The sequence below is a fragment of the Notechis scutatus genome, chromosome 3 (assembly GCF_049901735.1).
Source record: "Notechis scutatus isolate UNSWTSFEM ecotype Mainland chromosome 3, rNotScu1.2, whole genome shotgun sequence".
Classification (NCBI taxonomy): domain Eukaryota; kingdom Metazoa; phylum Chordata; class Lepidosauria; order Squamata; family Elapidae; genus Notechis; species Notechis scutatus.
The window spans coordinates 210,900,680-211,109,009 of NC_142011.1; the positions used below are offsets into that span (position 1 = coordinate 210,900,680).

Below are 208,330 nucleotides of genomic sequence, written 5' to 3' on the forward strand. Positions count from 1 at the left end.
CAGACACAGCAAACCTTCTTGCCACAGCTCGCATTGATGTGCCATCCTGGATGAGCTGCACTACTGAGCCACTTGTGTGGGTTGTAGACTCCGTCTCATGCTACCACTAGAGTGAAAGCACCGCCAGCATTCAAAAGTGACCAAACCATCAGCCAGAAAGCATAGGAACTGAGAAGTGGTCTGTGGTCACCACCAGCAGAACCACTCCTTTATTGGGGATGTCTTGCTACCTGCCTCTGCTTTCCACCTGTTGTCTATTCCATTTGCACAACAGCATGTGAAATTGATTGTCAATCAGTGTTGCTACCTAAGTGGACAGTTTGATTTCACAGAAGCGTGATTGACTTGGAGTTACATTGTGTTGTTTAAGTGTTCCCTTTATTTTTTTGAGCAGTGTATATTTCTCAGGCAGGGAGTCCAAATCCACCACCAGAGGCCAGGTCTGAGCAGCCTGACGCCCCTTCTCCAGGGGCAGAGACCCCACCCCACATGAAACGGAAGGGGCTTCCACGACCAGCCCCTAAACACCGAAGCCCTCTGGCGGGGCAGCCCAGCAAGGGCGGCGGCTTGGTGTGCTCGAGCGGGGCCACCGAGGCACGGCCGGACTAACTTGGGCGGCGGCGGGCGATCCTCCGCGCCGCCCCGTGGCAACGCCCAGCTGCGCAGCACGGACCCTGAAGCAAAGAGGCGCGGAAGCTGGGCGTCCAGGGGCCTCCCGGGAGCAGCGGCGAGCGAGCCACGTTGGGGCGAGCAGAAGCGGACCAGGCGCGCGCAGCCGCGCAGGAGGAGAGCGAGGACGAAAGCGAGGTGCTGGAGGAGGGCCCGTATGGCCGCTGGCAGAAGCGCAAGGAGCAGGTAGCCGCAGGCTGGGGCGCCGCGGAGGAGCGGGGGAGCTGGCAGCCAAGCGCCCGCGCCACTCTCCCGGTCCCAGGGGCGGGTATGCCTCCGGGAGCGGGCGGCCCGACTGGATGACCTTCGCCTGCACCTCATCCGCAGGAACGCTGCCCGACGAGACCATTTTACGTGTTGGTTTACTTATGACCCGGTCGAACTGCATTCCCCGGTCCTCAGAAGCTCCTACCGGACCCGGGGTTTCTCATTCCAGCCTTTGCCTACAACGCTCACCCCACGAGGTAGGCTCGCTGAGACAGTCCAGCTCTCTCCCCACCCATCGGCCCCACCGCACCCGCCGGCCGCTCTGTCAGCGCCTGGAGCCGCCTGGCAGGAGAGTGGGGGGCGGGGGCTGCACCCCGGCAGTTCCAGGCCCTCAGTGGTGGGATCAGGGCGCCATCCCGGGACACGAGGACCCTCCCTCCTGACCACCGGCTCTTGTCACCCAGCACCTTCGACTGGCTGCCGGCGGAAGGAGGAAGCAGGGGAAGCGGCAGCTCTTCAGCTGGGGCAAAGCGCTCTTCCCCAATGCTGCCCAAATCCTGCTCTCTCCATCCCTTGCCCGCTGCCCGGAAGGGCCTCCGCGGGCCTTCTGCGGGTGGAGGAGCCTTACTTTGAAGGGGGGGGGACAGTGTCAAGGAATGCTGCCCCACTGTCCCAGGATCGTCGTCGTCATCCTCCTCCTCCTCAGCCTGCCCGCCCAGCAAAGGCATCGCAGGGTCTCTGGAATTTGGCCATTCAGCCTAATTTAAGGCACCAGCGCAGAAGCTTCCCTGGGCAGAGGGGTGGGGAGGGTGCACACCTGGCCTCGTTGTGAGGAGGGGCTTGTGGGACTCCTGCACAATATCATCCCAAGGGGGGAGGTTCCTACCCTGCCTGTCCTTCTTCCTGGCAGGAGGTCCTGCCCTCAAGTGGCTGCCTGGTTAGCTACCCCAGATCGAGCAATACGGCTCCTGCCCCTCGTTGGAGCTGCCCCCTTTGTCCTTCCTCTCCTGCTCCCTGGCAGAGGCCATCTGGGGTCCTCTCCCCCAGCACCCCCAGCACCCCCAGCAAGCAGCCACCCTGGCCTTTTGTCCTCCAAGGGGCCTCTCCTGGAGAACGGGGCGGGAAGGTCAGAGTGGAGGACCGGCCTTGCAAGTACATGGCAGCTGCTTCCCAGCCGGGCTTTGTTTGGCAGCGCCTGGGTGGGGTTTGGAGAGCTTCCCAGGTGAGCACTTTGCCTGCCCAGGGTCTTTCAGGCTGCTGCCCACCCGTCACCTTCACCCTGAGAGCAAGTGGGATTCTTTCCCAGCTCACCCACAGGCCTTGTTCCGCCAGCTCCTAGGCCAGGCCTGACTTTAGCTGGCAGCAGCAGCTGTGCCCACGAGGCTGCCCTGGGAACCCTTGTGAGGGGCTGAGAGCAGCAGCCGCTGGCTGGCTCTGTCAAGGAGCCCCCCTGGGCCCTCTGCCTCGGGTGGGGCTCTGGGTCGCCTGAGTTTCCTCCACCATATTTCTTCCAATGGCCAGTTTGGGAGCTGCAACGGGTCTCTTGGAGGGGGCCGAATGGGGGAGTCCTCAGGCTTCCTGGCTTATTGCAGCTGACACCCCCCATTGCTCTCGGATGGTCACTGATGAGGAAGGATCTTGAAAGGCTGGTCAGGGAAGGGCATCTGCTGGCTCTTGCCCTTCATTGGCTCCCCCAGGAGAGGCTATGGCTCCCCCTGCATTAGGTGGAGCCTGGCCTTGGCTGAGCTGCTGCTGCTTATCTCCCAGGGAGGGGAGGGCAGGGCTGGGCCTTTTCCCGGTGTGGCACTTTAGACAAGCGCCGTATCCCCTGTGCTGCTGCTCTCCACAGCTTTGGCTGTGTTTCCCTGAGTTTTGCTTCTCGCCGCCTCAGAGGAAACCTTTGTTGCTGCTCATGGGCAGCCTTGGGGTGGGGCGGAGGTGAGCAGCCCTTTTGCCTTGCTGGAAAAGGAGCAATGCACCACCTGTCGGCCCTTCGAGGAAGACCTGGTCAGGAAATAGACCACCCCCCCCCCGACAGAGCGCCCCACTTGAGTTGATCTGGGCTCTGTGAAAGCCCGGGAGAGCTTGGGCAGGGCGCTCTTGAGTTTCTTCCTCACCCGCTTCTGTTGTGCCAGGCCAGGCCAATGCTTCTGCCCAGTCTCTTTCGGGCATCTCCATGTTCCTTTGGGAAGGGGTGGGTATAATTTCTAGGCCAGATGTAGGTCAGGCAAAATGGTCGTACGTCCCATCCTGACTCTACAGCGCCAGTAAACATAGAACATGCAATTTGCTTGGGGGACGGAAGTGGTGTCCGTGTGGAAACCCGGAATGCCTGTTCTCTGAGGGGGGCACTTCTCAAACCACCCACTCGGTCCTGAGCATTCTGGTCCTTGGTGCCTCCCTGGGTTCCCCAAAGAATCGCCGCCGGCGGGATGGCCTCCTGGATCTTGCAGGCAGTTGCCATGACAATGGCTTCATCCAAAGGCTGTGCTGGTACCCAGGCCATGCTCTCCTTGGTGATGGCAGCCCCCTGCCCTCTCCCCACAGGGCAGGGCGAAAGGTGGGGCTAGCTAGGCATGGGGTGAAGGGCCCTCGAAGTGGCAGTGGTTTCCTTTCCCTTCCCTGGGCAGACTTGTTTTTCCTCTTGTGTATTGTTTATTTAGTTGAGTGTTTTAGGATGAACACTTAGGGATTGATGCTCACCCAGTATCAAGAGAGTTCATCAAAATGCCTAAAAAAATATGTTAAAATACACCCTATAAATCAGGGGTAGTCAACCTTTTTATACCTACCGCCCACTTTTGTACCTCTGTTAGTAGTGAAATTTTCTCTAACCGCCCACCGGTTCCACAATAATGGTGATTTATAAAGTAGGGGACAAACCCCTACCGCCCACCATGAAAGCTGGAATGCCCACTAGTGGGCGGTAGGGACCAGGTTGACTCCCACTGCTATAAATTATCCCTGAGAAATAAACAATACTAAAACCCAGGATCTAATTTTACCTGCAAGCAGGGGTGGGATTCAAATTTTGTAACAACCAGTTCTGTGGGCGTGGCTTAATTTGTGGCCATGGCTTGTTGGTCACGTGGCTGGGTGACTGGCAAATACAAGTGGTCCTCGCTTAATGGCCAGTTGTTTAGCACGTGTTCTAATTTATGACTGATCTCCCCAGAGCTACTTGACCTGTTTTTGGAGTTTTGACAGTCATGCGCGCGCGCACACACACACACACACACCCTTCTAACCCTGCTATTGCTTGGATTCTGTAAGGATCTCCTGCTGGAGAAGGAGGTTGGACTAGATGACCTCCAAGATCCCTTGCAGGCCAGCCCTAGATTTCTGTGCTGCTTCAAAGAGCCTTCTGAAGCCAGGGTTTGTGTCCTTCCTTCCTCTCCTTTTTTTCTCTCTCCCTCCCTTTCCATGTATTTATCTATCCATTCATATATCTCATTCACTTTCTCCTCTCTCCCTCTTTTTCTTTCTTTCTTTCCTTTCTTTTTCCTTCTTTCTGTCCCTTCCATCCTCCCTTTCTCTACCTTTTTCTCTCCTTTTCTTTCTTTCCCTTTTCTTTGTCTCTTCCTTCTCTCTCTCCCCTTTTCCCCCTTTCTCTTTCCCTCTCCCCCCCCTTTCTCCTTCTCTCTCTCCCCCTTTTCCTCTTTCTCTCTTTCCCTCTTTCCCTCTCTCCCTCTCCCTCTTTCCATCTCTCTTTCCCCCCCCCTCTTTCTCACTCACTCACTCACACACACACACTCACCTGGTCTGGGACAAACTGTGATACGGTGAGCTTCAGTCAGCAGCGGGAGGCAGGAAAAGGAAGAAAGGGGGGAGGAGGGGGTGGTGTGCAACTGCAGCGGAGCCTTGAGCACCCCTCACCCAAGGCCTCCCAAAACACCTCTGCATGCAGCGGCAGCGGCAGACCTGGCTGCCTCCTGTTTGCCCCCAGGAGAAGCGGGCAGAAGCGATGGAGACACTGTGGTGATGGTGCTGCTTACAGGCAGCAGCTGGGTCTGCCGCCTAACCGGTTGGAGCACTGCCACGTGGTAGGGAGAGCTGGGAGAGCGCCGCATGGCGGCTTAGCCAGCCAGCTGAGCCCGGGGATGTTGGGGGGGGGGGCAGCTAGGTAGACTGGGTGAGGCCCAGGGAGCCCCAGGGACATTGGGGGAGGGTGTGACTTGCAGGCTTACCTGTGAGCAGGCAGATCAGTGGAGAGGCTCGTGTCAGCATCAGGCTGCTTCTCTCACCTGCTCTTGCTGGGAGAGCCTCTCCCGGCAGAGCGAAAAACTTGCAAGTCCCCCTCCCTTCGGGAACCGGCTCCTGGGCAGCAGAGAGAAACAGGATTCAACCAGGCTGCTTCTCTGTTGCCCAGCAGCCATTTCCCGAAGGGAGGGGGACTTGTAAGCTTTTTGCTTTGCCGCAGCAAAAGGCAGGCAGCAATGGCTGGCCTGGCGGGCAAAAGCAGGCTGCAGGCATGTCGCGCATGCGCATGATGTTGTGCATGTGCAATAGAGACCGACTGGGCAGGGAGCGGAGAAGCGGGCAGAGAGGGGTGGGGCCAGCCAGAACCGTTTAACGGTTCTCCAAACTACCGGGAACCTTAACAACCGGTTTTATAGAACCGGGCCAAACCAATAGAATCCCACCCCTGCCTGCAAGCTGTAAAGACATGGTGGGTGAATCCACTGAGGGATCTACCCAAACGCAGGCCAGGAAGAGGAGGCTGCCTTGGCAGCCATCAGAAGTGAGTGGGGAAGGGGGTGCAAGTGGGGTCTGGGCCGAGGAGGTGCTCTTCCTCCTCCTCCTCCTCCTCCTGCTGCTGCTGCTGTCAGAAAGCCGCTCTGGCGCATCCAAAGCCTCCAGTCTCAGGAAAACAAGTCGGCAGTGCCGGTTGCTTCCTCCCTTTGCTGGGGGTCCCACTACTGAACCCCGGTTCCTCATGGGCCCTGAGGGGGTGAGGGGAAGGGCTGCCTTTCTTCTGGGTTCCCCTGAGCCAGGGGGCTCCTGGGATGCCTGCTGCCCACCTCAGCCCAGGGGAGCCCATCAAGGAGCAGAGAATCGGCAAACCAGCCTTGGCTTCTGCAGGAGAGAAGCGATTTTTTCCCCCTGGGAAGACAAGACGCTGGCAGCCCTGCTGGCAAATGGCAGAGGAGAGGATTCTGGCAGCAACTTCAGGCAGCCACCTCACTCCTGAGGGGCCCTTATTTGGACCTGGGACTACTCTCCTAAAGCAGCTCCTGTAAAGCTTGGTGTGGTGTGTGTGTGTGTGTGTGTGTGTGTGTGTGTGTGTGTGTGTGGCTGCAGTCCCCTCCTAGGATGCCCAGCCAAATGGTCCTGTCCTTGGAGGGCCCAGGAGAACGGCTCTCTGCCCTGTTTCTTTGGGGAGGGGCTGCACTCACTCAGGGGGTGTTGCCAGTGCTGTGGCGATTGCGGTAACAATCTGTAGCATGCTGAGCTTGGGGGGGTTCAGGGCTCATCCTATGGGGTAAGTTTAGAGATCACATGGGTCACGTGTGGGCCCAGGAAATTTGTCCATCCCAAAGGGTGGGGGGAGACCCCCTTTCCCCTCGAAGGGGGGCCATCCAGTGGTGGCACAGCTGGAGGGCAGGAGGAGGCACCCTGCCTCACCCCTTCCTCTCACAGGCCTCTGGGTGGCCTAGTCCTGCTGGGGGGAAGGACACGGAGCCAGCGGGCAGAGCCATGGGTGCCCCAGCCGCTGGGCTTCCCCTCCTCTGTGTCCTGGCAGGGAGGAGAAGAGAGATGCTGCCTCTCAACCCAGGGTGTGGCAGGTGTCATGTGGGTGCCCATTGGTTCTCTGGCCAGCCAGGCTGCTAAAGCTGGACGATGCCCACAGGTGAACCAAGGCAACATGCCAGGGCTCCAGAGCACGTTCCTGGCCATGGACACGGATGAAGGCATGGAGGTGGTGTGGAATGAGCTGCAGTTCGTGGACAAGGCGGCTTTCACGGGGCACAAGGTGAGTGGGGTCCGCAGGAGGAGCGGGGCCTGTGCCCAGAGCACCCGTCTCTGGCTGGCCCTGGCACAGGCTCCCTTCCCCTAAAGTACTGCGGCTTGCCCAACAGGAGAAGATCAAGGCCACCTTTGAGCACCTGGTGGTTGTTGACCATCCCAACATCGTGAAGGTGCACAAATACTGGCTGGACATGAAGGGAAGCAAAGCCCAGGTGAGTTGCCGTAGGGCTGGCTGCTGAACCTCTGGGGCTGGGCTCAGGATAAGGGGCTCCAGGAAAGTCCCTCAGAAGCCAAGAGGGGAAGGATGCTGGTGGGCAATAGGAGGGCCGGCAGCATCTGGCAGGCCAGGGGACCGGGAAGTGGGGCTGGGAATAGGGGCACCCACTCTGACCTCTCCCGGGCAGGTGATCTTCATCACCGACTATGTCTCCTCAGGGAGCCTGAAGCAGTTCCTGAAGAAGACCAAGAAGAACCACAAAGCGATGAGTGCCAGGGTGGGTGAGCCCCCCCGCCGCTTGCATCGACTGCTCCAGGGGGCCCTCCAGAAAGTTGGGCGCAGGGCCCCTGGTGCCGCAGATGGACCCCCACGGTTGCCACATTGGGCCCTCAGGCTGCCAACAGCCTGGGAATAGAGGGGGCTGGGTGGAGGGGTTACCCGTGTCTCAGATGGCCTTTCTCCCTCTGCTCTCTCCCTGACAGGCCTGGAAGCGCTGGTGCACCCAGATCCCCTTAGCTCTCAAATAAGTCCTGGGTTCACCTCAGCCTCTCCTCAGCCCTGCTGGTGCCCGGCAGCCCCTGTTGGGCACCGGACTCCCCCAGCACTCTTTCCCTGCAGTTACCTGCACTCCTGCAATCCCCCCATCATCCACGGCTACCTCACCAGTGACACCATCTTCATTCAGCACAACAGGCTCAGCAAAATAGGATCAGGTATGAAGAAGGTGGGCCGGGCCAGTCTCTGGAGCCCCTGAAAGGAAGTCTGCCCCCATGGGTCCCCGAGAAAGACCTGTGCCTGTCCCCTCCCTCCTGGGACCTGAAGCCCTGGTCATCTCTTGGTTGGACCACTGCAACACGTTCTACGTGGGGCTATCCTAGAAGGCTATTCAGAAACTGCCCCAGGGGATCTAGAATGCAGCAGTGCAGACTCTATGGGAGCCTGTAGCACCGCTGTTGCTCATTTGCTTCCGGATCCAACTCAAGGTGTTGGTCCTTCCCTGTAAGCCGCCTGTGGCACAGCTCCAGGGTAGCCGAGGAACTGTCTCCCCCAATAGGGTTGGCCCTTCCCACTTGCTTTGGATCCCGTAGTCCAAACTATTTGGGCTGGTGGGTCCAGGACAAGACGACTTTTCTGCTGTGGCCAACGCCTTCTAGAATATTCTCCCTCTGGAGGTGTGGTCGGCCCCCACCCTCATGGCCTTCTAGGGCAGCCTTGGCTTTGGCAGTTGGCCCAGGGCCCTGATGGGGCATTCTAAGCTCAGGGTGGTAGAGAGGAGATCCCCACACCCGCCTCACCTGTCCTCTTCATTTTTAGCTTATTTAATTTTTCCTAATTTAAAATGTTTCCTATTTTTACTTTTTCTTATTCTGTAAGCCACCCAGAGTTGCTGTGACACTGAAATGAGTGGCATATAAATTTAATAAATAAAATAAATAGGAGTGGGGGCCTCTTTCCATTGCTTTCATGCACACGCGCGTGTTGGCTCAATCCAAGTTCTCCCATGCTTCCTATGACCTGCTAATATCCCACCGTAGCCGTGGAAAAGAAGAACTCTTGTGCATGGACCTGCCATGGGCAGCCTGGTGTGGTGGGAAGCATCTTTCCCTGGGCGAGAGATGATGCCCACGGAGGCGATGGCCTAGGCTGAGACACCCATTTCCCAGGCAGGAGGGAGCTTCTTCCAGAAAAGGGGGGAGGGGGCACGAGGCAGCACAGCCTGAAGCCAAGTAGGAGACAGACAGAGGCCTAGAACCTCCCACGGGGGCAGATTCCTTAGGCCAAGAGTAGCGAGGGCTCAGCCTGGCAAGGTTCTGCCTGTGGCGCCTAAGCAAGCAAAGAGCTGACCTCTGGCTGAATGGCTGGTCATCGTTCTTGGCCTTAGCCTGACACGTTGTCCAGGACTTGTTTGCTTAGCACGAGAGGCCTAAACACAGGATGACACGGCTGGCACTCTTCTGCAGCTTCCGGGTAGGAGCCCCCACATCTCTGTAATGGCCATCTTCTCTTCTCTCCCCCCGACAGTCTGGCATTGTGTTTTTGCAAAGGGTAAGTGAAGCTGCTGCCTGGGGTTGCCTCTTCCCGCCTCTCTCTGCCGTCCAAAGGGCCCCTTCTTGCTCCCATTTGAGTCAAGCCCTACAGCCCTCCCCCAGCCTCAGGACTGTGTCCGGGGCCACCTCCTCTGGGCTGCCACACTCTGATGCAGAAGGCCAGCCCTTGGCCTCAGTCTGTGCTGGGCGGCATCTGCCCCGGCCTCCCTCTGAGCAAGGACCTCCCACCCCTCCTGCAGCCCTTCCGCCTGAGCTCCACAGCCTGGTCCATACAGAGCGGGAAGACCCGTGGAACCTGCACTTCTTCCCACCAGAGTACGGAGGTGAGAGCAAGCCCCTTCCATTGGGGGGGAGGGGCATGGTTGTTTCGGGGCATGCCAGCTCCATGGGATGCTGTTGGCTTTTCAGAGATGGCCGATGGCACAGCGGTGGACATCTTCTCCTTTGGGATGTGTGCGCTGGAGGTAAGAAGGGCCTGCAGGGGCTGAATGGGAAAAGTTTCCCCTGCCCAACTTCTGCTGCTGGGGGTCTGGAATGCAGCTGCTGCCTGCGTGGCCAGCCCGGCTCCATCTTGGCCTCTCCCACAGATGGCCGTGCTGGAGATCCACTCGAATGGGGACTCTTCCGTGACCAAGGAGGCCATTGAGCGAGCCAGGCACTCTTTGGATGACCCCAACATGCGGGTGAGAGGCAGCATGGCCCCCTGGGGTGGGGCAGGGAGTTACCGGATGACTGCGATCCCCTTGGTCTCTGACAGCCTGGTGGTTGCCATAACCCAGTGTTCTGGAACAGCACATAACATTTCCAGGGCCCAAGTTCAGAACTGCAAAATAATCCTGGTTGTATGGACACGTGGATGTTACTCTTGTCTTCCAGGGGGTGGGTCTGGTGGGCAGAGCGAGCTGGAGATCATGCCATCCCTTCTTTACCATCTGCCCAGTCAGTCAGTCTGCACTAGAGAGGGGTCATGTTATACAGTGCTGCAGGAACCATGTGTTGCCAAAAACTGCCTCCTCCCCCTGGTGCCACCTCTCTCTCTGACTCTCCATAAGAAGCAGCTTGCTCCTCACAGTCACCTGGGTATCGATCAGGCTTCACCCTGCTAAAAGCAAGCAGCCACGTTTACAAGAAACTCCAGAAATTCAGAGGAGTAAGATGAGGTGGAAGCAGAAGGAATTCCAGTGACTGCCCCGATTGGAGAACAAGCTCAGTGGGCATCAAACAATCAGCAACTGCTGATCTACCCACAGTTTTGCAACATTCAGATTTGCTATCATTTTGGGGAGGGGGGGGCAATCTTCACGACCTTTAGAACCTAATACCAAGCAAAAACCATGAGATAACCGATTATATAAGGAGGTAGGGACAAAAGAACAACAACAAAAGGACAACATGAGGTAGAGAGTGAGTGATGGGGAGAGTGGAAAACTCCGTTACAAAGTGTTGAGGTAATTCCCCTTTAGGAGAATGAGCGCATACAGGGAGACGTATAGAGAGTAGTGTTTGAATAATACACACACAGTACACAGATACACTGTACAGTAAATGTAGGTTTTTACTTCCAGAAAGCAAAGGTCAAGATAAGCAGTCCAAAGTCATTCATAGGTAAATCAGTTAGTTTTTCAATCCAGGGATAATCCAAATATCAAATTCCAGTGTCAAAAACAGTTCAGTAAAAAACTTACATCAAATCCAGAAATATCAGTCAATGAGAAGAAATGGAGGAACGGCAATACTTTCCAACGGAAGGAAACAGAGATACTCACTCAGACACACTCTCTTCTGAGACTAAGACTAAAACAACCCAGGTTTCTGGCTCCATCTTATGGCCGTTTGAGTAACCACATCCAATTGCAGTTTTTAGCATGCTCTTAAAGAGACAGTATTAAAATGTCTATCCTGGTTTATATATTTCTAATCCAAATACCTGTTAGGTGACATATTCCTAACACAAAGGAGGCGATATAAGAAACACACCCAAGACCCACAGAAGACTCAAATGCCTATACGTCTAGGAAAGAAGGATCCCTAACTCCACTTGTTGGGAAAGGTATAGTTTACTAGAGGTCGTTTTTCCTTGAATCCTCCCCCCTCCCATCCAGCCCCCCTAGAGTTCATGGCAGTCTGAACCCTGAGCCATAGCAAAAGGCAAGCGTGGAATGGCAACTGCCAGTCAGTTAAATCTACAGGTATTTCTATTGGGGGGGGGGGGTGTTGGGTTGTTTTTTTATAAAAATTTTATTCAGTTTTCCACATATTAAAAACATCTTTTTTCAGTGAACAGCATGATTCCAGGTTATCACATTTCCATACAGACTTTAATTTCATATTCATCTTGCATATTTAATTTGATATCTTACCATTACTTTTCATATTTTCTATCATTTTTATCATATACTTTCCTCCAGCTTATTTTATATATTTTTTCCATTCATTACTTAAATCTATTTCCTTAAACTTTAAATGACTCTCATATCTTCATATTCATTATACTTTATAGTTTTCTCTGTCAGGTTTGCAATTTCATCGCATATACTTAATTCATCATTCCAAAAGTTCAACACCAATTCCAACATTTCAAAAAGAAAGTTTCCCCTACTATTGCCAATTTGAATGTGCCACCCCTATAGCTTACATATCATGTAATTAATCCCCCTTTAAATCTCATTATTTAACTTTTAATTATCACCTAAAAATTAATAACAGTTATCTTCTAACATTGCATATATATACCTGTCAAGTCAGGATCCGCAAATTTCCCCTTTAATTATATAAAAAATATTTATAATTTTAAAAAGAAAAATTAATCTATTCAGTTTGTCATAAAAACTGATATTCTCTCAATCACAATCCTATTTCATTTCAGTTGTAATTTATAAATTCATTAAACATAGTTAATAAACTTATCATAATTTCCCCTTTTTCCAGTTATTCCGTTTAACTCTGCATATTTCCATAAAAAAAAGAAAAACAAACCTTGCAATAACAAAACAATCAGTTCCAATCTCTCATTTTAATGATCTGTATTTCACTATTTTCTAATTGATTTATTACTTCCAGTTCATTTATACTGCACCTCATCAACTTGCAAAATCCCCTTTCTGAATTCTAATTAACCATTATCTCTATGTCTTTTAAACAATTTCTTTTCATTTTTATTTGATTTCCATATTTCTTTTTTTTCCTGGTCCTGTTTCTTATTGTCTCTTTTTCCCTTCATTCTTCCCCCCCTTTTTACTCCAATTTTTGTCCCTCCTTCCTTTTTAAATCTCCCTTCTGCAATTCCCTTTTTTGCTGTTTCCTTTTACTTTGTTTGGTTTTCAAAATAAACCTCTTTTAAATTAATTTTTAATTTGTGATTTAATTCCGGGATACCCTGTATTTGAAAGGTGCGCCTGATTCTGAAAGAAGACACCAGCATAATAATCCTACCAGCAGACAAGGGCCACGCGACAGTGGTTATGAACTCATCTGACTACCAAACCAAGTTAACGAACCTACTCCAAAACCCCACATACAAACTCCTAAACACAGACCCCACCACCTACCTAGAAAAAACCACCAGATCCAAAATAAAAGCCTCCCCCATCAGCGAAGAAATCCAGCAAAGAATCATACCCAGAGAGAAATCATCCAGATGCCCTTAGCTTTATGGTCTCCCCAAGATACACAAAGAAGGAACCCCACTTAGACCAATAGTCAGCTCCATAGGCTCACCTCTACAAAACCTAGCCAAATTTCTCGCCAAACAACTACAGCCCTATGCAGAATCCATCAACTCACACGTAAGAAACTCATTCCAGTTCATTGAGATCATAAAGAAACAAAACTTACAGCCCAGCGACCTACTAGTGAGCTTCGATGTCATATCCCTCTTCACCCAAGTGCCTATAAAAGAAGCCTTGACAGCCATCCAAAACAAATACAACCCCCCCAAGCACATCCTAGATCTGACCAACCACTGCCTATCCAATACATACTTCACTTACAATGGACAAAAATACAAACAAATAGAAGGAGCACCCATGGGATCACCCCTCTCACCTGTCATCGCAAACTTCTACATGGAACACTTTGAAACACAAGCTCTAGAAAAATATGATCACAAACCCAAACTCTGGCTCAGATACGTAGATGACACCTTCATAATCTGGCCACACGGGAAAGAAAAACTGAACAACTTCCTCACACACCTCAACAGCCTACACCCCAAAATACAATTCACCATGGAAACAGAAGCTAACGATCAACTTCCCTTCCTAGATGTCTTAGTATACAAAAAATCCAATGGCTCCCTAGGACACACCATCTACCAGAAGAAAACACATACAAACTGCTATCTACATGCACTCTCACACCACCACCCAGCACAGATCAATTCCGTAGCCGAGACACTCATCTCCAGAACAAAATGCTTAGCCGACGAACAACACCTAAAAACCGAACTACACACTCTCACTAACAGCCAATGGATTCCAAAGAAAGAAGATTACCCACCTAATCCAAAAACAAACCCCAACCAAAATCCAAGACAGAGAACAAGAGAACGGCAAAGCCCTCCTCCCATATATAAAAGGCACTACAGACAAAATCAGCAAGATCCTCCAAAAACACAACATTAAGACAGCATTCTGCACAAACAGAAAAATATCCACCATCCTAAGAAACCCTAAAGACAGAATCGAATTAGAAAACCAAGGAGTATACGAAATCCCATGCACCGCCTGCCTCAACACATACATCAGACAAACCAACAGAAGAATTAGTGCACGCATTGAAGAACACAACAACTCAATCAAAAAAGAAGAACCGACCTCTTCCCTGGTCCAGCACCTCAAAGCCACAGGACATGAGATTTACTTTAAAAATACCAGAACTATCGCCAAAACTCAACACTTCAACAACAGAATAATCAGAGAAGCCATAGAGATAGAAAAACGCCCACACACCATGAATAAACGAGATGATACCTCCCACCTACCAGCCATTTGGAAACCTGCCCTCATTAACAAACGAGTACCTAACATGAAGAATGACACCAGACCCACACCCACGAAGGCCACACAAGATGCTACCACACTTCCACGTAGAAAGCAGATTCACACCCACACAGATGATGAGACATGACCACGGACCAGAAGCCGTACCGCAGCTGCATCACTACCCGCTTCAAACCCCTCTGACCCATACATGAAGCAAACTGACGCCCAACATGAAGATGTGGCATGACCACGAACGCGAAGCCAAACAGGATCACAGCTCACCAGCTCAAATCCCCCGACAACTAAGACTAACCTGAACACAGCCAAGCCCCAACCTGAACAGAACACACCCCCAGCCAATCAGAACACAGCCAACCCCCCAACCAATCAGATCACAGCCAGGCCTCCAACCAATGAGAACACTAAAGGTTCTTCTAATATAAATGCCATATCATCGGCGAATGCCTGGAGTTTATATTCCTCTTTTTTAATTTTTAGTCTTCTAATCTCTTGATTTTGCCTAATTTGTACTAAGAGTCTCTTCTGCCAATATATACAGTAGAGGAGCTAGGGGGCAGCCTTGTCTTACTCCCTTATCTTTATGGAACTTTATGAAGTTCCAATTCAGGTTGTCAAAAGCCTTCTGGGCGTCTAAAAATATCAATGCCATTGTCTTGGTTGAGTATACTTCATAATATTCTAATATATCCATAATGGTTCTTGTATTTGTTTTTATTTGCCTATGGGGGAGGAAGCCATTCTGATCAGTGTGGATAATTCTACTTAATACTCTCTTTAATCTTTCCACCAATATTGTAGCCATTATTTTGTAATCTACATTTAAAAGTGATACTGGTCTATAGTTTTGAATTTTTGTGGGTCTGATTGTTCTTTATAAATAAGGGTAATATATGCTTCCAACCATGATTTAGGCATGTTAGCATTCTCCAGGGCTTCATTGTACAAGTCCACCAATATCTCCTCTATTGTTTCTTGGAATTCCTTATAGAATTCCGAAGGAATTCCATCTGGGCCAGGGGTCTTATTTGCTTTTTGTGTTCCAATTGCCTAGGAAGGAATTTCTTCTATAGATATTTTATTATTCAAATTTTGTTTCTCTTCATCAGTAATTTCGGGCAAGTTCTTTTCATTCAAATATTGATCAATAGATTCTTCTGGTATTTCTTCCTGTTTATACAATTTCATAAAAAACTCCTTAGCAATTTCTTTCTTTTCTTGGGTCTGTGTGCATAATTTCCCTTCCTGATCTTGGAGAGCTACGATCGTTCTCTTTTCTTGTTCTAATTTTATGGGCTAACCACCTCCCCAGCTTATTTGCGTTTTCAAAATAATTTTGTTTTGCTAATTTAATTTTTCGGGCCAAATCTTCCTGTACATTTAAATTTATTTTATGTTTTACCATATCAATTTCTTTCTTAATGTTTGAATTGTTTGGATCCTTTTGTCTACTTGTTTCCAAATCTTTCAGTTTCTCCCTCCATATGTTTTGTTGCTGTCTTTTTTCTTTATTCTTTTTAATATTGTAAGCAATAGTTAGACCTCTCACATAGGCTTTGGCCGTATCCCAAAGATTCTGTAGAGAGGTATGTTCTCTTTTGTTTATTTCAAAAAATATATTCAATTCTTTCTTTATCATTTCAATATATTCTTTATCTCTTAATATGGTATTGTTAAATGTCCATCTTCCAATTTTTCTTTTTCCTTTCCATTTAATTTGAATGAGATTATGGTCAGCCCATAGATTTGGCAAAATCTCGATCCTTTCAATATTCTCCATTAACCCAGGGTCCATCCATATCTGATCTATTCTGGACCAAGAGTGGTGGGGGTTCGAAAAAAAGGTATATTGTTTTTTATTTGGATTTAATTCTCTCCACACATCTTTCAAGTTAAGTTCTCTTACCATATTATTAAAAGACGAAGGGAGTATTCTCCTTTCCTTTTTTTTTGGAAGTTCTATAATCTTTATCTTTGTCTGGGACTGCATTATAATCTCCTACAATGCATACATTAGCATAGTCAAATTCTATTATCTTATGGTGAAGCCTATTATAAAAGTCTTTTTGGTTTGTATTCGGGGCATATATTGTGACTAATAACATCTTTTTCTGATTTACATTTATTTCTATAAAGAGCATTCTCCCTTCTTGATCTTTGTATATTTGTTTATGTTGCAACCAATCCTTCACGTATACTACAATATCCCCCCCCCCCTTTATTTTTTTGCAAGTGTCGTGTACATTTTACCCAAATTTATATTCTTTAAGAGGTCTGCTTGATTGTCTGGAATATGCACTTCTTGGATACAAGTTATGTCAGCGTTTTGTTTTTTAAGTTTCTCAAATATCTGTTTTCTTTTTGATGATAGATTTAAAGCATTGATATTGACTGAAAATAAAGTGATTTCTCTATCAGTGTCACTGACTGTGTGAGGCATTTCTCATTTCATTTCTTGTTCTAAGCTTTTTCTTAGTCTGTTGCCTTCCCCTTCTTCTCTAAGATTTTGGGGTGCAGAGTATGTTAGGGATACACCCTAGCAGAATGTGCACGGCAGTCAGGCAGGCAGGCAAATATGTGAGATAAACGTTTTTGTAGCTTACACTCAGTAAAATAGATACACTGTGCTAGTTAAATAGTTTATTCCAGTAAGAGTTTTAGCATAGTCAAACAGTCCATATATCATTCACTAGTTCAGTCCGTTCGGGGATTATTCAGTTGCAAAGTCCAGTGTCGAAAAAGAGGTCAGTAAACTTACAAATATCAGTCCAGTAATATATCTTCTCGAAGTCAAACCTCCTTTCTTCCTTCGACGTTCAAAAACTCAGCAGCAGGGAACACGCACTTAGCAAACCATCAATCCAGTATAGTCAGAAATCCAGCAGGTTCTCTTGCTCCCTCTTATGGCGGTTTACAACCGCACCCAAAATTACATGCTTTGCAGTTTAAAGTGACACACACTTAAACTTACTATCATAGTTTATATATATTATTTTACCCAAACTACGTTAGGTAACCTTGTTATTCCTAACAGAGTGTGAATCAGATTATTTTTCTCCAGAGAGTTGTTCCTCTTGGCTTCTTGTATTTAGGTCGTCTCTACTTTCTTGTTCTTCCTCAGGTCCTAGGTGTCGTTCATGAAATTCCTGTGCTTTTTCAATTGTATCAATTTTGTATTTTTTGTCCTGGCGCGAAACTAAAAGCCCCTCTGGGGTGAGCCACCTAAATGGAATACCATTTCTAATAAGCTGAGTTGATAAAAATTGGTAGCCCCTTCTCTGCTCTCTGACTCTCCTAGGTATTTGTTTCAGTGTAACCACTTCATGATCTTTGTATACAAGTGGTTCATCTCTGGTCTTACTATAGAGCAGGTCTCGTGTTATCTTCCTCGCAAATCGAATATGAACCTCTCGGGGTAGTCTATGTCTCCTCACATAGTGTATACATACTCTGTAGACCTCATCTACATAATTTTCAATTCCAGTTTGGGTTTCCGTAAAGCCGCCGCTATCAGATTCGTCATAATTGCATGTAAATCATCCTTTTTGTCTTCCACTACATTTTGGAACTTAAGATGAAATAATGCCTTCTCTAATCCCATGTTGTACCATCGAATCCCGGAGTTCGCAGTAGAGCACTTTCCAATTTTGTTCTGAATCCTCTAATTTCTTCTCCACCATCTCCGTTCTTGCCTCTACTAAATTTAATTTCTGTTCATTTTTTATAACTTTTTCCTGCATCTTTCCAATCTTACTATTCAAATTTTTAATTTCATTTTTCACTTGTCCTATTTCAGTTCTCATTTCTGTTTTCATATCTTCATGGTTCCTCGCTATCAATTCATGGGTTTTTGCCATCATTTCCTACTGTCTGCAGGCTTTGAGCTGAACTAGTTTTTTCTGCCAATAGCATTGCATCTATAGATCTCTGCCCCATAGGTGAAGACATCGTTGTTGTAGTTTTCTTTCCTGATTTTACATTTGTAATTGATGTTGTCGCCATTTTAACTATCTGCAGCAGCTCTTTCCAATCTACCATCAACTATCCCTAGTAGAGCACTATTTTCCTCTTCTTTTCAGTTCAATAATAATATTAATACATATTATATTATTAATTACCAAAATTCTATGATGGAAAATCACAATCAGCTCTTATTTCTATTTTTTCTTATTGAACTTATTCAACTATTACAGTACTTAAGAGAATTCAATATTAATCAAATACAGATATATTTACTCACGAAATCAACAGTCTTATATGCTTAATTAATTTAAAGCAGCAAATTCATTAAAGTAATTAAATTCTTATCTATATATAAATATCAATTAATCTATTTCTTTAGAGTTCTTAATTATATGCTTACCTCAGAATAAAAATACCTCAATTTCTTACTATATGATTATTATTTGAAGGTCTGAGTTCTATATTTATACAACACACTTTCAATTGTCCAGCTATTCAAAATATTTTAACCAGTATTAACTCAATATTCTAACACATATATATCTATTGATTATGTTTACCAATATTATTTAGTTACATCTATGACTGACCAGTTGAATAATGTCCATGGATCATCATCATCTTCTTCTTCTTCTTCTTCTTCTTCTTCTTCTTCTTCTTCTTCTTCTTCTTCTTCTTCTTCTTCTTCTTCTTCCTTCTTTCTTCTTTCTTCTTTCTTCTTTCTTCTTCTTCTTTTCTTCTTCTTCTTTTCTTTTTTGATAAATACCTTATTACAGTTCTTAGTTCAAGTTCAAAATGTCCTCTTTAAATTTGCAGTCACTTCCACTGTTTCGTTTTTCCTTTCTATTCTTTTTCTCCACACAGTCCTAGTTCCACTTATAAATCTGAGTTATCTTATTTCTTCCTTTTTTTCTTTATCAGTTATCAGACAAATATTGAAATTATAAGGTTTCTTTCATCAATCCTTTCCTTGAATCTTTTAAAGTGTCAATTGTTCTTTTTTCAAGTTTTTACTCTCAGCTGTTCTTCGGATCTCTCTGTCTCACTTGGACATGTCACTGTCACTTTCTCTTTCTTCCCACAGTTCTCAAACGTCAATCACCAGAAAATATAATTATACAACCCCCTTTTCAACTCCCAAAGTAAAAGTAAACGGTGTTGTCTCACTCTTCAGCGAAAATCGGAGCCTTTCAGAGCAGCGATCCGCTCCTCAGCTCCGCATCAATGCAGCGCCCAGCTGGAAGCCGTGAACTTGAACTATTAATGCATGAAGGTAGATATGATAGTTGGAATTACAGAAACTTGCTGGGATGAAACCCATGGAACATACTGATAGAAGGATACAAAGTTAAAAAAAAAACAGACCCCATAAAAGAGGAGGTGGAGTTGCACGGTATGTAAGACTTCTAATGCTGCTACAGAAATGCATGAAACCAAAGATGAAAACCTCCTAGAATGCATATGGGTCAATATAAAAGGAAAAAAATAACATTGTCATAGGTGTATACTACAGGCCACCCAACCAATCAGAAAAAATAAATGTACTTTTGCCAACCAACTAACAAATATATGTAGGAAACACACTACAATAATAATGGGGGACTTCAATTACCCTGACATCAATTGGAAGACTAATTCCACACCAAGTGAGAAATCGAATAGGTTCCTAACCAACCTAGCTGACAATTTTGTTGTCCAAAAAGTAGAGGAGGGAATTAGATGGACAGCCATACTGGGCTTAATTCTTACAGACAGAGAAGAAGTGATAGAGGGAATTGAAACCACTGGAACCGTGGGTGAGATTGACCATGTCATACTAGAGTTCAACATAACGCAAACACAAGCAATAGAACATAATGATACCAGAGTCCTAGATTTTAAAAGAGCTAATTTTAACAAACAGAACTTAGGAAAGATTCCTTGGATGAAAATCCTAAAGGGGAAAACAACTCAAGAAGCTTGGAAAACTCTGAAAAATATTATCATAAAAGCCCAGTCCAGCACAATACCACTGAAAAAGAAAAACAAGAAATCAAAGGGTCTTGGTATAAGACTGTAAACTGAATGTAATGACTGAATTCCAAGAAGCAGCCACCATGGCTGCACAAAGATATCTCTGATAAACTGAAATACAAAAAGGACAAGTACAAAAACTGGAAAGAGGGACACACAACTAAGGCAGAATATCAACAGATAGCCAGAAACTGCAAAGATGAAGTCAAGAAAGCAAAGGCTCAGAATGAATAAAAACTTGCAACGAACGTCAAAGATAATAAAAGAATAATCTTCCAACATATAAATAACAAGAAAAAAAATCAAGGAAACAGTTGGTTCACTAAAGACAGAAGACAGCAAAGATGCAACAGGCAGCAGAAAGCAGAGCTGCTTAACTCATTCTTTGCATCAGTCTTAAGTTGCTTAATGTTGCCAGAATAATTTAAAAAAAGGTATTTTCATTGGTTAAACACTGGTTAAATTTGGGAAACTCACTATAGTTTTTATAAAAATTGTAAACAAATTCTTATAAAAATTGGCAGACAAGTCTTTGAATTCTCTGGGAAATTTCTCCTAGACCACCAGATGGTGCTGTGGACTACTTTGCTTAAGTCTGTGGCGGGGGGGTGAGCCCCAAAGGAATTTATTGCTTACTTGCTGGAAGATAAATTCATCAAACAAATACAGCACTCCAAAGGTTACATGCAGTGTTATACTGTTACTTTTTTTTTAGTAAAGATGGAGAAACTCTAGGTTTTTTTTACCAAAAAGAAATTGCTCCTTTGTTCATATAGCTGCTTGAATTAGCCTTGTGTCTTGGGAGGGGGGGAATGGGCTCCTTTGCTTTGAAGACAAGAGCTATCTACCTTGGTAATCTTGGTAATTTCTATGGTGACAAGGAATGCAAGGTATTTTTATTGCTCGCATCCTGTTGCAAGTAGGAACAGAAAGGGAAGAGAGAGAAAAAAAGGCAAACCCTCTCTAACTGCTGAGAATTGTAGTTTCAGTTTCTTATTTTCTAGACCACAAGATTACTTTGAGTTCCTTCATCAGCATTTGAAAGGAGTTTGTAGGTAGTAACTAAAGGAAGACATGGGTACATGGGTCATACCTGGCTCCTCCTTTTGTTTGCACAATTAGTTCCTTTTAAGTTACCTGAGACACAGCACTGTGGAAAGGGAATTTCACGAAGGCAGTAGTGTCACAAAAAACAGGAAAAGCCCAAGGGGAACATCAGGTCAGCCAGAAAACAAACTTACATAGGAAAAGGAATCAAATAAAAAGTATTAAAGAATCCCTATAGACAAAAGCCTAAGTAATTAAGAAAACTAGACAAATAGGAAAAGGAAACAAAAGATAATTTAGAAAACCCTTACAAACACAGGACATACCAAATAAGCAAAACAAACAGACAAAAGACACAAAATATAAATTACAAAAGGGACAGACAGGAGATTGCCACAGAACAAATATGAAAAATATCGTAAAGCTAAAAGAGATTACAGAAAACCAATAATACAATCTGGCCACCCCGTGGAGTTTGCCCTCCGGCAGAAATAAAGACAAACTCAAACAGGATTTGAAACATTAGGCACAAATACAAACACTCACACAAAATCAACTTACAAAGGGAGAAAAGGGTATAAAAAACCAGGGACTTACCATAAGAAGCTAGCTAGCCCAGGAACGCAGACTTCTCGCTGTTCTCCGCCTTCCTGAAAAATAAAAAGATCCAGCTTTCAAGCAGTTGTCCGTGTCCTGGCGCCGGAGCTCTCCCAGCAGGAAAATCGAATCCTCGAAAGAAAGGCATTTTGACACCTTTCAACAGCACTTCTCTCGCTGAAGAGAAAAGTTGGGGGGGAATTTGCCCCTTCCTGGCTACGATGAGAGGTTTGAGGGAGAGAGAACCAAAGTATAAAGGAATAGCATGCACATTTACTCCTGGCTTCAGTATTGCAGATCTCAGGGCTTCCGGATTCCAGATTTTTTAATTCATCTTTTTAACTTTTTCCAGGAATCAAGATTAATTATCTTTCTACTGTTCTGCTTATTAATGTCTGGATTAATTAAAGCAGACAGAGTAACTCCACAAAGCATCCATACAAAGTCTTTTTTATTGGTTCATTAGGCATCCTATCAACTTACATTTATGACATGGTTCTTTTTTTTTTTTTTTAAACAAGTTTTATTAATTTTTAAAACACACAAATTATCATTATTCATTACATGTTTAAACCTTTTTCCATTGTAAATTTAACAAGTCAGATAAATTATGATTCTATTTTAAACCATTTCCATATAATATACCAAAACCTCTTATTCAATTTCTCTTTACTTCTCTTTACTCTTATTCAATATCATTATTATTATTTCATCTGTTTCTTTCTGACTTAGTTACCATTATTCTCATTCTATATTTCTACAAGTTTTTACCAATTCTCCCCCCAAAAAAGACATATACACACAACACACAAAACATAAAAAAAATCTTTTTGGAAAGTAACTTGGACCCAGGTGTCTCTCTCTTCATGGACTTCAATTATATTCATGCTCATGTTACATATCATTACTTATTTTATTTACCATTCTAAGCCTTCTATATTAACTTCTCCACATATTTCACACTTCTTAATTCTACCTTAATTAATCATCTTAGTTTGAATCATTATATTTGTATCTTTTGTCCATTTTTTATCATCCCTTTGTCTCATTCCTTATGAAAAAAAAGAAAATCAGTTTCTCCTGAAATCATTAATCAGAGTATGATGCCTTTCTATCTCCCCCCTAAGTTAATCAAATTAATCTTTAAAATAATATCTAATACCCAATCAGATTTTGCTTGGTACATTCTATCTAACTAATACATCCAACACAATTAAGTGCATAATTAGACAATAAATCCAAATATTAAAAAAAAATACTATAATAAAAATTTTATAATAACATCAATACCATAATTTTATTAAACTCTTTAATTAAAACAATATTCTAAACCTCTCCTATTATTAAGTTTTAAAGCCAATCATTTTTAAACATTTTAACATTTTAATCTCTTATCAACTCTTAAACCATTGCAATACTACCATCTCATCTTATGTACCTTGCAAAATCTTTTTTTTTTTAAAAAAAATTATACTTTATCCATTATCCATAAAAAATTCCTTTTTTTCATTTAATTTCAAAACGTTGTAGCTTTTCTCCACCTTTTCCCTTTCTTTCTTCTCCCAACAAACCTTTCTACCCCCCCTTCTTCTAGCCTCTGCCTTACCGGCTTCCCTTCTCTGTCGTATTCCTTTTCCCCTTTGTTTACTATCATCATATTGGTTTTGCACTTTATTTTTCCCTTTCTTAAATGTTTTTTTAGATCTTAAGTCCTTAAGTCCTTTAGTTTTCTTCTTTTCTCTTCTTTTCTTTTCTTTCTCTCTTCCTTCTTTCTGGATCAAATTCTGAGATTCATTAAAGATGGCTCCTTCCTTTCTTTCTTGTTCCTCTGCTGTCTTCATCTGTTGTAATGTTTGTTGATAATTAGTAAGCGCCATTTCTAAGAAAAGGAAAGCTTCTTCCACACCATCTTTACCATTTTTTTTTGCTTGTTCATATTCTTTTCTTAGTTCCTCAACAGAAAGAGCCATTATAAATCTTTTCTTTTCTTTTCTCCTTCTTTCTTCTTACAACAACCAGAATATTCAAAAGAAAATAAAAAAGATAAAACAGTCCCAAAGTTATCAATCAGTCCAAACCAAGGCAGAGTTCTCACTTTCTCTTTCTGGGGTAATATCAATCAAAGAGAAAGAAAGTCCAAATCTGTTTAAAATCTTATTACAATATATTCTAGTCTTCAAATCCTTAAGGCATCTGCTCCAACAAAGTCTTAGCATACAAATATTTTCTTTTTAATCCTCTCTCTTCCCACTCATCGCTTAAAACCAATTTCCACCTGAAAAAATAGGTTTCTTAATATCCAGTTATTTATTCCGTAGGAAAAGAGGGAAAGCTATCCTTTCAGCACCTTCAAACAGCCGCTTTTTTCCTCTTCTGGCAGGTATTATTCAGAAAGTCATACTTTTCAGGAATTTTATTAAATATGTCTTAGAGTCCTAGGAGCCAAGAAAAACTTTCTCCTCTCAATCACTTTCTCCACTTCCTCCTGCGCATTCTTACCCGGCTGCCAGCTTCTTTGTGGCGGCCATTACGGACCGCCGCTGCACCGTCCTGGGAAAAGGGGGTTCTGCCGGCCAGGGAGGGGGTCTGCAACACCCCCAGTCCCTTCTCCGGATCCCCCCTACCTTCAGCTGCCCCTGCAGGGCAGCCTAGCTCCGTACCCGTGTGGGTCGGAGCCCCAAAAACGGCTAGCGCGGCAGGGATCGCGCAGCTTCGCAAATCCCTGCCGCTCGCGAAGCCGACAAACCGGAAGTTTCTCGACATGGTTCTTCTTAATGTCCAATCTTTTGCATATCTGAATTGTGGTGTAGAAAGATAATAAAGTCTCAACCCCATGATTGAAGCGACTGCATGGTATGGTAGATTCAGGCAAGAGTGAGGGAGCTTCCCCCAACCCAACAAGGGTCAATTTAGTGACCAATCCGGATTACAAATGTGACCACATGACATGGACTACAGTCCCCAGGATGCCTTAACTACATTTACCATGATGCATTTCCTTAAGGGGACAGCTCTCAAATCCTAACTATCCCAAATCCCATTAACTCTAAACTGTCTGGACAGCACAGATAGCCAGAAACTGCAAAGATGAAGTCAGGAAAGCAAAGGCTCAGAATGAATAAAAACTTGCAGCAAAAGTCAAAGATACTAAAAAAATAGAAAGTGTATTGTTTAGTTTTAACATTTCTTTCTCTCCAAATGTCTTTTAAAGTTAATTCGTCTGTCATTTTAAAAAAAGGATTTAGGGAGAATCTTTCTATTATGCTTTGTTGTTGTTGCTATATAGTCCAATTTATTGTCCACAATTCCATTAAAGTCTCCCATCATAATTATATTAACATAGTCCAGTCCAGTTATTTTCATATGTAATTTTTTATAGAATTCTTCTTGTTTATCATTCGGAGCATAAATTGCAATCAAGAGTATTTTTATATTGTTGTCCATTATTTCCACCATTAATACTCTTCCATTTTCATCAATATAAATCAATTTTGCTGGGATGGCCTCTTTAATGTATAGAACCACTCCTCTTTTCTTACATTGAGTCAAAGAAGTAAATATTTTCCCTAATTTTGGCTGTACTACCAATTGTTCATGTTGTTTTTTAATATGTACTTCTTGTAAACAAATTATATCAAATTTTAATTTCCCTAATTTATGAAAGGTTTTCCTTCTTTTAACAGCTGAATTGAGTCCATTTATATTCATTGTAATCAATTTTTTTTCTTCCATGATTATGCTTTGTATTTAGGTCTAACAGCTCTTGTGGATCTTACTTCACGCTGTTCCTTGATATCTACCTGTCCACCTACTGTGCCTTCCTCTTTTTCAGTCTCCAGTTGTTCCTCTTGAAACTCAATTAATGAGACCTCTTTCTCTGCTTCTCTCCTTCCAAAAAATTCTGCGTAGAAAAGTTCTGCTTTCTCAATTGAATCAATTCTGTCTCTGTTCTTGCCACGTAAACATTAATCCTTCTGGAATCAGCCATCTATAATTCACCTCCTTTTTCAATAGCATCTTGGTCAGGAATCGATATTCTCTTCTCATCTCTCTCACTCTTCTGGGTATTTGTTTTAAAACCACGATCTCTTTGCCTTTGTATTTCAACGTCTTCTCTCTTACCGCTTGTAATATTTGTGTTTTGATGGATTTTTTGGTAAATCTGATATGGACTTCCCTTGGTAATTTATTTCTCATCGCATATCTTGTAAAAACTCGGTATACCTCATCTACTCCATCCATCATCTTTTCCTCTGTAATTTCCAATACACTTTCTATTCAAATAGACATTTATCATGGTCCAGATTGGATATGATTTGGATCTCAACAGAATTAATATCTAATATTCAAGAAACAAATATTGAAACAAGTACTTGGGCAGATCATAGCCCAATGACAATTAAATGGAAGGGACAAAAAAAAAAGATCGAGATAGACATTAAACAATACTATCTTAAAGGAAAAAGATTTTACACAATGGATGGAGAAAGAATTGCCTTTTTTCTTTAGAGAAAATAAAAAAGAAGATACTTCAATACAGAATGTTTGGGATACAATGAAGGCATATGCTAGAGGTTTGATAATAGATTATATAAGAAAAAAGAATATTAGGAAAAGGCAAGCCACTAAAGCCTTGGAAGATGAGTATAAAAGACTTGAAAAAGAACTACAGAAAATGCCACAGAAAAAGGATATTAAATTGAAATTGGACATAACTAAACATAAAATGGAATTAATAGAGAAAGAAGAATTGGCATAGAAAATTAGAAATGCTAAACATAATTATTTTGAATATGCAAATAAACCAAGTAGATGGCTAGCATATAAATTGAGAAAGGAGAAAAAATCAAGAAAAATATTGCAGTTAATAGATGACCAAGGCCAAGTTTGTTATGGTAATAAGGAGAAAAAGGAAATTATTCGAGACTTCTATGGGCAACTATATAAACAAGAGAATATTGATGAGGAAAAAGTCAAACAGTATCTACAGAATGCTAACCTACCTAAGATATCTAAAGAGACTGAAGAAATGCTAGAAAGCAATATAACAATGATGGAATTAACTGAAGCACTTAAGAAACAAAATAATGGGAAAGCACCAGGTCCAGATGGGCTTCCGGCAGAATTCTATAAAACATTACAAGAATCATTGAGCATTCCATTGTTAGAAGTTATGAATGAAGCTATGTCAAAGAAGATGATACCCAAAACATGGTCAGAGGCTTATATTACACTTATTCCAAAAGAAGAGGCTGATCCACTGCAAATTAAGAACTATAGACCTATTTCTTTATTAAATGCAGACTATAAAATCTTTGCTTCAATTTTAGCAGAAAGACTTAAAAAATACTTAAATAATTTCATTCATCCAGATCAAAATGGATTTCTGCCAGAGACAAATTAGAGACAATATGAGAGTAATCCTGGATACTTTGGAATACTATGAGGCACATCCTGAAAAGCAAATGGCTTTGATATTCCTAGATGCTCAAAAGGCATTTGATAATGTGAACTGGAGATTTATGTTATTACTATTGGAACAGATGGGTTTTGCTAGAAAATTTATTCAAGCAATAGAAGCCATATACAATAAGCAGACAGCAAAGGTAGTGATGGAGGGAGAACTTACAGACGAAAAGGCACAAGACAAGGATGTCCCCTATCTCCTTTGCTATTTGTATTGACTTTGGAAGTGTTGAATAGAAATATTAGAGATGATAAAAGCATAAAAGGAATGAAAATTAAAAAGGAAGAATTTAAACTGCAAGCCTTTGCTGATGACTTAGCCTTTATTTTGGAAGATCCTTTAGAAACAGCTCCAAAGTTATTGGAAAAGATAGAGATATATGGTGAGGTGGCTGGTTTGAAAATAAATAAAGACAAAACAAAGATTTTGACAAAGAACATGCTACTAAGACAAAGAGAAGAACTGGCAGACCTGTTGAAAATTCAAGTTACGAATAAGGTCAAGTATCTGGGGATATACTTGACATCAAGATGTAGCACATTAAAAGAGAATAATTATATTAAACTTAAACAGATAGCTTTAGATTTGAAGAAATGGGAAAATTTACATTTGTCATTAATAGGGAGAATTTCAACAATCAAGATGAATATTTTACCCAGAATGTTAGGGTTTGGGAATTAACCCCTAGAAGAGTATTGCAGCAGTAGTCAAGCCAGGCAACCAAAGGAGAGCGGAAGGGCCCCAGAGTATACACACACTGAACACAAACACTGTTTATAGTTTAAATAGTTTTTTAATCCAGTTAGAGATTAAGCATTGTCATTCAGTCCATTAAGTCATTCACAGTATTTCCATCCAGTAAGACTCACTAGTATAGTCCAAGTTAAGAGTCCTTGCAATATCTTTATCAGCCGATAAAGATATCTTCTCCTCCTCCGGTTTCACTCTCCAGAGAAACAAACGCTGGATATTCAGCAAACAGTAGCAAACAATAACAGTTCAGTCACAGGCACTCACAGTCAGTAATCACAGTTAGTCGCAGTAGCACACAGTAACAGTCAGCACTCAGTTACAGACAGTAACAGCCAGCTACTAATGCTTCCTTATATTGTAACTTCTAACCGCACCCTTAATCGGCTAATTGCCTGCTGCATTGTGCTTAAAGTGATAAGCACTTAAACCATGATATCTAAGTTTTATATATTTATTCACCCAAACCATATTTGGTATCAATGTTATACCTAACATACTCCCCTTTTGGGTGAAATAAATATATAATACCTTTACAATCTTATCCCATATTTTTCACAACTCTCCTGGTGCTTACTGGCACCTTGGGCTTTAGTAAAATTATCAGCTAAATTGTCCTCCGACATACAGTACTCTAGCTGAATCATCTTACTTCTTACAGATTGTCTCACGTTTAGGTATCTTAGATCTGTATGCTTGCTCCTTGTTTTTACTCCAATATTTGTGGCCATTTGAATTGCTGCCTGATTATCTTCATGTATAATTATAGGATAATCCACAGTTATACCTATATCAATTAACATTTGTTTATACATTATTAATTCTGTACATAACAATGATAAACAGGAGAATTCTGCCTCCATAGTAGACAAACTTATATTCTGTTGTCTTATTGACTTCCAGCCTATTAATGTCTTACCTAGCATTATGGCTGTTCCTGAAGTCGACTTTCTAGTGTCTCTTTCTGATGCAAAGCTAGCATCTGCATAAGCACTCAGAATTAAATCACCCTTTGGTTCTAAATACAATGAATAATTCATTGTGTTTTTAAGATATCTTAATATCCTCTTAGCTGCAATCCAGTGTCTTTCACATGGTGCAGAATTGAATCTAGCCAACTGATTCACGCAGTACGATATATCTGGTCTAGACCAATTACTAATATAACTCAAACTACCAATTAAAGATTGATAAATCACCTTATCAAACTCAGGGCTTTGTACATCAGTGTTGCTAAACTCCTGACTCATTGGAGTCTTAGCTGGCTTACAAAGCTCCATCTTGTAATCTTTTAGCAATTTGCTTATCTTATCTTCCTGAGATATCTTAAAACCTTTCCGTGTTTTCTTTATATTCAAACCGAGATACTTCTTTATCTCCCCTAATTGCTTGATCTTTATTCTCTTTCCTAATGATGCTATTATTTTATTTGCTTCATCATTAGTTTCAGTTATCAATGCAATGTCATCTGTGAATAGTAATAATAATGATACTTTCCCATTTGTCTCCCTCTTAAACAGACATGGATCGGCTAAACCAGCTTTAAATCCTATATTGTCTAGTTCCTTTACAATATACTGGTTCCATTCATAGCCTGATTGTTTAAGACCATAGAGACTTTTCTTTAACAACCAACAATCATTATTATCCTTATTTTCATTTTTAATACCAACAGGTTTATTCATATAAATAGTATGTTTTAATGGGGCGTGCAAGTAAGCAGTTTCCACATCTAAATGGTAAACTATATAGTTTTTACTAGCTGCCCACACTAAAGCTGCCCTCAAGGTTGCTGCCTTAAGACTAGGTGCAAACACTTCATCATAGTCATTAGCATTCTGCCTAAAACCTTGGGCTACTAACCTTGCCTTATGGATTAAATTACCATCTTTATCTATTTTTACCTTAAATATCCATTTGCAGCCAATGGATTTCTTTCCTACAGGTAATTTGGCATTTTCATACACCTTCATATCTCTTAATGAATTCAGTTCCTTATTCATTGCTGCATACCATCTTTCTTTTTCCTTATTAGGATACTTTTTAATTTCTTCAACAGAATTAGGAACTTGATTAATCTGGCACACTGTGTTAGCCTGGTACCTATCAGGCGGTCTAGATACACGTGTAGTTCTTCTGGGAATTACAGGGCTTACAGGAGGACTTTGTTGAACTACTACCTGTTCATCTTCCTCATCCTGTTCAGCTATTGAATCTGTTTCTTCCTTTATGGGCACTATTTCATCCTGTATTTGTCTCTTTACTTTATTTTTAAAGTTACAGGGATAACTAATGGGATTTCTATAGGATTCAATAATTACATTTTTATTGGCATCCTGTTCTAATTTCTCCCATCCTTCATGTTCTAGAAATTGGGCACTAGCACTACATAACACTTTAGATGTGCCTTTCTCCCAAAATCTATATGCCCTATGGTTTGCCTGATAACCAACGAAGAAAAATCTTTTAGCTCTATGTTGCCCTTTTTTTCTGAGTTGTGCAGGAATATGCACCCATGCTTGTGCACCAAATGTGTGCAGGTAACTTAGGTCAGGTTTCCTGCCATGCCACCTGGTGAATGGTATTTCACCTGTTGTTGTATTAACAACGTTGTTCAATATGTTATTAGCACACATTGTAGCCTCCCCCCACAAAGAATCAGGTAACCCAGAATCATTTAACATTGTTCTAACCATTGCCTGTAGTATTTGGCCTCTTCTTTCAATAAAAGCATTATGTTCTGGCCTGTATGGAGCAGACTTCTTATGCTCTATTCCAGCTATCTTAAGTCTGTTCTGGAATTTGTTATTAATAAATTCCGTGCCATTATCTGTCACCAGGGTTATCAGTTGTCGTTTAGACTTTCTTTCAGCAAACCTAAGCCAATTGAAAAAATGTTGATATGTTTCAGTTTTGCTTTTCATTAAATAGCAAAACCCATATTTAGAATAATGATCCATAATGCTCAGTATATATCTAGCACCCCCCATACTGGGTTTCTTTGGACCTATTATGTCTGCAAATACTACTTCTAAAGGTTCTTTTGTTTTGAAACCATTTAGCCTATTTGCAGGCAATACTTTGCTCTTATCTTCACAGCAAACATTACAACGCAAATATTTATCACAAGATTTTAACCTTATTCCTTCAGATAATTCAACTGTACGTTTTAGCATTTTAAAATTTACATGCCCCAAACGCCTATGCAATAAATGGATACATTCATCATGAGGCTTTATATTATTAAATACAGTATGAGCCTCCCCTTTCTTACTATTATCTAATACATATAATGTTCCATTTAAAGCTGCAGTTACCCTTTTGTTATCTTTTTCAATTATGCAATTATTATCCTTAAAAGTAATTACATAACCTAATTTATCTAATACCCTTACTGAAAGCAAATTAAACTTTAGTTGCGGTACATACAACATTTTTATATCCTGGTTTATGTACGGACAACGTGCAAAACCTTGACCTTTCGCTTTCAGGTTCCAGCCATTTGCAAGAGATATATGTTGAGAGCTTTTAGACATTTTTATAAATTTTGTCTTATCTCTTGTGATGCAGTGGGATGCGCCACTGTCAACCACCCATAAATTATTCTTCACATCAGAGTTGCTAAACGTGGCTAGTTCAAATGCTTTCTTTGGCTTTTTTACATTCTGGCTTTTTCTCTTTTTGCAGAACTTTGCCAGATGTCCTCTGCCTCCACAATTAAAACACTTTTTAATTGTGTATGCCGTTGAAGATAAATTCTCTTCTTCCGGGTGCTTTACTTTGCTTTGCTGGTTTCTTTCAAGCTTTGAAGATAATTTCTCTTCTTTCTTATCTTCTCTCAGCTCGTTACGCTCACGCCTTCTTCTGGCTTCTTCTAGTAGCCTGCCTGTAATCTCGGTTAATGAGAGGCTTTCTTTTGGCAATACCTCTAACGAAGTCACATAGTCATCATAGCTTTGATCTAATGAAGATAATATTATGTAGACTTGTTGCAGTTCATTAAATATAAGCTCTTTTTCTTGCAATTCTTGAAAAATGCTCTTCATACAGTTTAAATGAACTAACATATCTCCATTCCTCTGAAGATGCGTTCGAAAAAGCTTCCGTGTAAGATTTATATGTGCTCCTACACTGTCCCGAACATAAATCTTCCTGAGGTTCTCCCAGCAGTTTGTAGCATTTTCTTCTCCACGAATATGGACAAGCTGCTGATCACAGAGAGTCAGTCCTATGATGCATAAAGCCTGCTCATTTTTCAGTTTAAAGTCTTGTAACTTTTCGTTATCATCATTATTAGCAGGATCCCAGCTACTCACATCTGGTGGGTTTGCTATAATGTCCCACAAACCTTCTCTGCGTAGAAGTAAACTACATTTCATTGACCATGAAACATAGTTTGTTCCATCCAGCCTGGATATCATGGACAGTTGTGACAAATTTACTTGTGCCATTGCTCTTCAGATATTTTGACTATTTTAAACTAATTAAAACAGTTTGTTTTTACAGTAATGTGCAACTCACACCAACTCTCTCTGCTATATCCTGGTTAGTTAGACTATGCTGCTGGGCCCATAACCAATGTTAGGGTTTGGGAATTAACCCCTAGAAGAGTATTGCAGCAGTAGTCAAGCCAGGCAACCAAAGGAGAGCGGAAGGGCCCCAGAGTATACACACACTGAACACAAACACTGTTTATAGTTTAAATAGTTTTTTAATCCAGTTAGAGATTAAGCATTGTCATTCAGTCCATTAAGTCATTCACAGTATTTCCATCCAGTAAGACTCACTAGTATAGTCCAAGTTAAGAGTCCTTGCAATATCTTTATCAGCCGATAAAGATATCTTCTCCTCCTCCGGTTTCACTCTCCAGAGAAACAAACGCTGGATATTCAGCAAACAGTAGCAAACAATAACAGTTCAGTCACAGGCACTCACAGTCAGTAATCACAGTTAGTCGCAGTAGCACACAGTAACAGTCAGCACTCAGTTACAGACAGTAACAGCCAGCTACTAATGCTTCCTTATATTGTAACTTCTAACCGCACCCTTAATCGGCTAATTGCCTGCTGCATTGTGCTTAAAGTGATAAGCACTTAAACCATGATATCTAAGTTTTATATATTTATTCACCCAAACCATATTTGGTATCAATGTTATACCTAACACAGAATCTTATTTTTGTTTCAAACAATACCAATTAGGCTCGGAAAAGACTATTTTGAAGACTTAAATAAAATTATGCTGAAGTACGGTATATATGGCAAGGTAAGAAAGCGAGAATAAAGCTAAAGCTTTTGCAAGATGCTAGAATTAGAGGAGGTTTTGGCCTGCCTAATTGGGAACTGTACTACCAAGCTGCAAATCTTCATCACTGGAGACTCCCCCTCCCCGCTTGATGAGGCCCCATTCCGATGACCCTAAAATGGGCCACAACCAGGCTCTGCCAGGGTGGGTCTGCCGTCTGTCTTCAGCCTGGAGGGCCCGCCCACTTGCTCTGGGAATGCCAGCGGGCCCCTCTCGGCTCAAGGGAACCTTTCTGGCTGCCACTGAGCGCCAGAAAGCTTTTGCTTGCAGAACTTTCTATTCATTGAACCAATCAGTTCAACATTCAGCATCTGCCAAAAGTTTGCAAGAATAAATTAGCTTTCAGCAGACATAGGAAATATCATTCTGCATAATTGGGAAGATCCTGCTTAGCCAGCTGCCCCCGCCAGCCTTTCAGAGTTAGTGGGCCAGAGGACTCTCATCCGCCACCAACCGGAAGAAGGGTGTTGCACTGGCAAGGCTGGTCTTTGCCAGGACGGGCTACACAAACCTAATCAACATGCCACAGCCGGTTTCCTGGTCAACTCTCACCTGGCCCTGTGCAGGGCTGAGCTGCCTGCCCTAGTGGGAAGGGAAGGCGTTGCTGTCTGTAACCATCTCTCCTCCTCTCCACCCTGCAGGAATTCATCCTGGGCTGCCTCCTCCTGATTCCCAGCCAGGGCCCTGCGGCCCATGACCTGCTCTTCCACCAGGTGCTTTTTGAGGTCCACTTCCTGAAGCTCCTGGCTGCCCATTGCTTCATTGCCCACCAATGTGAGTTCAGGGGGGAGGCTGGGGGAAGGGCAGCCTTGGGTAGAGAAGGCTGGCTGCTCCTGGCTTGGAGTACCAATCCTGTGTCTTGCAGGCTGTGGCCTGAAAATGTGCTGGAGGAGAAAACCAAGGAGCTGGATCTCAGCAAGGTGATGGCAGAGATTTGGCGGGCAGGGCGGCTGCCAGTGCAGTGGAGGTGGGTCTGGTACACCAGCGACTCCCCAGGAAGGCTCCCCTGCAACATGGAGGGTGCCTGCCTGCCACCTGGGATACCTGGGTGGTTGCAGGCAGAGATCCTCCCTGCCCCCCCAGCCCAGCCCAAGGCTGTCTCCATCGCCATCCTCCAGGGGGCGGCCCAGAGAGGGCAGGCAAAACAGAAGCAGCGTGCTTGCTGCATCTGTCTCCGGCCTTGGCCTGAGGGTTGGGGGGGGGTTGCTGGCAGCCATGGCGCCTTGACCCCTTCTGGTCCTGTTGGGCGGCTGCAGCTGCCACAGACAACTGGCCTAAATTTGCGCCCCCTCCCTCCCCCCAGATATTCAGAGCTCTCTTTCCTGGAATTGGACAAATTCTTGGAAGACGTCAGGTGAGTTTCTCCGTCTTCCGATTCTCCCTCTGCAGCCACCCCTCTTGGTTGGGGGAGCACTGGGGAGGGGCTGGGCGTGGGATGGAGAACCCCCCCCACTTTCCTTGCTGGAACCCTTCCCTGACCTCTCTGCTCTTTCTGCCAGGAATGGCATTTACCCCTGACGAACTTTGCCACCTTCTGGCCCCACATCCTGCCCCCGTCCAGTTCCCAGGCCCTGGAAGGCCCCCAGAAAGCCCAAAGCCCCACCCCAGAGCCTTTGGATGTGGAGACGCGGAAGGTGAGGAGGTGGCTTTGGCGGGTCAGCAGCCCCCCTGCCTTGTTTGGAGCCCAGGCAGGCAAGAGGGAGGCTGCCCACAGGACTCTCCTCTCCTGTACCCTTTGCACCACTTCAGCCTGTTTTCCCCTGGGTGGGGGGGAGGCAGATCCTTCCCAGGATAGGCAACCAGGGGTCAGGCCAGGGGCCTCAGGACGTGTCATGGTGATGCTAAACCCTTGACAGGAGCAGAGGAGAAATCTGCCTCATGTGGCGGGTTTATTGGGAGGGGGTTCTCAGCCATGGGAGATGCTTCCACGCAGGGCCAGGGAGCGGAGGGGCGGCTTCCGGCACCCGCTACCAGCAGGGCCTTGGCTGTGACGGGGGGGGGGGCAGGGGGCTTCTGCTGAGGGCTGCTTCTGCCCCCATCAGGTGGTGCAAATGCAGTGCAACGTGGAGTGGCAGGAGGAGAGGCGGCAATGGCACGTACGTAAGGCAGCTTGGGGAAGCGCTTGCAGCTGCAGGCCAGAGGAGCACCAGGCCAGACCTCCCAGGAGCGGAAGGCAGGACTTTCCAACACCCTCGGCTTGCCCTGCATTTAGGGGGCCCCCTTGAGGTGGGGGCTATGAAGATTTAAGGACAGGGAGGTGGTTCCCCTCTGGTTCAGACCAGGTGGGCACAGGCAAGCGCCTAGTGGAGATCAGGCCATGCTTGGGGGCCTGTCTGTGGGGCCAAAGAGCCTCTGGGGCTGAGGCAGCCCAGTCCTAAGAGGCTCCCAGGCAGGAGAAAAGTTGTTTTATAAAGCTTCTTTTTGAAACTGTGCTCCAAACCACCAGAACCAGCCTTCTCGGCTATATGTTCGCTTTCCCAAGAATCCTTTCTTAGGAGTTTTGTGAATAGGTTGTGGGAGGGCCTTCCTCTTCTTCACCGGCCCCAGAGGGCCACAATTCATGCCAGCCTGTGCCTCCCTAACAGCTGACCCTCCTTCTCACCCTGGAAGACAAGCTCCACTGCCAGCTGAGCTATGACCTGCTCCCAAGTGAGTCCTGCTGGGGGCGAGGGGCAGAGAGGGAGTGGGATGGGCCGTGATGCCAGCTGATCTTGGGTCGGGTCTCCCCCCGCAGCCCTCCCCATCCCTGCCTCAGGTGCTGATGGCCTGAGGAGAATCTGGACAGTGCCATCCTAGGCCCTCTCACACTCACACGGATCTGTTGACTCCATGGCCATGAAATCTTCTGGTGCCGAGGAAGAATTGTAACACACTTGACCCAGTCACCCTACAGGAGATCCCGAAGGTCCACTGAAGCAGCCAGGGGCACTGCTTTGCAAAAGCCAGTCTCTCCCGGGAAGCTGGCCCTGGGGCCACACTCCCTAGGAGGGCCCTGTGGGGAGCTTCTCTGGCAGGAGCACAGGCAGACGCAGCCCGAGAGCTACCCAAGCCTCGAGGGGCTTCACAAGGGACAACCCGCACCTTGGATCGCCCTCACAAGCAGTCTTGGGCAGCTGCATGAACCCGGGCTCGGGTGTCCATGAGCGAACCGCCCCTTCTCCCCATCCAAGGGGGTCCCCTGCAGTGGTTCTCCGGCCCCTCCTCCTGAAGGGGTGGGGGGGTCCAGGGCCGGCCCCTGGAGCAGCTTTGCAGGGGGGCCAAAGGCTCCCCTTCACCTTGTAATCGTCCACAGGCGACAATGGCAGAGACCAGGCGGCTGAACTGGTGCACTACGGATTCATCAGCCAGGTGAGGAGCCTCCTGCCTCCCCAACTTCCCCCCCAAGCCCATTCCGGTCCGGGCGCCGGGGCAGGCGGGGGGTTCACTGTGAGCACAGCCGCAGCCCTCGGGGCCCCACGTGGCTGCCGGCCTTACCCGTCTCTCCTGCAGCGGGCGGGCCTTATGCCCCGGGATCCCTGGCTGGGGAGACCCTTTCGTGGGGGGCGTGCTGGTGGGAGCCCAAAGGGTCAACCGCCGCCGCCGCCGCCTCCCTCCGTGGAGGGAGCCTGCCGGCCAGCCCCCTCGGCAAGGGGCCACTCCGTGGGCCTCACCCTTCCCTCCGCTCGCCCGCGGCTCTCTTCTAGGACGACCGGGAGAAGCTGGCGGCGTTCCTGGAAGGCGCCCTGCAAAAGCCCCGGGCTCCTCCCGCCCGAGGCGCCTTTCCAGGCCGGCGGCCAAAGGGCCCATGAACCGGCACCGCCCGGACGAGGGACAGGAGCGAAGCCGGCTGCCTCTGCTGGGACCGGGCCCGCGGCCCACGGAGGAAGAAGCGGCGAGAGGCAGCGTCTTCCTGGGGCACGGTGGGAACGGGGCTTGCCCAGGAGCGGCAGGCAGAGCGGCGGCTTCTCCGACGGAAGCCGCCTTGCCTCCCCGCATTAAAGCGCCAGCAACCGAAGCTCCGGCGGCTCTTGGCGTTTCCCCGCGCCACGCCCCTCGGACCGGGGTGGGCGGGGCGCCCGGGAGGGGCGAGGCGGGAAAGGCTTCGGCCGGAGCGCCTCCCTCATGAGGCTGCCCCCCACCCTCACAAGAGCACCGCGTGGCGGAGGCGCGGGCCAATCAGCGGCCTTGCGCAGGCGCTCGAGCCGCCCTCAGCTCCGGAGCACTCTCGCGTTCGCCCGGCCTCCCGCCGCCTGGCTCTCGCGAGACTCCGGAGCTTGGAGCTCGAGGCGGCGGCGAAGATGGCGGCGGCTGCGGCGACCACCACCGTCACCGCGGCGCTCTCTCTGGTAAGCGGTCTCACCGGGCCGGTGGGAGCGGAGGAGAGCCGCGCGACAGAGATGCGGGGCGTCCCCGGTTGAGCCGCTGACGGAGCGTGAGGCGAGGGGGGGCGGGACTACACTTCCCAGCTGCCGCGCGCGCCTCCCCTCCCCGCTCCTCTCGCCCGCGGTCGGTCGGGCAGGCCGGCCTCCTGCGCCGGTTTACCCCCGCCCCGGGGTTGCAGGAGCTGCGCCCCGTAGTCGTCCCGGGTGCCCGGGTCAGCCAGGCAGTTTGTGGAACGGGCCGCGCCATCTTGGTCGGGTTGTTTCCCCCCGCCAGCCAGCCAGCCCCTCCGGGAACCTCCCCGGACGGCTGGGCGTCGTCGGCCAGTTGAGGAGCCTCTGCCCGCTCCGTGGGGAAGTTGCGCCCCCCGCCCCCCCAGGAGAAGAACCCTCGCAGGGACCCCCGAGGGGATGCCGGAAGCTGGCCTGGATGGGGCAGCGGCCCTTGGACAGTGGGAGGCTCTGGGCCCTCTAAAGGCCCCAGGTGGCCCGTTTCTCTCGCCTTCCGGGGCCCCTTGTGGTTGGGGGTCCGGCAGCTTCTCCCTAACCCACCCACCCCCATTAGACGGATCGCCCGAGAGCAGCTGGGTCCCGAATGGTTGTGCGGGAGGGTCGCACGGATGGCTTCCAAAAGGGCATTGCGACACACGCACACGTCCCCCGGTTCCCGCGCGGGGCGTTCACGAGTGCTTGGATGCAACCTCTTCAAAGCCCTGTGGGAGAGGGGTCAAGACCCCTGTTGACTGCTCGGGAGCCCACTTGCTTAGAAACCCGTGCCAGGTAAAGACAGTTATGATGCTGTTCCAGACTTTTTCTAGCTAAGTCAACAAAGGCGAATGATTCTCTCCGCAACATTCTCTACTAAGAACTCACCCTGGTACTCCATGGATTGTCTGCCATCGTTCCCTAGATGGTCGGGATCGTAAAATGTGAATCTTGAGGAACTGTAATGGGTTCCCTGCATTTTCAGTTTTAGCACCTATGGATTGGGGCTCTGTACAACCTGGCTGGTGGAAAAGGCCCCAGAAGTCCTGGAAGAGGGGCAGTTCCTTTCACTCAAGGAGCTAAATCTGATCCAGCAGTTCCAAAAAGACCCCTTCTTGGGGAAGGTTAAGAAAGAGGTGGGGCTGCAGTTGCAAAAGGCTCCAGAGATAGTTTGGTTTCATACCTGACCATGGGATAGAAACGGCATTGGTCCCTCTGATGGTTGACCTGTGGAAGGACTCGGATGAAGGGAGACCCTCCCAATGGATTGTGATGCTGCCAATCACAGCATCCTCCTGAACCACATCTGAGGACTGAGAGTTTCTCTGGTAGATCCACTCCTACCTGATGGTTTCTGTTGGGAGCAGCAGAGGAAAGAGTCCAGATTCTTGCCAGATGCTCTGTTATGGAGTGTCCCAAAACTTCATCCTTAACTCTTATCATGTTTAACTGTTACTTTAAACTCTCAGGAGAGGTCATATGTTAGTTTGGGGTGAGTTATTATCTGATATATTCTAAAAATGCCCAGCACTCTAGTACAGCACCACCCATTAATGGGAAAAGGAACTCCGAGCCCAAAATGCCCAGCTACAGTTAAAGACAAAATGTCAGATACTGCAGAAGCTAGACAAAGTGGTTACTCACTTGAAACAGATCCAGGTTACCTTGCAGGAGTGTGTATATTTCCTGATAGGTCAAGAAAGTAAAAGTGCAGAATGGATGGTAGTTGCCTTTTTTCCTCCTTTTAGTGGGTTAAATCAGTAGGAAATAGCTGAACATCTGGATGATATCCCTTATATAATTGCTGAGAAATTCTGCACAGCTGCATAAAGCATCGGACCACTAGCAGAGAATGATTGTTGCCCCTAACTTGAAGGAGGAGAGTCTTCAGAACTGCTGCACCCAAATTCTGATTAGCATGCTACTTAAATACAGTTGGTCTAAATAGGTGGTAAGAGCTCATTATTAGCCGCTGGTCAGAGTGGAGGAGGTCTCCACTCTGGGGTGTTTCAAAGCTGTTTTGATTAAAGACTAGGAGGAGAAAGTGGAAGGAATCTTGTGGGAGATACTGGTTAGCTCCATATGCCCGTTGATGCCTTCCGTAGGTCTCAGCTTGGAGGAAGTTTTACAGGCATCAGTCTCTAAAGAGATTGGGAGGCAGAGACCCAGGGAATGGCTCTATCAATTGAAATATCAAGCAGATTATTCTGAATTTACTGCTATTGGTCCTGTTTCCCTGCCCCTCTGTGAAACTGAGCCTCCCAGCCCCCTCTACTTAGGTCTCCTTTGTTCAAGCAGGCTTTCATGAGCACCTCTCCCATTTCAGGGCACCGAAACCGTCAAGGTGGAAAATGGGCAGAGCACGTCAGCCAAGCTGGGACTCCCTCCTCTTACCCCGGAGCAGCAGGAGGCTCTTCAGAAGGTGAGCAGATTGGCCAAAGTCATCATCCAGCCTAGGCATATCGCCGGAGAGAGAGGCACCACAGGAGTGGGCTGTAACCAGATTTGGGGGTTTCATCCAGCTATATTCAGTGAGGTGCTAACAGATGCAGAACAAAGGAATGGGCATTAACATGGCTTAGCCCAAATCTGTAACTGCATGGAAGTTGCTGTTTTAGGGCAAGCGTGCATCGCTTTGTGCTAAGGGCTGTTGAGTTAAATTCTGCCTGCGTGTGTATGTATTCCCCACCCACCCCAGTCCCATCATAGGACTAAAATCCAAAACAGAAGTCAGGATGGACACCCCAAGTCCCTCAAAGTAGCTGGGGCCAAGCCCTCCCTGGAATAAAACAGCTTTAGCAGTTCTTAGAAAACGGGCGGAGGGCTGTCCTGGGTGAGGACCGCCATAGGAAAACCTGCCCCAAGTACTTTAGCCTCTTGTCCAATAGGGCTGGGCAGGCAGAGGATGCTGGACTCACAGCAGAGAACTAGTAAAAGTGTTCCATGTGTGTGACGGTTGTAAATTCCCTGATGGAATCAGCAGGAAGTGTGTTGAAAATGAAACGGCTCCCATAGGAAGGACCGGGTGCTTGGATTGTGATCACTCCTGCTCGAGAAAACAGCGTCACACCTGGGGAAGGGGCATGAAACATAACCAACCTTATCAGGGGGCGATTCCCTCTAGGAAAAGTAAGAGGGTGGGTCCTTCGTAAGTGCGGAGGAGAGGCACGTGTGACATTGGGGATGATGTGAGGGGGGCTTCTCCCTCTCTCAATGGCAGAACTGGGGTCGATGCATGGTAACCCGAGGCGAAGAGAGTGCTGCTGCTTTACCAGCTGGCGGGCACTGATGCAAGAGGAGGAGGCCGATGGCCCTCCTGTTGGTACTGTTGGGCTTACTCGGGGCATTGAGTCGATCAGGCGGGGGGGGTGTATAGGTTGGACCAGAGCTTCAGCTTCGGGGGGGCGGGGGGGGCAGTCAGCCTGTGCTGCGGGGAAGGCCAGTGCTGTCCCAGAGCCTTGCTCCCAGGTTTGTTGTAGAGGTTCCCTCAGGGGTCCTTCCGGAGAAAGCGGTCCCTGCACAGGGATTGTTCTTCAGGAGGACCAGCTGGGTGAGGCTTGTCCCCTTTACCGTGGAAGCGTTAGGAAGCTAGCTTTATCTATATTCTAAAGCACTTAGAAAGGCAGCCTGTCTTATATTGAGCTTTGAGTGGCTCCCTTAGCAGCAGTTAAAATGGCACCAGTGAGGAAAACAAGATAGTACATGCCTAAGGAGTATACAGTTCTAAAACTCTCATCCCCATAAAACTGAGAAAAATGGTGCCCCGTAGGACCTCAAATGACTAACTTACACAATGGGTCCAAAATCTGGGACCCATAACTCCCATGGAACTGAAATCTGGCAAATTTTAGAAAACATTTTATGATGTAAAATTATCGCAAGGCATTTTATGATGTAATAGAAAACGTTCCACCTGGCCTCATAGGGGAGCTGGTGGGGGGGCTGATGGAGGGGAGAGGGGGGGCGGGTGTGAGGAGGAAAGCTGAGTCTGTCTTAGGTGCTCCGGCCAGAGGTTTGCCAGCTGCTGGTCTCTGTGACTTTGGTTTCTCTCCTCTCTCCTGCCAGGCCAAAAAATACGCGATGGAGCAGAGCATCAAAAGTGTCTTGGTGAAGCAGACGATTGCCCACCAGCAGCAGCAGCTCACCAACCTCCAGGTGAGGCCCTGCCAGGGCGCCCTTGTTTTGACATGCCCTCGCCTCCCTCCTCCCCTCCCCCCCTCCCCAGGGCAGCCCCTTACACACTTAGAGCCACTGCCAGTCCCCAGATCTGCCTGGAGTGCTGCCTTTGGCCTGTCATGACCTTCCAGGCCTAGACACAGCCACCTTGGAGGGAAGCTTAGCTGCCTGGAGGGAGAGAGAACGAGAGAGAGAGAGAGAGAGAGAGAGAGAATGAGAGAGAGAGAACGAGAGAGAGAATGGCGGGGGGAGCTGGTGTGGAACGCAGCAATCGGCCTCACTCAGGCAGGGAGGGGCAGGGAGTGTCTTGCAGGGGAGGGGGGCTGCCAGCTGCTCTCCGAGCCCCTCTTCCCCAGGAGTTGGGGGGGGGGAGACCAAAGCCCTTGGGGCAGCTCTGGCTGCTGTGGGTGTGGGGGGCTGTCCCTGTAGTTAGGGGTCTGCTGAGGGCTGGAGACTGTCCTGGACCTCCCTGCCTTGGCTGCCCAGGGTTGGCCGGGGGTGTTCAGTGAGGAGGAGGAGGAGGCAGAGGCAGGCAGGCAGGTGAGGCCTCTTTCTCCCGCTTGAGTTTTGACAAACCCCGTGGTGGTGTGCTCAGCTCCCACAGACTGAACTCTGTCTTTACTGTCTTTCAGATGGCAGCAGTGACAATGGGCTTTGGAGATCCTCTCTCACCTTTACAATCGGTCAATAGACACATTCACTTCTTCTGGGCACTGGGTCTTAGTCAGGGCCTAGCCTGGGGGAGGACGTAGCTGTGACCTCCCTCTCCCGCCACTCCCCTGCTCTGGATATAACCCACCCCACCCCCAGCCAGCCAAGGCCAAGTGTAAGCTCCCAGGGGAAGACCTTGGGCTGGGGCCAGCTGGGATCCCTGGAGGCACGGGGCAGGGAGAGAGAGAGAGAGAGAGAGGGAGAGAAAGAGAAAGCATTAGTCTCAAGCAGCGGGAGAAGTGCCTTTCTAGGGATGCTGAGGTCCTGGCCTCAAAGTAACTGCCAAGGTAACTCACCAGGGGGCCAGCGCGGGATGCTAGAGGCTGGTGGCCGGGGTCTGGGGCTCGGCCAGCTCTCCTAGACGAGTGGAAGGGTGCTAGGAAGAGGGGCCGCTGGCTGGTACTGGGGCAGAAAGATGGTGGCCACGGGGCCTGCCTGCCAGGGCACTGGTCCCTCGCTTTTGGAGCCTTGGCCCGGGCCAGCGTACGAAGGGGGCCAAAGCAGCAGGAGCAGGCCCATCCCTCTCCCGGGGGGAGAGGTGCCCCCGCCCTTCCGCCTGAAGGCCAGCAGGGCGGTGCACCCAGGCAGGAGCCAGAGGTCCCCCTTAATGCTGTGGTGGATCTTGCACAGGGCCCCAGCTCCTCCTCCTGTGGCCTGGGCTGATCCTCTTGGAGCTGTTGAAGAGCCCGGCTCATCGGAGCAGCCTCTGGGGTTAGGCCACCCAGAGCCTCGGACGGGCTTAGCTTAGTTTCTGTGGGGCAGGTGGAAGAGAGGCACGACTGGGTGCCCACCTCAGTACAGCCCCTCATCCTGGATCTGGTTCTGGGATGCTAGGTGGACGGCCGGCTGGCTTGCCGGTGTCGGGGCTGGGGGGGAGGGGGGGAAGCAGGTAGCCCAAATAGCCAGGCAGCCCCCATGGGCTTCGTTGTAGATGCCCATTTCCCCTCTCCCTAACTCTTTGCTCTGCTGGCTCCTGAACGCTGGGAGTGCGTGCCCTTCGTTGAGTTTGTCCAGTGGCACTGGCTGTCCCCATGTGCAGCAGAGAGCCTCTTCCTACCAGGGCCCCTCCACCCTCTTGGGGAGCAGCGAGACCTCCCCCCCCCAGAATTGTCTGGAAGGGAGGCTGAGCTTGGAGGCCTTGCCTGGCATCCGCCCAACGCAGTTCTCTCCAGGGTTGGGGAGGGACCGAGTGGCAGGCGTGCCCCAGAGAGGGAGCAGGGAGAGCGGATATTTCCTAGTCTCGTGGGCCTCCTTGTAGTGGGGAGGGACTGCTGCAAAGCCCCCAAGGCGCTCTTGGCTCTGATGGACAGCCAGCCAGCCAGTATCATCCCCAGCTGGGTGGGCATTTGCCTCTAAGGAGTAGCCTTGTATTTTTTTCCAGCTCCAGAGAAAAGCGCTCCAGCTGCTTGTCCTGATCCTGGCTGTGCTGCCAGGCAGGGGAGCTGCTGCCCGGCCACTGAACCCGAGCGGTGCATCTGGATTGTAGGCTGCCTAGACTTTTGGCAGAGGAACTAGGTCACCGCGCACCTTCTGCTACTGTACCTCCTTGGGACAGTGTCAGACGGTCCCTTGCACCAGCTGGCCCGGCAGCTGTTGGCATTGTGGCGGCTGTTTGCTCCCAAAGGCGCCTGCCAAGAAGAAGAGGCAGCGTCCTGGGGTGGGAGATGTCTCAGGGGAAGACAGAGACGAGGTGCCCGGTCTGGATCTCCTGCTGTGTGGGGGCAGAATCGTGGGGAAGGGCCCTTTGGGGCGGCAGAGGGCTGATCCCTCTGCCCGAGGGAGAGGGGTGGGCTGGGCTAGTTCCTCCTCAGGGAGACTCCCCCCGGCCACCCTGGAGCCTCCTGGGGAGGGGGGGGGGCAGGGGAGAGCAGCTGGGCTTCCCTCCTGCTCTGACCGGCCAGACCTTCTCTCCGATACAGATGGCAGCGCAGCGGCAGCGGGCCCTGGCCATCATGTGCCGGGTCTATGTGGGCTCCATTTACTATGAGCTGGGAGAGGACACCATCCGGCAGGCCTTTGCCCCCTTTGGGCCCATCAAGAGCATCGACATGTCCTGGGATTCCGTGACCATGAAGCACAAAGTGAGTGGGGCCTCTGGCCGGGGGGGAGGGGGCAGGGGGGTTGTGGGGGGGGGGAGCAAAGCCTGAGCTTCACGCCTCCTTTCCTTCTCGGCCAGGGCTTTGCCTTTGTGGAGTACGAGGTCCCTGAAGCTGCTCAACTGGCCCTGGAGCAGATGAACTCCGTGATGCTCGGAGGGCGGAACATCAAGGTACATGGAGGGAGACCGGTGGCCACACACGCCTGTCTTTGCACCCTGCCATGCCGCCTGCCTGCCCGCCTGCCTCAGCTCCTGCCATCTCTCCAGCAGGGCTAAGGTTTCAGCAAGGGCTTATTTAGAAGCAGGCCGAGGGCTTTGCCCAACACCATCCATGGCCCCCTGGACTGCCAATGGGGAACCCCTAGTCTGCCTGCCTGCCGCTTGCAACTTGCTTTGTGGCCAGAAACCCCGAGGAGGGCTTCCAAAGCCAGCCTAACAAAACTTCCTTGCTGCGTTCCCATGATGCGGGGTGCCCAGTGGGAACAACGAAGCAGAACTGAATGCAGTGACTGGCTTAATACAAGAGCGGGTCAGGTTCCCCACCTCCCTGGTCTGTTGTCACACCAGGGTTCGTGAGATGGGAGGGGCTGGGCTGCAGCAGAGGGGGTCCAGGTTCCCCTCGCTGGCCGCTGACACTCTCTCATCCCAACCTGCCCCCCTAACCCTGGGAAGAGTAAAATTAGTCTGGATGTGGGAACATGTTAACCCATAGTTTGCTGAATAGTGGTTTACAGAATGTCGGTTGGGCTGGTAGAAACAGGCTAGCCTCCCCCCCTTTATCTGAGCACATTGACTAGGCCAAGTGCCCCCTTGGCAGGCGGTTGAGAAGCTGGTGCTCTGGGGGGCCCGGCGGTGCCCAGGGGCCCTCACGGGTCGCCTTCCTGCAGGTGGGGAGGCCCAGCAACATTGGCCAAGCGCAGCCCATCATCGACCAGCTGGCAGAGGAGGCTCGAGCCTTCAACCGCATTTACGTGGCCTCGGTGCACCAGGACCTCTCTGACGACGACATCAAGAGTGTCTTTGAGGCCTTTGGGAAGATCAAGTCCTGTACGTTGGCCCGGGACCCCACCACGGGGAAGCACAAGGGCTACGGCTTCATCGGTGAGCCCCGGGGCTGGCTGCCCTGCTGCTGAGGGCCCAGAGCCAGCGGCCAGGGCTCCATGTCGCTCTTTCTGCCCACTCAGAATATGAGAAGGCCCAGTCCTCACAGGACGCCGTCTCCTCCATGAACCTCTTCGACTTGGGGGGCCAGTATCTCCGTGTGGGCAAAGCGGTCACTCCGCCCATGCCTCTGCTGACCCCGGCCACCCCAGGAGGCCTGCCCCCTGCAGCGGCCGTAGCCGCAGCCGCTGCCACGGCGAAAATCACCGCTCAGGTAAGCAGCAAGGGCTTGGGGAAGGAGGGGGCTTGAGGCTGGATTGGCCTTCCTGCTCTTGAGGGTAGCCTGCATTCTTTTTCCTCTGCCAGCTCTGGCGGGGCGGGGGGGTTCCTAGGGGCTCAATTTGTGTAGCTGCTCTGCAGGCTCCTGTCCAGGGAAGCCCGCCCCTCCTCCCTCTGCTGCCATGGCTCGGTTGAGCCCGGCTGATGTCTCTGGGGCTGGGCAAGACCATCAGGCAAGGAGGAAAGGGTAATCCTGGCCTGAGGTGCCCCTCCCCCCTTAATCGGCCCACAGAAGGTGATTGCTGTTTACCTCCAAAAGATGTGCCCCTCCCCCGACTCCCTTCGGGAGCTCCTGGCTGTGGGCTTTCTCGCTTGGACCCTGTGGCTGCAGAGGCCGTAGCAGAGCTGAATTTTCTCTTGTAGGAAGCTGTGGCAGGAGTGGCAGGTGCTGCTGTCCTTAGCACATTAGCCACCCCCGGACTGGTGACCCCAGCCCTGACCCTAGCACAGCCCCTGGGGGCCTTACCGCAGGCTGTGATGGCAGCTCAAGCTCCAGGCGTCATCACGGGTGAGTGGCTGGGCAGCTGAAACGCCCGCCTCTTGCTGCCTGGCCTGGGACGAGGGAGGGAGCTGCCCTGCGTGGGGGTCTCTGCCTTTGGCCCAGCCATCGGGTAGGAGGGTGCCGCCTTGTGCCTGTGAAGCAAAGCAAAAGAAGGGATCCTCCTTGGAGAGGTTGCATTCCTCAGTGGCATCCTCCTTGGAGAAATAGTAGTCTGGCCTTGAGGAGTTTCCATAGGAACGAAAGGGCTGCCAGTTGGTGCCACCTAGGCCGGGTGGGTTGATGGCATGGTGCTTTACACTCCAGGGAAGCAGGGTGAGTTAGGCGGTCGAGCTCTGTAGCCCTGCCCTATGGAGCATGCTGGATTGGCGAGTGTTTTAGTTTTGGCAGTGAGGAGACCCTCGTGGTGTTTATGGAGAAGCCTGGAGGTGGGCGCACTGGGGAGGAGGGGGAGGGGGAAGGCTTTGGGCCAGTTGGTCCTCTTAGCCAGGAGGCCCCTCTGCGTGGGAACCTCCTTTTGGGGCTCCTGTCTGGCCAGGTGGGAAAGAGGGTCGCCACTCTTGGGGGAACCGTAAAACCTCTTGTCCTCCTCTCCTGGCTTTTGATTGGCCTCTTCTGTATCCGGTGGGCTCTTGGCTCAAGAGCATCGGAGAAGGGTCTCTCTCAAAAGCCTTTGACAAATTCTCTAGCTAGTATTTTCTTTAGCAATTTGAATGATCCTAGCTTTACAAACCTTTCTCACGAAGAAGCAATTGGCCCCACTAGTGGTGGTGGAGTGCTGGTGTGTGCCTCTTCCCCTTCCCCTCTGTGGCTCTGCTGGGGCTAGCCCCACAGGTGTCCTCCTGAGTTCGGATGGTGGCTCCCTCCCACCCACCCACCCACCCACCCCCAGCGATCACGTGGTCGCCCTTTGGGGGTTGCATGTATGGCTATCTGCAGCGTCCTGTGGTCACACGACTGTATTTTATGAGGGTTTTGCCCACTTCTGGTTTTCAGCAAAACCACATCACCATGAACAGTAGATTTAATAACTGCTGCAAAAAGTGACTGATCCGTTTTATGACCGATGATTGTAACAGGCAAGCTCCCTTACGGTTGCGACTCGAGGGCTGCTTTTCTTCCTCCTCTTTCTGTTTCTCTTCTGTGGAGTGGAAGGATGGGTTGAGGGGTCTTGAGCTTCTGAGATTTTCGCTCCTTGTTGATACAACTAAGCTAAGGTGCTTGTGAGTTGAGAGAGTGCCCGTTTCTCTAAACCCGAGTTGATCTCGTGTATTGACCATCCTTGCCTGAGGTGCATTGGATATTCTGTTTAGCTTTGGGTCTGGAGCACGAGGGCATATGGCTAGTTCTTTTCACGTACTTCGAAATGTGTTTTTCCTCCAGGTGTCACACCAGCTCGCCCACCTATTCCTGTCACTATTCCCCAGGTGGGTGTGGTGAACCCCATCTTGGCCAGTCCCCCAACGCTAGGCCTGCTAGAAGCCAAGAAGGAGAAGGAGGAGGAGGAAGTTTTCCAAGAATCTGAAAGGCCAGAGATGCTCAGTGAACAGGAGCACATGAGCATCTCTGGCAGCAGCGCCCGCCACATGGTGATGCAGAAGCTTCTCCGGAAACAAGAGGCGAGTTCTTCAGCGGTGCTGGTGGAAGGGCTGCCTAGGGTTAGCCTCCAAACTGAGCCGGTTGTGGAAGGACGGTGGGCGGCATCCGATCTCAGTGATTGGGGGGGCGGCGAAATGAAGAAATGCCTTGAGTCCTGGGAGGTGACGTTTCCCTGCTTTTTTCTTCACACAGTCAACAGTCATGGTTTTGCGGAACATGGTGGACCCCAAGGACATTGATGATGACTTGGAAGGAGAAGTAACAGAGGAGTGTGGCAAATTTGGGGCTGTCAACAGAGTCATCATCTATCAAGAGAAGCAGGGTGAGGAAGAAGATGCGGAGATCATTGTCAAGATCTTTGTGGAATTCTCCATGGCCTCAGAGACTTGCAAAGCCATCCAGGCACTGAATGGCCGCTGGTTTGCGGGCAGGAAGGTTGTGGCTGAAGTGTATGACCAGGAGAGATTTGATAATAGTGACCTCTCCACATGAACTCTTTCACAAAGACTTCTCTTTCATTTTCCCCAATGTTTTCTGGAATATTTTTGGACCAGCATTACCCTGTGTTGTACACATAGTTGTCGGTAAAGATGCCAGGAAGAAAATACTTCTGTTGTCCGTTGTCCATGGTATGTGCAGGAATATTACCTCCACAGTGGCAAAATGTGAATGCAGGTTGGGGCAGGTAGCCATTCCCAGGCAATTTATTATTAGGCACCAGATCCAGAACAGTTGCTGCAATTTCACTTGGCCTCCCTTGTTAATTCCAACTAATTGAAAAACACCAGTTTTAACAAGAAAACCAGTAAGTCCCAAAAGTGCTTTTTTTAAAAAAAAAAAAGAAAAAAAAAGAGGCAACTGGACTTTCTGGTTTTTCTTTTGAAGACGTTTCACTTCTCATCCAAGAAGCTTCTTCAGCTGGCCTGGATGACAGAGAGTCTCCCCATAGACAAGAAAGCCAGTACATGACCTCTTTGCTTAAATGTCTCTTCCACGCTAAAGGTAAAGGGTTTGCCATGTCTGACTCTTGGGGGCCAGTGCTCATCTCCATTTCTTAGCCGAGGGAGCCAGCCTTGTCCAAAGACAATTTCTAAAGTTGTACTCATGAGTACATGCCTTCCCGCTGAAGTGCTACCTGTTTACCAACTCACATTTGGAACTGCTGGGGGAGCAGGCGTTGGGGCAAGTAAGGAGAGCTCACCCCGTGGTGCAGTGCTGGGCCGCCGCTTTCCAGCTGACACGCTCCATGTCTGAACCACCATACCCTTTTTTCCCCAACTACACAAAACACAAGGAGAGCCTCCAGCCACATTTCCTGCAGGGTCCAGTTTGGAGGAGGAGGTGATCCCAGCAGTGGGGAAGCCCAGAAACAGAGGAGCCTCTTCCTTGGGAGGGACACGTCCGCTTCTCCAGAGCCCATCCTTGGACTCGACCCCATTAGGTAGTGTCGGTCTGGGCTCCCCCCTTCCCTTTTGGGGGAGCATCGCTCAGAGGATCCTGGGGATCCCTTGTCGTCCCGCCCCCCTTTTTCCCCTCCCAGGCTGAGGCGCGGGAGGGAAAGAGGGCGGGTGGTGCTGCAGAGGGAGGCCTCTGGGAAGGTTCGACCACCTGGGCTGCCTCGGCCAGGGCTGGGGGGTTAAAAAGGGCGGTATTTTGCAGGGCTGCCTCCCTCCCTCCGGCTGGTTCCCATCGTCTTGTGGGGGGGGGAATAGATCAAGCGCCAGGGGTCGGGAGGGCTCCGGGTTCCTGCCCCTCCTCCGCTGCACCATTCACGGAGGCCGCCGGGAGAGGACCGGCAGCCCAGGGCGCCTACGGCCAGTGCCGGGCGCGGACAGCAGCGTCCAGCTGTAGTTTCAGGCCTGCACAGGGAAGAGCCGGCTCCGCCCTCGGTCTGAGGACGGGGGGCTGTCTCCCGGGGCCGGCTTGGCGATCCTGCCGGTGCAGCTCGGCCCGTCCTCCCGGCTGGACTACTGCCGTGCGCTCCGCGCGGGGCGGCCCTTGAAGGGGGCCATCTCGGAATTGCGCCAGCCACTCGCGGCACCGCCGCCGCCTCTTTCGAGCGTATCTGGTGGCCACACGGCGTTGGAAGGGCCCGGAGCCGGCAACCTCCTTCCGCGGAGGGCTGAACCGGATCGGCCTCCGGGGACCCGCTTCTTCCGGAGAGTGGGGGCGCCGCCTTGGGCCGCAGGAAGAGCCAGGCGGGGCACAGAGAGGCGAGGAAGGAGCGGCCCCGAAGCCTGCGCAGACGGCGGAACGCGCTAGGCCGTGCGGTCTATGGTTCCGGCCGGGCGCTCTGGGAGCTGTAGTCCTCCGCGGCGGGGCGGCGCCGTCCCAGAGTGCCTCGCGGCGGATGGCGAGGAGGAGACCTGCCGCCGGGATGCCGCGCCGCCGGCTTGCCGCTGAGCCCGCGCGGCCCGGTGTGCGCCCGCCCGCCCGCCCCGGCGCCGAGGATGCTGCGCTGTATGCCGCCGCTGTGGCGCTGCAACCGGCAGGTGGAGACGCTGGACCGGCGGCACTGCTCGCTGCAGGCCGTGCCCGACGACGTCTACCGCTACAGCCGCTCGCTGGAGGAGCTGCTGCTCGACGCCAACCAGCTCCGCGAGCTGCCCAAGGTGGGCCCGCCGGGCTCTTCGCGCGGGCTGGGCTGGGCTGGGGGTCGCCCGCTGGGAGGCCCCGCCCCTCCCCTCTGCCCGCCCGACCCCCGCGCACCTGTCGCTGTTTGACGGGGGATTAGGGTGGGTGGGTGGGGCTGAGTCCGTCCCCCGGCTGCCTCTTCTCCGGTTTTCCCTCGGCCGTCGGGGTTGGTGGCCGTAACTCCGGGACCTTTGGCAGAAACGGTGGGTGCGAGGCCGGTCCCCGTCCGCTTTCCTGCTCTGCCACCCACCTGCCTCTCCCTCTGGAAGCGGAGGAGGAGAGTCGGTGCCGCCTGGTCTCGGCTTCCTTCCCGCGGCTGGACCCGAACCCCGATCCCCTCGTTCCTGGGCCTCCGGAGAGCCCGGAAGGTGCCCCAAGCGCCGCCGCCGCCGCCCCCCCGCCGGTAGGGATCCGGGCCAGAGGGCCCCCGCTCTCTCCGCCCGGGCAGCCTGTCTAGCGGGGCGGAGGGAGGGGGAGGGAGGGAAGGACGCCCGGCGTAGGAAAATGACAAGCTGGGCCTGCGGAAGAAGTCAGCGGCCTCCAGTGGCAATGAATTAACCAGGGAAAGAAGGAAAGTACCGAAATGCTGCGTGCGCCTTGGAGCGAGAAAGGGGAAAGTGGATGGATGGAGCCGATGAATGCAGGCGGCGTCACGGGTCTTTTTTATGAACGATGAAAGGGTCGAACTATGGACTGGTACCTTCAGTTTTTGATGGGGGGGACCCCGAGTAAGACTCTCTAAGTGGGTGACAGTTGCACCTTATTACCTTCCGGTGGGTGGTGATAATGGAAGAACCAGAGACGAGATTGGCAGGAATTGGGTCCTGAATGCCTGTGATGTAGGGTAGAAATATTCCATCGGATGAGGTGAATGGATGGATGAGCAGGCGGGACCCAGAAATGAATGAGAATGGTGGTTGGGGAGTACTTGTGCAGATAAAGTTTGCTTCGGATGTAAGGCTTCAGCATAAGCCTCCCTCTGATATGTAAGGGGGCCCTATTCCATGGCAACTCCCGCTGGTGTACAGGATTAAGAACTTTAGATGTATGTGTAAACTTGCAGAAGCTGTGAAACTAGAGGCAGATGTGATTGAATGTGGAAAGTCTGAGGATGCTCTTAGTACCAGAATGAAACATTCTAAACGTGGAGCAGGCTGTTTTCTAGTAGGGTCAAAAGTGGATCTTGGGGGGGAAATTTACGCACACAGAAAAAGTGAAGCGACGACTCTCTCGTGGCTGATACCATTTGCATCTATTTGGTCATCCTTCCTCCTCTCTGCACAGCCAGACCATTTCAATGTCCTTTTGTCCTGGTCACCCACTTCTGCATGCAAGCAGCTTTCTTCCCATTGTCTCCACTTTCTTTTTATGGTCTCCATGGCCTATTGAGCGCTCACTGGCGGGTGGGAGATATGCTAATGAGGAACACAAAAAAGAAAGCACGGTGGAATGAAGATGTGAGTGGGGGCTCTAAACGAGGGGGGAATGATTGCTGCAAAATGTACAAATGACAAATCTTATGCACATTGAGAGAAAAAGTTGCAAAAAACAATAGTGAAAGAGAACAACGAACAAAAGAGGCAAAGCGGTGTAGACTGAAAGAACAACCGTTTTGCATGTGAGGGAAGATGACCAAATAAAGAACCTCCAGCAGAAGGAGTAGAAATGAAATGATTTGGGATGAATGGAAGTGAGAAGATTTTAGGGATTTGCATGGAATTGGTGTGGGTCTGTTAAAGAGTGGAATTGAAAGCAACGCTTAGGAGTGCCGCGGTCCAAAAAAAGATAGAAAGTAGATGTGATTTACTTACAGAGTGGATCTGCAGCTAATTTAATGTGTAGGGGAAGCTTGCATCGGTGCTTGGTGAGTGGAAGGATAGGATTATTGTGTCACCATAGCAAGACTGAGCACAAGAACTGTAGGAGTGTGTCCTTGGGAATTAGTGCCTGGCATTATTCTCATCTGAAAGGAGAGAGAGCTGTCAGTGAGCAAAACTGGGAGAGGCAGTGAGGCTTCCACACCTCTTTCAAGTTAGACATCAGGCAGGAGCCTGATGCAGCAGCTAAAGCTGCATTGGGAGGGGGACTTAGCAGGAGCATAGAATCCAGATGGAGGAGCAATTGCTCCCTGTTCTCTGGCCTCCCAGATTCCTATGGAGTCCTGCGTCCAGTCCTGCCCCCCCCCCCAATCCAAAAAGCCCAGGTGCTGATTGGAGCCAGGCCAAAGAGGGCCAGCAAGGGGCTGAAAGGAGGAAAGAGTTGAGGCCTGCTGATTCTTGTTAGCGTCCAGAGGTGGAGGGAGGACAGCCGCTTTCCTATGCCTGGAGGGTTGTCCTGCAGAAGAGGAAGTGGGCTTGTTCTGTAGCTCCCCCCCTCCAGAGCTGGTCAGAAGTGGTGGCGGGGGAAGCTGCAAGAAGCTGCAAGAAAGGAGAATCCGGCTAGACCTCAGGAGGAGCCTCGGCATGGCAACGGACGTCAGCCAGCGGGACAGACTGCCGTCACAGGAAAGGAGCTGTTTTACTACAGGTCTTTAAAGAGAGATTATCAGAGAAGCTCTCCTGGACCGAGCAGGATGCAGGATGTTTGACTAGATATGGCTGTGGTTTTAGGATTCCAGACTTAAGTGCTTTGATTGAGAAGCAACATCATCTTTTGATCCTGATATTCTGCTTCCGTTGCTGCAGTCTAGAATGGCACTTGCTTTCTTTGCAATTGCACTCCGTGGTTAGCCCGTGTATTGGTTAGCATCCTGCTGTGGTGCCCCATCATAGCAGGTGGGGTGGGGGGTTGTCCCTGGGTGGGACAAGGGTGCCAGGAGTGTATAATCTCAGCAAGATCACTCAAGGCGAAGAAGGTGTCCCAGCTGCCCGGCTAAAACAAGCGGGCCCTTACTGTATACTGGGCAGCAGTGACACAGGGCAGCAAAGGCCGGTGCGGGGGGCGGGGGGCAGGGGCAAACCACTCCTGAAAAAGAGGAACATCTAATAGGAAATATAGAACAATTGGCAAGGCACTGCTGGATGATGCGCCCCTCGGGTCATAGGGCCCTTGGAGAGCCAGCCCTCGGGTTTTTAACCCTAAGGGAGCTTGTCCATCAGGGTCACAAGTCAACACTTTGTAAAATGAACGGGCTCATGTTTATGACTTTTTTTTTTACCACGCTCATTAAGCAAATCAATCGGTCATTAAATGAAAGAAGATTGGGCTCACTGTTTGCTTTGGTTCGTGAAATGACCCTCACCCTCATTAAATGAACCAAGAGGCTTGGCAGGGCCCCCCAGTGGAGCCTCTGGAGGGGAAGGCAGGTGCTCCCAGGCAGGTGCCCGGGTTTAAATTGGCCTGGGAGGCTGACTTTGCAGGGCTCAGTACTGTGAAAGGTGAAAGGACCACACGGCAACATCTTTGAGCATCATCAAATTAAAATGTACTCAAACAGGACACTTTCAAACAGACGCAGTTGTTTACTACTCAAGGCATGAAAACCAAAGAAGGAACCGCGTCGCTTTTCTAATCAGGAAAGATGTATCAAGGACAATGTTTGGGTACGATGCAGTCACGCGGGCATTCCCTGAACACCATCATGCAAGTTTATGCTTCTATCCCTGATGCAAAAGAAGAGGAGTTTGGGGATCAAGTTCAAGTTGAAATCGATGAAACATGTAGGTGTGATTGGAGTCTGGAATGGCAAAGTTAGAAATGCTAAGGAGGACAATGTAAAACTTTTGTAAAAGGTTCTGTCAATCTGTTGCTTTCTTGGTAACTCAGACTCCCCTTCCCCTCCCCCCCAAAATGATGTTTATATGTAAATATCACCAGTGAAATACACAGAAACCAAATTGATTGTGCTGTTACTATAAGGAAGCAAAAGAACTCCGTTATTTCTCAGTGAAAGAGCTGAGAGTTAAAAGAAGTAGCCAGAGGCTTACTGTGAAAGACAATAGAAATCGCTTAGGCTCAAGTTCCAGGCCAAGCTCAAGTGGACATTTCTACCAAATGCTCTTGAACACACGCGTGTCATTTTCAAGGAAAACAGATTTGTGCGCCAATGGTGGATTTGGCTCTTTGGTCTGAAAGTTTTGCTGTCCCAGGTAGATGTTGAGCATTTGCAGGAAGAGAGGTGGGGTGTCGGGGTCAGCGTCCTTGGACAGTGGAGCCAGAGACCCGAAGAGGTCCTGCGTGGCTCAGCCATGAGGTTGCATGCAAAGGACTAGAAGGCACCTCCTGCTCTGGGGAGCCTCCAGGGTGGTGTGGCCCTTGTTGAGGCTTCCTCCGGCCGTCAGGGCTGGGTGCAAAGGGGTCGTCACCAAAGACTGCTCTTCCCTCCAGTCCGCGCTGAGCTGCCGTGGCCCCTTTGCTTCCTCCAGCAAGAAGAACAGGCAGACCCCCTCCCAAGGGAGGAGGGAGGGAGGGGGGGTGCTTGGAGGGGGGGCTGGCCGAGGTTTCCCTCCATCCGGTAAGCAGCCCCTTCCTCTCTGCCCGCAGCCTTTCTTCCGACTTCTGAACCTGCGCAGGCTGGGCCTGAGTGACAATGAGATCCAGCGCCTCCCTCCCGAGGTGGCCAATTTCATGCAGCTGGTGGAGCTGGACATCTCCCGCAACGGTGGGTATCTCCGTGCCTGGTGGGTGAAGGTGGCTGCCGCCGTCTTCCTGGCCTGTGCTGGGCCTGGCCTGTGGGCATCGGGGGGCGAAGTGGAGCTCCTGGGCTCCAGCCTCAGCAGCAGCTCTCCCGGCTTGTGTTTGGCTATCCAGGGTGGTCCAGTCTTTAGGCTGGGGGGGGGGGGCTTGCTTCGCTCTGAGCTCATCTCCCTTGCTGACTCCCGCCTGCCTGCCTGCCTGCCTTTCTTGGGCTGCTCTGCTCCAGACATTCCGGAGATTCCTGAGAGCATCAAGTTCTGCAAGTCCCTGGAGATCGCAGACTTCAGCGGAAACCCCTTGTCCAGGTAGGGCAGAAACGGCTGCCTGGGGGTGTCTGTCTGTCCTTCTGGAAGGACCTCTCTGACTGGAGGGGACCTGGCCGGAGGGGGGCAGGCGGCTGCATGGATCTGCCCCACGGGAGCTTTGGGGCTGCCGTGAGGGTGCTCCGTTGGAGAGGCAAACGAGCAAAGGCCCAGGGGCGGAGGTTGCCCTGGTAGAGGCCAAAATGGCCAGTGCCGAGCTCAGCCAGCTCCCTTTCCTCTGGGGTCGTGAGAGCCCCAAACACCAACTGCCCTGAGGGGCTCCATCTGCCCAGCTCCCTGCACCCCTCCAGGGTCTCCCTGCTTCTCTCCCCAGGCTCCCCGAAGGCTTCACCCAGCTGCGCAACCTGGGCCACCTGGCCTTGAACGACGTCTCCTTGCAGAGCTTGCCCAGTGATGTTGGCAAGTGAGTTCATGGCCGGCATGGGGGGTGGGGGGGAGAGAGTAGTCTTGGCCCTCTTCTGCTCAACCGCGGCCCTCCTGTCTCCCCCAGCTTGGCAAACCTGGTGACCTTGGAGCTTCGTGAGAACCTGCTGAAGTGCCTCCCGGCGTGAGTGCCAGCCTGTCCCTGTCCTAGCTGAGATGGGGGTGCAGCTCCCCTGCTCCCAACGCCCCCTGACTTTTGTCTCTGGCTTGCAGATCACTCTCCTTCCTTGTCAAACTAGAGCAGCTGGACCTCGGGGGCAACGACCTTGAAGTGTTGGTAAGGAAGGCTGGCGGGGGGACAGGGGGACGACGACACACACATCTGCCTTTCTTTCCCTGGCCAGGCTCTCGCCCTGTGTCCCCAGCCTCACCTGCTGGCTCTGCGGCCCTGTCCCACCCAAGCGAGGGGTGCTGCGGGGCGGGCAGGGCCTGTCCCTGCTTCGGTCTCCTCTCTCAGCAGGCCCCTCAAGGGCTGGGCCTGAAGGCACTGGGGGGTCCCCGAGAAGGTGTTTGCCGCGGAGAGTGACGTTGCGCTCCTCTCCTCCACAGCCAGACACCCTGGGCGCCCTGCCCAACCTGCGCGAGCTCTGGCTGGACAGGAACCAGCTCTCCTGCCTGCCCCCGGTAAGTATTTCCCCCGGGCTCCATTGGCCTCGGGTGCCTCTTGTGGGCTGCCCCCCACCTGCCCCCAGGAGCTCCAAGGGGAAGCCCGTGCGGGGGGGGGGGGCTCAGGCAAAGCCAGATGGAAGGCCAGCCCAGGGAACGTGGGCCGAGGGGCTTCGCTAGAGATAAAGACGCTGCTAGAGCAAGAAGCCCCTCACCAGGGACAGGAAAGCCGGCTGGGCTCATGCCGGCCGTTGCCCCTCGCTGCTCCCCCTTTCCCTCGAAGGACGAGCAGGGAGCAGGTTTCGGGAAGGCCTAAAGGTCGCCTGCTGGGCTGCAGTGGGGTGACGCTGCTCCCGGAGGCGCCCAGTGGATGGGGAAGGGAACCAGGGGGCTGCTAGGGAGGGCCGCTTCAGTCACCCTTGCCAAGGTCTGGCTGGCCTTGTTGGGAAGGCCCCACGTCCGGCACCTCTGGTGCAGTTGGGCACAAGGCCGGACGCCTGCAGCTGTCCCTCCAAACCGGATAGAAACTAGGAGCATAAATGGGGGTCCTGGGACACTGGGCCTGCTGGGCCTTCCCACCCACCCGTGATCCCGGGAAGGAGGGCCGGAGAGGGAGGTGCAGCTGGGGGTAGAGTGACCCCTCCCCCTTCGAGCAGCAGGCCTAGGTGGGAAAGGGAGTCCCAGAGGGGTCTGCAGGCAGGCAGCATCCTCACGATGAGGGACCTCCCTCCCCCTCACGCCATCCCAGAGAGACGTCTGGAGGGCCTGGGTTTATGGTGCCCGTCACAGTCTAGCTGCCAACAGAGGGGTGTCGTTTGGCCTCAGTCCCAGGCAGTGCCTGGAAACGGCTCCAAGAATTGCTGGGACTCGGGGAAGGTCCTGGCCTCCCATTTGGCCTACGATGATTGCCAGGAGGAAAGAAGAAAGCAAATGCCAAAATGTAGCCTTTTGTTTTTAAAAAAAAAAAAAGGTTGCAAAAGAGCGCAAGAGGCCTCTGAAAGGCTTTGAAGTGAGTCCGAGCAGCGGCCCCTCCGGAGGCGCTTCTCGGGCTCCCTCTCGGGTGAAGAAAGGGGCTCCAGAGGGAAGGAGCCGTGAGCCCCGCAGTTCCCTTCGGGCGTCATGGCCAAAGGGGCAAATGAGCGTTGGTAACCAGGTGCAGGGCTCCAGTGGGAAGAGGCAGGTGGACCCTAGCATGAGCCACCCAGGCGGTCCCACTCAGCTGGTGGAAGTGGCCAGGGCGTCCCTGTGCAGGGCCTTTCCCGAGCAGACGGAAGCCCCGGGAAGTAACAAGGCTTGACAGGCAAATTAAAGGTCAGTGAATAGTCGGGTCCAGATGATTGGAGGATCCTTGAAGATCTCGCTTCGGAAATAGCCGATTGTCCACTGTAAGCAGGCAGCTTCCCGCTATATCAGTGGATGGAGAAGTGGCTGCCATTCTTGAATAGCTGGGAGAAAAGGAGGGATCCAAAACCATACCTGGGGGTGGGGGCCGGGGGGCAACGCTGCCCAGGGGAAACCTTGGGCTCCCTCCCGCCTGCAGGGCAGACAAGCAACCCAGTCTTTTCAGTCTGGATAAAGCCGCGATAAAGCCCTTCCCCTGAGGGTGACTCGGTGGGCTTTGGCCCATGCCCGAGCTGCCAGCCCCGTCCCCTTCCTAGCCTAACCAGGGGACCAGCTTGCATCTGCAGGAGAGAAGGAGGCCCGAGGGCACGGCCTGGGCTCAGCCTGCATTCTGGGCCTCAGCAGCCTCCAGCGCGGGCTGGGGCGCAGGTCGAGCATTGAAACTGGGCCGTTGGTTGGTCGGTTTTGCGCTGAGCAGCAACCGAGCAATCAGGCTCCCCCGAGCCTTCTTGGGGTGTCCCCTCTGCCTGTCCACAAAGGTTCTGCCAGCCTTGCCCCTGACGGGTGGGGTAAGCCATGCCCCCTCCCTCAAGATATTGCAAGGGGAGGCACCAGGACCCAAGGAAGGTGGCTCTGGACTTAAAACAGGGTGGGGGGGAGGAAGAGCAGACTGGAGAAGGGGAATTCTGAGCTGTGCCCACGTTTGCCCCGCATTGCCCATATGCCACGTGAAACCAAGCTGGAGAGAAGCCCGGCTTTTAAAAGCCCAGCTCTGTTGAGGCCAGCCTTTGCTCCGAGTGTCGCTGTCGGGGGCGTTCCAGAGTGTCCAGAGGCAGGTGGAGGAGGGGCACCCTGGAGCCGATTGCGCTCTGCACCCCAACTTCCCCGAGAGTCCCCCGCCAGGTGTCTGGGCAGGGCAGGCTGAGGCTGGGGAGCTAGAAGAAGGAAAGGGCTCGAGGGGCAGGGGGTGTCAGCTCTTCCCAGACAGGTCTTCCCAGAGGTGCTAAGCTGCAATTTGGCTGCTGCCCGGCGAGGCCTCGCTCGGCCGCGGGGTGGGCACCTGGCGCCTGCAGCAGGGACCAGAGGCGGCAGAGGGGATTGTCCCTCTGCTCCCTGTGGCTCTTCCTGAGCCCTTTAGAAAGTGGGGCGCATAATGGGGGTGCGCAGGCTTTTCCCGACCACACAGTGCTGGGATTGGTGGTTATACAGGCAGAATTCCTGCGCTTCCCTGTCCGTGGGTGGTTTGGTTGGGGCGTGGCCTCAGGAGTCAGCCTGCCTGGCTTCACTCTGTGCAGGAGCTGGGCAACCTGCGCCGGCTGGTGTGCCTGGACGTCTCCGAGAACAAGCTAGAGCAGTTGCCCAATGAGCTCAGCGGGTTGGTGGTGCTGACGGACCTGCTTCTGTCACAGAACTTGCTGGAGGTGGTTCCCGACGGCATCGGTGAGTGTGGCCACGCGTGGGGGGGACCCTCGAATGAGGTGGGGGGGGTCGCTTTGGAAAGAAGGAAGCTGTCTTGCAATGGCTTTGGCTTTGAAATCTGCTTCTCGTTTCTCTGTCTCCTTATTTCTGGAGTTGCGAGGAGCGTCTTTGAGAACCATTCCTCGGTACGGAATCTTGCTCAGGGGGCGGAAGGCAAAAGAAATGGTTGATTGGGAAAAAGGCTTCAGGAAAGCAAAACCTTTAAAGCTTTCGGCCCAAATTAAAAGTCCTTGCTGGCATTGTTTTTTTTTTTTTTTGATATATATATAAAGTTTTATTGTTCTTTAAGACAAACATAGACAAACAAAACATAAAAACATCAAGCCATCTTGCATATATATATATATATATATATACATACAGTGTGTCGGTTGGTTTACAAATTGTTTTGTGCTTCCACTTCGTAGTCTTCAGTTACAATTACATTGTATATACTCTCATATTGCCAATCAAATATTCTAAAATACATTAATATCATTATTAATTAATCATTTGACTATAGTATTATTCATGTTTTACAAGATAATCCATATTTTATTTTATTTGTTTTGAGACAGTTCAAATTATCATCTCAGATCTATCCTACAATCATTTTGTAGTTATAATAAAAAAAATACATTTTTATATATTATGTTCTAAAAATCTACATATTTCATTCTAAATATCTACATATTTTATTGTCTAACCATTGATAGAATAGATCCCAAATTTTATAAAATTGTTTATCATCTTGTTCTTTGATTTGAAATGTCAATCTACTCATTTCAGCACATTCCAATATTTTCTTAATAATTTCCTCCTGTGATGGTACTTTCTCATTTTTCCAGTTTTTGGCAAATACAATCCTAGCCGCTGTTAATACATTTACAATCAGGTATTTCAATTCTTTACCATATATTTCAGGTAAAATTCCCAGTAAAAATATCTCTGGTTTCAAGTCTATATGCTTTTTTTGTCATTTTTTCCAACCATGTGTGGATTTTAGTCCAATATTTTTTGGCATCTGCACAAGCCTACCACATATGGTAATATGAGCCAGGTACTTGATGACATTTCCAACATTTTTCAGATTTATTCTTGAGCATTCTTGCTATTCTTGTTGGGGGAAAATGCCACCTGTAAAACATCTTATACAAATTTTCTTTATATGCTGTTGACCATGTCATTTCATAATTTTGAGACCACCGTTTTTGCCATTTCTCTAAATCAATCCCATATCCAAAATTCTTCCCCCAAGCAATCATTGTTTCTTTAACTTGTTCTTCTTCTAGTTTAATTTCTAATAGATATCCATACAATTTTTTAATCACCTTTTCATCAGTACCTGTCAAAATCTTATCTAAATCAGTCAATTTATCATAGAAACCTTCTGTTTTAGAATCTTTATCATACCTAGAATGTATTTGCGCATATGAAAACCAATTCATCTTTATACCTTGTTCCTCTAGTTTTTGCATAGATTTAAGTTCACCCTTTTCATTCAATATTTCACCATATCTAACTGTTTGTTCCTTTTTGTATATTATAGGATAAGAAAAAGCTTCAATAGTCGATAGCCAGACTGGAATTTTCAAATAACATTGCCTTTTAGTCTTCTCCCAGTTTAACCACAGAGACTCCCGTACATAATGTCTTCTAAAGTACCCCTGTGTTTTAGTTCCTTTATACCGTAAAAAAGCATACCACCCCAACAACAGATCATGTCCTTCTAGTGTCAACAATCTAGCATTTCTTAATGTTATCCATTCCTTAACCCACATCAAATTTGTAGCTTGGTAGTACAACTCCCAGTTAGGCAAACCAAATGCTCCTCTTATTCTAGCATCTTGCAAAAGTTTTAATTTTATTCTCGCTTTCTTACCTTGCCATATGTATTTCAACACAATTTTATTTAAATCTTCAAAGTAATCTTTTCCAAGCCTAATTGGAATTGTTTGAAACAAATATAAAATTCTGGGTAGTATATTCATCTTGATTGTTGATATTCTCCCTATTAATGACAGTTGTAAATTTTCCCATTTTGCCAAATCTAGCGCTATCTGCTGCTTAAGTTTAATATAGTTATTCTCTTTTAGTGTATTACATCTTGCTGTCAAGATGTCATCTTGTATCCCCAAGTACTTGATCTTATTCGTGACCTGGATTTTTAATACATCCGCCAGTTCTTCCTTTTGTCTTAATAGCATATTCTTTGTCAAAATCTTTGTTTTGTCTTTGTTTATTTTCAAGCCAGCCACCTTCCTGTATACCTCTATCTTGCTGGCATTGTTATTGTTTGTACCGTTTGTCTCGGCTGCACTTTCCTGCTCAAGGCGCATAAGATGCTTAAGTGCCAGGATGAGAGCATAGAAGCGCCCTGGGGGCCAATCAGTTATGGCTTCTGTTCTTCTGCCCTCGGACGCCCAAGTGGGCACCTGCCTTTCCTTGAGGAGAGGAGCACTGGGGAAGGGCTGCTCCAGGCAGCGGCTGGGCAGCTTCCGGCTCCTCTGCTCCCAGATAATGGCTCTGTTGTTAATCCTTGCGAACCATGCGAATGGCACCGCCGTTCTGAGAGAGGGATTGCCATCGCCTCCTGCAGAGCCCAGCCTGGAGCCTCCCCGGCTGCGCAGGGTCACCTGTCCTCTCTTTGCTCAGGCCAGCTGAAGCAACTCTCCATCCTGAAGGTGGACCAGAACCGTCTCACCGAGGTGACCGAGGCCATCGGGGACTGTGCAAACCTGTCGGAGCTTATCCTCACCGAGAACTTGCTACAGGTGGGTGTGCAAGCAGGCTGTGCCTGCTCTGTGCCTTAGGTAGCTGCTCTCTAGGTGGGCTAGCTGGTCTGCTAAGGATGGTGGTCTTATGCCTCCCCCGGATGCTCTTCTCTCAGACCCTCCCCAGGTCTCTGGGGAAACTCGCCAAGCTGACCAACCTCAACGTGGACCGGAATCGCCTGACGGTGCTTCCAGCAGAGATTGGGGGCTGCAGCAGCCTGAACGTCCTCTCCCTTCGAGACAACCGCCTGGAATTGCTGCCCCCGGAGCTTGCTGGCACCACTGAGCTGCACGTCCTGGACGTAGCAGGCAACCGGTACGGCTGGGGTGGGGAAGGGGGGAGCAGGAGGGAAGACGTTCAGGCTTGGTTGAGAACTGGCGCCCAGGGCACATGCACAGCCCCCCTCGTGCGTCCCCCCCCACTCTGTGTGTGTGTCCGCCTTGTTTCCAGGAGGGCCTGGAGGTGGCTAAAGACGGCAACCTTTTGCCAGTGACTGGGCAGAGAGCCTCTCTCGGACATGCCGTAAAACGTATCGATTTCATGCTTAGAATGAAACAGCCCATCGTCACCTGAAATCCAATCAGTGAGTGAAGATCTCGGGAGCAATTAGCAATTAGTCTCGCAGCCTGAGTATAAACAAGAGCCACGCGGGTAAGCCAGACAGGTTGCCCTCGACTTACAACTGTTCCACAACCCTTCAGAATTCTGGCATGGCTGAGCGAAGGGACACCCGAGCCCCTTCCGAAGTTCCAGGCGTTGCAGTGTCCCTTCGCGATGAAAACGTAGCCTCTTTGCAGCGCCCCTGCTCTTAAGACGGCAGGAGCTCTGCAAGTCTCCCCCCTCCGCGGGCCTCATCTGGCTAGGCCCACTGGGCAGGAGCCTCCCTCCCCCCCCCCCACCCCGTCCTGGCCCTCTCCTGGGGCCCGGCTGCGTGGGTGCAGTGGCCGCCTTCCCCCTCTGTGCCGCTGCTGACAAGCATGCTCAGCCGACGTGAAGCACAGCTACGGTGGGACCCTAGCCCTTGCGACGTTTCCCAAAGGAGTGTGATGACCTGTAGTCTCTCAAAATAACCCCAAACCCAAAACATACATTAAAGTCCCGTAAAGCCTTCAACTTAACTTCACTGTTTTATTAGGCACAGTTTAAAGTCACAAAAGTAAATAATGAGGCAAAAAGAAAACCAAAACAAACCGCATTGACAAGAGTTCTGAAGCAAGCCGAGATAATTAATCATACATTCCAGAAAGATAACCGAGGAGAGTCCATGGGAAGAACGCCAGCAAAGATAAACCTCTTTCAAAGTAAAACTTTGACTCCAGCAATTCTCACTGCGCAGTTACAAACTTATATACATAGCTCCTAGCTGCAAGCCACGAGGAGGATCATGGTAATCTCCTCTGGAGTAGACCTCGCTTTTCCCTGATCCTCTCCTCCCTGCGTGACCTAGGATGGATAGGGGATGGGCCTGGATCCTCCTCTGACTGCTCAACCGGCCTCTGCCCTTCCCCAGCCTCCTCCACTACCTCCGGAGCCCCACTCCCACTCCCTGTTGGCTGTTCCTCCTCTTCCTCAGAGTCGGACTCCGCCAGGGGCATGACAAGGAGAAAGAGCCACAGGCCGTGGCAAGGGCTGGCCCTCGTCCTGCAAGGTTTCTTGTCAGCCTTCGGGAAAGGCCTGGGGGCTGCCCTTCCTCCAGGGAGGCTCTGGAGCTCCCATCTCTTTTTCCGCTCACTCCTGCTTTCCTGCAGGGCTGGCTGAATTAGCAGGCAGGGAAGCATCCACTGGCACTCCTCTGCCCTGGAAGGGCCCAGGGCCAACGGTAGGCCTCTGCTGGTCAGAGCTCCCTCCGTTGTCCACAACTGGTTGCTCTCCTCCCAAAGGCGTAGCTCCCTGGCCTGCGAAGGCTGCCCGAGGACAGTCTCTCTGGGACGGGGTGTCGGCTCGAAGATGGTGGTAGCAATCCTACTTCCCAACCTATGTTCCATGGAATACCAGAAGGTTCCCGGAGAGGCTGTTCGCTCGTGGATGCACCTGTTTTTATTGCTAGAGCTGAAAACGAAACGGCCCACAGCCTGCAATAAAAATGTTTGAAAACCTCAGATAAAGATATTTCTTCCAGCCTACTTAGAAAAGCTGGACATAAGTGAACAAGTAGATGGAAAAGAAATTGGTCTGAGGGTGTAGAATATAAATTTCTCCTCCCTGTTGATGACTGGGAAAAAGATTTCATTGGGTTGTTTGTTTAATGAATTGTAATGAACAGGACACTTTTACCACGCAGCTCAGAGTAAATAAAGTCATCAGCGCAATAGTAATGCAGATAGTCCTTGGCTTCCGGTCACTACATAAGCTAAGTGATCTGGTCATTAAGTGAGTCACCACAGGACCATGCCTGATGTTATGGCCATTTGTGCCGCAGGGGCAAGTGCATTACAGGGCTTCCTCCCCTGACTTGGCTCCTGGGAAGCTGTCCGAGCCGTCACAAGCAGCAGCCTCACCCCTCCTGTCCTCTGCAGCTGGCCAGGTGCCACGCAGTATAGGGCAGCTGCTGCAGCAGCCCCTCACCGAGGGAAGAAGGGGGCATGAGTACCTCATTCCTGAGAACTCACTTTGCCCAGAGCTCTCTCAGCCCCCCCAAAGTGTAGGGGGAAAAGTCAGAGGAGATGCCCTCCCCATTTAAGGTGGCAGCTTTTGGACCCGGGACGGACGGACACACACACACACACACACACACACACACACGAAGGAGGCACCTCCCTGACGGCTCTCCATGGATGCAGGCTGCAGCACTTGCCCTTCGCCCTGACCAACCTGCACCTGAAGGCCCTCTGGCTGGCAGAGAACCAGTCGCAGCCCATGCTCAAGTTCCAGACAGAGGAGGATGAGAAGACGGGGGAGAAAGTGCTCACCTGCTACCTGCTGCCCCAGCAGCCGTCTGCCAGCTCAGGTAAAGGAGCTGTGGCGGGACCCAGGCTCTCCAGGGGCGTGGGGCAGCCCACCTCGCCCTCACTTCCAGCACCCCTCCTGGTCTCCCCTGCAGAGAACCTCCTGCAGAACAGCCTGGACGAGAGCTGGGCAGAGGCCAACCCCAACCGCATCAGCGTGATCCAGTTTCTGGAGGACTCCCAAATGGAGGAGGAGGAGGAGGAAGCCGGCACTGAGAAGAGGGTAATGGCTGAAGGAGAGTGGGAGGACTGGACAGCTGGGGGAGGGGGGGAAACCGGCTTCCCTAGCCTGGTTGGCAGGGAGGGGCAGCTGATCCTCCTGCTTCCTGGAGGGAGCAGCCGGAGCCTTGGAGGGGCCTTGCCATGCCCTCACCTGCCTGCTTCTCCGCCCCGTGGTTTTGGCAGGGGCTGCAGCGCAGAGCCACTCCGCACCCCAGCGAGCTGAAGTCCATGAAGAAGGGAATGGAAGTGCGGCGCAGTGAGGCCTCCGTGGCAGCTAGGCAAGACTCCGCTATCTCTGAGGTGGGCATCGGTGGCTTCTGCCAGTGGTCAGGTGGCCTAGCAAAGAGATGCCCGCTTGGCCCTGGTTCACGTGCGCCCTGACCTCCGCACCAGCCTGGTGTCTTGGAGAGGAGTCCAAAGAGGGCGGCTCCTGGGCCTTGGCAGTCCTTCCTCTCCTTGCCTTGTGCTTCAGAGGGGCAGTTTTAAATGGGGGAGTTTAGTGAGGAGAGTGGGGGCCTCAACGATTGACCCTGGGGTGGGTGGGGAGAGGCTGTCATCCAGCTGAGGGCCATGTTCAGACTGGGCCAGGCTAGCTGGTTCTGTAGCAGATGGGTTGACATGTTGGTGCTGCAGCTACAGAGCACCCTGCCAGGACCCCCAATTATTCTCTCCGGATCCCGGAAAGGCGTCGGTGGTTTGGGAAGAGCGGCCTTGGGTCGTAGTCCCCAGCTTTGCTCCCGCCCAGGGGAGGTGGGCGAGGGGAGCCTCCCAGTGGCTCTGATGCCCCCAGGGCTGCCAGGGCTGTGCCCAGGCACTCAACTGGCTCCCCTCCCACACAGGGCAAGAGGCTAAGTGCTGCCTCCAACCACAGCGAAGACTCCCGCGTCTCTGGTAGCACCCTCTCTGCCAGTGGAGGCCCAGAGGAGGGGCGAGAGGTGCCACAGCCAGAGGGCGTGGCAGAGGCTCAGCTGGAGGGAGGGCGGAAGCTGGTGGCCGAGGAAAAGGCGTCCCCAGAGGAGGGGGCCACGCTGGAGGAGACGGTGGGGGACCAGGAAGAGGAGCCGGAGTTGGACTACTCTGAGGTAGGAGCCGGGAGGCCTGCCAGGCAGCTCCCCCAAAGGCCCCGGGCCCCGGTCGCTTTCCCCGCTGTGCCTGAGGCCGCTGACCCGAGCTGGCCACTGTGGCCGCCTTTCCGGGCCCTTTGGGACAAGGAAGGCACCTCACCTGCTTCTCTCCGAAAGCCTCTTGGCAGCCCAAGGGTGGAGCGGAGCGGGCGAAGGAAGGGCAGCGGGTCAAGCAGAGGCCCAGGCTCTGGAGGCCATGATGTTGGGAGCATCCTGGTGGTTCTGGCCCGTTGCTCTTCCGTGACCCTGGTGGCAACACAGCTCTTTTGGAGACCTTAGGGATGAAAAAGTCACAACCCCAGCAGTCATTTTGTCCTTAGTTTTTCTGTACTCATAATTCCTGGGTTTGGTTGGCATCCTTCCTTTTTATTAACACTCAATTTCTGGAAGCTGCCCAGAGCCCAGCTTGGTTTCAGGCAACCGGATGCATTTTGCCAAGAGGGAAAAGCTCAGAAGCTTAGCTGGGTGTTCGGCCCAGCCGCACATCCGGTGGGCCAGCCGGCCCCTCCCTCCCTCCCCACCCCCAAGCTGGCAGCAGAGCTGGCAAGGAGAGCAGGGTGGTTGCGTGGGGCCCCCCGGCTGCCCCTGCCCGGCTCCTCCGAGTCCTTTCCCTGCCTCTTCCACACAAGCAGAGGGGCTGTCCAAGGAGAGACCCGCACCACAAGCAGCGTGCGGCTCAGGAGGAGCAGGCGGCACAACGATCCCGCCGGAGAGCGATGGAGAGCAAGGGCCAGCCGTGTCTCCTTTTCTGGAGTGGAGGGCCCTTTGCCAAGAGCCACCGTCCGTCCTACAGCCAAGACCTCGGGGCTGACGAGGGGGAAACCACCCCAGGCGAGGGATGCATGCGTGGCTTCCTCAAGCAGCCCAGAGGGGTTGCCTGGCGGGCAGGGCAGCCCTGCGTTTCCCCCCATGGCCTGGGAGGGGCCACCCTGACCCTCCCTGCCTCGGCGGGTGGTGGTCTCTTTGCAGCCCACGGTGCACTTTGCGGAAGACACCCTGGTTCGCAGTGAGGATGAGGACGAGGAGGCCCCCCATTCCCCACGGGAAAGCAGCGGCTGATCCGCAAGGACACGCCCCACTACAAGAAGCACTTCCGGATTGCTCAGTTGCCCCACCCGGAGGCGGTGGTGGCCCTCCTGCAGGGCTTTGGGGCCAGTGGGGGCCCCCAGGAGGGAGGAGGAGGAGGAGAAGCCGGAGGAGCAGGAGGAGGCCCTGGAGCAGGCAGCATGGGGCCAGGCAGAGGTGGCCAGCGAGGGGGCCCAGCGGTCCCACCCTCGGTCAAGGTGAGGGCCTTCCGGGAGGGGGACTGATGGGCGGAGGCTGGGAGGGAGACCCAGGCCTTCTCCCTGCTGGCCAGGCCGGCAGGGTCACCCGCTCCACTGCCTGGAAATGGCAAAAGCACCTGGCCACGCTCAGTGCTCCCCCCGCAGCCCCCCGGAGGGCGGGGGCGTCCGAGGTGGACCGCAGGTGGGGTTTTGGCTGCTCATCGCTCTCTCTCCCCCTGGGGAGTCCCTGGCGCAGGAGCCCTCCAGGGTCGGGGCATAGCGTCTCTGCCCCCCAGACCCAGAGCGGCCTGGCTTCCGGTTGCCTGCAGCTGCCTCTGGTACGTGCAGCTCTTCGCCTGGCCTTGCCCAGAGGGGCAGCGAAGGGCCCTTTCCCAGGGTCGGGGTGGGGAATGGGACAGGGAGGAGGAGGAGCCCCCACCCTGCCCGCTCTTGCTCTCTCCCCGCCTTCTCTCTCTCCGGTGGGGTCTTTCGGTTCTGGGTGGGGTCTGCCTGCTTGCCTGCCTGCCTGCCTCTCCCCGGTGGTGGTCTGGGGCTTCCCCACTAATCTGCCCTCTGCCTCTGCCGGTTGCTGTCCTAACAGGGGGTGTCGTTTGACCAAGCCAATAATCTGCTGATTGAGCCCGCGCGCATTGAGGAGGAAGAGGTCTGTACCGCCCCGCTGGGAGGGTTTGTCTCTCTCCCTGATCCAGCCACAGGTGCAGGGGGAGCTCCTGGACCACCCTGCCCGCTGGCAGCTCCTCCTTCCCAGCCCCCTCCTCTCCTCTGCCTGAGCTGGGGAGGGGGCTCACTGAGCCCCTCAGGGAAGAAAGGGCCCGGAGGGGGCAGAAAGCTGACGGGGGCAGCCCCTTCTCGGAGGCGGCGGCTCCGGGACCATCCTTGGGCCCAGCATTTTGGAGCTGCTTTTCGCGATCCCTAAGAGAGATCCGTGGTGGCCCCGTGGGCTTCTTGCACTGCTGCTCCCTGTGGCCTGGCGCCCCACTGCGGCCAGAGAGCCCTTCCTCCCCGAGCCTTTGCGCCCCCCGCTGCTCCCTCTTCCTTTCACGCCTGGTGCAGCGTTGGTGGCTGGGCTTCTGCCTCTCGCCTCCCTCCTGCTTTCAGAAAAAAAGGGGGGGTGGTCGTTGAGATTGCAGGTCAGAATGGCTGCTCCACCTGATCCCCTGGGCCGGGGCTCTGATCCCCCCGCTTTCCTTTCTCTGCCCCTCTGCTTCCCTTCTAGCCCTGCCGGGTCCTCTGGGGAGCTGCTGGCTTCCTGGGCGGGGGCTCTGGGCATCATCTGCGAAGGGGGTGCCTGGGGGAGTTTTGCTCATTGTTCCTGGTTGCCACAGATGAGTGTGCACGGGGGGGGGGGCAACGAGAGCAGCCTGTGACAGGTGTGCTGGTCTCTGGCTGGCTGGCTTGGCTTCTGTCCCTCTAGGGCTGCCCCCCGGTTTTGCCCCCTCCCCCGCAGGCCTCCCCCTTCAGTTCCTCTGATCTCTAGTGGGGCTCCTGCCGCAGTGAGGCCAGGGGGCTGTTTCCCAGCCAGTCGTGCCCCCCGTCCTCACAGCCAGCCTCCTCCCTGGCCTCTCTGCCTTCACCCCAGTCGAAGCCGTGGGTCAGGAGGGCCCCTGCCCAGGCAAGGCTCCTCACTGGCTGCCTGTCTGGAGCAGGCTTCCCAGGCGAAGGTTCCCCAGGAAGCAGGTGGGCCCCGTGGGCGGTGGGTCCTCTGGCCAACCCAGGACGAGGGCAGGCACCCCCTCCCTTGCACCCATCGTTCCCGTCCACCCCCTCTGCTTGGTTTCCAGCTGGCTCTAACGATCGTGCGGCAGACGGGCGGCCTGGGCATCAGCATTGCGGGGGGCAAAGGCTCCACCCCCTACAAGGGGGACGATGAGGTGAGAGTCGGGCAGCCCTTCAGGGGTGGGTGGCTCTGGGGCGGCTGTTGGGACAGTCCCCAGAGACTTCTCCTCCTTCTCACCCCTCCCCCAGGGCGTCTTCATCTCCCGGGTGTCAGAGGAGGGACCTGCAGCACAGGCCGGGGTGCGCGTGGGGGACAAGCTCCTGGAGGTAGGATCACAGGGGCAGCCGCGGTGCTGGGGGCAGCGGTGCTGGCCGGCTGTTCCTCCTGCTAGCAGGACAGGGATGCCTGCCTTGGCCAAAGGGCTTTGGGGCTGGTGGCCACCCCATCTCGGCAGCCACTGCCTGCTCTGCCCTGTTGGTCCCTGGCCCAGCCGCCTGGAGGGCCTGAGCTTTGGGGGCCGTTCGTTCAGGGGGCTCTCCCTGCCCCTCAGGTGAACGGGGTGTCCCTGCACGGCGCTGAGCATCACGTGGCGGTGGAAGCCCTGCGGGGCTCGGGCAGCAGCGTCTCCATGACGGTGCTGCGGGAGCGGATGGTGGAACCTGAGAACGCCATCACGGTGACACCGCTGCGGCCTGAAGACGATTACAGCCCGCGGGAATGGCGTGGAGGGCTGCTCTTGGCCGCAGGGGCCAAGGACACCACCCTGACCGAGCGACTCTCAGCCTGCCTGGTGCGGAACGAGCGGGGCCTCGGCTTCAGCATTGCCGGGGGCAAAGGCTCCACCCCGTACCGGCCAGGGGACACGGTGAGACGAGAGCGGGGGGAGCCCTTTCCTGCTGGTGATACTTGACACCCCCGGTCCCCTGGAGGGTTACTTCTGGGTCCTGCTGACATGGGAATGTTCCCAATGGGCGGAGGCCCCCACTCCCACTCCCTCGAATGGGGAGACCCCCTTGATCCGGCCCTTCCTTCCCAGGGGATCTTCATCTCCCGGATTGCGGACGGGGGCTGCCCACCGGGAAGGGACGCTGCAAGTGGGCGACAGGGTGATCTTGGTGAGCAAAAGGGCCGGAGAGGTGGAGGGACCCCCCGCTGGACGCTCGGAAAAAGCTCCTTCAGCTGAGCCAGTCTCTCCTGACCCCCACCCCATGTAGACCCCCTTCCTTCCCCTCCCCACAGCCATGCTGGGAACTCAGGTGGAGGGAAGGGAGCCCCCAGACGGCCTCGTCAGTGCCAGCTTCCATCTCCCTGCGCCCCACACACACCTTCCCTGCTAGAGGGGGTGACTTCCCTGCCCCCCCACACAGCTCAGGTGCCCCCACCTCCATGAGCGAGCCGCTGGGAGGCAGCATAGAGCCGGCTCCCTTCTGGAACCCCGAGCCTGCCTTTGCCCCTCCCCCTCCGCTCACGCTGATTTGCGGCCCTTTTAGATCAACGGGGTGGACATGACGGAAGCCCGGCACGATCAGGCTGTAGCCCTGCTGACCGCCTCCCCGCCCACCATTGCTCTGCTGGTAGAGAGAGAGGCGGCACCCCAAGAGAAGGACCTGCCTGTGGGGCCACGAGGGCCCCTGGCCTCCTCGCCACCGCCTCTGCCCCCAAGGAGAGACCCTGCTGGAGGAGGCGGCAGTGTGCCGCCCCAGGAGCCCGCTGCCCGAAGGCACGGAGAGCCAGTACCCCACCGAGGTGGGTGGCCGGGCTGCTCTGGGCTGGCATGGGCCTCTGGGCTCCCTCCCCACCGGGAGAGGAGGCAGCTGGCCCCCAGTGACCGCACGGAACCCCGGCCTGTGCTTGCAGGAGGTTTGCCTGGTCAAGGCCGGGGGGCCCCTTGGCCTCAGCATCGTAGGAGGCAGTGACCACTCCAGCCACCCCTTCGGCATCCACGAGCCGGGAGTCTTCATTTCCAAGGTAGAAGCGCTGGCCGCCCCTCTTCTCCCCCGAGTGCTCAGGCGCCCAGCAGAAGGGCGCAGTTTTCCTCCCCTCCCCCAGGAGAGTGGAGAGGGCTACGGGGGGCTGGGGCCCGCTTTAGGGGCTCTCCGGCAGAACTGCCTCCCTCCTGCCCCTTGTGCAGGTCATTCCACACGGCCTGGCCTCCCGCGGCGGCCTGCGTGTGGGAGACCGGATCCTGGAGGTGAACGGCCTCGATCTGCGCCAGGCAACCCACCAGGAGGCTGTCAGCGCTCTGCTCTGCAGCACCCCGGAGCTGCGGATGGTGGTCAGGCGAGACCCTCCCCCGCCTGGAATGGAGGTAGGGAAGCTCTGCCCCCCTTTGGTCGAGGCCGGAGAGCCTCCTCTGCCCCACAGAGTGCCCCCCAAGACGCCAGTTTGTGTGTCCTGGCAGGAGATTTGCATTGAAAAGAGGCCTGGAGAGAAACTGGGCATCAGCATCCGAGGTGGCGCCAAGGGCCACGCGGGGAACCCCTTCGACCCCACCGACGAGGGGATCTTCATCTCCAAGGTACTGGTGGGGGGCAGCAGAGGGGACCCCTCTCTTTCCCCCAGGCAACCCAGAGCTTTGCGCCCACTTGGTTTGTTCCCAGCGTGTCCCAAGGGGCAGGGCAGCCCCTGGACCCAAAGCAGCAGCTTCCCCCTCCCCCACTGGAGCAAGGGGGTCTTCTGAGGGGATCCCGGGGGCATGGGGTCACACCGGCACCGTCCCACTTCTTGGGTGCCTTTCAGGTCAGCTCTGCTGGGGCAGCGGCCCGCGACGGCCGGCTGAGGACGGGCTTGCGCATCCTGGAGGTGAACCAGCAGAGCCTGCTGGGCATGACCCACGCGGAGGCTGTCCAGGTCCTGCGGGCCGTGGGGGACCGGCTGTTGGTGCTGGTTTGCGAGGGCTTTGACCCCAAAGCCATGGCTGCCCTTGAGGTGGGTGGCCGCTCGGTTGGTACCCTGGCATGCCCCTCCTCCCCCTCCCCCACATGGCCCGGCCCTTTCCCAGGGAAGGGTGCCCCGCCCTCTGGCCGAGCCTGCCCTGAAAGCCCCTCCTCCCCTCTCCAGCTGTCTCCCGGAATCATCGCCAACCCTTTTGCGGCTGGCATGGGGCGCAAGAACAGCCTGGAGAGCATCTCGTCCATCGACCGGGACCTCAGCCCGGAGGAGGCGGACCTTCTGCAGAAGGTAAGGGCGGGAAAGGGGCCGCTGGGGACTCAGGGGGCCCCTCAGGGTCCATCCACGGGAGGGGCGGAAGTGGCAGCCGTCACCCTCGGCCTCCCTGGCCCCTCACTGGTCTTGGGCTGCTGGACCCTCCCTCTGTGCACGGAAGCCACCCCGCCCAAGGCTCCAATGGCCGCTGCTCTTGGACCAGGCCTCCCCCAGGAGCTCCCCCCTCAGGGTGGGTCGGGGGGCTCTTTCCACCCACCTGGAAAGAGGGGAGTGGGTGGGCCCCAGCTGTCCGCATGGCTTGAGGAGCAGAGGCCGAGGGGGGAGGAGGAAGGCAGCTCTGCTTCCCTTCAGTTCCCGCTTGGCCTTCTGTCTTCTTCCTTGGGGGGGGGGGGGCAACTTTTGATGAGGCACCATCCCCCTCCCAGGCAGCTTAAATTGCCGCCACCGTCATCGTTGCCACCAAGGCAAAAAGGGAGAAGCACACACACTCACAACACAGTCAGTCTCCTTTCGTTTTTTTCCCCCAAGATCCCCCAGTCTCGTAAGTTTTCCTTCAGGGCCAACCCCGATCACTTTGTTTGCTAGTTTTGTGCCTTTTTCTTAAGCAGGGAGAGAGGGTTGTATTGTGTGTTGTTGCTGCTGCTGCTGCTAATCACAAAGGTTGCTGCCTGCTTCTCCCCGGAGGATGATCCAAAGAGTTTCCAAAGCCACCGTAGGAAGCGCACAAGAGAGAGCAGATGACCACGATGGGGGGTAAAAGGGGGAGACAAGGGCCAGCCTGCCGGCGGGATGGTCCTTACGGAGAAGCAGCTGTGGGCAAGGCAGAGGGGCAGGCATGGCCTTCGGCCAAGCAGACCTGCCGGGCTGAGGCCTACAGGGGCGGGGAGGGGTCCCCTGAGGCCTCAGGGGTCCCCCTGCCAACCGCAGCAGGGCCTTCCCTCCAGCGTGGTCTTCTGCGAGGGGCTCCGCTGTCTTCTGCCCCCTTTCAGGAAAGGGGAAAGGGCTGGCCTTGGCCTTTGCCCCTTCAGTCCTGTCCCATTTCCTGCTTTTGAACGCTTGGCATCTCCGCCAGCCAGCGGCATCCTGGGGACAGTCCTGGTGGGGCCTGCCAGGTTTCTGGCGCTGCTGGAGAGGCTGCTTGGCTGGCTTTGTGCCTTTCTGCAGCCCGAAGGCCGGTGAGGGCAGAGAGCTGCCTTCAGCTGGTGCCCCTGGCTGATGCCCCGTGATTTGCCACCTATCTCGCCCTGGGGCCTCGAGTTTGGCCAAGCGGGTTTCCGGCCACTTATCCCCATGGCCAGCACTGGCTGCGCTCAGCTTCTGGGGACCGGAGTTCTCTTCTGCGGGAGGCGCTGCTGGAGCCCTGGGGCTGCGGGCAGAGGAGGATCCGGACTTGGAGGCACGGAGCCCTTGAGCCCAGGCAGGGCAGCCGCGTTCAAGTCCCTCAAGGGAAGCCACAGGGAGGAGCCTTCCAAGCTCCCCCAAACCAGGGACAGAAATGGCTGGATTGATTGCAGGCACAGGCTGTCCTTTCCTTAGCGGCCTTTGAGTCTGGCCATGACTGTTGCAAGTCATGATGGTTGGTGGTTTTACGACCTTTATATGCCAGGGCCATGGTCATTAAGCAAAACCCATTGTTTGCTATGGGGATTTTGTTTCCAGGAAACAGAATTAAATAGTTTCCAGGAAAAAAACATTGTAAATAGCAGTCAGGTGATCAGCATCAATAGGATCTGATTGCTGAGTGCCCCAAATATGGACACTAGACTGAGCGTGTGGGGGGCGGAGAGGTTCTCGGAGTCTTAGTGGACAACCCGCTAAATAGGAGCCAGCCGTGTGCAGCAGCAGCAGCCAAAAAAGCCAATGCAATCCTAAACTGCATTAACAGAGGGATACAATCGAGATCCAGGGAGGTACTAAGACCACTCTGTAAAGCCTTAGTAAGGCCACACCTAGAGTACTGAGTCCAGTTTTGGTCACCACACTATAAAAAAGATGTTGAGACTCTGGAAAAAGTGCAGAGAAGACCAACCAGGATGATGAGGGGACTGGAGGCTAAAAGATACGATGAATGGTTGCAGGAACTGGGCCTGGCTAGTCTAGGGAAGAGAAGGACCAGGGGAGACAATACTTGAAGGGCTGCCACAGAGAGGAAGAAAGGGGTCAAACTATTTTCCAAGGCACCCGAAGGCCAGACAAAGAACAATGGATGGAAACTGAGCCAGGAGAAATTCAGCCTGGAAATGAGATATTTTCTGACAGGGAGAACAATCAACCCATGGAACAGAAGTTGCCTTCGGAAGTTATGGGAGCTTCATCCCTGGAAGTTTTCAAGAAGAGACTGGACTGCCCTCTCTCAGAAGTGGTGTAGGGTCTCCTGCTTGGGTGGAGGGTTGGACTAGATGACCTCCAAGGTCCCTTTCAACTCTGTTAATCTGTAATGTCATAAATTGGGAACAGCGGCATAAGTAGAGGAGGTCTGTCATAACTTGGAATGGTTGCCAAGCGACCACTTACTCCAGAACAAACATCTGGAAAGAGTTGGAATTCAGAGGGATTTTGGATGAGTGAAAAGCAAACCCTCCTCCTGCGTTTTCCCAATTTTACAGGGAGTTTTAAGTAAAACAGGTGACTGTTTTGGTCCCCAAATGCCCCCAAAGCTCCTCCCCCCATGACTTTTGGTCGTTCTGTTGGCTTGCGGTCACAGGAGGCTTAAAAATGACCCCCCCCTATTTTGCTGCCAATATGGTGCTTTTGGGGGGGGGGGGGGATAACCCAGAAGGGAAACTAGGGGAGGGGCTGGGGGGTGGCCTGGGATGAAGAGCTGCTCCCCTGAGGCATCTGTGGGGCTGCCCGAGGCTGGGGGCTCCTCCCTGGCCACTGTTTGCTGGGTCTGCTTGCGCCCTGCGAGGTCAGAGCCAACCCTGACCCTCCCTCTTTCCTTCTCTAGGATGGGGTCAGCACAGAGCCCCTGCAGCTGGATTACCGGACGTTGGCAGCCCTGCCCAGCAACAGCAGCCGCCTCCAGAAAGGCCCCCGCAGCGTGAGTGACAGGGTGGGCCCCTTTGGGCGGGGAGGGGGCGGCGGAAGCCTGCCCTGGCTGTGGGTGCGGATGTTGTCAAGTTTGCCTCCCCCCGTGGCTTTGCCTCTGTTTGACTGGCGTGGAAGGGGCTGCTGGAGGGCCCAGGGGGGCCCTGGGGGGGTTGTCACCTCTGGCTGGCAGAAGGGGGCAGGCCCTGGAGTCGGTTCCCAAGCAGAGGAGGCCTCCTGCCTTGGCGTCTCTCTCTGCCACCAAGTTTGCCTCCCCAGTGGAGCAGGTAGTGGAGGAAAGCGGGGGCGGGGGGGGCATGGCTCAGGAGTTCAGGGAGGCTGTGTGGGTAGGGGACTAAGCCCTTTGGCAGAAGCAGGGTCAGGGCTGTAGTGGCCCAGAGTTGTATCCTCTGGAGGGCCCAGGGAGGGCGGGGGCGATGTGCTTGGGGGCCTGGAATCAGGATGGGCCCTGTGTGCTTGCCAGCCTTCCCTGCATCCTGGGTGGCAGGCAAGGCGGCCTCCGCTCTGGCCCTGTTCCCCCCCGGTCCCTCGCCAGAGCTTTTCGCGGGGCCACCTTCGGCGTTTCTCCCTCCCACCCACTTCTCTTCTTGCCAGTTTCTGCTTTTGGTGAGATGGAAAAGGACAGGTGGCCTCTTCCCCTGCTGGACGTCCCCCTGGCTCAGGCTTCCTCCTTGGACGTGGGGCAGGCGGGTGGCGCCAAGGCGGTGCTTTCAGAGAAGCAGAACTTGGTGGACTCCCAGCCCATCCCTTTCAGCGCCAACCCCTTTGTGTTGGCCGGTCGGCAGGGCCCGGCGTGCCTGGGGGGGCCACCCCTTGGCTATGGCCGGGGGGGACTGCTGAAGACCAGCCTCTACACCAAGGCAGGCGGCCGTGTGGCCGAGCAACTGGCGTGGCGTGGTATGGCGTGCCGTGGCGTGGCGGGTTCCCGCATGGTGCTGCCTCTTTTGCTGTGGCTCCATGTGGGGAGAAGGGGGAGCTAAGGCTGGCCTTGCCACAGGGGCTCCCCTCAAAAGGGAGGGGAATCTTCTCAGGGAGAGGCTCCCTTCGGTGTGGTCTCGCCTCTTAAACTCCAGCTTAATCTCTGCTGATTCGCTTTTCTAAGGAGTGTGTGTGTGTGTGTGTGTGTGTGTGTGTGTTTAACTTTGTATGGTACTGATTTTAGTTTTTGCTAAGTAAGGACTTTGCAAAATGCAGCAATGAACCAAACCACCCAAAAGCCGACCTGGGTAACAAGGCAACCGAGAAGGAGCCCAAGAGCTCCTCCGTTCAGAGGCATTGAGGGGGCAGAGGGGGCTGCCCAGACAAGCCGCCTGCCAGTGCTGTGGGTCCATAGGCTGTGGAGGTTGGACCACTGAGTTACTGATCAATGGGTAAAGTCCAAATTTCTAGGATCTAGATTTAGAACACATTGACCTCTATGAACGTTCTGTCTCTGAACCAGAACATAAAGTAGTACCCGATCAGTTAAAAAAAAAAAAAAACCACCAGAACCCACTCAAGGAACGTTCCCTTCGGTTTCTTTGGCTCTACCACTCTCCAGCGTGGCCAGGAAGGTGCCTCTGGAGCCTTCTTCAAAGTCCAGTAAGTCCCTGGAGCACTGCTGGCTGAATTAAATTGCACAAAACTTACTTACTTGGGTTGATTAAGAGCTATCAAGTCAGTGCTGACTGCTAATGTGAACAAAGATAAGGTTTTCTCTACGACTCTTTCTCCCTTCCTCTCCCTTTGTCTCCCTCTCCCTTTCCCTCTCTCCCTTTCCCTGTCTCCCTCTCCCTTCCGCCCTTCTCTCCCCTCTCCCTTTCCCTCTCACTCTCTCCCCCTCTCTCTCCCTGCTCCCCTCTCTGTTTCAGCTCTTCCAATGGTGCCCCCATCAGCAGGGTATCTCAGTCCATCCAGCTCTCCGCTGGCCATCCCTGCCTGCCTTCTTTCCGGCCATCTTTGCATCCTGGGTCTGAAATAGTATAATTCAGTCCTGGTTGTTTGTGCTCCGTTTGTTTTCTTGGCTGCCTCAGACGTCTGCTCCCACCGGTTCCCTTCCCATCCTGCTTCTTCCGTGTCCATTTCCACAGCAGGTGGCACGGAAAGCCTTCCCCGCATGGTTCTGATTTCGGAATTGAACGCACGGACGTAGAAGACCTACGCAGATAGTCCTCGGCTTTATGACTGGTTGTTTAACAGACATTCAGAATTACAATGCCCAGGAACAAGTGCTGTAAAGCATCACTGGTTAATGTAAAAGGTTGAGCCACCCGCCGTCCTTTACAAATTAGTGCAGCCGGGTCTTGGGTAGGCAAATGTTTTGGGGAGCTCAGGGACCCACCCTGAGATCTCCAAGGGGAGGCAGCTCCCCTCCACCCTCCGCAGTTGGGGGAGGGGTGTCCGTCCTCAGGGCCACCGCCTCCTTCTCTTGCAGGGCCTGGCAGTGGGGGAAGCCGAGTCCGCCCAGCGGGAGCCTCCCAGCAGCCAGCAGGTAGGGAGACTCTGGGGGGAGGCCCGGTCTGTGCCAGTTGCTCCTGGCAGCCGGTCAGACTCTCTTTCTCTCTCCGCTTCTTTCTCTGGCCTGGTCATTCTCCAGTGCTTGGCCCCGTCCCAGCCTTTCTGCCTGGTGGGCAAAGAGACACGTTTTGTAAGTGCCCCTCGGTTGCTGCCCTCTGCCTCCCCCCACCCCAGCTTCTCCGTCCTGCGACCTCAAGCGGTCAATGTGCAGCATGGGGAGGGGTGGCTTCCAGGGCCTGAGCAGCCAGTGCAGAGGGTCAGCCCTGGAATCCCTCTCGGTGTTCTCGTGTGGCGGTCCCCCCGCCTCTGCCTGCCCTGAGGTGCTCTTGGCTTCCATGTGCTCCGGGCAGCTCTCTGCTGGGCACAAGGCCAGGCTGCCCTCTGACCTGCTTCTCCCTCTGGGGTGCATGCAGACCAAGCCTGGGAGAATTCAGCCAGTCTCTCGCCTACGCCTGACCTCGGCCCTGGGCCCCGTGGAGGGGCAGGACAGTCCCAGCCCTTTTCAGCAGCCTGAGCTGGCCTCTAGCCCCAACGGTCTGGTGAGTGCTCAGGGAGAAGCCCCCGTTCTTGGCCTGCCGGCCTGCCCCATGCCGTCTCGGTGGGGCCTGTCCACTTGGAGAGGCAGGGTGCAGGCATCGTGGGGGTCGCACCAGAGCCCAGGCAGCCTCTAGCGGGGTCTTCCTGAGCCTTGGTGGCCCTCCTCGGCCAGTCAGTTGCCTTTCCCGACTCTCCCCATAGCCTCGGCAGTCCAGACCCCTCTCACCAAGTGAGGACCTCGCTCTCAGCGCCAAGCAGGCGTACAAGGCCTTGGCTGCCGTCCCAGGATCGCAGCTGCCGTTGGAGCCGGAGGTGAGGCAAGCTGGGCCCGGGCCCCAGGGGAAGTCCGTGGCCCCGACCTGTGCCGTGCTCATCCCGCGCCCTGCCCCATTCCTCCTCCCCCAGGAGCCGCCAGGCCAGAGTGATCCTGATCAGGGGGCCCCCGTCTCTTCCGAGGTAAGGCGCAGGGGAATGGGGAGCGGCCTCAGGGCAGGGTGCCTGAGCCCAGCTGACTCCGTGCCACCTGTGTCCCTGCTCCACAGAGCCAGTGGGTGGGCCGCCCGCACAGCCCGGAGCAGCGGACCTTCCGCGAGAGGCAGAAGTACTTCGAGCTGGAGCTGAAGCAGCCGCTGCCTGCCGGGAAGCCCCTGAAGCGAGTCTCTCTGGTTGGGGAGGAAGACCTGAAGAAAATGAAGGAGGAGGAAGGTGGGGCCCGCAGTGGGGTGGGGTCCTTCTGGCCGGCTGCTGCCAGAGGTGGGCCCCCCACCCTTGCCCACTCCTTGGGCAGGAGGCCCAGCAGTCCTGCCAGCTGAGGGGCTGCGCCAACTGCTTCCATGCCACCCCCCACCCCAGAGTCCCTGGGGAAAAGCAGGCCTTGGCTGCTGCCCTTGCTGGATCAGCACCCAGGGGGCGAGGGCCGCTGTGGGGCTCGGACCGGCGTCTACAGCCGGCCCTTTGGGAGCTGCTCTCGAAGAGGAGGAGGAGGACTAGCAGGGAGGGGAGAAGCCCAGCGACTCCCGTTCGGTCCGGGGTGCTTCTCCGTTGGGCTTGTGTGATGTGTTCATTGGGTTGCTCTCTCAAGTGCCTCCCTACCTAGGTGGCAGCCTCAGTCCCCGCCCCGTCCAGCTGCTGTTCCTTGGGGGCAATTCAGAGCACCTCCTCATCCAAGGGGCTCCCTGCTTTGACACACACACACACACACACACACACACACACACACACACACCGGCCTCTTTCTCAGCAGCTCGGAAACTCCAGCAGAAGCGAGTCCAGCTGCTGGAGGAGGAGGAGGAAGAGGAGGAGCAAAGCCGGGGGCCCCCCTCCAGCATCTTCATCGAGGGCGTTGAGTACAGAGTTGAGAAGCAGAACGGGAACAGCCTCCCCCCAACCGCCTGGTGAGCCCATTTCCCAGCCATTGCCTCAGAAGTGCCTGGAGGGAGCCCCAGAGCAGGACTGCCCCCTTTCCCTTGGAGGCCGTGGGGTGGAGAGGTCCTCTGCCAGGCTGCTCCGGCATAAGGGGCTGCCACATCAGGGCGAGCAGCAGCACAAGCCCCCATGGTGTGCCCGGCCCAGTGCCGGTTCCTGGGCTCCGTCCCCCTTCTCTGCCTCTTGCTGGGTGGGGGTGGGGGGCATCCTGGAAACCTGTTCTGTGCTTTTGGTGCCAGTGGGGCGTTGTCTGGAAGACCTCTGGGGGGCCCTGCCTGTGGCCAGCCCTCCTTTGCACCTTTCCAGACTTCTGGACCCCAACGGCCCCGAGGAGGAGGAGGCTACGCAGAGGACAGCTCGGCCCCCAAGCAGCCCCTGCCTCCTCTGGGGGGTAAGCAGGGGTGTAGGAGCGGAGAAGGGCCCCCTGCTGGGTTGAGCCTTGGCAAACTTCCTCTGACAGGATGAGCCCCATCTGCGCCAGAGGGGGAGCTGGGGGTGCCGGTCCGGACAGCCAAAGCCGAACGTCGGCATCAGGAACGCCTGCGAGTGCAGAGCCCCGAGCTGCTGGCCGCCCCGGAGAAGGAGCTCTCCCCAGCCGAGCGCCGAGCCCTGGAAGCGGAGAAGCGGGCCATGTGGCGAGCAGCACGGTAGGTGGGGGGAGGGAGTAGCTGGAGTGCCGGGGGCCACCTGGGAGCCCCGGGTCCATCCCGGGCAGGACCCACAAGGCCCCCGGCGGCTCTTCCTCCTTGTGGCAGAATGAAGTCTCTGGAGCAGGACGCCCTCAAGGCCCAGATGGTGATTGCCAAATCCAGGGAGAGCAAGAAGCGGGGCACATTGGAGCAGCTGGCAGAGTCGCCTTCCCGGCCCCCACGCCTTCCCCACCCCCTTGGAGGGTGAGTCTCCTCTTTGGTTGGACATTGGCACTGCCGGGGCCAGGGGCGGCCATTGTCCCTGAAGCTCCTCTGCCCCCCCTCTTTTGCAGACGGAGCTTTCCGTGTCGCAGTTTCACCAGGCCGGCTGGTAGGAGACGCCTGCGCAGTGGAGAGGCCTCTTCTGGGAGGGGGGCTAGGCGTGGCACAGGGACTCTGGGGACCCCACCTGGAAAGGAACCTGGGGCCTTTAGCTTTCCCTCAGCCTTTTCAGCCAGGCGGAGGGGGCTGGGAGGGCACTCGGGGGCTGGGGGACCCAAGCCCAAAGCAGCTGGAGGGACAAGTGAGGCTTCCCTGGGCAGAGGCGGGGTCACCTGCCTTCCTGGGCTCTGGTCACTCTTGTTCTCTGTCTCTGTCTCTGCTCTCCCCCCCCCCCCCCCCCCCCCACTGTGGCCCTTCCAGTCTCTGCCTGAAAAGAAGTTCCTCTACAGGGAATTTGCGGCCATTCCTTCTTCCAAACCTGTATATGACATCCAGGTACAATTTGCATGGAGCTGGGCACGGTCAGAAAACCCCTCCCCCAAGTGAGGGGGGCAGTCGAAGGCCTTCTTGCCCGCCTGGGGCCTCTGGGGTTCTCTGCTACTGGAGGTTGGCGCCCCCCACCCCCTTGGCCCTCTGCGCGGCGCGTTCAATAAGTGGCTCCCTCACCCTCTGGCCAAGGAGCCCAGGGGGTTAATGAGGTGCTTTTGCCTGCTCCAGACCCCTCCCTATCGCCCTGGGGCTGCTGCCAAGTGGGTGACCATTTCCTCCCTCTCCCCCGATCTTTTCCTTCGACCAAGAGCAGCTCCTTTTCTCCTCGGATTTGTCCCACCTTCCTGGCTGTTTCTGAGACAATGAGTGGGGCGGGACAGGGCTCGGGGGGGGGGAGTCCAACAAGGCCTCCTCCTTCCTTTGGGGTCCCTGCACAGACGTCGTTCCTTGAGCCCCAGGGCCAGTTGCTGCCTTTCTCAAGCCAAGTTTTCCTTTGCTCCGCCTGGTGAGCTGCGTGGGGGGTGGGGTGTTGACCCTCCTCCCTGTCACTTTGCGCTTCACCTGCAGGCCAACACCCCCCCCCTCGGGTTCACCACTGAGTTTCTGGGGCCCAGGGTGGTTAGCCAGCTTTCTGCCCCGCCCCCCAGTCCAGACCATTTATGAAAGGGCTAAAAAGGACCAGTCCAGCCCCACCCCCAGTGGAACTTCCCTCTTGACTCCCCTCCCCCGTCTCTATCCCTTCCCTAAATGGAGCAGCCAGGGGGGCCCCTTGGGCATCCATTGGATTCTGTTGCCTTCGATGGGGAGGATCTGCATTGGGTGGGCAGTCCGTGCCAATCAGGTGGCCTCCCCCCGTGCTCGTAGGTTGGCTCAAAGTAGGGACCCCCTGCTCCCTCTTATAAAGCCAGCTCCTCTGGGAGAAAGGGGAGGGGCCCTGAGGGCCGGAGGCAGAGCTGCTCCAGCTGAGAGTCCCTGGGCTGAAGCAGAGGGAGAGGCCGGCCTTCCCTACGGATGCAGTGGGAGGAGAGGCAGCCCAAGCCTGGGGGGAGTCCCTGAGCCCCCAGCACCAGAGGCAGTTGGGGCAGCGGCTTCAGAGAAACGCATGGCCACAGAGTGAACCTTTTTTAAAAAAATGGGTTTTTTTGTATATCATTTTTTTATTTTTAAATACAGTGGAACCTCAGGTTGCGAACATCATTTAATTATTCAGTATTTTAATAATACTAATAATCATAATAATGTTATTTTAAGTGTGCATAATACAATCATTTTTCAACTTCTGATCCTTTCATCTACATACTGATTTTAAAATATTGTATAGGAATATGCATAATAATATTTTCCTTTCTAATCTCTACCTCTATTCTAAATCTTAATAGCAACAAATCTTATATAATCTTAATAGATCTTATATCTATTTCTATCCATCATCTCTTGCTCGTTTTAGTATTTCAATTCTTGTTGATTTTTCTGCATGTTTTCCATCCTCCTCCCTTGGGATTTTGTATCTCCACGAATCATTCATATTTGATCTAAATGTCTCTACCTCTACCTCTTGCTGCCAAACCTTCACTAGGCCTATCAGTGTCTGTATCCTCACTTCAGGAATGTCTATTTATCCAGTTCTTTATTTTTATCTCTTAATGTATAATCTCCCTTATCTCTTCCTTCTCCTTGTCTTTTTGATTTTTGTTTTTTATCTGCTCTATCCTTTCTCTGTTTTGTCTATTTCCTTCTCTATTTCCTGGGGTTCCTGTTCGTTTTTCATTGTCATTTGCTGAGCATTTTCTGGTCTCACAACTATATCATGTATCAAATCCTTTACCTCCCTGTGGTTCTTTGTTATAGTTTCATGAATACTTTGAAACATAAATAATATTTCTTTTTGAAATATACTTGTTTTTTGCCTTTTGAAGCATTTTGTCTTATTTAATATCAAAAGGTTACTCATTAATCTACCAGGGTCTCAAACTCTGTTGTCTATAGCACCCAAAAGCCAATATTAAAACAATTTACTCAGTCCCCAAATTATTCCTCAGGATGTACAATATTTATAGTTCTTTATAGTCCTCGACTAATCAGTTTACTCCTTCCAACTTCTCCAAAAAGTCTCCCCCCCTCCATTTTTTTTTCTTTCACCTCTTTATTATACAGTTATCAGTTTATACTCCTAGGTGATCCATCAGGTTTCCCCATGTCTTCATAAACCACATGATCAACTTTTTAATTTCAATGATAATTCCAGGTATTTGTAAGCCACTCTATTTAGCAATCTTCAAAAGTCTCAGAATTTATTCCTCCTTAGCCGTGAAACAAACAGGTATAAAACAATATGCAAAAAGACAGACTTCCAGGTGTTGTTTGTCTCCACTGTTTTATTAATCCTCAGATTATTTCACGGACATTCCCAGCTTTGTAAACAAATAGTGTATATTCTTTCACCAGTAGATGGCACCATCACCTAAAATTTCAATGTTGCACCCAATCCAACATCTGAAAATCTGTTCCGATTTTCTTCATGCAATTTCTTCCAATAATCAACCAAATGTTTCCCGCAATTTAAAATGCCTTTTCAAAATATTAACAATAAAATATTCAAGTCCAGTCTTTCTGTATTCAAAAATTGATATTCTCCCTTAGGTTTCACTTTCTTTCAGTCTGTAATCTTTCTCTGTTTGTTCGCCGCGTTTTTACCACTTTAGAGAGTCTGTCTTTTCGGAGTTTCTTTTCTTTGGAATTAAATTTCTAGTATAGAAGTTGAAAATCACCTCACCCGGTTCCAGACCACTGTTCACAAACCACTCCAGCCAGTGGTGGGATTCAAAATTTTTACTACCAGTTCTGTGGGCATGGGTTGGTGGGTGTGGCTATGTGGTCATGTGACTGGGGGGTCAAAAGAGAGAAAGTCACTTTAACAATGCTCTTGGAGCAGGGGTTGGACTAGATGACTTCTGAGGTCCCTTCCAGCCCTGAATTGCTGTGCTGTTTCAAAGCATTCTCTAAAGCTACATCTAGTACCAGGGTTTGTGGGCCTTCCTTCCTCTTCTTTTTCTCTCCCCCATCCATTCATCCATATCTCATTCACTTTCCCTTCCCTCTTTCTCTCTTCCCATTTTTTCCTTCCTCCCCTCCCTCTTTCTCCCTTCCCTTCCTCCCTCCCTGGAACCTCCTGAGAGCCAGAACGGCATGTGTGTGTTGAGCACACTGCACACACACCCGCGTCCCGTTTTGGGCCTAGGAGGCCTCCCTGCACCATTTTGGCTCCCAGAAGCCAGAAGGGAGCACGTGGGGATTCCTGGGAGGGGTGAGGCAGGGTAGGGTGGGTCCAGCTGGTCGTCAGAACTACTGGTTCGATGAACCCACTGAATCCCACCCCTGGCTCCAGCACATTTTTTCTTCGGTTGTCCCAGCTTCATGGTGGCCATAATGGCCGCCTCTCCTCTTCGTTGTTGGATGGAAGGGAGCCACAGATCAAGCAGAGGAGCTGCCGCAGTCTGCGACCTACAAAGCGCCCCTCCTTTCTTTGTCACCCTTTCAGGGTGACTTTAGCCCTTTAAGGGCCTTCCAACAAGGAGGATTCAACCTAGGTTCGAGAGCCCAGCTCCCTACGACTGTCCTGCAGTGATGGCAAGCTGGACGTCGCCACAGAGTACACCTTTGAGTGGTTCCTTTGAGGTTGTCCTCCAATAAGGGAGCCCCGATTGGTTCTTCGGTGGGGGCCAAGGCCCACATTGGCAGGGGGGGCAAGATGGACAGGAAGCTTGTGCGAAGGAGGCCTTTCAGCTGCATGGAAGGAGTCCGGGGAGGCTGTCCAGCAGCTGGATGGTCGGTGGGAGGCATCGAAGGAGCAGGATAGGACCCCTGGGGAAGGGGCGCTGTTTTTCTGCTAGTAGGAAAGGGCCACCGGTCCCTGCCTTGAAACACTGTGTAAGTGCGTGTGTGCGCACGCACACACACGTGACTTCAGCATCGCCTCCTGGCCACTGCCTTGGCCATTCCTGCCATTTTCTCTTGGCAGCCTCTGTGGAAGTGGTTGCCTCCTCTCCCTCCTCCCCCCCCCCCCCCGAGCTGAGAAGGAGGAAGTCGTCCTGGGTCTCCCAGCTACCTTAGAGCCTTAGGCAGGACTCAAACTCACTTTCCGCTCTGCCTTCTTACCCGCTACATCAGACAAGTCCTGCCGCACCCCGCCACAGATGCCAAGTGAACCTCCAGCAATGCTGGCCCCATTCGTCCCTGCCAGTTCGAGGGGCAGGGCTGGATGGTATGCTGGCTCATATCTGAGGAAGTGCCCAGAGTTGTGGGTGGGCTGAGTAAGGCCCCTAAAGAGGAGGAGGAGGAGGGCTGGGGGTCACAGTGGCTTCCTGGCTTCCCAAGATCGTGGAAGGAGCTTCATTTCTGTTCCTTGTCTTGGCCCTTTCCATTCTTTTTCTTCTCTCTCTCTCTCTCTCTCTCCCCCCCACCCCCTCAGGTGCAAGAGCTGAGGCGATGGCAGCTGCCTGTTTAAACTAGCAGCCCACCTGGACGCTCGTCCCAGCTCTGCGGCCAGCACTTGCTCCCCTGCACCAAAAGCCTCCCTTTGAATCCTGCTCTCCTTGAAATATCCCTTCTCTGGGCAGCCCCAGCAAGGGGGGGGGGGCAGGTAGGCAGGCAGGCAGGTGGGAGGGCAGGGCCCTAATCCTCCTCTGTTCTTGCAGACTCCAGATGGGCGAGAATCCTGCAAACATCTCGGCAGCAACTCAGGTGGGTGGACAGCCTCTGCAGCCCCAGACAGCAAAGAGGGGAATGCGTGATCAAGCCATTGGGCGAGAGGATTGGGATTCCGCCCCCCACCCCCCCGGGGCTAACATGCTTAGCCAGTTCCTGACCTTGTTTGGAGAGAGCAAGGGGTGTCCGTGACTGAAGGCTGCTTCCCTGTCTGTCTGGGGGCTCACCCCCCAGCTTCCCCCTCCTCAGCCTGCAGGCCCTGGTCCTGAGAAGAGGAGGGGGCTTCTGCAGGGTCTTCCTGCCTTTCGTGCTCTGCCCTATGGAGTGAGGAGCACCCTCTGGAGGGCCACGTTCCCAGAAGGCAGTTGGCCGAAGAGCAGGTTGACGCCTCCTTTTTCCTCCCCTCAGGGCGCCAGGACTGTGGTGGGACCTCGGAGCCCCTGACGACCCACGGTCCCTCTGTGGGCCAGGAGCTGGGCCTGTTTGGCGACGAGCGCAACCTCCAGCAGGCCCAACACAGCATAGAAGCTGCCGTCCCGACATAACATGCCTGTCGTTGGAGACTGTGTGGACACTGCCAGGCCAAGGGGACAGAGTGGGGTGCTCAGCTGCTGGGCCCCTCGATGGACCATGGGGCTCTGGATCCCCTTGCAATGCGCTGGGGCAGATTGTGACAAATCGGAGATGGAGCATTGGGGGCGAGGGGAACTGAGGGGATGTGGGGTCTGTAAATAGTGGATGGAGGACGGCCACAAAACTGTTTCCATTTGGCATCAGCTGTGGTCGCCAGAGACCTGCCAGGCGTAGCCAACCAGCAGTGGGGGCCCCGTGCCTGTCCCCCACCTTCCCTTGGGGCCCCAGCAGCACCTGCTGGCGGGGCGGGGGAACGTTTGGGCGCTGCCATGCCAGGCAGGATAGAGAAGGGTGAAGCCGAGTAGGGGCAGACTAGTGGTATTAGGCGTGGCAAGGCAGAGGTTGGGGGTTGGAGTAGTGTGTGGGGAGGGGCACGGGGGCCTCTGGTGGTCCCAGGATTGTGACTGTGGCCCCCACCGGTGCTTTGCAGCCTGGCCGGTGGAGCTGCAGGGCCATCTGGGAAGGGGGGGGGGTGAGGGACTTTCCTGGCACCCACCAGGCAGGCTGCCACTGTCCACAGGATGAGGGCCGTCGCTTAGGCCAAACCGCTAGAGAGGCTCGTTTGAATGGGCCGTTTGGTTTTAGGAAAGTAGCGTGGCTGGTGTCTCTCTCTCTCTTTCTCTCTCTCCTTCTCTCTCTCTCTCTCTCCTCTCCAGCTACGAAGGTGGCTGCCTCGCCCCCACCTATTAGAGCGTTTGTTTTTAAACTAATTTTAGCATTTAAGGAGCAGCTGGGGAGTGGTCAGGCAGGGATTCAGTGGCTAACTAACTTATAGGTGCTGGGCTGTGATCCATCTCTCCTCCCCGCAGGGTATTCCGGGGGAGATCAGGACTGTAACTAGTGACATTTGTACAACCAAAGAAATCTATTTTGTGGATCAATGACAATAAAGTTTACTTTACCTTTTAGAGCTCCGGATCCTTCCTTGACTCAGCCGGCCCCCAGGGCTGCTCTCCCTCCCCCACCCCGAAATGAGGCTAACTGGGGAGGGGCTGCCTTCCAGGACAGATTGCAAAGAGCAGCTGAGCTACTTTAACCCACAAAAGGATCGAGACCCAAAGCAGTGGAGGGGCAGCAAGGGGGCAGAAACGTGGGGAGTGCCTGAGCATGGACAGAACAGGCGAGGCCTTGGCAATGACCTTTCCGTATTGGCTGGTGGGCTGGGACCCCGATCCCCTGTGGGCCTTCGGGAGGAGCCCCTGGAGCAGCCCAGCCCTCTCCGGCCTCGGCCTGCCTTCCTGTTCAGAGCATTACGTGGGGCAGGAAGGCTGGCCAAGACTGACTGCTTCCTCCTGTCCAAGGCCACATTGGGCCAGGCTGACCAGCAGGAGACGGTGAGTTCTTGTCCCAGCTTAGCCATGACACTAGCTGGATGACCTTGGGCCTTCCAACCCAACCCACTTCACAGGGTTGTTGTTATGGGGGAAATAGGAGGAGGGAGGCGTGTCGGAAATTTTCCGTGCCTTGGATGATTTGTAAAAATAAAGGCAGGATACAAATGGAACGAATTGAAAAAAAAGGAATAAGGCCCCAGGCAGCTTGCAGCCAGCAGGCTCCAAAGGAAACCCCTCCAGAGACGCCCCCCCACCCCCCGGTGGCTGGGCCTGCCACCTGCGACTGCAGCCATTTCCCGCAGCCTCCCTCAGTCCAGGCCTCAGTCCGGGCTTCCTTCCAGGGACGAAGTGCCTTAGTATTTCCCCGCTTGGCCCTCCAAGCTAAACCTAGCAAGTGACCCCCTTCCCTGTTTGGAGGACGTAATGGCCGGCCCCGCCATCCTCGTTCCTGCGGCTGTTGGTGCTGCTCTCATCCGTGCTTGAAGGGCAAGGCCCAGGAATGGGAAGAGAGGCATTACAGGTCTCCTGCAGAAGACGGGGGTGGGACTGCCACTTCCTGGGAAGCCCCGTTTCTCTGGCCGCAGCCCCTATGGACAAGCCCCCTTGCCGCCTGGTCTGGAGCCCGTGTGGTTTACTTGGAGGCTCCCAAGACGGGTAGCGGCCGCCCTGCAGCCATGAGGGCACCTGAGCATGTGTGCACGTGTCCTGGAGGCCGCCTCTGTGGCCTGCCATGCCTTGTCCTTCCTCTGGGGCATTAGCCGGTCCAGGGGTTTTGTGTCAGTCATTCTGGCTGCCCCTCCAGCTGCATCCTTGCAGAAAAGAGGGAGGGGCATTTACTCTCACCAGGGTCACCCACCCTTTCAGCCAGAATGGAAACCAACATCTGTGGCTACTTGGCAAAAGGTGTGGCTGACCTTTTTTTCCCCCTAGGCTTCAGCCAGGTGCTGGGAGGGGCTTCCTCTTTCCCACCCCGTTACTTTGGCCCAAGGATGAGGGCTAAGTTAGGCTGCCTGCTTGTCTTGCCAAGTTTAGCAACTTGGGCCACTGGATTAAGCCAGGATAGCTTTCTCTTTGGCCACCTCACTGGACCTGAGGGCAGGAGTTGCCCTTTGTGAAGGGGCCACTGTTGTATGACTTGGATAAGAACTGGGGGGAGCAGCAGGTGGGCAGAGGCCATCGCCCAGGCATGGGGTGGCACAGGGACCGTCCTGGGAGGGACAAACTCCAGAGGTTGGGGAGAAAGTCAGAGAGAGGCCACCTTGGGACTTCCCAAAGGAACAACTCTTTATTGAGGCTCACGGCCTCTGGGAGAGAGGGAGGGGGGTCTGCAAAGGGAACAGGAAGGCCCCCTGGGCTCCTCCCTCCCACTCAGCGCGTGGGGCTGGCAGGAGCTACTTGGGGGAGGGCCGTCTTCTGAAGCTCCGCTTTCTGAAAAAGAGTTGAGGGTAGTCAGGGGAAGCCTGGTCAGCTGCTGTTGCACCAGGGAGTGGGCACTGCCCACCCACCCGCCCGCCTGCCATGGGGTCACTGCAAGACAAGCACCCACCCCTTGGGGCGCTGTTGAGCCGGGCACTGCCGAGCTGTGCCTACCGCCTGGCCATTCCGGACAGGAGCACTTGGACCGGGAGGAAGGCCTGCAGCAGCTCTTCAGGGGGGTGATGGCGCTTGGTGACCACAAAGAGCCTGAACTTCTCCATCCGGGAAACTTGAAATTCCGTCTCTGCATATTCCGGCCCGTCCGTTGCCCTCAGTAAGGAGCGATACCTGCCCAAGACAGAGGAGGAGGAGGCGTTTGGCCTGGCCATTCTGGGCAGCGTGGGGGCCACCAGCTGAGAACAAGGTGATGCACGGGGAGGGAGGGAGGAGGGGTTGGCTTGCATCTTGCGGTGCCGTCTCAGGTGGCGAACGTCCTGGGCTGCGGGGGGTGAGGCAGGGCAGTTGAAAACAGCCTCTCCTCGAGGCCCTCTGTCTCCCCGAGGGTGACTGGTGGGGTGCAAGCCCTTCCTCCAATGGGGTAGCGATGGGTCAGCCTGCCACCCAAATCCTCCAAGATGGAGGGCACTGGGGCCAGGTGAAGTCCAAGGCCGGACACTAACCCTCCCACCCCTCCCCTAGGGAGTTTAGGGCTAAGGGTCCGGAAGTGCCTTGTGTGAGTCCAGCTTCCGGGGAGTGGGGGTGTCACAGCCCTAGAAAGCTGAGAGGGTTCCAAAGAAAGGAAAGCTCTGGGGAGAGCATGGAATTGATCCCCCAGGAGAAGAGCACCTCAATCCGAGCTGCATTCTGCGCTCTGCTCACAACAAAGCTTCCAATCAGGAAGACCCAGGGCTGCCTTCTTACAACGCTCTAAGCTTGGGGAGAGCGGACGGTTCAAATTTTCTGTTCCTTCGCATGGAATGCCAGCTCAGCCCTGCTGATTCCCCTGTGACATTCTTGTAAACCCACTAAGTGGTTTGACTCTTTGGTTAATCTGTCATCAAGAGACTCCTCTGCTATGGGCCATGTTGCATGAATGCAGCCACCACGGCATAGTGCATCTCTGGGCTTCTTAGGCCAAATGATTTTATGGGGATGGTTGGCTTCCTTTCTGAGTGCCAGGGACTCCCTTTTGGAAGTGGCCAGAATCACACGAGCCCATAGAAATTGCACCTCCGCTTGTCTCAGAAGAGCCATGGCCCCTAATGGCCACAGGAGGCCTCAGCCTGACATCCACTGAAGGTGACCCAGGAATGTTCGCAGCTGCTGCTGGGAGACCATCCATCTCATCCCAGAACCTCAAGATCCGTTTCCTGCGTCCCACGGCCAGCGATTCACCCACCTCTCTTTCCTTCAGATGACCTCCAACCGCTCCATTGGTGGGTTTTCGGGCACCCGAGAGGTCTCTGGCCCATCAGAAGTTAGTCTTGCTTGGTGACACATAAAGAAAGGGCTCACCATTCACTCTCCAGGATCTTCTTGCTCAACACCACCTGAGTGAGGCCCGTCTGCAGCCGTTCCAGCTGCTTTTTCACTGTGTCAAACATGTCCAGTTCCATCATGTCAAAGACCAGGGGCTTCCCATAGCTGGCGATGGGTGGAACAGAACCAGGCGGGGGGAGGAGAGGAGGAGAGAGAGAGAGAGAGAGAGTTGTCCCTCATGGACATAGCTAGCCATTGGCCAGAAGCCGCCCCCTCCCCACCGGTGCTCAACAGAACCCAGCTTCCCCTGCCCATCCGTGTCATTGTTTCTGGCACACGTGCTGCCCTGCTGCTTTCTGGATCAGTGCTCCATTAGAGGGAAGGGGCCTCCCCTCCCCTCATGGCAGAGCCCTACCGAAGAGACCCCAGCAAGGCCAGGCGAATGGCTTCCACGGCCATGTCGGCGGGATTGGCAGTGTTCAGGTAGTTGGTATCACGGTAGCGCAGGAAAATTGCTGCTTGCCCGGAGGGGTCAATGATCAGGGGCCACCTGGATGGAGGGAAGGAGAGAGCTGGGGGCCTGAGCCAGCCATCTCCCGTTGGAGGCCAGAAGGCTCTGCTTCCTAGGGAGGGCTGCCAGGGAGGCTCCCACCACTCACCGCCCGTCGGCCTGCATTTTCCCACCCACGTCCTTCATCAGCACATCGTCCAGCTCCTGCATGGAGCACTGGAGACCCGGAATCTCGGAGGGTGATCCTACCAAGGCAGAGCAGACCAGTGAGGGGCCAGCCAGCTGTTGCCTTCTCCAGTGCGAGGGAAGCCCAGCAGTGTAGCATTGCCCTCTTCCTTGGGGGCCTCTTCCCCAAGACCTGCCAGGGTTGCAGAAGCCGACTGGCACTTTTATGGTGGACACTTTTATGGTGTCCAGCCCCACCTGGCAGGATTCTGGATCCACTTCCTCAAAGAGGCATCTTCCTCCTCCCCCTTCCCCAACTCAGCCAGGGCAAGGAGGACCCCTGCTTTCTTCTTGGGGGCAAGGTGTTCAAGAAGGGTCCTGGCTCAAGAGAGGCAGGGAGCCCCTGTGAAGGACGGCTGCGAGGCTGAGGCAGCCTAGCCCAAGCCCTGGAGCCTCTCTGCAGGAGCTGGGGAGGATGACCTCGCCCCTTGCAGCCGCCATCAGCTGCCTCACTGACCCTCCTGCATTTGCTCTCGCAGCTTCAGGCGGGCCAGGGACAGCTTCTCCTCAGCCTCCTCCACAGCCATGCGCAGCTTCTCCACCAGCCCTTCTGCGTCGGCGATGGCCTGCCCCAGGAAAGGATGGGTGAGCCTGGCCCAAGAGAGCCTGACCCTTGCTGAGCAAAGGGGACCTCCCCACAGAGTGAAATGGGGTTAGCCCTCAGCCTCGCTCAGCTCTCCTGGCGCGTGATTTGACGTCCTGTCCACAGCTGGCACTTAATCGTTAGCCACTTGCAGCTGTCCCTAATTGCAGGCCTCTCCCCCAAGAGAGATATAGCCGTAGCAATCCCGTAGTTCTTCTGAATTCTTGAGGGGGCCTGCAGATGGCCCGGCTGGCACCTGGGTGCCTGCACCCCATCGCCCAGCTCCTTGACAAATACAGAGGGCTGCTCGGCCAGCCTACGTTGCTGGGAAAATCTTGCCGTGCCCTGGCGGAGAGCCACAGCCGGGCAATTGGCAGCACATGAGCATGGCCCTGGAGGGCACCTGGGAAGGGAAGTGGCGCTCACGTGCAGGGTCAGCTCTGCATTCCCCATCTGCTTCCGCTGGCACTTGTCGTGCTCGGTTATCCGTCGGTTGAACTCTGCGTAGGCCTGCTGCAGCTGCGAAAGGAGAGAGGCCGTGTGCCTGGGAAGGTACAAGTGAATGAAGCCATCCCACCGGGGTCACTGACAAGGCCACAGGGAGGCCAAAGCCCCAAGGCCAAGGACGCTATGCGGTGGGCTCTGCGCCCCACCCCCAGTTGGGATGGGTGGGCCAGAGAGACTCCCTGGGACGGAGGAGGCGTCGGGGCTCACCTCCCTGCTGCATCTCTCGTGCTCCTTGGCCAGCTGCTCCACAGCTTCGGCTGTCCTGTGGGGACCAAGAGGTGCCAGGGGCCCCTTCGAGCTGCTTTTGAGGAGGACACTTTGCCACCCCCTCCCGCCCCTCCGGGTCTTTCTGCTTTTCCAAAGGGCCAAGTCCTCAGAGTGGGACTTTGGGACCCCTCTTGCCCTGAAGAGCAAAGCCCTCCTGAAGCTCCAGGTTCCCTCAAGGCTTCTTTGAGTGACGCTGTCACAGCCACACCCACATTATAAGAAAGAGGGACTACACCGTCTTGTGCGTTTGCTTTGCTTCTGTGCCACTTGCTATGCTCAAACACTGCAGAACTTGTACACAATAAAAGCAGCACAATAGATAATCAAACACTGCATTAAAACAATATAGAAATAGATTTAAAAGAGGAGAGGGGTGGAGAGCCCAAACAAGAAAAAGAGGGGAAGGGAGGGGAAGCGACTCTTTGTCAATTTATCCTGAGCTGACGGTGTTTCTAAAGACCTCTCTGAATTGCAGCTGAGGGGTGGGGGAGCATGGGAGGAGGCCCCAGAAAAAAGCCGGCACTGGTCAGTCCTCCGTGACTAGCCAGGACTCCAAGGGCGACTCCAAGGGGGAAGCCATCCTGGGACCTGCCCAGCACAACTCTCACTACTAGCCAAGGGCAGCTGCATAGGCAGCTGTCTTGAGCAAGTAGCTGCTACATCCAGCACCAGCTGCACAGCGACAGCACCAACTCCAGGAGACGTGTGTGTGTGTGTGTGTGTGTGTGTGTGCTTCCCTTGAGGAACAGGTGACCAGGGACCCTCCCAAGTGGTGGGGCTTTCTTGCAACCCAGTTCCTGAGCCCAGGAAGCTCTTGTCCCTTACTGGCCCTCCATCACACCTTCAAAGCAGGAGCCGCACCCAGCTTCTCCCGAGTCGGATGTGCAGGCCAAGTACATCATCTGCTGAGTGGCCACCCCACCCCAGGGGTTTCCTCTAGCTGGCATGGCTGCCAAGCTTTGTGGGTAGATGCCGTGTTCCAAGGCCATCCCTTCCCGGGGAGCCACCTCACAGGAATGGCCCAGGAGAATGCTGTAGCTCAGGATCCTTCTGCACAGGATCCTTCTTCACAGACCTGCACCATGAGGTCATCCCGAAGAGCCCCCAGATGCTGGTCCCTCACAAGTGCTGCAGCGGGCGGTGGGGAGGCAGGGGTGGAAGGCACTCACTGGCGCACTTCGGCTTCCTGGTGCCTCTGCTTCTGCTGGGCTCTCCGCTGCTGCTCAGCCTCCATCTTTTGGAGCATGGTGTCTGTCAGAGTGACATCCCAGGCGCTCAGGATAGCCACCACGCTGTCCAGAGAAGCAACCTTGAGAGGAACAGCAGAAGGTCACATCCTGAGACGCTCACAAGCAAGGCTAGTATTCTTGACCACTAAGGAGGCACAGAGGAGGTTGGCAAGGTTGCTCGTGAAGACGCAGCCCTGCACCTTCTCATCCTTCACACCTGGGGAAGGGTGGTTTAGACAACAGATGCTGGGGGAAGGTGTGATTGTCAGAACCACCCGTTAGCTCTGATGCAGACCTCCCCGGCTTTTGTGAATACTGCCTAGTGCATCTTGGATCTTGTTTCTTAGCTCAGGACGTTGCACTTCATTTGTGGCCTTTGGACTTGGCTCTCTGACTTCGGACTCTTGGACCTTGCTTTGGTTTTTAGAACCTTGGACTTGTGTTGTCGACTCGATTCCTTAGGTAGTGTGTCTTCCCTCTTCGCCTCAGCTGGGAACCAAGGGATTTGGACTGAGGGTAAACAGAGGTCAGAGGTTCGCCGGCATCATTGGTGGGATGTTTGGAACTGTGTTAAGTGTGTAATAAAAGTGTGTGTCTACTTAACCTCTCTGCCTTGCCAACGTGACTTGGGCCAGAACACAAAGTGAGTCCAGCAAATGTAAGCGCATGGGAGGGTGAGACAGTGTGACACTGGGCTCCAGACACGCGATGCAGGTGGCATGGGTGCAGTTAAACTGGTAGACTAGTCCACAACATTTGGCAAATGTTTAAATTGACCAAGGGCCTGGTGGGTGGCTGTTGACGACCTCAACCCACATATCAAAATTGCACTTTGTAATGTAAAAGGAGTGAATGGCAAAGAGCATGAATCAACAAAGGAAATGGAATGAAGGAAGAACAGCCACTTGAAATGAAGAGATAAGGGAAAGACCGATAAATCTGAATGAAGGTGACCAGGTCACTGGAATGCAGCTAATGCAGGGTTAAGAACAGAGCTCAATGTCTGCCCAAAGCTGTGAACTGGCAATGGGTACAAACGTGGGAAGGGAGACACTGCCTGAGACAGCAGCCCTGGAGGAACCAAGGAGGAGCTGGGGAAGGGGAAGACATGCAATACTTTCAATAAAATTATTCTGTTAGGCAAATTAGTCTGCTGCCTAACATGAGCAGTTGAGTGGGGGAACAAGCAAGGCGGGAATAGAGAAACGAGTGCTGAAAATGAGGCAGAAATGAGCAAGCGGCCCCCGATGGACAGGTAGTCCTCAGGTTACGATGGCAATTGGGACCGTGAATTGTGCTACCAAGTGATGTGATCATGAAGTGTGACATCACGCAACCGCCTCACCTAGCGATGGCAATTCAGGCAGCTGTGGCTGTTGTTAAGTGATGGCAGCTTCCAGCTTCCCATCGGCTTCCTGGGAGCCGGAGGGAAACCTTGGCCATCGCGATTCTGAGGCTGCGGGGAGGCTGCCATGGCCAGAGAGCTGCTGCCATGGCCAGAAATCTCCCTTTGTACCTTTAAAGAGTTGCAACCTGAGGACTACCTGTACAAAATCCCCTCCTCAGAGAGGCTCAGCTGGTGGCTGGCATCATTTTGGCACCTTCCTATTCCAGAGCAAACATGACATCTGCTTACTTGGTAGAAGGTGTACTGAAGGCAGGGAATTTGAGGATGTGTAAATGCTGGTGGTGGATGGCGGGTCGAGAGCTTTTGCCCACCATGCTACAGGTGCGTTAGGAGGAGAAACACAAAGACGCTGAGAAGTGGGCACTGCTATTCATCCACCAACCACCACCATTGTGGTGCTTCCTCACTGGGGCCCCAGGGCAACTGGTAACTCAGGGCCCCAGGGCAACTCAGGCTCCTTGGAGGGTCAGGAGTGTGGGGCCAGATCTCAACCTGGGGAGGGGGGAGCTAGATGTTCCCAAGGAACAGGGCCATGGAAGAGAAGGCGCTTCTGCTGCAGCCCACCAGCCAGGATCCACAGCATGCCTCCTCCTCCTCTGCCGGCACGGGTGGAGCGGGCCCATCCCATCGGGGTGACCTGGACCCATGCCAAGCAGGGCTTTAAAAGTGATCACCAACACTTGTCCATTACTCTGGCTTACAACTTTTTACGCTTGGCATAACGCTACTTACCTGGCAAGAAACAGCTAATGGGGCCTTTTCATGCAAGGCAGCTTCACTCCCAAGACCACAGCTGGTGCGGGGGAGGAGGAGGCGTTCTGTGAGGGCAACAAGACCAGGCATACCTGCTCCGGTGTGTTGCCATCATCGGCATAGAGTCGAGGGTCAGCCCCATGCTGGAGAAGCAGCTCCACCGCTGCCAAGTGTCCCCCGAAGGCTGCTCGGTACAAAGGAGTCCGATTAAAGGCACCCTAGAAAAAAGAAAGAAGGATAGAGGATAAAGAAGAACGGAAGGAAGGAAGGAAGGAAGGAAGGAAGGAAGGAAGGAAGGAAGGAAGGAAGGAAGGAAGGAAGGAAGGAAGGAAGGAAGAAAAAAGAAAGAAAGAAAGAAAGAAAGAAAGAAAGAAAGAAAGAAAGAAAGAAAGAAAGAAAGAAAGAAAGAAAGAAAGAAAGAAAGAAAGAAAGAAAGAAAGAAAGAAAGAAAGAAAGAGGGAGGGAGGGAGGGAGGGAGGGAGGGAGGGAGGGAGGGAGGGAGGAAGGAAGGAAGGAAGGAAGGAAAGAAGGAAAGAAGGAAGGAAGGGTTGTTGCCAGTCACATCACTTGTTGGGCGAGATGTAATACCAAAGGGGGCATCCTGAGGCTATCTGGGAGCCAAGTCAGAAGGATTTAAAGCCATCCTCTTAAGCTTCACTGTGAGAACCTCTGACAAAATTTGTGCCGTGGAGCTGAAGCCCTTGCACTAGGTGGGCTCCAGAGCCTCCCCCCCAGGGCAACCTCTGAATGATCATCAAAGGGGACCCATGTAAAGCAAATCCACGCCACCATGTGATGCCTCTCTTTTGCGGAGGCTTCTCTCGCAGCTCCCAAGCGTGAGGTAAGTCCGCAATGTCATCTCTAGCTATCATCGGCATGCTGATGATCCCTCACCCCAAACTGACCCATAACTTCTCCCTGTGATTTACATTCCTGCTAAAGGGGTGAAGGAGCCACATCCTGTGCAGCCCACAAAAAACGAGCCAACCGCTCAACTGTTCCTTCTCCAGCCCCAACCCAGGAAGGAACGGGGCCAGTCCTGAGAGATGCACCACCAGAAGGCTCTTCCAATGCCACGGGGCAGCCTTCCACGCTGAGAGGGCTCCTCTCATATACAGGTGCAGCAGCCAGTGTGGTTTCAACATGCCCACCCAAGAGGGAGGGAGGGAATGTGATGACCCAGAGTATATCAAAAATAGAACAAAAGCCGGCGGTTTCCAGTGATGTCGCGTCATGGCGGTGCAGAACTTTGCTCTGCTCTCCTGCATCAGTTTTTTTACCTTTGGATAGTGGTTCGGGGTGTGGTCAGATCCCGGAGGGATCACCAAAGTGAGGAGGAACTCTTGCAGTCTAATCGGGAGTTGCAATCCCGAAGCGGCGAAGAAGAGAGCCCGAAGTCCAAGGCGAAAGAAGCCAGCCCATTGCGGGCAGACCCAAGGACGCGACGAGTCATCAAAGAAGGAAGCAGCGAGGAGATAGTGAATTGAGATTTGGCAAGCTACCGGTATTAGAAACGTTTTGTGGATTATAACTGGAGTGCTGCTTGAATAAGAACTGCTTATATCATTGAAATTCAGAGTGAAAGGGGTGGAGGTGAAAAGTGGCAGCAGCGATCTAGCTTCCCACCCCCAATGCTGGGAAACAGTGGAAATACGATTTTAAAAAGAAAACTGAGAAGGAGAGGCAAGTGAACATTGCTGGCAAGAGCCTTCTGTTATTAACTGTTTTAAGCGAGACCACTGAATTTACTCCGTCTGAGAATGGGATCTGGACAGAACTTTAAGTAAGCCTTGAAGAGTGATGGTGCAAACTCTGGAGGTGGCCATTGAGAGTGGCGACTGGAAGCGACTAATAGAACTGAGAAGGGAACGGAACTGATACAAAATAAGTCAGATAAATGTTTATTATATTTATTGTTCCTACAATTGTATCTAATATTTGAATAGATTTATTTATTGATTACTAGAATATTAAGGTAATAGTAAGATATTAAGAGACCTTATACCCCTCTCCCTCCTGAAGTTTCTATTCTTCCTTTGAATTTATTGGATTTGGATAGCTTTATTTTATATATATTTATCTTATATACTTAAATAATAAGAAATTAATATTGATTGATTATTTTATATAGAAATTGGCTTGGAGAGTGATAATTAATTTCTCTAATTTGTATTTCCCCCTCTTTTCCTTTTTCTTTTTATATATATATATCTGATCTATTGTAGATTAATGAATTTAATATATTGTTTAGTATAATGACAATTTAAACACTTGCTCCTTCTTTCTCTTTCTTTTCCCCTCTCTTTGCTTGGTATTGTGGTCTACTAAGACTTAAGAACTGTTATTTTGAACTCTGAATTTTATACACTGTTTAGAAGAGCAATAGATGAAATACTATAACAAATTAAAACACTCATACTTGGCTATAATACTGTGGGACATTTGCTTATTTGATTAACTTGATTAACTACCAGATAATTTGAGACCTGATATTAGACTATATTTATTAAGATTTATTAATACCTTAACCTATTGCTAATAGAGAAGCTAGACTAATATTGATTGATTTGCCTCTGAGAGATTGAGTATATCGTGGATTAACTGACAATAATTTTTAAAGCTAGTGGAGACAGGAAATTAATCTAATCAATTAAATAACAATAAAAATCTGTAATTAATTAATGGGAAAATTAAAAATCTTAAATCATTGATAGTTGATGGTAATTGGTAATACGATTTGGGATAATATAACTAAAATAGTAGATGAACAATACAAAATTATTAAAGATATGACTAGCAGCACTACCACCATCACAAAAACTGGGAGAAAATCTGTACCAACAGTAGCACTACCTAGTCCTACACCAACGACCCAACGAACGATTGAAGGGATGTTGGCCCCGGAGAAACCAAATACCTCAACTGGCACCCAATCGGTTCAAGCTACTTTGCTGGCAATTCAAGGAATGATGTTAGCATTACAGGAGCCGATGTCACAAAACCACGCTGAAAGTAGAGCTGATAGGGAAACAATGAAAACAGAATTGAAAAATGAAATAGGGGAAATAAAAGTTGAAATTAGGAACCTGGATTAAAAAAATAGGCCAGATTCAGGAATCCATTAGGATAAATAAAGAAAAAATCAGAATAATTGAAGAACAAGCCAATCAAATGGAGAAGAAATTATAATATATTGATCAAAAAATTACTGACCAGAACAAAGAGACAGAAGAGACCTTAATCCATCTTGAGATGGGCAGAGCCTCCTACTACATTAGATTACAAAATGTGGAGGAAGATAAAGAAGAAAACTTAGCACTGGTAATGGCCGAAATGCTAGCGGAACTCCTACAAAGAGATAAAAACGAGATAGTAAATGAATTGGATGATGTGTATAGAGTTCACACAAGCTATGCAAGGCAGCACAGACTCCCTCGGGAAGTCCATATCAGGTTCGCTAGGAGGCGAGTTAAGGACATAATTTACAGAATTTCAAGAGAAGAAACAATAAAGTATAAAGGTAGAGAAGTAATTGTGCTGAAACAAGTGCCAAGAAGAGTCCAGGAGCAGAGGAAAGAGTACCGATTCCTCACTATTAATAAAAAAAACATCTTGTATTTTGGCAACATGGAAAGAGAAGACAGTGAAAATAGACAGTTTAACCAAGGCACAAGATTTTTCGGACAAATAGGTGGATCAGAAGAGGAATTTAGTAGTAGAGACGAGCCCGAGGCTTCAAGCCAAGAAGAATCACAACCTATAACTAGAGGGAGGAAGAGAGAGAAAGAGAAGGAAAGAAGGGAAGAAATAGCCGCCCGAGAAGAGATAGGAGTGAGAACTAGGAGTCAAACAACGTCTAGAATTAACGAGGAATGAAAGCTAGACTAAGGGTAAATGGAAAGAGGATTGAAACTGATATCTATGAACATTAATGGACTAAATGACCCATCTAAGAGGAAGATAATATTTTTTAAATTAGAGAAACAGAGAGTTGATATAATTGGTCTCCAAGAGGTTCATATTAAAACGCAGGATCAGAGATACTTACAAAATAAAAATTTGGGGAAAATGTATACAACATTAGCAGAAGAAAAAAAAGAGGAGTTGTATTATATATTAAAGAGGAAATAACTTCAAAATTGATCTATAACGATACAATGGGGAGAATATTAATGGTAGAGGTGGCCATTCAAAATAAAAACATTCTATTGGTAGGGATATATGCCCCCAATAAAAATCAGAATAAATTCTATAAAATCCTATATGAGAAATTGATAGAAATTGACAACCCAAAAATTTGTATATTTGGATACTATAATGCAATTACAAATAACAATCAAGACTATGCATGTGAACAAAAATATTTAAAAAACGGAATATATTGTCCAAGTGCTTTTTTGAGATGGCCGAAGAATTAGAACTAGTGGATGCTTGGAGGAAGCTGAACCCAGGGGTGACTCAGTTCACTTTCTACTCCAATCCGCATAAATCATGGTCTAGACTAGATATGGCATGAGTAAACAGGAGATTCAGGACATAAAGATTTTAACTAACACCTGGGCAGATCACAACCCGTTGCAGATAATCTGGAAAGATCCAACCCACAAGAAAAGTAGATGGACACTTAACTCGCAACTATTGAAAGAAAAAAACTACATCCAAAAAATCAGGGAAGAATTAATTGGTTTCTTTAAATTTAATAAAAAACAGGATACCTCATTGTAGAATATCTATAGCATACATAGCAAATAGAAATAAAAAAGATGGGAAAAACGAAATACCCTAACAAAAAAAAATAAAAGATTTGGAAAATAGACAAATGGAAACTCCAAGAGATGGACAAATTAAAAATGAGCTGGCACTAAGCATGAAATGAACATTTTAGATCAGGAAGAACTAACCAAGAAGCTACAGTATATAAAACAAAATTATTCTGAACATGCAAATAAACCTGGTAGATGGTTAGCATACAAACTGAAAAAAGAAAACCAAAAAAGAACAATATACCAATTAGTGGACAAAAATGGAGTAATAGAGACTGATTTGGAAAAAAAGAAGGTAATTGTAAGAGAGTACTTTGAGAACTTATATAAGCAAGATACAGTTGATCTAAACAAAATAGAAGAATATTTGAAAGAAGGAATTTTACATCCGCTACCAGAGGACAAAAAGGAGATACTTAATAAAGAAATAACTTTAAGTGAATTAAAAGAAGCGATTAAAAAACAAAAAAGCAACAAAACCCCAGGCCCAGATGGCTTCCCAAGTGAGTTTATTTATTTATTTATTTGATTTATTTGATTTGCCAATTGTTTACAAGATAATAAGTATAAATGTATACATAGTTGTGAATACATGAAATGGTTACATATAAGAAAAATAAAAGAATAAGAGAAACAATAGGGCAGGGACGGTAGGCACGTTGGTGCGCTTATGCACGCCCCTACAGACCTCTTAGGAAAGGGGTGAGGTCAATAGTAGACAGTCTAAGGTTAAAGTTTTTGGGGTTTGGGAAGAAACTACAGAGTCGGGTAGAGTATTCCAGACATTGACCACTCTATTGCTGAAGTCGTATTTCCTGCAATCAAGTTTGGTGCGGTTTACTTTGAGTTTGTATCTATTGTGTGCTCTTGTGTTGTTATGGTTGAAGCTGAAGTATTCATTGACAGGTAGGACATTGCAATGTATGATTTTGTATACCATGCTTAAGTCAGACCGAAGACGGCGTAATTCAAGGTTTTCTAGTTCTAGAATTTCAAGTCTGGTGGCATAAGGTATTCTACAGCGAGTAGAGGAGTGGAGAACTCTTCTTGTGAAATATTTCTGGACTTTCTCAATTGTGCTAATATCAGATACGTAGTGTGGGTTCCAGACTGATGAACTGTATTCGAGTATTGGTCTAGCAAATGTAAATATAAAGAGATAGGAGAGGTACTAGAAAATGTGTTGCTAGAGATGTGCAGTGAGGTATTACTGGAAGCTAAAATTCCAGAATCATGGAAGGAAGCTTATATTACATTAATTCCTAAAGAGGGTGGATATGCCAATCAAATAAAGAATTATAGACCAATATCTCTTCTAAATTCAGACTATAAAATTTTCATGACTGTAATGGCAGAAAGATTAAAGAAAGTGCTCAATGACAAAATTCAGCCTGACCAAAACGGATTCTTTTCCATGAGACAGATTAGATATAATACGAGAACGATAATAGATGTATTAGAATTTTATGAACTGCACCCAGGAAACCAAGTGGCTCTTGTCTTCCTGGATGCGCAAAAGTCCTTTGATAATCTTAATTGGGATTTCATGAAATACCAGATTAATCTGATGAAATTTGGTGGTAATTTTGCAAAAATGTTAAATTCAATTTATGCCACACAAGAGAGCAAATGCACTGATAAATGGAGAAGCTACCAAACCATTTGAGATAAAGAAGGGTGTCAGGCAAGGATGCCCGCTGTCACCTCTCCTTTTTATAACAATTCTAGAAACATTATTGGACAGAAATAGATCAAACAAAGAAATTAAGGGACCAAAAATTAAAAGTCAAGAGTACAAATTACAAGCATTTGCGGATGACATGGACCTTGTCATAGAAGAACCAATAGATTTGGGACCAGTATTATTAAATGAAATAGATAAATTTGGCAAATTGGCAGGATTAAAAATTAACAAGGAAAAGACTAAAATGCTAGTTAAAAACTTAACAAACAGTAAACAAAAAGAATTAGAGGAAATGATGGGATTACAAATTGTGAATAAGATCAAATATTTAGACATTTGGCTAAGACCTAGAGCATCAACCCTGAGGGAAGACAACTATATCAAATTATTACAACAAATTGGAAAGGATCTGGAAAATTGGAGTAAAATGCAAATCTCATTATTAGGTAGCAACGATCAAGATGAATGTACTACCCAAAATTGTGTATTTATTTCAAACAATTCCTATATTATTGGATAAAAAATTCTTTAAAGACTTGGATAAAATTGTTACAAAATTCATTTGGGCAGGGAAAAAAATGAGAATAAAAAAAATCTATCTACAAGATAATAAAAGCAGAGGTGGCTTTGGACTTCCTGCCTGCGAGACCTATTACGAAGCGACGGCACTAGTGTGGATAAAGGACTGGATTAAATTGGGAAATAAAAGAATCTTAACACTTGAGGGCCATGACTTACAAATAGGGTGGCACGCATTTTTGTGGAACCCAAACAATAAAAGCCATTCCTATTTCTCCAGACACACTATACGTAAATCTCTGATTAAAATTTGGACAGATATTAGAAGGAACCACTACATTAAAATTCTGAGGTGGCTTTCAACAATGGAGGCGATGTTGCATCCCAACACGATGGATATTAGCAAAAAGCTCAAATGCCACCAAATTCTAGACAATGAGGGAAAGCTTAAATCAATTCAGAAGTTAGAAACCCGAGAAATAATTATTGACAATTGGTCCTACTTTCAAATAAAAATGAGATATAATAGGGATGTAAAAGATTATGGATTTGAAATAAAAGACACTCAATTAGATAAAATACTCCTGGGCCCTGAGAAAAATATGATATCCAAATTATATAATTACCTACTAGAATACAAATTGGCTGAGGAAATTTTGAAAGGACCAATGCTAGCTTGGGGGAAAAAACTTTGGTTATAATATAGATCTGGACGACTGGGAGGAAATCTGGCAAAGGAATCTTACATTAACAAAATCAACACCATACAAGGAAAATCTATATAAAATGATATATAGATGGCATCTGGCACCCTCTAGATTAGCTAAAATATATCCAACAGCAAACCCAAGCTGTTGGAAATGTAAAGAGAAATTTGGTACCTATTTCCACCCTTGGTGGACATGCCCTGAGATTAAAAAATATTGGACAAGGATAAGAACATGGATAGAAGAAATGATTGAATGCGGACAGGAGTGGAAACTGGAACTGTTCCTCCTGGGATGATTAAAGGGGACTATTCTCCCAAAGTGAGATACCTGATCATCCACTTGCTAACAGCGGCGCGAATTACTTTGGTGCAATATTGGAAAAAGCCCAACGTACCACCGATTCACATTATTATTCAAAAAATTTATGAATGTGCCAAAATGGAGAGGGTCACGCTCAAATTAAATGAGAAGGATGATTCAGAGTACTACCTGGTCTGGGATAAATGGTACAATTGGATAGAACGCAAGAAAAAGAATGTACAGAATAAATGAACCCAAGAAACATATTATATATAGTTGTATATACTGAATATATAAAATAATGGTTTCAAGCTTCTCCTCTAATACATAAACATTATGAAGGCTCTAAAGATTAAATAATACAGTTATAATCCAATAGCAATAGTAGAGTAACGTGTTACTTATTTATTAATATGTTATCTATAAAAGACAAGGAATACTTGCCAATTATTATTTATTATTGTTTATTATGAACTATCAAACCTATTATCAAATGTAATAGAAAGAAATATGTTTACTGTCCTATTAGTATGTTTACTATTTTTTATTTTTGTATACTCGTAGGTTTATATCTTTTTAATCCACTGCAAATAAAGTTTGTTTTAAAACTCAAAAAAATATATATAACAAAAAACAAAACGTAAATAAAAGTCCTTTAATGCCTTCAACTTGGCTTCACTGTTTAATTGTTCACAGTTGAAGAGTAAATTATTTTCAAAATAACATTCCAAACGAAAGAAATACAGTTCAAATTCAAAGAGCAGATAACGAAGCAAAAACCAAAAACAAACCGCACTGAAGAAAGTTCCACGACAGACCAGGATAATTAATTACAAACTTCAAGAAGATAACCAGGTAAAATCCTTTGGAAGAATGCCAACCAAGATAAACTCATCCAGGAATAGATTAGATTAGATTAGATTAGATTAGATTAGATTAGATTAGATTAGATTAGATTAGATTCAACTTTATTGTCATTGCCATGGATACAGGCAACGAAATGCAGTTGGCATCCAACCAGAAGTGCAAAACAACAGTTAAGTATAAATATATGTATGCAAATATGCAAGGCATCTATGAATATGTCAATGGAAAACACAACAAAATGTATGTACACGAGCACACAAAGATAAGTGTGACTGCACATATATGAACATATACAACTGTACAAAATTTTTATGGACACATTGAATATAAGTACAAATGCACAGAGAATTATACAAAATACATCATATATTATCAAGGGAAGCATCAGCATATGTGTGGGGACAAACGAACTGAGGAATTTAATAAGGAAACTGCTGTATGGTAGAAGCTGTTCCTTAGCCTGCTGGTCTTAGACTGCAGGCACCTGGACCTCCTTCCATGTGGAAGATGAGTAAACAGTTTGTGGGCTGGACGGAAGGGGTCCTTAATGATGCTGTGGGCTTTACGCAGACATCGTTTCCTCTGAATGTCCACAATGGCAGGAAGTGGAAACCCTTATGTGTTGGGTGGTTTTCACCACCCTCTGTAATGCCTTTTTTTCTTTTATAGTGCACTTTCTATACCAAACTGAGATACAGCTAGTTAAGATGCTCTCAACTGTGCAGCGGTAGAAATTAGTCAGAATATTTGAGGAGAGATGATTCTTCCTCAGTAATCTCAGGAAGAAGAGGCGCTGGTGAGCTTTCTTAATCAGACTACTGGTGTTAATCTGCCAGGACAAGTCCTCAGAGAGGTGGATCCCCAGGAACTTGAAGCTGGTGACACGTTCTACCATTCTCCTGTTGATGTATATAGGAGAGCGTGTGTGACCATTCTTTTTCCTGAAGTCCACAATGAGCTCTTTGGTCATGTTAGTATTAAGTAATAATTTATTGTCAGCGCACCACATAGCTAGGCACTGCACCTCCTTTCTGTATTCTGAATCGTCATCGTTGATGAGTCCAATCATCGTAGTATCGTCTGTGAACTTGATAATGGTGTTAGAGCCATACACAGGCCTGCAGTCATAGGTGAAGAGAGAGAACAGGAAGGGGCTCAGCACACAGCCTTGGGGTACACCAGTACTCAGTGTGATAGTAGATGAAGTGGAGTTATTCAACTTGACAGTTGTGGTCTGTTTGTCAAAAAGTCCAGTATCCAATTACAAAGAGTAGTGTTAATACCAAGGTCACCAAGTTTAGTGATCAACCTGGAGGGAATGACTGTATTAAATGCTGAACTAAAGTCAACAAACAGCATTCTAGCATAGGTATTCTTATTGTCCAGGTGTGTTAAAGTGGTGTGTAATGCTATGGAAACAGCATCCTCGGTACTCCTGTTCTTGCTGTAGGCAAATTGGTAAGGGTCCAGTGTAGTTGGGAGGCAATTTTCGAGATGTGCCAGGACTAGCCGCTCAAAGCATTTCATGATTGTAGGTGTAAGTGCTATAGGGCGGTAGTTGTTCAGACACTCTGATTTGGAGTGTTTAGGCACCGGCACGATGGAAGTCGTCTTCAAGCAAGTTGGTACAGTTGCTTGGGAATGAGACAGATTGAAAATGTCAGTCAAATGCCAGTCAAATGTCAAACCACAGACAACTGTTCAGCACAAGCCCTAAATACATGTCCTGAAATGCCATTGGGGCCCGCAGCTTTACGTGTGTTGATCCAGCTCAGAACAGCACAGACTTCAGTGGTATAGAGTGTGAGGGGCTGTAAGTTTACAGAGGGTCTGATCTTGGTGATTATCTCCTGGTTGTCTCGTTCAAAGCGAGCATAAAAATCATTTAGCTCATCAAGAAATGATACATTAGCAAATGAGGGAGTAAAATGGGCAGGCTTGTAGTCGGTAATATTCTGGATGCCCTGCCACATGCGTCGAGGATTGGAGTTAGCAAAGTGATACTTGTTAGGAATATAAGTCACCTAGGTATTTGGGTTAAATATATAAACCAGGATAAACATTTTAAAACTGTATCTTTAAGAAAATGCAAAACTGTAATTAGGTGTGGTTTCTCAAACGGCCATAAGATGGAGCCAGAAACCTGGGTTGTTTAGCCTTAGTCTCAGAAGAGAGTGTGAGTAAGTCTCTGTTTCCTTCTGTTGGAAAGTATTGCCATTTTTCCTAATTGACTGATATTTTCTGGGTTTAATGTAAGTCTGTTACTGAACTGTTTTTTGACACTGGACTTTGTTATTGAATTTTCCCTGGATTGAAAAAACTGACTGATTTACCTGTGAATGACTTTGGATTGCTTGTTTGGACTTTGCTTAACGTTTCTGGAAGTAAAAACCTACATTTACTGTACAGTGTATCTGTGTGCTGTATGTGTATTATTCAAACACTACTCTCAAATACGTCTCCCTGTATGCGCTCATTCTCCTAACGGGGAATTACCTCAACACTGGTTATGGGCCCAGGCCATACCAGGCTCAGATAACTGAGAGTTAGTGTGAATGCACAGTACTGTATACAGACAGCTGTTTACTGTTTAATTGTGGTTTACTATCCTGATAAAGATGGCACAAGACACTTCAACAAGTCTATCACTGATAACCCGGTTGGATGGAACAAACTATATTTCCTGGTCTATGAAGTGCAGTCTACTTCTGCGTAGAGAAGGGTTATGGGCTGCAGTTCAAGATCCACCAGATGTAAATGCTTGGGATCCAGAAAATGAGGACGATGCCAAAAAGTTAGCTGACTTTAAACGGAACAACGAACGAGCTCTTTGTATAATTGGACTAACACTGAGTGACCAGCAGCTAGTCCATATTCCTGGAGAAAAGTCTGCTGCTAGGTGTTGGGAGAATTTGAAGCGGATTTATGTTCGTGACAGTGTAGGTGCACACATACATCTTACACGTAAACTGTTTAGAGCACATCTTCTGAAAGGTGGAGATATGTTAGCTCATTTAAACTTCATGAAAAGAACTTTTCCAAGAGCTACATGAAAAAGAACTGATATTTTCAGAGCTGCATCAAGTTTACATCATTCTTTCCTCATTGGATGAAAGTTATGATGATTATGTATCTTCATTGGAAGTACTGACCAGAGATAAACTGACATTGACTGACATAACTGGAAGATTGTTAGAAGAAGTAAGAAGACGGCTGGATAGGGACCAACTGAGGAAGGACCACAAGATAATTTATCTTCAACTGCCTATAATGTTAGGAAATGCTTTGCAAATTGGTTCTTTCCAGTTAGGAGTTGTAATTTGAGACACAGCCTTTCTTTTGCTGAAGAGAATGTATCTTTGTCAGTTGTAAATTGGCTGGAGAGGGTCTGTTTTATGGCTTCGTCTCCATGCCAGATGAGCATAGCAGAGTCAGCTTTAGTTTCCGTTTAAAAGATACAAGCAAGATTGCTCAAGCTTTTGAGAACTGGGAAATTTCTAACTCTCTTTATTATGCAAATAGAGTCTCTAAGATAGCAGGAAGGCAAATTGAGCAGAGAGGAGGGGTGGGTGGGTGGGTAGAAAGGTCTTTTCCTTTGTAGCATGTGGGAAACTCCAGCCCCTCCCAACATCCACAGCATGTAAAGAGTTCCAATGCTCACAGAGAGAGAAATGACAAGACGTGCAGGTTCAGATCAACATTGCACATTCACTCCTGGCTTCAATACCACGTTGCTTTATCACAAATCCAAAATTAAAAAAATTATTTTGATGGGTTAGAAATCACTTTTTACTTTTCTGTCCTGTCTCATGAGGTGGATTTGTGGCTATGCAGATGCAGATAGATAATTCCACAAAACATCCATAACAAAGTACATTTATTGGTACATCAGGTATCTTCATAACTCGCATTTGTGATGAAGCTCTTCTACAATGATCAATCCTTTGTATATCAGCATTGCAGGTAAAAAATGGTTATTTTCCTAACCCATCACGTAGCGATAGAAAGGAAGGTGTTATCCGTCCATGAGTGCAGGCGAGAATGGAGGGAAACCTCCCTCAACCCCTGGAGGGTCAATTTAGTGATCAATCAGGATTACAGATGTAGCCACGTGATGTGAACTACATTTCCCAGGATACCTTTAACTACATTTACCATGATGCATTCCCTTAAGGGGACAGCTCACAATTCCTAAGTAACTATCCAACTCCCATAGACTGGCTGGGACAGCACACCATTGTTTAAAGGCAAATCCTCTGTCTGCTGTGTTTTGCTCCTGGGTTGTCTCACAATAGTAGTTATGCTCCAAACACTCTGACACTATTGTATCACTGTTTGTGTATTTGTGCATTGTTTGTAAATGGCGTAAGTAAAAACAGTAAAAATTCCTGTCTGGAGACTTGATTTTATTTTTCTGGCCAGATAACCTGGGAGAGAATGGAACTGACTCCTAACAGCTCCCCCTGCTGGTGGATGGGTGGGCAGGAGGTGCGATGAGAACGGGAGAGTCTATTGCACAAATCTCTAGGGGAAGTCTGGTTTCCAAATCTGGCTTGACTCCAGTGCTGTAACTGGAACTAACATCTCTCAACTTCATGCCTCAGAAATCATACGCATCTCTTTCCAGTTCTTCCGGTTCTGAAGGAGTCCTTTGGCAAGGCTTTCATAGGTGCTGTGAAAGAACGAGGGTCCCCCCCCCCCCAACAACCCACTCCTTGGTCTGGATTGGGCTTGCTAATTCTCATCCAGTCCACATTCTGAGCAAGCACGACCTCCATCTTGCTTGGCAGAGCTGATGAAAAGAGGGAAGAGCGTCTCAAATCTCTCTATGTCGGGAAGAAACGGGATCCTTGATTTCCTCATTCAACTGTCTCGTATATAAATAGGTCAGGAGACAGGATAGAACTCAGTAGATTGGGCCAATGCCATGCAACACACACACACACACGCACACACACACCCCTCTCTGAGAATCACTTTTGGGGGTGACCATTCAAGGCCAGGAAAGGCGGAGGCCGCACTTCCTGGCTCTTTCCCATGCACGAGCCAAGCAGTTTTCACCCAAATACCAGGTCAAAAAGTCCAGCTGAAATGGATCGAGAAAGTCCCTGAAAGAGATCTAAGAATACCCGGACTGGGTCAGCCTTTCCCCATTTAATGAATTTGCCCAAGAATGGAAGGTCAGCACTTGGCCAGTCCAAAGGATGCCTGGGTCAAAGACTGTTTTCGGGCGAGGCTTCAGCCCATGCCTTCTCCTAAAGAGGGCAGAAGTTTCTCCTTGGCCCACAGGCTCATTTCCTTCCTGCTTGATGTGATAAATTGGGGACTGAAAGTTGAGGAAACCTAACTTAGGACCGTAAGGAAGGCATGTTGGAACACGTACCAAGGCCTGCTGTGCTTAGTTTGGTGATCTCTTCCCATCATCATCATCCATTTAAATTAGGCAGAGTCTTACCTGGAAGTAAGTGTGTGTGTGTGTGTGTGTGTGTTAGCATTCCAAAATGCAAGGACTGCACAGAACCAGCAGCACAGCACAGACCTGCTCTGTTTGTGAGGCCGCTTGTCCTTGTGAGAAGCATGGGGCATGCGGGGGGTGGCGCTCTACTTTATTTGGGTAACCGCTGCCATGGACTCTGGGTCCTAAAGGCTCCAGGCAGGCGCCCCAAGGTTCCCACCCCCACATTCCTTTGTTCCTCACACCCGATGCCCTTTTCTAAAGCAGCCTCCCCTCCCACCACCCCATAGCCAAGGGCCCTCTCTGGCACCGAGGTCACAGGCCACCAGGGGCAGCAGAGGCCCCTGCAACTGACCTGCTCCTGGCATAACCCCCTCCCGCCACCTCCTCACCCTGCTGTTGGGATGCCCTCCGTTTTCTATCAGCATCCGGATGGCTTCGGGGTGGCCCCCTCCAGAGGCTTCAGAGAGGGGGGTGTTGCCATTGGCATCCGTGCAGTCCACCATGTTGAGGAGATGCTGGAGCCGGACTAGCTTCCCCTTCTCATCTGTCCCCACACCACTCTTGGTGTCCAGATCCGCCACCTTGAAAGAGCAAGTGGACGGGTTTGTCCAAGGAGAGAGGACTAGGTAAGAGAAGGTGAGGCAAAGCAAAGGCTGATGCGTGTTGCACCCTGGCCCCTATCCCACTCTTTCCTAGTGTCCCCACTGGTGTTTGTGGACCTGCACCATCATGCAACGGGTCCAAAGCCATGGCTTTGGGAAGTTTTCCTCCCCTTCCCCCCCACCAAGAATGCCTAGCACTCCCGGACTCTTTGTGCCAGCAAGCGTGGCAAGCCAGCCCACTCCCACAGTGGCTGGAGGAGCCTGGCACCGTTGAGCGGAGAGCATTGATGTGAGTTGTCTTACGAAGAAAACTCACCCGTGAGGGGTGAGGCTCAGAAGGTAAGGCAAGCTTTCTTAATATTTAAAACAGCGTTCAAATTCCAAATACCCAACCATGTCTGACTGACAAGAGATTGACCTAACCATCCTGCGATTCCATAAAACTTTAACTAGACTTTGACACGAGCTTCACGTCAACGAGAATAGCTCCTCTATGCTAGAAGACATGACACAGTCTGGAATCTTTTGATGTGCAATTGGTAAGATGTTGAAGTTGCTTCAATCTCCTATTGAGTGATTTGGGGAAAAGGCGTTGCTTTGGAAGAGCTCTCACAGGCCCCTGGGACCTATCCCAAGGCACACAGCGTGAAAATACGACAAACCCGGGCAAGGGGCATCTCCCCTGGGAGGGGAGGGGGAGAAAAAGCCTCCCCCTTCCAACCTGGTGCTGGTTGGGGTGCAGAGTTGGAAACAGGAGGCACAAGCTCATTTTTACCTCTTTCAGAATGGCCTTCATCTCCTCCACGTCGCCTTCAAAAGCTGCCTCCAGCATCCGTTTTCTGCGCTGCTGCTCCTCTCTCTGCTTCTTCTTTTCTTCCTCTTCTTTCTTTCGGGCCCGCTCAGCTTCTTCCTGCTCCCTTTTCACTAGAGCGACAAAAGCCTGCAACATGAACAGCCCAGCAAAGGAAGACTCCTGGCGGTCCCTTGAGAGCCAGGATGTGAGGCTGCCAGCCAGCTAGGCCCAAACTGGAAGAGGGAACTGGACACACCCAGGACACACCCTTCATCCTACTACGGTTTAGCCTCCGGACCCTTCGTCCTCCCGGTTGCTCTTCCCTGCACTCTTTCTGGAGCCTCAGCATCTTTTTGCTATCGTGGCAACCAGAATTGGGTGCAGGATCCCAAACCTGGTCTCACCAAGGCGGCGTAAAGCAGAACACCCCCTTTTCGTGATTTCGCTGCTATCCTTCTGTTGATGCATCCTAGGGCCACGTTGAGGCCACCACTGGCTCACACTTAAGCGATGTTCCACCGGGACACCCCCTGACAGTTACACCTGTTCAGCCAGGTGCCGCCTACTTTATAGTTGTTCATTTGTTTTTTCTTGCCTAAGTGTAAAACCTGACTTTTCTCACCACTGGATTACATCCTGTTGGACGGGGCCCAGGGTTCAATACAAGTAGCCATTCTGGCCCGCAAAGATGAGTGGGATTCAGCCCCCTCCCCCATTTGGCCATTCAGCCCTCCCCCCCCCCCCCCCCATTCTGCCATCTGCTAGCCAGCACTTGCACAGAATGGGCTCCCCTCCTACCGCCAGAGCCCTCCTGCCTCTCACCTCCTTCTGGAGGCGATCCATTAATTCTTCGTATTCCCATTGCTCCTTCAGTCTCCGCTTTCTCTCCCGGCAGGCCAGGATCCGACGGAAGGCACACTGCAAAGTGAGCGCGGCTTTTGCCTCACGACTCAGGCCTGGGGGGCAGAAAGGAGAGGCCCAGGGCCATCAAGTGAGGTTCCCAGGCCCTCGCTGGTCCTTGTTTCTTCCACGAAAGATTAGGGAGGTGGATTGACTTCAGGGAAAGACCACCTTCGCCAGCTTATGTTCCAAAGAGCTGTTGGACTGTCAGAGGTTGAACTGGGGACCCGAAAATCAGCCTTCAGATCCTGAGCGTCTTCACTGGGGGACTCAAAGCCTCCTGAAAAAGCTCTGCTCAAGTTGCCCAAAGTCAACCCCTCCCCTACTTATGAGCGAGGAGTTCAGAGGTCCAAGGCCATGGACTCTTAGCTGATGCTGGCCTTGTGTGGGTCCCTCCCTAGTCTGGAATACAGCTTGGCAAGGGGATGGCTTGGGCCTTGGGTGTTTGGCAGCGAGAGTGTAACACCTGCCCTGCCTCTCCCTCGTTATCTTAAATAATGTTTAAGATACGTTTTAAAATGCAAATATCAGTAATAAAACCCCAATTGCAACTTTCTACATACTGTAATCATTATTGTACGATTCTTACGCTGATGGTTATTCTAAAGATTGTGATATTAATTGGATGAACCGGAGGAGGAGGAGAAAGAGAAAGTAGAAGAAGCAGGGGAGGAGCGTGTGGAATCATGGGATTGGAAGGGATCTTAGAAGGGATCTTCCACCCCCTGCCGAGGTCCTCAGACTACTCCAGTCAGGTGGTGCCAGCCTTTGCTTGGAAACCTCCAGCGATGGAGCTGCCATCTTTCCAGGAGGCAGCCTGCCCCACTGCGGAAGAGCCCTCTGGGCCAGGAAACTCCCCCTCTTGCCTCCCGGGTCTCCCTACAGTCTGCAAAGCTTCCATCTGCTGTTCCTTGTCCTGCCTTCCACACCTCTCCCCTCCGACAGCCCCTCGGGTGTTGAAGGAAGGCTGCCGTGTCTCGCCCCAGCCAGCCTCCCCTTTCCTAGGTTAACAGGAGCAAGTTCTTTGAACTATTCTTCCTAGGTCTTAGCCTCAGGCCCCTCACCATTTTCATCGCTCTTCTCTGCACTCTTTCAGGCCCCCAGTGGCCTTCCTGTACTGGGGTGTCCAGAACTGGACACGGCATTCCCGAGCACGAGGCATCTGGCCATTCTGGGGCACCAGCACTTCATATGAGCCAGCAGTGTGCCGCAGCTGCCAAAAAAGCCAAGGCAGTCCTGGGCTGCATCAACAGAGGGACAGCATCCAGAGCACCAGAAGCACTCCTGCCTGCGCCCAGTTCTGGCTGCTGCAATAAAGACAGGGGGCTGAGGTCCTCAGCTGCCCCCGACCCCCCAGCTCGGGAACACAGCCAGGCTTTTAGGGCCTTATGAAAGGCTAGGAGGGCTGGGGGATGTTCCACAGAAGAGCGGCCACTGTGAAAAGGCTCATCTTCTGGCCACCCTCTAGTTCTGTGGCACTAAGCAAAAGCTTTCAGGGACACCTTGACTGACTGGCTGATTTCATTTGATTTCTATAGCTGCCCATCTCAACAGCTCACAATTCAGAACATTATTTTTAAAACATTTTATTTATTTATTTATTTATTCATAAGATTTTTATGGCTCTAGAATCAGTGACTCTGGGTGGCTTACAAGCAACGAAATACCCCACATAAAAGGAGTAAAAACTAACACCCACACTCACACTCCTGGTGACAAGAAGCAATCGAAGAAGCCATTTGATTCCACCACTCGGGGTTCCCCAGGTCTTGCCAGGAAATGTCAAAGTGGAGGCCAGCCCACTCTCCATGGGGATGATGCTCCAAGGAGAAGGCCCTTTTTCTGGGTCCTGCCAGAGGGACCTCCTCAGGACGGGGGGGTGCGCCCTGCCTCCCTGTTCTGGTGGGTGTAACTGGGAAGAGACGGTCCTTACAGCTAACCTGCTCTTAAGCCACATAGAGCCCACCTGGGTCCATTAGTAGCTGGTGGCCAACCGACTTAGTAAGTCCTGCCCTCCTCCAAGGGGGTACAGCTCTAGAGAAAGTCATTGCCATTAGACTGTGAGAAGGCACCAAAGACAGGCCCACCGATTCCCTGCGCTTGGGAGCAGCAGAGCCAGTTTTTTAGAGCTGTGCAGAAAGCTAGCAAGGTTAGGGCCATTCTGGTCTCCGAAGAGAGGATGTTCCACAGAGTAGAAGGCTCCCCTTCTGGTCCCTGCCAGCTGACGTCCTGTGATTGACCTGGTTGGAGGGGTAGAGACTTGGGACCCTGAGGTACCCAAGACATGTAGGGCTTTATAAGGAACCACCAGCACCTTGAATTACACCCGGAAACATACCAGTAACCATGGCAGCTCACGCAGGAGGGGTGTTACCTGTGCCCTGTATCTGGCACCGGTTACAGCCTGTGCAGCTGCATTCTGCAGCAGTTGAAACTTCTGACTAACCTTCAAGGGCAGCCCCACATAGAGTGCATTACAGTAGTCTAATCGTGAGGTTACGAGAGTTACTCTGAGCTTTTTTATTATTATTTTGGCAGGAGCTCAGCCATTTCCACTCCCATTTAAAGATAGGACAGGTGCCAGGGCGAGACCCAATGCCCACCTACCTACCTATCTACCTACCTGTGGGATGACTGCTGGGGGTCTCCTGGCGGTGGACAGTGTCGTCTGCATCTTTCTCATCTGTTTGGTGGCCTGAAAAGGTCACAGGAGGAGAGGAAGTTCAAATGTAAACTAGACGTCACCCTCAGTTCCCTGAATTATAGTCCCCGTTTTCTAGAATAGGATGACCTGAAGAGCTCAGTCTATGGGGATGAGAGTCCTTGCAAAGTGCCTGGGTGTCTTTGCAACAGCTCTCCAATCTCCCACATCTCTCCAGTTTGATCACTAAACTTGGTGACCTTGGCATCAATACTACTCTCTGGAATTGGATACTGGACTTCCTGACAAAACAGACCACAACATGTCAAGTTGAATAACTCCACCTCATCTACCATCACACTAAATACTGGCATTCCCCAAGGCTGTGTGCTGAGTCCCTTCCTGTTCTTTCTTTTAAACCTATGATTGCAGGCCTAGGCATGGCTCCAACACCATTATCAAGTTCACAGACGAGCTGACAATAACTTATTACTCAACACTAACAAGACCAAAGAGCTCATTGTGGATTTCAGGAAGAAGAATGTTTACACACATTCTTCTATATAAATCAACAGGAGAACGAGAGAACGTGTCACCAACTTCAAGTTCCTGGGGATCCACTGAGGATCTGTCCTGGCAGATCAACACCACCAGCCTGATCAAGAAAGCTCACCAACGCCTCTTCTTCCTGAGATTACTGAGGAAGAACCACCTTTCCCCAACTATTATGATCAAATTCTACCGCTGTGCAGTTGAGAGCATCCTAACCAGCTGTATTTCAGTCTGGTATGGAAATTGCACCATTAAAGAAAGGAAGGCATTACAGAGGGTGGTGAAACCCGCCCAACGCATTATAGGGATCCCACTTCCTGCCATTGTGGACATTCAGAGGAAACGATGTCTGCGAAAAGCCCACAGCATCGTTAAGGACTCCTCCCATCCAGCCCATAAACTATTTACCCTTCTTCCATCTGGAAGGAGGTTCAGGTGCCTGCAGTCTTAAGACCAGCAGGCTAAGGAACAGCTTCTACCATACAGCGGTCTCCTTATTGAATTCCTCAACTTGTCTATTCCCACACAGACACTGATACTTACTTTGATAATATATAATATATGTTGTATAAACTCTCTGTGCATTATACAGTATTTATATTCAATATGTTCATAAACACTCTATACATTCATATATATTCCTTCCATACATATATTCTGTATATTCATAGATATTCTGTATATCTATATATAGTTACATATTTTGTATATCTGAATATATATATTTGTTTTCTGAGGTTCTCGCGGGTATTTGTATGTGGATCTTTGGTTATTCGGGTTTTCTCCCGCGTAAGATTCAAAGTATCTAGGCAACGTTTCGATGAAGTCTCATTCATCATCTTCAGGCTTGCTTCTTCGGCTCTGTGCTTCTCAGAGTGATGTGAGCTTTCAGCTGCTTCTTCCTTCTAACTGCCAGTGGGGGTGTGACTTGACTGGGTGGGGGCTTGGCTGCGTTCCGATTGGGTGGGGGTGTGTTCTCATTGGTTGGAGGCTTGGCTGTGTTCTGATTGGTTGGGGGGCAGTGCAAGGGATTTCATATCTCCTTGGTTTTCTAACTTGATTTACTAAACTTGGTTTTCTAACTCGACTAACTAAATCGAGTTAGAAAACCAAGGAGTATATGAAATCCCTTGCACTGCCTGCCTCACCACATACATTGGACAAACTAACAGAAGAATAAGTGCACGCGTTGAAGAACATAAGAACTCAATCAAAAAAGAAGAACCAACCTCTTCCCTGGTCCAACACCTCAAAGCCACAGGACATGAGATTGACTTTAAAAATACCAGAACTATCGCCAAAACTGAACACTTCAGCAGCAGAATAATCAGAGAAGCCATAGAGATAGAAAAACGCCCACACAGCATGAATAAAAGAGATGACACCTCCCGCTTACCAGCCATTTGGAAACCCGCCCTCATGAACAGACGAGTACCCAACATGATGAATGACACCAGACCCACACCCACGAGGGCCACACAAGATGCCACCACCACACTTCCACGTAAAAATCAGACTCACACCCACACAGAAGATGAGACACGACCACAGACCAGAAGCCGCACTGCATCTGCATCACTACCCACTTCAAACCCATCTGAGCCATACATGAAGCGAACTGACCCCCACCATGAAGATGTGGCACAACCACGAACTCAAAGCCAAACAGCAAGATCCCAGCTCACCAGCTCAAATCCCCCAGCAGCTGGGACTAGCCTGAGCACGGCCAAGCCCCCACCTGAACAGAGCACGCCTCCAGCCAATCAGAACACGGCCAGCCCCCAACCAATCAGAACACAGCCAAGCCTCCAACCAATGAGAACACACCCCCACCCAATCGGAACGCAGCCAAGCCCCCACCCAGTCAAGTCACACCCCCACTGGCAGTTAGAAGAAAGAAGCAGCTGAAAGCTCACATCACTCTGAGAAGCACAGAGCCGAAGAAGCAAGCCTGAAGATGATGAATGAGACTTCATCGAAACGTTGCCTAGATACTTTGAATCTTACGCGGGAGAAAACCCGAATAACCAAAGATCCGAATATATATATATTTATACTTCATTGTTGTTTTGTACTTCTGGTTAGATGCTAACTACATTTTGTTGCGTTCATGTGCAATGACAATAAAGTTGAAATCTAATCTAATCTCCCTAAACCCTTCAAATTCCACTCGCTTATTTTGCAGACTATGGCCGTATTTTAAGTACCACAACAATACAAAACTTGGTGAAAGAAAGAATATGCCCAGGAGCTGAGTCAGTGCTTCCTGGAAGAAAACCGTCTGGTGGGTTTATCCAAGAAATGAAGGGACTTTCAAAAGAAAGGAGGAAGCGGAGGGGAAGGACCACTTCCTGTTTGTTTGTTTATTTATTATTTAACATCACTATAAATGGTCACCCAGGTTGCTAAATGGAACTTTAGGCTTCTAACAAAAATTATATAAATAATATAAATTAAATAATGAATAACAAAAATATCAATATCTCTTTCAATATGTAAGGACAAGAGTTAGGTCTGGTCAGGAGATGGCCAGCGAGTACAGGTAGTTCTTGACTTACAGCAATTCATTTAGTGACGGTTCAAAGTCGTAATGGCACTGAAAAAACTGAATTATGACCGTTTTTCACATTATGATTGCAGCAGCATCCCCAGGGGATCCAAATTCAGATGCTTGGCAACTGACTCATATTTATGATGGTCCCAGTGTCCTGGGATCATGTGATCCCCTTTGCAACTTTCTGACAAGTAGGAAACCACATTAATTTAACAATCGTGTGATTAATTTACACCTGCAGTGATTCGCTTAACAACTGTGGCAAGAAAGGTCGTAAAATGGGGCAAAACTCACTTAACAACTGCCTTGCTTAGCAATGGAAATTTGGGGCTCAATTGTGGTCGTAAGCTGAGGACTACCTCTACTTGGCACCCAGCTGCAAGGGGCTGTGAAAGACCACCAGCCAGAAGCCCCTTGGCAACCCACTCCACGACCTCGGCCACACAGGCTCTCCTGTGCAAAGGGGCCCCAGAGGTCTTTGGGGCTCTCAGACTGCCCCCCTCCCGGCTCCGGGCGAGGGGGAAGGAAAGGCCCAGGAAGCCTCTGATCACAGACCGCAGCCCCGGCTTGCCAACGCCACCTCAGACCCAGCTGTGCCGTGGTGAGACGAGGGCTTGCTTTCGGAGTCCAGGGCTTGGAGCTGGTCTCGGGCTGTAATGGAGGAGGACAGCCTTGTTGCTGAACTCCTTTTCAAGCAGATGCCCTCCGCGAATAGGGCTCAAAGCCCAGCTGACTTGCTCCTTGGCAGCACTTTCCACCAGCCACCAGCCCAGAATCTCCAAGCCATACAGTAGTTGCTGATTTAGATGATACAAGGGGGCACTGAAGGGTTAACCTACACAGATTAGTATGGGCCCCTATGCTCGTGGGGCCCACCAGCAAGTGCCCACCAGGCCCACCATGCCTTAAGACAGACCTGCTCCCCACGCTCGGCTACCTGGCTTCCCAGAGGCTGCTCCAGACGGCTTGGCTCCCCTTTTCACCGGACTTCTCCCGCGCTTTCTTGGAACTCATGCTCCTAAACTGGGGGGTTAATGGAAGTGGGGAGGAGACGCCCCAGGAGACATCCACGTCAAAACAGGCCATCTACCGGCCAGCATGACGGGCAGTTCCCACAATCAATGTCGCCAGGCTCCGGGCTTGAACTGTGGTGGAGCCACCGGGGGGCGGAGTCAGGCGCTGGGATCCTTCAGCCCTGGGAGCCCCCTCCCCCCGAGCGTGGGAAAGGAAGGCGGGAGGGCACCCTTGGGCGCCTCCGGTCGGATCCTCCAGGGCCTCCTAATCCTGGCCCTGCTCGGCGCTCCTGGGACTCCCCCGCTGCTCAGAGCTGCACAGGCCCAGGCCAAGGCCGGGACCCGAGCCAAGCAAAGGGGGCGGGGGCTCTTTGCCCACGGGACGCCCTTGTCCCGTCCGGCCGATCGCTGCCGAGGGGTGGGGCGGGGACCGCGGAAGGCTCCCTGGCATGCCCGGCTGGCTGGCGTCCCTCGCGACCCCCGCCCATCCGCGGCTGAAAGGTGCGAGGGCTGCGCTCGGGGGACACCCACCCGGGGGGAAGCCTCCCTGCTGGCCGGCCTCGCACGCGCGCCTGCCCCCGTCGCCCGGCAACCGGCGCGCCCTCTCGGCGCAGGCGGGGCCGGGCGCGCTGCCTGGCGGCGGTCCAGGCGCAGAGGGGCCAGTTGCCGGTCTCGCCTTCGACTCCGTATGCCCCGGTTCCGGCGGCAAGAAGGCACTTCGGAGAAGCCCTCCGAGGGAAGACCAAACAGGCGTTGGCCGGTCGGTCCGAGCTCCGAAGCGCGCAGGGGCCGGTCCTTCGCCCCACCCGCGCCGCCAGCCGGACAGGTTGGGAAAGGCGTCTGAGCCCTCCGGGGACACCACCGCCACCCGGGCCCGCGCCGAAGGGTGGAAAAGCGCATTTAGCGGGAGTAGTTCCGCCGGGCCCTGTGGGAAGTCCATCCCACCCCTGGCCAGGGAAGAGGGGCCCGGGTGGCTGCCTACAGCATGGGGGGCCGGGTCATCCGTGGGGCTCACGGGGTGACGTTCCAGTTCTGTGTTGCTCCAAGCGCCCCGCCCCCCCCAAGAATGGGGCTAAAGGTTTTGGGGGCTCCTCCATTCCCCTCTCTCAACTCCCCCCCAGGTCGGAACCCAGAAAAGAATTCTAGAACTGGCGGTACCAGGAGGGATCCTGCTCGTCCAATCGGAGCGTCTCTGTTCCCAATGCACCAGCACAGGAGGCAGCCCTGTGTCTGGCAGCTGCTTCCGTGGGCTGGGCAGCCCGTAGTGTCCCACCACAGGCCTTCCTCGCAGGTTCAACTCCCTGGTTCTCGTCCAGGGCAATAGAGAAGGAGCCAGTTCCCTTTTCGGTGGGATAACCACCCTCTAGATACACGACAACAGCCGTTCCAGCCCCATAGCCATATTTTCTATAGGCCAAAGTTTCCTCCCAAGGCTTTGTTTGCAGACCCCCATTTTAGGAGGCCCCCTCTGTATGTGCACACAAGGCGTCACCGAACTGGAGGCAGCACTGCGGATGAGACTCGAAGTTGAAGGGGTGGGGGTGCTCTTGCTACCACTCTGAGCCTTTCAACCCCTTGAATTCCTTTGCTCTCCTCTAAGACGTGTGCTGTTCCTCCGTGAAGGAAAGCTTTGGATAGATGTGGTTTTGTGCCTCCCGCTTGAGAATTCCTCATTAAGTCACCACTTCACTTGGAGGAAAGCTTCAAATGGGGGGGGGGAGCACAATGGTCCCCCCTAAGCGCATTCATTATTTTTATCAATGGGAGAGCTGAGGAACATTTACCAAGTTTGCAGATGATGCCGAAGGAAGGATGGCTATAGTCTTAAAGGTGGCAGGGAGAATCATTTGCAAAGTTGGGCTGAAATGAACAGGATGGCTCTGATCTGGATGGGCAGGATGTAGGGTAGAAATAGGCACGGGAGACACCTGGCTTGGGAGCAGCTCCTGTGAAAAGGATTCAGAGGTCCTTCCTGACCAGCAGTTGATCACGAGATGCAGCCTGATTCAGCAACTAAGAGGCAAACCCTGTCGCTGGGTGCATTAATCAGAATGGAGAGGACTTATCATGTGGTGAGAAGTGCTCCAGTTGAGGCTGAATCTTTGGTTGCAGCCCATACACCTAGGGACTGCTTCCAACTCTTTGATTCTATCAATTGATCAGTCAATCAATCAGAACAGAGCTGGAAGGAACCTTGGAGGTCTTCTAGTCCAACCCGCTGCTCAAGCAGGAGACCCTGTGCAATTTGAGTCAACTGGCTGTCCAGTCTCTTAAAAACCTCCAGCGATGGAGCGCCCACGACTTCTGAAGGCAAAGCTGTTCCACTGGTTAATTGTTCTGTTAGGAAGTTTCTCCTGAATTCCAGGTTGCTTCTCTCCTTGATGAGTATCCTCATTGTTTCTTGTTCTGGCTACAGGTGCTTTGGAGAATAAATTGACCCCCTTCTCTTTGTGGCAACACCTCAAATACTGGGATACTGCTATCATGTCACCCCTAGTCCTTCTTTTCTCTAGATTAGCCATACCTAAATCCTGCAAACATTCTTTATGTTTTTGTCTCCAGGCTTTTAATCATCTTAGTTGCTTTTCTTTGCACTTTTTCCAAAGTCTCAACATCTTTTTGTAATGTGGTGACCAAAACTGAATGCAGTATTCCATCCATGTGATCTTGCTAAGGATTTATAAAGTGGTACTGATACTTCACGTGATTTTGATTCTATGTTTCTGTTTATGCAATCAAGGATTGTATTAGCTTTTTTGGCTGCTGCCTCACATTGCTGCCTCATATTTAAGTGATTGTCCTCTAGCACTTCAAGGCCCATCTCACACTTACTGTTTTTTGAACCAGGTTTCACCTAATCTATAATTATACATTTGGTTTTCCTGCTTTTCTCCACATTAAATTTCATTTTTTTAATAGGGCCCATTGTTCAAGTCTGTCAACATCTTTTTAGATCCTGAGCTTGTCTTCTGGGGTATTGGCTATTCCTGCCAGTTTTGTGCCAAACTGCAAATTTGATTAGTCCCCCTTCTATTCGCTCATCTAAGTCATTTATGAAGATATTGAAGAGTACTGGGCCTAAGATGGAACCTTGTGATATTCCACTGTGTGGATGTAGTACCATTAAGGACTACTCGTCATCCAGTTATTAATCTATCTAGTGGTGATGCTGTCTATCCCACATTTTTCTAGTTTACCAAGAAGTAGGTTGTGGTCTACTTTGTCAAGTGCCTTACTGAAATCTAAGTGTACTATGTCTACAGCATTTTGCTGGTCTACTAATTTAGTCATTTTGTCAGAGAAGTAAATAGGATTGGTTTGGTGTGATCTATTTTTAACAAACCAATGCTGACTTCTAGTTATAACTTTATTTGTTTCTAGATTTCACAGCTGTTTTTTTATTATTTTTTCCAGTATTTTCCCATGTATTGATGTTAGGCTGATTGGTTTCCTGGGTCTGAGTTTTTTGTTTTTTGGAAGATGGGGAACCACATCACCTCTTTTCCAATTCTCAGCTAGTTTTCCAGTGCTCCAGGATTTTTGAAAGATATGGTACAATGGTTCTGAGATGACATCGGCCAGCTCCTTCAGAACTCTGGGGTGTAATCCATCAGGTCCAGGTGATTTCTATTCATCAAGATCAGACAGGTGTTCTCTTACCATTTTCTTATTTTAATTTTTATTTCTTGTCTGTCTTTTACAGTTATGTTTTTGGTAGGTTGGGCTATAGTTTCTTTTTGTGTGAAGACCGATGCAAAGAATTATAGAATAGAAATAGGAATGGAATGGAATGGAATGGAATGGAATGGAATGGAATGGAATGGAATAGAATAGAATAGAATAGAATAGAATAGAATAGAATAGAATAGAATAGAATAGAATAGAATAGAATAGAATAGAATTCTTTATTGGCCAAGTGTGATTGGACACATAAGGAATTTGTCTTGGTGGAAATGTTCTCAGTGTATATAAAGAAAAGATATATTCATCAAGAGTCAAGAATCATAAGATACAACATTTAATAATAGTCATAGGGTACAATAAGCAATCAAATCATACTAGGAAACAGTCAATATAAATCGTAATGGTACAAGCAACAAAGTTACCGTCATACAGTCACAAGTGGGAGGGGATGGGTGATAAGGAGTGATGAGAAGATTAATAGTAATAGTAGTGCAGACTTTGTAAATAGTTGGACAACATTGAGGGAATTATTTGTTTAGCAGAATGATGGCTTTCGGGGAAAAACTTCTTGTGTCTAGTTGTTCTGGTGTGCAGTGTTCTATAGCATCGTTTTGAGGGTAGGAGTTGAAACAGTTTATGTCCGGGATGTGAAGGGTCTGTAAATATTTTCACAGCCCTCTTTTTGACTCGTACAGTATACAGGTTCAAGATTGAAGGCAGGTGGGTAGTAATTGTTTTTTCTGCAGTCCTAATTATCCTCTGAAGTCTGTGTCTATTCTGTTGGGTTGCAGAACCAAACCAGACAGTTATAGAGGTGCAGATGACAGACTCAATAAGTCCTCTGTAGAACTGGACCAGCAGCTCCTTGGGCAGTTTGAGCTTTCTGAGTTAGCGCAGAAAGAACATTCTTTGTTGTGCTTTTTTGATGACATTTTTTATGTTAGGTGTCCATTTTAGGTCTTGTGATATGATAGAACCTAGAAATTTGAAAGTCTGTACTGTTGATACTGTGTTGTCTAGTATTGTAAGAGGTGGTAGTATGGGAGGGTTTCTCCTAAAGTCTACCACCATTTCTACGGTTTGGAGTGTGTTCAGTTCCAGATTGTTCCGGTTACACCACGAGGCAAGTTGTACAACCTCCTGTCTGTATGCAGATTCATTGTTGTGTGGAAAGGGAACTTCACGAAGACAGTAGTGTCACAAAAACAGGAAAAGCCCAAGGGGAACATCAGGTCAGCCATAAAACAAACTTACATAGGAAAAGGAATCAAATAAAAAAAGTATTAAAGAATCCCTATAGACAAAAGCCTAAGTAATTAAGAAAACTAGACAAATAAGAAAAGGAAACAAAAAGATAATTTAGAAAACCCTTACAAACACAGGACATACCAAATAAGCAAAACAGACAAAAGACACAAAATATAAATTACAAAAGGGACAGACAGGAGATTGCCACAGAACAAATATGAAAAACTATCTTAAAGCTAAAAGAGATTAGAGAAAACCAATAATACAATCTAGCCACCCCGCGGAGTTTGCCTTCTGCACCCTGCGGAGTTTGCCCTCTGGCGGGAATAAAGACAAACTCAAACAGAATTTGAAACATTAAGCACAAATACAAACATTCACACAAAATCAACTTACAAAGGGAGAAAAGGGTATAAAAAAACAGGGACTTACCATAAGAAGCTAGCTAGCCCAGGAACGCAGACTTCTCGCTGTCCCCCGCCTTCTTGAAAAATAAAAAGATCCAGCTTTCAAGCAGTTGTCCGTATCCTTGCGCCAGAGCTCTCCCAGCGGGAAAATAGAATCCTCGAAAGAAAGGCATTTGACACCTTTCAACAGTTGTCTCAAATGAAACCAATCACTGTTGTATCATCTGCAAACTTCAGTATTTTAACAGATGGATTGTTTGAGATGCAGTCATTGGTATATAGGGAGAAGTGGGGAAAGCACATAGCCCGGGGGCTGTGCTAATTGTACAGGGATCAGGTGTGATTCTGCCTAGCTTCACCTGATGCTTCCTGTCTGTTAGGAAGCTTATGATCCACTTACAAGTGTGTTCAGGTACCGCTAGCTGGTTTAGTTTAGTTAGAAGAATGTCTGGAATGATGGTATTGAATGCTGAACTGAAGTCTACAAAGAGGACGCTTATTTAAGCAGCTTTGCTTTCTCTCTGCTGCCTTATTACTTCCTTGTCATCTTCTCTCTTTAGTAGACTGACTGTTTCCTTGACTTTTTTTCTTGTTATTTATATGTTGAAAGAAACTTTTTTATTACTTTTGTTGCAAGTTTTTATTCATTCTGAGCCTTTGCTTTCCTGACTTCATCTTTGCAGGTTTGGGTTATCTGATGATATTCCGCTTTAGTTATGTGTCCCTCTTTCCATTTTTTTTACTTGTCCTTTTGGTCTTTCTGTTTATCAGAGAAAGGCTGGTTTCTTCTTGGATTTCTTTTCTTTTTCAATAGTATTGTGCTGGACTGGGCTTTTATGATCATACTTTTCAGAGTTTTACATGCTTCTTGTTTTTCCCTTCATGGAATCTTTCCTAGACGCTCTCCAAATTTGTTAAAATCTGCTCTTTTAAAGTTTAAGACACTGGTTGGATTTTGCTCTTTTGCTTGTGTTTGCTTTATATTGAATTCCAATATGACGTGGTCAATCTCATCCAAATTTCTGGCAATTTCAACTCCCTCTATCATTTCTCTATTAATAAAAATTAGGTCCAGTATAGTTTGGTTAGGAATTTGTTCGATCTCCCACTTGCTGCAGTTTGTGTCCCAGTTGATATCAGGGTAGTTAAAGTCTCCCATTACTACTGTGGTATATTTAGTACATATATTTGTAGGAAATTTCATCTATTTCTTTTGCTTGCTTAGGTGGCCTGTAGTATATGACTATAACAACGTCATTGCTTTTTTTTTATTTATTGATCCATATACGTTCTAGGAGGTTTTCATCCTTGGTTTTGTGTATTTCTGTAAAGATTAAGTGTGTCACATTCCATAGTTCAGCATCAAGAAACCATAGACAACACGTTCAATTTGAAGCATTTATCCTTGAAAGCATGAAACCTGGCACGGTGACCCCACAAGCAAATAAGCAGACAAAGTCAGCGCTAACTGCGGTTTATCCCTTCACCCTTAAGTATATGCGTCTACCCCACCCCCTGGCGTCCACCCACAGTTAGATCAGTAGAATCTTTGCGTGCACACCTGCCCCACCCTCAGCTTCTGGTCACCATTTGGCTGGGTCTCTGCTTCTCAGCTGACTGCAGGTCCCGAAGAATTACTGGCAGCGCACAGCCCAACAGAGCAGTGGCCTTGCGTTCACCCAGTGCTCTGGTCTCATGTAACTCAGCTGATAGCTTAGGCAGTGAATCCTCCCTCCCCGAATGGCAGCCCCGAGACGACTCACCAGAGGCTGGCCGTTTTGGGGCTGACATAGTGATCTTTTATATATAATGCAAATCCACCTCCTCTTTTTATGTATTTATTTTATTTGGTTTGTCAATTGCTTAATAGGCATAAGTAAATATAAGATAATAGGTATAAATAAAAACATAGTTATGAATACATGGATACATATAAGAAAAATAAAAGAAACAATAGGACAGGGACGGTAGGCACGTTGGTGCGCTTATGCATGCCCCCTACAGACCTCTTAGGAAAGGGGTGAGGTCAATAGTAGACAGTCTAAGGTTAAAGTTTTTGGGTTTTGGGGAAGAAACCACAGAGTCAGGCAGAGTATTCCAGACATTGACCACTCTGTTGCTGAAGTCGTATTTCCTGCAATCAAGTTTGGTGTGATTAACCTTGAGTTTGTATCTATTGTTTGCTCTTGTATTGTTATAGTTGAAGCTGAAGTATTCATTGACAGGTAAGACATTGCAATGTATTATTTTATATACTATACTTAAATTGGACCGAAGGCGGTGTAGTTCCAGGTTTTCTAGGTCTAGAATTTCAAGTTTGGTGGCATAAGGTATTCTGCAACGAGTAGAGGAGTGGAGAACTCTTCTTGTGAAATATTTCTGGACTTTTTCAACTGTGTTAATATCAGATATGTAATGTGGGTTCCAGACTGATAAGCTGTATTCAAGCATTGGTCTAGCAAATGTTTTGTATGCTGTAGTTAGTAGTGTGATATTACCAGAGAAGAAGCTACATATGATTAGGTTAACGGCTCTTAATGCCTTTTTGGCTATGTAGTTACAGTGGGCTCTAGCACTTAGATCATTAGAGATGAGTACTCCAAGATCCTTGACAGAGTTTGGATCATCAACAAGGTCTTGACTATTCAGCCTGTATTTTATTTTCTGTTGTTTTTTTCTTTTGCCAATATGTAAGACAGAGTGTCATGCCCCTGGTGGAGACTGACTCTGAGGAAGAGGAGGAACAGCCAACAGGGAGTGGGAGTGTGGCTCCAGAGGTGGTGGAGGAGGCTGGGGAAGGGCAGAGGCCGGCTGAGCAGTCAGAGGAGGATCCAGGCCCATCCCCTATCCATCCTAGGTCACGCAGGGAGGAGAGGATCAGAGAAAAGCGAGGTCTACTCAAGAGGAGATTACCATGATCCTCCTCGTGGCTTGCAGGTGGGAACTATGTATATAAGTTTGCAACTGCGCAGTTAGAATTGCTGAAGTCAATTAGTGTTCACCTTGAAAGAGGCTTATCTTTGCTGGCGTTCTTCCCATGGACTTTTCTCGGTTATTTTCCTGGAGTTTATAATTAGTTATCTCGACTTGCTTCAGAACTCTCATCAATGCGGTTTGTTTTGGTTTTCTGTTTGCCTCATTATTTACTTTTGTGACTTTAAACTGTGCCTAATAAAACAGTGAAGTTAAGTTGAAGGCTTTATCGGACTTTAATGTATGTTTAGGGTTTTGGGTTATTTTGAGAGACTATGGGTCATCACACAGAGCATTTATTTGTAGAGATTTGAAGTTGCCATTTGTTTGACTATTCTGATACATAGTTGAGGTCTTTTTGAAGGGTAGCAGTATTGTCTGTGGTGTTGAATAGCTTTACATCAGTGAAGAGAACACAGTTGCTCTTAATATGATCACAGAGGTCATTTATGTAGAGTATGAAAACAGTTGATCCTAGAACACTGCCTTGGGGGACACCACTGTTGACAAGTACAGAAGAACGCTCCCAATTTTGACCATTTGTTGTCTGTTTGACAGGAATGCTTCTATCCACTTATGCAGGTGTCCAGAGATACCATAAGATTTTAGTTTTAGGAGTAGTTTGTCGTGTACCACTTAATCAAAGGCTTTACAGAAGTCTATGTAGATTGCCTCTATTGCTTTGCCCTGATCGAGTTGTGTAGTCCATATATTTCAAATACAGAGTTGCAGATTGCAGGATAGTTTTTTTCTGAAACCAAATTGTTTATTAGAGAGTAGGTTGTTTGTCTCTAAGTGGAGGATAATGGATTGGTTAATAATTGATTCCATGACTTTACAGGTGACGCAGCATAAAGAGATTGGTCTGTAATTTTCAACTAGGCTGGGGTCTCCCTTTTTGAAGATGGGGATGACAGTGGCTTGTGACCATAGTTTTGGCAAGGAGCTGGTCCAGAAAGATTTTTCGAAGATTATGCTTAGAGGTTCGGCTATGGCAGTGGATAGCTTTTTTAAGAAGTAGGCACATCTTCCATCTGGTCCAATAGATAGAGATGGTTTTAGATTGCGTAGTGCTTTTTCAACATTGTCTACTGTAAAATCGATATGTATTAGATCATTGTAGTTGTCTGTGGTTCGACTAGGAAATACTGGGCATGATCCATTGCTGTTTACAAATACTGAGCCAAAGAATGTGTTAAAGAGGTTGGCTTTAATAGTGTCGTTGTTGCAGTCTTTACCATTAGGTCCTTTCAGGGGTGGGTTGGACCTTGAGTCTTTTAGTTTGTTGTTTACAAAATTGCAGAAAGTGCGGGTGGAATTGGTGCGCAGAAGGTTTTCCTCTTGTTTAATGTGATAATTGGTGCATTCAGTCTTTATCTGGTGGCATAAAAATTTTTATCGGCTTTTGAAGTTGGCAACGTGACCAGATTTGTTTTTCCGCCAAAGTGATCTCTTTTTGTATTGAAGCTTCCTTATTGTTATGGGTAATCTGTTTTTTCTGGTTTTTGGAGTTGTTATTGGTACATATAGTTTGGTGACTCTTTTGACTTCAAGTAAAAATATGTTGTAATAGTCTTCAACAATATTGCATCCAGTGAAATTGCCAATCAAGGGATGAGAGATCGTTGTCTACAACATCATAGTTGCCTTTTTTGAAGTTATGATTGGGGATCACATCGTTGTGTTGATTTTTGTGTGGACATATGTTGAGACAAAAGTCAATCATGCTGTGGTCACTGTTGGAAAAGGGTTCTTTAATTTGTATTCCATAAATTGAATTCAAACTATTGCAGAAGATGAGATCGAGGCAGTCGTTAAGTCTAGTATTGTTGGTTACTAGTTGTTCGAGTCCCAGGTTTGTTACGGCATTGTAGAAGGTTGCATGTATGGGTTCAGTTTTACATTCGTTTAGGGTCCAGTTAATGTGAGGTAGATTGAAGTCACTAAGAAAGATAACAGTGTGTGGGCAGGATGTTGCCCATGTTAGTAGTGAATTTAGCTTGTTTACATGTTCAATGTCATAATCAGGGGCTCTGTAACATAGTAAGAATCGAAATGTGATATTTAAGGACAGTTCACAGACGATGGTCTCAGGAAGAGCAAGCTCTTGGGTAACGTGGATGTTTTTTAGCTGTAAGGACTTTTTATAGAAGATAGCAACACCACCTCTACGGATTTCACGATCTGATTGGTAAACATGATAGTCTCTTACTGTGGTAATGGAGTCAGGGAGAGATGCATTGAGACCTTTTGTTAGGTCTGTTTCTTTTGAATAGTTTGCATCTTTCCATCAGTACATTTCAGTCATGAATTTCACCCCAAGTTTCAGTAATGGCAACTATATCATATCTGCCTTCATGTACTAGTACTTCAAGTTCACCGTTTGTTCCCTAGATTTTTTTTTTTTTTTGAAAATTTTATTTGGGTTTTCACAAAAACAAAATACAAATAAAACATCTTTTTTGAAAATAGCATGGTCCCAGGTTATCACTTCTTCATACAGACACAAAACTCAATTTCATGCTCATTTTTATATTCTATTCCATATCTTATTACCATTTTATATTTTCTACATAGTTTTCCCCCTCTTTTAATTTTCTCAACTTTGTTTTCATTATCTCATCTCAATTCAAATCATTATATTTATACTTTTGTCTGTCCTGTTTCAATTTCACATTATCTTTTCTTATTAAGCAAATTTTTCCCTGTAGTTACCAATTAGAGTATGACACCTTTATATCCTTTAATTTTATCCATTCAAACTCTTATTTAAGCTTCAATGTATACCTTTAAGATTATAGCATTCAAGATAATACATAACTTCAGATCGAGTTCTGCTTGGTACATTCTTAAAATAGAGACTATATTCTTAAAAAGAAAAAATTATATATATATATATGTAAATAAAACACACATTCCATTCCAATTCAATTCTATCATTAATATGCATTAAAATCTTAACATCTTTAACATTTCTTTTCAATTAAATATGGGAACACTTATAAACTTTCCATAGTTAATTCTTTTTTTTCCATATTTCTCACTTTTATTTTTATAAATCATTACTAATAATTAAAAATGTTCCCTTTTAATTCTCTCAATCATTTTAATTCATTTATTTATTAACAAACATCCCACTACATTACAGTAAATATTTTATCCATCATCATATTTTCTAAAATTATTTCTATTTGTAATATAACAATGCTATCTTATGTACTTTTGCAGAATCCCTTTTGCAATTAAATTTTCACCCATTATCTCTAAACAAGCTTATGGTTACAATCCTTATATCTTTTCTCTGTTTCTCCATTTCTTGTTTCTGTTTTTACAACTTCTTTTCCTTGCCTTCTTCCCCTCTTCTTCTCCCTCCCCTTTTTACCCCCTCGTCTCTCTACTTCTAACTCTCTCATCTGTAATCCCCTCTTCTGTTTCTTTCTAATATTATACTTATCTTTCAAATTGTTCTTCTTTTTGGTTGTTTTTTCTAGTCTTAAACCTTTCACTCTCTTTCTGCCCTTTTCTCCCCCCCCCACTTAAAATTATTTGATCATTAAAGATGGCTTCTTCTTTGTCCCAACCTTCTTGTTCTGCAAGCGTTTCTTGTTGCTTCTCATAGTTCCAGATCTCAATTTCTAAGAATTGAAACACGAAGCCAAAAGAACTTCCCCCTTCTTGTGCATCTTCTTTCCATTTTTAAAGTTCCGTTTTCAGTTCTTCTAAGAGTGACACCATTTTAAAAACTTTTAAACAACCACCCAATTAATTTTAGTCATCTAGATGCAAAAACCAAAAATCACCAAATAATCCAAATAATCCAAGGCTGTTTCTACTTGCTTCTTTTTTCCACTTTCTCTTCCTGGGGTTCTATTATTTTGTTATCAAGTTTCAATTAAAATGTATCTTTGAGGAATCTTGTTAAAATTTCACTGTAAGTTCCTTTTAATTACAGTTCCATTCCTTAATTCCAGGCAGTCTCCTCCATTTTTCCAGATCCTGCCCTTTTATTCTTTTTTTTTTCTCCTTTCCTGCTTTTAAAAACTTTTAAATGTCCAGAAATCTTTATTATCCCTTTGACTTTTATTTTCAGCTTAGATGCCTACTAATGTCAAAGTGGATTTTTTTTCAATTTCTTGCTTAAGTCTCTTAGCAATCAATATAAGGAAGGGAAGAAAAAAACTCTAATCCTTTCCCTTCTCTCTCTCCTTCGCAGCTTCAAAATCTTCTTTGGGAACAACATTGTTAAGTTTAAATTCCAGGGTACCTTATTTGTTGCTTTTGCTGTTTGACCCAGTCAACCAAAATTTTCTCTTCTTATCTTCCTCCTGCACATTCTTTTCCGGTTGAGTTCTTCTTTGTGGTGGCCATTTCTGACCACTGCTACAACCGCCTTCGGGAAAGGGAGTAATGGCCAGCTGGGGAGGAGAGATGCGGCTCTCCTCAACCCTACAGGCAGTCTCCCCCCTCTTCACCACCTCTATGGGGTGGCTTAGCCCCAAAACCAGCCAGCTCAGGGCGCACCAGCGGCGAGCATGGATCGAAGCCTCGGAGAGACGAGGTTTCGGTCTGTTGCCGAAGAAGCTCAAACCGGAAGTCCATTTATTCCCTAGATTTTGAGCATGAGTGTATAGGCATTTGAGTCCTTTTATGGGTCTTGGATAGGTTTTTATATTTCCTACTTTGTAACTGGGTTTTCCAACCTTCTCATCACTCTCTACCCCATGTCAGCTGGTCTTTGAAAACTTGCAGATTTGCACACAAATCACAAACCACCATGCAGAGCAGAAAGCAGGTTTCAAGCGTTTTTAATGTCAAACAACAAATTTTCCATCTGACAAGAATGGTATCCCAACTGGTCTAGGTTAGCACTGGAAGCTTCTGCCTTACAGTGTTATTTAAAGGTATAAACACACCCACCTAAACGCTTCTATCTCCTATCCATACCCCTAATTATTCCCTTAATCACCCCTTATTCCCATCATCCAGTTTACCTAATAAGTCCACTATTTCCTTCCCTATTACCTATCCATCGCTTATGATTCCTATCTCATCGCGAGTAAACTGAATAGTTAAACACACACCCCCATTGCCCATTTCTTCAGCACAGTTGATTCAACAGCTGCACTGGCTGTTGTTATCTCTCTCAGTTTGGCTTCCGCAGAATCATCTAATTAACTTCCAACAATCCATCAAACACACAGATAGGAGTTTCCCTTCAAGTTACGCACGTCATAATTCTCCGAAGCTGCAGCTGTCACAATTACCCAAAAACATCTATCATTGGCAGGGTGCGATGGCTCCTGCAAATGTGCTGACAGGCTCAGATCATCTATCATCCCTAACAGACCCCGACACCACAGAGGTCTCCAAACTTGGCAACTTTAAGACTTGTGGACTTCAACTCCCAGAATTCCTCAGCCAGCTGCCAAATTTGGAGACCCCTACTCTACCCCATTATGTTTTTCTTTATTTCTTCTTTCTCTTTAATCCCTATCTCCTTACATAATTGGTTATCTTTTTGCTTGGAATTAGGATCTAAAGGTCATAAAGTTTGTCGCTTCTCTCAATTTTAGATTTTTGGGTGACCAATTTTGGTGACCTTGGTATTAATGCTACTCATTGTAATTGGATACTGGACTTTTTGACAAATAGACCACAACATGTCAAGTTGAATAACTCCACTTCATCTACCATCACACTGAGTACTGGCGTACTCCAAGGCTGTGTGCTGAGCTCTCTCTTCACCTATGACTGCAGGCCTGTGTATGGCTCTAACACCATTATCAAATTCGCAGACGATACTACAATCAGACTCATCAACGATGACAACGATCCAGAGTACAGGGAGGAGGTGCAGTGCCTAGCTACATGGTGCGCTGATAATAACATTACTTAATACTAACAAGACCAAAGAGCTCATTGTGGAGTTCAGGAAAAAGAATGGTCACACACGCTCTCCTATATACATCAACAGGAGAACGAGAGAACGTGTCACCAACTTCAAGTTCCTGGGGATCCACCCCTCTGAGGACTTGTTCTGGCAGATTAACACCACTAGTGTAAGAAAGCTCACCAGCGCCTCTTCTTCCTGAGATTACTGAGGAAGAATAATCTCTCTTCAGCTATTCTGACTAATTTCTACCGCTGCACAGTTGAGAGCATCTTAACTAGCTGTATCTCAGTTTGGTATGGAAATTGCACTATAAAAGAAAAAAAAGGCATTACAGAGGGTGGTGAAAACCGCCCAACGTATTATAAGGGTTTCCACTTCCTGCCATTGTGGACATTCAGAGGAAACGATGTCTGCATAAAGCCCACAGCATCGTTAAGGACCCCTTCCGTCCAGCCCACAAACTGTTTACTCTTCTTCCACATGGGAGGAGGTCCAGGTGCCTGCAGTCTAAGACCAGCAGGCTAAGGAACAGCTTCTACCATACAGCAGTCTCCTTATTAAATTCCTCAATTCGTTTGCCCCCACACATATGCTGATGCTTCCCTTGATAATATATGATGTATTTTGTATAATTCTCTGTGCATTTGTACTTATATTCAATGTGTCCATAAAAATTTTGTACAGTTGTATATGTTCATATATGTGCAGTCACACTTATCTTTGTGTGCTCGTGTACATACATTTTGTTGTGTTTTCCATTGACATATTCATAGATGCCTTGCATATTTGCATGCATATATTTATACTTAACTTGTTTTGCACTTCTGGTTGGATGCCAACTGCATTTCGTTGCCTGTAACCATGGCAATGACAATAAAGTTGAATCTAATCTTATCAAATCTTAAAGCGCTTCTGATAAGACGAGCCAGTCGTTTTCTGAATATATTCTTTCCAGTACTTGTGAGGTGCAGTCCTTCATGTCAATAATGCAGACCGTGGTCTAAGAAACTGAAGTTCTCTTGATGACACCAATTTTTAAGCCTGCAGCAGTTTGTTTCTAAAATCTTTTGCTCCCTCATTGGAAGTTGGCCTTTTGTTAGAAATACAGATGAAAACATCACTTGTGCTCCTAATTCTTTAACTTTCTTCCCTGGCTGTTTGTAATCTCTTGTTTTCAGATTCATTGTTGTGTCATTGATTGTCTGGATGTCATGCCTGTATTTTGGACATCTGAAATTCATTTTTGAAACAGTTGATCTTTTTAAAAATAAAGTGTGACTTCTCTCTTGTGATTTGGCCTGTCTCTGATAAGGCTGAAACCACTAGCCACCTGCTTGTAAGCTATGCAGACAGGAATGTGTATTTATAGAAGCTATTTCATCTTTTTTTTTGGATAAACCATTATACCTAATGAAAGTGTAGTAGGCCAGTAGCTTTGTGCCAAGATTTGTATGGCATATCTCAGAGCTCTGCGCTGTTCGATGTATTTAAACCTGGTTTGGATGAGGGATTAGGAAATAATATATTGGTAAATGACACAAAGATGGCAGAATAGGAAATGGGGCACCATCAAGATTCAGGAGGAACTGAGCAAATTGCAATTTAGGACATGAACTAGCAAGATGTGCCTGAGTGTGGTGCAGCTACAAAAACTAAATAAATAAATGTTATCAGACCTGCCCCAGTTTGATTTCTTAGGGAAGTAAAACTCTCAACTATTTGAAGTGAAAAGGTACTTTTACTAAAGAATACTGGTTGCAGTAGAGTCAAGCAGAATCTGAAATTTCCACGCAGAAGTACAGAACACCCCCTACCAGTTTCTACTAACCCTCCTCCCTTGGTCCATCCAAGCATAGCCAATCCAGCATCGCCATGATGTTAGGAGAAAATCTGAGGTGTTTGGGCTGGTGAAATTCCACATCCAAGGCAAATGGCCCGGAGGATGCCAGGGTGCCCGCTGGAACAGGATTCCAGACCGCTGTGTCTTTCTTCAACCGTCAACTCCCCCCTTCTCAATTTCCCATCATAAATTTCTGTTCTGTTCTAAAAGTATATAGCAACCTGACCCTTTGTCCCCCCCCTTGCTCCCCTCTCTTCCCCACTGATGATGGAATGCCAGGAGGCGTGAGCCAAAGCTGCTGGTTCTGACAGTATGTTATTCTGGATGTCTCAATAGGATTTGTTTTGGCCCCAATTACAGTCATAAGTCGATGACTTCTCAGAGTACAATAATATCGGCTAATAGAGGTTACCAATTGTTGGGATGGGATGGAGGATAGACCGCTTTCATGTTAAGCCAAGACTGCAAATCTACATCCTTTGTAGTTGGCTGAGGTTAATTAATCTAAATTCTTCAATGTAGAGCTGACATTTAAGTCACTTTAACATTATGGACCACCTAAGGGCACGCACATCTCTGTGGGAAATGTTTTCCCTGTAATCCTTCAGCTGCCTCCTTCCCTCTTTTATCCGGGTGTGATGACCCAGAGTGGGATACAAAAGCAACAAAGTCACAAAAACAGGTGACTTTGTTTTAATTCCTTCAACTTGGCTTCAAAGGTCCAAATATCATTGACTGGAGAAAAAACTCCCCCACAAACAGTTGCAAAAAGGAAGAACTTCTGTTCAAACTCAAAATACATATAAATTATAAATAGAAAAAAACAACACAAACCACACTGAAGCAATTAAGGAGACCAGGCAGGATAAGGGCTTGAAGGTGTCCACAGATATTGAAATACGCACACTGGGAAGGACACCAGAACTCAGATAAGAATGGACAGACTAGAGATATTTCCACGCTTTGTTTCCAGCACTGGCCCATACACATGTCAGTCTTTTTAAACAGTCCTCAGAGCTGCAGCCCATGAAGGGGATCAAGGCCCTTTCCTCCCCCGTAGACCACGCCATTCACATTTCTCCCTTATCCGCTCCTCCCTGCGTGCCCTAGGATGAAGAGGGGATGGACCTGGGTCTTCTTCTGAATGCCCAGCCGGCCTGTGCCCTTCCCCAGTTTCCTCCACAACCTCTGGAGCCACACTCCCACTCCCTGTTGGCTGTTCCTCCTCTCCCTAACAGGGTCATGACACCGGGTCTTAGAGTAACAGCTCTTTCTCAGTTCCGTCTGCCAATAGTATTCCATGCCCATTTCAGTCAATCATCGTGTAGGATGCTCCAGGCAGAGTGTGCAGGGCTCCTGCGGCTGGTTAAAGTCACCTGTTACCAGCAGGGATGCCCTTAGATCTTCCAGCTCTTAGGGTCAAAGAGTTCCACATTTGCACATCAGCCACTTGTTGTCCCACGGGACATTTGTGGCTCAGTCTGTCCCACTGTGAAAGGGAGCCCATTTTGCTTTAATTGCTTTAAACAATCACTCCCAATTCAGAAGCCACAACTATTCTCTAATGTGTTCCGTCCGTTGCCTGGGTGCTGTGGTGCGGGAGTTTCTTTCCAACAGTTTTAAACAACCTGTATAAGACAACATTTGTTGCGGTCTGCTCTGTTGATCTGGGGGTTCAATGGCTGCCAGCTGTGGGTTTCCACAGTCACAGAGTCCAAATTGACGGTCTAGCCTTTGAAGCTATTTATCAAAAAGTTGGTTGGAATGCGCCACTTTCATCTAACGGACGGTCATAGAACGCGACAGGCAATTGGATCCCACTGGGCATGTTGTTTCACCCCTGGATTTTTGTAGCAGCCCCACTTTGCTGCTTAATTTGAACCCCCAGGGATGCCACTCCTCCTTTCTGGACCTTGCTGTGCCCCACCCTCTTTTGGGGACACATTGCCCATTAATTACAGATTGGGAATTCGGTAAAGATGCTCAGTTAAATAGATGCAATTGGCACAGCGTTATTGAGTGGGGAAGACAGTTTGGAGGGCAACCACCAAGGCACCTGGGTGCAGCATTGGATTAAACAAAAGTCTTCTTTGTGGCCTAGTGTCATGTGAACAGAGACACCCTTTGGGATTTGGGGAGGGGGTTTACTGCCTTCTTTAGGAATGACCTTTTCAGGAATCTTGGAGAAATGGAGGAGGAGACAGGTGTAAATCAGATTTCACTATATGATAGGCTCAAGATCCAGATGGATCTTTACAGATTAGAACACTGGGCCGTATTTAACAAAATGAAATTCAATGTAGAGAAAAGTAAAGTCCTACACTTAGGCAAGAAAAGCCAAAAGTACACATATAGACTGGGTGAAACCAGGCTCAATAGCAGTAACTGTGAGAAGGATCTTGGAGTCTTAGTGGACAACCAGCTAAATATGAGCCAGCAGTGTGCAGCAGCAGCCAAAAAAGCTAATGCAATCCTAAATTGTATTAACAGAGGGATACAATCAAGATCAAGGGAGGTGCTAATACCACTCTATAAAGCCTTACTAAGACCACACCTAGAGTACTGCACCCAGTTCTGTTCACCACATTACAAAAAAGATGTTGAGACTCTAGAAAAGGTACAGAGAAGAGCAACCAGGATGATTAGGGGACTGGAGACTAAAACATACGAAGAACTGGGCTTGGCTAGTCTAGTAAAGAGAAGGACCAGGGCAGACATGATAGCAGTCTTCCAATATTTGAGGGGCTGCCACAGGGAGGAAGGGGTCAAGCTATTCTCCAAGGCACCTGAAGGCCAGACAAGGAATAATGGATGGAAACTGAACAAGGAGAGATTTAACCTGGAAATAAGGAGAAACTTTCTGACAGTGAGAACAATCAACCAATGGAACACCTTGCCCTCAGAAGTGTAGGGGTCTCCTGCTTGGCCGGGGGTGGTGGACTAGATGACCTACAAGGTCCCTCCCAACTCTGATTATCTGTTATCTGTTATCTTTATCTTTCTGTTCTGTTTTCTCTTATCTTCTAGACCTAGTTTCACTTGCTTTCCACTTCTTAACTCTTTTACTGCGCTTTGGATGCTGCTGCTGCTTACCCCAGAGGGAAGGGCGTGGCGGGTGACTTGCAATGTCCCCATCATGCTGAAAAGCGAGCTGGGTCAGTGCGGCCTAGGCTGCCCTGCTTGGTGAACAATCTGGCAAGGTAACACTTAAGTACAGATTAGCAGAATGACACACAGTGACAGAGAATTGAAGTGAAAATTGGCAATGAAGAGTGTGCCATGGTGCTCAGTGCTGCAAAGACCTGTGGTGGTGACAAGGGTAGCCCTTCAAAATCTAGGTCAATGATTTTGATGAACAGCTGGAGGCGATAGTGGGTTTCTGGTCCAAATACAACCGGTTCTGATTGCCAAGATATAAGGAGGAGACTGTGGAATCAGAAAAAAAGGTGAAGGGAGATGTTGAGGCTAAATCTGTAATGAAAGTTAGAAGAAAGGCGGCAGTTCCATCCGTGGAGTTTTTCAAGTAAGGGTTGGCAGCCAGCTGACTGGAATAGTCGGAGGATTCCTGCCATAGGCAGGGGGTTGCGCTAGAAGACCTCTAAGGCCCCTTCCAATCTCATGATTCCATGGTTGCATTCACAAATGCGACCCACTTACCAATGAAACGGGCCATCTTAAAGCGGGATAACTAGAACAGCGCCGCCACCGTCTTTTACGTCGGGCGAGAAAACTCCGGGAGGACGGGGCGCTCACAGCCCGCCTCTTTCCTAGACGGCTGGCGAGGGGCCGCCCAGCCTTATCACGCCGAGCCGCTCGGCGGCCGCGCCAGTCCAGGTGCGACAGGAAGGCGAAGGGAGGAGCCGGCCCGGGCCCCCGCCCAGAGTTCCAGCTCGGCCTTGCGGCTGCCCCGCCTCTGCCCCGGGCAGACCCGCTGAGGCCGCCTTGCTCTCAGGCCCGGCGGCCAAGCCCGCAAGCGCAGCTGCCTCTACGGAAGTGCCTCCCGCGACAGGCACCGGGCCGCCCGAGGGCAGGGCTCGGCCGGAGTCGCGGCTGCGGAGCCCGCAGGAGGGGGTGCTCGCCACGCTCCACTCAGCCGCCAGCCGGACCCCCGTCCGCCTGCTTTCGGGCTGTGTCCAGGGGCGCCGAGGGACTGGCTCCGCGCCGGGGTAGAAGTCCTTCCCGCTGCCGGTGAAGTTTGGCGGCCGCCGGGCTTCGCGACACTCCCGTGGGCCGGGCGAGGCGGGGGAGGCGGAGGCGCGCCAGGAATGTGCAGAGCGAGCTGGAGCGCCTTTTGGCTTTCTCGCCGCCGTCGCCGCCGGCCGACTTCGCTCCGCTTCCCCTCCGCTGCTGCCCTGGGTGGAGCTTCGCACTCGCTCCGAGGTGAATCAGGCGTCGGGAGCGCGGGGGGTGGGGACGAGCCAGCCGAGCGCCGGCCAGCCCCACAGCCTCTGAGCGCGGCGGCGGCGGCGGCAGCAGCAGCAGCAGCAGCAGCAGCAGCAGCAGCGGCGGCGAAACCCGCCACCTGTCCAGCAGGAGCAGCCGCCGGCCGGCCCCGAGAGTCCGGGAAGGTAAGGCGTGCGCTCGCGGGGCTGGATCGGGCGGTCGAGGAGCAGGCGAGGAGGTCGTTCCTCTTCCGCGCAGCGCCGAGCCTCGCGTCCGGTTGCCGGTCCCCTTCCTCCCGCGGCAGGGAGCCTCTGCGCGGGCGACCCTAAAGGGGCCGGGGGCGAGGCTGGAACTTCGGGAAGAGCGACGCCTTGCGGAGTTCGGAAGTGAGCGAGGGCGGGGAGGGGCCGGCGGCGTGGTCCAACTGGTCCCGAGAAAGGACGGCGGGCGCATCTCGCCAAGGGCCAGAAGCCCCTGAACTCCGCCGGGCCGTGGGCGAGCGCCCCAGGACCCGTCCTGCTGGCCCGCCCGCTGGGGCAGGGAGGAGGGCGCTGACCCGGGGTGGCCTGAGTTGCCCAGGCAGAAGACCGGCGGCCCGGGGGAGCTGTTGCTTCCCCCACCCCCACATCCTCGGCGCCAAGCGTGCCCACACCTTCCCCAGCGCTCGCTGTGCCAGCAGCACCCAGGACGTGCTGCGGCAGGCAAGTCGCTGATGGCAGCCCTGCAGAGCCGCGTGAACCCAGGCGGGCCTGCCAAGAGAGCGCGTGGTGCCTCTCCGGCCTTGGGCTGTGTCCCAGCGCCACTTGCAGAGGCTGACCTCAGGGAGCTCACTGGAAAAGCAGTGGGGCTGCGCCCAGAATCTCTGGCCAGAAGTCAACCTGGTGCTTGGATCCCATCAGGAAACTTTCTGAGTTAACTCTCCCACTGGGTTTACTGTGACTTATGGACTGATAGTGTCTCACAAAATGGACCCTAGTTGGGCTGTGCGCTATGGGAGAGTCAGCTAGGGAAAGATGGGTTTCCCAGGAGAAGAAGCGGGGGGGGCTTTCAACCCTGGGCCTGAACTTTAGTAACTTCCCTTTCTCTCTGCCCTACTTCCAAGGCCCTGGGAGACTGGGACTGTTGCAGGCCAGGCAGGAGAGAAGAGGCCGCCTGATGCATGCCCGGCTGAAGGCCTATTCCCTTCACAGCCCACCTAAGGCTGGAGCTTAGGCCCTGGGAGCTTTGGGGAGCCCCGCTGGGTTCATACACTCCTGCCAACTCCACGGATCTCTGCAGTTCTCAGGTGGCCCTCCGTGGTGCCCGGCAGAGGCCTTCCTCGTGCCCACTCCCAGGAGCCCTCTTGGAGGAGGGAGCACGGCTGCCTTCTGGCTTTTGGTGCTGGAGCACAGCCAGAGGCCTCCAGTGGAGGAGGAGGAGGAGGAGGAGGAGGCTTCTCCTGGGCTGCTTCCCCAGGCCTCCTCGCTGATGCTGGGTGCGGCCAAAGCAGCCGAGCCAGTTCAGCAGGGTGAGGCAGGTAGGCTGGGAACAGGAGGGCTGCCGATGCAGAAGCAGGCAGCGACAGGCCCTGCTGGGCGGGCTGGTGCAGGAAGGGTGGGAGGGCGTGCTGCGTTTGAGGGCTGAGTCCTGGTAAGTGCAGAGCAGCAACATCCTCCTGGTCCGCCTCTCTGCAGAGCTGCGACGGGTGGTTGGGGAGGCTGCCAAGCAGGTGGCACCCAGGACGAGAGTGGCCGCCTGAGAGGGCCGGGCCAGGCCGGCCGCCTTGAGCTTGGCGTTCTCTGGAAAGGAAGTTGAGGGCTTCCCTCCCAGACTCTGCTTGTTCCCCGGAGCAGGCCAAGGGCAGCCCAGTAAGTGCCTTGTTTCCAAGCTGAGTTTGAGAAGGGTCAAAAACGCCACGATCATCCAACGGGCCCCTCTTATATAACAGATATTATAAGCTTAGTTTTTTTTTTAAGACTAGGACAGCAGTTCTGCATTTTTCCCAAGTTAATTAACTACTCACTTCCCTGGAAGAGAACATTGTAAACGATCCTTGGAACCCTGAGTCACCTTTGAGAGCAGCCTTGGAGGCTCACAGGGTCACTTTGGCTACTCTGGGTCTCCCGGGATTGTTGTTATGGGGAGTCCCTGGAGCCCCCTTTGAGCTCCTGGAGTGCCGCCAAGATACAGACCTAGGGAAAGGAAGGAGGGTTGCTTCTGGCTTCCCGGGAAACCTTAGCTAGCACCTCCAAAAGCAAATAAGTCATGGGGCAAGTCTGATGGTTGATAACAGGGAACGGGAGACTAACTATAACTACCCAATCCAGCAGAAAGCAGTTAGTGAAATGGACAGCCATAGTGTGGCTCTGCCAGGAGCTCCTGCTCAATCCTGGGTGCTCCCTTTGTGGAGGCCCACTCAGGGTTTCCCCGTGTCTTTGCGACTTGGTGCTTTGCTAGAACACCTAGCGAAGCCAAATAGGGCACAGGCAGGATGGTCCAAGAGGGGTTGGCGTTTTCGTGCCACACATGGTCACCAACTTGGATGACTCCAAGTGGAGGAGAGAACTCCAGGGAGGATAAGGCGCTCCCAACGGCTCTTTGTGGCTCCTTCTACCATTGCTTGGAAGAGGCGTCCACTCAACAGCAACCACTCAATTCAACTAGCAGTGTTTGCAACTGTCTTGTAATTTTTAGAGAGAGGAAGCATCAGGCCTTCTCCCTTGAATCATGGACAGGCTCTTGAATTCTTTTTGTTCTTTTCATGTATATATACCTTTTCCCTTTTTGTGTGTGTGGGGGGAATTCTTCCTTACTAATGTTGCTTTTATTTTTGGGCAGGTAATCATTTCCCCCCTTTTTTCTTTTAAATATAGATTCTAAATGTAATAAAATGGTGGTTGAATATGGAGATCCTGTATCTGTGAGCAGTACTAGAACATAATAGTTAACTATAGAAGAGTTTATTATTAGATATTTGCCAAATGCTAGAGGTCATAAAATCAATTGGTATTGGGAGATTGTTGAGAAGTGTGCCAAAATATAATTTATTGATGGAGTTAGTTTCAATGTGAGAATCTAAAAACATAGTCTTAGCATATGTAGAATCATTAAGGACAGGTATTGCTTATTATTTACAGGAGATTCATTTCATGGAACAGGATGAATCTCTGCTAATGGAGGATTGGGTGGGACAGGTTTATCTCACAGACAGGTGTGGCCCTTTATATTTGGGAAAGGGTGCCCAATTGATGTATAACTTATCACTGATGTAAATGGGTGTTATTTAATTTTATGGGTTAAAATAGCCGAGATTGCAATGGCTATGGCTATGGCCCAATGTCAATTCTAAATACTATGTCGCATGAATGTGTTCAGCTTTGAATCAGTACATTTATGATAAAGTGATAATAGGAAGAGAGTTCTATGAAATTTTGGTCTGGAGCTTAATAGAAACATACCAACATGAAAAAAAAAACAATCATTAAGGAATAACTCAATTCAAACAAGCACAAACACGCTGCAGCAACCCTGAACAGCAGGAAAAGGAAACAAATCATCTCTACACAACATCTTCTGACAAAATGGATATATCCATGCAGCTTCCAAACAAAAAGTGCCTGGCCACTCAACCTATTATCACACAACCAACAAAGGCGGCAAAAAGGATAACAGTCAAAGACCTTTCAGAAACCATCAATTACAATCCCATGGAATCAGCATACAAACCGGCTAAGGCCCTCCAAAGCACCCCAAGTAAACCAAAAGACCCAGCAGGCCCCAAAAAGAAGAAAAGAAAAGAAAAGAAAAAAGGGCAGGCATAATCTACAATATGCAGTGTCAAGACCACAGGCGGCCATAGGACAAGCAGGCTTAGAAGACCAGCAGAGCGCACCCAGGAACATCAACTGGCAGGCAGAAGGCATGATGAAACCGCGTTCATTGCACAACAGGTGGACAGATGTGGCCACCATGTCAACTGGGAAACTGTGAGACCATCCTAAACCAAGCCCAAAAAGGGAATTCCTGGAAGCCTGGCACTCTTGACCAATTGGCCATCAATGGACACGTAGACATAGCAGAAGAACAAAGTTAGAAGGGACCTTGGAGGTCTTCTAGTCCAACCCACTGCACAGGCAGGAGTCCCTATGCCATTCCAGCCAAGTGGCTGTCCAGTCTCTTTTTGAAAGCCCCCCCCATATGGAGCACCCAGAACTTCTGAAGGCAAGTTGTTCCACTGGTTAATCATTCTCACTGTTCGGATATTTCTCCTTAGTTTTAGGTTGCTTTTCTCCTCGATTAGTTTCCATCCATTATTTTTTGTCTTGCCTTCTGGTGCTTTGGAAAAAAGGTTGACCTGCCCCCCCCACCCCTCTTTGTGGCAGCCCTCAAATATGGGAAGACCACTATCATCCCTAGTCCTTCTTTTCATAAGGCTAGACATACACAATTCCAGCAACTGTTCTTCATATGTTTTGGCCTCCAGTCCCCTTTGATCTTTGATGCTCTTTTTTGCATTCTTTCTAGAGTCTCAACATCTTTTTATAATATGGTGACCAAAACTGGATGCGGTATATTTAGTGTGGTTTTAAAGTGATACTAATACTTTACATGATCTTGATTCTATCCCTCTGTTAGTGCAATATCTATATACTTGCAAAAAAAAAACCTCAAAACTCCTCCACCAGCAATCCAGATGAACGTAAGATTAACACCAAGATTAAAATCAGATGAACAATTAAAAAATAAACAAGTTTCCAACCAAGGAACTACCAAGCAAGCTAATAGTAAGCCTCCCAACTGAAGAACCTGGAGGACCACTCCCACAAACACGGACCGGGCAAGCCACGAGAATATAGACTGGGAGCAAACCCCACTCCTTACTAGCACTGATGATGTTACCTAGTTTGTGTAATGAAACTTTTTCAAGAAAACAACCAAGTTCAGAGAATACTAAGGTCCCCTCAGTGAGGGCACTTTGAAGAGAGTTTTTCCATTGATGAGGGTCCGGTTTCAGATGAGATGGGTAATTGAAGCTTTTGAGCTAAAAACTGACAACTCAGATTGCACCTGGAATGCAACTAGCAAATATTTCAGGTCTTTCCACCCAGGAATAATTGACCTGCCAGTAAGCAATCAGCTAGCCAAGGTTATTGATAATGCTCAATTATTTAGGGTGATTAAAAAAAAAAAGACTGTGAAGAGCTCCAGAAGTATCTCTTAAAGAGAGTATTTGTAGCTCAACCTATTTGTAGGCTGAAATGAAGGGTCCTTGGTATTCTCTGATCTTGTTAGTTTTCTTGCAGATGTTTCATTTCCCAAACCATCAACATCATCTGTTTATGTAAGCATAAAGTTATGTGTGTTGGGACAGACCCCTAACCTCACCCGATGGTAATTAGGCGGAGTGTCTGTAATGGACCACAAAGAAAACCGTGGAGTCTAAAGAGGAGGGCTTGGTGAAGATGGGACTTGGTGTGCAACAGCAGTGGGAAAGAGAAATTCCCTGTCGGAAATCGTCAACAAGGAAAGGGGCTGAAAATGCTGACCACGTGATGCCTATGTACACGTTATGGTGTCTTTGCAGCTTGGAAGAAAGGTGGCTTAAGGGAAATATGGCTGAAGACTGAAGGCTCTGGTTTGGAGGAAGTGGGCAGGGAGAAGATCTTGGACAGAAAGAGATTTAACCATCCAAATGAAGGGTCTTCTCCACACCACATAGTATTGATCTGGAGATCTCATGTCTACTGCTCGCCTCAGAAGGGGGTTGGGCAGCATTAACACAGAATATCTATTGATCCTCCTCACCATCACAGAAATAGAAAAACATCTCTGAGACAGGAAACGGTGTGAGGCTGTAGAAGCCTCTTGACCCAAGAAAGAGGAAAAATCAAGTGTTCTCCTGGTGTTGAAGTCGATTGGGCCAACCTGGTTTCTGCAAGTCAAAAAATAGTTTGGGGGTGGGCGGGGTGGTTGGGAGAGGGTCTGCTTTAATGTACCACACACACAAAAAAGAAGAGAAACACTTTCCTGTGCTTTGTGGTATTGCATTGTATATAAAGATAGCTATACCTTCACTGAAATGCAAATAACAACAACCTCCCAACAATGAAAACTTTGAATGCGTTTGAGTTAATGAGGAAAAAAAGTATAAACCACCTCCCAACCAAATAGAGGAAATACTTTTTGATAGTCAGTTAACTAAGGTGTTCAGGAAGCACTTCAGCTATCCTGACCTCAACCGGGAGACAAACTGCACCTACTGGAGATCAAACAGCCTCCTGACAAACCCAGCAAACCACTTTGTGTCCCAAAAGGTAGAGAAGGGAACTGGAGGGTCAGCTGTACTGGGCTGAATTCTTACTAACAGAGATAAAATAATAGAAGGGGTTGAAATTGGGGGAAATCTGGGGGAGAATGATTATGTCATATTGGAATTCAACGTAATACAGATACAAGCAATAGAACAAAATCAAAGTTATGCTTTAAGAAAGCTGAATTTAACAAACTTAGAGCTTGAGAAGGATTCCCTGGCTATACCAAACCTTCTAAATAAATACTTGTGCTCAGTCTTCTCAGAAGTCGATGCCACTAACAAACACAGGCAGGAGGATCATACCAGTCCTGGCAGGGCAAGGCAGGGCTTAATCTCCAAGTGGTTCAGCAGATTTGGAAGTTGGTTCAGGGGGTGCGGTGGTGGTTAATGGGCCACTGTCTGAACAGAGACCCGTCACAGGCGGTGGGGCCACAAGGCTTGACTGTTCTGGAGGAGCTGATGCATGTGCAGCCTGGAGGACAGAAGGGAAAGGGAAGGGGATGCGATTGAAACCTTCAAATATATTGAAGATGTGAATAAGGGTCTAGAAGACATTACTTACACTATTAAGCAAAAATCAAGAACCACAGGGAAGTTCTGAAGTATGAGTAGCGGACACCTGGAACCAACTTCCAGCAGAGGCTAGTGGGTCAGAAACAAACTCCAAGGAGGCAGACTGGTGGTCCACTGGGGCTTCTGACGTTTCTCTTTGTGAGCCTCCCTGGTCTGCTCATGTAGGCGTGTGAGGAGGCACGCCCGCTTGCTCTGCACCACGGAGACCTTCCCATGTGTCACTGCCCTGCGGCCTTTGGCACCTACCCCACACCACACCTGAAGTGCAACAGCTGTGATAATATGGGAGGCTACCAAGCCAAGCACAGCAAGATGTTCCCGACTCCCAGGATCTGTAGGGCCAGCTTGCTTCTGGGCAGAGGCTGTGGTAGCTGGCACCAAGCAGTGGCTTGGTTTTCCTTTTTGCACAGACTCTTCCTAACAAGCACACAGCACACTTGGCCTAGTTACTGATTTGACCCATTTGTGCGATGTTTACACCTTGTTAACAGTTAACAGATAATCAGAGTTGGAAGGGACCATGTAGGTCATCTAGTCCAACCCCCCGCCCAAGCGGGAGATCCTACACCATTTCTGACAGATGGCAGTCCAATCTCTTCTTGAAAGTCTCAAGTGATGGCACTCCCACAACTTCTGAGGGCAAGGTGTTCCATTGGTTGATTGTTCTCACTGTCAGAAAGTTTCTCCTTATTTCCAGGTTAAATCTCTCCTTGTTCAGTTTCCATCCATTGTTCCTTGTCTGGCCTTCGGGTGCCTTGGAGAATAGCTTGACCCCTTCCTCTCTGTGGCAGCCCCTCAAATATTGGAAGACCTCTATCATGTCTGCCCTGGTCCTTCTCTTTACTAGACTAGCCAAACCCAGTTCCTGCAACCGTTCTTTGTATGTTTTAGTCTCCAGTCCCCTAATCATCCTGGTTGCTCTTCTCTGTACTTTTTCTAGAGTCTCAACATCTTTTTGTAATGTGTTGAACAGAACTGGATGCAGAGTACTGCAGGTGGTGGTATTACTAAGGCTTTATAGAGTGGTATTAGTACCTCCCTTGATCTTGATTATATCCCTCTGTTAATACAACTTAGGATTGCATTAGCTTTTTTGGCTACTGCTGCACACTGCTGGCTCATATTTAACTGGTTGTCCACTAAGACTCCAAGATCCCTCTCACAGTTACTGCTATTGAGCCTGGTTTCACCCAGTCTATATGTGTACTTTTGGCTTTTCTTGCCTAAGTGTAGGACTTTACTTTTCTCTACATTGAATTTCATTTTGTTAGATATGGCCCAGTGTTCCAGTCTATCAAGATCCATCTGGATCTTGAGCCTATCTTCTTGGGTGTTAGCTGTTCCTGCCAGCTTAGTATCATCTGCAAATTTGGTAAAGTTCCCCTTCTATTCCCTCATCTAAGTCATTAATGAAGATATTGAAGAGTACTGGGCCTAAGATGGAACCTTGTGGCACCCCACTGCTTACTTCCCTCCATGTCGACTTAGACCCATTAAGGATTACTCGTTGAGTATGGTTTGTCAGCCAGTTGCAAATCCATCTAGTGGTGGTGCTATCTATTCCATTTTTTTCTAGTTTACTAAGAAGTAGGTTGTGGTCTACTTTGTCGAATGCCTTGCTGAAATCTAAATATATTATGTCCACAGTATTTTGCTGCTCTAGTAATTTAGTCACTATGTTGAAGAATGAAATAAGATTGGTTTGGCATGATCTGTTCTTAACAAACCCATGCTGACTGCTAGTTATTACTTTTCTTGTTTCTAGATGTTGGCAGATCTGTTTTTTTATTATCTTTTCCAGTATCTTCCCTGGTATTGATGCTAGGCTGATTGGTCTATAGTTTCCTGGGTCTTTTTTCCCCCTTTTTGAAGATGGGAACCATATCAGCTCTTTTCAGTGCTCTGGTAGTTTCCAGGATTTTTGAAAGATATGGTGCAGTGGTTCTGAGATGACCTCTGCCAGCTCCTTTAAAACTCTAAGATGTAATCCATCAGGCCCTGGTGATTTGTGTTCGTCAAGATCAGACAGGTATTCTCTTACTATTTTTTTGCTTATTTTAACTTTTATTTCTGGTCTATCTTTTGGTGGGTTGAACTATAGTTCCGTTTTGCATGAAGACCGATGCAAAGAATGAGTTAAGCAGTTCTGCTTTCTCTCTGTTGCCTGTTACTTCCTTGCCGTCTTCTCTCTTTAGTGGACCGACTGTTTCCTTGATTTTTTTCTTGCTATTTATATGTTGGAAGAAACTTTTTTTATTATCTATTATCTTTTTTTATTATATACCTTGGATTGAATCCTATGTGAATTAAACAGGTAGGATTTGCATAAGACGTTGAGAGCCACCGGCAGTCAAAATAAACTCTAATCGTAGTTAAAACTTAACAAAGCTGCCTGAATATATGGCATCATCCACCTTGTGGTCTCGGCCTGCTTCCTCTTCCACCTCAGTCCTGAGACCCAGGAACAGCATTGAAAGGACCTGGTTGGGAGGGGGGAAGGCCCCAGAGATGTGGCACACCCACAATCCTGCTCCTGGGTTTCCATTCCCCTCAAAGGATCTCCCTTGCCGGGCCCTGCCTCGAGAAAGGGAGTTTGAGGGTCAGCAGGGCCAGCTCTTGGGAGGGCCTAGGCCCCCTGCACCCAGGCTCTGCCCTCTGACTTCCCCTTTTCCTGATTGACAGCTGCTGTTTTCTTTTATCTCGAGGTAGTGATATAGCAATCTTTGCTTCTGCCCAAGGTTTCTCTGCTGCCTCCCAATTTGGAGGCTTGCCAGAATCTAATCTCCTTTGTCTCTTAAAATACTAACTCAAGAGCTCTCCATAGTGCAAAAACAGCATAATGCCCTTTTTGATCAATGGCACTTTTTACCTGGCCCAGGGACCTGCCTATCCCTTTCCAGGCCTTCTCTGTTAGGAAGGCCATCCTTCTTCCTGGCAACACTCACTCACAAATATACTCCCTCTGTACAAAACACAGTGTAGTGTTTGAGCCACAAAGGAAGCCAAATTGCCCAGCTCAAAAGTTGGAATATCCTTTGAGCTCCACCGGTGCAAGCGAGGTGGGGAGAGTTTGTGTCCGAATCTCTGGCATAGAAAGGAGCCCCAGCGCCTTGGGAGGCAGGTTGGTCGGCTCCTCCAGGCACTCACCAGCAACTGGAGAGGAAGGCAGGTGCTCTGGCTCACAGGCAAAGGGAGGACTGGGCAAAGCTTCAAAGAGCTGCTTGGCCACAACTGGCCAAGTCCTCTTTGGGGTCTGTGACAATTTTCTGCGGCCAACTCACCGCGGGTGTCAGCTGTGGAAGCCAACAACTTGCCATAGGACAAGAATTGCACTAATATCAAAGAAACGGTGGAATAGGATCATTAAAGAAAGGAGCCAAAAGGAGGGACAGAATAAAATGAGAATGGCAGAAATTAAAATATTTTTTTATTTTATTTTAAATGATTAAATAGAATTGTTAATCCTGCCTCAGCGAGTTGTCCAGTGGAGAGTTGACCATGGTGAGCTGTCCAGTGGAGAGTTGACCATGGCGAGTTGTCCAGTGGAGAGCTATCCCGTTCCATCCGCTTTGACAGGTCTCCTGCTGCACTGCATCACTTCAGCCACCTGGATGGGCTGCTGTGGGTGCCGGTGGGGAGTGCGGGTGGACCTGCCCAGAAGGCATTGCCACAGAACCAGAGCCCCCCACCAATTAGGGCTTCTCTTGCCAGTGGCCATGGCCTTTTTGGGTCGTGATGCCTCTTCCTTTGGACAGGGACTTCCGGTGATAAGAGCAGAGCCACCCCATGAAATGAGGGGATACTGCTTGGCCCAGTCCTCGGGGTCACTCTGGAGAGCAAGAGGGGCAGCATATGCACTGAATCAACCAACCGGCTTCTTCTTTCCCCCCACAGAGGCTTCTGCTGTCATGGCTCGCCGGTCACAGAGCTCCTCCCAAGGGGACAACCCTCTGGATCCCAACTACCTGCCGCCCCACTACAAGGAGTACTACCGCCTGGCGCTGGACTTGCTGGCAGAGGAAGGCAAGGAGAGCTACCACCGGTTCCTGGCGGAGGAGGCGGCCCCGGACTTCCTCTGCCCCTCAGAAGTTGAGCACATCACTCAGCACCTGCAGAAGCCACAGTGTGTCTCTCAGGAGGGAGGTGGCAGCACGGACTCCGGCCCGCTGGATGCAGACATGGACGGTTCCTCAGGCACTTACTGGCCAGTGAACTCTGACCTGGCCATTCCAGAGCTGGATCTTGGCTGGCCAATGGTCTTTGGGTTCCGGGGAACAGAGGTGACTACTTTGGTGCAGCCCCCACCCCCGGATAACCCCAGCATCAAGGAAGAGGCACGCCGAATGATTCGGGCTGCACAACAGGTGGGAGACCGAGAGGCAGAGCTGTGAGATTGTGGTTGTGGTTGTGGAAGGTGGTCGGAGATTCTAGGAGAGAAGCGGAGAAGTGGGCAAGACAGGTGGCTTTCCCCTCCAGATAGTAGCCTTTGGGCTATTTTTAGTTCTTGCTCTGCCCCCAGAAGTGTGTTTGTGTGTGTGTGTGTTGTGTTTCTTTTCTGACTTGTTGTCTCCTGTTTTTGAAGAGCTCTGGGACTGGAAGTGAGCTGCATGCCCACTTCTCAACGCAGGAGTCCAGTAAAGGGGGTTTGTCGTCCCCCCTGCCTCCCCCCCAAGCAACTGGCACCAAGGTTAAATTTCTCTTTCCATTGGGACTAGATGCCTCTTTCAAAACGGTGTTATTCTGATCACTTTCCAACCCTCTGATGCAAGAACTGTAGGGACTTGGTTGTCTCTCTCGATTGGTGGTGCATAGTTTCCCACTTGAATTTGTGGATGGATCGTAGAGTCAGAAGGAGATATTTATCTCATCAGATCCCATCCTGCTCAGTGAAGAAACCTAAAAGGACACCCCGTCCCTCATTCCTGCATGAGTTCAGTTTGAAAAGTCTGTGAGGGAGGGCCGTACCACCCACCACCAATAGCTTTGTAGTCGAACTGCTCTGCTCTTTAGGGCTGCTTTCCTTACGTTTCCCCAGAATTGTTTCTCTCTGCTCAACTTGGGAAGTTAGGAATCCAGGTTGCCTGCTTCCTCATTCATCTCCAGGCAAGGCTGTGTCTCTGCAAATTTGCAGCTTTGACCATAGAGGAAAACCATAGAATTGTAGGGCTGGAAGGGACCTTGGAGGTCTTCTAATCCAACCTCCGGCCTAAGGCAAGAGTCTTTATAGCATCCCAGACAAATGGTTGTCCAACCATGTTTTGCCACCCTTTCCCCCTGCACCATCTTTGGGGAGTGACCTTTGCTCTAGGGCTCCTGAAGGAGACCGGCCACGCTGCTCTCTGCCTCCCTTACTCTTTCCTGCACTCTCCTGTTTGCAAGATGACACACCCAGCCGCAAACTAGTCCCGCTTGTCTGGTGGGCTGTGCATAACAGAGCTAAAACCTAGAAAACCGAGGTGAATGAGCTATGATGGAATTGAACTGTGGGCGAATCCACAGGGTGACCTGGACTTTTGCATGAGGCCCCTCTTCATTTTCACTTCTGGGTTTGGACTACGCTCACACGAGCCCCCTGCACCCCTCCCCATCCAAGGTTAGATTCTTTCTGCCTATCAGATCCGGGTCTTCTTATGATCTCCAGACCCAGAAAGGGGGCTTATTTTGCAGTTAACCTGGGGGACCCAGACCCGAGAGCCTGTTCAAAGGGAGGCTGCTCCGCACTGTCTCTGTGGTTGGGGGAAGAAAGGGGACACTGGGTGGTTCTCCAGCCCGACTCTGGTGGTGGTTTGGCCAATTGGTGGTGACCCCAGAAAAACTCTTTTAAGAAATAAGCGGTTCCCCTCCTGTCCCGTCCCCCCGACATAGACACATCCAGACACGTGGAGTGAGCGTCTTTGGGGGTTTTATTGGCTGTTGCTGACTACATGTAAAATGTAAAAAAATAAAAATCCAATTCTGAAATCCTCAAATGCAAAACCAAACCATTCAATAATCATTTTGATTTCCTGAGCCCATAACAGCATCGTCTCATTTAGGCTTCCCTACTTAGAAAGGTATTTTTTAAAATGTCTACAAGATCATTGTGTATCCATTGTATCAGTCCCAATAAATTGACTTGCAATGATTAGCTAGTGCTTCAGAAACGTTTTCAGAATAAAAATTAAATGGGTTTATATAAGTAACCATCGACTTACAAGCACAACTGAGCCCAAAATTTCTGTTGCCAAGTGAAACTGTTTTAAAGTGAACCGCTGCAGCGGTTAAGTTGGTCGCTAAGCGAGTCTGGCTACCCCCAGGGACTTTGCTGGTCAGAAGGTCACAAAAGAGGATCACGTGACCCCCAGGAGACACTGCAGCCGTCATAAATACGAGTCAGTTGCCAAGGGTCTGGATTTTGATCGTGTGACCATGATGCTGCTGCTGCAACGGTCGTCAGTGCAAAAAACGATACGAAGTCACTTTTCCCTTGCTGTTGTAACTCCAAGCAGTCACTAAATGTAATCTGTTGTAAGTTGAGGACTGCCTGTAATATGATATTATGTATAAAAAACTACCCTTATTTTCCACAGAACACAATGTTTAGAACATTTACAAAACTCATATTTACAAAAATGTCCTATTCTTTTGTAAGAGTTGGGCAAAGCTAAAAAAGTTTAATTCACACTGCCTCCCTGTGACTTTTGCTAAGGTTTAATCTAACTTCCGTACCCAGAATCTGGACAATATACTGGTCTATTGCTCTTGGGTCACTTTCCCCAGGACAGCATTGTCACCGTCCTCTCCAGCAAAGCTGCCGTGCTTGAACATCTTTGTGTAGGGCAGGGTGGCACAGCCTGCCTCCTCTCTGCACCTCCGAACCCTTCCTGGGGATTCCCTGAAGGCAGAACTGGCCTCCTTGGGTGCTGTGGGTTGACAAGCCAGCCAGTGGAGACTCGGGGTGTCTGGTCTGGGCAAAGGGAGCTCATGCTAGTGCAGTATGGCTGCGGCTCTCCTCTTATCAAAAGCGGGCTAACTTGGACAAGAGCAGTGGAAGTCTGACTGGCTGAGTGTCACACAACGGAAGGCCTAGCCTGGAAACAGGCTGGCCTATCTGTCTGGGGTCGTAATTTGAGCTTTTTTCTACTCCCTCAGGTGGTCGCTATAGTCATGGATATTTTCACCGATGTGGACCTCTTGAGTGAGGTACTGGATGCGGCTGCACGCAGAGTTCCCGTGTATATCCTGCTCGATGAGATGCACGCCCAGCTTTTCCTGGACATGGCTGCCAAATGCAGAGTGAACCTCAACTTTGTGGAAGTGAGCATAGAAATGGATCCGGAGGGATTTGGAGAGGGCAGGACAGATGCCAGCTGCGGGAGCAGCCTTCAGTCAGTGGGCTCAAGAGAGGCAGATCTGCAAAGCCAAAGGATGGGCACAAGGGAGCCTCGTTATTTTTTGTCCGAAACGGCATAGGGTCTCTTGCTTGAGCAAAAGGTTGGACTGGACTGGACTGGACAAAAGGTTGGATTTCCAACTCTTCTGTTCTTCTGTCAATTTCTTCCTTTTGCCCAATGGCTTGCTGCAGTAGTTGGTAAGCACCAACTCCCAATGGCTGGTTTTGTACAACATAGTCCAGCCATAGTCCAGCCAATGAAATGTTAATCTAGGACACTGTCAGCACTAACATAGCTCAATCTAACGTTTGGTTCACTATGTTGTGTGAACCCAGAACATTGGATCGAGTAAATCGTGATTTGATAAAAGTGGGAAAGTGTGTTTTGAGAACACAGGGCAACATCTTACCTCATTCCAATGGACATAGTGATACTGAGTGCACACAGGATATGCCTTTTGTAGTTGGCAGTCTGTGTGCCAGTTTCAGAAATAGTTTCTCATGGGAGGAGAAGTTTACCAAATATAAGGAAGAGTTAAGAACTGTTTCACATTTTTAGTGAAACTGTTTCAGTGAAACAGCATCACAAACTTCTGCTAGCCATTGTTGGTTTCCAGATGAAAGGTCTGACACGAGAGGCTCTCGGGGATCGGCAGGAGTCTTTTTCCAGCCCCCAACCCATCGGATCCTGTCCTGGTTGAAGATGAAAGCCACTCGAGCCTCTTGAGCAGGGCGGAAGCTTCAGAATGGATGCCGCCCTTGGAAGCTTGACGTCCAATGGAGTAAGAAGGTCATTGGGCCTCGGCATCCATTGATCAGCCTCTTTCTTCCTTTGCAGTTCCTACGCGTCCGGACAGTTTCTGGCCCGACCTACTATTGCCGCACGGGGATGTCATTCAAGGGTCACCTGAAGGAGAAATTCTTGCTGGTGGACTGCATGGTGGTGCTGAGTGGCAGCTACAGGTGAGCAGGGAGGGGGCGGGCAGGTGGGTGGCAACCGTGGGCATCCTAGCAAGAATCTAGGGGATAAAACCAATTTCTCAAAGGAGAAATTGCTGATGAAGTAAGTCTTGACCATGGAACTCGGGTCCCACTAAGCCACCAGATTAATAAAGCGGCCTGCTATCCAGCTGGCAATCGACCCTAGAGGTCCTCATGGCCAATGGAAACCAAGGGATCTGTGCCTGGAGGTGTTCAGGGCGTGGCAAGGGATAAGTGCTATGGGCTGCAGCTCATGCTAAAGAGTCATTTTTCCTCCTCCTCCTCCTCCCTTTGCAGCTTCATGTGGTCCTTTGAGAAGATCCACCGGAGCATCGCTCATATCTTCCAGGGTGAGCTTGTGGCCAGTTTCGACGAGGAATTCCGCATTCTCTTCGCCCAGTCAGACCCGCTGGTTCCTCCGTCCAACATTTTAGTGAGGACAGAGGCTCCGGTGGGGCCCTACAGCATGGCCACCCTTGGCAACAACATGCCCTTCTTTCCAAAGAAGCCTCACCTGCTTTTCCCCCGAGAGGACAACCTTTTCTCACCCTTTATGGACCGGGTCGACCCAGACAGGTATTTCCTGTCTTCTTTTAGAAGAGACGACATGCTGCGTCACACCCTAGAGGGTCCCACCATGCGAATGTACTCCAAGAAAATGGAGATGGAGAACTGTCAGGCGGACCCTGTGCGGGGCTACCTCCGTTCCAAGCAGCTGGAAATGGACTCATTTAAAAGGCACAGCTTCGCTGAAGGCACCTTTGAGAATTTTCAGTCCACAAAACAATTTTCTAAGCAGTTGTACATGAACAATTTGGACGAATTTAAAATTCAGTCCAGTCACTTTCAAAAGGATCAGTTTTATCAATACCAGTTTGAACATCCCCATGGGGCTAACAGGCCCCAGGGGCTTTTTGAAAGAATCCGAGGAGGCAGGCTAGGATTCAATGAACCAGAAGATTATGCAGATGGATTTAGGTGTCCAGAACTGGAATCCAATTTCCCCCAAGATGGGCATCCACTGCGGCTGGATTATGTGCCTTCCAATTCTTCCAAAGAAGTGCGGCATGGGTCTGATCACCTGAATCCAGGAGGGAATGGTCTCCTCGGTCTCCCGTCCCTAAGAAGGCAAAACATGGGGCAGAAGTTTATATGCCAGACCTCTCCCACACAGAAGCAGAGCATGGAGCAGAGGCTTTTTCTGCACGACCAAGGCCAAGATGTGGAGCAAGACAAGAAGGTTCAGGAGAACAGGGCAGGGCTGCGCAACTGGAGAATTTCCTCCTACCTTAGTGGGTATCAGTCTGACCCAGGAGAGGAGGGCCTTCCGATGTCCATGGAGCCGGAGATGCATAACGAGGTCCTTGGTCCCCCAGAACCCCTTACTAGGTACCCCAGCGACCTCCTCCCCACTTTCAAACCTCCCCTTCCACTTCCCAATGCCAAAGACATTTCTGGAAGTGACAGGTTGCCAGAAGAAACCTCGGTGGTGAAACAGGATCCCTTCAGAAGCAGGATAAATCCCTTGATCCAGAGGAGTTCGCGGCTTAGATCTTCTCTTATTTTTAGTGCTGCCAAATTAGACCAGCCAAACTCATCCACCGAGAAAGTCCAGATGGTGCAGAAAGAGCAGACCTCCACCGAAACAATCAAGGATGCTGAAACCATAAAAGCCAGCACTGTCTCTAAAGTGGCCGAGCTGTTGGAAAAGTACAAGTCGGTGGGGAAAGACTCACAAAGCACCACCCTCAGTCACACCAAAGCTATGTCTGCGTTTCTCCAGAAAGAATCCCAGAATGCAGAAAGAAAGTGCACTAAGTCGGTGCAGTACAAGATTCTGGAGAGCCAGGTACTCGACTCCAAAGACTCCTTCAGCCCTTATAAGCTACACCCAGAGTCGGAGGAACAATTTGCAGGGTCTGCCTCAGCGACCGACTTGCTTAGCCCTATGGTCCACGGGAGCAGTAAAACGGACAAGCTCGCCTCTCGCTTCTACCCGATAGACCAGTCCGGTCTTCCAGAGAAGGAGAGCCTAATATTTGTGGGAGAAACTCAGAAACTTGCCATAGCGGACAGGAAAGAAAACGTGTCTTTCAAAGGAGGAGAGGGATTTGAAACTGAAGAACACAAGCCAGCACAAGCCCCAGTCAGCACCATCTCCTCCAAGAACCAGGGCTCTGACAGCGCTCTCAGTAAGCCCGATGAAGAAAGTTGCAAGCAGGAACAGAGTCCAAGAGAGTTTTTTAGGAAGGGGTCTCTCAAGTTAAAACAGTTGTTGAATCCCAAAGCTGAAAAAAAAGCAGACGAAGAAGCAGGCCTGGAGAGCTGGAGGCCAGATAAGTTGGGTGCAGGAGCCCTCAAGCGGGTGTCCAGGAGCGATTCTCAGGAGATTACAGAAGAGGAGAAATCTCCCAAACCGGCCGCACCGGTGCCTGTCCTCAGGGCGAACCCAGCGCCTCAATCTCGACTGCTGCCCTCCTCCACGGCCAACGTCCTCTACAGCAGCAACCTCCGAGACGACACGAAGGTCATTCTGGAGCAAATTTCGGCCAACAGCCAGAAGAACCGGGCAGAGCTGGCCAGGCAGCTTCCAGCGGCCACCAATCCTGAGCTGTCCAGGTCTGCCACAAGTTTGGACCGCAAAGGGGATGAGAGGAACACTGGGATCAGCAGATCGGAAAGCTTTGGGAGCCATAAGCGGGGCCTGCAGAGGGAGCCTTCAGAGGACCGGGATTCTCTTCTGAAGAGGATGGAGAGCATGAGGAAGGAGAAGCGAGTCTACAGCCGCTTTGAGGTTTTCTGCAAGAAGGAGGAGCAAGGCGAGGAGGAATGTGAGACAGACGCCAAGGACAAGAAGATGGGGAAGTTCATGCCAAAACTCTTGGGATCCTTCAAAACCAAAAAATGACATTGAGGAGGCTGCTGGGACGGCCCTGCCTGAGACCAAGGTTCGTGGCAGGCCTTCCATTTCCAAGCCCATTCTAGCATCAGGACAGCTGGGCTGAGGCTGGGGGAGAGGGGAAGACGGGGGGCACCAAGCAGGATTAAATGGCCATCGGGGGAACTAAAAGGCCAGCATCCCATTAGACTTTCTTTGGAAGGGCTGGAGATTAGTCCCACACCTAGGAACTCCCTCCAGGCAGGGGAGAAAAACACACCAATATGAACAAAGAGGGGACAGTTGGCAACACAGCTGCTTTATGTGCATGTTCCATTTAAGACTCCCATTCTTAGGGACCCAGCTCAGGGCAACCATCCTGGGCCACTGCCTCGGATCTTTTGTCCCTGTAGCAGCCTTTCCTTCGGGGCCCACCATTTCACTGGACATTTTCTTTGTGGGAACAGTCCATTTGGGGGGGGGGAGAGGCTGGTCTAAGGAATCCACAAGGGAAGGTGCAGTCAACACAGAAAAACATAGAGGTCATCTGCTCCAATTCATTAGAACAGTGCTTCCCAAACCTGGGTAAATTATCCCAAATTGGGTAAAAGTGGGGTTTTTGGGGGGTAACGGCACCTGACTCCCATTACCCGTTCACAACAGTCTTTTAAATGGACTTAAAGTGATTTTCCTACATTGGGTAAAAAGGACTTTCTGATAGGTGGTTTTGGGTAATGAAGGAAAAGGTTTGGGAAGCATATCCAGCTCTCCCCCCATCCCTCTTAGAGCTCTGATGCAGGCCAGGGTGGGATACAGGCCCCCAAGTGGGGAGGGTGGAGCGGGATGTTTACTTCTTGGGATTTGGACTTCTGTGTTGCTGTAAAGGCGCCCAACGTAGCATTTGCCTGTTTGGCAGTTGCTCTTGTATGGTTAATGAGAACACCCAGATCCCCTTCACATGTACTACTATCAAGTCATGCTTACCCCATCCTAGAGTAGTGCCTTACATGTTTCCCACTGAGATGCAGAACTTAACTATTCTCCTATTCTAAATTCTTCATTTCAGCTCAGTATTCAAGCTGCTCTAGACCTTTTCAAATCTTCTCTCTTGTCAGGTACTCTCCAAGTTTTCTACCCACACAATTCCCTCCTCCAAGCCCTGTGCCTCGACACCACCACCCCACTGGGGTGTTAGGGCTGGATGAAACAACTGTAAGGTGCACTCACCATTGGCTGAGTAATTGTGCCCAAAAAGTGCTTTCTAATGGCTGCTCTCCAGTTTGGAAGGGGGTCTTGAGTGAAGAGTGTCTAGAAACACTCTTAAGAATTTGTTGAGATATTAATTCATGACGTCTATAAGATTCCCCTTGTCTACTAAGCTAGTAAGTCTATCCAGGGTAATAGTCTGGGATAATTTCTTTGTGACACCCTCCTGCTGGCTCTTCTTAACTGTTGTATTTCTTTCTCAAATGCTCACAAATAATCTATTTGAAGACAATGCCCAGAAGAGGTGAAATGGACAGGCCAGTAGTTCCTCAGGTGCTTCTCCTTCCTCTTTTGAAGGTGGGATTTAATAATAGAATAACAGAGTTGGAAGAGACTTTGGGAGTCCAACCCCCTTCTCAAACAGGAGAACCTATACCATTCTAGACAAATGGTTATCCAATTTCTTTTTAAAAACCTCCAGTGATAGAGCACGCATAACTTCCAGAGACCATCTGTTCCACTGAGTAACTGCTATCATTGACAGAACAGTTCTCCTTAAGATTTGATCTTCTCCAGTCCTCTGCAACCTCATCGGTCCTCCAAGTCTTCTGCACTTATCCTTACACCCAAGAATGTAATCCATGTGGCTCTGGAGCATTCAAAATAACCTAATTTCTCTCTTGTCCTCATCTGTTGGGGTTAGGGTTAGGTAACCAAAACCACTTGTGGGTAAGCCCAAGTGGATATTGTTGATTATCTATTATTACAAGAATCCTGCCAGACTGTCTTCACTTGGGAAACCACAGGTGTGTTTCCCAAACTGATTCTAAACTGGATTGTCTCTCTATTCCCTGAGAAAGAGGGCTGAGTGGTCGGTCCCCTTTTGCTGATGGTTCCACCACATTTGTCCTGAGATGAAGTTTCCTCAGAGCCACAGCACCATTTCTATCCTGGGGGAAGATGCAAAGTAAGGCTTTGCACCATCAGTTTCTCTTACAAGGGGCCTACAATCTGCTTTATTTTTTAAATACATTTATTGTTCCTCTTTCCATGTTCTGTATGTGTCTCTTTTTCTCTTTGGCATTTGAAAGAACTCCTGCATCCTTGCTGGCCTCTTCAGATTTTTCCACATTTTTCTTTGGTTGGGTTAATTCTGACAATCTGTTACAGAACCCCATTTCTTAGAATTCTTCTCATCTTTCTTGGACCATTTGCTCCTTTAGGATTTCAAGTGATTGGATATCACCTATTTTCCCTTGGAATTTAGATAATTCATTCCAAACATTTCTCTTTTCAGTTCCCCTTCCAGATATTACAAACTCAGATAACATTGCCTACAGTTTCAGTTACTTTGCTGTGGATGAGGATTGGGGGCTGGGACAGGAGGCCTCCTTGTTTGTTCATTCTGATGAATGAAGCTCTCGGCAAAACAGGGCAAAAGTTTATTTGGGATTTGATTTGCCAAATTCCCCACTTTATCTGGGACACCCCACCTTTCCAGTCACCTTCCCTATGATACCCTTTTGGGAATCTGAATCCTGATAACCTGGTTTTCCCCCACTCCTCTTCCTCCTCTACTCCATCATCTCTTCCTCCTCCTTCCTGTGTTTCGTCACTCACCTCTGAATGTCTTCTAACCTTCTAAGACAGGGGTGTCAAACTCGATTTCATTGAAGGCCGCATCAGGATTGTATTTTACCTCGGAGGGCCAGAGTGGGCGTGGCCAGAGTGGGTGTGGTCAGCTCGACATCATTCGTGTCAGGGGTGCCTGTGGTGGCCCGAGCCCTCGGCCAGAGAAAACAGGCTCCTGAGCTCCGTTTTCGGCTGCAACGGCCTCCTGTAAGTAAACCTCTGCCAATGAAAACAGAGCTCAAGAGGGCTGTGTGCAGCCCACCCGAGTTCTGTTTTGGCTGGCAGAGGCACCGCAGGCCAGTCTTTCGCCGTTTCCAGGGTGGCCCTGCGGGCCAGATCTAATCACCCTGTGGGCCGGATCTGGCCCCCGGGCCTTGAGTTTGACACCTCTTTTCTAAGAGGACATTTATATGGCTGGCTCTTGATTTTCACAATCCTGCATTTTCTTCTTGCACCCCTTGAGAATCACTAAGGGATGAAGGAGGGGGGGAGGAAACAAGACCACCTACCTGCCTGCGTTCCAAGCTTTTTCCATCTTTGCTCCCAGAAGCTCATCCTCTCAGCGAGAACTAGCCTAGACCGAGCCACCATCCACCATCCGAAGGGCTCCAACTTAGGTGGCGCTTCTCAGGGGAGATGAAAGGGCTGCCGCCCTGATTCAAGAAAGGCAGCTTTGCAGATAGAAGGTGATAGATCAATTGCTGCCCATCTCAGTAAAACAGGAGTTGTACTGAAGAGGTGGAGGAAGGATGTCCCCTAGAACAGAGAAAGCACCTTGAAGCTTCTGCAGAATGGGAAGCACCACTGAGGTCCGAAGAAAGAATTGCAGTGCACTCCGAGACAGGATGGGAGGACCTCCTCACATCCCTCTGCACCCTCCTAGGTGGGGCGTGAGAAGCTGGTTCCCAGGCTTCCTTCCTGGGGGTGGGGAGCTGCTCCTTCCCAGTGAGCTCTGGTCCTCTGGTACTGTGTGCTTTCTCCTCAGGTTAAGGGCTAGGTGGAAATGAACAGAACCCTGTAAAGAAATGTTAAAGAACATTTAATTAGGTTGCCTTGCTTGCCTTTGCTAGGCTGGAAGGAATGTCAGGTATGGCTGCCACTTGCAATTCGTGGCCTTGCTGGCTGTGGCAGAAACACTAAATTGGGCAGAATTGGGCCTCGTGTGCCTGTCGGTTGTTTCTTCCCCTCTCCCTCCCCCTCCCCCTCCCTCTCTCTCTTCTCCCAACTGGTCTGGTAAATGGCATACTAACCTTTGTTGCTCCACTTCAATACTAGGTCAAAGAAGGTCATTGAGGATCTTATCCCATTGAGAACTTCAACCCATCCAGATGCTGTATTACCTCTATGAGCAAAACCACTTGCCCCCAGAGCCAGCCATTGAAGGCCAAGCTCTAGATCTTCCTGGAAAAGCTGTTCAGCTGTGGAATCACTTGCCTAGATCTCCCCCTTCCTGGAGGCTTCCAAATGGGGCTGGTTGGCCATCTCTCCAGAATGATTTGGAGGGCTTCCTAAGGTCTCTCCCAATGCATGCATTCTGTGACCCTGTCTTTTGTTGGACTTTCCAAAAACATCAGTTGACTTTCACGGACAGGATGCCGGACCTTCGGTGCAACCTATTTCGGGGCTCCATGGGTAGTCTCAGCAGTCTAGTGTTGATTATTAATTGGGATTCTTCAGGTAACTTAGGCTAAATTACCACTTTATAAGTACTTTATAAGTACTGAGAGAAAGTGAGGGGTATTGGCCAAGGGGCCGAGACCCTGAAGCAAGCTATCTGAAGACTTCCCTTGTTCAGGCCATCATTGCAAGTGCCAGTCTTCTTCCTCCAGATTATGTATCACCCTGATAAAACATGTCCATTACTTTGAAATCTGCTTTCAATTGGGCAGTTCTTGAATCTTTGAAAAAGGGGCGGCAGAATTGTTTCTAAGAGTATTTGGGAAGAAAAGATAGCTCATTGGGCTTGAAGCAATTGGGAGGGGGGGGGGACAAATGGGTTTATCAGTTTATCTAGAGGGCTGATAATTCTGCTTAAAGCAGTTATAAATTCTGTGACTGGAATAAACTATGCAAATGTACATATATTTCTGGTAATTGCTTCTTATCAAGTATGTGAAGTTTTTTTTTTTGTTTTTGTATGGGTAGGGTTTCAAGTTTTAAGTTTGAGGAAAACAAAGGATGGAGTGGGTCCATAAAGTCCATTACGTTTATTTAAACTTAATATCACAGTTTCTGCTTCCTACCTCAAAATGCTAAACAAAAAGCCATCGCTGCATTTGGATGAGACTCAAGTTGGTACGATTTTGTTCCCTGGTTTGTATGGTTCAGGTATGAAGGTGATACTACTTCATCAGCACCAGCCAGGGATGGTTGTGCACGCCGAGCAAGCTCCAACCTCAGGTAACTTACGTATATTCCTGGTCAGCTAAGAAAAGTCTGAGTGTCCCTACACAGAGCACAGCAAACTTTGTGGCTAATGGCTAGCAGAACCACAGGACTGGAAGCAGGCTTGGGGTTCCATGACAGAAGCACCCCCTGCTCTACTTCCCAAGCTAGGCATGGTAAACTACTTCGGTTTGTTAACAGGTGTTGGGTGGGCTAACTTCAAGCCAGTTTAGTATATGTGCCCCCAATGAACATATTCTCACATTACTGATTCTACATTTCAGCACAATATCTCTTTAACCCAACTCTTGATTCCAGCACAAAGTACCCAGAGATACCCTCAACCATAATGTTTTCTTTGTGGGGCAGACCAGGAGGCATCTCCAACCTGGAGCAAGTAGAAACATGTCTTACTGTCTTTCCCTTCTAGGAAGGGTCAGCGTACAGTAGGTTAGTTTTGGAGAACGTGAGCATGGGAAGTCATTTACTTAACTTCCCCAGAATGCATCCATTCACACACACGCAGCCTCTCCATCTGGGTGCTTGGGGAAATCTAATTTGCCTCTGGAAGAATGGGCCACAAAACCAGCCACCTTGGAGCAGAACTGCATTTGAGCCTCTGGCACAAAAGAATGAGCTGCGGGTTGGGGAAGCGACCTCTAAGAACTGTGGTTCCCACCCTTTTCTCTGATCCCCACTCATGCATCATGCCAGCAAGACACAGCTTGTCATCTTTCTCTCTTTAGCATTAGTCACACTCCTTAGCTAGCAAGAATCAGGCTTTTTCCTCTGGATTTCCTTCCTGACTCTTCCTCGTCAAGAAGACAAGTCTCCTTGGTGGAGGGTCTTTTTGTTCCTTTTTGGACGGGGTGATGGTCTCTTTTGCATATCTATATATGTTGTTAACGTCTATGTGTCTATTGATGGCTGATTTGCCAGAGTGCCAGCTTCTAGAAATTCCCTGGCAATTTTGGACTGGGCCTGGTCTAGGATGGTCACATTTTCCCAATTGAAATTATGGTTAAATCTGTCTATATGTTCTGAAATTAAAGAATTTTCGTTGAATTCCACTTTCGGGGGAGGGGGCGGAGGGGCTCTGTGTGAATCGTTGGCTCGTTGCACCAGGTGAATGAACCTAAAAGGCGGTTCGTGGCCATCAGAACCAGAAAGCATTTTATTAAGGGGGGTCTCTACACAGGAGGGAAAAAGAAACGTGCATTTGGTACACGAGAGGCGTCGGAATGCCACAGATGAAACGGGAGAAAACGCCGATTAGACGCCAGAAAAGGCCGCCGAAGGTCTCCACCACGACTCGACCATTAATTCAGCCCGAAGGCTTATTTTCTTGCTGCCCATCAGGCACCGAGGCACACGCATGGGCGGAAGGCACCGATCCGTCGCCTCGCTTGAAAAAGCTGATCCGACCGCCGGAGGGGCTCCCGCCGAGCGACCTTCACAGGCACCGCGAGGCTGGCGGGAGAGCCCAGGGAGGCCCGCGCAGAGGCTAGGGCAGCCGGGAAGCTGCCGAGGGAGGCGAGCGATATCGGGGCAGGTTCGGGCGGGCGGGGCGGATCCGGGGGCACCGGCGGCGGGACAGAAGAGGCACGCGACGGGGCGTCGGAAGGGGAGGAGCCTCGGGGAGGCCGGAGGGCGGGCGCTTCCGCTAGCGGGCCAGGCGCGCGTGTGAAGGCCGTACGTTGCCAGGGCAACCGCGTCTAGCGGCGGCGGCGGCAGCCGGGCCGGAGGATGAGCGGGGCGGCGGCCGAGGTGGAGGAGCCGGTGGCGCGGCGCTACGAGATCAAGAGGCGGCTGGGCAAGGGGTGCGCGCGCGCGGGGAGGAGGGGGCTTCCCTCGGCTCCCCCACCCGCCTCCCCTCGCTGACCCCAGGCCGGCCCCTCCCCATAGGCCTACGGGATCGTGTGGAAGGCGACGGAGCGCCGGACGGGCGCCAGCGTGGCTGTCAAGAAGATCTTCGACGCCTTCCGCAACCGGACCGACGCCCAGGTGAAGCCCGCGGGCGGGGGGAGGCAGATTCTCGGGCGGGGGAGAGGCTGCGGAGGGGCTCGGCAGGCGCCCGGTGGCTCCTCCTCCCCCCCGTGCAAGCGTTGCTGCCGCTCTTTCCTTGCAGAGGACCTTCCGGGAGATCCTGTTCCTCCAGGTGAGCCTCCGCGCCGGGCCCCTCTCGCATCGCCCCACGGAGACGGCTGCTGAAGGGAGCGCGGGGCTCAGCGGAGCCGGCGAGCTCCGCCCTGAAAGGCGTCCGGGGCTTCGGAGCCGAGCCCGCCCGGCACCCTCGGGGGTGGGCGTGGGAAGGCGCCTCCCGCGAAGGAAGCAGCACAGCGGGCAGAGGCCTCCCCCCGCCGCCCCCCTCGGCCCCTGTTCAGGGCTGGCCTTGCTTGGTCAGGCAGGGGCCCCGGGCGACCCCCCCTTCCTTTCCCCCTCAGCTCTCCTCCCTTGTCTTGGGAAGTTTTTTTTTCCTGAAAGGTTTGAAACAATCCTTCTAAAATACTTGAAGACACCTGAGAGTAAGTCCTGTAAGTTCCTGGGCAATCTTTTGAAATAGATGTTTTGGACAGTTCTTTATACCAGTATTTTTGGGTTTGTGTATGGGTTTCAATAGTTTTTCAAGAAATAATAGATTTTATATAAAGAATTAACTCTTAGACCACAGTGTATATAAAAAAGACTTTGCAACCTGCAAGTTTTTCTTAGAAGGGCTTGCTTGGTTGGTAACTATTGAGGTGGCCAACTGTTTACTTGTATTCTGCAAAAGCGACAGACTTCCTATTTGCCCCAGCTTACAATAATGACAATAATTAATTAAACTTGTATGTTACCTGACTCTCAGTGAAATTGGGCAGTGCACAACAATCAAAAGTACAATAAAATCAATAAAAAATAAAGACAGTAAAGGGAGATCACAGTGAAGTTGCCGAAGGCCTGGGAGAAGAGTGTATCTGGCAATACAGAAGTGTTCCATGGGCATATTGAGGCATTATTATTTATGCCACCACATTCTGGACCATTGAGGTTTCTGGCTGATCTTCAAAGGCAGCCCGTGTAAAGTGTGCTGCAGTATTCAAGCTGCAAGGTGACTAGGGCATGAGTGATTCTCTGAATGAAACCCCCCACCCACCCACCTAAAGCTCAACCGGTGCATGAAATGAGTTGTATGAGGGCCTTCCTGGTCACAATTGATACCTGCTCTTCAAGCAGGAGTTGTGAAACCAGGAAGTGTGAAATACTCATACATCTGGATTGTACACCAACTTGGCCAGCCTGAAGTCAAAAGATGAATTGAAAAGTATAGCTCTAAGTCAATTGGTGATCCAACTCAGTTTCAGATAGATATTGAAAAGGAGGAGAGTAGAATCCTATAGTGCCCTATACACTCCAACCAACTCGAGCCTGCCCTAGAAAAAGATGAACCCCAGTGTAATTGTGGGCCCCGATCTCCAGCTCGGAAGGATGGAAGCATAGGCCAGGGCTGTGTTGGTCTTATGTCTTGCAGGAATTTGGAGGGCATCCGAACATCATTCAGCTCCTGAACGTCATCCGGGCTCAGAATGACAAGGACATTTATCTGGTTTTCGAATCCATGGGTGAGCTCTTCCCAGCTTCCCATGAGAGAGGGAGGAAGGCAGACAGCCAGCACCACAGAAGTCTATCCAGCTGGATTCGAATCCTAGAAGTTTGCTTGTTTTTAACTATTTATTGCATTTTCACTTACAGTTATTTATATTGTTGTAAACACTTTGGGAGGCTTGTTTCCTGAAAGGAGGGATATAAAATAATTGTAATAAATGAGTAGTAAATTCTAGGAACTAGTCAGTTGCCAGGAATTAACACTGCTTCAAAGGCAGCAAATAAATAAATAAATAAATAAACGCAAATTTGTAAATGCCATTTCAAACTAAATCTTGAATGGAAGATAAACTTGTGGAGATGATTTGCAAGACAAGGGTCTTAGGGTGGCTTGAACTGTTCAGCAATTTGCAGAGTTATTTCAGGGTAATAAAAATGTGTTAATAATGGAAGTATATAGAGGAATCCTTTAGCGGGTTAGGGTTTATAATGGGATGCTGTGCTCTGCCAATAGGGAACCCTAAAATTAAAGCCAAATATCACATTCCACAATGTTTGTGATGATTCTGCTCAAACGATGCTAGTGATGTGTTTTGGCCTGCAGCCACCCTTGGAACAACAGCCAGGTATCACGAGCATGATGGAACACATTCAATATTGCTGCTTTTATGTCCCCTGTTTCAGAGACAGACTTGCATGCAGTGATCAAGAAGGGAAATTTACTGAAAGACATTCATAAGTGCTACATCCTGTACCAGCTTTTGAAAGCCACCAAATTTATCCACTCAGGAAATGTTATTCACAGGGACCAGAAGGTATTTATTTTATTTATTTATCAAAATTTAAGCCTGCCCTCCAATTCCTCTAGGCACTTACAAATAAAAAGACAAAGGACTTTTAAAAAAAAAGATACAGGTGACCAGAAAAACAGAACTTCAGCCACAAACAACTATAACTAAAGGAGCTCCACAACCACACTCTCCCTAGTTGGAGAACAACTAGGTGTTTCATAATCTCCTAAAAGTCATAATGTGGAGGTTGTGAGAATCTCTGAGAGATATGATTCCAAAAGCAAGTAGTGTAAGAGCAGGTGCGTTTCCTGGATACCTCAAGGTGACTCTGTTTAATCAGTGGGACACAGAATTTATCTGCCCTGCTTGCTTGCTTGTGCTGACAGACAGACAGTCAGAGGCCAGTGGAGATAAACAGTCCTGCAGGCAGCCAGGCATTCTGGCAGGAAGGGTCTTATGCATGAGGAACGAAAAATTGAATTCTATTGGAAACCATCTGGTATCCAGTACAGCTTGCAGAATAATGCAGTTATATACACATTAAGCAGTCATCCCATCACCGCCTGCCTTTCTGTGCTCTGGATCACCAATAGGCTGAGGCTTTCAGATGAGCAGCCCCATTTAATTGTGAGGTGACTAGTGCAAGAGTGGCTGCCTAAAGTCTACTTGGGCCAGAAAAGGCCACAATTGATGGCACAGATGTGCTTGTGTCAAGGTCATGTTAGGCAGAACTTCTACCTGTTGTTTGAGCAACAGCTGAGAGTGCTGAAATTTAATATAAATCTTGAATGGAGAAATGCAGCCCCATTGGGAGTTAACAGTGAAATACCTCCAGATCCTGATGGTCCTAGCAGACACAGTGACTTGGACTTGGCAGGTTGAACCCTGAGCCTGTTCCTCTCCATCCAGCCCTACATAGTTTCCAGGCACTTGGTTAGGGTTTGGCCACATCCCTTGGCTAGCCATACACAACTGCATATCATCTCCATAGTTTCACTTCTCTTCCAAGCCTTTCCAAAGACTTTATCCAAAGGCTTCATGTGTACATTAAGGAGGCAGCATCAAAGCCTGAGCAAAGGACCAAGGGCTCCACAGATTGCTCCACATCTGTCAACACCAACTGAAGGTAGCCAGGGAGAAATGAGAAGAAATGCCATAAAGCAGTGCCTCCTAGCCTCAACGCACCCCTCCCCCCCAAAAAAAAAGCTGATTCAGAAGGATACTGGGGTCATCGGAATCTGTGGCCCTGAGAGATCAAGGAGCATCAAGAGGGATATCAAATCATGAACTAACATAACTAGCATTTTTATACTGAATCCTGGCTTGAAACCTGATTGATCTGAGTCTAGATAATCTGTTTCCTCCAGAGTCTTCTGAAGCTGAAGCCCAGGTACCCTCTCTCTATCACATTCCCTGAAATGGGAGTTTTGAGGGTGAGAAGGTATCACAACCTCCTTTAATTTATTCCTATTTATGTAGAAAAGACTTACATTAATGAAAATAAGTGAAAACGAAGTGGGGACTGGATCATCTTAACCATGCCCAAACTTCTTCCAGGCACTTCATTTACTTACTACATTTTTGTACTTCCTCCCCTAGGTTGTATAGTTTATTGTTTAATTATGAGGTCAGTTAAATTGAGAGAAAGTAATTAGCCAGTTTGTGTCATGGTGAAGGCATCAGGCTAGAAACGGGGGGCCTGAAAGTTCTAGTCCTGCCTTTGGCATGAAAGCCATCTGAGTGACCTTGGGCTGGCCATCACCTCTCAGCCCTAGGAAGGAGGCAATGGCAAACAACTTGTCTTGCCAAGAAAAGTAACGGGGATTTGTCCAGGTGGTCTCAAGCATCAGGTACAATGGAATGGAATGGGGGGAATCAGCCCTAGGTTTTGGGGTGAGTTTCATGGCCCATTTCTTGGCTAAATCCTAGCCAAATACCAGGATCGTCTTAACAGCATTATGGGCCCTGGGCAAAGCAGTGTACTGGAGTCCCTATGACTACTCACAGGAATAAAAATGGTAGATAGAATTAAATATATATTAATTTTATTGGCATTTCCAACAAAATAGATGTTGAAACATTAAAAACATGTTGTACAGCAATGACTAATCAACATGATAAAGATTTGAACAATACACGAGGCTTGAAAAACAAAATAATACCCAGTAAGCATTACAGTTGCTGTATATATTATGATGCAAGGTTCATTGAAGGGTTAACATGTTGTTAACCCAGATTAGTAGGGCCCACGGGCAAGTACCCATCATGTGTTAAGACAGCTCTGCTTGATACAAGAAAGGCAACGAAAACTTTGGCTGCTGGGTAATGGAGGGGGGGAATGCACCCCAGCAATGGAGAAGAGCAACCTTGTGCTAGGTGAGGTTGTCTATTACAGACATGCTCCCCTCTAACATAAGCACCATTATCTTGCATGCACAGTCTCCAGAAAATTCACATCACTTGGCAGTTCAGGTTTAAAGCAGGCTTTATAAAAGAAGAATTTAAAACATTATACTGGACAATGAATTATTATTTTAAGGGAAAGGAGCCAGGCTTTCCCTCCCCTCCGAGGTGCCATCCTCCCCTCAAAAAACATGTTCTCCATCCTATTGAGGTCCTAAAATGCATTTCTTTGATTAATTGGAAAGTGTTTTGGAGGAGAAGCTCTTATGTTTTATCACTGCTATTCCAAAATAGAGCACTTCCTTTTTTTACCTCCTGTTCGTAGAATTGGGCATAGCGGGATGCCAGTGGGTCGAGTGATTTGATGGTTGTATGAGTCCCTCCCCCACCGTTCCTCTTTTCATCACCCTTCACTTCCAGCCTTCCAACATCTTGCTGGACAGGGACTGCTTTGTGAAGTTGTGTGATTTTGGACTGGCTCGTTCCCTGGGCCAAATTGAAAAAGATGAAGGCAACCCTGCACTTACTGAGTATGTTGCTACTCGCTGGTACCGAGCCCCTGAGATCCTGCTTGCATCAAAATGGTAAGGAATTGAATCCGTGTGAATTGTAGAAGGAGGGAGAGTGGTTTTCTCCTGCTTTACTTTTCCTTCCTAAGGATATAACAGCAACACCCAAAGTCCCAAGCCTTTTTGTAGGCTTAAAGGGAATTGAAACAAGCTAGATGTCAGGATTCCGGCAGTTACCCCCATTTAAATAATGAGTCTCGAGCCAAACTTCCAAAACTTCAAAAGGATTTATTGGGAGTTAAAATGTCCGGCACTGCCTGGGTGTAGCCGATTCTGAGGCACATAATTCATTGTCACCCTTGACCCTGGTTTCCCCCACCCCTTGGCTGTATCGTAATTCATATTCTCCAATGGGACACATCCATAGCCAAGAGTCAATCATTTTCTCCAGTTAGAATTTTGTGCGGCAGAAACTTCAGTCACCTAGTTACTATCTTTGAAAACTATGGAATGCACTTTCAAATTCCAAGCTGCCGCACTGCTCCCCCCCCCCTCCCTTTCTGTTGGCAGCTCTAAAGAGACCATAGAAATATTGTATCAGTTGACACTAGAGCTGGAGAGTGAACCTGTAACTAGGGTTTCATAACTAGATGCTTGTCAGATTATGACAGAAGGGAACTGTTCCCTGTAATCAGAGTTTGTGGCTTCCTGGGTTGATAATTTCAAATTTGTACAAACCTTGAGCCAATTTGAGGGCACAGCTTTAGAAATTAGAGCAGCAAACCACATAGCAGTTCTCCCCATTTTGAACCAGGAACAACCGGGTGGTTTCCTTGGTTCAAAGTATCCAGTTAGAGAAGAGCTTGTGGCTCCATGTGTTGCATCTGAAAAAGCTTCCCCAAAATGTCCCTATTCTCCAGAGCTTCAGCTGGAAGCAGGCTTTCCTGTGAGCTGTGGACATGTTTCTTCCAAAGCTCCTGCCACTTCTGGGTTTATAGCTGCTGGAGCTCTTTTATTTATTGAGTTTTTCCATAATTAAAGGATAACTCGTGAGCCAATAAATTCAAATAAGAATTGGCAAAATGCAACCTCTTAATAGTTGCAATCCTTTAAAAAAATTTCTTCTTCTTCTTGAGTTTCAAAGGTACAATCTGTAAAGCGACACCAATATCTTGGGTTGTTTTGTAAAGAGTTAGGCCTTGTGAGGGTCAGAGGATCTGAAGGCTCAGGCTTGTTTTTACCTTTTCCCCTTATTAGCGGTTCATTTCCAAGGAAACTATCTTGCCTGGATCAAATATTCCTTTTTTGTGACCCATGCAGTGTGTGCGCGCGTGTGTGCATACACCTTTTTTTCTTTGGCAGGATAGCAGGTAGTTTACCCCCACCCCCACCGCCTCTTTTTTGCCATTGCAGTAACTTCCAACTCTTAAACAAAACCAGGCATGGTTCAATGTCTATTTTCTGCTTTTGATATGCCTGTCTTCTCCCACTTCTTCATCCTCTATATTTTTTCCATAATGCTTCCTAAAAATTGCCACCAATCTTATTGGTGGGAAACCTTAAAACAGCAATCTTTTAAAGAGGAATTTAAAATACAAATGTCCCCAAATCCTAGAGAGACTGAATGAAAGCAAGAGAAATCACAATGTCAGGGCTCTGGCATCCACCCCCGTTTAAATCATGAGTCGCTAGCCGCATTTCTCAAAGTTTAAAGAAGATTTATTTGGAGTGAACATGCTGGTGCTACCTGGGTGCAGCCGACTCTGAGACACATCATTCATTTCGCCCTCCACCCTGGTCTTCCCCCACCTCCTGGATGTATATTCTCCAATGAGACATCTCCATAGCCAAGAGTCATCAATTATGCTCTCCAGTAATAATCTTGCGTGCCAGAAGCTTCAGTCACCTAGAGATTATCTATGAAGCATTTAAGGAATGCACTACTTCCCCCACTCCCTTTCTGCTGACAACTCTAAAAGATCAGGGAAATATTTTTGAGTTGACACACAAATAGCAATGGACCCATTACTGTGACCCAAAGTAATTGGCTCTAGAACAATATGGAATTGGTTCAACGATGCTTGGAAGCTGCTCCTGGCTCTCTGGAGCAAACTGGAGGGAAAGGAGGGAAAGGGCAGCGTAGCCTTTGTGTGTGTGTGGGGGGGGGGTTGTACCATGTGCAAGAAAACCCCTAGAAAGCTCTCTTGCTCTCAGTTGCACAATTCTTGTAGTTTTCCTTCCTCCTCTCTGTTTCTCCTATGCCCTTCTCTAATTTGCTTCCCAAATGGACCAGTCTGCCTTTCTCAAAATGTCCCTGGGACTTTTAATAGCTGGCCTATTAAAAGTTGGCATTCACACCTTTTGTATGTGGGGAATCCTATCTCTGTGATACTTGAGCGGTCTTGTGGGCCTTGCCCGTCAATCCGCTGATGTAGTTCTTGCTTCTCACTGAAATGGCTTTTGATCAGCAAGTGTCTATGGAGATTCTCAGCCATCCAGGTCATGAGGCTTTTTATATGAGCAGTGAAATGTTTTCAAGAAAAAAACCCAAGAACGTCCAATTGCCTTTTGGAAAAGCACCTTTGGGATAGTTTCAGCAAGATTCCAATTTTGGACAATGGGGAGGAAGGGGTGCTCCTCTTTGGCTTGAGCCTCGCAGTTCACTCCCAGCACACGGTAACTTGCTTGTGAGATCACCTCACCCCTCAGGAGCGGAGGCCGGGGCTGCCTGGGGCAGAGGGCTACCCAGAGCCGACCACTTACAGTATCTGCTTTTAATGCCTTGAGAGATACGCCTGCCATACCCGGAGCATGATGGGGCAGGAGCTCTCTGGCAAATCCAGTCTTCTCCCCGATGAGCCATCAACAGCCAGAGTCAGATGCTGGGAGTGGTTGGTGTTGGAGCCGGCTGCGATTAGCAATGACAGCAGCTCTGGGTGATTGATTCGAATTGGATCTCTGGATGTTGGCATCCTGTCTGTGATACCAGAACTATAGGAAAACTCTCCCTCAATCCCAGTTTGCAGGTAATACAACCAACAACTGAAGATGTTTCAAACTGATTAATCTATAGGTGCAGAATGTTCGTAAGGGACACGGTGGCTCAGTGGCTAAGACGTTGAGCTTGTTGATCAGAAAGTTTGGCGGTTCGAACTCCTAGCGCCGCATAACGGAGTGAGCTCCCGTTCCTTGTCCCAGCTTCTGCCAACCTAGCAGTTTGAAAGCATGTAAAAATGCAAGTAGAAAAATAGGGACCCCTTTGGTGGGAAGGTACCAGTGTTCCATGTGCCTTTGGTGTTTAGTCATGCCGGCCACATGACCACAGAGATGTCTTCGGACAGCACTGGCTCTTCAGCTTTGTAACGGAGATGAGCACCGCCCCCTAGAGCTGGAAACGACTGGCACGTATGTGCGAGGGGAACCTTTACCTATACAGAGTGTTCTTTTAGAGGGAAAAACAAAAATTACATACAAATGCATCCTTTAATCACACATGTCATTTTCCTAATTGCCTTACCAGGAACACACAATGACTGGTTTAAGGTAAAAGCACTTTATCATTGATCATACATAATTATTTCTAATTGGCTTTTTTCCTGGGAATTGTACAGAGCAGTTGTTTAAACAAATGCTACTGGTTTCTAATTCTTGTGTAGCCTGTGCTTCCTACCCCCAATTCTCTTTGCTGCCAGCACTTTGGTTTTGTACAACTTATCTGCTATTATTCTGGCTTCTAGCTTGTTCTATTGCGTACCCTAACTGTGACTCGAAACATGTCCACTAATGTTTACTGATTTGAGATCCCACACTATGCATCCTGAGGACCAATAAAAGGAAGTTGTGAATTCTGGAATTTGCTGCCATTGGGTGTGGAGATGAGCACCAATTTACTAGAAAGAGAATGGACAGGTTCATAGAGTGTACTATCCTTGAACACTGAAAAAAACAGACATGCAGGCACAAGACAGGCATTACCTGGCTTGGCACTTGACACTGCCCTTGTTCTGATGGGCCACAGATTAAGCATGAGCCTGCAAGGTGCTGAAGGAGTCGGTACAGACTGGGGCTGCATCAGCAGAGGTATAATGATGAGATCACGGGAAGCGGTATTTCTCTTGTAAGCTCTGCTAGTCAGAGTGGCCTGAAATCCTGGCCTCTGGTGTAAGAAGGAGGCTGAAGAATAGAAAGAAGGTGGAGAAGAGTGACAAAGAGGGTGAGGGGCCTGGAGGCTAAATCTGTTGTGGAAGTTAGGGGAACTGGGTACATGTAGTCCAAAGAAGAGGAGGTTGGCTGGGGCGAGACACGGCAGCCTTGTCGGAGGGGAGAGGTGTGGAAGGCAGGACAAGGAACAGCAGATGGAAGCTTTGCAGACTGTAGGGAGACCCGGGAGGCAAGAGGAGTTTCCTGGCCCAGAGGGCTCTTCCGCAGTGGGGCAGGCTGCCTCCTGGAAAGATGGCAGCTCCATCGCTGGAGGTTTCCAAGCAAAGGCTGGCACCACCTGACTGGAGTAGGTCTGAGGACTCCTGAGGGGCTCGGGCTACAGTACTATATGTTCATTTGCAATAGTGGCAAACATCTGTAACTCATAGGGCATAGGATGAGGGTGACGGTTCAGTCCCCAAGCTGGCAGGCAGGTGGTTTCCTAACGTTTTGTTACCAGCCTAGGTGCCACCTTCAGCAGAGTTTAGGGCATGTCCGGGTCAGTGGTGCCCTTCCGTTTATAAGGGCTTCAAGTGTGGTCAGTCGGTCTTGTGATCAGGGTCAGGGGCAGCTGTGCCAAGTGAGGGTCTTGTCATGGGGGGAGGGGCTTACATCAGGTGAGGCTCATTGGGAGGCGAAGTGCTTATATGTTAATTTGCTACTCCCTGATCACAATAAGAACTGCTGAGCCGTGATAGTTGAAATTGGAGGCAAGTCTTTGCGTGCATATTTATTAAAAAAAACTTAAAATTGTCTAACTCCCAGTGGCCACCATGAAGAAGTGGGCAATCACTTCCTTTCTGCTGAAGCAACTTAAAGGTTGCCTGGCCATTTCCTTTGATTACATGGCCACCAGAAGGGGAAGAGTGAGAGCAGGCAGGCAGGCAGTGAGCGGTGGAGAGAGTAAAAAGAGTGAAAGGAAAAGGAGGGGATCTCTACAGTGACAATTTAACAGATGGCTTGCAAGCAGGAGATCGTCTTCTTCCAAATCGTCAAATTGGACTGTCCCTCATATTTGGTGGTGAGGTATACAGGAGAGTATGGGAGTTGCCCCTGAGCCAAACTGGAATGGCAGGGAACATTTTGGGAACAGGGAAGCAAATTGGGTAATTGTATAATTTTGGAAGGTTGGCAGTAAGTTATTAAAGAATATCCTCAGAATCAACATAGAGAAATTGTGCCATTTGTGACCACCACCACCACCCCACCTCGTCCACAATCACTGTGTGATGCAATTTTTTTTTGGACTATGAGTGCTTGGCCAGATTTAGCCTCCGTATTCCTTTATATGACATTCGTGTCGTGAGCTTCAGAACGTTTCCGTCTGCCCTTAACGAAGCCTCGTGGCATGGCTGGCAGGGGAACTTGATTGCAGTGCCAACACTCGAGCCATTTCCCCCAGGTCAATCAAATCTGGTGAACTCTTTTGCTACTTTTTCAGAGCAGTGACGCAAAGCCGGCCCCTCTTTCCATGTTCAGCGTCAGGAGCCTGCGGCCTCTTTGTGTTTTCCACACCGGGGGATGGTGGTGGTGATTAGCTGCCTTTTTTCTTCCTTCCCTGCAGTTACACCAAGGGGGTGGACATGTGGAGCATCGGGTGCATCTTGGGGGAGATGCTCCTGGGGAAGCCTCTGTTCCCAGGAACATCCACAGTCAACCAGATAGAGCAGATCCTGCGTGTCATTCCTCCCCCCAGCGCAGAAGGTAAGAAGGGCTTCCTCTGTGGGTGCGTGCATGTCTCCCTGTCTCTGCCTAGATCTGATGGGACAGGCAGGTGGAGCCACCCAGAGTTCCCTTCCCTTGCGGTAACCAAAGCAGGTTCGTTCCTGCATCCCTGCCCCTTTGCTCCCTCCTTTGCTGAAGGGAAACAGAAGGCTCCCTCGAGAATCTTGCCGGTTTGTGTCCTGGGACGCTTTGTGGACCCTGAAGATTTTCTGCTGTGCCTCCTGCTGAGCCCAACTGGCACACAGGCAGGCGGGGAGCTTCTGAGAGTTTCACAAGCCAGGTGGGGGGCGGGGTAGTCCTGAGGTATGAGATTGATTTACTTTTTGCCTCTGGTCTTCCCATAACCCTCTCCAGGCAGACTCTTGAGCGGCTTGGCCCTGCATTCCAGTCCTCTTTATCAGGTACCTTGGTCCTCAGCCACCACGCTTCAGAAAGGAGGCTGAGATCCCCGGGGTGGCCTTTCTGTCTGTTGTTCTGCCGGCCCAGGCGCCAGCCTTCTATTTATTTATTTTTTTAATTTTTATTCTTTAAAAACAAAAAATACAAAAATCTCACTTCCATTAACAGTTATTGTGTCATTGTATATACATGTTTCTTATTTTGTGACTATACATTATTTTTATCCTCATCCTTCACCCATTCGTACCACCTCTCCCATGTCGCATAGTATTCTCGATCCTCTTTGCCTTTCAGTTCCATAGTGAATTTATCTAGTTCAGCACAGTCCGTTATTTTTTGAATCAAAACTTCATCTGGTGGTATTTTATCACTCTTCCAATTTTGTGCTAACGGGATTCTTGCTGCAGATAAGATGTGTACAATAAGGTGTCTTTTATCTTTACTCAAATTCCCTTTGATCATACCTAATAAAAACGTTTCGGGTTCCAAATTCAATTTATATTTTGTAATCTAAAAAAGCCATCTCTGTATTTTCTTCCAGTATTTTTTGACCTCTATACCAGGGGTCCTCAACCACCGGGCCACGGACCGGTACCGGTCCGTGGAGCACTCTGTACCGGGCCGCAAAGAAAAAAAAATTTAAAAATGGTGGCTTTCTTCGCCTTCGGTGAATGCTGCTGGGATCGGGGATCAAGGACACAAATGAAAGAAGGGGAGGGAGGAAGCAACCAAGCCTGTCCTGCTCTCTGGCTCAGCAGCTTCGGTTTCCTCCCGCCTCGTTCCTCTCTCAGTCGCTCTCTCGCTGCTCCACCAGCCCAGGAAGAAACTGCTTCAAAGAAGCCGGGGGTGGCTTTTCCTGTCGCCGCAGCTCCTCCGAAGAGCCCGTTTACCCCCCACCCGCCCGCCGCGCTTCAATTCAGTGCTCCGTTCTGCCTGCCTGCCTGTCTGGTTGTTTGGGAGCAGCTTCGGCTGAGAATAATAACTATTCGCCTCTTTTTATCAGCCGAAGCTGCTCCGAAACGAAGGCAGGCAGGCAGAACGGAGCACTGTGCATTGAAGCGCGCGGGTGGGCGGGTGGGGGTAAAAGCGGCGCTTCGGAGGAGCTGCGGCGACAGGAAAAGCCACCCCACCCCCGGCTTCTTTGAAGCAGTTTCTTCCTGGGCTGGTGGAGCAGCGAGAGAGCGACTGAGAGAGGAACGAGGCAGACACCTGAGGGAGGGAGGAAGACACCTGAGGGATGGGGCTGAGGGAGGCAGGGCCGAGGCGCTCCCTGAACTTGGTGGTTTGCTGGCAGGCGTTTTATTACCCGACTAGGTAACAACATCAGATGTTACCTAGTCAGGTAATGAAACGTTGCAAGCAAACCACCAAACTCGGATTCTTCCCCCGCCCCGGTCCTTGAAAAAGTGTTTGTGCTTGAAACTGGTCCCTGGTACAAAAAAGGTTGGGGACCACTGCTCTATACATTGCCACCTCATATGGAAAAACGTTCCTTTCTTTTGTTTGCACTTCCAGCATTCTGGTTTCAAGGTTAGATACATTTTCGCCAGTCGTGCCGGCGCTAAGTGCCATCTACAAAACATTTTATATTGATTTTCCTTGAACGCCGTCGACAAAGTCAGCTTCCACTTCTCAGTCCAAGTCTTTTCCCACTCATCCAAATTTATATTATGACCCACATTTCTCACCCAGGCAATCATTGGTCCCTTAACAATTTCCTCCTCTAGTTCTACCTCCAGTAAATAATTATATGTTCGTGTTATAAATTTTATATCCTTGCCTGTCAAGATTTAGTCCAATTTTTGTAAATCTTTATCTGTCCCTAGCTCCTTTACATCTTTCTTAAATTTAGTTTGAATTTGCAAATATACCCACCAGTCTAATATTATCCCTTGTTCTTTTAGTTTATCCAGTGTTTTTAATTCCCCCTGTTCATCTACCAATTCTTTATATCTAATCATTTTTTTAATGTCCCTTGTATTTGGATATAATATAGCTTCCATAGGGTGAGATCCAGTTTGGTCTTTTCAAATAATGCTTTTTTTATTTTCTCCCATGTTTGCAAAAGTGAATCCCTTATCAAATGTCTATGGAAATAGGAGTGGATCTTATTCTTTTTATCCCATAGAAAGGCATGCCACCCAATTTGGAGGTCATGACCTTCTATCACCCATTTTTTTTTTTTTTAAGTTTATCCACTCCTTAACCCATAGTAAAATTGCTGCTTGATAATATGTTTCCCATTTTGGAAATCCAAGGCCGCCTCTGGTTCTACTATTTTGTAACGTTTTCAATTTTATTTGTGCTTTTTCCCCCATCCATATAAATTTCATTACCGTCCTATCTAATTCCTGAAAGAATTTCTTATCCAATTTTATAGATATTGTTTGAAAATAGTATAATAACTTCGGTAGTATGTTCATTTTTATGGCCGCTATTCGGCCTAATAGTGATAATTATAATTTTCCCCAATTGGCCAGATCTTTCTTTATCTGTGAAAGTAATTTCATATAATTATCCTCTTTTATGGAAGAGCATCTTCCTGTTAACCAAATTCCGAGATATTTTAACACTTTGACACTTTTTTGACACTTTGTAATCCCAATTTCCTTTCCAATTTTTTTTTGACTTTCTATCAAGTTTTTGGTTATTACTTTTGTTTTATCTTTATTAATTTTAGTCCTGCTACCGCCCCATATTCTTCTAATTCTTGAATTAGATAGGTCCCTGACTCCATTGGATCTTCCACAAAAAACACTAAGTCGTCCGCAAACCCCTGTACTTTATATTCTTCTTTTTTGCTCTTCAGTCCAATTATCTCTATTTGTCTAATCTGATTTAAAAGTACTTCGATGGTCAAGATAAAAAGCAGAGGCGACATTGGACATCCCTGCCTAACACCTTTCGTAATTTTAAAGTTTTCAGTAATCTCCCCATTTATAATTACCCTAGCTTTTTGGTTCAAATGAATAAATCACTTTCCTGAATTTAGATCCAAATCCCGTATTTTTGACCTGTTGGGTCAAGAACTGCCAGCTCAGATTGTCGAAGGCCTTCTAAGCATCCAAGAAAATCAACGCTGCCTGCTTTCCCGGGTGGGCCTCATGGTATTCTAATACGTTTAATACTATCCTTATATTGTTCCTTATCTTTCTAGAAGGTAGAAAGCCGTTCTGCTCAATATGAATAAGTTCATTTAATATAATTTTTAGTCTTTCCGACATTATTGTTGCGAATATTTTATATATCTACGTTCAGGAGTGAGATTTGTCTATAATTTTTAATCTGTTTGTGATCTAAATCTTCTTTAGGAATTAGTGAGATATTCGCTTCTCTCCATGAATCAGGTAATTTGGCAAAGTCTGATACCTCATTGTACACATCTAACATCACTGGTTCAAGACATTCATAAATATATTTATACAGTTCCGCTGGAAGACCATCCGGCCCTGGGGTCTTATTATCTTTCTGCCTTTCAACCGCCCTTTTCAATTCCATCAATGTTATTTCTTTATTTAATATCTCTTTCTGTTCCTCTCTAATTTCTGGGAGACCTTTCCTTTTCAAATATTGTTCTATATTCTCAGGGTTTATTCCATCCTCCCTATATAGTTGTTCAAAATATTTTTGTACTATTTTCTTTTTCTCAGTCATTCGATATTCTAATTTTCCATCATCATCCTCCAATTCTTGTATCAACCTTCTTTCTCTTTCTAATCTTAATTTATGAGCTAACCACCTCCCTGGTTTATTTGCATGTTCGAAAAAAAGAAAAAAATCTGTTTTGCCCTTTTCACCTCTTTAACTCTCTCTTCCTGATTTATAATGTTCAATTTATGCCTAGTAAGAATCATCTCTCTCCTCAATTTTTCATCTTGTGGTTTTTGTTTTGTAATCTACTTTCTAGGTCTTTAATCTCCTCCTGTAATTTATTCTGATTTTGCCATCTTTCCTTATTCCTTTTCGCTGTATATGCTGTTACCAGCCCTCTCAAGACTGCCTTTGCTGTATCCCATAAATTCTGTAATGATGTTTGCTCCACTGTATTTTCCTTTTTAAAAAGTTCCATTTCTTTCTTAATTTTCTCTACAAAATCTTTCTTCTTTCAAATTTGGGGATTAAGTATCCACCTTGTACTCTTCCTTTTCCTTCCTTTCCAAGTTATTTTTAATGGGTTATGATCAGCCCATACATTTGTCATAATCTCTGTCGAATCTAGTTGGTTTCCTACCGTGTTTCTCATATAATAAGGCCGGGTCTTTTTTTTTTTTGAGCCCCGAAAAAATGGCTAGGCCGTCTTTTCGGGGGTGACTTAATTCCCCCCCCCCCCTTGTATCTTTGGGTGGACGGGCAGCCACAGCTTGGATGTTGACCTCAGTGTTGGTGGGGCACTTCGTATCAGGGTCAACGCAGGCAGCACCATATCCGGGTATGCAACAAAAGTACTTCCTAACGGCAAGCCCCCCCCCCCCACCATTCCCCCCCATTTCTCATGTTTTAATATAGGCCTTAATATGGGGGAGGGGCTTAATTTCATTTCATGCCTATAAAACATGCTGGGACTTCCTATTGGGGGAGGCTGTATTGTTGGAGAAACAGGGTAGTTCTGCGTTCATCCACGCCATGTCTAATCTAGACCACGATTTGTGTGGGTTAGAGTAGACCGTGAATTCTTTTTTCCACAAATTTATTCTCCTCCATTGATCTATCAAATTTAGTTCCTGCGTCACATTGAAAAAGGATCTGGGCAAAATTTTGTTTTTCTTTTTGTTCTTTGCATTACTAAAATAATCCTTCCTTATATCTACTACCTCATTAAGATCTCCCACAATGCATACATTATCTTGTCCCATCTCAACGATTCTCTCATGTAAATCCTTATAGAATTGACTTTGGTTGTCATTCGGCGCATAAACTGTAACTAATAACACTGGCTTGTACCCTAATTCTAGTTCAAGTATCAAAATTCTTCCTTGTGGGTCTACATATTTTTCTACTGCCTTAATTTCTTTTTTAACATATACCGCTATCCCTTTCTGTTTTTGATCTGCCAGGGCTACAAATAACCTTCCTAATTTAGGATATTCTAAACATTTCCAAAATTGTTTTTTAATATGAACTTCTTGCAGGCATACTATTTCTAATTTCTGTTTGGCTAATCTAGATAGTATCTGTTTCCTTTTAATGGGTGAGTTTAGACCATTTATGTTTAATGATAATAGCTTCGTTTCCGTTTCCGTCTTTCTACTTGTGGGATATTATCTGTCTTCTGTTAATTCTAGTCTCTCTTTGCGGGTGTGTTCTTAATCTTCTTCCTTCCGTCTCCTCCTTGTTCTCTCCTTGTTCTAGGCCTCCTATATCTTGCTGTTGTTGTTCTTCTTGGCTTTCTGTCTCTAGCTCCTCTCTACTGCTGCTTTCTTCTTCTGTTCCTCCAATCTGCTCATTGAAATCTTGCGCCTTGTCTAAGTTATCTATCCTGATCCTCTTTTCCTGCCATGTTACCAACAAGCCTTCTGGAATTAACCATCGAAACATTATGTTCTTCTGGATAAGTTGTGTTGCCAAAAACTTATAGCCTTTTCTCTGTTCACGCACCTTCTTGGGAACCTGCTTCAGGGTTTGCACTTCTTTATCTTTATAAACCAATGGTTCGTCTTGTGTTATCTTGTATATTATGTCACGTACTTGTTTCCTGGCAAATCGCATGTGGACTTCCCTGGGTAACCTGTTACGTCGAGGGTAACTCGTTTGAACTCTGTAGGCCTCCTCGATTTCTCGCAGGATCTCTCAGGTCTCCCTTTGTAAAGCTGGCGCAAGTAATTCTGCCATAAGCACATTCAGATCTTCATCTCTACTTTCAATGATATTTTGAAACCTCAAGTAATAGGCAGCACGGTCCATTTTAGGTGGATAATCTGTTCTTCTAATCTTTTATTTATTGTCATCATCCTGTTGTCCATTAGTTCCAGTTTCTTTTCATTTCTATCATCGCAACACCAGCTCCGCCCTCCCTATTTTGTTATCTTTAAAGTTTACAGTTCATACACCTCACTCAAAGATTTCCTTTTCTCTCCGATCTCAACGTCCCAGGCCAAACTGTTTTCCACTCTCCTCTCTTCTGCTTTGTCTTTCTACTCCCTCCAAGTCTCTCTCTTTATGACTCCACTCGTATCTTCTCCGTTTCCTTCCAATCCTCCTTCGTCATCCCTTTCAGCCCACTCTCTGCCAAATTTTCTTCTTTTCCGTTCCCATTAATGTCCTGCCATCTCCTTCCGCTTGAAAATTACTCAGTCACTCCTTTCTCTGTGTCTCGCCTTTCTCACCTCCGTCGTCACGACTTTCCTTCTGATCCTTTCAACGTCTCTCCACTTCCACTTCACCTCCTCCTTCCTTCCAAGGCTTTCTTTTCTTTCCTTCGTATCGCTCTCACATCCCGATCGGATTTCACTTTCTCCTTCTCCACTCGCCGCATTGGTCTCGTAATCTCCCTCTGTCCAAGAAGCAGAGAGAGGTCAATCGTCTCTCCCTTATCTCCTTCTTTTCGCCACCTCCTCCTCTGGCTTCCCTGGGTTTTCTTCTTCTCCCACCAGTTCTCGTCTTATTTCAATCTCCACCTTTCAGCTTCCTATAACTATTCACTTCCAACTTATACCTCCTCTCCTTCAGTCTCTTTCCGTTTGTAAAAAGTGCTGAATCACAGCTCTTTCTTACTGTCTCGCCGCCTGTACTATGGGGTTATCCCCCCTCACCGTAGCTCTTTTTTCCTTGGAAACAAGTTCAGACTTACTTTTGGCAAATCATCACAGTTGCATCTTTGGGATTTTAACTTCAATGACACTTTCTGTTGATAATCTTCTCACTTCCTCCTCATTCACGGTTCAGCCATGGCCTCGGGTCTGCCATAATAAAATGACAGACATTTTCACTTCGGGTTTTCAGGGGTTTCCCTTCTTGCCGGCTGGCGACCCTCTTCTCTGCTTGGCTCTCCAGGCTCCTCACACGCCAAAAGGTCCCAAAAAGTGAAAAAATGGGATCCAGAGACGGAGACCGCTCTCCCTTCACCTTTTCACCAAGGCATCACCACCGGAAGAACCAGGCGCCAGCCTTCTAGATGGTTTGGGAGCTGATCCCAGTCTCAGCGTGAAAAGGAACCATAGAGTTGGAAAGGAACTTGGGTGTCGTCTAGTTCAGCCCCCTGCTAAGGCTGGAATTTGTGGAGACATCTAGGAAGCTGAGAGCATCCATGGAGATCAGCAACCTGACCTCCTGTTACCCCCTAGGTTTAGGGGAGCAGGAGGGTAAACGTCCAGGACACAAATCACCACTACCAATTGGCCAAACCACCACCAGAGTCGGGCTGGAGAACCACCCAGTGTCCCCTTTCTGCTCCCAACCACAGAGACAGTGCGGAGCAGCCTCCCTTTGAACAGGCTCTTGGGTCTGGGTCCCCCAGGTTAACTGCAAAATAAGCCCCCTTTCTGGGTCTGGAGATCATAAGAAGACCCGGATCTGATAGGCAGAAAGAATCTAACCTTGGATGGGGAGGGGTGCAGGGGGCTCGTGTGAGCGTAGTCCAAACCCAGAAGTGAAAATGAAGAGGGGCCTCATGTAAAAATGGCCTCCGGGTCACCCCATGAATTCTCCCACAGTTCAATTCTATCATAGCTCATTCACCTCAGTTTTCTAGGTTTCAGCTCTGTTCTGCACAGCCCACCAGACAAGCAGGACTAGTGGCTCAGTGTTCATTTGTAGTTCCTGGATTTATGTGCCACTGAAGCCCCAAACTGACTGGGTGATGATGTACACAGCCAGTAGGGTAACCGAATGAAAAGCTACATGCTTCAGTGATGTTTACTCAACTAAATCTGGCATTGCCACCAACAACACTCCACCCTGCAGGAGGCATCTGAGTTACCCTCTCAGACCCTGCTGGGAGGGAATCTTCCTTGAAAAGAAGGGCAGAAGCTCCTGGGAGTCCCACGGAGACCCACTGCTCCATTAGCCATCCAGAGTATTAAAAGAAGACTGCACTGAGATGCTGCTGGGTCTTCTGAGGTGTGGAGGGACGGGTGGCCTGCTGAATGGCTGCTGAGGCAAAGGGAGGGTCTGCTTCTGGCTAGTAAGTGGACAAGTGAGAAGGGAGGGCAGCCAGGTTCCAAGGATCAAGCCCATGGGATGGGCAAACCAGCTACCCTCCAACCGGGAGAAGGACTCGCAGAGGAGCCCCCTCCCCAGGGGCAGGAGAGTGCAGCTTGTCTGGCCTAATTCCTGCTGGAGGCCCCTTCTCTGACACAGGGACATGCCCGAAAGAGCAGGGAGGGAAAGAGAGCCTGACATTTCGTTTTGTCTGAAGTTGGGGCCAAGCTAGGCTCTTCGCTCAGGGATGCCGATCCGTTGCCTTGCTTTGCAGATTTGGAGGCCTTTCATTCTGACTACCAAGCCTCAGTTATCAACCGTGTGAGCTGCCAGTGAGTGTTTTCTTTTTGCTGAGGGGACGAGAGTTCCCCAGGAGGCACCTCTTCCAGCCCAGCCAGTGACTCAGGTAAGGCTGGCTGGGAGCACTCTGGGGAGTGGGACTGTAGCCTGCTTTCTGTCCGGCTGCAGGCCCCAGCTGACTCTGGAGGAGCTCTTGCCTGCCTCCATCCCTACCCAGGCCCTGGACCTTCTGAAACGGCTCTTGGTGTTTAGCCCCGAGAAGCGGCTAACGGCAGAGGAGGCACTGGAGCACCCCTACATGCAAAGGTGAGAGCCCCATGGAGCTTCGGTACGGCCACCTCATCTGGATGGGCAAGGCCATTTCCGTGCCTGTTTCAGCTTCCTTCAGTCAGCCGTCCTCACCTGGCCTCCTCTCTCGGTAGGTTCCACTGTGCTGCCAAAGAGCCTGCCCTCGACTACAGTGTGACCCTTCCTCTGGCTGATGATGTGCAGCTCTCGGTGGCTGAGTATCGCAATCGAGTTTATGAGGTAATCCCCTGCCCAGACGGACCCCGAGGGGCCTTTAATTATTCTACTCCTTAATGGCCCTAAGAGAGCTGAAGGAAGATGCACATCCTGAAGTTGAGAGTGACCATGCCATACTAGGATTTACCTTAATGCAGGCAAGGGTAACTGAACAAAGAGTACTATTCTAGATTTTAAGAGCTGACTTCAACCATCGAAGAGAAAGAATCGGAAGGATCCCATGGGTGGAAATCCTGAGGGGCAAACAGTTTGGGATGCTTGGGAAACCAAAAACAAAGTAACAAAGGCCCAAATAAACTACCACAGAGAAAGAAAAATGTGAGCAGCTGAGCTGTACAAGGAGCTCTCTCACCAGCTGAGGGATGGATAAAAAGAAACATAATAGATGTAAAGAGGGGCTAGATGTTCTAGTGGACCACCACTTAAATATCAGCCAGCAATGTGGTGCAGCTGGCAAAAAAGCCAACTTGCAGTCTTGGCCTGCATGAACCGAGGGATTACATCAAGATTGTGAGAAGTGTGCTAATGAGGCTACCCTTGGAATACAGTTCTGGTCACCATAATGCAGAACAGATTATCTGAGACCCTTGAAAACCCTTGGAGACGAACAACAAAGGTGATAAAAGGGTTTGGAGGCCAAATCGTAGGATGGTTAAGGGAGCTAGGTGTGTCTGGCCTATTAAAGATAAGGATTAGGGAGGACATGATAACTGTCTTCCAGTACTTGAGGGCCTGTCACAGAGAAGAGGGGATTGACTTATTCTCCGAAGCCTCAGAGGGCAGGACAAAAAGTAATGGGTGGAAGCTATAAGTAAGAAGAAATTTTCTAACAGTGAGAACAATGACTCAATGGAGCAGTTTGCCTCCTGGAGTTGTGGGTGCTTCTGCACTAGAGGTTTTTATAAATAAACTGGACAGCCATTTGATCAGGTTGGTATAAAGTATCCTGCCTTGTGCAGGGGGTTGGGCTAAAAATCCCTTCCAGCCTATGATTTTATGTTGTATGTTTTACATACAAATGGTGGCATTAGTCTTAAGAGCTTCCCTGGCTGGATTCTACTTAAAAGGACTTTTTCCCCTTCTCCTCCCGCTTTAGACTTTCCAGTGCAAGTACAGTTTTAGTTCTCCCTGTCATGTTACCTTGGCTCATTTGGCCTTTGGACCCGTTTCCCACAGAAAAGAAACACTGGGAGCCACAAAACCTTGGTGGGCAGCGTCAACTCACTGTCAGGGCTCCAACAAATCCACCCCCATTCAAATCAAAAGTCTATAGCCGCATCTCAGTTCTGTACCTGCTTTCTTTTTGTGTTGTACAAGTCACCTTCAGTAAGTGAGAGGAGCTGAATGTCAACTAAAAAGATACTCCTTTGGTCTTTTTAGCTGCCAGAAAAAAGGGAGTGGGGGGAAAACAAGGCATTCCTTAAATGCCTAGATAATCACCCCGGCAGTCCAAAGTTGTCGGAGCGTAAGAAGATTATTGGAGAGCATGATGGATGACTCTTAGAGATGGATGTGTCCCATTGAAGAAGTCACATCCAGGGGGTGGGGGGAAGACCAGGGTCAAGGGGGAAATGTATGATGTAATTTAGTATCGGCTGGCTGTCAGGGCTCCAACAAATCCACCCCCATTCAAATCAAAAGTCTCTATCCGCATCTCAGAGAAAAGAAAATTGATTTATTAGAAGTGGCCATGCTGGCGTTAGCTGGGTGCAGCCAATACTAAATTACATCATACATTTCCCCTTTGACCATGGTCTTTCCCCCACCCCCTGGATGTGACTTCTCCAATGGGACACATCCATCTCCAAGAGTCATCCATCATGCTCTCCAATAACCTTCTTACAACTTTGGGCTGTCAGGGTTATCTAGGCATTTAAGGAATGCCTTGTTTTCCCCCACTCCCTTTTTCTAGCAGCTAAAAAGACCAAAGAAGTATTTTTTTAGTTGACATTCAACATCACTCATTCCCACACAGTCACATGACACACACCCCAGCCACGCCTACCCAAGTTTTGTGTCTCTCAGTATTTTCTTTTCTCTGGGAAACAAGTATCTGTCATCTCTCTCCGTCTCTCTTTCTCTCTCATCTCTCTCATCTTTCTCATCTCACTGTCTCTCTCTCTCTCCCTCTCATCTCTCTTCCCCCCCCCTCTCTTTTTCTCATGTCTCTCTCTGGGATCTCTCTCTCTCTCTCATCCCTCCTCTCTCTCCTCCATCTCGTCTCTCTCTCACACACACACCCCAGGTGTGTGTTCTCTCTTGAACCATTTCCAAAAACAGGCAAGGGTTGGGGTTTGGGATTTTTTTTCTGATGTTGTTCTTTCTTCTTCTTTGGGGTGTTTTTACATTTTTTTTACAATTTAAATCCAGAGTCATTTCAGGTTCCCAGATAAATGAAGCTCTTTCGTCCCCCTGCTGTGGCTCCCTGACGGCTGAACCCACCATTGGCTGGCCCCGCCCCGCCCCTCTCCCTCCCCTCCCACTCCCTCCCCGCCTGCCCTGAGAAGAGAAGGGCGATGGCGGCGGATGGAGTCTTGCTCCATATTCCAGGGCGGGAGTGAAGCGACCCTCTACTTGCCTCTTCTTCCAGCCCTTCTTGGTGCTGCACACACCTCGGCCGCTCAGGGAGACACGTGAACTGTTCTCTACCTCGAGACACTGGCCATGCCTGGCTGCAGCCAATGCTCTGTGTTGTAATGGGCTCCAAGAGGAGGAAGTCTCCCCCATTGTGAAGCGAGCTAAATTTAACCTGCGCAAGATGCTGCAAGAGCACTGAGCAGGCCATGGAAGTGGCAAGAGCAGCATTGTCGGCCACAGCCGGGTCGGGCCAGTGTTTCGGGACAGAGCAATTTGCGCATCTCCCCAAGCGGCCAAGGTGCACACAGCACCAACAAGGGCTAGAAGAAGAGGCAAGTAGAGGGGCACTTCTCTCCCTCTCTGGAATACAGAGCGAGTCTCCATTCACCGCAGTCACCCTTATGTTCTCTAGCCAGGCGAGGAGTGACTGGGAGGGGAGGGTGAGGGGCGGGGCCAGCCAGTGATGAGACAGGGAGCCACAGCCGAGGGCCCAAAGAGCAGCATGCTGCTCTGGAGCCACAGGTTGCCAACACCAGCCGTATACCATGCTTGTCCAATCTCTTCTTAAAAACTTTCAGTATTGGAACACTCACAACTTCTGGAAGCAAGTCATTCCGCTGGTTAATTGTTCTGTTGGGAAATTTATCCTTAGTTCTAGGTTGCGTCTCTCCTTGATTCCACCCATTGCTTCTTGTCCTGCCCTCAGGTGCTTTGGAGAATAGCTTGAATCCTCTTTGTGGCAGCCCCTCAGATATTGGAACACTGCTATCATTCACTGCTATAACCCCTAGTCCTTCTTTTCATCAAACTGGACAGTTCCTGCAACTGTTCTTCATATGTTTTAGCCTCCATTCCCTTAATCCTCTTTGTTGCTCTTCTCTGCACTTTTTCTAGAGTCTCAACATCTTTTTTACATCATGGCGACCAAAACTGAATGTAATATTCCAAGTGTGGCCTTACCAAGGCCTTATAAAGTTGTACTAACATTTTGCGTGATCTTGAGTCTATGCCTCTGTTAATGCAGCCTAGGATTGCATTATTTTTTTTGGTGGCCGCACACATTATTGGCTCATATTGAAGTGATTGCCTACTAGGATTCCATGATCCCTCTCACAGTTACTACTATTGAGCCAGGTACCGCCTATATACTATACCTGTGCATTTGGTTTTTCTTGCCTAGAACCTTGCTTTTTTTCACCACTGAATTTCATTTTGTTAGATAGCGCCCAATGTTCTAGTCTGTCAAGTTCCTTCTGTAGCTTAAGCCTACCTTCTGGAATGTTGGCTATTCCTGCCTCCTCACTCTTACACACACTCTCTCTTATTTCCAGTTGATCTTGGAATGGAAGGCCAGTAGCCAAGCTCAGCAGCAGACCCTCCAAGGAGATCTTCCGCCTGGTTCCACAGATGCCAGTTCCCCTTTCAGAGCCCACTGTCTGATGAAGGGAGGAACACAGCCTCTTCCATCCCATGGTTCTCCACCACCTTTTGTGGCAGCTTCCCAGCGAAGAGTAAATGAGGCAAGAAACCCTTGCCCAAAGCCAAAGTTGAGCTCCACGGTCTGCAGTCCTACTGTTAATGCAGCTTCCCAAAGTAAGTGCTTTCTTCTTGCAAAGGTGTACTAATATATTGCAAGAATCTGCCTTCCTGCCACAAATCGGTACATGTTTCCATGGGTAGATTAATTACATTCCAAGATGTCCCAAAGGTGCTTTTTTTCAAAAGGCAACTGGACTTTGTCTTTTTCCTTGAAAATGTTTCACTTCTCATCCAAGAAACTTCTTCAGTTCTGTCTAAATGGTGAAGAATGGAAGAACATATATTCCTTGCAGTCATCTGGTTGTTAACACTCTTTCTGAGAGTCAAAGCCACTTTGAGGTTTATCCTTGCTCTCAGGGGTCACCTGAATAGCGCAAATGTGTGTGGAACCTTCTTGGGATTGCTGAAACTGTGTTGGCCTCTGACCTCTCTTTCAAACCAGTGGTCTTCTCTGTCCAGAATGAGGACTTTGCTGTCTTCCAAAGAGTGACTTTGGCCTTTCAGATGCAGATGGACTGCTGAATCTTGTCTTGATGGACTTGTTCTCTTATGTTGTGCCATGCATTTGTGAAGTGGTTGTTTTGTTTCTCCAATGTACAGCTCTGTACACGTCTCACTGCGTTGTACTGCATATATCACATTGCTCAGTTTGTGTGTGGGTGTGGACAAGCTCCTGCCTTAATGTATTTGGGGGGTTAAAGTGTATATGTACATAGTGGTGGTTGAAAATGCTCCTGAGCTTTTCAGATATTCCTGCAATTTATGGTATGACAACGTTACTTCGTTTGTTTTCAAAGATTTCCTACCTGCTGGCAACGTGGCAATGGGTCCGCCTCCCTCACGCCTTCAGCAGTACCGGAGAGCAGCGGGCACCTCCGCTCTTTGGGACGTGAGTTACCCTGCCTTTTGCTTTTGCTGATCTGGACCTTTCAGGATCGCAGGCATCCGCCAGGACCACAGGAGCTCCCAGGTCTTGCAGGAGGTCCTTTCCAGTTGCCTCGCCGGCTCCCTGGGGCTGGCATGCTTCACCTAAGGAGATCCTCCTGGCTCCCTCCCATTTTGATTCCAGAGTGCTGCCAAGTTTTCCTCCTGTTGATCAAGGTCGTAGGAAATGTTCAGGGGAGCTTCCAAGAAGGGGCCCCAGCACTTCCTACATGTGGCACCCTGGACGGGCCTCCCCTGCACAGCCATGCAAGCATTTGTGTAGCCCTCTTCCTCTTGGGTTGCACACCCTGCCCTTGGAAGCAGAAAGCGAGAGTGAGAAGCTCTACCTCACAAAATGACCACTCAGGCGATGGCTAAGGGGCCATGCACATAAAGACCCATTACACCCCAACCTCACGGGGTCTTCTTGAAGAAGTCGTTCTTCCTGCCCCCCAGCTCTGCCTTTGGACAGGCTGCCTGGCAAAGCAGAGAACGCTCTTTGTCTGTTCCTCTTCTTTTTCCCTCTCATCCCGAGCGAGGCTGCCTTGGGTTTCTTTTAACCTGGGTGCTGCTGGGGGAGTTGTGTGAGTCATGCACCAATGCAGAGAGTGGATGAATCTAGGAGTCCTGCTGGAGCTCCAACTCTCTGTGATCTGCCTCAGCAGGTGCCGAAGGGGCCGGGGATGGCAAGCCAGGCTGCGTCCCCCTTGAAGCCTCTTTCCTTGCTCAGCCAGGCTCAGGAAGCAGCCATCAACCAGCATTTAACAAGGAAGGGGGGCGTTCCCAGCAGGGCTGCCGCGGGGCTGGTAAGTGAAACTGTCCTGACCCCACAGTCCTGGGCTTGGCTGCCTTCCAGCTGGAGGGCTCCTCTGACACAGCCCAGGATCACTTTTCCTGGCCAGAAAAAGCCAAAGGGCAGACAGGTGGTCTTGGGATGGGGAAACTCCTCCCTCCTGGGCAGTGGTTGTGTGGGATCAATGCGGGGGGGGGGGGGGAAGTGCCCTGTCCCCCTTTGAGCTTCTGGAAGAACGCAGGATACAATCGCACTAAATACCGTAATGATCCTGCCCCAGTCTTCCAATTGTCCGCCTTTTAGGAGCCTGCCCTATTTGATGTAGCCCCAACTCCCCTCTTTGCTCTTGTCAGAATCCACAGAACCCCAAATCCCATGGCAGGGAAGCTCATTTCTTTCTGAAGCCATGCAAGAAAATGTTCCAGGTTACAGCAAACGTCGGAATAGCTGGTGACCCCAAGGCCCACCTGGGCAGCTACTCCCAGTCCTATGGAACCATCTGCAAGTCTGCCCTCCAGAATCTGCCTGTCTCCAGTGCTTCTCGTCCAGCGCTTGCCCCCAGCCCCCAGCAGCTCTGAGTGTGGCCTCTGTTCACCTGCAGCAGGGAGGCAGGCCGGCCTCCTCCTTCTCCTGCCTCCCTCGGGCAGGCAGAGTGTGCCACTCAGTCGCATCTGCCTTCGATCTGTCATGACCCCAAACTCCTGGGGTGCACCAAGCGAGAAGGAAGCGCTAGGCAGGGTGAGCCATTGCCTGGTTCTAGCCATGGGACAGGGGTTTTTTTTAACACACAAACTAGCCAACCTCTGTGTTGGGCACTCTCACAATCAAATATAGCCTCCCCCTCCCCCAAAAGCTTCTGACATAAAAGCCTTTTCTACATTGATTAAAATCGGCAGTGCCTGTTTTTTATTCAGGGTAGGCTGGGATTTGAACCCCGGGCACTGGGTTGGTCTTGACCAGGCAGCTACTTCCCAACTGCTGAAGTCCCTGCCCAACTGGGGGACGCCTGTTCTCAGCCTCCAAGGACCTTTTCTGAAAAGCTCTGCTGTGTTTTCCCTGCTTCCCCTCCCACCTGATCCTGCAGGAGCCCTCCGGAAGGTCCATGGGAGGCTGGGAGAGGGATCCCAGAGCATGTTGGAAGGGGGGCATTTAGCCAGGGATTCCTTTGGGTGTCCCCTTTCTCAATAATGCCACTGCTGCACCCTACTGGCACCTGCATGGGAATCGACACCAGGCATGATGGAGAGAAGTGACCATCTCAGGCTGTGGTCGTCCATTTGTTTGGCAGTAGAGCACCTTTCCAGAACGGGACCCAACCTAATTCATGGTCAGAAGTTTGGAAAATGGGCTGCAGTGACATGGCACATTCCCCAACCCATGCCTGTAGGACTGCCGCTTCTTTCCTGACCCTGCAACCAGCCTGTGTTCCAGGAAAAAAAAGGTTTGGAAGCTGAGCTAGGGGTGCTGGTTCCCCTAAACCATAACCCATTTAAACCCATCCAGCACAAGGGAGGCTATCTTCTTTCTGGGTTATAGGCGCCAGTGCTCAGTTGCTGAAGTTACATTTCCTAATGGCTGTCTTGCTATGGGTAAGTGGCCTCGGAGGCTCTTTTGGGGTCCAAAGACCACTCGGAAATCATCTTATAGCAGGATTGACCACTGTCCAGACCGCTGCTCTCCAGCAGTGCACGGTCTTGGCTCTCCTGTCACCTGTGCAGCCAGCTGGAAACTGGATCCTTTCAGCTGAGAGGCCACAGCGCATTCCATCGAGGGAGGGGGCTGCTGTGGTGCTGGCAAGGAGGAGAAAGGATCCCAGATGGTCCCAGGAGAGCTGGAAATCAGGTGTCCAAGGGGGAAGAGCAGTGTCAGGTGCTCCATCATCCGTGTCTAAGAAGGGGCTCTTGGAAACCTGGTGGTCCATTTTTATAATATTTTATTTCATTGGCAAATGCAGGAAAGAAGCGATTTACTTTGGAGAAGCTGGATCCGTCAGTGGGTCTGGCATCTAATCTGCATCTTAAAACTTGCACAATGGATTTGTGCCATCACATATTTATTTGTGGCATTTCCTAAATCTTTCTCCAAAGTGTAGCCCCAAATGATGGAAGTTTTAAAAATAACATTTATTTTAACATTGGTTTCTGTGACTTCTTTCACTATGCAATTTGTCAGGGAAACTTGCAATAAAACCAAGGACCAATAGAACCCCAGAACATTTAGAATAAACAGCCATAAAATACTACATTGCCGCCATCCTGGAAGGTAAGGGGGGCCCTGCCTGTGGCTGTCAGCTCAACCTCACTGGCACGACGAGTATCACAGGCGCTGCTTTCCATGAAGAGAGCTGCCTAGATCCTCGTCTGGGAAAAAAGGACGCGAAGGGCCACCCGTAGGCTGGCTGCAAAGGCCAGGAGAGGGAGGGGGCCTCCATCGGTGGGGCCTTCAGGCACTGAGTGTGGGAAAGGGAGGCGCTGCCATCCTTTCTGGCTCGCAGCCACTTGGGAGGGCCGTGGAACCCTGCGCAATCAGCAGACTGGCCCCTGGAGCGGAAGAGGAGGCAAGCTTGCCCTTGGCTGGCGGGGTGCAGCGAAAGCTGCTGCTGACAATCGTGGCCTCTTGAGAGCCACGGTGCTGCTGCAGCCAGGAGCGTCTACGTGCGAGGTCTTGCCTGCACTGGTGTTCTTGAAAAAGCCGCTGCTGCTGCTCCCGCAAGTGACTCAGAAAAGCCTTGAGCATTTGGGCTTGTTTAATGAGGCTCAGAAGCTCATTCTGCAGACTCCAGTTGTCGGCTTTCACTTGCTTGGTGTGCTGGATTAGACTGCGTACGGCCGCCTCCTCCGCCAGTTTGGCCAGAATTTGGAGCTTCTGCTGAGCGTTCACCTCGTATTCGGCTGCCTGGTGAAGGAACCGGCTCTTGACTCTGTGCATCTGCTCGGCGTGCTGTATTTTGGTGATCAGCAGCTCCTTCTCCAGCTCCCGTATCTGGGTCAGATGCCGAAGCTGCAGATCCTGCCAGGGCTGCAGGTCAGCCACGTCCCTGTTCAGGAGGAAGAGCTTGTTTTCCAGCTCAATGAGCTGGCGGCTCACCTCCCTCTCCCTCTCGACATACTGAGCAGCCACCTCTGCTTTCTGCTTCTGGATCTGAGAGAGATCAAACCGATTCTGGTCATTCAAGGAAATGATGGCATTCTGACAACGGACGGTTCTCCGGGTTAAGTAAGAGAGGTAGACCTTGCTGGCTTCTCGGACCTGCTGGGCTTCCTTGTCCAAGTACTCATTTTCCGACTGGAAGTGCCTCAGCCGCTGAGAGTAGGTTACGATGTGTTCAGAGAGGATGTCAAGTTCCTTCTGCAAGCGCTGCTCCTTCTCACTCACAAAAGGTGCAGCGCTCGAAGGACCCGCAGCCCCGTCCTTGCCTTTGCTGTTCTTCCCTTTGGGCTTTTTCTTCGGGGCCATCTTGGCTAAGCCAAAGGGTGGTGTTTCAGATGCTGTTGAAATAGAGAACGAGAATGGCAAACGGTCACATCCAGGGTCACGTTTACAGATTCACAGGCTGTTAGTAATGATGTTTCAAGGCACCCAGAGCTCCCTGAAGTGGGTAGCTCCTCTCATTGTTTGGGGGGAGTTTGATTCGTATTGTGCCTGAAGGTCAGTCTTGCCTCACCAGATTATGGAGAGAAGCAAAAGCCTTCTTCTGTCTTGCATCAAAACAGGCAAACTCCAAAAAAATCCCCAACAACTTCTGTGAACCTGTTCTAATTTCTCTGAACCGTCCTTAAAATGTGGCATTCAGAACTGAACACGACTGAAGTTATTTAACTCAGGACGGAATTATTTGGAACAAGCTTTTTCCCCAAGGAAAACTCCATGGTTTCTCTAGAGTCACACTGTTTGAATGAGGTGGCGTTATAAGTCTGATAAATATATGCATTTGCATTTTACATTTCTGTTGACGAGGCCTAAAGTTATTTTTTTCATTGTTCCACAGCCATATGACCGCTGGGTCATATTCAATTCACAATCAACTACTGTTCCAAAATGTTTTTCACACGTGCCTTCTAATTGGTGTTCTAATAATAATTAGAAAAGTCAGCACACATAAATCAATGATGAAAGTACCCCTACACCAGTAGTTTTGATCCCAAGAGAAGTAATATAAGATGCAATAAGGAATCAACTCCATTGATTTTTCCAGAAATGTGCTGAATAACAAGATCATAAGGTTGCACTCTCCAACTGAGACAGTTGGAGGCGAGATGGCAAAATGTACCTTTAGCTGGATTGAAGCATGAACACGTGATTTGTGATCTTTGAGCAATACAAACGGATTAGAATGAATTTAGAATTTCCCGTAATTTCACAGGTTTTCTCCAGAGAAGAATGTGAACAGTTGGCATTCACAACAGGCAACTCTGATCTACCTGAGTCTGTAACAAGAGGTGCCCAGTCCCACAGGACTGGCATCAGTCACCAACAAGTTGGGACATAAGTCAGGCAGGGTTCCTTAGTTAACGCAGCTTTCAGATGCTGAAATACAGAGTCTGTTCCTGCAGACCAGAGCCAGTGACTCCTATTCTAATCAGCAGGCACAGCAGTTCCAAAACATCTGCATAATTAGCACTATATATTAGGTAGCTAGATAAGAATGCAGCAAATCCAGCTTTTCGGGTGGGGCTCGCATAACAGTTTCTACGTTCTCTGGAACAGGTTTAAATTTCTTAGACTGTGTCCTTAAAAGCCAATCTCTTCAAGATCCAAGTGACATTTAGCTTAAGCCCTCTTTTCTTATGGTTAAATTCACTTTTGTAGTATAGGTCAAAAGCTGCCCTCAGTCTATCCCAGAGCACAGTTGCTAATACAGCAGATAACCCCAGGAAGACTCGCCCAGGATAAAGTCTGTTGTGGCGCATGGTGCAATTGACCAGACTTTCACAGAAACTGCAACAACCATGGTACTTTAGATAAATTACTAGATTGTGAGATTCCAGAAACACGATGTAACACAATCTGAAGGATATAGTCATTTCTGAATAGAAACTTTATATATAGGATCAGAAAAACCACTGAGCAGAAGAGGAGGACAAGTATTGCTCTTTGTATAAAAAGGGTATAAAATCAAATGTACTAGAAAAGAAATCAGGACCCAATTCTACCTCAGAAGGTAGACCGTAAGACACACAAAAATACATTTAAACTACAAGGTGGTGTAGAAAGCGCCCACCCCTCTCCAAGAAGAATGAAATATTCTAGGAAATATTAAAAAGGCAGAATATTATACCTCTGGATGAGAAAAGGAGAAACTTGCTCTTGGAAAGCAGCCCCATCTTTGTTAATACCCCCCAAAAGACCAGTCCATCCTATCTACAAAACAAGAGGCCTTCATCTCCAGGGTGACAGGCTTAGCCCTCACTCAAGATCCAAACCAGGACAAAGCCATTAAGCCATAAGAGGAATTGCCCAACACCCTTTCAGAACACAAGCTTCTTCATTACGCCACCCAGCACAGTTCAACCAAGCTTATCTCAGACAAACTCCTAGGATTTGCACATGAGGCCTACAGCAGCCAAAAGGATATATGCCTTTGCCACAGGAACAGGAAACTCTAGGGCAAGGCCCAAGAGGCGGTATAAATCTCTCTTCACTCCATGTGATTAGCTACCCAGAATCACACACGCTCGGTGTGTTTCATGCTTCCATGTTTCCAGTGTTTTTCTCCCACTTGGAACTGAACCCCAGATGGACATTTCTTGCTACAATGGTGATTTCCACCTGATGTTAGGAAAAGTTTTGTAATAATAAATCGCCATATAAAGACGATAGGCTATAGGTTTCCAAAACGTTCTCCAAGTTGATTCTCTTGCGATTGTTATCCTCTACATATTAACGTATTATAACTAAATATATTTAAACGAGCAAGAACAAAAGATAAAATCCACAATGAGAACAAATGCAGTGCCTTTAATTCAAAGTTAACCAGTATTTTTCAGCAAGATGTCAACTTGCAAAGCTTTCCTGATATGCTCCTGAATTGCCCTAGGCAGGGGGATGGGAAATCGGGCCTCGCAGCCGCACCAAGGAATTCATTCCTGTTCTAATTTCTCTGAACTGTCCTTAAAATGTGGCATTCAGAACTGAAGTTATTTAACTCAGAATGGAAACACAGCCTAGCCGGCCGAAGTCAAGGCCAACAAGGCCATCTCTATGACCCACAAAATTGCTTCATTGGGGAATGTGACTGGTGACATACTTCGGAGGGAGGGAAAAACAGGTTCAGAGGCAAGGCATGAAGTGGGTGAAGTCAGAGCCGGCTTCATCTAGCTTGTGCCGACACGGCGCTCTTTATAAACAATTGGATCTTTCTTGATAAATGGCTTGAGACTCCTAATTTTATTAGGGTATCAGTCAGAATCCCCAACACAAGAAACGGGAATGAGCATGGTCAGTACAATGATGCTTTCAATCCTGAAATAAGGTTAACTTATTCCTGTTTTATTTTTGGTATCAGTTATGCTTAGGGTCCTTTTATTTCCGAGCCCGAGAGCAGCACAGAAAGCAGTGGAAAGCAATGGTACAGCAACAGTGGAATTGGAGGTGGAGCAATTGCAGCTCAGCGGACCAGCGGACCAGCGATCACGAACTGTAATGGAACAGCGTGGCAGTCGCACAAAAAGAGGGGGGGCAACGACATGAACTGAGAAAAGCAGGGAGAACTGATTATCTGGTAGCGGCAAGTGAAAAGCAAGTAGGAAAAAAGACAACTACAGAACACAAGGCAAAAAAAAAAAAATCAAAGTAGTTGTACTCGAGTAGAAGAAAGATCAAAAAGGCATAAAGCTCACAAGAACTCAGGGAAGGGAAGGATCCCAAGAACTTTAAATATTTAAACTAGACATTTCTTCCTAAATTTTGAAACTTTTAAATGATCTGTTAGAATATCACATTTCTAAATTGGACATTTTTCCCATTTTAAAATCTGTGGTAAAACCTACATTTTCACATTTTTTTAATACATTCACGGAAAAAGAAACTGATACTATTGTGATCTGCAAAACACATTCCATGTATACACCTAGGCCCATAGAAGACACAAAAGATATATTTACTAATGTAAACTAATTGAGTTGCTAGAAGAAAAAGTAAAGGGTATAGAGGAAACCCTAACCACTCTGAAACTCAACCTACAAAATTAGAAACCCCAAACTTTGCAAGAAGAATATGCCCAAATTGAACATAATATACGATCAAGTAACTTGAAAAAGAATTGATCTCTTAGAGGAAGAAAAAGACGGAAACACGTCACTCATAGAAAAAAACACAAACACAAACCCCTCTCTGATGCAGCCCCACTGGTGCCGAGCAATCAATTTCACAGACACGTTTCCCTGGAAGAAAACACGCAGACATCTAGATAAGAAGCATCATCAAATGTCCCTAAAAAAATAGCACTATCAAGCGCTTCTGTGACAGGTAGGAAAATACCCCAAACCTGCCTAGGAAAAAAAAAGTGAGCGTTGGTGATAGGAGATTCAATTCTCAAGGGAACAGAAAAGCCATTGGTAGACCAGACAGTCAGTCCAGAGAAGTTCTGTTGTCTCCCTGGAGCAAAAATCAAAGATGTGGCCGAGACCCTAATCAAAATAATAAAACCCACAGATTACTACCCTTTTCTATTATTACACTAAGGGATGAATGACACGAAAATGGACCTGAAAACAATATTGAGTGATTACGAACAGCTAGGCAAGAAAGTTAAGGAGTTAGGCGCACAAGTAGTTTTTTATCTGTACCGCCAACAAAAGGTCCACATCCAGTAAGAGAACAAAGAATTCTAGAAGTGACCCACCTACTAAAGGGTTGTTGTCGCCAAAAGAACTTTGGATTCCTGGACCGTGGTCTGCAGTAGGGGGACGGAGGGGGGGGAGGGAGGGAGATTAGAATGAGAGGGAGGGAGGGAAGGTCTGAGGGAACTCCTGTCCCTGCTGCCCTTTCACCATCTCCTTGTCCCCTCCTCTTGGCCTCTCCTGGTATTCTCCCACCCTATCACCGAGGATGCTTTGTTTTCAAAGCCAGGTCTCCTTGGATGGAGAGAGAGCGGGCCTTCCTCTGACCCACACAATTTACCCTCCCACACCCACCACAAGCTCTGACCAAGGAGAGAGAGAGCACAGTAGCAGTCGCTTCAAGGAGGAAGTAAGTCTTCAATATCTTCATAAACTACTTAGATGAGGGAATAGAATGGGAACTCATCAAATTTGCAGATGATAGTAAGCTGGCAGGAATAGGCAATACCCTAGATGATAGGCTCAAGATCCAGATGGATCTCGAGGGACTCGAACACTGGGCCCTAACTAACAAAATGAAATTCAATGTAGGGAAAAATAAAGTCTTACCCTCAGGCAAGAAAAACCAAAAGTACACATATAGTTTGGAAGAAACCAGGCATAATAGCAGTAACTGTAACAGGGATCTCGGAGTGTTAGCAGACAACCTACTGAGCATGACACAAGAGCGTGCAGCAGCAGCAAAAAAAGCCAACGCTATCCTAAGTTGCATTAACAGAGGAATTCACTCAAGATCATGTGAGGTACTAATACCACTCTATAAAGCCTTAGTAAGGCCACACCTAGAGTGCTGCATCCAGTTTTGGTCACCACACTATAAAAATATATGTTGAGACTCTAGAGAAAGTGCAGACAAGAGCGAACAGGATGATTAGGGGACTGGAGGCTAAAACGTATGAAGAACGGTTAAAGGAACAGGGCACAGCTAGTTTAGCGAAGAGAAGGATCAGCGGAAGCATGACAGCAGTGTTACAATATTTGAGGGGCAGTCCCAGAGAGGGTGGGGGGGTCAACCTATTTTCCAAAGCACCATAAGACCAGATGAGGAACATCAGAAGGAAACCAATCCAGGAGAGATTCAACCTAGAAATGAGAAATGACCTACAAGGTCCCTTCCAACTCTGTTATTCTATGTCATAGACTAGTGCGGCAGAATAAACTTCTTGACTGAAATGCATAGGAAACACCATTGTGAACTAAGCAGCTGTTGAATTCGTCAGCTTTGAATAAGCACTTTCCTTGTAAAACACAGCGGTTCACAGGGCATAACAGTTAGTGTGAAACCAGAGAACAGGGTTATTCATGTGCTAACAAAGCAGTTACATCAGGCAGCTGTAGCATTTCCATCAATTTGTCAGTGAGCTTTGATTAAACCGGTTATTGATACAGTCACAATACAGCTCAGGACAAGGCTAGGGAAAGTGAGACATGCACGCATCCATAATACCAACCAGAGTTTTAACGTACTCTCCCCTTGTCTTCACATTAATCCGAGAAGTTGTAGGTGAGGAACAGCTCCACCCACCCCCAGCATCATTAGAAAATGCATGCATCCAGGGTAACAGAACATTTCTGCAATCAGGCAACCAATAGCCATAAAGGTCTGATTGAGTCTTTGATTAGGAATCTTCAGTTGGGAGTCAGTTAGACTTTAAATTTTAAACGTTTTAGGGTTGGGGTTGGGGTTCGGGTTGGGGTTAGGGTTCGGGTTGGGGTTGGGGTTAGGGTTAGGGGTTAGGGTTAGGGTTAGGGTTAGGGGTTAGGGTTAGGGTTTTTTTCTTTTTTCTTATTATATCTACAAAATGATTTTAGGATAGATTTGGGATGATAATATGAACTGTTATAAAACAAACTAAGTAAATTATGATTATCTTGTAAAACATGAATGAATAAAAGTATAGTCAAATGATTGATTAATAATGATACTAAGGTATTTAATTTTTGATTGACAATATGAGATCATATGCAATGTAATTGTAATTGAAGACTACGAAATGGAAGCACAAAACAATTTGTAAACCAACCGGCACACTGTATGTACACCTATGGAAGATATCTTGATGTTTTTATGGTTTTTTTTGTTTATGTTTGTTTTTAAAAACCAATAAAAATTTTAAAAAAATCGTATCCTTTTCTATCTGGTTTCTCGCTTCTGCAATTTGCTTCAGAGCTAGGCACGTCCTCGGAGACAGTTCCCAGGAGCATCCTGCTCCATAGATAAGGGGGGCCGCCTAGGAGCACAAACGGACAAGGACAAGGGATACTGTAAGATAACAGGAGGGCACGGGCAAGACATTGCCCACATTGAATAACAAACCTTTGTCTCTGATCGGATAAACTTTTTTTCTGTTGGCATAAAATGTATATAATACTCTGAGCCACTCTCGCAGGGCGTGGCTATTCTTTACATGCATTTTGTCTGTATGTTTTGGATATAGTATTTCACCCAGACTTTTTGCTTTGGCCAAAAATTTTTTAAAAAACTGTTGTTTTTGCCAGCCTCATCTCGAGTCTCACTCTATTTGGCATCTCAGTAGCTCGGGAAAACTTCTGGGACCTTACATTACCTGAACCAGGTGATCCAAAATGGATAGGGACAGGGTTTCAGAAGTGCCGGTCATCTTTTTTTTGATAGCTAGGACTTCCGGGCTTAGGGATTGGGGGTTAGGATGAGGATGTGGTTGTGGGTGAGGGTATGGGTGAGGGCGAGGGGTTTAGGGTTAGAGTTGGGTTAGGGCAGGTGTTGGCAATCCATGGCTCTGGAGCTCTTTGGGCCCCCTGCTGCGGCTCCCTGTCCCAGCACTGTCTGGCTCCACCACTCGCCTGTCCTGAGAAGGTGAGGGCGATGGCAGGGAATGGAGAAGCGGCAGGGGCTGATTCTCTGGCACCCCACTCTTGCTGGAGCTTCTTCCGGCCCTTGTTGGTATCGGGCATGCCTCGGTCACTTGGGGAGACGTGCAACCTGCTCTCCTCCCTGAGACACTGGCCCAGCCCAGCCCGGCCACAACTGATGCTGGCCTTGCTAACATGAGGCTGGCGGGGTGGGAATAGGATCCGGGAGGAGGAGATGACAGAAAGGGGGACGGGCCCGCAGTGCAGTCGTGGCTTTAAGAAGCTCAGGGCAGCAGGAAAAGGGGGCTGGCCCCGCTGAACCGGGGGTCAGGCTCAGAGAAAGCCAGAGTGCCCACATCAAAGATGCTCGCCATCAGCTGGTTTCCCCGTTTCTATGTCTCTCTATGTGTGCATCTCTCTCACGCTCTCTGTGTCTGCATCTCCCTCCCTCCCTCCCCCCCCCTCTCTCTCTGAAAGCTGCAACTTGGCCAAGCCAAGAAGCTCTCGTTGGGGTTGGGGTTGAGGTTAGGATGACCACTTTTTAGCGGCCAACATTTTAAGGAGCCGTTCCTTCTTTGTCCTACTTTTCCTTTTTAGTTTGAACTCATGTAGAGACCAACTCCTCACTTCTGTGCAGCATTTATTAGTTATCAGGTTCCCTGCAGCGTTTATTACGGAAACGGTACATAGGAGAGCAGAGCCCCCAAGTGAAAGAGATGCAGAGAGAGATTTCAGGACGGGCCAAATAACTCCTGCACCCATAATTAATAGATGCGGGATTCATTCTTTGCACCCCTGGGAACCTGGCAGACTTAATCAAAAGCCTATATTTACATAAAATTATTTCTGTAAGATCTTCAAAAAGCACCACCCACTTCAACATCCAACATACATCCTCGACTTAAGGCAATGGCGGGGGGGAGGCAATTGATTGGCAAGATCCAAAAGGGGATCACGCAAGCACGCCAGTCACCAAGCGTCCCAATTTGCATCACCTGACTATAGGGATGCCACAGCTGTCTGTGAAAAAGTCCTAGTCATTTTCTTCAACGCCATCTTGGCGTAACCCAACCGCCACTAAAGGAATAGTTGTAAGTCCAGCAACAAGCAATGACTTCCTGAAGTATAAGGGGGGCGGGGCGGAATGCTAAAAATGTTTTGTGTGCACAGTGATGTTTTACTGTTTACGAAAAACCAAACCAGGGTTAGGGTTAGGACAGAAAAAGACATCCCACTTCAAAAGATCGAAACTGAAAGTCAGGTACAGCGCGCTTTGGGGCCTGGGGTTTGGGGGTTTGGGGTTTAGGGGCATGGGGGGTTTAGGGTGGGGGGGTTAGAAGTTAGGGTTAGGCCAGGTTAGGGGTTAGGGTTAGGGGTTAGGGTTAGGGGTTAGGGGTTAGGTTAGGGTTCCCTGGCCCAGGCCAGGCCCAGGCCTAGGCAGGCCAGGCCCAGAAACAGGCTAGGCCAGGCCAGGCCAGGGCCAGGCCAGGCCAGGCCCAGGCCCAGGCCCTGTGGCCCAGGCCAGGCCAGGGTCCTGTGGCCCAGGGGCCAGGCCCAGGCCAGGGCCTAGGCCAGGCCAGGGCCCAGGCCTTGAGGCCAGGCCAGGCCAGGCCAGGCCAGGCCAGGCCCAGGCCAGGCCAGCAGGCCAGGCCCAGGCCAGGCCAGGCCAGGGGCCAGGCCAGGCCAGGCCAGGCCAGGCAGGCCAGGCCAGGCCAGGCCAGGCCAGGCCAGGCCAGGCCAGGCCAGGCCAGGCCAGGCCAGGCCAGGCCAGGCCAGGCCAGGCCAGGCCAGGCCAGGCCAGGCCAGGCCAGGCCAGGCCAGGCCAGGCCAGGCCAGGCCAGGCCAGGCCAGGCCAGGCCAGGCCAGGCCAGGCCAGGCCAGGCCAGGCCAGGCCAGGCCAGGCCAGGCCAGGCCAGGCTGGCCAGGCCAGGCCAGGCCAGGCCAGGCCAGGCCAGGCCAGGCCAGGCCAGGCCAGGCCAGGCCAGGCCAGGCCAGGCCAGGCCAGGCCAGGCCAGGCCAGGCCAGGCCAGGCCAGGCCAGGCCAGGCCAGGCCAGGCCAGGCCAGGCCAGGCCAGGCCAGGCCAGGGCCAGGCCAGGCCAGGCCAGGCCAGGCCAGGCCAGGCCAGGCCAGGCCAGGCCAGCAGGCCAGGCCAGGCCAGGCCAGGCCAGGCCAGGCCAGCCAGGCCAGGCCAGGCCAGGCCAGGCCAGGCCAGGCCAGGCCAGGCCAGGCCAGGCCAGGCCAGGCCAGGCCAGGCCAGGCCAGGCCAGGCCAGGCCAGGCCAGGCCAGGCCAGGCCAGGCCAGGGCCAGGCCAGGCCAGGCCAGGCCAGGCCAGGCCAGGCCAGGCCAGGCCAGGCCAGGCCAGGCCAGGCCAGGTCAGGCCAGGCCAGGCCAGGCCAGGCCAGGCCAGGCCAGGCCAGGCCAGGCCAGGCCAGGCCAGGCCAGGCCAGGCCAGGCCAGGCCAGGCCAGGCCAGGCCAGGCCAGGCCAGGCCAGGCCAGGCCAGGCCAGGCCAGGCCAGGCCAGGCCAGGCCAGGCCAGGCCAGGGCCAGGCCAGGCCAGGCCCAGGCAAGGCCAGGCCAGGCCAGGCCAGGCCAGGCCAGGCCAGGCCAGGCCAGGGCCAGGGCCAGGTCAGGCCAGGCCAGGCCAGGCCAGGCCAGGCCAGGCCAGGCCAGGCCAGGCCAGGGCCAGGCCAGGCCAGGCCAGGCCAGGCCAGGCCAGGCCAGGCCAGGCCAGGCCAGGCCAGGCCAGGCCAGGCCATAGGCCAGGCCAGGCCAGGTCAGGCCAGGCCAGGCCAGGCCAGAAAATAGGCCAGGCCAGGCCAGGCCAGGCCAGGCCAGGCCAGGCCAGGTCAGGGGCCAGGGCCAGGCCAGGCCAGGTCAGGCCAGGCCAGGCCAGGCCAGGCCAGGCCAGGCCAGGCCAGGCCAGGTCAGGCCAGGCCAGGCCAGGCCAGGCCAGGCCAGGCCAGGCCAGGCCAGGCCAGGCCAGGCCCAGGCCAGGCAGGCTAGCCAGGCCAGGCCAGGCCAGGCCAGGCCAGGCCAGGCCAGGGCCAGGCCAGGCCAGGCCAGGCCAGGCCAGGCCAGGCCAGGCCAGGCCAGGGGCCAGGCCAGGCCAGGCCAGGCCAGGCCAGGCCAGGCCAGGCCAGGCCAGGCCAGGCCAGGCCAGGCCAGGCTCAGGCCAGGCCAGGCCAGGCCAGGCCAGGCCAGGCCAGGCCAGGCCAGGCCAGGCCAGGCCAGGCCAGGCCAGGGCCAGGCCAGGGCCAGGCCAGGCCAGGCCAGGCCAGGCCAGGCCAGGCCAGGCCAGGCCAGGCCAGGCCAGGCCAGGCCAGGCCAGGCCAGGCAAGCAGGCCAGGCCAGGCCAGGCCAGGCCAGGCCAGGCCAGGCCAGGCCAGGCCAGGCCAGGCCAGGCCAGGCCAGCCAGGCCAGGCCAGGCCAGGCCAGGCCAGGCCAGGCCAGGCCAGGCCAGGCCAGGCCAGGCCAGGCCAGGGGGCCAGGCCAGGCCAGGCCAGGCCAGGCCAGGCCAGGCCAGGCCAGGCCAGGCCAGGCCAGGCCAGGCCAGGCCAGGCCAGGCCAGGCCAGGCCAGGCGTCAGGCCAGGCCAGGCCAGGCCAGGCCAGGCCAGGCCAGGCCAGGCCAGGCCAGGCCAGGCCAGCCAGGTCAGGCCAGGCCAGGCCAGGCCAGGCCAGGCCAGGCCAGGCCAGGCCAGGCCAGGCCAGGCCAGGCCAGGCCAGGCCAGGCCAGGCTCAGGCCAGGCCAGGCCAGGCCAGGCCAGGCCAGGCCAGGCCAGGCCAGGCCAGGCCAGGCCAGGCCAGGCCAGGCCAGGCCAGGCCAGGCCAGGCCAGGCCAGGCCAGGCCAGGCCAGGCCAGGCCAGGCCAGGCCAGGCCAGGCCAGGCCAGGCCAGGCCAGGCCAGGCCAGGCCAGGCCAGGCCAGGGCCAGGCCAGGCCAGGCCAGGCCAGGCCAGGCCAGGCCAGGCCAGGCCAGGCCAGGCCAGGCCAGGCCAGGCCAGGCCAGGCCAGGCCAGGCCAGGCCAGGCCAGGCCAGGCCAGGCCAGGCCAGGCCAGGCCAGGCCAGGCCAGGCCAGGCCAGGCCAGGCCAGGCCAGGCCAGGCCAGGCCAGGCCAGGGCCAGGCCAGGCCAGCCAGGCCAGGCCAGGCCAGGCCAGGCCAGGGCCAGGCCAGGCCAGGCCAGGCCAGGCCAGGCCAGGCCAGGCCAGGCCAGGCCAGGCCAGGCCAGGCCAGGCCAGGCCAGGCCAGGCCAGGGCCAGGCCAGGCCAGGCCAGGCCAGGCCAGGCCAGGCCAGGCCAGGCCAGGGCCAGGCCAGGCCAGGCCAGGCCAGGCCAGGCCAGGGCCAGGCCAGGCCAGGCCAGGCCAGGCCAGGCCAGGCCAGGCCAGGCCAGGCCAGGGCCAGGCCAGGCCAGGCCAGGCCAGGCCAGGTCCAGGCCAGGCCAGGCCAGGCCAGGCCAGGCCAGGCCAGGCCAGGCCAGGCTGAGGTCAGGGCCAGGCCAGGCCAGGCCAGGCTGAGGCCAGGCCAGGCCAGGCCAGGGCCAGGCCAGGCCAGGCCAGGCCAGGCCAGGTCAGGCCAGGCCAGGCCAGGCCAGGCCAGGCTGTCAGGCCAGGGCCAGGCCAGGCCAGGCCAGGCCAGGCCAGGCCAGGCCAGGCCAGGCCAGGCCAGGCCAGGCCAGGCCAGGCCAGGCCAGGCCAGGCCAGGCCAGGCCAGGCCAGGCCAGGCCAGGCCAGGCCAGGCCAGGCCAGGCCAGGCCAGGCCAGGCCAGGGCCAGGCCAGGCCAGGCCAGGGCCAGGCCAGGCCAGGCCAGGCCAGGCCAGGCCAGGCCAGGCCAGGGCCAGGCCAGGGCCAGGCCAGGCCAGGCCAGGCCAGGCAGGCCAGGCCAGGCCAGGCCAGGCCAGGCCAGGCCAGGCCAGGCCAGGCCAGGCCAAATAGGCCAGGCCAGGCCAGGCCAGGCCAGGCCAGGCCAGGCCAGGCCAGGCCAGGCCAGGCCAGGCCAGGCCAGGCCAGGCCAGGCCAGGCCAGGCCAGGCTGCCAGGCCAGGCCAGGCCAGGCTGAAAATAGGCCAGGCCAGGCCAGGCCAGGCCAGGCCAGGCCAGGCCAGGCCAGGCCAGGCCAGGCCAGGCCAGGCCAGGCTAGAGGCCAGGCCAGGCCAGGCCAGGCCAGGGCCAGGCCAGGGCCAGGCCAGGCCAGGCCAGGCCAGGCCAGGCCAGGCCAGGGCCAGGCCAGGCCAGGCTGTGTCAGGTCAGGCCAGGGCCAGGCCAGGCCAGTAGCCAGGCCAGGCCAGGCCAGGTCAGGCCAGGCCAGGCCAGGCCAGGCCAGGCCAGGCCAGGCCAGGCCAGGCCAGGCCAGGCCAGGGCCAGGCCAGGCCAGGCCAGGCCAGGCCAGGCCAGGCCAGGCCAGGCCAGGCCAGGTCAGGCG

General features: G+C 49.7%; 7 protein-coding genes across 14 annotated transcripts; 5 read left to right on the forward strand and 2 right to left on the reverse strand.

The window, feature by feature from the left end:
- The first annotated feature begins 777 nt into the window (after window positions 1–777).
- Window positions 778–37,040, forward strand: NRBP2 (nuclear receptor binding protein 2). The gene is given in 19 exon segments (XM_026689012.2): window positions 778–855; window positions 6,728–6,850; window positions 6,957–7,058; window positions 7,251–7,340; window positions 7,546–7,597; window positions 7,666–7,776; window positions 9,086–9,109; window positions 9,351–9,434; window positions 9,520–9,575; window positions 9,699–9,794; window positions 33,894–34,030; window positions 34,118–34,219; window positions 34,556–34,606; window positions 34,752–34,765; window positions 34,768–34,886; window positions 35,295–35,348; window positions 35,838–35,901; window positions 36,545–36,600; window positions 36,936–37,040. Coding segments are annotated over 18 exon segments (1,425 nt in total). The 5' UTR covers window positions 778–855; window positions 6,728–6,742.
- A 470-nt stretch (window positions 37,041–37,510) lies between these two features.
- PUF60 (poly(U) binding splicing factor 60) lies at window positions 37,511–48,723 on the forward strand. 2 transcript variants are annotated; one of them, XM_026689014.2, is made up of 11 exons: window positions 37,511–37,577; window positions 39,922–40,017; window positions 41,661–41,750; window positions 42,404–42,454; window positions 44,402–44,563; window positions 44,659–44,751; window positions 45,468–45,681; window positions 45,765–45,955; window positions 46,384–46,528; window positions 47,903–48,138; window positions 48,311–48,723. In XM_026689014.2, exons 1-11 carry the CDS (start codon window positions 37,530–37,532, stop codon window positions 48,608–48,610), a joined length of 1,626 nt encoding a protein of 541 aa, XP_026544799.1. In that variant the 5' UTR covers window positions 37,511–37,529; the 3' UTR covers window positions 48,611–48,723. The 2 variants fall into 2 exon arrangements, with proteins under 2 accessions (XP_026544799.1, XP_026544800.1); XM_026689015.2 differs by lacking the exon at window positions 42,404–42,454.
- A 1,722-nt stretch (window positions 48,724–50,445) lies between these two features.
- On the forward strand, window positions 50,446–87,924 carry SCRIB (scribble planar cell polarity protein). The gene is given in 48 exon segments (XM_087960102.1): window positions 50,446–50,730; window positions 55,235–55,352; window positions 55,614–55,692; window positions 56,024–56,113; window positions 56,201–56,257; window positions 56,347–56,410; window positions 56,683–56,757; window positions 59,376–59,520; window positions 62,194–62,312; window positions 62,429–62,628; window positions 65,094–65,260; window positions 65,354–65,481; window positions 65,664–65,780; window positions 66,320–66,562; window positions 67,574–67,628; window positions 67,631–67,775; window positions 67,777–67,844; window positions 67,847–67,887; window positions 68,471–68,533; window positions 69,672–69,761; window positions 69,856–69,933; window positions 70,158–70,472; window positions 70,644–70,675; window positions 70,677–70,722; window positions 71,098–71,190; window positions 71,192–71,353; window positions 71,465–71,575; window positions 71,739–71,915; window positions 72,009–72,125; window positions 72,347–72,535; window positions 72,668–72,787; window positions 75,032–75,172; window positions 75,720–75,812; window positions 78,234–78,290; window positions 78,396–78,446; window positions 78,730–78,855; window positions 79,055–79,165; window positions 79,259–79,309; window positions 79,396–79,558; window positions 80,097–80,247; window positions 80,564–80,669; window positions 80,744–80,925; window positions 81,034–81,134; window positions 81,137–81,175; window positions 81,261–81,298; window positions 81,610–81,684; window positions 86,373–86,418; window positions 86,791–87,924. Coding segments are annotated over 48 exon segments (5,334 nt in total). The 5' UTR covers window positions 50,446–50,568; the 3' UTR covers window positions 86,928–87,924.
- Window positions 87,925–89,611: 1,687 nt separating this feature from the next.
- On the reverse strand, window positions 89,612–120,983 carry IQANK1 (IQ motif and ankyrin repeat containing 1). The gene is made up of 16 exons (XM_087960103.1): window positions 120,717–120,983; window positions 120,008–120,068; window positions 115,947–116,018; window positions 113,246–113,379; window positions 112,406–112,570; window positions 111,397–111,609; window positions 96,820–96,945; window positions 94,507–94,646; window positions 93,278–93,332; window positions 92,990–93,082; window positions 92,438–92,546; window positions 91,904–92,000; window positions 91,660–91,794; window positions 91,281–91,409; window positions 89,940–90,113; window positions 89,612–89,777 (listed from the first exon to the last, which is right to left on the reverse strand). The coding sequence occupies exons 1-16, from the start codon at window positions 120,981–120,983 to the stop codon at window positions 89,741–89,743; spliced, it is 2,007 nt and encodes a 668-aa protein (XP_087816229.1). The 3' UTR covers window positions 89,612–89,740.
- A 15,923-nt stretch (window positions 120,984–136,906) lies between these two features.
- On the forward strand, window positions 136,907–163,527 carry SACK1H (scaffolding CK1 anchoring protein H). Of its 2 annotated transcripts, XM_026689018.2 has the most exons (6): window positions 136,907–140,696; window positions 151,271–151,740; window positions 154,508–154,672; window positions 155,587–155,711; window positions 156,027–158,677; window positions 162,721–163,527. In XM_026689018.2, exons 2-5 carry the CDS (start codon window positions 151,285–151,287, stop codon window positions 158,635–158,637), a joined length of 3,357 nt encoding a protein of 1,118 aa, XP_026544803.1. In that variant the 5' UTR covers window positions 136,907–140,696; window positions 151,271–151,284; the 3' UTR covers window positions 158,638–158,677; window positions 162,721–163,527. The 2 variants fall into 2 exon arrangements, with proteins under 2 accessions (XP_026544803.1, XP_087818438.1); XM_087962312.1 differs by having other exon boundaries at window positions 156,027–163,527.
- A 1,980-nt stretch (window positions 163,528–165,507) lies between these two features.
- MAPK15 (mitogen-activated protein kinase 15) lies at window positions 165,508–193,119 on the forward strand. Of its 5 annotated transcripts, none has more exons than XM_087962314.1 (14): window positions 165,510–165,650; window positions 165,735–165,834; window positions 165,959–165,988; window positions 167,342–167,432; window positions 168,100–168,230; window positions 171,030–171,193; window positions 176,883–177,022; window positions 185,853–185,910; window positions 186,047–186,184; window positions 186,301–186,406; window positions 190,312–190,573; window positions 191,317–191,408; window positions 192,106–192,249; window positions 192,590–193,119. In XM_087962314.1, exons 1-14 carry the CDS (start codon window positions 165,577–165,579, stop codon window positions 192,812–192,814), a joined length of 1,755 nt encoding a protein of 584 aa, XP_087818440.1. In that variant the 5' UTR covers window positions 165,510–165,576; the 3' UTR covers window positions 192,815–193,119. The 5 variants fall into 5 exon arrangements, with proteins under 5 accessions (XP_087818442.1, XP_087818443.1, XP_087818440.1 ...); XM_087962315.1 differs by having other exon boundaries at window positions 165,513–165,650; window positions 192,109–192,249; XM_087962316.1 differs by lacking the exon at window positions 165,959–165,988 and having other exon boundaries at window positions 165,508–165,650.
- Window positions 193,120–194,167: 1,048 nt separating this feature from the next.
- Window positions 194,168–201,787, reverse strand: CCDC166 (coiled-coil domain containing 166). 2 transcript variants are annotated; one of them, XM_026689019.2, is made up of 2 exons: window positions 201,529–201,787; window positions 194,168–195,724 (listed from the first exon to the last, which is right to left on the reverse strand). In XM_026689019.2, the coding sequence occupies exon 2, from the start codon at window positions 195,690–195,692 to the stop codon at window positions 194,679–194,681; it is 1,014 nt and encodes a 337-aa protein (XP_026544804.1). In that variant the 5' UTR covers window positions 195,693–195,724; window positions 201,529–201,787; the 3' UTR covers window positions 194,168–194,678. The 2 variants fall into 2 exon arrangements, with proteins under 2 accessions (XP_026544804.1, XP_087818445.1); XM_087962319.1 differs by lacking the exon at window positions 201,529–201,787 and adding an exon at window positions 197,515–197,649.
- Between the last annotated feature and the right edge of the window lie 6,543 nt (window positions 201,788–208,330).

Bases quoted from the DNA above. Each gene is read 5' to 3' on its own strand.
- PUF60 (XM_026689014.2), top strand. From the start codon at position 37,530: ATGGCGGCGGCTGCGGCGACCACCACCGTCACCGCGGCGCTCTCTCTG. The intron at 41,751-42,403 runs GTGAGGCCCTGC...ACTGTCTTTCAG, and splicing joins AGCAGCTCACCAACCTCCAG to ATGGCAGCAGTGACAATGGG. The intron at 42,455-44,401 runs GTCAATAGACAC...TCTCCGATACAG, and splicing joins CTCTCTCACCTTTACAATCG to ATGGCAGCGCAGCGGCAGCG.
- IQANK1 (XM_087960103.1), bottom strand. From the start codon at position 120,983: ATGCGCTTTTCCACCCTTCGGCGCGGGCCCGGGTGGCGGTGGTGTCCC. The intron at 116,019-120,007 runs GTAGCCGAGCGT...TGACCTTTTCAG, and splicing joins AGCAGCCTCTGGGAAGCCAG to GCCACCAAACAGATGAGAAA. The intron at 112,571-113,245 runs GTGAGAGGCAGG...TTCATGTTGCAG, and splicing joins TGGATCGCCTCCAGAAGGAG to GCTTTTGTCGCTCTAGTGAA.
- SACK1H (XM_087962312.1), top strand. From the start codon at position 151,285: ATGGCTCGCCGGTCACAGAGCTCCTCCCAAGGGGACAACCCTCTGGAT. The intron at 151,741-154,507 runs GTGGGAGACCGA...CTACTCCCTCAG, and splicing joins TGATTCGGGCTGCACAACAG to GTGGTCGCTATAGTCATGGA. The intron at 154,673-155,586 runs GTGAGCATAGAA...CTTCCTTTGCAG, and splicing joins TGAACCTCAACTTTGTGGAA to TTCCTACGCGTCCGGACAGT.
- MAPK15 (XM_087962314.1), top strand. From the start codon at position 165,577: ATGAGCGGGGCGGCGGCCGAGGTGGAGGAGCCGGTGGCGCGGCGCTAC. The intron at 165,651-165,734 runs GTGCGCGCGCGC...CCCCTCCCCATA, and splicing joins AAGAGGCGGCTGGGCAAGGG to GGCCTACGGGATCGTGTGGA. The intron at 168,231-171,029 runs GTATTTATTTTA...CTTCACTTCCAG, and splicing joins TTATTCACAGGGACCAGAAG to CCTTCCAACATCTTGCTGGA.
- CCDC166 (XM_087962319.1), bottom strand. From the start codon at position 197,560: ATGGGGCTGCTTTCCAAGAGCAAGTTTCTCCTTTTCTCATCCAGAG. The intron at 195,725-197,514 runs GTATAATATTCT...CTATTTCAACAG, and splicing joins TCTCCTTTTCTCATCCAGAG to CATCTGAAACACCACCCTTT.